We start from the raw sequence: 223,809 nt of genomic DNA, 5'->3' as shown, positions 1-223,809 counted from the left end.
TCAACTTTACTACTACCCCTACCCTACCACTACCCCAACCCTACCCAACCCCTACATCTACCCTACCCCTACCCTACCCTACCCCTACCCTACCCCAAACCTACTCCTACCCTACCCCTACCTTACCTACACCCTACCCCCATCCTACCCCTACCTCCATCCTACCCCTACCCTCCCCGTACCCTATCCCTTTCCTACCCCTATCCCACCCGTACCCCTATCTCACGCCTATCCTACCCCTACCCTATTCCCTATCCTACCCGTACCTCTACCCTACCACTACCCTACCTCTACCCCTGTCCTACCACTACCCTAAACCCGGCCCTAAACCTACCCTACCTCTATACTACCCCTACGGTACGGTACATAGCAAAATCGGTCCAGTCCTTCGAGAGTGGTGGTATGACCAAGAGAAATAGAGACTTCTATGCTAATAATATAAAGAGGTAAAGTTCGTGTGGTTGTAGGAGGTAACCTCTGGATCTACTGGACCGATTTGGAAAATTGTTTTACCAATAGAAAGCTACGTTATTTGCGAGTGTCATAGGCTATGTTTGATCCCCATATTCACACGGGAACGGGAACTACGTAAATGTAAGCGCGGGGCGTCATATAGCGGAATTTCTGCGTCTTTTAGAAATTTTGTATTATCTCCTAAACTATTTAAGTAATTAACATACTGTAAAGGGCAAATCTTATCTTCATAATATCCTTGTGATTATTAAATAATTTATTTTAATAAGGATTAAAGTTTAGTTGTATAAATAATGACGTAAACCTAAGTATATAAAATTAATAATTTTTAAAACACAAAAGGTACTATATCTGCTAATATATAGAAGATAGATATATGGTGTCGCGGACTTTTTTGTAGAACTTTTAAAGATACATAAAGTCTCTATACATTAATTTCCATTATACACAATAGTTAAGGCAGCGCATGCGAATAAGTCTGTTTAAGAGGATTTTCAGTCCGACCTGTATGACAAAAACTGTGATAACTCGGCTAATATATATGATACCAATATAAAATATAGCCTATAGCACTCCCCGATAATGTAGCATTCTACTGGTGAAAGAATTTTTAAAATCGGACCAGTAGTTCCGAAGATTACCCCATTTAAAAAATGTGACAAACTTACAAACTTACAAACTTTACCTCTTTATAATATTAGTATAGATTAGTATAGATTATCTAAGTGTAATATATCTTCTACTTCTCTTTTTATGTGTACACCCGTCATTATGCATTATTCCTTGTATTTATTTTCTCTTTTTTCGATTGGTTGTCTGGAAGAGATCGCTCATTAGCGATAAGGCCGCCAATTGTACATTAGTTTTTAAGTTAATTTCTTGCCTGTTATTATTATTTTTGGTGTACAATAAAGTATATTTCATTCATTTCATTCATTCATTCAAACCCATCTTTGAATTCTTTATAACCTACTATGAATAATGTCATGATTTATTTCTAGAAAAAGCACATCAAGTAGGTGATGTTGATTCATCCTGACTCATTTTGGGGTTTAGATGAAAAGTCATTAGCGTATGTTGTTTTTGTGGTTTAAACTTAAAACTGCTTTGTGACACATTTATTTTCTTGGAAGCATAACTTCATACAAGATTAATTACCAATAGTAATTGAATTACAAGTCAGTAATAGTAGAACCTTTCGTCCTTTTTTTGACCCATGATAGCTCAGTGGATATGACCTCTGCCTCCGATTTCAGAGAGTGTAGGTTCGAATCTGGATCGGGGCATGCAACTCCTTTTCAGTTATGTGCATTTTAAGAAACTAAATATCACGAGTCTTAAACGGTGAAAAAAAAACATCGTGAGGAAACCGTCTTACCTGAGAATTTTCTTAATTCTCTGGGTGTGTGAAGTCTACCAACCCGCATTGGGCCAGCGTGATGGACTATTAGCCTAACCCCCTCATTCTAAGAGGAGACTCGTACTCAGCAGCGAGCCGAATATGGGTTGATAATGATGATGATGATGAATAGTAGAACTTTTTGAGATAGAGTTGGTCGGAGAAATACTACTAGCATGCTTATTTCTGCGGCCAAGCATCATTGGTATGTATCGTTTTGAATATGAGAATAGTTGCCGGTGTAGATACGGATACATGAGGCTTAGCCAAAATACATATAGAATGCTTATGCCTACGCCTTTTATATCCGTGGGCTTACACCTACGCCTTAGATTTATGCGTAATTTTGTAGGAAAAAGATATTTTGGTCGTTTTCGCACTGTTAGATAGCCTGTTCCATTTTCAGACAGGCTATATTTTGATATAATTTCCAAAACATATTACTAATTCAAATTGTACGCTCAACAAAAAATAAAGCATCCACCATACAGGAAACTTGGTTTTTATACTATACAGGAAACAAAGATTACTTTTGAATTTTGTATGCATAAATGTGTTTATGATGCATTTATTCATTTATGTATTCCTATCTACGAATGCAATGCAATATTTTAATTAAATTTTCTGTCATCACGCACTTCCAGTCGTTCAAGTGGTTAAGTTGATAAATTGATGCTTCACTCTTTACTATCACTGTATGGTACCTAATAACCTGCTGACCTATTCACTAATTTGGTCTTTATTAACAACCTATTAAAATAAACATCAAATCAATTGACAAAACGTATGATAACCATGAGGTTCTCATGTGTAGGTTTTTTTTGATGATGCAATCTTAGATGGAAGCGGGCTAACTTATTAGGAGTGGGATGAAACCACACTCCTTTCGGTTTCTACACGACATCGTACCGGAACGCTAAATCGCTTGGCGGTACGTCTTTGTCGGTAGGGTGGTAACTAGCCACGGCCGAAGCCGGCCGGCCGGAAGAAAACCTCAATCGGCCCATCTGGGGATTGAACCCAGGACCAGCGTCTTGTAAATCCAACGCGCATACCACTGCGCCATGGAGGCTAGGTGCATAAGCACCGGATGACATTTGTTACATACAATCGCCAATTTCGTATATTATGTCAACTCGCTTACACCAACTGACGTCTTAACGTGTTCTCACTTTTAAAAATTTAAAATTTCAACATATTTCATCCATAACAATATCATATTCAGATAATTTTCAATAATTAACTTCCCTTAATAAATTTAATCTATTTTGACGTGGAATTAAATATTTTAAATAGGTTTTTAGGTTATCATATTTATTATAATGCAGACTTCATGCTTGATGGGGCCGTACCAAGCGTATAAAACGTGCATTACGAACTACTTAATACATAAATATATAAAGAATATTCTTTTTGTTTCGTCACAGATGACTGAGCATGAGCAATATTAATTTCAAAGCTTTATGAGCAGCAAATGAATTTACGGAAATAATAAATATATCTTTTCAATTCCTTCGCGGTTGGTTTCCGATTTAAAGCAACACAAAACTCGACATAAAGGATTACGTTACTGACTCGCACTTTCGAAATATTTTTTCGTATAACTGTCTATACTATTCAATTGACTAGCAATTCTCATTTTATACCAACCTATACATAGGTTTTTAAAAAAAACCAATGTTTTTTAAAAATCTTGTACCCGTCCAAGTTAATAAACTCACGTCCGAGATTTCAGCTTCCAATGAAAATCAGCGCTAGTATTGTGCTGAAACCTTTATTTGGTAAGTTTATGTTCTTATTTCGCTTATTTTAGTTTTATTGCTGCGTACAGCTCGATCTGATGTAAGAAATTAAACGATATTTTAATTTCTTTAATACGAAAACTTCTCGGTTAGTTGGAAATATATTGCAATATAAATTATGTTTAGTTTTTTTTTGTAAATCATGCTTACTCTTAGCGGTTACAATGTTGGTACTCTTTAAGTTACTGGTCAAGGCTATTCGTCAAACAACAACGCAATCACACGTCTCGTGGTCAGAATCAAAAAAGAAAAGAGGAAGTTACAAGAGCATCTGTCGACAACGCGCGTTACCACATTGAAGGCAGATCATAATCTCAACTCTGCACTGCACAATCACTGTCAAATCCGTGATAGATGATTCGTCAGGGTTCCGTAGTAAAACAAAATAACAACCTTTATATTAATGCGTCATGTCGGACTAGTGTAAGCAATTAAGCATTGATGTATGAATGTAAGCCCACTCGTCTGACTGTACAACAATTAACGAGTCGACCTAAGAATTAATGACGACCTCCGTGGCGCAGTGGTATGCGCGGTGGATTTACATGACGGAGGTCCTGGGTTCGATCCCCGGCTGGGCCGATTGAGATTTTCTTAATTGGTCCAGGTCTGGCTGGTGGAAGGCTTCGGCCGTGGCTAGTTACCACCCTACCGGCAAAGACGTACCGCCAAGTGATTTTGCGTTCCGGTACGATGTCGTGTAGAAACCGAAAAGGGGTGTGGATTTTCATCCTCCTCCTAACAAGTTAGCCCGCTTCCATCTTAGACTGCATCATCACTTACCATCAGATGAGATTGTAGTCAAGGGCTAACTTGTAAAAGAAAAAAAAAAAGAATTTAGCCCACCAACTTGCACTGCACTAGTGTGATGATTTAAGTTCTATACTTTTCTTACAGGAAAGAGGAAGCCTATTAATAAGTCCACTGCGAGGTCAAGCCTCTCTCCTAATGAAGTGGCAGTTTAAGACCACATCACTCTTATGGGGGTTGGCGAGCTTAAGGCGATAATACTATTAGACGTTAACGATAACAGCAGATATTGACAGCTTAAAGTTCTCTAACGAATTCCAAGGTACCAATATGCTTCCCCACTCCAGGATGCTACGCTGATGTTGTCAGAATTCCAAATTAAATTCTTAAAAGAAACAAAAACTTTAATATCCGGATCTACTTAGGATTCAAATTATACTCCAATTTCAGGTTACCCAATGGGTCAATGAACCAGTTCCCATATTTTAATCTGACGCCGCGCGGTTTACCCGCGTGGTTCCCATTCCCGTAGGAATACGGGGAAAATATACAGTCTAAAGCCTTCCTCGATGAATGTGCTATCTAATACTGAAAGAATTTTTTTAATCGGATCAGTAGTTCCTGAGATTAGCGCGTTTAAGCAAACAAACAAACAAAATCTTCTGCTTTATAATATTAGTATAGAATAGTATAGACTAGCTCACGCCCGCAACTTCGTCCTCCCTAAGACCTCTTTAATCCAGCCCTTACAGTAGAATCACTATAAAAATGGAGTAACTTCTCTCGTTTTCCCAACATTTCCCTTCACTGTTCTGCTCTTATTGATCATAGAGTGATGAAAAGTATACTATAACCTGCCCTGAAGTATGAAGAATAATTATACCAAGTTTCATTAAAATCCGTTGAGTAGTTTTTGTTTCTATAACGAACATACAGACAGACAGACGAAAATTTTACCGATTGCATTTTTGGCATCAGTATCGATCACTAATCACCTACTAATAGTTATTTTGGAAATATATTTCATGTACAGAATTGACCTCTCGACAGATTTATTATAAGTATAGATATAGATGAATTAAATAAATAAATAACCTCCACAAGCGAATAAGACCACAATACCTGACTCCCCATCCTAATTTTCTAATCTTACTACCAAGTTCTTTGAAGTTAACTCGATTACGGAACCATACCGTGTTAAACCTATGCGTGTTCGCTCGGAACTTGACCGGTTCGTTATGTAAGCTCGACCAGTTAGTGTAATGTATTGTTACTTACTACAACTGTATGTCAGTGAACTATTGACTGTGACTCACTAATGTATTTGTATCTACTTATGTAAAAATATTGTACAATTATAATTGTTACTTATGCAATTTTGTATTACAGAAGATGTTTTGTATGTGTCGGTTGAACAGTTTTTGGTATGGGTAAGCTTTGAAAGCAAACTATACAAAATGAGGTAATCCTTTTTAAATGCAATAACAAAAATAAATATAATACAGACAAATGTTATTAAATATGCAGTGGTTGTATGCAGTAAGCACAGAGTCAAGCAGCAGTATACTATAATTACCTACCTATAAAGACATATTGTTAATTTGCTGTTGATTTTTTTTGTTAAAATCAAATAATAATTATACATCTCCCATGACGTGCTCTTTTTTAAACGTACAGAAAGTGTAAATTAATATAAATGCTAAGCTTATAAATACCTAGTTATTAAGAAACTTACGCGCGATTAAAGCATAGGTATATTACAATGAAGTCATCCGTTTTATTTTAAGGTTAAGAAAAGTTTTACATAGGTAATTGCCTCCCTTATATGGCACCACTAAAACAAAGAATTTACGAATGTGCCCTCTGATCTTTTGACCGATCGGAGTTACCATATTTGGAACCAATTACATATCATAGAGAGTTTGTCTTTGATATTATTATTTACTAAACACAAGCATTTTATTGAAAAAGACACGATTATAATTTAACGATTCAAAGTATACGAATTTTTAAAAAAGCGGATAGTGATGATAAAATGACAAATCGCGACTTAATATAGTCCGGAAATTTCGTTGATAACACTCCTATGATATGCGGGCGACAGGGGGAAAGGCTGCGCGGTTGTGAAATAGGGTAAGTGACGTGGTTTTTCATTCATCGCTACACGCCCCCGGCCCGCGCGTTACATCGGGAGTGTTACGAACAAAATTGCATAGCTATCGATTTGATTTGATCAACCCATAATCGGCTTACTATTGAGCTCGAATCTCTTCTCAAAATGAGAGGGGTTAGGCCAATAGTCCACCACTCTGGCCCAATACGGATTTGCAGATTTCACACACGCAGAGAATTACGAAAATTCTTTGGTATGCAGGTTTCCTCACGATGTTTTTCCTTCACCGTGACACGTGATATTTAATTTCTTAAAATGCACATAACTGAAAAGTTGGAGGTGCATGCCCCGGACCGGATTCGAGCCCATGCACTCGGGAATCGGAGGCAGAGGTCATATCCACTGGGCTATCATGGCTATCGATTTAATCGATATATATTCGATCCCTGTGGGGTGAATATAGACTCACTTTGAGAGTTGGAGTATCATTTTACGAACACTATGTAAATGTATTTCGGTATTTTAATTATTTGACATTTTGTTAATGAAACACTGGGCTATCACGCCTCTAAATGAAAATATTGTTGCTAAATTAATTCGAATTGTGCAATTATAATATGGTGCTAAATGTATTTACATTTAGTAATATCCTGCAAGCTAATGCGAATGATTTAATAATGAATAATTAAAACAAATGTCTCTTTTATAACGAACATTACGAATTACGATACAATGACAAGCTGTTTCCTCTTCATCTCAATATAGGCATGTCTCTTTCAACTTATTGCAGGTGTTTGTTCTGTCTGTCTGTCTGTTAATACGGATAGACATTACGCAATGCCATAGCTTGTATCTACATGAGTTCAGTGTTGAGTTTTTCACCATGACGTCCGTCCTGGTTCGATCCCCGACTGGACCGAGTGAGGTTTTCTTAATTGGTCCAAGTGGTGGGAGGCTTCGGCCATGACTTGTTAGCACCTTACCAGCAAAAAGGTACCGCCAAGCGATTTAACGTTCCAGTATAATGTCGTGTAGAAACCGAAAGCGGTTTTTTTTATCCTACTTCATCTCAGATTGCATCATCACTTACTATCAGGTCAGATAGTAGTCAAAAGCTAACTTGTAGAAAATAAAAAAAAAAACATATAAATAAAAAGATCAGATCCCAAGTAGCTTGAACTTAAATTTCAATATTATGGAACTTCTGTTAATACGTATCCTGAACAGGGTCTGAGACCATTAGGTACTTCAAATTATTATCAAATTCAAATTCGTTTACAGGCTCACTTTACAAGTGCTTTTGAAACGTCAATTGTAACTATTTTAAATATTAATTGTTTTGTTTATTCTATCACCAGTTCGAATTCTAAAATTTATAATTCATTTTTTTCAAACAGGCACTTTTGAAAATAGTTTTGCTGTTTGTATTGACTAGTGACTACCACCGATTACTGTGAGGAATTGATAAGAAACTCAATAGTATATATTTATTAACTACTAGCGGACGCCCGCGACTTGTCCGCGTGAAAGTAGATGTAAACTTTTAACTACCCCTACCCTACCCTACTCCTACCCTACCCTACCCTACCCTACCCTACCCTACCCATTAAAGCTTATAAAATTGAGTAATTTCTCCCGTTTTCCCAACATTTCCCTTCACTGCTCTGCTCCTATTGATTGTAGCGTGATGAAAAGTAAACTATAACCTGCCCAGGAGTATGAAGAATAATTGTACCAAATTTCGTTAAAATCCATCGAGTAGTTTTTGTTTCTATAACGAACATACAGAGAGACAGACAGACAGACATACAGACAGACAGACAGACAGAAAGACAAACAGACAGACAGACGAAAATTTTACTGATTGCATTTTTGGCACCAGTATCGATCACTAATCACTCCCTGATAGTTATTTAGAAAATATATTTCATGTACAGAATTGACCTCTCTACAGATTTATTATAAGTATAGATATTTCTTTCCAAAAACAGCTTTGTTACCCAACTGTTATTCTAAACTTGAGTCTCAAAAGGCACTTTTCATTTTAAACGTTTGACGCCCACACTAATTTGCAGTTTATGAAGCTACGTTACTCAACGCGGCCAATCTCCACACGGCAACTAAACAATGGACGAGCTTAGACTTATAGTTTAACTTGCGCGCCCGCGGTAGCCAGATCTTCGCGATTTTATAAAAACTGAAAGTCCATGTACATGCTCCTATAGCTTGGCCAATTCGTTCTTAATACTCCCGATGGTCCACGCGGGCCGGGAGGTGATTAGCGATGCACGACTTCTCACTCACGCAGTCCTTTCCTCAACATATTAAAATGAAAAATCAAGTTCCCAAGCACTAATCACCTATCATGCCAGTCCATAGTTGCATACCATATAGTACCGTACTTGGCATGCGAAACATTAAATCTACACTTAATATTATAAAGCTGAAGAGTTTTTTTGTTTGTTTGTTTGAACGCGCTAATCTCAGAAACTACTTTTCCGATTTGATAAATTCTTTCATTGTTAGATAGCCCATTTATCGCCTTATATGCCTATATTATCCTTATATTCCTACGAGAACGGGAACCACGGCGTTAGCTAGTTTTATAATACATCGAAGGTCTGGCCACACAGTTTCTTAGAGCATACCTAATAGCAGTTTAGGACGGCCAGACATTTTGCAACAAACGCGTTTGTATATACCTTAATACAAAGACGTGATTGTCGATTTAAGACATTGTAGTTTTCAATGCTTTGTCAATTGACCTTAATTTGTAGCCAATTTCAACAATGTATAACTTTATTTAGCTATTTTCCACGAAAAGCTGATATATCTACAATTTTATACAGTTATATTCACGGTATCAGTCAATTGACCGCCCTACAGGTGAATCGTGACAACAATCACCGATTATTAACAAAGAACACCATATTAATAATAGCTACGGTAACATAATGCACTATTAATAGTATCTACACAATCGAAATTGCACAACAATTGCCTATAATTTGATAATAGTGTTACGAACGTTTAAAATAATGTTAAGCGGTCGTGCCTTGCATACTTTAACCGTTAGCCAAAGCCAAAAGTTATTCTTAATTTATCCGTAACTTCGTCCGGAATAAAATCGGTGTAAGCTTTTGTTGTGACCATTTTTGCCAAAATAATATGGGCATAGTTTTAAATCGACACCTTACTTCGAAAGGATCGAAAGAGGACTCCAAGCTGTCATGGTTCGAGAAAGAAGAATGGTTGAAGAAAGAAAGAAGAAAGAATGCTTCCAAAATTTTTGTGTGACAATCTCAGTGACCATAATATATTATAATGTTATTATGACATTATTTTATGTAATCTTTGATTGAGAAATTAGAACACTGCCCACCTTATCAATAACTACTTATAATCAAGCACCTGATACATTTATGGCATTCTTAATGGATAAATATATGCCATCGCGAATTCTATAAAGAAGAGAAGAAATTCTAGAAAGAAGAATATATTTATAAAAAAATATATCTATAAAAAAAATTTTATCCTATTGTTTTGTGCGTAGGGTTTTCGATAAAACCTCTCAGAACTTTTTCTGACGATTCTAACAATTACTATAATATTATTTCAACCGATTTACACCAAACCTGAACAATTTATTATATACCTAAATCTCTTTTGTTACTTTATCTATCGAAGGTTGAAGAGCGTACTCCAATTGTAGAAACTATTCCAAGCTATTGAGCCTGAAAGAAAATTTTTGTTACTCTATGAACATTTGATAAACCACCTGCTTTTCCGTAAATTAATTGTTATTATTTGTGTTATGATAGAATTGAGAAACTTTTAGTATTTTTGAAAAATCGGGTAAAAATCAACTAAAGTAAACTTTACTAAGAAATCGGATATCACAATTACGCCATCGAACTATTGTAAAACACCAAATTATTGTTTATATAGACGACTTTTTTGAACAAGTCCATAAAAACCTATACTCGGTACAAATAAAACTTTTCGCAATGGCGTCAAAAATCAATTCCACGGCTCATTTTTGTAAATGATGCAAGACTAATAACACCGAGACACTAGTGAAGGTCGTTTTAGTTATTATCAGCTTAGCTTGGGTCCTACATTAAATTAAAAATAAAATTCGAAATTAAAATCAAATAATAACTTTGTTTCTTTTATTTTGTCTATGTATATAATGCAAGGATTTATTGCAAAGGCTTTGTCTTGTATTTTTACCTCCAATTGCCTGTAGGTACTGTACCTACAAGCAATGGTTTTACACTTAAGGTCTTTTACATCCATGTATTCTGAAAAAGTTTTTTGTCACTCGTATATTTTTCGCGAAAAATAATAATTTGTTGTTCATTATTTAATTCACGTTTTATCTATCTAAATCCAGTTTGAAAATTTGGTACAATACTGCAAAATCCTGTAGATGGCATTGATGCAATACAACCATTATAAATACATATTATGTTATCACTTTTCTTTCTTTCTAGTGCTTACTGTAGTAAAAACTTTGAATGTCATGAACATTCAAAGTTTTTAATACAGTAAGCACTCATATCGACAAGAGATCAAACAACAACAATTGAAGAATTTCTCAACGACAGACATGCTAAAAATTAGGAACGGTTTTCATTCAGCATGATATAATAATAAATATTGCAAATGATCAAAATGAAATGTTATTATGAATATAATGTTTTAAATAACGACTGTCGAGTTTTCTGTCGGCTTTTATTTATGTGGTAGACTCACAAAATAAACTTGATTTTTAAAACTGCTAGTAAAGCCCGTTTTAAATAAGCAATGCAAATCAAATGACCTAGTCCCGTAAGCACACAGAACTAGGGCATTGTTCACAGTGGCTAATTTTGCTACTGTTCTTTATATCGGTCACAGAAGGTCAATCGGCGCCGCAAGGGGTCAAGTAGATGTTTTTGTTTCCCGATATCGCCTTATCAATAGTTCAATGACTCAGGTCTGCGGTTAGTAAAAACAACTTACGTATTGCATAAATAAACGTATATACATATTAACTCGATTGTTAATTACTTATTTAATTAGTTATGATGTGAGGAAGTATAGCAATGTAATGGCAGCGCATGCCATAACGGAAATGGGCAACGGTTTCTTATGGTAAACCAAAATGTGTGTTTGAGGTTTTTTATAATTTGTTTAAAAGATTTTGTTCCAGAGTTATAAGTGTTAGATTTTTAATTATTTAAATAATTATAAATACATAAGACAACATATAAAAACTCCTTCTTCCAGATAAATGTTTTAATCTGTACTGTTTATTAATGATTATGGTTTTATTCTGAGGTTGGTAGGGTATTGTGATATATACTCTATGAAAAAAGAGGGGAACATGGATTATGTGGCGTGAAGAAAATTTAATTAATGTATTATCCATCTACCAAAGTAACGATTTGTTTAAGAATGAGTAATAAGTTATTTGAAATACAGTTTATACATTCCAGCTTGTGTTATTTTATTCCGTTGCTTTTATCAGAAGTGAGAGTACCTACGAACACGATGTCATTACCTACATTAAAGTCGATCTACAGAAAGAAAATGTAACGGCATTTAAATGAAGTGTGAATTTGGGAAACAGTGGTTTACATTACGAGAAATGCGATAAAAATCATACGTGTGTACAACCATTAAGTATGTATACCACTGACGGCTATGGGACGCACGCCGCACTGGTCCCGGTAAAAGTATTTATGCGATGTCGGTTGTCGATGCTTACAATATCTAACAAGAATGAAGAAACGTAAACGTAACACACTTATACCATGTTGACGATATTTATGAGCAAAACAGTCAAACAGTCCAACAGCACTCATAAGAGGATATTATTTGAAAAACTGCGAGAGAACAGAGAAGAACGTGTAAATTAATAACAAAATACAAAGATGCATGTGTGGTGTTAGCTGCAGAGTTATATGAGATGGAATCCTGTTGGTTTGACGGATGAGAAATACCAATGATGTCTAAATATATTAAACTAGGTGTCTGGTGAGTTTTATTATTTTGATTAAACAGCCTCATAAATTATTCAGTTGTGACGAATATGAAATAAAATTACAAAGAATAAATAATCACTAGGTGAAACTAAGTATGGTTGATAGGTTGTCAGTTTGTCTGGCTTATTGTCAAAACATTTTTGTTAGATGACTATATCTAGGAAACCAAAATCATTTAAGTGAAAAGTACACACACACACACACACATACACACTGCTCAAGAAATTAACGTATGAAGACAGACCACTCTAGGGTTGTTAGGATGTAGGACACTGGCATAATGTAATATTGAGAAATCTTAATTATAGAACTACATTACATCCGTTGCTGACATGGGACTAAAATGAATTAACTAAAATATTGTTTTTTTTTGTGCCTGTAACTTCAAACTATACATTTGTTATATGTGAGTTTTTATGACTGAATAACATAAAAATTAAAAATATATGAAGTTTTATGTAATGGTTCAAGTATTATTTTAGGCCTTGATGTAGGTACCTGATAACAAGTTTTGAGACAGCTATTACAATATTTTCAGATAGGATTTGCTTAGATATATCATTATGTAGATTACTGTATGTACTTAATATAAATTTTTTTAAATCTTTTAAGAAATTGGATTGATAGATTTCTTGAAAAATAAATTTGTAGTTATGTTTGAATACCTATTTAACTATTCAAGCGTTGACAACATGCCTTCAGCCTATTTAGTATAGAACAGTTATTAACAATCTGCAGCAACACAGTAAATGATTCTTATCCATGAATATTATTATATTCGGCTTATCTACAAGAGTACTAAGAGATATTATGATATTCATCTTAATGAAATCTTATAATTAATTAAATTGGAGATTTTTTTTAGGGTGATATTAAAAAGTTACTTGTGTGACAATTGAGTAATAAATAATTAATTATAATAATATCATTGATCACAAATTGTCTTAGAGCCCAGTCTGTATGGACTTCAAGTAAAGAGACACAGATTGCCATAAATAGGTTGTAAAATATTTGTCTAAGACATATTTTGACAGTTTTGTGGGTGGGTGACGTTGGGCTCTCTTTTCATTAATGGTCATGTGCAGATGTATAGATTCTACATACAAGTAAATTAACCATACTATTGCTGTTGTTTTAGATTCAATCAATCAGTTTATTATTTGCAGATACACTAGTGTATTTAATCCATGTCTCATTTGTTTATTTCTAGCATTTTATTAGATTGCAACATTTTGTATAATTATGAAAATTAGTAATTATTATGGGGTTGTGGTTAGAATTATATATTCGGATGGTTACAATGATATGTGCATAAGGTTTTAACTAGGGTATACTAGTACACTAAAGGTAAAAAAAAAAAATTAGAAAATTCCTTGGCCAACATATTAAGTGGTATAGGTTTTGAATATAGATTTGTATTGGGTCCTTAGGTAGTCAGTACATTTGTGCATCTACAAAGTGCACGCCACCGAGTTGTTGGTACCTGCATGCAACTGATGGGTGGTCTGCATCAAGTATGAATCAATATAGAGACTTAAATCATTACATCAGTAAAATAATTAATGGATATAGCCAAAAAAAAAAAAAAAAAAGAAATTTAACAGAATTAAAAAAAAAAAGAATATACTAAAATTAATGAATAGGTAAAACCTCTGATAGCAAACTAGAGGTATATAACAAAGGGGGTGGTCTGGTCTAAGACAGGTTTATGCTACTATTATTACAAAAAAAGGGGTAGTCTGAAGATAATTATACAATACATAGTCAAATATCATCTTTTCTTATCTAGTGATAACTACTAGGATTGGATTACATACTAAAATTATTACAATCATAAATCGCAATATTTTCAAGAAGTCTTTATTATCATTAAAAAAAAAAAACATTTCTTTAAGAGAAAGAGTCTTTTGTCTGAATTAAAGTAAATTGATAGATAATAGACATGTTTAACATTTTATTTCATTTTATGTACCGGGTCTAAGGTTCATTCAATTATAGACTGATTTTCTCTTGGATGCTAGGTATGCTAGTTATGTTAAATTAAATTATTTGTCAAACAAGTATGATATTTATCTGAACGATTAAGTGACTGAGCTATGTGATACTGTGTGAAAATATTTGATTACAGATCCGAGATGCATGGATATTGATTGATGAACATGGGATATATGAGATTCTCATGATAATCATTGGGTTGAACACAGCCCTATTCGACAGTTGACCCAAATCACAAAGATGAGAGAAGTTACACTATGTATTGATAACACACGATTTAAATTTAGTATTTTTTATTTATGATATGATGATATTATAATTATGTATTATATTGAGAGTTATTAGTTTTGATATCATATGTACATATATTTTAAATATTTGCTCACATCCATGATGTTATTCATTAATTATGACTTACTGATGACGATTTGTGTTTTGGTAAAATTTTAATATAAGGATAGATGTATTACACAGGCCGACACGATTTTTGTTGTCCAAGATATAATTATTTTTTTTCTACTGATTTTGTAGTGCTGATTACGAAATCAGACCTAATTTTATCATATCACATCAGATTTTTAGTAAAATTAATATATTCGCTAGTTTTGATTTTTCAGTGAAATTTTCGAGTTTTGGCACTCTTTCTTTGAATTAAGCAACCTCTCATGAGAAATTACTTCAGTTATAACAACGACACACCTATTTGTAACGCGTTTCGTGGAAATAAGCTGTTATAGTGCCTTTGTTAAAAAAATATATATATATATTTTAGTTAATGGTTTTTTTTGTTGTTGGAAAACGTCTGATAAACATAACGTCTTCTATAAAGTGTCACAATAGTCCAGATATATTTTGTTACATTTGTTGAAACTTTATGATTCTAAGCAAAAACTGAAAAATTTGTGGAAAATATGTATAGTAAATATGTAGCTTATTTTGACTTCAAAATACAAATAAAATCGTGGACTCTGCAGTTTGTACTAATCGTGTTGAACAATTAAGGCAGTGGACACTGGACATACAGCAAAAGACAATCTCTACCTTTTGGTACTACCTATGATATAGTGAAAGCAAGACAATCATACAGATATTGTTATTTTTGCTGTATGTTAGAAGCTTTTAAAGTAAAATTTGTTTTCCTTTTTGTAAAAAAAAATTGATGTGATAGAGTAATTGTGCAGGTATTTTTGTGTTCAAAATACTATAAATTACTGATAATTTTTACTGAAATCAAAACAACGTTCAAAAAGTATTCATTTGTCGGCCGGTGTTATCGATAATATTTTAGACAGTATTATAGTATAGTAGTGTTATGACGACTAATATACCGTTATTTGTTTTGTGAATGATTATGGATATATTTGTTGTATAATAATTTCTCTATTGATTATTACACAGCAAAATAAAATAAATAAATAAATATAAAAAGATTCCAACGAATTGATAAACTCCTTTTTTTTGAAGTCGTTTAAAAATGTATGTATATGTATTTATATCTGATTTTATATTTTGATTATCTTCTATCACATGTCATCTGGAAGTCTAACACGATCATGAAGTCCTGTAACTATATTAGTTCTGAACTTGATGGTGAGGGGTTCGGTGCAGATGCAACACATCATCTGGAAGTCTAACACGATCACAAAGTCCTGTAACTTTACTAGTTCTTGACTTGGTGGTGAGGGGTTCGGTGCAGATGTCACACATCATCTGGAAGTCTAACACGATCACAAAGTCCTGTAACTTTACTAGTTCTTGACTTGGTGGTGAGGGGTTCGGTGCAGATGTCACACATCATCTGGAAGTCTAACACGATCACAAAGTCCTGTAATTTTACTAGTTCTGGACTTGGTGGTGAGGGGTTCGGTGCAGATGTCACACATCATCTGGAAGTCTAACACGATCACAAAGTCCTGTAACTTTACTAGTTCTGGACTGGGTGGTGAGGGGTTCGGTGCAGATGCCATTAATCGATGATGACGAATTTGACAAATATAAATAATGTTTTGAAATGATGAAAATAGATAAGTTGATTGACAAAAGCTTCACATGAACATTATGTTTATTTATAATATGTATCACTCTTATTCTTATTTAACATTTTTATGATAAAAGTATATAGAAGAAATCAAGAATTTCATTATAGTTTCATTGGATTCTTTTAAATAACTTATGGGATGCTGTGTGATAATTAATTATAAAATTTTATTGTTAACATTGTTCTATTTATAGTTGATATTATAGTAATGTCATAATTTCATGATATTCTTGTGTTGTTTGGGGACAAACTTTTAGTAAGGATGGCCGAATATTAGAAGATAAAGACATTACATTTGTAAATATTACATATCGTCTATGTACTTAATGCTTTAAATTAATCTACTACTCTGTCTAAGTTAATTACAATATTTAATAAGTCTCTGTCTAGAGTAAAGCTCCCTCTTGTCATCTGGAAGCTCAGACAAATATTAGAAGATAAAGACATTACATTTGTAAATATTACATATTGTCTATGTACTTAATGCTTTAAATTAATCTACTACTCTGTCTAAGTTAATTACAATATTTAATAAGTCTCTGTCTAGAGTAAAGCTCCCTCTTGTCATCTAGAAGCTCAGACAAATATTAGAAGATAAAGACATTACATTTGTAAATATTACATATCGTCTATGTACTTAATGCTTTAAATTAATCTACTACTCTGTCTAAGTTAATTACAATATTTAATAAGTCTCTGTCTAGAGTAAAGCTCCCTCTTGTCATCTGGAAGCTCAGACAAATATTAGAAGATAAAGACATTACATTTGTAAATATTACATATCGTCTATGTATTTATTGCTTTAAATTAATCTACTACTCTGTCTAAGTAATTACAATATTTAATAAGTCTCTGTCTAGAGTAAAGTTCCCTCTTGTCATCTGGAAGCTCAGACATACATAAGACCTACCTCGCTAGATGTTGTTTTTCGTCAAAGTACATGATTTACTTGTATGATCTAATGCGATTATAAGAACTGTCTCTGTAGAATCGAGGTTTCATAGTTATAACTTTATATTAACATAACTTTTAGTTTAGTTTAGGAATGACAAAATGACAGACAATTTTGTCATGAATTTGGGTAATTGGACTGAATCTGGAAGTGATTAAAGATTGAATTTATTTCAAATTTGTAAAAACAAGAATTAACATACCAGTTTAACTGAATTTAAGTGTTTGGATTTTTATCAATAGAATCACTATCAAAATCTGTATAGGTCTGTATTCACAATTTGTAAATATTGAATGAGAAATCTGTTAAACTATAATTATATAATTCTTAAAGAATAATTAAATGTATTGTAGGGTGTTTCAACATATTGTTAAATCAAGGTTTAAAATTAGAAAATATCTGTAATGACAAAATTGAATTTTACTACTTGTAAATCAGTGAATTTAGCAAGTAGTAATAATAATAGATTAATTGGGACTCACTTTTGTTATAATTAGAAATTATTGGAGAATTAATGAGTTGTGGTAATAAACATAAATTAAAATTTTAAATACTATGAGACATAGTTCAGTGAATCTTTATAATAATGTAATGTTAGAATTTATTTGTGTTTACAAAGTTTGAGGACAAACTTGTAGTCAGTATGGCCGAATGTTAGATTTTTAATTATTTAAATAATTATAAATACATAAGACAACATATAAAAACTCCTTCTTCCAGATAAATGTTTTAATCTGTACTGTTTATTAATGATTATGGTTTTATTCTGAGGTTGGTAGGGTATTGTGATATATACTCTATGAAAAAAGAGGGGAACATGGATTATGTGGCGTGAAGAAAATTTAATTAATGTATTATCCATCTACCAAAGTAACGATTTGTTTAAGAATGAGTAATAAGTTATTTGAAATACAGTTTATACATTCCAGCTTGTGTTATTTTATTCCGTTGCTTTTATAAGTTTTATTGATGGGCCGCTTTCAAAAGAAACCTTACACATAATCTATATCGGCTAATAGCATGTTTGGAAAGAAATGAGTCATTATATAATGTTTTTTAGGAATTTGAGCTGACTGAACTGCAGGCTAATTTAACTTTGACGTATGTTAGTTGGCATATACGAAATTGAGAATCTATGTAACAAATGTAATCCGATCCCTACTGACAACTTTTTGTGGGTATTACACAGTAGGTACCTACTCATAGGTAGACATTTCGCTGTTGATTTAATGTTAATTTTAATAGGTTGTTAATAAAGACCAAATAAGTGAGTAGGTATTTTACGATGAGTTCATTAAAGCTGCTAATTTATTAGCTAACAGTATTGATTATTAAAGACATAATGTTGTATATCTTGTGTTAATTATGTTCAGACAAGATGCTCAATTGGTCAGCTGATAGCTATCTGGTAATTTGTATATGTGCAGTGTTAGTCGTAACTCGATAGTAGGTACTCTGTTTAACTTTGATGAAATAATATTACAACAACTTAGGTAGCAACAGTTAATCCACACAATGATAACTTCCAGGCAAAAAAAGATGAATTTGTTTTAAATCGACACCTTAGTTTGAAAGGGTAATAATGAGCCGAAAGAGCATTGCAAGCTGTAGTCATGGTTCTAGAAAGAAGAAGAAACAAAATGGAATAATGCTTCCAAAATTTTTGATTGGCAATCTCAGCGACCATAATTTTATATAATGTAAGATCTTAGACTAATGACCTTATAGACCCGTAACACCTATCAATTTACTACGTGAGCGTAAGAGCTAAGCTAATTACCCTGCGCCGACACGCACACAAGCGTACTTATCGTACCGTAGTGACGCGTCAAGGGCTCCCATTTCGGGGCACATAAAACAACTTACGAATTCTGTGAATACTATCTGTTATAAATCTATGAGTAAGACGTTATTTCATATATTCTTTTGTTGAAAAATTAGAACACTACCCACCTCATCAATAACTACTTATTATTAAGCAGCTGACACATCTATGGCATCTTTTGGCATGTTACATAAAGGGTTACGTTCTTTTTTTGAGATATGGAATTCAAAAAAAGAATAAAGTCGCCGAAAATATGTTTACCTATAAAAATAAAACTAACTGTAGGTATATAAAATTTCGAAAAGACACAGTCATGTCTGATTTTTTTTATTTCCAGGAATTAAAAGAAAACCAATTATTATCCAAACCAGTGTATAATTTCTAAAAGCCTATGTAAGCCTTCAAAAATTACTAAAATTATTTATATATAAAGCTGAAGAGTGTATTTGTTTCTATGCTTAAACGCGCTAATCTCAGAAACTACTGGTCCGATTTGTAAAATTCTTTCAGTGTTAGATAGCCCATTCATCGAGGAAGGCTACAGGATATATTTTATCCCCGTATTCCTACGGGAACGGAAACCACGCGGCGTCATCTAGATCAAATAATAATAAGATCTTACCTGAGCAACAGCAACAAGAAACAAGGCGAGTGTTGCGAACACCCAAAAATACTGCCTGCGTCCCGACATGTCGACACTTGTGCACTGGATACAGTCAGATTGACATCACTATTGTGTGCGTGAGAACTTGCAACAGCCCGCAACTTAACAATGTGCTCAGATGCAAGATTTGACTTTAATACCGAATAAATTGCGCTGTAATCAAATTAACTGGTTATTTTTCCTCAAACGTAAATTCCTTAAATAGGCATATAACAAGCTCTTTTGTTGTTTGTTTTGAAGAATATTGTAAAGGTAGTGAATTATTTGTTACTAGCTAGTACATGACCTGATGACCTATACCTAACCTAACAATTAGGGTCTGTCCTAAAGTACCTATACCTAAGCTAACATAACAATTAGGAGCTGCATACAAATGTTTGTTTTTTTTATTGGTTTACTAAACTGGCACAATGACTTAACCTAACATATATTAAAAATAGCTTCTATTCATCCTCATGTAATTGTGCCTCCTTGAAGCAAACACGAAATGCTTACATTGGGTACATAACACAAAATATTAACCTACTCTATACAAAAAGAAAAATGACAAACAAATAAAAAGATGAAGAAAAAATAAATGTGAAGAAGTAATCGATCAATAATATTTAAGAAAACCTAGCCTTAATTCTACTAATTAAAGATTACACCATTTTAGTAACTACTTAGCACTGAAGATTCTATTAAGCTGAGCGGTACGGAGCTTCTTGGTGATACATACAATCATACATTGTGTAGATTATGATGAGTGCAACAGTGAATTAGATTATTTACTAGGTTAGTTGTAAAAGAAATAAAAAAGAGGATTCTATGGTGTAACAGGGTTTCTTGGTTCGGTATTTTTAAACTCTGTTTCCTTTATTTGACCACATCTCATCTGATAAGTGTCAACATGCAATTTAAGTTGGTAGCGAGTTTAATTAAAAGAATTGCAAGTCTCATATATACTCATATACCTCGTAAAACATTGCGGTACGTGGCTCAACGAAAGACTTTTTTTTTAATTTATTATAATCTCACTTGTGTGATCGTGAATCGTTTGGCGGTACGTCTTTGCCGGTAGGGTGGTAACTAGCCACGGCCGAAGCCTCCCACCAGCCAGAAAACGTCACCAAATTTGCATTTGCATGAACTGAAAATCGAACTTAGAATTTTTTGAATATTTTTAAGTGCAACGACCCGGAATTAAACATAGGTTCTCTCAAATTTAACCTGTCAAAGCTTAGACTTTAAATGAAATGCTACCACTACAGACGTCATAAGAGGCTTTTAATATTGACCAGGAGCTATGGCTTAACGAGCTCGTCAAGGCACGGACCCCACCAAAAACTTCTCAACTCCGAGTTGCTATTGAGAATTCCTTGGAGAGATAACATTTAACAAATTTTATCATAGCCAGGACCCATTACTACCAATACCAGGACCAGGTGTTTGGTGTTTATTATATACTATTGTATTTAGTATTATATTTAAGTCGATACTAAGTACATATTTACGTGAATGTAAAATTCAATAAAAAAATTAACAAACAGGATTTTTAAAACATTCAAAAACACACGTGAAAAATTCGTTATTAATGTGTATATATTTTGTGAATGTAAAATTCAATAAAAAAAATTACAAACAGGATTTTTAAAATATTCAAAAACACACGTGAAAATTTCGTTATAAATGTGTAAAAACGTTTATTATTGCGGATTAAATACAATCAAAGTAATAAAAACGCTGCGAGATCCATGTCCATGTCATAAAGTTCGAGCGAAATGGTCAGTTGTCTGGTCCGAATGTTAATTAAGTATAAATTCAAATGACTTGAAGATAAAATTTAATACTAATAATTATAAAATCCATGCTCTAAGAAACCGGCTGTGTTGTAAAAGCTAGTAACAATAATATTAAATCGCTATATTTACTCGTATAGTTTGCGAAACAGTTCGCGGATGAATTATTATAGTTCATTCAAAACCATGCTATTTACATTATTAAAATTGACCTAATTTAGGATCAACCTTGAATATATAATTCTTAAATGAATCACCTGGTAAAGTTAATTATATGACTATTTAAATTAAATTATGAATCACAGATATATTTAACATAATAACAATAGAATTAAAATCAAATTAAATTATAATTTCAATTCAATTATATATTTATAGGCTTATTTAAATTTTTTACAACAAGTGTCACTAGGGATGAATATCATCGACTAATAATAATAAATTATTTTAATTAAAATAAATGTTTGAGTATTTATTTGTAAATAAGATATCGACTATCGATATTGATGAACCCGCACATTCACTCTTCACCTTTGGATAAACTTTAAAGTTTTTCCAAAAGCTTAAATGTTAGCACAAATATTTCTAAAACTGCAGAATATTAACAACAATGTACCTAAGTAACTTATTGAAAGTTGAAAGTAGAACCTTTACAATATTCTTTTAAAATAAAATATGCGTTATCGATGTTTTGTGGTCGATTTTATCGATGTTTTCGCGACGCGTATTCCACTGAGCGCGTTTCGTTCGAGACTAAGTGGTCGATAGTCTATTCGGATTCACTTCACTACCGCGCCAGGCTTTTGATCCCTACTTCACTCACGTCCTTGAACGTACTACAATACCTAGCGAGACATTCGGTCATGGATGGTACCGGTTCACCCGCTGAGTCGCTTCGGAACCCAAATGAGTACAGTATGAAAGCGTCATATAAACAGAGCACTGATGTTCATTTAACTATACAGCTGCTATTACACGCATTCATTGTTTGCATACATACATTTACATTGTTTCTTGTATGTACTCATCAATTACAATCAATCAATAATAAATTAATTATTAATTAATGAACTGACTTCCGCAATAATTAATGAATATTTATGCATAATATTTAGTATAATATTCCGAAAGGTACCAAGTTAGTGAATGAGATACCCTTAAATTACTGAAAATTTTAAAGCAGTTTACAGTTAGAAAATATGCTCACTCTATACTTACTACTTGTACTGCTGTTCTAAAATGTTATTTTGTAAATTTTAATATCCAGTGTTCTTTTTACATGGCACGGGACATTTCTACAATTAAGTAAAGTAAATACTATAGTATTTTATGTTCGCGGATATTTAAAAACTTGATTAGTCAGATACTCATCGGTTTATGGATAGTTTTTCAATTTATGACTGCATATTAAGTTATTTCGTTAATATAACATTAAAATTCATATTTCTAGAATATAAATATTTTTCTCTACATAGATAAAAAACAATGGAATGCCGAAATTCCTTAGAATGCGACCAACTTCCTCGTTGAACCATTGCGTTGGCCATTGTTGTTAACCTAGCGGATTCAGATCGTGAAGTCCTGAATTCAAGTCCTGGGCCGGGCATTGAAACATTCTCCCTAGAAATTCTCATCCCGGAGTTGAGAAACTAAGGACACGTGCTTCTAAGAACACGCCAATCCATCAAAAGGATTATCATTAATATCTGATACTGATCAAGAGCCGTGATAGCCCTGTGGCCTCTGCCTCCGATTCCGGAGGGTATAGGTTCGAAGCCGATCTGGGGCATTCACCTTTTCAGTGTGCATTTTAAGACATCATACGTCTCAAACAGTGAAGGTAAAACATCGTGTGAAAACCTGCATATACTACTTAGAATTTTCTAAATTCTCTACGTGTGTGAAGTCTGCCAATCCGCATTGGGCCAGCGTTGTGGACTATAGCCTAACACCTCTCATTCTGAGAGGAGATCCGTGCTCAACAGTGAGCCGAATTTGGATTGTCAATGATGATGATGATGAGTGATCGAAGCTAGGTTAACCACTGGACCAAAGACGCAGTTAATAGTGGGCGGTAATATAACGAAGGTCTATGTACATAAATAGGTATGGGATGCCATAATTGCCATAAAGAATGTTTGATGGTTTCTAACACGAATTATTGCCACTCAATTATATTTTATTATGTATCATTACGTACAAGCTTGTTTACTTATATGGTGAGGCATCCCATCGGCTAGTTTATGGGACGGGTGGGTTGTGTCTATGAAATTGATTACATCTTTAGAAGCATGTGTTTATTAACACTATAACTGTCTTCACTAAATTAATGAGGAGCGAAATTAGCTTTTAGGGTTCAGGCTGAGAATTTAGAAGAAAATGTAGCACTGTACTTCATAGCTCGACAGTCTATGGTCTATGGTTTGTTTTGACGATGGACGACCTCTGCTTCTTGACTTTGGAAGGACTTCCAAAGTCCTTTAAAAGACCTTTTAGCGACTCTATGTGACTCACTTGATGTCATCTCCTCTCGCTTGATGATGGTAGGGATCGACCATCGCTGCACTTCCGGTGTTAGGTAACCATCCAGCACTTGAGGACCCCAACGTCCATAGGCTCTTCGAACTCTGTGCCCCGCCCATTGCCACGTCAGCTTCATGACTTGAGCTCCGGCCTTTGGTTCTTCTGTAAATCTCCTCACGATTCAATCACGCAGTAAAACTCCAAACATATCTCGTTCTATCACCCACTGTTGGGCTCTGAGCCTTCTTAGGAGCCCCATAGTTAGCGACCAAGTCTTGGAACCATAGATTACTTGGAAACATGCACTGTTTGAAGATTTTTGGATTAAGTTACTGAGGAATTTTCGTACCACTGATGCAATTTAAATTAGGTTTGTAAGTAGGTAATTTCAATTGTAATTTTTAATTATTTGCTTTACGTATGACGTAAGTAGGTAAGTAGATAATGTCGCCAGCACATTGCCTGGTAGGTGTAGCTGCTGCTAATGCGTAGATCGTATTAGACACGTGGGAACCCTCATTACTATACATTTTATTACCGACGCGTTATGCGACTTACGTGAACTTTACTACACATTATCTGCAGTTGCGCGACCTGCGGCGAATGTGTGAATACTGCATAATATGCAATACATTACCATACTGAATAAAGATTAATCACCATTGCGTTCATTATAAAAAAATATCACTTCTTGCTTATGTTATAAAGGCTTTTTTTTATTTTTAACTCTGGGATATGCTTTTACGCATTCCGATTGTAGATTGAAATGACAAAGCTGCATACTCTACGGCAGGGTATGTGGGACTCGCTGACTGACCAAAATACCTGCTAAAACGTTTTAAACGTTTAAGTAAGCTCTTGATTCAGGTCCTCAATAACTCCACGTTTTGGCATATATTTTCAGTCCTTCTCTAGGGAGCCTTAAACATGAAAAATCCCCTTCTATTACAAGCTAAGCATCTTATTTAGTGTTTTCTGTTCTGTGTCCATACTATTACTCCATTCAAAGCATGCTTTTATTGACTTCCAAAAAAAGAGGATGTTATCAATTCAAAAAATATTCAATATTCATAAAACAAATCCTTTATTATGCTTACTTAATTCTATAAAAATCTATTTTGTATGTAAGCAGTAAATTGCTTTTTTTTTATTTTTACGTTTGCGATTTTAACTACATAGTAGCGGAAGCTCGCGTAGGTTTAGATTTTTTTTACTTAGTTTAGTTAAAGTATGTTTATATGTTTATCCAGGAATTCGCTGAATGAGTGCGGAATCGTGATTTTTAGAAGTCCCTACAAAAGGCCAGTAGACATCCACCAGGAGGTAGGATGATTGATGATGATGATGATCATAGCATATTATTTTTTTTAAACAACCAAACCACATTACGGATAAACTTGAACATGTAAGAGCCGTGATAGCCCAATGGATATGACCTCTGCTTCCGATTCCAGAGGGTGTGGCTTCGAATCCGGTCCGGGGTACGTCCAACTTTTCAGTTGTGTGCATTTTAATAAATCACGTGTCTCAAACGGTGAAGAAAAATATTGTGAAGTAACCTACATACCAGAGAATTTTCTTAATTCTCTGCGTGTGAAGTCTGCCAATCCGCATTGGGCCAGCGTGGTGGACTATTGGCCTAACCTCTATCATTCTGAGTCGAGACTCGAGCTCAACAGTGAGTCGAATATGGGTTGATAATGATGATGATGAACATGTTAAACAATGCTTTTTGTTGGTCGCTGTAAATGACATAAATGTAGATCAAGACCACTTCAAGGATATATCTATACACTAAGATCTAGTACTTGACACTGATGACTCGAGTTGTATGGAATTCGTCGACGAACTGTACCCCGTACCTACTTATTATTGTTTCTTATCGCTTACTATCAGGGCTGCTTCTGTCTGCATGGAAAATGTAATATTTTAGACTTCTCACTAAGCTGAAACTCTCGTTGGTCCTGTCGTTAGCTTCTGTGGCTTTGAATAACGAGATCCTGAGTTCCAATCCTGATAGGTTGATCTAAGATACATTCTGTTTTCCTTTCTCAGCTCGGATGAGGAAGTTTGTCGTGTTAAGCCTTGCACTTTAAGCCATCAGACCCTATCATTATTATAAACATCTGATAGTGATTGTTAAAGAAATAAACATTTATCACCCTAAGCACGCCATACAGTAGCCTTCGTAGATTCAAAAATGCACTGCTTATCCTGAGAACGAATTACAATCCTGAATTGCGGAAATATTTTTTTTTATTGTTTAAAAGTTGATTATCCTTGACTACAATCACACATGGCAAGTGATGATGTAGTTTTAGATGGAAGCGGGCTAACTTGTAAGGAAGAGGATGAAAATCCGCACCCCTTTACACCACACCCAATAATTTTCCATATGAAAAGAGGTATCCGGTATCCCCTAACAATACCCGCTAGATGTGCAGGTAGTTACACCCTCTAAAATATCCCTCTGTCATCGCGGAGTCAATAAATTAGGAAGAATCTGATGAGGTGTGAAGTAAAAATAATTGGGAAAACTATAGTATAAAAAGACATGACACGACCAAGGTCACAAGTTCAAGGAAAACATCTTAGTTTTAAATTAGTAGAAAAAATATCTGATGTCTATCATATTAATGATTCAAGGAAGCTTCTAGACAAATGTCCATTAAATCACAACACTCAAATTCACTCGATTTAATGTTACACGAATATTTATGGATCTAAAAATGCATACATAAATTACTAATGAATGTGCACTATTAAGTCATACTTATTATTAAAGAAAATTAAGAAACTCTGGAAATTTCCAAATAGTGACTATTTTTTTATGATTAATTGTTACTTTTTGCAAGAGTGATAGCCCTGTGGCGAGGAAGTTCATAGTTCAAACATAGCTCACAAAAACTGTAAGTATCAAGGATATAGTCATTATTTAGAGTGACTCTTGGAAGTAATTTCATACTAATATTTTCATGTGTAGTTTTTGCTAAACTATATTTTTCGAGTAATTGTATACCGACTTTGTTGCTAATCGTTTTAGTTCTTCTTAATGTTTAATGTTTAACTATAAATAAAAAAATAATAAGCCTTGGCAGAGTTTGTTGTGGGCTCTTCTTGGACCAAGGCGCGTTTGGAACCCTCGTAACTTTAATTTTAAGTTTTCGAATGATTATTATCACCATTATCTTAAGTTTAATATTGTTACCTGACGTTTCGAAAGACCTTGTAAACTAAGCCTATTTGAAATAAATGAATTTTGAATTTTTTATAAAAAAGCGTGTTTATGAAATATTTTTAATGTATCTACTAAGTATTTGTGCTTCCCAGGGCTGTGAAGGTAAAACCGCGCTACCTAAACCTAGATCATTATTTTGGTTTCTCCTAATCCGGTTTAATGTAATATAATCTATACTTCCCACCTAGTACCCTTGCAACTTGTATGTAGTACCTAATACTTTAGTTAATGAATATACGTTTTTTCATTTATTCATTATCTCTACAATCTAAATCGCTTAAAGACTTTTTCAAGATTCTCGCGAAGTCATTTAATATACAACAGTATTTGTTTTGTTTTTAAATAATCCGGTTTAAATAATTCAGCAGCTTTATTTACTAGTGGACGTCCCGGTGCTTTCACCCGCATAGTTCCCGTTCCCTTTAGAATACAGAGATTAAATATAGCCTATGTTACTTGTTGATAATGCAGCTTTAATTAGTGAAAATTTTATAAAATCGGTGTTGTTTAGACGTGAAAGCGTGAAAAACAACAAACATTCCTAATTAAAATATTTACAGTCTAATGTAAAATATATTGTATAAATATATGAATATTTGCTCCTAAAAACAACCTGAATCCTCGCCGCCGAAAATTGATGGTCGTTCCTTTTTCTCGGACAGTATCACGCGCCAATTCCCCAGTACCACGCACACTAACCGCATTAAATGGCCTGTTGTCGGAGTTTCCTGACTGTGACATTTTTGCAGATAATTGGGCCAAATTGTGCAGGGATATCTTGCAATTTTGCGAGAGGATGTAATTTAAATATATTTTTTTATTTGATAATTATTGTAATTGTTATTTTAGTTAAGATAGTCAATAAGCTTTCTGTACATCAGTTTTTATGTTTAATTTTTCTTATTTTTGTCTATTTTTACTGTGGTGTTTTGTTCTTTTTAATTTTTATGTACATTTCTTTTAATTAGTGTAACTGGATTTATCCGTGCTAATTAATAATAAATAAATAAATAAATAAATATAATTTAAACAGTCAATAGTCGCTCTATAGTTAGTAAATATCTTGGACAAACTGACAAAAACCTAGTAATGAATGCAATCAGGGCCGCGTGAAGGTCGGTTGCTGATTGACAGCACCGGACCCTGATTAATGCTGTTCTGATTAGGGCTACGTTGCTCACACCGGCGACAAAATGTCGTGTCGTTTACTAAAATAAATATAAATATCCTGTCAGTATTATTGGATTTTTTGGCGGAAATAGCGTCATGCATCATCGCTGTATTTCGTTCTAAAAGATATATTATGATTGCCGGTAAAATTACTAACAAAAGAAGTTGGATTTATGCTTCAGTTAGGTCGACGCAAACATAGACTGTATTCCCTGCATGTCCTGCTTAAAGTTGCTCTTTTATAGGTGACGGTTTTCCACTTAACAATGAATGATCGTTCAGTATTTTTTCAAGGATACGTAAATCAGTTTTTCAGCGTTAAAAAAAACACAATGAAAAATGCAAATTATTGCAAGTATACCCGAAATATCTTTATAAGCTTCCACGGCATACTCTTTATACTAGCTCTTACTAATTAAGTTAACCATCGCTTCGCGTTGAAACTTTACTTTAATTTAATAAAATCACATTAAATCACATTCAGTCAAAGTTCTTTAACAAGATATCTATATAAATCGTGCGACAGATTCGTATGAAGTGTGTAGGGCGCCGCGCGGCAGCGCATCAAAAATATCAGCACAATAATTATTTGACAATCAACATCGCACTTGACATATTTACTCGAGCTTACAAATTAGAGCTTATTATATCATTATAAATAAGATGCCGCTAAATAAAAATAAATCTGAGTTGTATTTAAAATATTAGATTAGTTCTAAATTACCTACAAGTAATTTCAATAATTTGTAGTAATTACAAATAATTCAAAAAAATGTTTTTAGTTTTTAATTACCTATACAAGTGATTTCAATGATTTGTAGTAATTACAAATAATTCAAAAAAATGTTTTTATTTCTTTTTCAGAATATAGAGCAGGCGCGTTATATACTACTGGGTGAACTGCATCATCATCAGAAGGCTCACTCCACTCCATGGTTCAAGGATCTTCTCTTTTATAGGAGAGGTATGTGGAGCTGGTAGGTCACGCTAGTCCTGTGCGAGTTGGCATCCGATTAAAAATAAACTTCAGGTTATATAAATTTCTTATCTTTCTTGAAAGCGCAATCGAAATTCAGCGGAATAATATATTTTTTTTATTGTTTATGTTCTTCCGATTAAACGCATTACAAATATAATCATGACACGTGAAGTACAATAAGACAACAATAATAAAATTAACTTTAAGATATGAATACCCATAAAAATAAATAAGTAAATAATTTTTCCTCGTCGCATCCATTGGGATGCAATGACAACTGACAGCGATATTGGCCACATAATGAGTTATGTAACATCACATTACATGGTCATCTGCGTCTGACACACTGACGCACAAACGAGGGCCTGCAGCGGTCAGTCCTTCGGTAATTTATACAAGCTTAAATTAACGACAATTCAAAAAACAATTCAGGTATTTTGTATCAAATATAAAAGTGGTCAGTGTGGATGTCTAAACTTAGCATGAAACGCTGTTGTTTAGGAATCTTGTAGAATCAAGATCATGCTTCGAAAGGGTATTCTGGGGGGCATATCTACGTCTTATAAAAGAAAATTGGAATCCCATCAAAATATTGCAGCGCAATCGTTGCATGGTGAAGGAGATACGATGTCAAATTACTCCTGAGCGCAACTTCAAGGGAAAGGTACATGCCTTTTTTTGTTCTTTACGAGTTAGCCCTTGACTGCAATCTCACCTGATGGAAAGTGACGCTGCCATCTAAGATGGAAGCAGACTAACTTGTTAGGCATAGGATGAAAATGCACACTCATTCAGGCTTCTACACGATATAGTACCAGAACGCTTAATCACTTGGCGGTACGTCTTTGCCGGTAGGGTGACCTCGCCAAGTCTCGTGTCTCGTTAGAAGTCTCGTGGCTTAACCAAACGTAAAAAATAAACTTAAAAGATTGAAGTCTGCATTGTAGAAATCTGTTATATCTTAAAACCGCTTTGGTCCAAATTCCATAGTTATCTACCGTAGTATAATTTGAATCTTAAGCTTTTATAAATTTAAATTTAATAAAAATTAATTTATTTCATGTTGGGTTAATTTACACGAAATTTAGAAACGCCAGGATTCTGTTTGTAGTTACTAGTGATTCTACTGGTTCGGAAAGCAAGATCTGTTAAGAAGGCCGCAATAAACTCAGTCATAACAGTTGACAGTTACGAACATCTGGCTTTCGCAGGCCACAGACAAGCACGCCGCGCGCGTCGTGTCCAATTCAATCAACATGCCGACGGTATTCGCGATTATAATCGATTCCAGTAAACGGGTAATGAAAATGTCATTACATAAAACTTTGTAAATTATAATTTACAAAGTTTTACAAGACACTTAGTTAAATTAATAAGTAATGGTCAAAATATCAGATTAAAAATAAAGAAAACATAAATCAAAACTCGTTAACCATGCGCCCTCTGGCTTAGGACCTTCGGAAAACATCAGGACCTTAGAATAATACAGGTGGTTGTAATAATACGGAAAACTTTCTAAAAACAATTCAACAAAGTCACCAAAACGAACAGCGCAGAGGTGTTTAATTTATTTCTTAAATAAAGTTTTATTTTTATTTTATAATAAAATTATGTTTTTCACTATAGTTACATTTTAAGAAAGAGGAAAATAAGTGTTACATACTTACTATACAGGGTGCTCGGGAGTGTATTCAAAGTGTTGACGAGTCCATTTATAGGAGCCTAACTGCATAACTAATATTTTTTATCTACAATATAAAAAAAGTTAGTCAATTAGTATTCAAAATATAAATCAGCCATTATTTACACATACAGCCTATTTTATTATTCTAAACAATATATCTACTTTCTAAAGTTATCACACGATATCGATACCTTGTTCAAATTATAAATTATAATTAAGTTGCATTAATCACATCTACTGTCTACAGCTGCAGGTTGCTTAATATATTTCTTATTAAATCAAGTGGAAAAATGATCGCCCTTCGAACCTACCAGCAGTATACTTGAAAGGGTTTTAGGGTTCAAATGTAAATAAACTACTTAACTTAACTACTTCCCATTTTTATGTTATACTATATAATGCATCGAATCCAAAACTGTAGGCATGAATGAAACAGGGCCTGTATGTAGCCATGTGACACGGCGATTCTCTTTCTACAAACGCTAATGCTTCGAAAACTAAAAAAATGTATGGGAATGACAGATCCGATCGATAACTTGATCACATGACCTGTTGATAGCAAATATCATTCCTATACATTTTTGAATTTTCGAAGCGTTAGCATTTGTAAAAAGAGTATCGACGTGCCACATGGCTACAGGCTACGTTATTCAGTAACGATTATTAACACTCTACAGTGTGAGGGTAGAATTTATTTCTAAGGCACTCTGTCTTACCCCCAAGGGGTACTATATACAAACAGTACTATAGAATTCGGAACTCATTCCTCAGATATATTTTTGATCTCACACTGATGAGTCATGAAATCATCGGTACAAGAACCTCCTTTTTGAAGTCTTTTAAAAATAGCCCTTAAAGCTAAATTCACCTCTAAGCTGTTTTTGCTGAACCTTATTCCTCATACGCACTTTGAAGATCTGGAATGCCGTTCCAACATCCGTTTTCAGTCATTTTACATGAATTTATTACCATCATCAATTACCATCAAGTGTGATTGCAATCAACGTTAACTTGTTTACAATCTTTCTCGGGGAGTTCTGTAACAAAAAGAAAAAGAATTATTTCAGATAAGGACGATTATTATAAATTAGTTCCATCAACTAAAAAACACCATACGGCCATTTGTTTAAAAGCTCTGGAACCCTACATTTTAATATTTTGTAATTTATGCACGTAATAGTCACTATAACAACAGTGATTACTTTCCCAAAACAAACCGGATTACTAATCAATATATTCTAATTAACTACCAACACGTACAGTTAATATTCAAGAAAACACTCTCAAAATTAATATTCTGACAATGAAACTAGTTGGCGATGTTATAGTGGCTGTAGGACAATGTGATAAGACGCAATAATAGCGTTTGAAAGCAATGAAACTGGTCCAGACGCGGACGGGTCACGTGGTTTACTCTTTTATTTGTGCAACTGACAGTCGCCACACTTCTGTTCTTGCACAGGACATGCATTTTATTTCCTTTGATTTTTTTTTTATTTAAAAGAACCAAGATTTTAATATATTTTCCCTTTTGTTGAATCATATGAATCATGTGTGTATACCAAGTCAAGTCAAGCCAAGTCAGCCCAGTCCAAGCAAGCAACTTTACTTGCATTTTTTTTAATTTTTCAATAATTCTAAAACTTCCAACTACATTTACGAGTACTAAAAATCAATAACGTAATGCATTTACTACAATTAATGTTATTTACCAATGTTTAACGTGGTTAGAAATGTAAAATGATTAATAGAACCCATTATATTTTATCCTGATTTCCTAAAATCTTTGATTGGCACCCTACTAAAATAAATTCAATACAAAGTCGAATATTTAATTTATTTTGAAATAATTTACGAAATTGTGTCAAAATTATTAGAAAATTTTATATCAATATCATAGCAATCCGCAATTCGCAGCCATGTTTGTCAAACTAAACTTTATAGAAATCAATAGCCACCTGACCTCCACACGCAGATTTGGAAAAACGACCTAGAACAAGTTTAGGAATATTTTCACCTACGGATCATATTTTTACTGCTGTAGCTTACTGAAGACACAGACGGTAGACGTTGTTCGGTTCCAACGTTGACTTATCTATACTTATATTTATACTCGTAAATAAATAAATAAGAAATAATTAAGAAATTAAATATCACGTGTCTAAATCGGTGAAGGAAAACATCGAGAGGAAACCTGCATACCAGAGAATTATCTTAATTCTCTGCGTGTGTGAAGTCTGCCAATCCGCATTGGGCCAGCGTGGTGGACTATTGGCCTAACCCCTCTCATTCTGAGAGGAGACTGGAGCTCAGCAGTGAGCCGAATATGGGTTGATGACGAATACTCGTAAAGCTGAAGAGTTTGTTTGTTTGCTTGAACGTGCTAATCTCAGGAACCACTGGACCGATTTGAAAAATTTTTCAGTGTTAGATAGCCCATTTATCGAGCTATAGGCTATATTATATTCCCGTTGCTACGGTAACGGGAACCACGCGGGTGAAACCGCGCTTCGTTAGCTAATAATTACTATAATGATTACAATAATTAGATGTGATTTGTTTTAATATTATGGGGATGGTAAGGAAATGAAAATTGGAATTTATAACGATCTGTAATAAAAACAATTAAATATTTGAAGTAATTAAGCTATCAGCCAGCAGACAGAACTGGCCCGGGAAAATACTATTACCTCTATGATTATTTCTGCCGCCATGATTTATGCACTAAGCTGGGCATAAAATGTGTAGAGAATGTCTTCTTCTCGGTTATAGGCCATGGTTTTCCAATTAATATTAGGTGAAGTGGCGTAGCGCTGTGGCAAAGGCAACCCCGGTTCATTAACTCGTACTGAAGGCGGAAAGCGGCGGCAAGTGTCAAGTGTCAGTCAGAGATTGTAGTCAATGGCTAACTTGTAAAATTTATAAAAAAATATATCAATTCAAACAAACATCACGGCCTTGAGCCACCAGCAGAAAAAAATATATTCATTATCTTCGTCATCATAACAGCCGAAGGACGTCCACTGCAGGAGATATGCCTTTTATAAGGGCTTCCAAACATCACCATACTGAGCCGCCTGCATCTAGTGATTCCCTGCGACTCGCTTGTTGTCGTCAGTCCACCTGATGGGTAAAAGTACATTAGTTTTAATTAATGAATAGACAAAGAATATTTTGATGCATAATTCGGCCTCGGGAGACAATTTTTCAGTGGCATGTGGTTAGGTGGGCCATAACCATTAGCTTTAATAGGAGTTACCTAATTATTTAACTAGGAATATCAGAGTCGTTGACAGTTTTGAGGGGTATAGACAAAAGGATATGACGACGAACAACCGTAAATCCATCGACACGTCAGATTAGTCGGGTTGAAGCAATCGTCTAATTGTTCCATTATTTGCGCATCCGCCGGCGGGGCGTGAGGGGAGATCGGCTTCGGATGTTGGCACACCCTTTGTTTCGTTTACCTATTGTCGGCGATATCAAACAATTAAACTGGGCCGTATGAATATTAGGCAAGCTGGGCGCTAACTGCAGTTGGACATCCGTTTCGCCTCAGACTGTTACTGCTCATCCATCACAAGCTGCTACTGATCTTGCCTTGTTTGACCTAAATAGCCGCAGGATTTAAAGGGCCTTGGAAAAGTGGTGGGTTGTTGCTGTATAGAGATGCATTATCCATGAGAGATGAAGAGAGAGACTCAGGGCGTAGGTAGGTCAGTCCTTCCTGCGACTTGACTCACATATAGAGATGCAACTATTATTGTTATTTGTGTTGTGATTTTGGTCTCTTGTTATAAAAGATAGGGATGAAGTGCTTAGACATACTACTTTACCTGGCCAAGACTTATTTTAGTTATTTCTTTCACCAAGGATCACTGGTAGGGATCTCTTATAGTACGTACGATTAAGTATTTTCAAGATCACTATTTTTCTTATACCTATGCCCTATTAACTTACTTATTACAAAATAAATATACTAATAAACTATTTTAAAATAAGCATCTGTTGTACGTTTTCTTACTATTCTAGTGGTTCAAAAACCCAGGCCTGAATGCTGGAGCCGCAAATTAAGCATTGCGGGTTAATTCGCTGTAAAGTGTTAGGTGCTGTAAGGAGGCCACGAGCCGCAGCGCTCAAAGAAAATATCTTGGTGCGTCAAACTCGAGGGTCAAAATCGAGTACAAGAAAATGTATCAAACAAGACATTTTGATGATAATAATGCTTAAATATAATTCTTTCTCCAGGGCACTTTCTAATCGGTCGGCCTCTGACTGCGCTTCCGTCACCGCCCATCGCAGACCTGAGCTCCAGCAGTCTCGATCGTTACAAGAGGCTGGAGAAGGTGCGACAGCAATTTTGGAGTCGCTGGCAGAAGGAGTATATAAGCGAGCTGCAACAACGCACGAAGTGGCGTACTAGCCACGATAAGCTAAGTGAAGGTGATCTCGTCTTGCTTCAAGAAGACAACGTCGCGCCCCTAAACTGGCGTCTAGGCCGAGTCACCGCCCTGCACCCGGGGCCAGACGGGATCACTCGTGTTGCAGACATCCGCACCGCCCGTGGAGTAGTACGACGAGCTCTAACCCGCATTTGCCCCTTGTTCCCTTCAGTGTCTTAAACGCTTTGCGTTTCAGAGGGGGGAATTATGTTAACGCCAAAGAATGGCATTGTTGATAGTGCGGTCGAACCCTACCCTCTGCTACCGTGGACTTTAACTTATAACAGATATGTCATCTGTATTATTATTATATAACGTCATTTTATCTACCTTGTCTATGACAATTTGTATTTAAAAGAAAAGAATTAAATTATAACGGACACTCCGCTGTAAAAATCCGAAATAGTTGTTTCTTTCTCACCTTTGTAATCCTGCAAAATAGTTAAGAGATCCTGTAGTCAGAATCTCATTGTGTAGATTCAATAATTTACAATAACTATTTTTATGAAGAGCAACAGTGGAATTTCTTGCAGACTCTTTTCATTACAGTCCGCTTTCCAAACTCAATTATCTTCAGATGCGCTAGTCAACCTGAGAATACATAGATAGGCCTCATTTTCATAACTTTATTAGTAAAAATATTATACATTCCTTTAAGGTTAAAACACGATGCTGTTTAGGAGAAAAATACTTATAACACACTTTAGTTTAGTACTGTGCTGTATAGTAACTTTGGAATATGTATACTAGTAAGATCTCTTCCACCATTAATAGGACAATAATAATCATATTTCAAAAATTACTGTGCCATTTGTGGTGAACAAATTAAATTAAAACAGTCCTGATAGTAGTTACGAGCGTTTATGAAGTCTATGGTCAATAGCGCTTGTTCTTGACTTGAATATATCCACGCTATAGGTGGTAAGGAAAACGCAAGCTGGAAGGTTATTCTGAATCTTTGCAAAGAGTTATGACAAATGAGAACTAAGTCTCTTAGACCGACCAAAAGATATCTATACGCAACGGTGCATATCAAGCAGGGCAAGAGTTTCATGGCCCAGCTATAAGCTACGGTTAGAAGCAGCCAGATAACATAATCCGTTTACAGTCCATTGTAGTGTTTTTCACACGCATTGTAATTTATATCGCAAGCCGCAGTGTGGCAACAATGAGGAATTAAACGTTTTGAAGGTCAGGCCTCGGCTCACAGGTACGTGGGACATCTGCTGAGGTTACTGGACACTAATAGCGCATTCAGTGATTAAAATTAACAGCCCATTAGAGCTGCAAGCAGTAAAGTATGGTTATCGAGTTAGGATCAGAACAATTTTTGTTATTGGCAGAAAAAAGCGTGGCATCAAAGTCAAGAATAACCTCGTGCGTTTTTAACGTATCGTGTATAGGTAATAAACTTTTGGTTATTTCATTGGGATCAGAATATTTTTTTATTTTTTATTTAGTTTAATTTAGTTCAGTTCTACAAGGGCTCTATACAGTCTAATAGATTGAAGGTTTTGTAAGTGCTAGTAATGTAAATTCTACTTAAAATAAAATAATTTAGAAGGTTCAAAATGTAATATAATGCATGACTACCGTTTAGATATAATAAAATACAAATTCTTAAAGTTCCAAAATGATTATTATCAGGTAAACAGTCAGATATATTCTTTCACTCTTAACCAAGAAAAAAGGCCCTTGATAGAAGATAGGGTTTTTTCGTTCCCGCCACCACGACTTTTGAGATCCACACTTGCCCAAAAGTTGTTTCGTTAGTTAGCCTCATTGGAATCCATTACATTCGCTTATTTTGTTGTTCTCTGTAAATAAATACTTTTTCCCAAAAACAAAAGAATTAATTTAACCAAAACTAACTTCGTCGCGGTAACCATGTATGGGGTTAAAATAAATCAGTACAGTTATCGGTTTTTGGCGGCAAGCGCAACAATGAGGCTCCGATGCCGGTCAGGGTCGCGGCGGCGCACGAGGAGGAATTAACTCTGAGGTCACGTCGCGCATGGCAGTGATTTACTCCGACGATCCATAAGAAAGTGCCTGACAGGGAGCTTGCCTGACTAAAAGCTTTATAAAGCTCCCGTGAAACCAATAAATGACTCATCTATACTAATATTTCAGCCGTGGTAGCCCAGTAGCCCCTGCCTTCGATTCGGAGGGCGTACGTATCTTGTCCGGGGCATGCATCTCCAACTTTTCAGTTAAGTGCATTTTAAGAAATTAAATATCACGTATCTCAAACGGTGAAGGAAAAACATCGTGAGGAATCCTGCATACCAGAGAATTATCTTTCATTCATTGGGCCAGCCTGGTGGACTATTGGTCTAACCCCTGTCATTCTGAGAGGTGACTCGAGCTCAGCAGTGAATCGAATCGAAATCGAAATGGGTTGATAACGAATGAACATTATTTCTAATTTCAAAATGCAAAAAAGGCCCATACCATTAAATTGTTATTTATCATAGATCCGGTACAATAATTGTGTACTTATAATGGAGCTATTCTTGGTTTTTTTGGACATTTCATACAATGTTTCAACACCACAACATTCCCACACAGCATCAGATATATAAGGCATTAACTTGCAGATTGAAACTGATATTGTTTAGACAGGTTCTGTAACAAAAAATCTCAACGTTACTTGGACCGTGGCTTGATGGTTAATTACTCTGGTTGTGACAACGAGACGACGCGAGGTGACTGCTTCCGTAGCGCAATTGTAGGCGCGGTGGATTCCCAAGAGAAGGTTCCGATCCCAAAGATTCGGCGATGACGATCCGACGACGACGATTCGATTATTTTATGATGACCACGATTTACGAACCACCACGAACACGGAGAAAAATTAAATGGCGATTGCATTTTTTTATTCTTAATGACTTGCGTTTGACTACAATCATGCCTGGTGGAAAGCAATGATGAGGTCTAGGTTGGAGCGCGCTTGCCTAGAAAATGCCTGTTCACTCTGGCCTTGAAGATGCACAAATCATAAGTCTTAGGAAACACAGAATCCGGAAGGGCATTGTGATTACTATTGGAGCTGCATGATGGGTTTAAGTTCCAAATTCCTTGTTCTGTACGAAAGGAGGCATTATTTATAAAAATAGGCATATTAAGTACATCTCCAACTTTTCAGTTATGTGCATTTTAAGAAATTAAATATCACGTGTCTCAAAAGGTGAAGGAAAAACATCGTGAGGAAACCTGCATACCAGAGAATTATCTTAATTCTCTGCGTGTGTGAAATCTGCTAATCCGCATTGTGCCAGCGTGGTGGACTATTGGCCTAAACCCTCTCATTCTGAGAGGAGACTCGAGCTCAGCAGTGAGCTGAATATGGGTTGATAACGATGGACGCCCACGACATTATCCGGGTGAAATTCAGTTTTTCACAAATCATGGCCAATCCATGGATGGATCCACCTTGGATTTTTCTTGAATGAAAAGTATCGTATGTATTAATGTAGAGTAAAATCTATTTCCATTCTAAATTTCAGCCAAATCGCTGCAGTAGTAGCGGCGTTAAAGAGTAACAAACATACATCCATACAAACTTTCGCGTTTATAATATTAGTAAGATTTAAAATAAAATAAAACAAAAATAAATTGAATATGTAAATAATCATTATGGTTCACCTAATACATATTTTTTAAGTAGTTTCAAATTTTGGTTTAATAAATAAATGCATTCAAACTGGCTTACAACTTATCAATCATAGTTAAAAGCGTTCACCTAAAGCGTTAATCTTCTAATAAAGAGCATTACTATTAGGTTTGGTGATTTGTGTTCGAACCGCATAATATGACGAAAACAACATAATGAGGGTATCTCTCACGGCTACAAACTCACTCAATAACACCGCTAAAATAAACCTTCAGGCTTAAATATTAGGTTCTAAATTAGCTTGTGCTTATACGTGACTTTGATTTATAATGCAAGATGATGGAGTAGTTATTCAATTTAGTTATTTTTAGGGTTCCATAGTCCACAAAGAACCCTAATACATATAGTTCTCGCTATTACTACTAGAAAACGGTAATTTAACATTACAAATGTGAACAAAGTCGAAAAATTAAATCATGAAAAATATTTTTTTAGGGTACCTCCCCTACATGTAAAGTGGGGATTATTTTTTTCTTTCTCGTTTATCTCATAGGGTGTGGCATTGTTGGATAGGTCTTTGAAAAATATTAAGCTTTTGAAGAGCTAATTTTTGTTATAATCAAGTGTCGCAGCTAAACGACTGTCTAGGGGTAGGTGAAAAATTCACAGTAGGAGGATATTTTATAATGAAATTAACAGGATCTAACAGCTAAGTAGCAATTGCTATTATTATTATTATATTAGAGTCTACCATCTTGAAAAATAGTACTCGGAAAACAAATTCCGTTGTCAATTAATTAGATAAAGTTGTGAATAAGATAACGATAAAGCTGAAATTTGGCATGGGCAGGTAAGTCCATTAATAACTTCTATAGAATAGTAAAAATAAAAATTCGAAAGTAAAATTTACCTGCAAAATGAGGATGATTTTTTTATCATCTACCATATGATGTGGGTGTATTTTTATGCATAAAATTAAGGGTTTTAAACATTTATTTAATGTAAGGAAGCCTACACTGCGCGTGGCTCGACACGCACTTGGCCGATTTTTGTTAAACAGAATTATTTTACCAAAACTAATATCTGTAACTTGGTTCTTAATATTGCTAATCAGCGTACAATAGTTTGGTCCGTCCTATATCTATCTATACTTAATAGAATAAAAGTGTTACTTGATAATTTTTTTACATTAAAATATTTTTAAAAAATGTCTTTAATAATATAATCGATTTTGAAGATTTAAAATTTTCGTCTGTCTGTCTTTTGAATGGCATTACGTTGAAACTACTGAACGAATTCAAATGAAACTAGGCACAATCTGAGTTTATGATACGAAGAAGGTTATGGTATACATTATGTCACGCGAATAAAAATAGGAATCTCTGGAACCGATTTTAATGTGACTTTCATTGGAAGAGAGCGGAGAGGTAAGTGAGGATCATATAGGCTACTTTGAATCGGGAAAATGCAAGGCTCCCGCGGGTATAAGGCTTTCTATTGTATCCCACGGAAACGAAAATCGCGAGTGAAACCAGGGGGCGTATACCAGTTTGCTATACAGTCCATCGTTACAATTTATTATTCAACCGCATTACATAATCAGGTTGCGTGGCTAATTGCAGGGGAGTGGATCTATAACATAGAATGCTCTATATTAAGTGGCGGGGCAGACCTCACGTGGCATTTGACGCGAGCCTCACGAGTCACGACCTCATGACCGATTATTGAGATTAAGCATCTAGTCTGTACATAATGGCTATAGTTAAAGTATTCGATGGAAAGTGTTTGTCTGCTCCACTCAGTACTTAATTAATGTTTATTTTCTTTGATGCACTCAGGCGCAGTAAGTGTCTTCGTTTTATAACTGTGTGGTCCTGGGTTCGAATTAAAAGCATTCCGAAACGATAAATAAATACTTTTAACTATCACTTAAAATAATGGTTTTAAAATTATTATTTTTGTAAGCTTCTTAAAATATTGATGAATAGCAGATTTCACTCGCGGTTTCAACTGCATAGTTCACTTTCTCGAGTGAATACGGGGATAAAATATAGCACATGACACTGGCTTTCTGTTGGTAAAAGATTTTTTAAATCGTTTTAGTAGATCCAGAAATTACCCCATCTTACTACCACAAACTTACAAACTTTGAATATTTACCTACCTACTGTACAAGCAAAATAAATAATAGTACATATAAGTGCGGTAAGTTGAATAAAAGAGTTAAAACTACAGCCGAGGCGATATTGCAGCTCGAGCCAAAGGCGAGAGCTATAGTAAGGATGCAGAGGCTGTAATTATCAAAGCGCACGTAAGTCATACGACGTTTTATAACACAATTGCGAGGAAACACACTTAGAACACACTTTCTGAAAATTAATTTACATCTTTGCCTGTTTTCCTTATGATGACATTGTGATACGCTCCTCATTTTTGCACAGTTATCGAAGTGCGCACACCAGTGTTTGTTTTTTTTAGACAAATGCATTAAAAACAGCCAGTATTACTAATAAAGTAAATTAATATTTTTGTGTTTCTTTTTCTGACATAAAAACTCTTTGCAAAGATATAAAAAAGTACCATTCGTTTTTAGACGGATGATAAAGGTTTTATATTACATTGTGTGTAGTGTGTGTAATGAGACACATTACAATATTGAAATTAGTGAAATAAGCGATACTTTACGAGCAGATGTGTTATAAAAGAATTAACAAAACTTGGCAAATACGTATTATAATTTATGTGGCGTTTTGGGTGGACTTCTCGATTTTTGTATCGGCGTGGCCCCCTAGATTTGTCTCATAAAAGGAAGTCTAAATTTTTGTAGCCAATGACATTGGAAATACATATTTAGAAATTAAAAAAAAAATGTAGAACGGTTTATCCATATGGTAATAAACATTACCAAACGACCTGTATAGAAATGAACTTTGTGTTATAGTTTGAGGTTTTATATTGAGTTAATAAGAACTGCCAAAATGTGGAATGCCCTTCCGGCGTCTGTGTTTCCTGACACGTATAATTTGTGCACCTTCAAGGCAAGAGTGAATAGGCATCTTCTAGGCAAGCGTGCTTTATCGTAGACCTCATCATTGCTTTCCATCAGGCTTCAAGTCAAGCGTAAGCCTTTATTTCATAAAAAAAGAGTAGATTACGAAATGGGAGTAGAAAAAACATGTTACCTAATTTTTAAGCATTTAAACAGTCACTTAAGTTGAAGTATACCACTCAAAAATGATAAACTGATCAAGAATCGTGAGCATCATATAATGCGAGGGCAATTATTGCCATTATTTTAAGCGATGTGGTGTGATATGTGATGGCCACCGCGATGTATTGCTCAATGCTCATATCTGTACATTTAGAGCCTCAATAGCTCAACGGTAAAGGTCGGATTCATCACCGAGGGCTGGTGGTTCGATCAGCACCGCTTTGGACTATTGTCGTGCCCACTCCTTATACAGTCTTTGTCGACTACGAGTAAGTAGAGGGGAACGGTAATATTGATCATATTTAAAAGATATGGCAAATATTCTTCCCAAAAAAAATAATTAACTACATAATTTCTGCATTGGTTATCTTGTTCTGCCATGGATACAAAGTTCATCATACAAAATCATCTACAAAATCTACAAAATGTTAAATGTGTTAATTATTTTAATATGATGATATAGTTTTTCAGTAATACAGCTAAGTAATATTCTGTAAAATTACTATCTTTTTGTGCAAATAAACGATGATTATAATTATGATTATTCCCGACTCTGATATCTACTAATATTGTATGTTAAGTTTTAAAAGCTAGCTTTATAAATGCTCTAAAATGTAGCACTAGTTTATCTTGTTAAGGTTCCATACACAAAGTTTAAAAAGTAATAGGGCCCCGACCCTATTACTAATATTAGGCGTCCACTGATCCGCATCAAACGGATTTTTTATTATTATTGAAAATCCGTTCGATGCGATCCGCACGATGCGTATCAGACTGATTTTAGTATTCTTTGTATAGAAAGTCATACAAAAGCGTCCAGTGATCCGGATTTTTTCGTGTAAATCGTTTGAGATTACACAGTATTTTTAAAATCAGAAATGATAATTTTATATGGGAATGGATAAGTATGAAAGGACAATGGTCTATTTCCAAACAAATTTTTGCTGACATTTTTTTTAAGCGTCTATGAATGAAAAAAATATAAAATGATAGATAATTATTTTCTTAACAATTTATTCTTATGGTTTAATATTATGTGAAGTCTGGAATTCGAGATATTTATGTTTGAAGTTTTAGAGGTTATGTTTTGTCAACAACGAATAGAGACCTACTTTTTAAATTGAAGTCTTAATTATTCCACGATTATGAAGCCGGGTATTTGGGTTCGATCGAAGAACATAAAAAGTAGGTTTGATCCCCATTTTTCTCTTAGACATGGATAATATACATACTTTATAAAAATTAATATAATTAAATCTAAAAATCAACGTGGAATTTAATACAATAGTGTTTTAAGTCAGTAGTTTAGCGGGAGAATCGGTGTCCATAAACATAAGCGGTCGTTAAAAAAGAATGTAGGTACAGAAAATCATTTGATAAGTATCGGAAAAATGCAACAAGATTTACAAGACGCTTAAGTACGCAAACAACGAAATTACGACGCGATGTGACAACTGACTTACAGTTCACAGTTGAATTGATAGTGCATGACTTGTCATAGGTACACGTAAAAGTATCGATACTTTATAGTATCGATTAATGATTATCGATCTCCTTTCGATACTGTTATTTTTGTAATCAATAAGTAATCTTCAGGAAATTACTTACTATTTTTACTTTTATTTAAAATCATGTCGAACATACTTAAACAATAAATACGTTTGTAAACACTTGTTCCTTTCCTTTGATTATTAAAATATATCATATGGCTTACTGTTGTTAATAATTGTTATTAACATGTTTGACTATTACATTTTGGTTATTTTATTACTTAAATGTAAAATGCCGCCAAGTAAGAGTGAACTTTAGCAGTATTTTGTCATGATTAGAAATAAGTAATTTAAATTAAATAGGTGTACCTATTGCATTTAAATTAATTACTATTTCTTGTTTGAAAATCAAAATATTTTATATATATTTCAAAATAATTATATTAATTCGTCATAAATATTAGTTTATATGTTTGTTCTACTGAAATTAAACTGATGTCATTGAATACGTGTAGTTCAATGACGATATTTTATTCGATTCGATACTGGCTTTTCGGTATCGTGCGCGTCCCTAGTTGTCCGATATATGCAATATTCGTATAAATAGTATGGTTGCCATACTCAATTATTTAAATGTAATTGATGTGAATATATTTTAGTTTTTGGGCTTAATTAGACCTTTTGCTCTGTTTCATAAAATTAAATAAATTATTTTCTACAAACTGTAATAGTTTACATTAGTAGACGCTTATGAATTCTATCAACAAACACCAGACCATTGTCCTTTACATAGGTACTAGTACCTACACCTATGACCTTTAGTCCGTATCGAAAGACTATTAAAATGTCAAAACTTTGTGCAATATTCATTATGAGTGAACCAAATCGGTGAACACTGAAGAGCCGTGGGCGGGACAAACAGACAGATGTACTAATAGTAATGTTTATCAAATACAGTCGTATTCGATAATAACAACGATTACTAAAAATATATAAAAGACCTAAGAGCAAGAATACATATAAATATGTAGATTAAAACTTCAATCTTATTCTCTCTGTCGCACGAATCTATGGATGAATATCCTTATATTCGTGCGGCAGAGAGAAAGAGAACGAAATACTTTGTTTGTAAGTTTTTATGTAAGAGTTAATAAAAAACTAGTTAATTGTGCAATATTACAATATTCTCTAGTAAAAATGTACATTAATTGGTAGTAATCAAATACAACAGGTAGCTAGTAAAGTAATAGATATTATTATGGTCGCCTGTATTTTTTACTCCTCTAAGGTCGTGGTTAAATTAAAACGATGGCGCAGTGCGCGCCCGCGGGCTAGCGAGTGACGAGCTCTTAACTCGACTTCACTCCTACAAGCAAGGAGGTCTAAGAGCCTGAACAGACGAGAATGATTACCATACAACATAAAAACTAAAAAGTAGATAAGTGCGGTAGGCAACTCGGTAAAACATCACCTGATCGTCAAAGGCGGAAATGATTGGACGACGAGAGTGGGCTAAATATCATTGGGGTGGACCGTACTCGACTACCCGCGATTGACCGCTAAACTTCGTTCTGGGGATGGCACTATGTTTTATAAGATTAAGGCAACTACGTATATTTAGAGTTCAATCCAAGGTGGCTTTCGAAGGTAGCAGAGCAGCTGTTTCACAAAACCACTATCACGGGTGTCAAAAACAAAATTTCTATTTTTGAAATCGGTTAATAAGTTCTACAGTCAAATATTTTACAATCGATGGGTACTTAACCTTTCGCGGGCAAGTGAAGAATAGCTTGAACCGTGAAGCACCAATATCATTAGGAAACATCTGACACGAGCAATTCATCAATACATCAATGGAATACCCTGCATTCCTCGCGCCGCCCAAGCTGTGTAATATTCAAAACAAACGTGACCCGTCACTTCTGGTGCCAAGTGTCGGTGGTACTCTAATCTCGTTATAACGATACCATTGTTATTTTTCATGTCTCCATTGTAGAACGGAATTATTTAAAATATTATTTTTATTATCATGCGACTTTTCTGACGGAACTGTTTTGAACTTGACTTAAGCCAATTTAATATAAATAGGTACCTACTATAATTGAGTCGCACTGGGAATCGTTCCCATGATTTATATGAAAACTAAGAGATTACCTAGTACCCTAATAGACCTAGGATCACTCAAATATCCCATGACGATAGTCTTAATATCGTCTCTATATTGTCTTTGACGCATCCTAGACGTACAAGCAGGTTGTCATGTGTTTCTCAAAATCATCGTAAAACAATGGAATCACGCCCTGGAAATTTGACAGTGACGGAGCAACGCAAGGCGCTTGGTTCGTTACCGTTTCTCCATCGACCCCCGACCCCACGACCCCGGCATGATCGTGATCGCTTACCGACCTTCACGGTGCAGCTATGAGCAGTGAATCACCGTCAGTGGCGCCGACTGTCACCGAAGATCTTATCACTGACATGTAGATATATGATTCAGCCTGCACTGCACAGGAATTTCAGTGTTAACCACTGACAGATAACGAAAACAATAGTATAGGTATGATATTGTTAATGTATGACGTCATTTTGAAGCGAAAGTTATGAATGTCACACTGAAAATTTCATTATCATTCATTATTACCAACCCATATTCGGCTCACAGCTAAGCTCGAGTCTCCTCTCAGAATGAGAGAGGTTCGGCCAATAGTCCACCACGCTGGTCCAATGCGGATTGGCAGATTTCACACACGCATTGAATTAAGAAAATTCTCTGGTATGCAGGTTTCCACACGATGTTTTTCCTTCACCGTTTGAGACAGGTGATATTTAATTTATTTAAATGCACACATCTGAAAAGTTGACGGTGCATGTCCAACATATCCGACCGGATTCGAAGCCACGCCCTCCAGAATCGGTACAGAGGTCATATCCACTGGGCTATCACGGCTCTTTATCATTCATCCGTACTAATATTGTTGTTATGGGCCAGCGGTGCCTAATGTCAGGATCTTCTGAACTTTGAACATTTTTAAAAATATTTAATCAATGGAACTCTACGTTCTTTGAAAGTATTGTATTTTACTTACACCCGTAAGCGGGAAGTACGCGGGTGAAATCGCGGGGCGTCTGCCAAGGCTTGGCAAAACAAGAACTTGTTAACTAAGGTACATAGTAGAACAAATCGGCCACGGATTGCTTAAATTTTAAACCAATAATATTATATTGTGTAATTCATAAAATCTTGACCCAATTATTCACCCTTACAACTTTGTATCGAAATTATAAGTCCATCTAAAATACAATGAAGCAGATAAAAAGCAATGATGTCCACCTAATTTGATATAGTTCATCAAAGTTCAAGTTCTTTTGTAACCTTTGTCTCGATAATGGAGATGTCAGGTTGTAAAATTGAGGTCACGATCTTGCTTTTGTTAAAATTAACCCTATAACGTCTTTATCTGCGTTTTTAATACGGATACGACATTAGGTACTTCAGTGAGTAAGGTTCAAACTAGTGACCTTAGCATTCCAATAAACCCTATCACTGTTTAGTAGCTAAATGCTAAAATTTGAATTTTCATAATTTGTATAATCTAATTTATGTAATATATGTAGGTAATAATATAAAATGTTATCAGAATACAAATTCAAATAACCAACGGATATACGAAAGATGGTCGTGAGAAATTTTCACGAAAAATTTACTAGCTACATGTTTTTCATCAAAATTAATAAAAAACTGTTTTAATGATCTCACAGTGCCGTCTGATTATAAAATAGAAGCAAATGAAATAGAAAAAAGAAATAAATAGTAGGTAAATATTTATTAAAAACAGAAGTAATTAAAATAGGATATAATAAAACAGCTCCTATCCCAATAGTAATAGGTGCAACAGGAGTTGTGGCTAAAGTTTACAAAAATACAAAGAGAAACTATACGCACAGATTGATGTAACCATTCTTCAAAAACAGGCAGCCATTCACACCCCGACCATAATCAGCAATGTTTTAGAAGACACACAAATTACAGATCTAAATAAACACGAATTAGAAACCAACACTAATTCATCAAATTGACAGAACACAAATCGAAAATTAACCACAACAAATAAACACAAAACACCACACAAACCAACAACGAAGAAGGGAAGATGGAGAAATTACTAATAGGGGGGAATAAATATTCTTTTTCCCGCGGGTCGCAAAACAGAGTGCATAAAAAAATTTACTTTTGGTTTGTGAAAGAGAAAAGTATCGAGCAAAACTTTATATTACATACATACTTTATGTATGTATGTAATATAAAGTTTTGCTTACATACCAAACATAAATTTAGACGTACAATGTACAATCATAGCTTTTGCTACATCTATATTTTCAGGCGTTTAATGTACACATTTAAATTTTAAAATCAGCTACATCAACGTTCCTGGCAAGTCTTTTTAGCAATTTGTACCCTTTCGTCAATATTTATTAATTTATTAATTAATTATTAAATTTATTAATTATTTGAAGGTGTTAATTTTATACTCCACTCATATTATTTATTTATTTATTTATTTATTTAATATCAAGCAATACCATACATTACATTATACAATACAATAATAATAATTACAAGTTACATTTTATTACATAATGTAAGTTATGGATACCCAGTTTGGGCGTAGCCTTTTGTCGAGTGAGTGATAGGGAGACTGATTTTATTTTATTTTATTATCGACAATACTGCGACTTATAATTATTTAAATTCTCTAAAATTATATGGAGCGTTTGTCAGTTCAGTACCTACGCATATGTGCCTCTCCTATAGTAGAACAAATTATAGGTACTTCGATACATATTATAAAACAAAGTCCTCTGCCGCGTCTCTCCATCTGTCTGTGTGTTTGCGAAAATTGAGTAGTAAATGAAATGTTCGTTCGTTCTGTTCCTTTCACCAATATATAGAGTTATTAATGGAGAAAGTTTCGGTATAAGTAGGTTAAAGGTATTAATTATTATTAATTTTCTAAGATTTTCTGTTTTTAATTAGATTGAAATATGACGATAATAGTTGGAACTAGTAGAAAGTGTCGTCTTTTTGTGAATTTTCAAAACATGCAAGGTGAATATTTCTTTTTTATCTACAAAACAGTCCGTACCTACCTATTAAGGATACCTTACCAATACTCATTTTTCTTAAATAAAAATCGTCACGTTCATTGAAAAATTACGCCAATTTTCTTGCAAACCAAGGCACGGGCGTCCGCTAGTTATAATATAAATAAATTATGCGTGATTATTTTAATTATATTATTAAAGGAAACTTATCAAATAGAAATAATATCGTAATCTAATGATATCAACTAATAAAGCATATTGTAAACAATATCAAGGCGACTTTTATCAAACTTTATCTATTTCTAAAGTACCTACAATAAGATAAAATATAAAAATAATGTTAATAAATAAAAACTGTTATGTATCGATATTCACATAATAAGAAGTAATTTCAGTAATTTCAATTTATTTTCATGTTTGAAATCGCAATAAGAAGATATTGCGATTTCAAACATGAAAATAAATTGAAATTACTGATAGTGATGGTGCAACATTTATTGAAACCCATCCATCACACGATTTATTATGAACCTAAAATGTGCCAAAAAATTAGACTTGGCTAAACATAATAGGTACATAGGCATGATAATTATATTCAAAAAACATTGTTTTCCTTTAATTGTTTTACTAGCCATGCCACGCGGTTTTACACGCATAGATTCTGTTCCTGTGGAAATATCGAAACATTTAGCTTTATGCCAGACTAGTTATAATTTATCTCTTCGTTAATATTAATTCAGATATGTTTAGTCATTCTGATTAGGTAGGTACTTATTAAAGTGTATTTAAAAATCTGCATATTATATCATTAGTTTAAGAAATACTGTAACAAATGCGTCTCTAAAAATGGCACTGATAAAGCTCGACATTCGGGTTAAAAAATTAAGTTTTCTCTTGATAATGTACATTTTATATTGATTTGTAGTGTAATGGAAAAACAGCAAAAGTAGGAAACTGTTCTCTATTAGATAATATTTTAAAACAAGAGTGAATAAACATCTTCTAGGCAAGCGAGTCCATTCTTAGACCATACTATTAATCTATACTATATGTATTTACCATACAAGTGAGATCGTGGTCAATCAAACACAAGCCTATCTTAAATAAAAAAAAATATTTATAAATGTAAGACGCGCGCAGTTGAGACAATAGTAGAGATGTGTTATCTCTTATCAGCGTTGTGTTATCAGTGGCTGCAGATAACGAGCCAGTGCGTGTCGGCGCTCGAGAGGAATACCATGTGTCCCATCACCTAGAGCCATGGTGAGTCTATAAATAAATATATTCATTTATTTTCAAACAATTACCTACATACAATCAATATAAATCAACTGTAGATCGGCAAGACATTTCAGTAGATTTGTGTATGTTTTGACATTAGATTAACAATTATACTAGTCATCTACTTTAAATATGATAAACCCACGTTTCACATTTATTAATATTAGTAGGGTTCATTATTTTTTATACGAATACTTCTATCTACCTAACTAATAAATAATACGAAATAGTTCTGTCTGTATGTTATGTTCTCACCTGTATTGTTTGCCGTTGGATTTATATGATACGACGTATTACTTGTGCTCGGTGTGTCCATAAATCTAATGACACATCATTATAATGGTGTCATCCTATAAAATGATATAAAGTGCCAAATAAATGGGGATAAGTAGGTATTTCTCTGTCCTCGCATAATTGTCATTCCCGTAGGAATTCAAAGAAACCTTGGATATACCCTTATACTTACTATCTTAGACAAATCAAATCAAATGACACCTAGTTTACCTATTGATAGAGCATGTCACGGAATTTTTGGAAGGCGGGTATAAATACAGGACTACACGCATAGGAAGTTTTAGCCAGCAATACATAATAATATTTACCTACTCCTAAAACCATTAAGCATAAAATTAAATTAATTATAAAGTGTCAAATATTAAAGTCGATTAATTAAAAACGATTTTCTATTTCTCAAGCTCCTTTTGTTTGGTGTGTTCTTTCGTGCGCGCTGCCAGTTTCCCTATCGCATGGGAATGTGTCACCGGTATCGCGCGAATTCTTGAGATAAACCTGCGATTGCGACGAAGTCACGCTATCAGAACCAGCTTATATTAAATCTATAACATTATTATTTATTTGCTGACTAGCGGATTCCTGAAATTCCGTATGCGAGAATTCGTTTTTTCAAAAATCCCGCGGGAACCATGGTTTATTTTTGAGATAAAAGTACTTAACCTGTGTTCTGCTACAGAGTCCTAAACAAGCCGTAGTTTAGTCGTGAATTGGTGACAGACAGCCGGACTCTTGTATTATTAATAGATATGGATTTGTAATTTGTATTTTAAAATACGAAGAAATGGTGGTGTCACAGGACCATTGGTTAGGTCTTGAACAATAACATTCTTTGTGACACAGTTCTACTAACGTACTTATTTCTGCATCCAACCATCATTGCTGTATGCAAAGTATGGCTTCCGGAGAAGTTAAAGCACATCAGGACTAACCTGAGTTTTCCAGTGTATCTTGTACCTAGCCCTGTGATGTGCTGTTCTATGGTTGATGATGGCTAAATTCGAACCTGAACTTATCTACCACTGACCAGGATTTTAGCTTAAGAGGTTCAAACAATCACCGTAGCAACAATTTGCTTGTTGATCTCATGGGCTTTCTTACTATTGTAAAAAGCTAATTTTTCATTATCTATCTATCTATTATATTAACAATTTGTAATTAATTTTATCATATTATTATTACATATTCGATAATTAACGATAACATTTATTATTAAAATAATTCCAGTATCTCCGTGTTTATTAAAAAGGTAGATAAACTTTACACAAAATAAAATCATCTACGATACTCGTGGTTCTATCCATATTCCATAACCATCTTACTCTACAAAATCTAGGAAAAGCATGCTTTTGAAGAAAGAACCTACTTTGTGAAACCAACCAAAAATTACTATCTACGAGTATACTAATATTATAAAGCTGAAGAGTTTGTTTGGTTGAATGCGCTAATCTCAGGAACTACTTACTGGTCCAATTTCAAAAATTATTTCAGTGTTACATAGCCCATTTATCGAGGAAGGCTATAGGCTATATATTATTTCCGTATTACTACGGTCAGTCAGTGAATCATAAATCAAAATCGATTTATTTCTAGTAGGCTCAGCTTACAAGCACTTTTTAAACGTCAGTTAACTATTTGTAAAGACTCTACCACCGGTTCGGAAGGCAGGTTCTGCTGAGAAGTACTGACAAGTAACTCAACAATTGCTCTTTTAAAAAATCTGTTGCTCTTTTGAGAAATTGAAAATAAAACCTTTACAATTGACCGCACAAATATGAATATGATCGCTACACATTATCTCATCATATACCGACCGTCTCCCACGGCCACCTACATACACCTCACGGTCGATTTCTTGCAAAATATAGAATAAATTGTGTATATATCATATTATAGGCGATGGTTTTCCATTTACCATCAGATATCGTCAGCCGTCTGCGTGGTATATCAATTATATCATTAAGAAAAACTCGTGTGTATTGTGTTCCAGGAAACAGAAACGATAATAGTCGTGAGCGTGTTCGGCGGCGCATTGCTGCTGCTGCTGCTGATCAGCATCATACTATGCGCACAAGTCGCCAGTCTGCGCCGCAAGGTCGGCGAGCTCGGCGCGAGCGGACGACTGAGAGTTCAGTGAGTAGTATATAAACGATAGTCGTGAGCGTGTGCGGCGGCGCATTGCTGCTGCTGCTGCTGATCAGCATCATACTATGCGCACAAGTCGCCAGTCTGCGCCGCAAGTTCGGCGAGCTCGGCGCGAGCGGACGACTGAGAGTTCAGTGAGTAATAAACGATAGTAGTCGTGAGCGTGTTCGGCGGCGCATTGCTGCTGATCAGCAACGAGCTATGCACACAGGTCGCCAGTCTGCACCGCAATGACAGTGACGGAATAAATATATAGAGTTTAGTAATAGACTCAGAAGACGAATTATATACTCGAATTTGGACTAAGGTTATAGAGCATATAAAAGTGGATCCAAAAGTTGTACGAGTAATGTTACTTCATCATTCTCAACTCATATTCGGCTCACTGCTGAGCTCAAGTCACCTCTCAGAATGAGAGGGGTTAGGCCAATAGTCCACAACGCTGGCCCAATGTGGATTGGCAGACTTCACACACGCAGAGAATTAAGAAAATTCTCTGGTATGCAGGTTTCATCACGATGTTTTTCTTCACCGTTTGAGACACGTGAAATTAAATTTCTTAAAATGCACACTAACTGAAAAGTTGGAGGTGCATGCCCCGGACCGGATTCGAACCAACGCCCTCCGGAATCGGAGACAGAGGTCATATCCACTGGGTTATCATTGTTACTTACAATAAATCTATTTTATTATTTTACTAATTCTGAAACCTTCCTGTAAGCTATCAAAATTGTTTAACGACATTGAAATCTTACATTACAAATCTATTTTCAGAAAGCTCAAGATGAACTCTGACAAGAACCACGCCTTCCACAACCCTGCTCTGACGCCCGACGAGGAGTTGTCGCGGCGCGGCTACTCCATGTACCAGGTGGCTGAGGATGATGTCGAGAGTGGCCGGGGGACGGACCGGTACGTTCTAGTTTACTGAGGAAAGGTTGCCTCGTTATCGGTTTTCCTACAAGATTAGATTTATTTTGCCAAGAAATTTTTCGATGTAGTTCCTTCACCTTTTTATCATAGAACTGCAACGCATCGAAACAATCTACATTCATTCATACATAGATGATGTCCCTTGAAAGCGTTTTAGCTCTTCGTTCCTGATTCGCACTGCGAAGTTATAGATTGTGGAATGCCCTTCTAGCTTTCGTTTTCCCTGCCACCTACAAAATTGGTATCTTCAAGTCGAGAGTGACTGGGATATAGAATAGTGCCTAGTTTTTTCACTCACCTAAAAGATGCTTCTTCATGTTCACTCTTGACGTGGCACCCATATTTAAGATGGCAGGGAAAAAGTACACTGGAAGGGCATCCATCTTCGCAGTGGATAAGGAAGGAAAGACGATAATAACAATTACTCATAACTTGTAATTATAAGATTTAAGATACTAACGTGTTTTTTCTTCAGTCAGACGGGTGGGCAGTTCGTAGAAGAGCTGGCAAAGGAGCTGGAACATCGACAACAAAAGCAGAACACCACACCGAGCTTTCTTCTGCAAGGGATAAAAGAGAGCAAAAACAAAAGAACTAATCCTAACGGAAATAATGCCAACAGGCAGAGCGAAACCAATCCGAACTTTATTTACTAACAAACAACGAAACATGCAACATTCAGCTGTAGAATCGTAATATAACCAGTCATTTAAGGCAGTTCTTGGAGATACCTATGTTTCTGCAAAATATTTAGAGCAAATATGGTTTGACTTCGGAAATAATTATATCTATCAAATAACTAAAAACTGCTTTGCCAGTTTTTAGTTATTTGATATTTACTCCGATTTCTCCTTTCGCGTAAATTTCTCAACTTTGTGGTTTTCATTGAAGATCACAGACTTTTGACAATTATGAAGTTTCTTAAGATCACTTAATCGGAATATATTAAAATTATGAAGTGGTAATGCTCTGATGTTATACTAATTTATAAACATTATTGTGCTAGACTTAAGCACAGAGGACGCAATTATGTGTTTATTTCTAATACAATGAAATATTTCATGACAGATGATGCAGTAAAAATTTGCTATAAATTAAATTAAAAAATTAAATTAAATTTTGAACGACTTTTATTTTACAAAAATAAAAAAACAATATATTATAACTAGATCGTCTATCTAATGTTAATTATGTAACTAAACTTCTATTTAGAAACGGTGGTTGTTTAAATAGCAGAATTCAAAATTAATAACATTATTTACATTCAGTTATTAACTAGTTTACATAAAGTTACTTACACTAACAGAACCGTTAAATATTTATAAATAACTTAACTTAAAATCTCAAAACGTATTTCAGAATAGAAAAACACACATTTGTTATGCAGGTAGATCGATTTTGATGTTTTAACGTCTAGAATACCGATAGTGCTTTATTTTCCGAATATACGGTCTCGAACTAACACGTACAGATGGAGTCCTGCATCTTCCAGTGACACATCTAGATTTTATACTATTACCGCTTAGGAACCTCACTTTACTCCTATTTCTGCTTTTAGAATATCTCAGTCTATCACTATCATCAGGTGCATAGTGTTTTACCTTAGATCTTACAGGCACATCTTCATCTTCATTAGATTCTGTACCTTTATTAGCTTCATGGGCATCTAGGATATCTTGGATACTTCTATATGCTTCATCCGTTTCTCCTTCTGAATCAACATCAGTATATGATTTAAAATTACTTAATTTCTTTGGAATACCATAGTTTTCCTTATTCGAATGTTCTAAATGTTTTAAGTAGTTATAAGTTTCCGGATCAGTTGATTCGCTTATAGGTTTGAAATCTGAGAAACTGATGAACTGTAAGGCAGATGACGGCTTGCTTTTTTCTGAGTAAAGCGATTTGGCAAATAATTTAGCATACCTGTCGCTCATATCAAATGTGTGAGGGTCAAATTCCAGTATACTCTTCCCGTTGGACAAATACCTTTCATTCTTATCTGAAGCATCGATTGTGATCGGTTTCTTTAAATCTAAGCCATACGTGACACGAGATGGTAATGAAGCTCCGTAGAGTTCCTTGTCTGAAGTCTTTCCGTAAATCTGATCGAAAACTTTGTAATCGTCGGTCCAGAATTGAGATATACCTACAATATAGAAATAAAATACTTAAAATGTACATATTCACGGATGCCGATATATCTGTATGAGATTTCATTTTATCTGATAACTGGATACCTACTTCCTACATTCGATCACATTGAAATAATAAACACTATTTATATTGTTTTTATGGAGAACTACATGAAAACCATGGGATATTGTAAGAAACCTATATTCGGCTCACTGCTGAGCTCGAGTTTCCTCTCAGAATGAGAGGGGTTAGGCCAATAGCCACGATGTTTTTCCCTCACCGACACGTGATATTTAAAATGCACACAACTGAAAAGTTGTAGGTGCATGCCCCAGACCGGATTCGAACCCACACCCTCCGGAATCGGAAGCAGAGGTCATATCCACATGGCTATCACGGCTCATCATGATCACGTATAAATACAAGGAAAGTTTATCTCGATTTTCTAGTTAATTAATGTCTAATATTTATTACTACCCAGATATTTATTGAGGTTAGAATTTAATAGTTAAGAACTTTAAGGAAGAGAGAGGTCATTGATTCCCCCTCAACTAAAATCTGATCACTGACCTATTACATAATGTTTCTGGTTACAAGCCATGTTAAGAAAACTTGAAAAGTATTACATAATCAGAAAATAATGTTTATTATAGTGCGTACAATAATTTGTAACGACTTTTTAATGATATGAGTAGGTCCAAGACATTCGTATTTGGCATCGAAATATGTAAAGTCATGGTAAAAGTTGATGTTGACAAGTGATCACCAATTGCATCACGCACTTGTGAGTTTGTTACTTTACACGAAATGACATTTAGCTGTACAAGTGCGTTGGATATAGATTAAGAGACTATAGGAGTCAGATCTCCTTGATTTTTTAAAAAGCTGAAGGCTTCTAAGCCTATCCTCTTACCCTTGCCATCAAAAAATCAAATCAAAAATCATTTATTTCAAGTAGGCTCAGTTTACAAGCTCTTTTGACACGTCTGTTGACTATTTTTAAAGGTTCTACCACCGGTTCGGAAGGCAGGTTCTGCTGAGAAGAAACCGGCAAGAAACTCAACATCATCATCATTAACAAACCGTATGCGGCAAAAGTTAGCCAAATATGAGTTGATAATGATGAATGATGATACGTGATCATTTTTAGAAGATATAATATAGTAAGTTATACTGCATACCTATTTTCTTAATAAATGTGTATGAAGTTCGCCAATCCACATTGGGCCATCATGGTGGACTTAGTCTAACCCCTTTCATTCTGAGAGGAGACCTGTGCTTAACAATGGGCAGGCCAGTATAATTAAAGTTCAAAAAGGATGTTCTACCCGTATTTATGTACGTTTATCATAATATTATGTCCACCAATTTCAATAGTAAGACTAATCCGATTTTAATGGAGATTTCCATATTTCGAGTCTCAGCAGGATAAAAACGGTTAATTTCCCTTAAAAAGTTTATTCAAGCAAGCTTTTAGAGTTACTTCGTTCGGTCGGACACAACAAAAGGAACCTTAAGGTCAATTTCTATACGATAATTCAGCATTTCATCATTATCAGCATATTTTACCCACTATAGAGCAAGGCCTTAGGAAAGCTTATAAACCTTATACCCACCACGTTGCTTCACTGAGGGTTGGCGGGCTACCACATGCTCATAATGGAAAAAGTGATATAACTAACCAGAATTCTTAATGTCGGCTGCTTTCGCCGCCAGGGTGGAGAGCAGGATGCAAAGCGCTGCCCAGGCGAACATCTGCAATTTATACAGTCATTGTGTTCATTATAAATAATGTCATTTATACGCTGCTTGTATATAGTTACACAGAACACAATCCTTATCGTTATTTTCAGCCTATTTTAAAGGTCTTACCTTATAAAGGGAGGGAAATATAAAGCCGCGTGCTGGTTGCACATTTCCCGACTCCGGGTTGCTACAGAGAGCCTAAACCAGAACTCAAACCCAAAATAAGAGGTGTCATCAGATTCATCTCAGATATAGGAGTAGCATCTATGTTTAATATGCGGAAAAATTATATGTTATACATACGTACATGTATTTAGGTACATGTCTTATTATAGGTACGTATAATATTTTTCAAAATTCGAATTACTTTATAATAAGCCGGAGATTTTTGTACTTTCTATGATTTAATTTATTTTTACTCGACTTTTAAACCCGTAGTTTTTAATAGAAGTCTACGCACATAATATAGTAAAACCTATGAGGTAAGTACCATTATGGTGACACGCGCAATTAATATAAGATACTGAACCATCCCAAAAAAAAAATATCTGAAAAATAATAATATTAAACACGAAATAATTGACATGGCACTATGAAACAGACTGAAGGAATTCAAAAACCAATTCGGAAAAAATAACATTTTTGTCTATCTATTTACTCTAATATCCGGAACTACTGATCGAATTTTCACGTACCTAATTTTCACATATAGATTAATTTCACTGTTTCAACATATTTCCAAAAAAGTTATCAATTCTTCTATGTGCCAACTTATTAAATAATTACTTCATTAAATCGACCTACCTTACAAGTTCCGATAAGTTATCACAATACGAACATAATCACGCGACTTGTCTCCCGCGCGTCTGCGGGCCAAATGCGGCAACACGGAACATACTTACCTTTATAAGTTCCAGGGGATAACGAACTGCGACCGACATCCGCCAGCTTGCTACTACGATTTCCACCTCAAAATATAGAAATTAAATTAAAAAAAACCATCAAAATATTTATAAACTAGCGCACAAAAAATCGATTTATGTACGTGAAACTTTCATTGTGTCAAGGACGGTTAAAATCATTCTAGGCAGTCGAATATAAAATGGTAAGATATTCTAAAAATATTTACTAATATTACATAGGAATGCCATTGTGAACGTTTATTTGTTTATACTACATTTGTGTACTATGCCAAAAACTAGAGACATATTCTGCAGAAAGCAGGACACCAATATGTGCAGGATAAAATATCACTAAATAGCAATTTCTTTCAAGCAACTTTATTCTTCCAGGCAACTGTTTTTTGTATTTAAAAAAAGAGAAATATCCCACCCACCACGCATGTTTTTGTTATATCTCCAAAGCATCGTTTTCAATAAAAGCTTCCAGGCAGCTTCACACTTTTAAAACACGAAATGACATAACCTTCCGCTTAAATCAATCTATTCGTTGGTGATACGAGTACCTAACTGCATGGAAATACGGTACCTACGTATAGTTTTTAGAACAAACAGACGCGGCGGAAGACTTTGTTTTATAATTATATATTTTCGAAAAATATCCTCTTTATTTTATAATATCTGTATTCTGTAATGTAGATATAGTACCGCGTAAGCTTTCGCCGTAGAAAGCCGGCAACTCTACCGGCTAGAGTTAGCGAAAGTCAGGTTCAAAATTCTCTCGCTACGTCCTGCGGCCTTCCGAGTTCCGACTGCGTTTCCTACACTACCCGTACCCAGTACCCGCCTACTCTAACGATATCTTGTACTAGAACTACTACAGGTATTTTATTACTCGATTGAATTACCCGCATTACAAGATATTAATTAGTCTATAGGATTAGAAACTATGCCTTGTTGGTTAAATGGCTAGCACATGTGGTTTCAGAGTAATAGGTTCTAGGTTCGAGTCCAAGGTTGGGCAATGCAAAATTGAGCTTTTCTTTCCTCTTAGAAAAACATTCCACCGCATCCCAGATTTGCGAAGTCTGTGGTAGTTAAGTCCCCGTGCCTCGGAGAGAACTATATCGTCGGTCTCTGGCATTGTCATCAACATCTGATAGTGATAATATCACACTAAATCCGCACTGGGCAGAGTCGTTGGTCGAAGCTCCATCACAAAAAACAAACGCTGGTGTGCGCACTTCGCGAACGCGATATCTGTGCAAAAATGACAAGTGTATCAAAATGTCATCATATGGAAAACAGGCAAAGATGCAAATAAATTTTCAAAAAGTGTGTTAAAAGTGTGTTTCCTCGCAAATTCGTCATAAAACGTGCGCTTTGATAATAACAGCCTCTGCTTCCTTACTATAGCTCTCGCCAAGGCTCTAGCTGCAATATCGCCACGGCTGTAATTTCCAACTTACCGCACTTATTTCATAAAGTCGCACTTTTATATTACTTATTGATTTAGGATTATTTTTTAATATCATAAGCAGTGAGAAATCAGGTTACCTAATAATGAATTAACTCGATTAAACGAGTTCTCATTACTTTTCACAATTCGGTTCTTAATTTTTATATAACCCAAGTAGATAATTTAAATTTTTACTTGTTGACTTGAGGTTGTTCAAAATTCAAAATTCAAAATTCAAAATTCATTTATTTCAAGTAGGCTCAGTTTACAAGCACTTTTGACACGTCAGTTGACTATTTGTAAAGATTCTACCACCGGTTCGGAAGGCAGGTTCTGCTGAGAAGATACCGGCAAGAAACTCAACAGTTGCTCTTTTGAAAAAAGTCATACAGTATTACAATTTACATTTGATAACAATTAAATTACAATTTCTTATAGTTTTATTTCCTGTGTGAAGGTGGAAGCTGATCCAATGGCCTCCAAGCACCTTTGTCGTTAAGGAACTCATCAATAGTGTAGTAACCTCGACTAAGTAAATGTTTTTTAACACATTGCTTAAAGTTGTGCATTGGCAAGTCCATCACAGTCTTGGGGATCTTGTTATAGAAGAGTACACCCAAACCCACAAAAGATTTTTTAACTCTTTGGAGACGATATGCAGAAATAACTAACTTATGCCCATGTCTAGTAAGACGTGGGTTTAGATCTCCTTTTCGTTTGTACAAATTAATATTTTGTCTTACATAAACTATACTGTTATATATATACTGACAGGCTACTGTTAAAATGCCTATTTCTTTAAACTTTTGACGAAGGGACTCTGTGATGTATGCGCCGACACAGTTTGCATGTGTGAGTGTCGGCCAGCGCGACCGCAGGTTTTGAATAAACAGTTATGCACGAAGCCGTGTTTCATTCGTACACATCTCAGTGGCGACGAGTATTTTATAATCAACCCACATTAAGCGCAAAAAAATGGCAGGAGTTATTGGAAATCTCACAATGTTTGAACCAAATGCTCAAAACTGGGAGTTATTTGGAAGCAAATTGAAACAGTTTTTAGCACTTAATAAAATAGAAACGAGTGAAGAAAAAAGGGCCGTGTTAATAACCCACCTATCGGATGACGCGTATAGATTGCTGATCAACTTGGTGCATCCGGGTAACGTAGAAGAAACCGAATATGAGGTGTTAATTAAAACTTTTAATAAGCATTTCTTGCCGCGACGATCTACGTTTGCCGATAAAGATAGGTTTTATAGTGCCACGCAAATGGCGGGAGAAGCACTAGAAGACTTTGCAGCCCGATTGAGGGGACTATCAGTGTACTGCAACTTCGGGGAGGCGTTGGATGTGCTGCTTCGTGACCGTTTTGTACTCGGGTTGGCGTTGGGACCGGAACGGGATCGCCTTTTCGAAAAAGACGCGAGTAATTTGACGTTTGCGAATGCATTGGAGTTGGCACAAAAGGTGTCGTGTGCACGCAAGTCCAAGGCGGCGACTGCAACGGGGACGAGCCAAGAAGGAGCAGAAGTTGGTATAAAAGAGGAGCCTTTGTACCACGGGAACATCAGCAAGTGGCGTAACCGCGCTCCACGAACCAGACGAGACGTAGCTGTCACCGAGCCGGAGGATGACGCGCGTCCTAAATGCAAATCGTGTGGGCTACGTAATCACCTTTCAGAAAAGTGTTTTTTTCGTTTTCACAAGTGTAAACGGTGTTTGGAAATAGGCCACATTTCTAAGGCCTGTGTAAAAAAAGGGCAAAAGGTTAATAATATGCATATAGAATCAATGCCGGAAGAAAATGTATCGGACGGCTGTAACGGGTCGTGCGAAGAATGTCAGGTATTCAGTTTAAGGTGCGTAAACAATAATCCTATATTAATACCGGTGTTAATTAATAATAATGTACGCTTAGATATGGAACTAGACACCGGTTCGAGCACTAGTGTTATTTCGGATGAATTGTATTATAAATATTTTTCTTATTTAACCTTAAGCAAATGTTTTATTAAGATTTGTTTTTATAACGGACACAAAATCACTCCTATGGGCTGTGTGGACGTTCAAGTAACTTACTCAAATTGCACAAAAAAATTAACATTCTATGTTATTAAAAAGGGAGGTCCACCATTACTAGGGCGTGATTTTATGGCCAATTTTAATATTGTGGTATCAACGTATAACAATAACATTGTTTTGAAGCAGGCCCATGACTTACAGGTGCAAAAATTATTATCAGAGTTCAGTGACCTATTTACGGAGGAACTAGGATGTTTCAATCAATTTGAAGTAAATCTACATTTGAAAGAGGGTGCTAAGCCCAAGTTTTATAAAGCACGACCGTTACCCTTTGCGATAAAGGATAAGGTGGAGGCAGAATTAAATAGGCTCGTAGGACAGGGTATACTGGTACCAGTAAAGTACTCCGAATATGCTACTCCCATTGTTCCGGTACGTAAACAAAATGGAAGTGTACGTATTTGTGGTGATTACTCCTTGACCGTAAATAAAGATATTCATATTGATCAATACCCGTTACCTCGAATTGAGGAGATATTTGTGAAATTAGGAGGTGGTGAATATTTTTCTAAATTAGACTGTAGTCAAGCGTATACGCAATTTAAACTGTCCAAAAAGTCTCAACACTTAACGACCGTGAACACTACAAAAGGTCTTTTCATGTACACCCGTCTGGTATTTGGACTAGCTAATGCACCGGCAATTTTCCAACGTGCTATTGAAAATTTACTAGCAGGGATAAACGGTGTTTCGGTTTTCCTTGATGACATTTGCGTAACCGGGTCTAATAAAACTGAACATCTACAAAGGTTACAATTAGTATTCCAAAGGTTGAAGGAAGCGGGGTTAAAATTACAAAAGAATAAATGTGCTTTCTTTCAAAAAAGTATAAATTATTTGGGCTACATCATTGATAAAAACGGCTTGCGTAAATGTCCAAAGAAAATAGAAGCTGTTAGTAACGCGCCACAGCCGAGTAATGTTACAGAGTTAAAACGTTTCTTAGGCATGGTTAATTATTATAGGAATTTTGTGCCGCATGCATCATCAATTTTAAGTCCACTTCACGAGTTATTGCGTTCTGATGCGCGATGGGAGTGGGGAGATCGACAACAAGGGGCATTCACGAAAATTAAGAGTGAGCTAACATCAGATCGCGTGTTGACTCATTTCGATCCAAGCGCGCGTCTCATCCTCACCGTGGATGCCAGCCCAGTAGGGGTTGCTGCGGTACTAGCACAGATAGGTGACGATGGGGTAGAGAGACCTTTGGCGTTTGCAAGCAGATCGTTATCAAATAGTGAAAAAAATTACAGCCAATTACACAAGGAAGCCTGTAGTATAATTTTTGGAGTCCAAAAGTTCCATCAATACTTGTACGGGAGACAAGAACCTTTCGTGTTAAAAACCGACCACAGACCCTTATTGGCAATATTCGGTAAAAAGAACGGTATCTCTGAGATGACGGCTTCTAGGTTGATTCGATATTCTATTATTTTATCGGCTTATAATTACGAAATTCAGTATATTTCATCGGAAAAGAATAAAGTGGCCGATTATTTTTCACGAGCGCCGCTAATAGAAAAAAACGATTTACAAAATAGGGCGGAGCACGCATGTTGCCTATCAATAAATGCTATGCAATTAAATAGTCTACCGGTAACATATAGAGATATACGAACAGCGACCGAAAAAGATAAAACTCTAGTTACAGTAACAAAATACCTAAAGTATGGATGGCCGCGTAAAATAAAATGTAGAAGTATTTTGCCATACTTTAATTGTCGCAATGATCTCGATATAGAAAACGGATGTCTATTACGAGGACATCGCGTCGTCGTGCCGGCCGTACATAGGGAAACACTACTACGAGAGTTACATAAAACGCATCAGGGAATAGTTAAGACAAAATGTTCCGCGCGCACACGCATGTGGTGGCCGAACATTGACCTTGACATCGAACAGCTGATCGGAGCGTGCAGTGTGTGCGCAGCGACGAGAACTGCGCCGGCGCGCGCGCCCCCCGCGCCCTGGCCGCGCCCCGCCGGGCCCTGGGAGCGGCTGCACTTCGACTATATGCAGGTCGGCCGAAAGGATTACTTAGTCGTGATAGACGCGTATAGCAAATGGCTCGAGTGTATGGAAATGACGGCCGGTACTTCCAGTAGGTCGCTAATTGCTAAATTAAAATTTTTATTTTCTCATTATGGCCTACCTTATGTTCTGGTATCGGATAATGATGCAAAAATAGTGTCACAAGAGTTTACAAGTTTTTGTTTAGAGAACGGTATTAAGCACATTACTTCACCCATATATCACCCTTGCAGCAACGGACAGGCTGAAAATTCGGTAAAAACGTGCAAAAAAATGATTAAATCAATTATAGAATCTTCCTCAACTAGGGGTAATGAAAAATTGTTAGATTATTTATTTGAATACCGTAACACAGTGCACTGTACGACAGGGGTCACTCCTGCAATGTTATTGTTAGGTAGAAACTTACGCGGCAAATTAGATCTAATCATTCCGCCGCGTAGTGTCAGGGAGCATAAACCAACACAAGAAAAAAATAAATGTCGGTTGCTAGAAATAGAACAAAAAGTTTGGGCTAGATGTTATGAAAATAGAAAACCTATTTGGCATAAGGGAGTAATATTGGAAAGTTTGGGTAGCAGAATGTATCTAGTTAAACTGGAAAAGCAAGGGTTAACTTGTAAGCGTCACATAGATCAACTAGTAGTAGATAAGAGTAATGATAAGAGTTATTGTGATAATACGGGGCCTAGCCAGCCATCACTGTCACCATCCTCATCCAGTACGGATCTGTCGCTACCGCCATCTCAAGAGCTTCCAGCAGAAGTAGGAGGTGTTCCAAGTGTGGAAGTTCAGAGTACTGGGAGTGCTAGCCCAATCACGCTAAGCGAGGTTGGGGAGATGGAGGGGGAGACGGAAGATAGGAACGAAGGGCGAGGAGAGGGGTCGCCAGCTACGTCATCTGATTTAATTGAACAACAAAAATTGGATATTGGCAAATCACCCAGTGTGACAGTGCCAGGCGACCCACCTGCTCAACCACGGCCTGCTCGTAGGTTAAGAAATAGAAAAAAGCTGTTTGATTACAAATTAGTGTAAATAGTGTAAAGGTAACTTAGTATAGTAGTAAGGTAGGTTAAATAGAAACTTAATGGGAATTGGTGGTTGAAACTTTTAATTGTAATGTATAAAATTTGTACACAGGTTCCCAAACTAGAGGGGGAAGAGTTGTGATGTATGCGCCGACACAGTTTGCATGTGTGAGTGTCGGCCAGCGCGACCGCAGGTTTTGAATAAACAGTTATGCACGAAGCCGTGTTTCATTCGTACACATCTCAGACTCGCGTGATTTTAGTTGATATATTGCTCGAATTGCTCTTTTTTGAAGTACAAATATAGAATGTATATCAGCAGCCTTGCCCCACAACAAAATACCGTAAGACATTACGCTGTGAAAGTACGCAAAATAAACAAGTCTAGCTGTATCAACATCAGTAAACTGTCTTATTTTTCTCACTGCAAAAGCAGCTGAGCTGAGTTTACCTGACAGTTTTTCTATATGAGCACCCCACTGAAGTTTAGAATCCAAGGTCACTCCCAGGAAAACTGTGGAATTCTCTATTTCTAGTGTTTCACCATTGATCATTATAGACTTATCTAATTTTATAACATTTGGTAATGAAAACTCAATACATTTAGTTTTCTTTGCATTTAAAAGTAAGTTGTTAACAGTGAACCAATGCGACACATGCGATATGGCACGGTTTACATCGTCGGAATTATCTTTACTTCTGTCACTCTTAAAAATTAGGGATGTGTCGTCAGCAAACAGTACTATCTCACAGATGCCGCTAACATGGTGTGGTAAATCGTTTATGTACACTAGGAATAGAAAAGGACCCAGAATTGAACCCTGTGGGACGCCCATTGTGTTAGAAAAACCGCGAGACTTTGAATCATTTATGCATACCTTTTGTGTTCTATCACTAAGATAAGAGGCGATGAGATCAAGTGCAACACTTTTTATGCCATAGTGGCTTAACTTAAGTAAAAGAATGTTATGGTCAACACAATCGAATGCTTTGGACAAATCACAAAATACACCAATAGCATTCTTAGCATTTTCCCATGCATCATATATATGTTTTAAAAGTTTAGCACCTGCATCAGTTGTACTGCGACCTTTAGTAAAACCATACTGTTCAGGGTGAAATAAATTATTTAAATTAAAATGACTTAAAAGTTGATTTAAAATGATTTTTTCAAAAACCTTACTAAGTGTTGGCAGTATTGTAATTGGTCTATAATTATTAACATCAGTTTTGTCACCTGATTTAAAAAGTGGTAACAGTTTGCCATGTTTCATTAGGTTCGGAAAGATACCCAAATCCACGCATTCATTAAAAATAATAGCTAAGTGGGGAGCAATTACATCAATTATATTAGATATTACTTTCACTGACATGCCCCACAGATCTCCGGTTCTTTTTAATTTTAACAAATTGAAAGATTTTTTAATGTCTGATACAGTTATGTGGTGAAATTCAAAAAGAACGTTGCACTCTTTAACATTGCCTCTTAATAGTCTCTGGGCTTCCGTAGCAGACGAATCTAGTGAATCAGTTAACAAGATAGGAACATTCTGGAAAAAATCTTCAAAGGCATTAACAACCTCGATATCAGTGTTTACCTTTTTGTCATTGACAATTAATTCAAAACTGATATCCCGCGGTTTGATTTTTCCTGATTCTCTATTAATTATATTCCAGGTGGTTTGTATCTTGTTCTCAGACTCAATTATTTTCTGTTTGATGTGTAACGATTTCGCAAGAATACAAACACGTTTGAAAATTTTTGAGTAACTTTTGACATAATCTAAATAAGTTCGCGTTTGAGTATATTGTTTTTGCTCGTACAACTCGTACAGTTTGTCTCTACTTTTGTAAATGCCTACAGTAGCCCATTCGCTAAACTTTAATTTTTGGCTAGCATTAATGCGTTTAAAGTTAAAAATTTTACTAAACTCTCTGTCTATTGTCTTGAAAAGTGTACCAAAGAGCATGTCTGGATGATTATTTTCAAATGCAAGACTTGGAATTTTAGAAATAATTGTGTTTTTGAATCGCTTTAATTTACTTTCAGTTATTGGCCTACACTTTACCCATTGATTGCTATTGGTTTTATTATTTAAGATAGTAATTATTTGACCACTATGATCAGAGCTTAATTTATTTATTATCTTCTTTCTCTCAAGCACACAATTATAAAATATATTATCCAGACAGGTACCTGAAGTTGCGGTTATCCTAGTTGGTTCGTTAAAAGCATGCATCAAATCAAAACATTTAAATAAGTTAAGAAATCTAACAGATTTTGAGTTTTCTGTTAGAATATCAACATTAAAATCGCCGCAAATCAGTATTTGTTTGGAAGATGTGCACAATCGCCTCATTACATCTTCCATTACCTCTTCAAATTGATCAAAGTCAGCAGGAGGGGGTCTGTACACGCATACTATAATAATTTGTTCCAACTCCACACAAGAAAGTTCAACAATGCATTCCACAGAAAGACGAACTATATCTTTTCTATCTTTTCTCAACTTGTTCTTAACTGGGGTGCCAGGGCTTCCTTCCAGTGTGATTGGACATCCTAGAGCATATAATGTAAAAATCCTATTGTAGGTAGGAGGTATTGGAGTTGGTGTTTTTACCTGCATGTGCGTCTCACTGATCCCTTCGAAGGATCCACTAGGTAGGATGTTTCCTCACGTTGTTTTTCCTTCACCGTTTGAGACACGTGATATTAAGTTTCTTAAAATGAAAATGCATGCCCCGTGCCGAATTTGAACCCACACCCTCCAGAATCGGAGGCAGAGGTCATATCCACCGGGCTATCACGGCTTTGTCGATTGGTTAGATGTAAATAGGACCTTCCTATGCCATTGTATCTACGCAGTGTACCTATATACCTTAACTTTCTTCACATTTTGTAACTGTGTACAGTATTACATTAAAATCTTCCAAGTGCGTGTCGGGCTTCGCGCAGTGTAGAGTTCCGTGGCTTTTTTTTTTAATTCTTTACAAGTTAACCCTTGACTACAATCTCACCTGATGGTAAGTGATGATGCAGTCTAAGATGGAAGCGGGCTAACTTGTTAGGAGGAGGACGAAAATCCACACCCCTTTTGGTTTCTACACGGCATCGTACCGGAACACTAAATCGCTTGGCGGTACGTCTTTGCTGGTAGGGTGGTAACTAGCCACGGCCGAAACCTCCCACCAGCCAGACCTGTACAAATTAAGAAAATCTACATCTGCCCAGCCGAGGATCGAACCCAGGACCTGCGTCTTGTAGATCCACCGCGCATACCACTGCGCCACGGAGGCCGTTCTTAGCTTTGTCCTCGTATATCTTTGATATCTCGTTTTTTTTCAAGTTATTTACAGGTAGGTACTTTCTCATACTCGCATGTTTGATTTTTTTATCCCATACTTGCACTGGCAGCAGCATTTGACTCTATAAATAATACTTTTTAATTCATTTTCAGTAAGCTTCTCTTCTCTCAGATGCAGGTAATTGGAACTTAAGCCCACTAGCATGGCTTACAGTAAAATATTTGACTCCGTAACGATCATTGTTAGATGTAAATTATAATGACCGGAACCGACGAACGAAAATTAATGACTTACCTATATATCAAAGTTCGACGGAACCACAGAAAACATATTATGTACAAACGGAGCTCGAACCGTAGCTTTAACGATTGGACCAACGACGAATTTAGCTATAATACGAGTTTATGTATTTTGTTTGTTAGTAGTTGGTACTATATCTATCATTTATGAAAGCGAAACTATATCTACCTACCCAATGATTCCATGAGACTACGGAACCCTAAAACCAGTAAAATATTTTATTATGTTGCTACGTAACTTCAAAGTAAACAACACTGGTTTTACGCTTGACAAAGAAAGTGAGTGAAGCTTGGTAAATGGTGATGCTGCACATTCGAGATCTTTGAGTACCTACAGTAGGTAGGTACAAACTTACAAACAGACGATCTGTATCAGTTAAGATAACATTGTTTTCGGTGAGTTTTCACTTTTATAAAAAGGATGGTACCTACCTAGGGTTGCCAGGTCGCCGAAAATAAAAGCCGGACAGTCTAGACAGTTTGGCCTGACATTTGGTAAAAAGGTCGGTCATCCTATATTATTGATTGGGTTCGGGGGCCAAAAGACCTCTTACCCCAAAGGTTGGGGGGTCTTACAACTATAGCAAAAAGTGTCGGTACAAGTTTTTGGTCTTGATTTTTTCCTTCTAGGTATACCTACGTAATTACGTACCCACCTAAATGCAATGCTCAATGGTAAAACTGGCCTTTTGCTCGGATAGTTTCAATTTCACTTTCTATAAGTCCGCGCAGATTATATGTCACTTTTCCTTTTCCTGTGGTCTCAACCGAATCAAATTAATTTTTTTCAATATCAAATCAATTTATTATTATTATACATGCATTCTACTCTCACGTAGAATGCATGTATAATAATAATAGAGTCGTGATAGCCCAGTGGATATGACCTCTGCCTCCGATTCCGGAGGGTGTGGGTTCGAATCCGGTACGGGGCATGCACCTCCAACTTTTCAGTTGTGTGCATTTTAAGAAATTAAATATCACGTGTCTCAAACGGTGAAGAAAAACATCGTGAGGAAACCTGCATACCATAGAATTTCTTAATTCTCTGCGTGTGTGAAGTCTGCCAATCCGCATTGGGCCAGCGTGGTGGACTATTGGCCTAACCCCTCTCATTCTGAGAGGAGACTCGAGCTCAGCAGTGAGCCGCATATGGGTTGATAACGTAACGTATACATGCATTCTACTCTCACGCCCGGTACAAAATAAATATATATAAGGCCAAAAGGAAAATACATAAATTTACTTAGATACGCAAAATAAATAGACATAAATGTACGCTACATAAATACATATATGCACCGGGCGGAGTATTCACCCGGCAGGGAGACCAAACGGCCGGGGGTCAGGGCGACAGGTAAGAAACCGGCGGACTATCCTAGCCGAGTCCAGCAAGACCGCTTTTTGCATCTTGCCTGCGAGCGCACTGCCACGGAACCCAGCCGCCTTAAATGGTGAGCGAGGCTAACTGGGATCAAACCATTGGCAGGGATCAGACGATTGGGATGATTTCAGTGGACTCCACATGCCACATGGCGGTAATCTCGTGAGCCAGATCAAGATACTTACGTTTTTTCTCTGTCTCAGCTCTCACAAGGTTCTCGCCATATGGAATTGTGATGTCCACCAAAAACACCCTCGACGATAACCTACCTCTTGCAATACCACAAACATTACCTCTAAAGGATTTAGGATTATAATAAATAAGTACCTACATGGTATTAAATTACAAGATATAGGTATTTTAGAATTTAAACTATCTGAGTGTTATTCATATTAATTGATTATGAAACACGGCAGAACTCACGTGATATTAGGTCGAAGTATGCCCGACTAGTTTCGAACCCATACGGGGCCCTTAGTCATGAGCTGGTTCTTGCATCACGGCACGATCCAAACTCCACGTGAGTTTTAGCCGTGTTTCATAATCAATTAATAAGATATAGGTACTAGAATATGCCTTGGCCTTTTTATGGATATTTGTAATATAACATAAAAGCTGATTACAGAGTCAAAATAAAAAAATGTTTTATGTTGACATAATTTATTTAAAGTTTAGACATTTATTATTTATCGAGTTTATGAAAAAGATATCTAATATCACATGAAGTATAAAATTATACAAAATAATAATTATACCTTTCACATATATGACAAAACTTGCAAAGATTGAGGTATGTCTAATAATTAAATATAATAATTTAATAATAAAAATAATTACAGCAAAGTAAACAGACAAAATAGAAAATGTCTATCTTGCTTACAAAAAAAAATGTTTCTTTCTTTATTACAGAATATAAGTTTTACATTCTGTAAAGCTAAATAAATTGCTAAAACCATATAACCATTAAGGGAAACAATAACTAAAAATACATCACAATCTTTGGTGGGTTCAAAAATACAAACAAAAAATAAATCTTCAATAAATGCAAAGCACTAGCTTTAAGCAACCTTTACACTATAACATTTATACATCAACATTTATATGAAGGTACTAAGTACAGAACACTAAACTACAAAATATACGCTCAGCTCTCAAACATTATCTGCTTGAACATCCCTTTCCATAGACCCCTATCAAAATCTAGCTGGGTGGACCTTGTGGTCCACCAAGACCACTTTGGGAACCAATGCTTTAGACTATCCCTCTAAACATCCAGCCTTCCGGCAAAACTGTGACAAACTTCTGCACCACCGTAATACCGCTGCAGTTTCTATAATCTACAGCAAAACAGAAACAAAAGAACCAAAAACATCTGTATGAAAATTGAACCATAATGTACACAGACTTTTATGGACTTTTACAGAACATCAATTGAAAAACATTCAAGTTACACCAAGATGCATATTTATGTTAAATATAATCGGTGTTTTTGACGATTCAAGTACCAGCGTGACTTTGACTAGGACATTGGCCCTTAGCAATCTCTATTTTGATAGACGGTACACAACCGCTACTCCCTGGTGCGATGTCAATCTTCAGTTCATGTTTCAGTTCCTCCGGCTTACTCGTAGTATAGTTTTTAAGCTCCTCTGGCTGTAGCAACTTACATCCCGATTGATCTTGTAGATGCATTAAATTTTTAATCCATTTCTCATTTTTGATCAAATTTCTCGTAGTGGTCATGCTATTCAGTTCTACGGACAGTCCTTTCAAGTCTTGCAAATTTTTCTTTATTTGTTTCTCATTGTCTCTACTGGACTGGACTTTTTTGTATGATTTCTTTTTGATTTTTGTTTGCAGATTTTCCATTTTGGATTCAGATTGACTATCCTCAGCCTCTCGGTTGAGTCTCTCGATGTCTGACAGGCACGTTGTGGAAATGATGGAGTTGGTGGGTGACAGTTGCTTGCTCGAGCGCACAGACACACAATCACTCATTTCTTCACCTTCTTTCACTTTCACAAACTGGAGCTCTTCGTAACCAAACGGAAAGTCACATTCAGTATTTTCACACATCAACAACTTCTCATTTAAATGTATGAAGAACAGCTTCACTTCTGAAGAGCAGAGAGGACATATCTGCAATTTGTAATTTTTGAAACATCAACTTATGTCATACTACAATGGATTTAATATTCACAGGGTAAGCTTTAATTTGTACTAAATTGTGTAAAATATATATTATATTTGAAATATAAATTTCATCTACTAGCACTGGACAGACTAAAATCAGGCATTGCAAATCTCACTATTAACCCTTGCATTTAATCTATGTTGCTTATATTTATACTTTTGGGGGCCTTCACTAGTTTTCCCATTATTTGTAGCAGTAGAGATCATTTGCAGTAGTCTCTGTAGAAGGACACTACTACACACACAGAATAAAGAATGATCCAGAATGATGATTTTTTTCATTAAGTATTGTTTTGGTATTTTTAATCTTCTTCTAAAATTCTAAATTTCTTACAATTTGCATATTTTATGTTGTCATTGTACCTATGTATATGTAACTAGGGAAGTCACTGGCCCTTAAGACACAAGCTTACCTAGTTTAAGGGCCAGGACGTCATTGTAATTGTTTAATGAGTATTTCAAATAAACATTTCTTCTTCTTCTTACAAGCAGCATGGTGAAGCCAGTGAAACCCATAAAAACAAACGGAGCGCGTCTCTTTGACATCCGCATATACAAACTATTTTCATAACTTGTATTTCAAAATTTAAAACTAACAACAATTACGTAAATTAAAAATACTCCATCGCTTTTCTTTATAGTTTTAGTGAACAGTTTTTAAAATATTTAAAAACATAACACGCCATTTATCAATCATATTGAATCTCTATCTGCCTAGTGCCTATTATTCTTTAATCTGTGACTACACATTAAACATGGAGTAAGTCAATCAATATTTAACTGGGTATCAAAACAAAAATGTTGGCTCTTACCCTAGGTCCTTCTTCAATAATTTGAGAATGCAATTCACTTCCAACAATAATCTGTAATAAATTGAAAGTCGATTAAAGTAAAATTTCTGGCAGGAATAAGAAAACAAGGCAAGTAAATAAAACTTACACTGGGCGCTGGCGAGGCAACAGATACATTTTCGTCCATATTTGTATGCTGTCTGCTGCTATATTATAATTAAATGCGCAATATTGATTTTAATAGTTTTCTACTACAATTTTTAGTAGATCATTGATACCGGCATTTACTGGTAAATTTTTATAGAATAATAAATATATTTTTTTACTTTTGTTTTTTTATTTTGACATTAACAGTTGTCAGTTGACAGTAACAGTGACAGGTCCTAACCACTAACACACAGATTACTAACAATAGCAGCCCACAGATTTTAAGATAACAAAATTGCTATTACTCTGTGGGTTGTGGCATACACAAAACCTCAGACCAATTACCATACGACCTGCCTCGCTAGCCGTCAGCGTTACCCCTTTCTTAAAAGTATATGATCACGATCTAACGTGTTTAGACATACTTAAATCACATGTGTGTGTATTACAATTTAAATGTACAATTGTGTGTAATGTAAGGACACAAAATATTATTAATGGATTTAAATATTTTCAATATGTGAATTTACCTCGTCCCCCTCAAAGAACGACAGATATTTTTCTTGGTGAATTTGAGTGCAATAAGATGTTTGATGTCGACCACTAAAGTGAAGATAAATGATTTATTTAAATCTTTAGTGTGGTCTAGTCCAAACAATATGTTACTCCAAGGACTGATCTGTCTCTGTGATCTCTTTAGTCTTTGGTCTGCCCTCTACATTCAATGTACTGTACCACAGAAAACTTATGTACTCAGAAACCACAAAGTACTTTTTAAAAATGTAAGAAAACTGAAAACTTGTCACTTGACTCTTAAATGCTTAAATGCCTTCCTGCCAAATCGGACATGAATACATACATAATTAATAGACCTTTGAGAAATGGCTGTATGGTGTAATATCTTTGCCTTTTCCCTACGGGAAAGAATAAAGAAAAAAAAATTGACACTTGACACTTTGACAGTTGACACTTGTGTTGAAATCAGAGAAGTTGCGATTGTGAATCTGCAATTTGTATTTTGCAGTGCACTTGTGTCTTTTATTTTTAGCTTACCACCATTATTTCTTCTGCAGTAATTTATTACAGCTGCACGCAGATATTCAGTGTAATTATCTAAAAACTCCCTATATCCTACAAAATATACCTACACATCTCCTCTATAACTTGATTCGTGCGCATCTTGTTTAGACTAAGCTTAACTTATAGCATTGCATAATGCCGGTACGAGCCGTTTGTGTCTTGAACGGAGATGTCACCGGCACGGTGTTTTTCGACCAGAAGGTATGTATTAATTTGCTATAAGTGTTTAATTATTTTGACCTTGCGAAGGATCTCTGACGCAACACGATAGGTACCAAACCAAGTGACCTCTGTACCTGTACTTATATATAAGTAATAAGTATCGTTATCGTAAGTTGCGTATACGTATGCGTACATTGTAATGTTAATATCAATAGTTTGTTTCGAGAATGTTCAAGTACCTTTATTATGTGATGTACTGTATATCAAGATACTATACTAATAGCATTAACAACTGAGTCTTAGGGCCATAAATCATTTCTCTATATCTATCTCGCTTGCACTTATGGGTCTTATGGAGCCATCTAGTGAAGGGTGTAACAATGAAAGACATATTATCGATAAGTAAAGTTTATTATCGTATCTTGTTCACAAAATTAAAAAAATTAACAATATTTGATTTAATATAATACATATTTCATATTATATAATTATTAACTAAATAAAATTAATCTTCATCTGAGTCTTCATCATCAGAATCTTCGTCTTCTGCCAAATTTATTATATATTAGTATCCATAGTGCGCAACGAGTAACACATGAATGTATTTATTTAATTGCAGTAAACACATTTATAGCAAAAAAAATACGCAATGCAATTACATTAGAAACCGACCAATCAGAATCGTCCAAATCATTATTGACTCATCATTAGCACGTGCGCAGGTAGCCGTTTATCGATAATTAGGGTGCGCAGGTAGGCGCGCTGCACATTCCTATCTTTTTTGACTTTTATGACCGGACGACTCAGATGATAATGCGCATACTATAGCTGTCGCCGCGCGGTTTCACTCGCGTGGTTCTCGTTCCCGTAGGAATACGGGGATAATATATAGCCTATAGCCTTCCTCGATAAATGGGCTATCTAACACTGAAAGAATTTTTTAAATCGGACCAGTAGTTCCTGAGATTAGCGCGTTCAATCAAACAAACAAACTCTTCAGCTTTATTATATTAGTATAGATAGTAAAACACCGGCAAAAACATTTAATTTTGGTAGAAATCGCTTATTTATTATAAATGAACCTGTTCCATAGTTATATTTTCATGATACAAATATTGTTTACTGTGGAAAATAGCATACATATTTGTCATTTAATTATCTTTTTTGCATTATTACCCAATGACATTTTATACTATAGACATGTAACATGCCTATAAAATCACCTCAAAAAGTTATCTGAACTTAGCTACTTCACTGAACGCACCAATGTAGAATTTTGTGTTCATTTACATTCTATATTTATGTATATATAGTTTGTACACTTCTTGAACACATAATTCGACATTGTAGACAATGTTTAAGTATGATTTGTTTTAATAACTTTCATTGTTTACTTCGCAACTAAATGAAATTAAGACAATTAGTGACCTTTGTCTCTCAGTTTTGATGTGTTAGTCACATATCTAATAGTATAAAATCTTTTTTAATATCTTAATTATAAAATAGTAGTACACTTGTATTTACACACACAGAAGTATTTATGCAATTATGTTTATGACATTAATTACTTAAGGCTTATGACTCTTACTTGAATAGTTTAAAGATATTGTACAGTTAATACCTACATTGACCTAAGATAACCTTTATTGTGGTAGATACTAGCACTGTCACACTTCTGATAATAAACAGTTACTAATAATATTATAGTGTTTTTCAGATAGCATGGGTACGATGACAGTTGCCTTATGACATTTATAATACAAACTATTATAATGTATCGCGGCAAACATTCAAGAGTGAAATGAACTGTCACCGTACCCATGCTATCACAAAAATGCTATAACTCCTTGTTTGAATTTGGTGAAACAATACATTCGAGCCTATCACTGGGCCATTACGAACCAACAATTTAACTGCATTAGAGGCCTGGCTGTCTAGTGGACTGTAATAAGGGCTGATAATGATGATGACACTCTTTTTATAACCACATCATCAGCCTATTTATCTCTATTCTAGTAGCTCTACATATCTATTCTATTACTGAAAGAGAAAGGAATCTAGAGCTTATACCCACCACACTGCTCTAATGGTAGAACTGTAGTATATTGACTCTAGCAATCACTATCAGATGTCAATTATTGTAAACAAGAGCCTCTGCCCGCAAGAGCTAGAACAGTGGCATGTACTGTATAGATGCACAAATGCTCTGCTTGTTCTGAGAACTCCAGATTTATATTAGAGTAGAAATTTCCTATCTTGTGTAATCTGTATGTATAGTGCTTACACTATTTATAAACATAGTGCTTGCCACTGAGCATGAAGCAGGTAACATAAACACACCATTTATATCTTTAAATAAGTCACGTCACAAATTTATTGAATAACAGCAAATTAAACTTATAATAATTATCTCATACCTGTTATTATTATCATAGTAATTGTCACTTGTATAAAACTATTGCATATATAGCCTATCTAATAGGCTATCCAAAGCTAAAAAAGAATTTACTCATTGTTCATGACATTAATGTGTTCACAAATAAACTCTTCAGCTTTTAATATTATAAAAACTACTTTTCTTATTTCCAGGATGAGAAATCTCCTGTAGTGCTGTCAGGTGAAGTCAATGGACTCCAAAAGGTAAGAAAATGATGACATATTGTAATAGTCTGATATCTGTATTAGAATTGATCTTCACCCATCTGTTTAATGGATAAACAGTTAACAGTGTTTTATATCAAATTTAGTATGTTAAAAAATATATTATGAGTAGGTTGCCTCTAAAACTCCTGGTCAACCTATTATTAATAATAGTTTATTATTAATAATAGTTTGGCCTAAATTTGATATATAAAACACTTTTCAACTATTAACCAGATGGGTGAAGGTTGTTTTTAATACAGATCTTCTACTTGAGTATATTGACAGATCTACAGAAACATTAGGTGACTTAACTTGCATTGTAACCTTGTATATACCAATGCATAAATAATGCTGCAATGCACCACTAATACAAATTCAGTCAGACTTTTGACAAATCATTATAAGTTCATCCAAAATCTGACAGCCTCATTAGTCAGTGGTTAACCTGAAGTGTTTGGATAACAAAGTCTTGGGTTGGGCTATGTAATACTGAGGATTTCTTTCTTCTAAGAAATTTTAGGTAAATATTCTCTAACTAATGTTTAAAATGCCCTGCCATGTTAATACACAAGCATGACCCAATTTAGATTTCATCATAGTTTTCCATAATGAATGGTTTAAGCAAACCAATCTACAATGAGAAAATTACATAAGTTACTTTTGAATTTGCTAGTCATACTGCAATGACACATCAAAGTATATATATAAAACACCTCATTGACCTTGTATGGTAATGACTTGATTTCCTTCAATAATTTATAATTACATACTTGAATACTAATTATACATACAAGTAATAACTACCACTTATGCTCTTCTATTTATCTATTTTGTCTTACTAATATCTATTTATGAAGTAGATAAGATTAACACCCCTTATGTTTATTATTTATTAAATAATAATGGCAATAAATCACAAATTACAATGATTCCAACAAGGTGTAAAGAACACTATTATATAACTACATTTTTAATATTTGTATCTTAATATTGGCTGTTAAGTGCAAAGGTTCTGATTTTAAAACATCAATTATATTTTTATTTCAATTTTTAGCTCAAAAAAGTTGTCGTGATACAGAGTTGACGGTCTCCGTGGCGCAATGGTATGTGCGGTGGATTTAATGACGGAGGTCCTGGGTTCGACCCCCGGCTGGGCCGATTGAGGTTCTCTTAAGTGGTCCAGGTGTAGCTGGTGGGAGGCTTCGGCCGTGGCTAGTTACCACCCTACCGACAAAGACGTACCGCCAAGCGATTTAGCGTTCCGGTACGATGTCGTGTAGAAACCGAAAGGAGTGTGGATTTTCATCCTCCTCCTAACAAGTTAGCCTGCTTCCATCTTAGATTACATCATCACTTACCATCAGGTGAGATTTTAGCCAAGGGCTAACTTGCAAAGAATATAAAAAACGAGTTTCTATGCGACGGGGTCGCGGGCGTCTTTTAATCTATATACTTATACATCTATACTTCTATACTAATATTATAAAGAGGTAAAGTTTGTAAGTTTGTAACAATTTTTTGAAATGGGGTAATCTTCGGAACTACTGGTCCGATTTTAAAAATTCTTTCACCAGTAGAATGCTACGTTATCGGGGAGTGTTATAGGCTATATTTTATATTTCTATCATATATAACTACTGAGTTATCGCGGGTTTTCTCTTACAGGTCGGACCGAAAAACTTACTTTTTCACATGCGCTGCCTAAACCATTGCGTATAACTGAAATAAATGTATGGAGGCTTTTTGAACCTTTAAAAGTTCTACGAAAAAGTCCGCGACACCATATATCTATCTTTTATATTTTAATAAATTATTTGAATTTTAAACTAAGGTTTACGTCATTATTTACACAACTAAACTTAAATCCTTATCAAAATAAATTATTTAATAATCACAAGGATATTATAGAGATAAGATTTGCCCTTTACAGTATGTTAATTAGTTATATAGTTTCGGAGATAATACAAAATTTCTGAAAGTCGCAAAAATGCCGCTATATGACGCCCCGCGGTTTCAATTACGTGGTTCCCGTTCCCGTGTGAATATGAGGACCAAACATAGCCTATGACACTCGCAAATAATGTAGCTTTCTATTGGTAAAAGAATTTTCCAAATCGGTCCTGTAGATCCAGAGATTACCCCCGACAACCACACAAACTTTACCTCTTTATAGTATTAGGATATAAGTCGCTTGGGAAATTATAGTCTTTTGGTTATTGCACCATGCACAAAAGGCTGGACCAATTTTGCTGAGGGTAGGGATAGGATAGGGGTTAGAGAAGGGGTAGGATAGAGGTAGGGGTAATTTAGGGAAAGTGTAGGGTAGGGTAGGGTAGGGTACGGATAAGTTAGGGGCAAGGTAAAGGTAGGGGAAGGATATAGAACGTATAGGGTAGGGGAGGAGTAGGATAGGGGTAAGGTAGGGTAGGGGTAGGGTACGGGTAGGGTAGGGTTAGGGTAGGGGTAAGGTAGGGGTAGGGAAGAGTTAGGGTTAGCGGTAGGGTAGGAGTAAGGTAGGGGTAGGGTAGGGGTAGATTAAGGGTAGGGTAGGATAGGGTATGGAAAGGCTACGGGTAGGGTTAGGGTAGGGGTAAGGTGGGGGGAGGGTAGGGTTAGCGTTAGCGGTAGGCTAGGAGTAAGGTAGGGGTAGGGTAGGTTAGGGTTGGGTAGGTTTACGAACAGGGTAAGGTAGAGGTAGAGAAGTTTACATCAATTTTTACGCGGACGAAGTCGCGGGCGTCCGCTAGTATTATATAAAACCGAAAGGTCACTCATAACGAAATATCGCAAAGACGGTTGTTATTCAATGATGAAATTTGGCAGGATGTATATAGTTAGTAGACACCTGCAGCTGAGAATGGATTTTCTGACAGGGTTCGAAGGCTTCCGCTACTAATGTCAGGGGCGTAGCTACCGCCGTATCAGCCGTATCAATGATACGGTGCCCCGGACTACAAGGCCCTCTTACGTGTGAAAACAAAAATAAGTAGAATGTAATCCAGAATTACATTGAATCTGGTGCTTTCCGGAAAAAAGAAGAAAACAGCCTTTAGAGTTTCACTCCAGAAATGACAAAAGTAATCTCTTTTTTTCCCGGGTTAAGTGAGCACCCAAAGGTTGGAAATATCATACTTAAGTAAAAAAAAATTAAAATGTCCCTGTCATACTCATTCATTTAGGCCCCCCTCAACTAATTTTGATACAGGGCCTCTTCAATGCACGCTACACCACTGAGTAATGTCATTATGATCTTTAATGAAGAATTTTGTGGTCACAGGGCCTACACGGTTTCCACGTGCACGAGTTCGGTGACAACACCAACGGCTGCACGTCCGCGGGCGCGCACTTCAACCCTCAGAAGCAGGAGCATGGCGCCCCCGACGCCGCCGTGCGCCACGTCGGCGACCTGGGCAACATTGAAGCCACCAGCAGCGGTGGAGCCACTAAGGTACAGTCACTGCTGTTCCGGTACTATTACTCCGTAGCCTTAAGTTTCATGTTTCAGCTAAATATCTGGCCCTAAAATTCAACCAACAAGATCATCTCGTGAATAGATATAGACAAAAATAAAGCAATGCTGTGCAACCGGAAATACAGCTTCATTATGTTAGCACAAAATGGAACTGGGACAACTCTGTCGCCATTGAATGATATTTTGTCAATTTCTCTTCACTTGTATATTAGTGCCACTGAAAAGAGTTTATCTCTGCCTGATGAATTTATATTGTACTCAATCCTTGTGTAGGGTTTTTAGTTATCGATCCTTATTTCATTGATGTAAAATATAAATATTTGTACACTCTACCTCCCAACGCCAGCATTGTCCATATAGCAGGTATAGGCATGGGCTGACAATAACTTTTATAAAATTGTCTATCATAGACAGTGGCGTGCTGAAGTGCACACCACTGTCTATGTGCAAAAATGCTTAACTTCACAAGGTTGTAAAGTTATGCACCTTTTTGTTTGTGTACCTTAGGCCTTTACATCATGTGCTCTCGTTCTATCAATATTAAAGCAACTTAAACTGGAATTTACTTTTTTAAACCATTTAAAAAATGTCTAAAATCTGCAAAAAATATTATTTTTTCAGACTATTTTAATAAAAATTATTATTCTTACTAAAAAATTTTCAAAATGAAATTATAATTGTAGTTTTTTTATGTTTATGTATGCTTTAGCCTTATTTGCTTTGTTACGTTTTAGGTATGCATCCAAGATTCGCAGATCTCCCTCGTTGGGCCAAACAGTATCATTGGGCGCACCCTGGTGGTGCACGCAGACCCTGATGACCTGGGCATCGGAGGCCACGAGCTGAGCAAGACCACCGGCAACGCTGGCGCTCGCATCGCGTGCGGCGTCATCGGCCTGGCTAAATTGTAAACTTGGTCAACCATAGTCCAAATTTGCAACTAGCATACTCTATTTTCAACAGTAACAGTCATTAAAGTTCATTAACATAAAATAATGTCTTGTTATTTAGCCTATATTCAAATCTGGTAATTGGCAAACATTCAATACCTACCAGTAATTCAAATGGCTCAAGTTACCTTTTAAAACTGTTTAGTGAAAAATATATTTGGCTATCATGTATCACCCTGCCACCAGAGATGTTATCTGATCAAGATTTGTTACTGTAATATTTGGGTATATACTGTTATCTTCCAATGAAGCATCAATTTATTGTAATTTAATAAACTTTAAAAAAAATACACCTTTTTATGTACTCATAATGTATGTTACTGTTGAAATGTTGTTCCTTTTAAACTCCAATATAAGTCAGTGATAGCTACTTAATATCACAAATATATAGGCATTCTATAATTTATTATCTCATTTGTGAATATAGGTATAAACCTGCCTGTTTAAAGCATTTTTAGAATTTAAATCTCTTATGAACCATATCTAAATGTGAAATCTTTTAAACTGTTACATTTTATAACATGAATCAATAAAATAATACATTTTAGGATTTAAACTATCGTGAGTATTATTCATTTATTATGAAACAAGGCTTAAATTCACACAATACAATGACACAATACGTACAAGTATGCTCTCTCTCATCTGGATCATGCTGCATTTCAAAACTAATCAGGCATACTCTGATTTTATCATCAGGCATACGATGATCAGGTATATGATGATGTGAGTTTTAGCTGTGTTTCATAATAAAATAAATTAATAAAAATAATACATAGTAGAAAAATTTCATGTATTTCATGTAACTTGGCATCCAGCTAAATGTGCAACATATATTGTCCTCTTCTTACTGATAATATCTTTAAAATGCCTATATTTAGCATTCCTAAGGGTACCATGCAATCAAATGAGAAAATTATCTATAAACTATACTAAAGCCATTGAGACAAAAAAATAAGAATGTAAAATCATGTATGGTGTCTCACTGGCTTTAGTATCTTCGTAATGAAAATATTGGTTTAGTATCCTTGTAATATTAAAATAAGTGTTTGAATAATAGCAAAATGATATTTTAAATGTCGGCTTGAGGGTTTGTTTTTTTCAATAAAGTCTAATTATAAAGTTTGTGCTTCATTTATTTACTGTAATACGAACATCATAATACTATGACCTTGTGAAATTTTTTAACCAACAATTTTATTTTGACAAAACAGTTAAGCTACATTTCTGAGCAACTAAGTTGTTGATTCCTCAACTAATTAATGGGGATGATGACTGGGTTTGAATATATTGATTTTTATGATACATTTGGTTAAATAAGATCAATGTTATCTAATATATACATATGAAGCAAAGATTGTCTTCTGGATATTTGCAAAATATATAAGATTAAAATTTCAAAATCTATTAAAAATCTTTTATCGTAAATTCCTGTAGCTGTAAGCAATTTTATAAAAGTAACAGATTTACTTTTATTTTTGAGATTACTTTTATAAAATTCCTAATAGTAATATTAGCATACTCCTGATTTATATACAATTTTAAAAGCTGTCATCATCCCTATTGCAAAAAGTTATTAAAGGATAAGGCTATGAAAATAAAACAAATTATTCTATCTATGTATATTTTAACTGTCCCACTGTGTACACAGAGTGACTTTCCTGGGTGAAGAAAATGTTACATGATGCATTCTGAGACTGAAATATCCTAGGACTACTGGTGTTCCATTGCCATAGACTTTCTTCTATGCTCTGTACACTTAGACATGCCCAATAATGTTTAAAATCTCTAGATTTTACATAATCTTCTAATAGTTTACTTGTATTTATTAAAATATTTGGTGTTAAGAAACCTTTGACGATGATAATGGATATTCTTGATGTTTTAATAGGTGTGCTACATTCAGGCTCTGCATAAGTACTGACATAGCTCTCAGTTGGTGTCAAGTTGGCATCATGTGCCAACATGCCAATCCATTCTACTACTTCATCAATATCTGAATTGTGTATTGTAGGAACTTCTTTTATAACTGGGGCTACTCTTTCTATGGACATGCTGTGACTGGATACTTTATAGTTTTTGTTGCAAAAGTATTTAGCTATTGATGACGGGCACACATTTTCTATCTCTGGTACCCAAGATATATTAAAATCAAACAACTTTAACTTTTCTAATGCTGTTTTAACTCTGCTTATGTTTTTCAAATCTTTTAGTGGGATTTCGATTTGATAAAACTTGTGAGGGCGTTTGGTACCTTCAATACCTAACGTTTGATATGTGCTTTCTAGAATATGTAGCGTTAGAATCCCGTCTGGGGTCAGAGCCGCACAGTTTTGTATCATACAGTTAGTATTGGCTGTCAGACAATACAGCTTACCAGTTTTGATAAATTTTTGTATGAAAACGGGATCTATGAACTCTGTTAAAGGACAATTCGCAACTTCATAGTAATCGCTATCATCTAACAAACTGTCTTCGATGAACCGCGGCGTGTGCAACTCATCTGGACAGGTTATGATCACATTTCTATAAAAATTGTTTAGTTCTACAATTTTCGACACAGAATTGAGCGTTAAACATTTTTTATTTGAGCAAACCACTTTCGGCGATGGAAAATCCCAAATTTCAGGGCAGAGCATCTTATTTTTCTACTTCAGTTTTAAAATTTGATTTTTCAAATCACCAAATTTACTTTTTGTCACAATCACATCACAACAAACAAAAGTCAAAACAAACAATTTTTTTTTTATTTATTTTTTCCCATAAGGAAAAGGCAAAAGTTCAAAACAAACAAACTTCATTAAAGATTTACAGTGTATTATCTATGTTGACGCCTATGTACGTAGTATCTAATAATCTGTGGTACTAAATTATAATCGATTATTGAATTCTGCGATCTCCACTGAAGTTTCCTGTGATACCATTTTTTATTGAATCTAAAAATACTGAAAATATTGAATAGTGATGTGACAAAATGAACGAACTTGATTCACTCAATATGTTCTGAACCAAATTAGTAAATAATTTTAATAAATAACAGTTACATCTGTTATTTATTAAGAATTTCTCAGTCTATGGCTTAATAATAAACATATTTTGATATTTTAATATAAACATATTTAATATTTTGAGTCACAGTGATGAAAATAAAATTATTCTAAGACCTTATTTAATTTGACTAATAACTGAGACAAATACAATTAAATTAATGCTTTTAATTAATAGATCAGATTTTTAATATTATGTTATTAATAACTAGCAACGCCTGTGACTTCGTCCGCGGAAGTAAGTTACCTACTTCAATATTATTGTATTCCGGAATTATTAAAGAACGAATGACAAAAAATACACAATAGTAAAGACTTTTTACTATCTCTATAAAATTTAATTTTTAAATCCTATTTAAAATTGTAAAAACCCCATGTCATTTAAGATGACATAAATTTAAACTAGATATTTTAAATGCAAGATAAAATGTAAATAATTATTTATAGTTCCGATATCAACACATTAGTCCCTGCTCAGTATAGAACCGTATGTACCCTTGTTGATATTCGGGGTTCTGATATTAGAGTCATAAATTTATCGTTATTTTTTTCTGTCTTTACTTTTTCTTCATATTTATTTTCATCATCAGACGATTCTAAACTTAGTGTTTGCGTTGGCTTAGACGCTAGATATTTGTTTGAAATTGTAGTTTTTCGACCATTACAGAGTCGAACATTTGAATAGTTATTGTTTATTCAAAGCAAACTAACAAACAATCAAATCTTTCCCCTATATAATATTAGTATCTATATGATTAAGAAAGTCGGGTTTGTTACAATACTTACAAATCAAGAACAGCTGGACGGATTTGGCTGACAATTGGTGGAGAGGTAGATTAGAACCAGTAGAAGGACATAGAATAGGGTACTTACTTAGGGTAGGGGTAGGGTTGAGTAGGGTATGTTAGGGTAGGTGTTGGGTAGTGGTAGGGTAGCAGTAGGGTAGGGATAGGGTAGGAGTAGGGTAGGCGTAGGTTGGGAGTAGAATAGGATAGGGGTAGGGAATGAGTCAAAACGAAGCTTGACAGGGTCCGCTAGTAGATAATCATTAGCATACTAGTGAACCCGCCATCCTCCCAAAAAACGCCAAGTTTTTGAGGATAGAGGATTTTGTTTCTAAATAACAACTGTAACACTTTTTTGTACAATATTTTATTCTTAGAATTTTATTACAAATTTCATTAATCTAAATTTTGAAATCGGAAGTCGTGGTATTCTCAGAGACTAAGGCAAATAGGTAAGAATTGGTCAATTACATAATTTACACAATTTTTCTTTCAACCGTCTGTCACCAAGCGTTATGATAGAAATTTTTGTTCAAAATTCCTCTTTGAGGGTGAATGAACTGAGGTATTATTATTTACCTATACAGAAAAGGACATCACTATGACAATAAATATGGTATCATTATTTTACAAAGTGACATTAGCATCTGTCAGAAAATTCGCAGGATTAATGATTTTACTATAGACTATAGTTTATTTTAGCTACTTTCACAGCATTATGTCCTATGGTGTTTTACAATGTGGTAATGCTGCTGATATTGATAGTGTGTTTGTTCTGCAGAAGAGAGCTGTTCGTGCATTATATAAAATGAGGCCTAGAGAGTCGTTAAGGGAAAAAATTTAAGAAATAAAAATATAGTCAGTATATATTTGAGAATTTAGTATATGAACATAAAAACGTAGGCAATTTTAAAAGAAGGTGTGATTGCATTAATATTACCTAATGTCAGAAATAAAAATAAAATTGTTGCACACCACACTAGGTTACAAAAAAAAATAGGTACCTATACGGTCGAATTGAGAAACCTCCTCCTTATTTTGAAGTCGGTTAAAAATAGTAATTCTTACAAGGGCAATTGCATACGTGTTTATAATATTCTGCCACATGAAACCACTGTCTCTAAAGAAATTCAAAGTTTTTATTAAACGTAAGCTTATTGAAAAGTCGTATTATAGTGTTAATGATTACGTAAACGACAAAATTGCTTGGAAATGAAATGTATTACATGACAGGCTACTTATATACCTATTGTTAAATGGTGATAAACTAAAAAAGGATAAACCTGGCTGTGTTTATTGTGGGCTCTTCTCGGGCGGCGAGGCGGGCTTGGAACCCTCGTAACTTTAATTTTAAGTTTTCGAATAATTATTATCACCATTATCATAAGTATACTACTAGGTATTACCTGACGTTTCGAAAGAGCTTGTGAACTAAGCCTATTTGAAATAAATGAATTTTGATTTGATTTGAATAACTTTATCACAATATTAGGAAAATATTGAATTCAGTATCAAATGAATTGAGAGTAACAGTTTATTGAGTGAGAGCAGAAGCTGGCACTTCCTTGTAAAGCTTTCCAACTCGGTTTATCATTTGATCCACCATAGTGTCGACCACGGGCGGCGCCACTTCAGCCATCACCTCCTTCCATTGAGAGTTTGCAAAATCTAGGACTGGTTGACCTATATAGAAAGAAATATATTATAGGCTTGTGGACTTAAAATTATAATTTATCATCATCATCGTCATCATCACCATCATTATCATCGTCATTTCATCATTCAGTTCTTGGCTGAGCAACGTTCTTACTGTCACGTTATTTTGTCGTGTTAGTGATTTTGTGCTTTGTACTTTTTTGTAGAGGATGTGGAGAACAAATCGGGCAGGTGATGTTGAGTATTTATGCATTCTAAAAGAATCCTTTAAACCTACACCCAAGGTCACAAGTTCTGGGACCTGCTCGAGATGTTTCCTCTACTACAAATGGTACCTACAACCCCTGCCGCTGCTACCCGTCGTGATATATTATTAGGGGTCCGAAGCCGAAGCTAAAAACGATAGCAACGGACCAAATAGTTCAATTAATTAAGAAATAACTACAAAAAATTATAAAAAATAACGCACCCAATGCCTTGTTTCCATCGAAAAGATTCTCGAAGTCAAACACGGCGCGGGTGAGCACCTTGAAGGAGTGTCGCCTCTTGACAATGTGCCAGTGCGGCTGGCCGTCGCTGCCAGTCACCGTTGCCAGGTCAAACGACACTTTGATCACTAAGTCATCTGGCAAATTGATCATTAAATTTAATTTATTTATTGACTTTTAATGCCTTGGTAGGGGTATATGTGAAGTATCGCGGTTTCACCCGCGTGGTATTCGTTCCCGTGAGGGTAAAATATAGCCTAGATTGCATGGTAAAGATGTAGCTTTCGCTTCATAGATGATCGGTTCAGTAGATCCAAAGATTATCTCCTCTGTTTGCCTCTTTATAATATTAGTATATATAATTAATTTATTATCACACTAACTGACGCCGCACGGTTTTACCCACGTGGTTCCTGTTCATGTTCATGGAATACGGGGATAAAAATATATCTGGTATAAAGCTTCCCAATTGTGAAAGAATTTTTCAAATGGGTACATCAGTTTCAGAGCTTCAATACAAACAAATAATTAAGTCTTTCCTCTTTATAATATTCATCATCATCATTATCAACCCATATTCGGCTCACTGCTAAGCCCGAGTTTCCTCTCAGAATGAGAGGGGTTATAGGACGTTAGGCCACCACAGTGGCCCAATGCGGATTGGCAGACTGACATGTTTCCTCACCATGTTTTTCCTTCACCGTTTGAGACACGTGATATTTAGTTTCTTAAAATGCACACAACCGAAAAGTTGGAGGCGCAAGCCCCGGACCGGATTCGAACCTACACCCTCCGGTATCGGAGGCAGAGGTCATATCCACTGGGCTATCACGGCTCACGGCTTTAATTCAAATGTTACGAGTAGTTTATGTAGATATTAGTCATGGACTGCTTCATCTTAGCCGGGTCATGTTTGGCAATACAATCAATAACAAATCCTTACCAACAGTGATCGAGAAAGGTCCTTGTCCTCTCACTGGCATGATGATCAGCCGTCCGTCCAGCTTGTATTGGCCTTTCAGCACCACGCTGCACTTCAGCGTTGCTGACTGTTTCATCTTGATCGGGTCATGTCTGCCAATGCATTATTATAATTAGGGTTCCGAACGCACGTAGTACAAAAACGGAACCTTTAAAATATTACTCCCGCACATTTTAATGTATGTCTGTTTTCTGTGAATGTATTTTTAGTATAATCTTTATATCTTACTTAATTAAGAATTTACATTTAATTCCAATAACGCATTGAATATCGTTTAACTTTCAGCTTTCTCAAGTAGGTAATCATCATCATCATCATCATTAACAACCTATATTCGGATCACTGAAAGCGCGTGCACTTGAGCACGAGTGTCGTCTCAAAATAAGAAGGGTAAGGCCAATAGTCGACCACGCTGGCTTCCTCACGATGTTATTCCTTCATCGTTTGAGACGCGTGATATTTAATTTCTTAAGATGCAGTTAGCTGAAATGTTGGAGGTGCATGCGCCGGACCGGATTCGAACCTACGCCCTTCGGAAATACGCCCTAATTATTTGGTGTGAAATGTCTAACGATAAGCCTGACATTTGGTCGAGGGCCGCCGTGGCCGGAATTTGATCGGCAGGACATTATAAATATAATATCACAATTATATTTATAATGTTATTGTGTATTGCCGTTTCATTTTATTTTATCTTTATAATATTATTAGGTAGTTAATTTAGTTAGGTAAATATTATTATTTTAGTTGGTGTAAATAAGTGTAAAAACTATATATTGTCTATGTCACAATTTAGTTAGTTTTACTGTTTTTGACTGAAGAGACTTATCCTCAGCGTCCATCTTACTACGATTCTCTATAGGTACCTAATTGTACATCATCACAAGAGATAGTTAACTTAATGGTCTGTAATTATCTACTATTGTCAATGTAATTCATTCAACGAATTACAGTAAATTGATAATAATTATAACTACATTACACTTAGTAACTAATTCGAACTAAATTGTTGTATATAATTGCTGTAGCTATAGCATTATAGTTATCACAGATAGCCGTTGCCGGAACAATGCAGACTTGTACTATTATAGTATACTAGCTGACGCCACGCGGTTTTACCCGCGTGGTTCTCGTTCCCGTAGGAATACGGGGATAATATATAGCCTATAGCTTTCCTCGATAAATGGGCTATCTAACACTGAAAGAATTTTTCAAATCGGACTAGTAGTTCCTGAGATTAGCGCGTTCAATCAAACAAACAAACAAACAGACTCTTCAGCTTTATAATATTAGTATAGATTCTGTGCCTCAATATTAAGTAGATAGCTATCTTCTACTCAAGTACACGTCATCAGTTTTCAATATTTTTGGAATCACCTTTTATAGCCGACTTTAAAAAGGATCTCAACTTGATTGTTATGTTTTTGTAGATTATTATTAGTCAGACCATGTGATTCATACGTTTCAGATCATAATAAAATGGAACAATCGTATGCACTCGGCAAATTTAGGGCATCGTTTGTAATATTATCTACTAGCCAAGTGGATCGTTGATTCTCTTTCTACGATCGCTTTGAAAACTAGAAAGATGTATGGGAATGACAGATCTTGATCACGTGACCTATCGTAAGCAAATGTCTTTCCGGTACGTCTTTCATATACGTTAATAGTTAGTATTTTTCTTTCATTTTGTCACGGTAATATTTCTTACGCGCTAGCATGCTGATTGAATACAAAATGTCATACTCTGACGCTGTGACGAGGTGACGCTTTGAGGAGGCTACGGAAATTACACAATAAAAATGATGATAATAATTCTTATCGCTACACTATTACTGACTCTATTAGTAACTATTGTATTGTGCATCTATACTAATATTATAAAGCTGAAGAGTTTGTTTGTTTGATTGAACGCGCTAATCTCAGGAACTACTGGTCCGATTTGAAAAATTCTTTCAGTGTTAGATAACCCATTTATCGAGGAAGGTTATAGGCTATATATTACGCCCGTATTCCTACGGGAACGGGAACCACGCGGGTGAAACCGCGAAGCGTCAGCTAGTACAGGTATAATAGGCCAGTGCTTCCTTGCGTGTGACAGTAATCTAGATGTAGTCGACGCAGGAACGCGTTTACTCTTACCTATACTGCCCTACTCGATGTGTACTGTTTACCAACAAACAAATTAATAATGAAGGTAGAAAACGCATGTAATTTCGTCACTTATTTATTTTAAAATATGTATTGTTTGTTTATAAAATATTATTCAAATTAAATTAATTATATTTAATTGTTCTAAGCTTACGAATCGAATTTATTTTCATAAATTTATAACAAGTTAATTATATTTATTAATAGGTGTGAAATGACTAGTGTTATACCCTCATTATTAATTTGTTTGTTGGTAAACAGTACACATCAAGTTGGGCTGTAGTATATTATGTGCATTTTGTAAAGGAAGAAAATAACCGCATAAAAGATACTAAATATTGCGTAGGTATGCTGATGAAGCTGTGAAATGTCCTCAGAATCAAGAATGTCATGCCAAAAAGATTTACAAACTCCCAATATTGATTTTGATTTGATAAAGGTGTAAACAACTGTGATAGCAATTTTATACAAAGCGTTTGAAGGAGGGAGTCCTATTAGCGGAAATGCATCCGCGTGAGCATTGTTAGCTATTATTTTAATTAGTACGCTATTTTTTTTTATAAAAAAGTAGAAACTTGATCTGAAGTTCCAGAAACAAATCGAACGATATAGATGAATAGTCTAAATTATATGTTGACAACCGGCCATTAATAGTAAATACTTAGGTATATCCCCAAGTCCATGTCATGATCACTAGCGTCACTCTGTAAATGTTGACTACATTCAGGTACACAATGAAACCTAATATTTATCTTTGTTATTTATCCTTCCTGTTTATTTGTATAGAATAAGTACTATTGGAAACCTTGAACGAGTTAGGTTTTCGCAGACTTCAGACGAGTCTAATAAAATACATAATTTACACTAGTAGTAGGCTACTTTACCCCTGCTTTCTCCGCGGTATGATATAGGAAATCTACATCTCTATACTGTAAACCTTACAACAGCCTTTTTTATTTATTCTGTACAAGTTAGCCCTTGAATACAATCTCACCTGATGGTATGCAATGATGCAATTCTTAGATTCCATCTTAATGGAAGCGGGCTAACCAGTTAGGAGGAGGATGAAAATCCACACCCCATTCGGTTTCTATACGATATCGTATCGGAACGCTAAATCGCTTGGCGGTACGTTTTTGTTGGTAGGGTAGTAACTAACCACGGCCGAAGCCTCCCACACAGCTAGACCTGGACCAATCAAGAAAACCTCAATCGGTCCAGCCGGGGATTGAACCTAGGACCTCCGCCTTGTTAATACACCGCGCATACCATTGCGCCACGGAGGCCGTCAGAACCTCCACCTGATGGAATTTATGAAATGAGCCAAACTGAGAATTGAACCTATAAGCAGTTTTAAAGTAAGGCGTTCTTGCCTGCGTCATCGAGTTCGTCATAGCACTTGTCTTTGTACTTTTTTATTTTATTTATTGCTACAAGTACTTTGTACTTTTTTTTTAAATAGAATATTTATTGCTACAAGTACTCGTTAAGTGAATAAAACAAGCAACTTAAGTTATTTTATTTGTATTTATATAGGTTTTTTATCCAATTATTATTAAACGCAATCTTATAGAAAAATCTTATTACATGTATTGAATTGCGATACGATTGTGCTCTGAAGACTAGATAAATTTTTGTAAAATGTATCACCATTTTACAAATTTATCTAGACTTACATGTAGCTTTTTGGACGTTGTGCGAATATTTGTAAAAGACTTCAACGAGTATAGGGCTACTAGTAACAACGTTTAAAAAAAAATTTAATAAACTCATTACTTCTTTTAGTTTAGCTTTTAAACTAAATAATAGGACACAACAAATACTAGATATTTATGTATTCATTTTTGTTTAGCCATCTCGGAGTAAATTAATTATTGAATTATCACTATCAAAAACTTAAATTTATGTTACATTTTTGGAATGATTAAGCTGAACTTAACAGTCCACGTTCGCTCCACTACAAGTAGGTCCCTACATACCTACAAAGTTATTTTTTGTCTTTAGTAGTGATTGATTGACATAACGTGGAATTAACCATCGCCTCGATATATAATCGTCAATTTTTACTATCAGTTTTTGTATAACATAAAACAACTTATCTACTTACCTGGCTACTTTTTCATAACTTTGAGAAATATATGCGTAAAAAATGGTTTATATCAACAAGGATAACTTTGAAATCTGTTTGTATGGTCTATCAGTTTATATGAAATATTCAACCATGTTTCGTTGCAACTAATTTTCGCATTTTTCATAATTGTTGTAAGTTAAAATTAGACAAAGTATACCGTATACTCGTAGACTAAACTAGCAAAATTCAGAACATTTAGATCAAGCTATATGAATTTCCTTTTCTTTGCGACGGCATACATTCGTCAAAATTACATCCTTGGCCACTGGTAAATACTTGTTTTTAACTGTTTTACAATGATAAAATATAAAATTAATAAACATCAAAAAGAAAATTAAAGCCTTTCTTTATAACATTTAGTTTAGATACGAGCTAAAAACATAACCCTTCTTGGCAGGTCGGGTAAAAATAAGTTACATAGCAATACTTCGTCTATCTGTCTGCGTTCAGAACTTTTCGCTGAACCTGTTATTACTATGTGCGTAGGCATCGTAATCACCAGGGTTTAGAAGCAATAACCGGAACTGACGACATAACAACTCTCAAGTTGAAGGTCTCACCGTCTTGAAACAAAGGTGTTTAACCTTCATTATTCCATTTTTAAACCTATTACAATAGTTACTAATGATTACAAGTCGTAGTTAGCAATTATCCTCGAAAAACCAACTAATCTCCTGAGGACAGTCCGGTTTCGGTTCGGTCCAAATGGCCAGGGACCGTAAGCTATGGCAGAGCATTGTACATCGAAAGACTACTTACAAACAAGATTAAACTAATCATAATAATCTAAATATATAAAACTCAAAGGTAACTGACTGACATAGTGATCTATCAACGCATAGCCCAAACCAATGGACGGATTGGGCTGAAAGGAGATCATTCATTTTGGGCCCTTTTTAAAAGTGCCGGCCAACGAAAGAAAATGGCAAAAATCGTTAGAACTAGCCATTTGGAGTAATAGCTAATATGGCATGAAAGTTGTAGGAGGGCTCTGAACCAAGTTATACAGGTTCGAAGATTCGTTATTTCCATACATTTTGTCGATTTTCAAAAGTGCCCGCCAAGAAAAAAAACTGGTACGTATCATTAGAACTACCCATTTGGAACAATAGTTGGTATTGCACAAATGTTGTAGGAGTGCTCTGAACCAAGTTATACAGGTTCGATGACTCGTCACTTCTATACATTTTACTGAGTTTTGTAAGTGCCCAACAACAAAATAAATGATACGTATCGTTATAACTAACCATTTGCAGCATTAGTTACTATCGCATAAACATTGTAATGTAGCTCTGTGTCAAGTTATACAGTTTCGATGGTTCGTCAAATCCATATATCTTATTGAATATTTAAAGTGCCGTTTTACAAAAATATGGTACTTATCGTTAGAACTGTACATTTGGAGCAATATTTAGTATTGCACAAATGATGCAGGATTGTTCTGAACCAAGTTATACAGGTGCGATGTCTCGTCACTTCTATGTATTTTATTGAATTTTGAAAGTGACCACAAACAAAATTAATGATACGTATCGTCATTACTAGCAATTTTCAGATATAATGGTATAAACGTTGTAGTATAGCTCCGAATCAAGATATACTGTTTCGATGCTTCATCAAATCCATATATTTTATGGATTTTTTAAAATACCGTTCACCAAAAACACATATTGTTAAAACTAGACATTAGGAGCAATAGATAGTAGGACGTTGCACACGGTTCAGAACAATCCGATTTCTGAACAAAGTTATATAAGTTTCATGATTCGTAACTTTCATACATTGATTTCCGAGATGTTGTTGTCCGAAGAGTTGAAAAACATAAAACAATAATAAAATATAGAATTAATGATACTAATTTTTTGTGCCACATGCAATGCTACATTATTGTGCAAATGCATTTAAAAATTGTTATGTTATTGTGGATTTTGGGTAGAGTGAAATAAAAATATTTTTTTTTAAGTTCTTTCAAGTAATGGTAATTGTCGTTTACTAACATGGATAACATAACAAATAATCATGACACAGCAACACTATGATGATATCTATTTCATATTATTAGTTCGAGCAGTGTATTCATCATTATTATTTTGTGTTTCCTATACAGATATCAACAATAACAAAGTGATGAATCGTCGAACACAAATAACTTGGATCAGAGCAATCTTACAATGTTTCTGTCAATCCTACCTACTAATTATATTGCTCAAATCGGTAAAATGTATAAATAATAATAATAAATCTTTAATCATGAAAAACTTCATATCACAAAATTAAGTTGAAGCCCTGCCTCCTGTACTAGTTATTACTGTGTTACAGGAGGCAGTCTTCCCATTTTCAATGTTGCAGTAGTTTGATAAACAGTATAGAAATTAGGAATCATCGAACTTGTATAACATGGCTCAGAGCAGGCCTACAGCATTTGTACAATACTAACTATTACTCCCAGTTCCTATTCTAATTCTAAATGTCTAGTTCTAATGATCCGTACCATTTTTTATGGCTGGCACTCAATATTTAATGAAATTCATGGATATGACAAATAGTCACACTAGTATAACTTGTCTCACAGCATTTCCACAAAGTGTCTGCTATACTAACCAACTAAATATTGTTCTAAATGACCAGTTAAAATGATACCTATAAGAATTTTGATGGCAGGCAACTTATAAATCAATAAAATGATATAACGAGCCATCAAAACTGTATAACTAGGTTCAGAGCAATTCTACAATATTTGTGTTCTAATAACTATTGCCACAAATGACCAGTTATAACGATACGTTTCATTAATATTGTTGGTGGGCACAAAACTCAATTAAAGTCTTAGAAGTGACGAGGCATCGTACCTTTATAACTTGGTGCAGACCAAAACTACACCACTTGTGTCATACTAAATATTGCTCCAAATGGGCAGTTTTAACGATAAGTACCATATTTTTGTAAAACAGCACTTTAAAAAATCAATAAGATGTATGGATTTAACGAATCATCGAAACTGTATAACTTGACACTGTCACATTACAATGTTTATGCGATAGTAACTATTGCTGCAAATAGCTAGTTATAACGATATGTATCATTTATTTTGTTGGTTGGCACTTACAAAACTCAGTAAAATGTATAGAAGTGACGAGTAATCGACCTTGTATAACTTGGTTCAGAGCACTCCTACATCATTTGCGCCGTACTAACTATTGCTCCAAATAGGCAGTTCTAACGATACGTACCAGATTTTTTTCTTGGCGGGCACTTTTGAAAATCGACAAAATGTATGGAAATAACGAATCTTCGAACCTGTATAACTTGGTTCAGAGCCCTCCTACAACTTTCATGCCATATTAGCTATTACTTCCAATGGCTAGCTCCAACGATTCGTGCCATTTTTTTTTGTTGGCCGGCACTTTCAAAAAGAGCCCAAAAATGTATGGAACGTGAATGATCTCCTTTGGCATGCAGGTAGATGTTATGACGTAAGTCGTCGTTATCAACCCATATACGGCTCACTGCTGAGCTCGAGTCTCCTCTCAGAATGAGAGGGGTTAGGCCAATAGTCCACCACGCTGGCCCAATGCGGATTGGCAGACTTCACACACGCAGAGAATTAAGAAATTTTCTGGAGTGCAGGTTTCCTCACGATGTTTTCCTTCACCGTTTGAGACACGTGATATTTAATTTCTTAAAATGCACACAACTGAAAAGTTGGAGGTGTATGCCCCGGACCGGATTCGAACCCACACCCTCCGGAATCGGAGGCAGAGGTCATATCCACTGGGCTATCACGGCTCTCATGACGTAAGTATCTGCTAAGAATTTTGATCAATTCTACCTCCAAGGGGATAAAACAGGGATGAAAGTTAGTATGGAAAGTCCTACATTTTTAGAGTTACAGTTTTAAAAATTTGTTCATAAATCAAAAATAAAAATATAACATGATTCAAGAATTTTAAAATTCATATAGTGGTGAAATAAGGGTTGAAACTTTTCATTGACTTCCGCGCGGACGAAGTCGCGGGCGTCTGCTAGTTACAAATAATTATGAACTTCTGCAAAGTAACGCCTGCTTCTGTTCAATACATATTAATATTTGTGAATTAGTAATTCACAAATAACTAAATCCGAATACTTCTAAGCTTTAATTAAAAGTGCTTAACTTTTTGTGTGATGCGTTCTGTATAATAAAATACTAAAATAATTGTAATTCATTAAGATTTTGCGTAGGATTTCCTCATAGCGAAGATAAATTAACATGCGCCTAGTTATTAACTAAGCAAAATTATATGAATTTTTTGTAAATACAATTAAGGTTTCTTTTATTTTATTGTCTTTTTTTAATCTTTTCAACCTATACCTATTAAGATTAGCAACTTAATTGTTAGGTATCACAGACGAATCTAATTTTTTTTGACTTAGATTAGACCTCGAAGTTTAATGTTCCTTAAAGATACGGCGCAATTAATGGCTCGTTCATTTAGGAATTTTAAATTGTTGCCAACCGCTGAGCATAGAGTCTACCAGCGGTTCGAAAGGCCGGTTCTGCTCAGACAGCAGCTTACATACCATCTTACCGGAACGCTAATTAGTTTGGCGCTAATTATATCAGACCTGAACCAGATTCATCATTATCGACCCATATTTGGTGAGCTCGAGTCTTCTCTCATAATAAGAGCGATTAGGACAATCCTTCAACACGCTGACTCAATGCGGATTGGCAAACTTCACACACGCAGAGAATTAAGAAAACTCTCTGGTATGCAGGTTTCTTCACGATGTTTTTCCTTCACCGTTTGAGACACGTGATATTTTATTTCTTAAAATGCACACAACTGAAAACTTGAAGGTGCATGCCCTGGACCGGATACAAACCCACATCCTCCGGAATCGGAGGCTACCACGGCTCCAACCAAGCAGATTACAAAACATAAAATCCTAAATTTAACCGGGCTGGAAATGGAACCCAGGACCTCTCTTATAAAAGCCAGAGCGCTACCCACTGAGCGCCAGAGAGATCAAATCTTATCTTTTGAAATTGACCGTGTTAGCGAATACAGACACTTATACAGATATCTTAATATATAAATGCGAAAGGTCATTCATTACGATAACTCGAAAACCGCTTGACGTGCAAAGTTGAAATTTGGCAGGGAGGTAGTTCGTAGGTAGGTTCGTACTAAGAACGGATTTTGCGAGAGGGCCGGATTAATGAAGGCTAAGGGCGGACGAAGTCGCGGGCGTCCGCTATTACTTAATAATACTCACTTGACACTTTGTAATTCACAGTCCTTGATGCCGGTGAGAACCGAGTCTTTGAAGGTCAGCTTGAGACCCGCGTGGTCGCTCTCTACGAGGGGCACCTTCATCGGGTCCACAGGTTCGATGCCTAGCTCGGGCACGCCTCTTGCGAACATGGCTATCGCGGCTTTGGTGGACGAGGTCAGGCAGGTAGAGTCGCCGGGTTTGCATGGTGGTATGAGAGGGGCTGTAACAGACGAATCTACGTTAATGATTCATAGACGCAAAAATGCACTGCCTCTTCGGTGAATTCCTTACAAAACTATATATAAGAGAGGAATTTTCCATTTTGTGCAATCTTAAAAAAACCTTGAGCACGCCACTATATGGTAGGTGGTAGGTACTTAACCAGCTGGGCTAACTGCTCGGACATGTCAGGACGAGCTTTAACTTAAACTTATTTGCAGGATTATCTATAACTTCAAAAATTACCTGTAGTACATTTCATTTGATATGGAAATTACCAATGTTTTCCCTCAGTCGCATAATATGTCACACGTAGTGATGAGGCTTTTTAAATTTTGGTAACCACACCTTCCACCACAACTCATGATTCCCGATCATGATCATAATTACTGGATTTTCTTCAAGTACCTAATAAGTAAATACGTACAATGTTCTTTCCATTCATGATGGTTTCGCACATCGAGCGGTGGTGGAGATTTTCTTCGATGATTGTACCTATAGTCGTTTCAGTCATTGTTCTTTTTGCTAAAAGCTTCGACTAATAGAAGCTTTCGCTTAACTGTTGGATACAGATTAAGTAATTCTTGAAATTAAAGAGGAGGTTCCTCACTCTTGCCTGAGGAACCCTAACCTCCGGGAGCTAGAGCACTCAAGAGCCCCAATGGGCTGGATTTTCCATATTTTTTTCCGTGCAGGTCTAAAATGTTGCATATGTGAAGTGCACGAACTACCGAGCTACGAGTATTCAATCTATATCTTGAAAAATAAAAATATTCGAGTTTTTTTAACTCATGATCAAAAATCGCACAATCGAACCATTAAAACAATACGTTAACTACACGTATATCCTCTTAATAGGTATACTATTTTAATTTTTTAGGCATTGTGTGACCATGTAACTTTATCGGATTTTAATGATAATGTCCAGAAACAACTGCTTATCGTGCTTACCACAGGGGGTTGTAAGAAATCATCAATCTCCTAAATTTCTCAGTATTTCATATCTGAACTTGGGTTACCACTTACTCGACGAGTACGTAACAGTAATCATCATTATCAGCTGAAGGACTCCAATGCTGGACATAAGCCTTTTGTAAGTATATCTTCGAACTAAAGAGCATTTAGCGGCTCCATATAAACCGCTGGATGTGGGAACCTAGTGGCAATCAAACCAACACTCCGCTTTCCCCATTCTAGCACCTTGGGACCCCCAACGTCCATCGGCTCTTTCAACCATGCACCATAAATGAGTTAACATTAAATAGTAGGAAAAAAAATCAATTAGTGAATTCTTACCAGAAGCAGAGTACGAGTAACTACCTATCACTAAGCAACATAGAGTTAATATCCTCAACATTGTGACTGGTTTAAAATTAATATACTAGTATAATTGTAGTAAACTACAGTTATGTAGGATGCCGCAAGGATGCCGTGCGACGTTTCTCTGTCGGGCGGGGAAACGCTCGCTCGCTTATATGGGTCGAGACCTATATCCTGACGTCATCAACTGCTGAACCGTTTAGGAGACACCCGCGACTTCGTCCGGATAACCCTGACTTTTACTTCTTCAAACTTTAAGCTGTCATGTGCCTGACTTAAAATATGAGACTGTTATACAAAGTTAAATTACACTTAATTATTATCAACGTATTTACCTACTGTCAGCTAATTAGAATTACTACTACCTAGTAAAAGTCTTTGCGGTGATGACTCAGACAGACGTTCAGACGCAGTCTGGGCCAGTATTTATACTTGTATATATATATAAACTAGCGGACGCCTGCAACATCATCCGCGTGAAACTCGATGTAAATTTTCAATCCCTATTTCACCCTTTCTATCAATATTTTCGCGTTTTTTATATTTTTATAAGTAGTCCACTAATCGTGTTACAAAAATATAACTCAAAACATGAACTATTAAAATTAAAAAAACTTCAACTTTTTAGGGTTAAAATTACTACTGAAATTTTCAAAATATCTTCAATGATAGGTACGTTACAATGGATCTGTTACATTTTTATTATAAGTATAGATGTTAGCGGCAATTCAGGTATTCTATACAATGCGTGCAATGTAAATACCTAGAACGTTTTGGCAGTGTACAAAATATCATTACATACATTACCTAGGTAATCTATAAATTGCATAGGAAATGTGTTAATTGCCTTGCTCGTTGGTTGCTCTACCGGACATGTGTAAAATAAATCGATTTTGGCATCATTTGCATATTTAATTCATACATGAATTTTGTATGTAGTTTCATAGAGGTTGAATACAAGTATCATACAGTTGTCACTCTCAACCCAATATAAGTATTTAATTTTTTCGGAGTAACCTCATTAAATTATTGCAACAGTGTGCCTAGTGGGAGTTTCAATATTTTCATACTGATACTATCGTTGACGTAAACGCAAATTTATATGGAATTGAAACAGTTGTGCAGTAGTGTCACTAGATGGCGCTGTTTCAATTCCTTAGAAATTCGCGTTTACGTTACGTGACAGTAACAGTATCAAACTGCCACTAGGCCCTCTGATTAACATATCAACTATTTTCTCAAGACTCAAGTATTTAAAAGTGACTATGGCAGAAGACTGGTTTCATCGCCACATCATTCAGCTTCACCTTATCTTTGTTTCGATATAGCGATCGCCGGCTGGTATTATATGTATAGAATACCTAGGAAATGTATAAAACCAATAATCTATACTAATATTATATAGCTGAAGAGTTTGTTTGATTGAACGCGCTAATTTCAGGAACTACTGGTCCGATTTGAAAATTTTTTTCAGTGTTAGATAGCCCATTTATCGAGAAAGGCTATATATTATCCCCGTATTCTTACGGGAACGGGAACCCCGCGGGTGAAACCGCGCGGCGTCAGCTATATTTCATATATTGCCTACATGTTTTAGGTATTTTATACATTGCCTAAGCATTAAATAGAATGCCGGGTTATACACATTGCTGGTAACATAGATAGATTCATTCGATAGTTTCAAAGTGAATTCCGGTCAACAGAAAACGAATAGACCGACGGACAGACAGAAAATGAAAAAAACAAATTCTCGAAAGGCGCAAAGATAAACAATTTTAGATAACGTCTTCAGATAACGAAGAGAGTCGTGATAGCCCAGTGGATATGACCACTGCCTCCGATTTCGGAGGGTGTGGGTTCGAAGCTGGTCCGAGGCATGTACCGCCAACTTTTCAGTTGTGTGCATTTTAAGAAATTAAAATATCACGTGTCTCAACGGTGAAGGAAAAACATCGTGAGTAAATCTGCACACCAGAGAATTTCTTAATTCTCTGCGTGTGTGAAGTCCACTAATCCACATAGGGCCAGCGTGGTGGACTATTGGCCTAACCCGTCTCATTATGAGAGGAGACTCGAGCTCAGTGAGCCGGATATGGGTTGATAATGAACGTCTTCATCAGATGTTGGAAGATGTTTTCATTCTAGATCCTGAACTAATAATTTATGTAAAAACTGTCCGTAGGTATTTAAATTATGATTATTGAAATATTTTAATTTTAAACGAGCAAAAAATAGGTATACAAGGAACAACGTAAATAAAACTATAATAAGACATGATTTGATTTTGTACCTAATTTTAAATAACTTAATTATGTGATATGGTGCTATAATATAATACATATCACGTAATAAAATTAAGTCAGGTAAAAATAATAATTATTACACAAACTCTTCGAATTTATTATTATTATCGAATTTTTTATTTCATGAATATGGTCGGAATAAATAGTTTTAATATTAATTTAAAATATGAACATGAAAATAAATTCTTCAAATCGCTTAGCAATCAATATCTTTCATGCTTTTCTATTTTAGTTCTTTTATAAGATTTTTTATTATCTTTGGTGCAAAATAGCAAAGATTCAAGAATCAATACCCAGCTTGTTTCAATTTAAGTTTATTTGATTTAAGTCTGGTTTGATAGGCTTCGGTCGTGGCTATGTACCGTGCAATTTAGCAGCTCTATGTGCGCCAAATGCAAAACATTCATTTTCTGTGGCTCAATGCTTTCACGTCATAAAAGAGTAAAAAAGAAAAAAAAATGCAATTTCCTGTTATTTTATTACTGAAATTACACAGATATTAGAAGAAAGCCTGCAATAGTCATATATACCTAACGTGGCCATTTTTTTTTATTCATCTGCTTAATTAAGTTAATAAATAAATAAATTAAATAAATAAAAAAACCCGACTGCATAAAGTATAAAAAAACTGAAAATGAAAAAAAACAAGCTCAGTCCAGAAATGTAGAAAGCAATTAGAAAACAGTCGGGATCTATTAAATAATGTAGAAGAAAATCATTCTATCCCGTATGTACCTAAGGTCCCGACTGTTTTCTAATTGCTTTCTACACTTCTGGACTGAGCTTGTTGTTTTTCTTTTCAGTCTTTTTATACTTTATGCAGTCGGGTTTTTTTATTTGTTTAATTTATTTATTTATTTCACACTTTTTAGTTACGATAGATGGTTAATGGTGGTATAGTCATCCGCCTCGCGTATTTTGTACAGACAACTAAATATAAATAACGTATTTCTAATTGTAGTTTTTTTTTTAAACATGGCCATGATATACCATTTTAGAATAGCGTCTCACAGTCGTCTTGTTTTTTTTTAGCTTCACCTATCTAAGAACACTTGGGTTATTGAGACAAATCTAACGATATCCTAATTACGTAAATCCGTTCAGTGGTTTGGAAGATATGAGGTAATCAAGAATAATACATACACACATACAAGATACGCGCGAAAAACATAACCCTTCTTGCAGTCGAGTAAAAAAAACCTCTCTACGGAAAAATATACCTACATAACAAAATTATTCATAAGAACACAAACAAAATTATGAAAGCACATATTACAAAATATTGCATTGATTAGGATTAAATAAATAACTATAGAGCCGCAGTGGAGTAATCTTTACCTAGTACCTAATTTTGTATTCGGCAGGTTAAATTCAAAGCATTCATTTTTAAAATATCTGCCTCTGTAGCCAAGTGGCACGTCGATTTTCTTTCTACGATCGCAAACGCTTCGACAACTAGAAATGTATGGGAATTATCTTGATCACATGACCTGTCGATAGCAAATGTCATTCCCATATATTTTTCTAGTTTTCGAAGCGTTTGCGATTGTAGAAAGAGAATCGACGTGCCACTAGACTACAGAGGCAGGCTTTGTCTCTTGCGAGTTTCTTCTTGAAATTTGATCTGTTTGTGAAAGCGGGATGATTTTACCCTGACTGGGGATTGTGAGACTGACAGCCTGAAAGCGAGATCTGTGGCCACATTGGATATACCTCAATTGAACGCTGAAAGTTTGTCCAAGATGCTCCTGATATGAACCTATGAAACCTGCTATCTTATAAGGCCAGTCCTCCATATTTGGCTAACTTGCTTCTTAAAATGGCGTATGTCTGGCAATCGCATTCACTTTGTCTATATACTGTTTCTATGTGGAGCTATTGAGTAAAATAGATTCTAGCATCGGAAAAATTTATTCATAAAATGATACTTTCATCTCTTTCTTTATGTATTTGTTCTTAGTCAAGAGCGAGTTGGCTAACAGGCACTTGGTCGAAGAGTTTGGAGACTTCCCCGATGATTTGGGCGACGATGGAGTCTACGATGGGCGGCGCTACCTGCTTGAATATCAGCTCCCAGTTCGTGTTCGCGTACTGGTGGACGGTGTCAGCTGGAACAATTCAATAGGCTAGTTGTCACTTTTAAAAAACGGCCTTAAATAGTACGTAAAAAAAAATTGAGACTGAAATATTCCTAAATTTTAGTTGAAACTTCTGATTTACGTTTAAAAACGCTCACCGCCATGAAGATCTGTGACATTAAGTCAAGCATGTTTTGTTCACTACTTTTTGCCTTTCAGTTTTTTGTTAACTTGCTTGAATGAATACATCACTAACTTGGTACCGCCTTCAAACTGATCGCACTGAGCTAATTGAGAAGGTAGCACATACAATATTATCTTCGCTTTTTAGTTTAGTAAAAACATTTTTATAATTTTGAAGTCGGTTGTATTTTGGTAATAATTGGTAAATATGTGTACTACCAGAAACATACTAAAAATAATGTTATTCAAGATTTATCAAAATTCTACCCCTAAAAGGTTAAAAAGGGATTGAAGTTTTTTAAATATAAGTAAATCGTTCACGTTTTGAGTTATAGTTTTGTTAAATGATTAGTGGACTATAAAACATGCGAAAATATAAATAGAAGGGAATTCTCTAACGCCCCTACTACTGAAGCGATTTGGCTGAAATTTGGAATGGAAATATATTTTACTCTGGATTAACACACTACTTTTCATACCGGAAAATCCATGGTTCTCGCAGGATTCGTAAAAAACTCAAATCCACGCGGGCGTCCGCTAGTCGGGTATAAGGAGCAACCTAAATGAGAGGATGACTCACACGCTTGCTTGTTGCCGTTGAACAGGTTCTGGAAGTGGTAGCGCACGGGCTGCGGCGCCGTCACGGAGTTGGTGAAGCTGTCCACGGTCCAGTACCGCTCGCCATCGGCCGCGCGCTCGCCCAGCTGCAGGTCCACCTTCACGCGGATCTCACCTGGAACACATCTTCTTTGGCTAAACGTTCCTTATACCTCATCATAGATAGCACTTTGACACAGTCTTCACTACCCAAGACGCGGTCTCGAGAGAGATTTCTAAAGTTACGCTAATGCGAATTCCAACTGTTAAGTTTGCCATGTTAAAACTTTGGGGCAGATTTTTTTGCTCCTCGTAACTAAAATTAAATTTTCACCGATTTACCGGTAATGTAGAAAATAACCGATGCCAACCACCATAGCAAACCTAACTGAATTTAAAATATCTATATAAAATATCATGGAATCATTTTGTCTCAAATGCTTCAAGAGCAGAGAGAACAAACTGTAAGCGCGAGCTGATGACAACTGTAATGAGGCGGAAGGTTGCATTTTTCGGACATCTGCAAAGAGGACTCCTGTACGAGTGTCCTAAAAGGCAAGATAGTCGGAAAAGGCACGAGGGCGACAGCGACCTAAATGGGTGGACGATATTAAGGAGTGGACCAAGAGTAATTATAGTCAGCTGAATAATAATTATGTGATCTTAAGTTTTCTCCGTGTGATCGCCAAACTTCAGTTTGAAAAGGGGCAGTTGATATAAAATCCTAAATTGCTCCGAGCTAAGAATCAAATTCATATTCTCATAAAAGTCTCTCTTAAGTCATTCTTAACTGTGCTAGAGCTATATTGTTAAAAGGAAACTTCTTTGGAATAAAATATTTTCTAGAGAATTAGATAATCCTAAATAGGAGCATTGAATCGAATTCAGTTCAGTTCTACGTCAGAGATATTGTCAAAATTGCAAGTCACATCTCTTGCTTGTGTCTGCTTTGCTCACAACCTAGTAGTCCTACGACCTCTCTGGCGAAATTGGTAGTTCTGTGGTTCTCAGCAGAAGGGTCCTCAGGCCAGTTTAGGATTTAATATTTTCTAAATTGGCTCATTTCGTGATAGTCCAGTGGATACGACCTCTGCCTTCGATTGCCACGCAACTCCAACTTTTTAATTATGTGCATTTTAAGTAATTTAATATCACATGTCACAAACGGAAAAAAACAGAGAATTTTCTTGATTCTCTGCGTGTGTGAAGCTACCAATCCGCATTTGGCCAGCGCTCAACAGTGAGCCGTGTAAGGGTTGTTGATGATGATGACGGCTTCAGCCGTGGCTAGTTACGACCTTACCTTCCGCTATGATGCCACGAAGAGACCATCAAAAGTATCAGGTATGGGTAAAATAAATGAACCTCTTCAAAGTAGTCAAGGGCTAACTTGTCATATAAAACAAAAAAAATGTAACCGCACGTCAAGCAGTCAATGCACTCACGTAGTTTGATCTTGTATCTCCCCTGGCCTTCGATGGGGAAGATGATAAGCTTCCCGCCGAGGGAGTAATGTCCGACCATCTCCACGTGACAGCTGAGGGTCATGGACGTCTCCAACTTGCTTTTGCGCCTACGACAACAACAATGGTTAAAGATTAATGTTTTATTTCTACCTACCTTTTTTATAAAAAATAATTGCTATTCGTGTTTCTTGCAAAAAGGGCTTTTTTGAGTATTATTTGTTTGCTCTATTTTATTTGCTCTTGTACAACAAAAAATCTAATATCAGAAGAAACTTAAAGCGTTAGTAAATAAAAAGAAATAAGTAGAAGCCTAGTACCTAAGTAATTTTGCAAGAGAATCGCCAATTTAACAAACTTCATCATCACCCGGTCAGTCAGTTTACCAGGTCAATTTAATAATATTAATTATTTCAGTTTTGCTAAAGGAGCTACCTATCATCCCGGAAAAATCGATAGTTCCCGCGGGATTCGCGAAAAACTGAATTCTACGTAGCTTTAGTACCAAACGAGTAACACAGAAAGTTGTACCACTTACTCCAAGTCCAAAATGCGACAGTTCCTCAGCCCTTTAACAGTGGAGTCAGTGAAGCTGATGTTGAGCCCCCCCTGGCTCGCGTCCACCAGCGGCACGCGCATGGGGTCCAGCGACCGCAGGCCCAGGGCCGGCACGCCGGCGGCCACGACAGGCAGCGCCGCCTGCGCCGAGCGGACCAGGCACGAGCGGTCCTTGGACTTGCACGCCTCGATGAATGGCGCTGTACACAACACAATAACACTATTATCGGCGGCGGCCAATCTATGGTGATATTAACCATGTACGCAGGAGATACTATAGTGTACAAGTGTGCACGAAAGCTCAGGTGCACTCTCTTTTTCCCTCATTCTCTTAGCCCGATGGGACGGCAGACCGACACGAACGGTGGCGTTGGCGCAGGAGGTTTTCCTAACTCCAAGCTGCTATTAAGATTTTTTTTGTAGGAATAATCCCATTAATCTTTGTTGGCCTGACCCAGGATTCGAACCACCAGCTAACCACGAGACCAATGAGGCAATTAACTGCCTCAATTATTAATACACATAATAAAATAGTTTCAAAGTCAATTAAAAATAAGTAAGTAAATAAAGTAATGTATTATATAGATCTCTATCTATCTAGACCTCAATACAATTATTTTTTTCAAGTTTTCTATTCAGGCATCGTTCTAAAACAAACAAAATTTTTACAGGTTTGGTTTCAAAGATCGGACGTAAGGAAAGAACTTATTCCAAAAAAAAAATGGTTTCTTCTAATATACTTGGTTTCTTTTGTTTTTCTGGTTCTAGTATTTTTGGGTTATTACTCGTAAGTAGCAAACATTATAGGTTCAACCTGGATGTTTATATGTTGCTGTGAAACCACAAAAAATGTTTTTACCTATTTTTAAAACATAACATTTGTATTTACCGATGTTTTTTAGAACCGGGTTCTTTAGAAAATCAATAATGGTTTTGATACAAATAAACGTGAACGTTCACGTGAACGGTGTTCAAGAATCATCTAACAAATCGAATTCGTAACTATTTACTTATAAAATGACAAAAAGTCAAATTAATTTCAAATAGGCTGAGGTTGGACTATTACATGCATGTATAAATTATTCATTTTAGTAGTGGCTTTAATAAATACAATTAATAATAGTTAATTAAATGCTCCATGTATTCGTACTAAGTAAGCTGTGATCTACCTACTTAAAAACGTTTTGCGTCTTCAATGTCTAGATCTTGAGATAACCAGTAATATACAGTAGGTGTATACTATTTATAATTTTAATAAGTTTCAGTTTTTGTATGTTTATAGCAGCAAAAACAGCTATTTTAGGTTTTGCATATTAAAATATAACTAAAATATAAATGCTTGTAACAAGAAGAGAGACTATATATTGATACGAGTATGTACTCGGTTGTACTTCGTGCAGACAAAATATTGTAGGCGTTTTTGGCGAAATATACCTCGATGGTCTAGTGATTAGAATATGTTTGTCCGGACCATGAGGTGCTGGGGTCGAATCCTAAGTCAGGCTATAACATATTGAGCTATGTTACTTTGATAATTACATCACAAAGTAATCTATCATTTTTTTTTTGTGCAATATAACAATGGGGATGATGACAGTTTTTTAAATTGTATATAAATTAGGAGTATGAGTAGTAAAGCAATTTTGTAAAAGTAACATGGTATCTGCGATCATAACTTTCGGAGCTACAGGGATTTATAATCTTATTTATTTTGCAAATGTCCAGAGAATCTTTGTTTTTTATCTATGTTTAAATTAGTAATAATATACGAATTATTTTCCTTACTTACATTACATATTTATGTGTATACATAGTTTTTACACTTTCTGAACACAAAACTCGACATTGTAGACAAAATTTAGGCTATTGTATTCTGTGATTTAGGTAACAAAAAGTATAAATAACTTTAACTAGCACTAATTTACATAAACCTCTTTGTATAATTCATGTTTAGATTAAGATGAAATGTAAATTGTAAGATTGTTAATAATGGCTTTATTATATTATTATTATTATACCTACCTGGGTTCCCTGGGCCGAAGTAGTATGGGCTGGTATGTACATTAAAAATGTGAACAAAGTCGTACAATAAAGTCTTGAAAAATATTTTTGTAGTGTACCTACCTCCCCTACCAGTAAAGTGGGGATGAATTTAAATATTTTAACTCGTTTATTTCATAATGTGGATATCGTTGGATAGATCGTTGAAAGTAATGAGGTGTCTTGTACCATACTTCCACTTTGTAAAATATTAATTTTAAATTAAACTTTTAAGAGCTAATTTTTTAACCGACCTTAAAAAAAGGAGTAGGTTTCTCAATTCGACCGTAAATATATTTTTGTTAGAGTCAAGTGTCCCCACCGGCCCCACCGGCTAAACGGTTTTTTTATGGATACATGAAAAATTTCACGAAAGTAGAATATTTAATTAAATTACAAAGAAAACTATAACAGCAGTCGACCAACTTTTAAGTTGACTTTTTTAAAACGTAATTAAGAAGATAAAGTTGTCAGTAAAATAACTCAGAAACTGTTAAAACTAGATAGCTAAAAATTGGTATGAATATGTATATTAATTACTTCTATAAAGTAGTACAACGAAAATTAAAAAGAAAATTTGGGTTCCTTCCCTACATGCAGAGTGAGGATGATTTTTTATCGTATATCCCATAGTGTGGGCTATCTTTGTATTTTTGTTGGATATGCCGGTTTTTTACTTTGTTTTACGCGCACGTGTATTATTTGTATTTACCTTTGTACCCATTATGTATACAAGTTAGGTACTTACATCAATGTTTCACATCATCAGAAGTTATATGTTACCTGTATACGCCCCCCGACTACCCTTCCCAAATTTTTTACCCTTCGAATTATAAAGAAGATAAGTACTTGCATATAAAATTTTCCCACCTTTTGTGCCTTTAAAATATGCCAATGTCAGTCTTCGTGAGTCTGGCTGTCATTGACAAAAATCCGACTAGTAGTTCCAGAGGTTAACGCGATTAAACAAACATATTAACAAACTCTTTCACACTTTATAACATTAGTATAGATATAGCATGGACCTGATGAAGTTTATTGATTTTTTTTATTCTTTACAAGTTAACCCTTGACTACAATATCACCTGATGGTAAGTGATGATGGAGTCTAAGATGGAAGCGGGCTAACTTGTTAGGAGGAGGATGAAAATGCTCACCCCTTTTGGTTTCTTCACGGCATCGTACCGGAATGCTAAATCGCTTGGCGGCTTGGCTTGACTCCCACCAGCCAGACCTGGACTTATTAAGAAAATCTCAATCTGCCCAGCCGGGGATCGAACCCAGAAACTCCGTTTTGTAAATCCACCGCGCATACCACTGCGCCACGGAGGCCGTCAAAAAAATTTAATAATAACTAGCATAGACTTTTTATATACTGCAACAATAAAAAGTTTTTATCTATTCCGCTAAAACAGGTTCGATCGTCAACTAGAGGCATCATATAGCTTGTGAATATAAGGCCTAATATTTTTGTGGCCTGCCTCCTGATCCGGCCTATAATCTCGGAACTTGTGAATCGGAACCGAACGCGAACCTCTAGCACAGAAAACATAATATGTACAAGTACTCTAGGCCGATGGTTCACGATTACAATTACGTACGTAAGGTCACTGATGTTACGTGTTTTTACAACTATCGTCTCGATAATATCAGAGTATTATGTATTGTGCAGGTAGGAAGGAAAACAATTTATCCTGTATCAAACTGTTCAAAGGTGATTGGGTATTTTCATTAGGTTTATCTGTTAAAATATAAATTATATTCATGGGATTATAATTTCCTAAAAGGATAAAAGATTAACATATAGTAAAGCCCAAACTACCATCACGATTCACGACCATAACTTCCTTTTATTAATTAAGATAACGCTAAGAATAATCCGTAAGTTAACTTAGATTTAAGTTGAATTTTCCTTTCTTGAAAAACCTTACTAGAGTTTAAAAGTCGGCTGCAACAGTTGGTGCTGTATCACTGACGTTCTTTTAGTTTTTCAACTGAAGAAAAACGGAGAGAAGGATATATTTTTTCATGTAGGCTGATTTTGATAATTCTTTTTTTATTGGATATTTCGTCCCATATAAATTTGTATTTTGTTAGGGGATGACTGATTGAGAGTTGGTGCCAAGCCCACACCACACGTGTTGATTTAAGTCATTACTGAAACACATTAAAGACAAAATAACGCCTGAGAAACCAAAGTCTCTGAGATAAATAAATACGCCTTGAATTAATAGATCAAAAGCTTGGCTTCCTTCAAAGTGATCAGTAGGTAAAAAATATTCTAATGTTATTTTTCGCTTGTTAGATTCGTGGGTACGTTTATGTTTTTGAAGTTGGTTGAATTTTTTTCACAATTTGTGTGTGTGCCGAACTTACTTTTATTACTAACTACAGTAGCATTATACAGTAAACTCGTTTATACAGTATATTTATAACATTCTATAGGTAATATAAGTTAGGTTCCAAAATTAACAACGACATTATATTGTACCTACTGTACAGGTTTCACACATACTTATTTATTTATTTATTCAGGAAAATCTACCGTTAATGCATTAAAATCATGCTTACATTTAATTAAAATTTTAGGCTATGTCAATACTTAACTATTTAAAAGATTTTCACAACATTCACAATTTTTTACAGAGAGTAGTGTCATTAGTTTCTTATCTAATATATTCTAATCAAATCAAAAAGTATATAACAATAAGTAATTTAATTTATAGGAACAATTTACATCACAAGTTTGGCATGAAAATTCCAAATACTATTTCAGGTAATAATTAAATTAAAATTAAGACTAATTAATTTTACTTACCATATTGGCAGTGAACGGTGGTGAAAAACAATACACAAACTGTCACTATGGCCTTCATTGTGTCCGAGTCATCCACTGACTGTATCGATAGTCAATAAAAGAAAATATATCACATGCATTTTATATATCGGAGGCCTGAGATAACGTAATGGGCGCACAAAACCGCAGATCTTCAAAATGGAAGGAAAATTTTCATTTACTTCGTGATAATACATTTCCGTTTTTGGTCGATTATTATCTATATCAAGCCAGAAAAGAAAATACAAGAAAATAATATAAGTAATGAATTTATTCTGTTAAATATTAGGCATAAATGAAATTACATCGCTTAGTTGTAAACTTTTGTAAACATCAAATAGAATGTAAACACTTGCACAAATCTATATGAGCCCTTTGTAGCGAGGTTTTTTTAACAAATTTTAACAAGACTGCAACTTTACTTGATATTTAATGACATGAAAGTACTACCACGGATATAAGGAGCACTTTACCTATGTTTTGGGGATAGTGTCTATCCAATACAATTAAATAAAATAATACAATTAAATTATTTTTTTCTGATTGCGTAGGCTTATTACTGTACCTAAGTGATGTAAGGCTCGATAATGGAACCGCGGCGTCAGGGGGGGTGTGGATTAGCTTCCACCCTCACACAGGAAGTAAAAGAAATGTTTATATCATTTGTAAATTTTGTTTTAAAAGAACAACTGTGTAGTTTATCAGATTAAGAAGGAGAAGATTCAGCTCTTACAAATAGGCAAACTTGACGTTTCAAAGTGCTTGTATCTAAACTAAGACAATAGGTAGGTACCTACCTGAAATATATCAATTTTAATTTAGTTTTTTTAAATTTCAAAATACTCTTTGAACACCGACTTCCCAACTCTATAAATCTTCTGAAAATTCTTGAAGGAAGAAACTCAATATTTTATAACCCAGGACTCGAACCCCGGACCTCATTATCAGAAGGCACATAGGCTAACCACTGACTCAACACTGACACAGTTATTAATTACACTATAAAACATCAATCTCCGGTTCCAGTGTATATAATTAAACTTGACTTTGATATTAATTAGATCTATTATTATAGAAATAACAGTCACTTTAAATATTCTTTTTTAGGAAGACGATTTGCCTTTGTTTGGAAATCAAAAGCAGTGACTGCAGAGTCAGCAAAACAAATGCCTGCTCCTTGCACCAGAAGCTCCGAGATACGTCAGAAACGATATCCTCGTCACCAGGACACGAGCGAGCCGTATGTTGGCAATGACCATGCCCACAACTCCACGATATCGCAGCACACCGCGGGAGACCTTCTAACGGACGTCTTCTGCCTCGCGACGAATCTACGGCGACGAAGATGGCGACGCAATGAACGACGCATTTACCGGCTTTGATACCGCCCCAGCGCAGGACAGCAACGACGTCGCAGTCATATGACACCGCCAAAACGCAGGATAGCGAGCTGTCGCAGTCCGCGTGTGGCTGGACTGACACCTAAGACGATATCCATAGGCCACAAGGATTCTGCCCCAAAAGGAGCTGAAAGATAATGACCGAGGAAGCAAGATCCCCTGTGCCTTACCCGGGCAAGGAGGCTGAGCCTTGAGACCCGTACCGCCACCCGGATTTATCATCTGGGATCTGTGAATAAAAGTATACTCAGTACACATACAGATAAGCCATGGACAAGCGCGTTTATGAGTGAAACTGAAGGAGTGTTAGCAAAAGAGAAACATGTTAATAAATTATAATCTATCAATATTATTAATCAATCAATCAACAACAATACAATATTATTAATATCAATGGTTGCAAAGTAGCGGTTTTAAGGTAAACAGGTTTCGATGTCACACACCTCCCCCTTTATAAATTATACCACTATAAATTATTTAACAATGCGTTTCTTGTGTATTTGTGGTGTTACTTCACTTGTATGTACATTATATGCATCCAAAGCTGAACAATCGTCCGGAAATAGAATGATAGAAACGCCCTGTGAAAAATACTAGCAATGCTTTTTGTACAAACATTTAGTATTTTGTAGTTAAACTTTTAACGTTTTCTAAGTACACAAATTTGTACCACAAATATGCATAATAGTACAAGACTATACATGGATTATTCTCAGTAGGTAGGTACACCACTAAACATTTTTTTTCCTTTGAGGTATCTTATTTCTGTCCAATACCGCTTTCTGGCTTAACTGCCTAAAATTAAATTGTCTAGTTATAGTATCTTTAAAAAACATTAAACTTAACATGGTTACGGTGAAGTTACAGTTCACCTTGTTTTTAAACTCGAAGGACATAACACAGGTTCAAGCTTTCCATCTAGAGAGCAATGGCGTGAATAGCATGATATATCTAACTAGGGTAGGCACTATACGATTTTACAATATATTTTATAGATTTTACAAAATTTTCTTTTCAAATTTTGTTTATAATGAGTCTTCAAGGGAGGCAATTCATTTTTGCATAAATAAAGTGCCACATCACTGGCCATGGGAGGTGTTTTTTTTGTTTTATAGTTTTCTAAATCAAGTAGCCTTATATATTATTATATAATAATGCATTTTCCTCAATTATAAAAATCACAGTGACAAGTTTTGTCACTATTAGATGAATTGACTTTTAATGGCTCTTCGTTATCGACCATGTCACCCATGGTATTACAGTTTCAAACAATTGAAATTAACTTCTGGAAACGTCAGCGTTAAGGTCACATCTCACTTGGACGAAACAGTTTTTACAAGGTAAAATAATTAGGATTGTGAACATAAGGTCGTGCTAACTGTCACATCTAGCTTTATTAAGAACCCTACTAGCAAACCGCCCTGACTTCGCACAGATGCGATGTAGATACTGATATTATAATTACATTAGTTTACTTCAATGTATCTTTAATAGTACACGCAAGCTGCTGTGCCTCTGCGTTTTAAATTTCTGAAATGTTTTTACATGTACACCTTTCTCTTGAATCAATATTTATCATTAATATGAGATCTATTGAAAACTAAATTAAAATCCTTTGATTAGTTAGTTAGTAGCGGAAGCGACTTCATTTTCTACTGTATACTGATATAGAATGAGCGGATCAAGCGTCTGTCCATCTGTTGTAAAGATTTCGCTACCAGATTTCAAAGGGTTTTAATTCTTAGTGACTTACCCTCTTTCGGCAGTGATTTTATATCACTACGTGCAAGGAAAAACGAATATCAGTTATGTTTACATAAAAGAAATGAAATTTAATAAGTATTGAGAAGTAATACAACAACAAACTTAAGCTAATTTATCCTTTGTACATAATATCATTTGAATTGGATACGCTACGTACGCTTTTCGTAGAGAATAGCACAATTAACGAATATTCATTATCAAGTTACTTATTCTTGGTTGCTTCTATTAAATAATTCATAGTAAGAACTTGATAACAACGAGCTATCTAGACTCTGGTGTTACTGTCAGTTGTGATACCAAAATTGTCAGTGGATAGTGAGCGGTCTCTTTACGAAGTGACAATGTGTGGATGCTGCGGGAAAGCGGTGTCGTTTCAATGAGCTACGACCTTTATACCTCAATTAAATGGATTCAAAATTAGCCGTCACATCTCCGGTACAATATACACGTGTAGTTAGAGTAATAAAATGGCCATTATTTAGTTACGACTACTAACAAGTAATAATAAAATGAGTGTGTAATTTAACGCTACCGTCTCCGACCGGAAAATTGTTACTTAGGTAGGTATCTAGTAGTAATATGTAGCAATGGCGTGCGTCACCTTTGGAAACTATATTTTATAATAACTATTAACATATATACAGCCATTTGATCAATATTTCAAAATAATTGTATAGTACATAAGTAAAATGTAAGTCAGTGAAGTCCAAAAAAAATAATAAAGTATATGATACACAAATAATGGCTTACTACGTAAAATACGCATGTATGTTGTATGTATTCCCCGCTGACAAACAAACAAACACATAAGTTTGTACTTATAAGCTTTTTTTGAGTAATTTGGAGAAATCAAAGGTAAATTACCAAAATGTCCTTTTGTCCAAGTGGTCCTTTATTTTAACTCCATTATACAACTCTTTCATACTTTGAATAAGTAAGATTTTGTGAAAAGAATATATAAAATCGATGAAGACAAAAAATTGTGGATGCAATCTGTCTGCTCCCTTCACCACAAGAGCAACGTTTGTTTATAAATTATTTGTACACTACAACACAAGAAAAAACAAATAATAAGACGGAAAAAAGTTGCTGCTGCTTGCCAGCTCTCATCGGTGGAATTTATTTAGTAAACTGTTTAGTAAAGTTGATACTATTTTTCAAATTTAAGTGCTTTTCGGAAGAAGCCAACTATAAAAAAAATAACGAAGTTAATTTAATGGATAAAATGTTTATGCATAAACAGGCTTTCATTATAATGTATTTAACTCGTTACACAGGGGGAATACCTTCGTGACAGCTGTTATGTTACCACAGCACCTATTATAGATTTTACTCTTCATTTCACTAATATACCCATAATGACCTAAGTAAGGAAGAGCAAAAGACATAACACAATCTTTTTATCATAAAAATAGAACTGATTTCAAAGATTTATTACAGTTATTTTGATTACAACACAAAACTAAAAAAACAATTTTCAAAAAAATGAAATGCGACCAATCTGGAAGTAGACTCTTTCAACCAAAAAACAATTTCAAAATTGGTTAATAAATGACGAAGAAAAAAACATACGCGTCGGATTGAGAACCTTCTCCTTTTTTTGAAATCGGTTAAAATTTACGACAGTAAAAGTATTTCGAAGAATATTTTCCATTTCTTCCATTATGAATGTAACCGATTTTCCAGTTTCCAATATTAGTCGGAAAAGACTGTACACGACAACTATACAGCGGGCGGAAATAGAACCCACGCCCTCTCGGTGTTAAGTTTGGCTTCTTACTTTACCGTGTAGCTATTGAGGCATAAACAAGTAATTATAGTAGGTAGGTACATGTAGTTATATTACTTCACGACTGAGTTGACCTTTCCTTTTATAATATATCGGTAAAACCGCATAGTTCTAAGTTCTAGTGAAGTTCTACCTATGCAAATGTCACAAATACCTTGAAATTTTGGTTTTGACTAGGAAACACGCTTGACTGCAATCAAGCCTGATGGAAAGCAATGATGAGGTCTAAGATGAGGCGCGCTTGCCTAGAAGATGCCTTTTCACTCTTGCCTTGAAGGTGCACAAATTGTACGAGTCAGGAAACAGATGCCAGAAAGGCATTCCACATATTATTATAATATTATGAGGCATATCATTAGATTCGCCTCAGTTTTAGGAGTGACAGATTAGAAGATTATTACCATGTACGCAGTTGAGTTATTTTTTTTAATTTCTAATTAAATAATCATCTAATCTTTTAATATCAGACCTATTATAGTGCCATGAATATCACAGCTTAATATCACGAGTCGTTCATCTGTCGAAGTTACACAACTGTAGGTAGGAAGTAAATTGTACAATTGCTCGAGTTAAGCGATTTTTCATTGCAAATTAATTATTGTAATTATTTGGCAAAACAATCATTGCAATATCTAATGGGTTTGTTGTCATTAAAGTCAATTAGGGCTGGCGTACGTGCCCTACTGTGGCCTACGTGACCTCGTGGACGTAGTCGAAGGGAGTTTGATCTAATTGACCACAAGTACGACAAAGCCTTAAACTGGAGTTTTAATGTAATAAGTTGTTTGTTTAATTATTCAAATCATTCTTTTGTACAAAAAAGGCGACCCTCTACAAATTTCAAACTATCGACCAATAAGTCTTCTTTCAAACATCTACAAATTATTTACATCAATCCTCTTAAATAGAATTGGTCCACAAATTGACAGCTTTCAACCAGTAGAACAGGCGGGGTTTATATCAGGATTTAGCACAATTGACCATATACATGTAATTGAACAGCTTATCGAAAAATATGGGGAATTCAACAAACCACTGTATATTGGCTTCATAGATTACACAAAAGCATTCGATAGTATATCCAGAAGACAAAACTAACTGATGCATTAAAATACGCCTTAAAACTTAAGTGGAAGTGGGCTGGACACGTCTCAAGACCAACAGACGATCAATGGACATTAAGAACTACCGCGTGGCCTGGACCTGCGGGAAAAAGAAAAGTAGGCAGACCAAAGACCCGCTGGTGCGATGATATCGTCCAATTAGCAGGATGTTGTTAAAAATTATGTAAAATTTATGTAAGGATTAATAAAGGCTTTGAATTGAATTGAATTAATTATTGCCTAGTTTTGTCTGATGGATCAATGGACTTCAATGAGATTTCTTTAAAAATATTTGCCGTATCCTATTTCATGTGACCAATACTCCCGTTCCTCTCCAATCAGTTGAAAAAATCTGTGCGCCAGGGACACGTACAGGCCATGTACTTACTCATTATGTTCGTTGTACCTACCTATAGCCGCCGTGATAGCCCAGTGGATATGACCTCTGCCTCCGATTCCGGATGGTGTGGATTCGAATCCGGTCCGGAGCATGCACCTCCAACTTTTCAGTTGTGTGCATTTTAAGAAATTAAATATCACGTGTCTCAATCGGTGAAGTAAAACATCGTGAGGAAACCTGCATACCAGAGAATTTTCTTAATTCTCTGCGTGTGTGAAGTCTGCAAATCCGCATTGGGCCAGCGTAGTGGACTATTGACCTAATCCCTCTCATTCTGAGAGGAGACTCGAGCTCAGCAGTGAGCCGAATATGGGTTGATGACGACGACCTACCTATAGATTTCTTAGTAAAGTAACTGCCTGCTTTTATTTACCTGTTTACCTGAGACATTATTTTTCTCACAAAAAAAATAGCCAAAATATAGTAGGTACCTTGACTTACGTCGTAAATGTCACGGCCAAGTCCACCATAACGGCCGTTAATAAAATGGTCATGCGTCACGGAACCGCAGTGACGTCACAGTTTATTACTTTCGGATGCCGCAGGCTTTGCGTACCGCAGTGCCACCTGCAGGTTAATTCACAACTTTGACGTAAGTTGACATATCCGAAATTGAGATTCTATGTAACAAATGTCATCCGGTGCTTACTGCAGTCGTTAATATCATACAGTAGATAGATGACATTTCTCAAATGATTTGATGTTTTCTTTATTCATATGCTCCCAAGTGAATTGCTTTTTTTTTGGTTAGATCACGCACGCAGGAGATATTATAGTGCACAAGTGTGTGCACCTGTGCAGGTGCACTCTCTTTTCCCTCACTTTTACAGTCTGATTTTGATTTTTACGTGCTCTCCGAGGCACGGGGTGTACCAACACCCCCAATAATATAATAATATAAATCCCAATAACGTTATTTTTGTTACCCTGACTAGGGGTTAGAACCCTGTACCTCATTCTCCGTAGCTGAACCAGCTAACCACGGGACCAATGAGGTAGTTTATTTATTTTAATGGGTGGTTATTATCAAATTAGTAAATAAGCCAGCAGGTGGGAACATGGTAAACAATTTAAGAATTCGTTATAATGGCGGACTTTGATTAAGTAAACTTAATTAAAAATATGAAAATTAAGTTTTTGTCATTTGCCCCTGCATAAATTCCCAGCAAGCGTACATCAATGTGATGAATTTGAAGATACCTTTATAATGAGTTTTTCTAAAGTTCCCATCAATACAATTCAAGGTTTTTAGATCTCTGTTGTTGTTAACCTGATGTTAAGTGACGATGAAGTCTAAGATGGCATCGGGCTTACTTGGAGTTACACGCACGCCTCTGACGGTTTCTACGCGTTGTCGTACTGGAACGCTAAAACACTTGTCGGTACATTGTTGCCATTATAGGCTAATATTCATTTCCAATGCCTACCAAAGCCCAGACCTGAGTCATATTGGAAAATATGAACTTCTAACTCAGGCTGGGATTCGAACACAGGACCTCCTGTTGAAAAGCACAGATACAACGATTACGATTATTGAGCACGAGTCTCCTCTCAGAATGAGACGGCCTTGTCCACCACGCTGGCCAAATGCGGATTGGCAGACTTTACACACGTAGAGAATTGAGAAATTTCTCAGGTGTGCAAGTTTCCTTACGATGTTATTCCTTCACCGCTTGATACACGTGATATTTAATTTCTACTATACTAACAACTATACTAACAATTTTTTTTCATCTAGTAGAACGATTAATGAACAATTAAAGATCATTTAATAAAGTGTCAACTATCTTATTAATTAGCTTTCTATGCAATTCCTTATTCTAGTGGTTTTTTTTAAATTTCTCATCTCATGACGCACAACATTATATTTGTCTATGGAGTGGCCTTTGAGGTCATTTCCCCGTGATCCCAAAAGCAATTTACCATTCTTAGTGTGATCTCCATAATAATAAATGTTGGAATTTCCACTTCAAATAATTTCAAACAATGATGAGGTTATAAGATCAGCGAAACATGAGGTACATCCATTCTTTCTTTTTTATACATTAATAATTGACGGAAAAAACAGATGGCCTTCCTGACCTTAAGTGGGAAACCATTGGAGTGATGGACTATGAGTGTGTAATTGCTCAATTTATGAAAGCTAAAAGTTTGTCAGTCTATAAAGCCATAAATATCATGATGGACCTTAAATAGGTATGGTAGGCATCGTGAAGTTTGAACTGTGACCTTGAAACGTTTCAAGGGTCCTTACTCTTGACTGTAAACCATCCAAGTACCTACATTTAAAGCGTATTTTTTAAATATTTTCCTCAACATAATATGAGAAATCACGCTTAAAGTCGCTAAGACCTCGAAAACACCGTTTTTAAGGGAACTTCAATGTTCCATAGCGAAGGTATACCGGGAAGCTAATGGTTTGGTGACAGGAAACATGATTTCTCATAATATCTCGAGGCAGGAGGTAAAATATTTAAAAATTGCGTTTAAAAGTTGGTCCTTTAAAACTTGCTACCTTCCAAAACAACACAGTCCACACTTCATACTTGACTACCACACTTACATGGTGGAGCAAGCGCTTACAAACAGTTCATAGAGTGAGGTATGTCTCGCAATTGCAGGCTTTCCTTCTATGATATTCTTTTACTACGACCTCACGTACACACAGTTTAGACGGAAACAGCAATGATTTTCCTCAGACGAAATTTGCGAAAAAGAGACTACCTCTAGGTCAGGGGATATGAGGCTCAGACCTGCTCCAAAACTTAGTTAGCAGTAACTTAGACTACTTTATATTTTGACTAATGTCACGCGGACGAAGTCAAAGATAACAGTAGTCCGTAACTTCAAAAGGTGAAAATTTAACTTGCTGTACTGTCCTCAAAATCAAGGCAAAAATTAATAGGTTAGGTGTTAATGGACTTCTACCTTAGAGTTTCGTACAAGGTGAAATAAGAAAAGCATTTTCAAGTTCATTTTGGACATATGCAAAGAGGACCTCTCTACGAGTTTCCTAGGATAATCCTAGAAGATCAGATAGTCAGCAAAAGTGCACCATTGCGACAGTGACGTAATTGGGTGGCCGATATTATTAAGGAGTGGACCAAGAGAAATTACAGCCAGCTGAAAAATATTTCAAGTGATCGGAAAGCTCAGAGTCACACAGTGGGCGATGGAACGGACTATGCTATGAGTATCTTTGCGTGATTGAATCAGAAAAGAGGAGATCTGCAGAAGAACTAAAGTCACCGACATAGCTGAACGTGTCGCGAAGCTGAAGTGACAATGGGCGCGGCACATAGTTCGAAGAGCTGAGGAATGGCGGCCCCGCACCAGAAAGCGCAGTGTTGGTCGATCCTCCACCAGGTGGACTGACGATATCAAGCAAGCCCCAAGTATTCGCAGGATGCAGGCGGCTCAGTATCGTGATGTTAGGAAGTCCCTACAAAAGGCCTATGTCCTGCAGTGGATGTCCATCATAACGATAAAGTAGTTGAAAATAAATTATTACTTAATTTGATTAGGTAATTAAAAGACATAAACAATATATATATACTTTTTAAATACGAAATTGTAATGTGGGTCCGTCCTTCAACTTACATACACAACACAAAATGCGAGTAAAGTTCCATCAAAACATATAGCGGAAATACAAACACTCGAGCGGCCATAGTTCATTGCAGTTCATTCAACAAACAACTCGGAATCTATATTCGGGTCAATAATAATAATAATCTGTAATTCTAACATATTATTTACTTACATCAAATAAACTTACATCATCAACATTATTCATAGAGTACCTTTCTAACACAACCTCTGAGAGAATAGTCAAATGATCGATTAATGATTAGATTAGATGAACTCATGCAAGAATAAACCGAAAATTGATGATGAAATGATAAACACTATAAGGTTATTACAACAAACTGGATACATTTATATGGTTTTTCATATAAATCGTCTCTGACCTTACTCCGAGAATTAGGCGGTTTAAATCTCTTCGCTGACCTCAGGTAGCGATTGCTCTTAGCCTACATTCGGCCATTCGGTCATTACAATTCGGCATTAGTTTCCTGGCCGTTACAGACGGTTTCTTTTTATTTTATTACTTATTTAAATGCAAGTTATATATTTTATTTATACAAAATCTTTACTCAGTCCTGGATTAGCCTCATCATCATCTCCTTACCTTTATCCCACTTAAGAAGGGTCGGAAAAATATGTCAATCTTTTCCATTCGTCTCTATTACTCGTCGACTCATCATCCACTCCTTTTACACACATGTCCTCTTTCACAAATCCAACCATCTCTTCTTTGGCCTTCTCTCCTCTTATGTCCTTCCACTTGCACATTCAACATCTAGTAATAATAATACTTTCCTCCCTACGCATTACATGTTCATACCAAGCTAACCTTCTACTCCTCAATTTTTCTGTCCTGGATTAGCCTACAAGCTATTTAATCAATTGCTTGCATTGATACATAACAAATTGACATCCCGTCTGGAGGGGCACCACAGACAACCGAGAAAAAAGCCGGCAAAGTTAAAGCAATTTCAAAATCCGCACATTTTAAATTAACATTGATTGATAGTACCTACCTATAGGTAACAAGTTTATGTCTGCACGTTTTAATTTTTTTGTTTTTTTGATTATTATATATAATTAAAAATAAATAAAATAAAAGGCAGCTACAGTATTTAGTGCACAGCAGTGTACTCGTTTTACCATTTTTTTTTTATTCTATGTAGTTCACATAGGGGGGGCCACGGGGAAGATTGCTGAGCGCATCAAGTTACCTTACTTCGGCACTGGCTTTACTACATAGAAAGCCTGTGACAGCCAGAAATACCTCTTTTTATAAAGGTTGAAAGTTTATCATGCTCCTGTTATAGGTAAGCAACCAATTTGGTATATAGTCAATTTATGGTTCTGACAGCAGGTTTCAAGGGTCTAGATTCTCTATTTCAAAACGTAGTACTAGATTTTTTCCCATGTCTCCAGTGGCCTGATTCTTAGCTTCAAGGAAACTCTTTAGATACTCTTAAAGTTCTGCTAATAAAAAATCATTATCAATATATCAATTAAATAATACTGTTAGTATTATTTGGCTCCCACGAAACTTACTTAGAACTTAAGCTTTTGATATTGTGTCGAGGAAAATAATAAAACTAAATATACGCTTTGTACCGACAAACATTCAGCTTTCGGAAAATGCGGTGCATCTAGCTACCGCAGGCTCATAGTCCAAGGTGGGTCTAGCCAAACGTCACAAGGAATGTAGAGATATTTTCATAAAAAAATATATTTAAATAATTTGATAAACCCATTCCTTTTCAATTAGTCGGAAATACTGTGTTATGAGAGGGTACGACAATAGTCCAATTGGCGCGGATCGAACTCATGATGAACCGATGTCTTGGTGATTGGTCCGGTCCCTTTTACTTCTAATATTATCGTATCTTTATTTTTGACTAGCGGACCAATCTATTGTACTCACACCCTGCATGTACCCTATCCTACCCTTACCTACCCAAGCTACCCCTACCCTATCCCTATAGTAGTCGATTCTCAGACTTACCTACTGAAAAATCATAAAAAATTCATAATAAACGATCAAGCCGTTTCGGAGGAGTATGGGAACGAACATTGTGACATGAGATTTATATATTAGATTACATAAACGCTATCAGGAAGGAGGTGTATTTTATTTTATTAATTTATGCATATAGTTAAACTGCTTGCTCATCGTGATTTCCAACGTATCTTCCCTTTGCCTATTTAAAATCCTTCCTTAATTAAACTGCACATTATAACTTTTCAGGGAGATTTTTCCTGCCTGAAAAGTGTCCTGTATACATAAGAACCTGCTATTGTATGATTTTAATTCATAATGAAGAATTGACAGTAATGTAATTAGCGATACATGCGTTTGCGTACATTTTTTGCAGCAAAGCAGTTATTGTGGACAGTGCGTTTGCACAATATATAACACTGTGCGGCGCGCGCTGCTTCAGTCGATGCGTTGACGTTGTCCGATAATATAGCTTTAGTTTATTTATTTATCTATTTATTCATTTACTCTAATTTAAAATGCATGTGTTGTTCTGTGTTTTGGCGGCAGCCTTGTTCTGTGGCGCGAGCGCGGGAACGTTGCGTGAGTTTTCTTTCGTTGTAAACTATTTATTATTACAAAACTGATACAGTTTTTTTCAAAATTGAGTTTAATTTTCTCTAGAATTTCAAAGGATCCCGGATTTTGACGGCCTCCTTGGCGCAGTGGTTTGCGCGATGGATTTACAAGACGGAGGTCTTGGGTTCGATCCCCGGCTGGGCCGATTAAGGTTTTCTTTAATGGTCCAAGTCTGGCTGGTGGGAGGCTTCGGCCGTGGCTAGTTACCACCCTACCGACAAAGACGTACCTCCAAGCGATTTAGCGTTCCAATACGATGTCGTGTAGAAACCGAAAAGAGTATGGATTTCATCCTACTCTTAACAAGTTAGCCCGCTTCCATCTTAGATTGCATCATCACTTACAATCAGGTGGGATTGTAGTCAAGGGCTAACTTGTAGAGAATAAAATAAAAAAATACTAAACATTTTTTTTCTGTCTATTTTCTATTGACTCTATTTACTAAATAACCAGGTTTAAGTAATTTTTTTACTCATTTATAGAAGGTGCCATTCAGATCGTACAAATGATTCCTAATTATGAACATGCCGCAAAGCAACATATTTTCATATTTAAAATCATAAATCCTACTAATATTATAGACGCAAAAGTTTGTATGGATGTTTGTTTGTATGAATGTTTGCTTGTATGGATGTTTGTTTGGATGTTTGTTACTCTTTAACGCCGCTTCTACTGAAGCGATTTGGCAGAAATTTGCAATGGAAATAGATTTTTTATTTCATCCGGGAGAAATCCATGGTTATCAAGGGATTTGTGAAAACTAAATTTTACGCGCACGAAGTCGCGGGCGTCCACTAGATAGATATAAATGCTCAATATTTCCAGTAAGAGATATTTTAAAAACATTATCGTCTTTATGCAATTATGCATCTCACATTATTAGGATCATCTCGCACGATATCCACTCTCAAACTACTTGAATTTTTTCAATACTACAACCACTACACCTAGAAAGCTGTAAATCACCTGAATTTGTGGTTATAGTGAGATATATATTAGTTTAAAAATATTCGGTCCCAGACACGCATCTCTGACAACACGAAGTTATAACCATGCGGTTAAAGCATAAAACTATAAAAAGTTACTTACTTTATACTGAAGGAAAACATTACGAGGTTTTTTGCACAGTTAATTTGCTTACGGGAAAATCTGAATAATTTTGTGAGAATTCTTCAAAATATTCTCTATGTATGTAAAGTTGTACATATAACTTACACTACACCTCTCCATGATGACTCAGTTTTCTGTCTCCGAGATAAAAATGAACTTGTCTAATGTGCTCTTGTGGGTACAGGAATAGGGATGATGAGTAGGTTCGAATATATTGATTTTTATGATACATTCGGGTAAATAAGGTCAATGTTAACTAATTTATACATAAAAAGCAAAGATTGTCTGGATATTTGCAAAATAAATAAGATTATAAAATTTCAAAATCTATGAAAAATCTTTTATCGTAATTAGATGAAAATTCATACAGTTTTAGCATCCTTAAATTAAATGTAACATATTTTAATATGTAAACTATAAACATAAACGCACAAATTAATAACATAGATAATAGTAACTTTGTTTGACCGCCCATACAAATCTAACGATCATTATGTACCTACGACGTCATTAATTCGTACCATTTTGTATAGGCGTTTTTCAGGGATCCGTGGCAGCGCCGCAAATCTGACCCTTTAAATCCCTGTAGCTCCGAAAGTAATGATCGCAGATACCCTGTTACTTTACAAAATTGCTTAACTATTAGCATACTCTTAATTTATATACAATTTAAAAAACTGACATCATCCCTCCTTGAATCAAATTCAGATATGTTGTACAACTTTTCTAGAGTCAAGTATAACAATGAGTAGTGACTCTATCATCGGTATGAAAGCTAGAGCCGACAAGAAACTGGGCAGTCTCTCTCTTTCGACTCGCCCAAATATTTTTTTTCCCGACACAGAACCCAAAATTCTGAGAGTGGGTCTCATAATATCGTGGCGTAACCATTGATTGACTCGCAGCCACAAGGTAGGCGCCTTTACTTTCCCAACGAAAATTTCGTAACTTATCAGGTAGGTAGGTAAACCTAGATAACCTTCAAAAAATTAAATAAAAATATATTTTTATGTTGAATATTCCCTTGAGAATACGGTGATCAAATATAGCCTATAGGCCCTATAGCACCCGGGGATAGTGTATGTTCCCAATAGTCATAGAATTTTTCAAATCACTTCAGTAGTTTCGAAGCCTATTCAATGAAAACAAACAAACAATCAAATCTTTCTCTTTAAAATATTATATTAGTAGATATATATAATGACTTTGATGATTGTCCGCGTGGCACTTTTTCGAAATTCCTTCACATAATTATTTTTAACCGACTTAAAAAAAGGAGGAGGTTCTCAATTCGTGTCTGTATTTTTATGTATGTTACCCGATTATTCGAAGACTACTGGAACGATTAGATAATTTATTTTAATTCAAAGGGTATAGTCCTGATATGGTCCCATTGTCATCATGTCAGGATCTGATGATGCTATCCTGTAGAAATTGAGGCGAAATTTCAAAAATCGTGAGGGGTAACTATAGCGTTTGTTAATATTTCCTTTAACCACTTTAAAGCACTACAATTTGATGAAGGTCTATAGTCAATCTGATGACGAAGCCGCAACACAAACGAGGGAAGTCTGCAACGGTTTACAGCAGTTACCTTGTGTTTGGGCTTGATTAATTTGTGTCGACGACCACTTTCCGCCTAGATAGGTTGTGACTGTCATTTACAGGTCTGGTGATGAAGTCAGAAGTCAAAACAATAAATTCTTTAAAAAATATATTTTCATCTATACTTTTAATAAAACTGGTCAAATTCTATACATTTATTCACAATTTGAGATTTTACGTATACCACATATGCCAGCGCCATCTAGATTTTTTGTCTGTCTGTCCGTGTTTTTTTGTTATTCGGGCATCACGCTCAAACTACTGAATGAATTCAAATGAAACTTGGCACGGTTTAAGACCATAATACGGAAAAGAATACTTTTTATTGCGAAAATAAAATAAAAAGGGGGTGAAATAGGGGTTGAAAATTTGTATGGAAAGTCCTTAATTTTTAGAGTCACAGTTTTAAAAATTTGTTCATAAATCAAGAAAAAAATACTAAATATAATGGGATTAAAAAAAAATTAAAAATTCAAACTCTAAAGTGGGGAAACAGGGCTTAAAAGTTTACATTGATTTCCACGCGGACGAAGTCGCGGGTGTCCGCTAGTTACAAATAAACATTAGGTACCTACATTTCGCTCAAGCTAACCTTCCGAAGACCAGAGTTCAGTAAATACCCGTTCAAACATCTAACATAATTTACAATCCGGTTCTTATAAAAAAAAACGAATTAGCATAGATAATGACAAATATTTTGAACAGGTCGGCTTGATTTGTTTTTTATATCGACTTACTAATAATGTGTGTTTTATGTAAATAAATGTAATGTAGTTAATCGATCTTATTTTGTCTGAATATCATTATCTTACAAGATAAAAGACCAGATAAGCCGATGACGCAAACTTGGCACTTTTGAAACATTTGAGTTCTGACATGCGTCGGGTACGGGGTAGGGTAGGTTCTCCACCCCTACCAACGCGTAAAAGTTAATGATATGTTACATTTTTTTTTTACATTATTTTATAGTCATTACCAAAATTTGCGGTATTTTACGGTACCTCCGTAAAATACCTTTAGAGACTAAGTTAAGGGCTTTAGAGAGTAACTGTTTAATTTGACGGCCTCCGTGGCACAATGGTATGTGCGGTGGATTTACAAGACGGAGGTCCTCGATTCGAACCCTGGCTGGGCCGATTGAGGTTTCTTGATTGATCCAGGTCTGGATAATGGGAGTCTTCGGCCGTGGATAGTTACCAACCTACCGACAAAGACGATGACATGTAGAAACCGAAAGGAGAGTGGATTCTCATCCTACTCCTAAGAAGTTAGCCCTCTTCTATTTTACATTAAGGTGAGATTGTAGTCAAGGGTTAACTAAACCGATTTTGAGATTTCCACTAAAAAGTCACGTTATTTGTGACTGTGATAGGCTATATTTTATCCCTCTATTTTTACGGGAACGGGACGGCTAGTTGTATAATAAGCTTAGTGTAATAAATGTGTTTTTTTTATAATGTAACCCGGACTACAATAACACAAAATAGTTCAACATAATTACGTAAACACAATTATAGGCGATCAAACATACATAAATAGTATTTACATGGGTGTGTACTGTGTGCGTGTGTGAGTTTACTTAAAAAGGTCATCTTATTCGTAAAGTATTTTTGATAATGTTTTTCGGAAGTTCCTACTTCATATTTTGTTTAGCAGACGAAATACGATAAGCTATAGGTAATAAATAAATGATGATTTGACTATGATGTGCTGAGGAATATTGCGTAAATATCATGTGTAATTATATCAACGCTTGAGGTCATCTTTTAGTAATTCAATAGTCGATGAGAAATCGATACTTCTTGTTGTAGATTTCTTTATACCTTCTTATGACGAGTTCAGTGGATGGACTATGTGAGTTCTTTCTATTCCCGGTTCGATTCTGAATGGATTGGGATATGCTTAACTAAGCAAATATTAAGCGATAAGAACTTTAGTCTATTCCAATCAAAACCAATAAACATCCGTGATTTCAATGTTATTTTCACAATATTATAAAAAAGTTATGGTGACAAGTTATCACGATCTTAAAATTAAAATTACGACGGTTCCAATAGTGCCTTGTTATGTTAATTAAGTAATTACCGTCACCAATGAACTTTCGCAATACCAGAGTAGCTACCGATGTTTTAGCCGGTTTGTTTAGATAGTTTGTTCACCCCAATGAGAACATCAGAACACGCCAAAGCGTACGAAACAGACAAGCAAACTTACTTTATAAGTTACAGTTACCTAGTTGACATACAATAACCTTTTGCTATAAACTACCTGTTAGTTACAAGCATTAATCTTTAAGTGCTGCAATCGCGCGCACGCATCCATTGTTATAATGTTGAAAATGGCTTGTTATAATTAATTCGCAATCAAGATAACGACATTTTTTCTCATTCATCAACTGCAGCACTGCAGTAATGACATGAATTATCATCTGTATAATTAGTGTTGAAGAGATGGACGCGGATAATCTCTTTTTAAAGATAATATAGCGTGCGGTCGCAGGATATACGAGCAAGATATCGTAATAGGTTGCTCGTGATATGAAACACGGGTCGCAGATTTCGCACGATTAGAACGAGTTTGGGTATGTAGTAGATCTCGCACCTACAGATCTTTGACAGAGATGTATTGTCACTGACCTTGGGACCTTTACAGTATTTGGGAAAGCGTAGAATGTTTTTCGTGGTCGTGGATTTGTAGGGGTATAAAATGCCCTTGGGCGTTTCTTGTGAAGGTCCAATTTAGATCCTCAGGTTCTAATTAGGACATTGGGGTCAATGGGTCCACAAGACCTGACAAGGTCCAAATGCGCAAACTTTATACGAGCAAAAATACATTGTAAGTAAATTCTGGGAAAAAAATATATTAATTCAAAAATAAATATTTTAGTTTTTGTATGATTTGTATGTCTAATGCTTACCCTATTAAAGCCTCGGGCACGCTCTGGTCTCGACGCCACCGGTGATGTCACATGATAAACCGGGACCTTGTCTTTACCGATGAAGACGCTCGGCAGAAGTTGACTATGTTTCTACGAAGTTGATTTTTTTTTTAAATGGAAAGTAATTAAGAGGTCTAAGTTGGGACACATTTGCCTAATGCCAATCACTCTAATTATAAAGGCGTTTAAATTGAAGATGGCAGACAGCAAAGAAGCAGTAAGGGTGCTTTCCTCATAAGCTGCTGGTCGCCTGGATTTCAACCACATAATATATCTAAATGCCAGTTCACGTCGTCTTGCTCTGTTTAAGTGCACAAAAGATTGTGATTTTTCTCTTCAAAAACGACGAACTTTGCTTGCGACGTTAAATCAATAAAAATTATTACCAATTATCCTCCTAGCGCGGCAAAGTCTAATGCATCGAGATGATTACTATTTAGCAGATTAATGCTGTCTGTGGTTACATCGACAACTACTAGGTCCTAGGGGACATTTTTTGGTTACCTTTTTTGTGATAGGTACCTTTTTATTTAGATGGTTGAGAAGACAGTCTGACAATGAATTTCAATAAGCTACATAAAGTATTGAGTGTTCGTTGGAGGATCTACACCTTAACTGTGACTTGAATTACTTTTGCTACTAATGTGGTTTTATATCATTGACTAGAACAATATTTTGGTGAATAGGCACCTTCCAGGCAGCCGTGAGCTACTATAGACTGAATAATGGCCAGCCTTTGAAAAATTGACTGAAATACATATGTAGAACAGTCGATTGTAATTCGATGGAGCAGAAATCCGCCCTTGCCTTGCGGCGCTGTCGGAAGCGTGCAACGATCAAGATTGCGCGCCGAGTTAGCACATCGCTGTATACGGCGCGTGCTGATTGAACATGACTTCTTTATTTATTAACTGATGCACTTTGTCGGCGTTTCCTTTAGTGGGTTTTTATGATATCGACAAATCTTAGGTTTAACGACAGAATACATTATCATCATCATTACCAACCCATATTCGGCTCACTGCTGAGCTCGAGTCTCCTCTCACAATGAGAGGGGTTAGGCCAATAGTGCCCCACGCTGGCACAATGCGGATTCAACTTCACACACAAAGAGAATTAAGAAAATTCTCTGGTATGCAGGTTTCCTCCCGATGTTTTCCTTCAACGTTAGAGACACGTGATATTTAATTTCATAAAATGCACACAAAAGTTGGAGGTGCATGCCCCGGACTGGATTCGAACTCACACCCTCCGGAATCGGGACTGAGGTCATATTCACTGGGCTATCCCGGCTCTCAAATATGCTTAATGTTTGGACAGCCTGGGGAAAATATTCTTTAACAGTTCTTTGTTTTGTTTGTTTGTTTGTTTGCATTGGCTCTAAAACAAATTAACTGATTTGAAAAAATCTTTCACTGTTGGGAAGCTACACTATTCCCTGTGCTATAAACCTATCCTACTAATATTATATATGCGAAAGTTTGTTTGAACGTTTGTTACTGTTTAACGCCGCAACTACTGAACCGATTTTTCTGAAATTTAATACAAAGATAGATCATACTCTGGATTAACATATAGGCTACTTTTCATCTCGGAAAAATTCATGGTTTCTGCGGGATTTGTGACAAACTGAATTCCACGCTGATGAAGTCGCGACCGACAGCTAGTATAAACTTCCTCTTTTTATCCTCGTGTTTTTACGGGAACGGAAACTACACCGGTAAAACCACGCGGCGTCTGCTAGTTTTTAATAAATAAATTAATATATATTTTTTTAATTACAGCATCATTCATCAAGGCGTGTTCAGTATCTGACCCCAACCTGAACCAATGTGTGGAGCAGGTCATCACCTCCGCGGGGGCCAAGTTCGCGAACGGCATCCCTGAGCTGGGCATCAAACCCCTGGACCCGGTGGAGCTGGGCCGCGTGGTGGTGAACAACCCCGCGCTGAAGATCACCTTCGATGACACCGTCGTCACCGGCCTGTCGGGCTTCAGGATCAACTCGTACAAGTGAGATTTTATTTTAAAAGTTAACCCTTGACTGCGATCAGCCAATCACACCTGATATTAAGTGATGATGCAGTCTAAGATGGAAGCGCGTTTACTTGGAAGTTACAAGATAAACTACCCGTGCCTTCGACGGATTTTATGCGACATCGTACCGTAGCCTACGTAAACCGTAACAAACTGCCTGTACAGTTTGGCGAGAGTATCGATATGTAAAATAATTGTTATATCTTATTAAAAAAAAAAAAAGCCGGAGGAACCCAGGATCTCTCTGTCCTTACAGCGCTACAAACTGCGCCTGAGAGATCGTCAAATATATTTAACTAGCGGACGCCCACGGTTTCGTACGTGAGGAAATGATTCTAGCAAAAGCCATGAATTTTTATTGGGATACCCTGTTAACCCGGGTCGTTTTAAATTTCAGCCAAATCGGTTCAGTAGTTACGGCAAACACACAAAACAAACATCCAAACATACCTACATCCAAACAAACATCCATACAAACTTTTGCGTTTATAATATTAGTAGGATTTGTTCTGTTTTTTACTAATTTTGCTATAATGGCAATAGAAATGCATCATCTGTGAAAATTAAAAATTAAAAGTAGGCACTTACGATCATCACGCTTCATGACACATTCTAGTGACAGACAGACAGACGGAAGAACAGCTTAGTCTTTGTATTAGGATCTCGTTTTATTTTCCTAAAAATGGAACCCTAAGGTACATAAGGATCACTTTGTCGTCCGTCTGCCCGATCTGTCTGTCTGTATCTCGCGAACGCATGGATGTATCAAGTTGAAATTCGAACCAAAGCATTCTAAAACTCGGTTAAAAACTCTGATCTACGAATATCATCCCTCTGAGTGTGTGTGAAAGAGCTGTGAAAAAATTTACAGTTCTATGTTGTACCTACATCTTTTTTTCAAAAGAATATATGATCATTTAAATTGAACAACTCTCCTTTTGTGTTGGCAAGGATGCAACCAAACAAAGGCAAGGCGGAGTTGGACTTCACGGCCAACGTGACTCTGAAGGCGCACTACGTGATGGACGGGCAGGTCCTCATCCTGCCCATCAGGGGCAACGGACAGGCCAAGATCAAGATCAGTGAGTATTCGCTATTCGTACAACCTGCTACAGTCAGACATACCTCATTTTATTAAAGCTGAAAGTCTGACAGCGTTACCTCTACCATTGGTAGGTTCGGTAGCAAATTGTGGACTTTGGAAGATAAGTTGTAGGTTTCAAGAGCACAGATCAAAAATTGCCATTTTTTTTTTTTTGCAAATGCACGTCATCTCCTGAGGGTGCTCCGGTTTCGGGGTGAAACGTTCGTAGAGAGTATTTTGTCGGACCTGGGTGACGTTGTCGCATGGGTTCGTAGGCTTTTCGCGGATGACAGCAAAATAAAGAATTTTTATCCAAGCCCAACTATGTGCGGCTTTATCCGGACACCTGGCAACACTAGATAGAGTGAAAATGACGTTGGAATGTTCGTTTGTCACCAGCTAACCTGAACATCGTGATCAAGTACGGGTACAAGACGGTGGACGGGCACTGGACGGTGACGGACCACAAGGACTCGTACAAGATGGACCACGCGCACTTCAAGTTCACCAACCTGTTCAGCGGGAACAAGGAGCTCGGTGAGTACTATCTGACTAATATTGTAAATATACCTTTGTTTGTAACGAGCTTTGTTTTAGCCGTATTCCCACGGGACCGACACGCGGGTGATACAGGAGGCGTCACTTTAAAAAAAAACAAACTGTAAACATAACATCTACCTGCACAGGAAACATCTTACCTACTGACATAACATGACATCAAAACTGCATAATAAAGTTAAAACTGCTTTTAGTAACCAGCTTCAATGTTAAATGGTTTCAAAAGAACTCAACTTTCCTGAATATATTGAGTTTGACAATCCCCATCGGGGACAAATTAAAGATGATTTTAAAATTTCCGTACAACGTGCGTCGTAGCAAACTTTTTTTGATAAAGTAATGATGAATTAAGTTTGTACAATTATCAAGATTTTCTAGAATAAGTAAATTGCTGGGTGGTTAACGTAGGCCAGGGCCAGGCTTGGGCTTTTTAAGTGAATGTGTTACTGAAGACCAAGTCTGAGAAAGTTGGTACAATCCTCGCTTGTTGTTTCTACTCCAGTTGCATTTTCCTTGGCTGGAGAAAACTAATAGCCATAATTTTACATGGATAGTTTTAATATAGCATCTTTGGTATAAAAGCAGTGGATATAGTACAAGATTAAACGTTGATGTAAGGTCCGCAAGCGAGACAGACATTATGCAACCAAAGTTAGTTGGTAATTATGTTACCTTCAACCAAAGGTCGTTTATTTCCACTCTAAGACAAATATGAACCTTGAATCTGGTCAGTTTAAAATGTTAGTATTATATACCTATACATATATATATAAAAGTATAGCCGTTGCCTGCAACTACGTCTACCCTGTGTGATTTCCTTTATATTTAAAATCCCACATAAAAGTCAGTGGAATACCAACGCCGCTGGACATGCAAGGTACCGCTCAGTGCATACATCAACCTCAGGTACCTATCTAGCCTCGGCTTAAACCTCTCACCAGATAGAACTTGAGAAAAAGCAAGACATTACCCCAATGATATTTTGTACTAGAAATAGAGCACTAGTGGCGGACAAATTGTGTATTTCAGTTCGTTGCTTTTAAAATAGGTACCTAGTTAGATACATATTTCTGGAATGTATGCCCAACGAGAGTTATGCTATGCTCTAATCATGAGATCGCATGTTTATCGAACACTAAATTATTCACAAGGTCAAAAATAGATACATATCACATCAAACATAACACCACCACCTATTACAGCGGACACCACAGGCAGATTCCTAAACGAGAACTGGAGTATCATCATGCAAGAGATAGCGCCGCCCGCTATTGAACAGATCATCGCCAAGTGTGTGGACATCATCAGAATGCTGTTCTCCGTGGTGCCGGCTGACGAGCTGCTCCTCCAGTGAACGGTGACTCCTCAGAATGCTCAGCTGGCTTAACAAGGATGCTTCACTAACTGCCATCTTGTTCAAAATGACTCCACCATGTCTTCAGAATGCGCATTTCGCGCAGCTTATTAACATCGGATGACGGATAACTGACTGACATCTTATTATAACTTAACTATTCAACTGGCCTAACAACGTTGATTCAATAACTGCCATCTTGTTCAAAAGGAATCCGCGCTCTTCAAAATGCGCATTGGGCAACTTAATCGTCGTATCACTAACCGTCATCTCATTTTGTCTCAAGAAATTGACTTCAATGACTGACTCTCTATGCGCAACTTAATGTGAAAGTCAACTCATTGTGTCATTGCTTCTTCAGAAAGCTCAGCTCCCATAATGGTTCCCTTAACCACTTAATACTTTACTACCATCTAGCATTGTTTGCATCGCCGTTAAATGAGTGACTTCTCAAACAACCAACCACAACACAACAACCTAACTTAACTATCCTCTCTAACTCTAACAACAACACCTCAAACCGCAGGTTTTGTATTAGGTGTCATCAACAACAATCACACAGCGGGCGATGGAACGAGCTATGTTAGGAGTATCTCTGCGTGATCGAATCAGAAATGAGGAGATCCGCAGAAGAACCAAAGTCACAGACATAGCTCAACGAGTTGCGAAGCTGAAGTGGCAATGGGCGGGGCACATAGTTCGAAGAGCCGATGGACGTTGGGGTCCCAAAGTGCTGGAATGGCGACCCCGCACTAGTAAGCGCAGTGTTGGCCGACCCCCCACCAGGTGGACTGACGACATCAAGCGAGTCGCAGGGATTCGCTGGATGCAGATGGCTCAGTATCGTGATGTTTGGAAGTCCCTACAAAAGGCCTATGTCCTGCAGTGGACGTCCATCGGCTGATATGATGATGATGATGATGAACAACAATCATTACAAATCTTAACATTTATACTGACCGCTTTTGACGAACCATTTTGTCGATTGACTTTCGTTCATTCATCCAGTGGCTCACTCGTTCTCAATCGACATTGAAGTATAACTTGGCAAATTCGTTCGTAACACTCCCGATAGTCCGCGGGGGCCAGGAAGGGTAGCGATGCCCTGCGCGCACGACTTCATACCCGCGCAGTCTTTCCCCTCGCCTCGCCCGCATATCATGGGAGTGTCATCAACGATCTTGCAAACTATAGCTCCGTTTCCATTCCAGCCGACACGATCCACGCGGTGATCAACGAGCACTGGGAGCCGGTGATCCGCGACATCGCGCCCACCTCCTTCGCCACCATCATCACGGCGTGCGTCGACGAGACCAAGAAACTCTTCGCCGCTGTACCCGCCGACCAGCTGCTCTTGCCTTGATCACTCACCATAGACAGCGTAGACCGCTCCTTTAAATCAGATCACTTCTAGTAACTTGAGATATAACTTAAGAGATCGCGCAAGCTGAAAGAGTTCAGGGTGTGGGAACTTAGAATAGGTACCTGAACTCTCTTGTTTTTAAATACGTCCGGGGCCAAACATAAGTCTCGCACGCACCATAAGAAGTCTTCATTCAAAAAAAATATCTAGCCTAATTGCTGTTTTTTAATACTTTACCAATTTTAATAACTGGACACAACGATTAACCCAATTTCATAACGAATTTATGCGATAAATACTTAGTTGATCTGGTATAATGTAAATAATCCTAACACTATTGCTCGTCTGTCTTACCAAACGGTGCTTTGGATCGCACCTCGGATGAATTCTTACAATCTGCTTCCAAGCTTACTCGTTTAGTAACCCAGTGGACATTGTAAAAGGTAATTTCAGGAATAGGTAATTTCATATTATTAACGTACGTCGTTTAGGATAAGTAGGCAGGTAACTAGGTAAATAGATATAATTATGCATTAGTAAACAATGGAAGAAATTAAATTAATATTTATTGATTAATAAGTAGGTATAGGTAAAAAGAAAACTCGCTACTAAGTATCGTATCACCGAACAAATCAAAGTTAAGAGGATAGGCCTTTTGTAGGGACTTGCAACCACCACGATCACCCTCGACTAATACTACGCTTATGTATGTGGTTGCTATTCCAACATTTTGGGACCCAACGTCCGTCGGTTTTTCGAACTCTATGTATCCCGCCCATTGCTACTCCAGCTTTGTGGCTCGTTGATCTATGTCAGTGACTTTAGTTCTTCTGCGGATCTCATTTCGGACTTGATCACGCAGATAAACTCCATAGCTTGTCCTAGTGTCTCTGAGCATTATTATGACGTCCAAAGTTTGCGACCACTTGTTTCATCGCTAGCTAGCTACCAACTATAATATGGATATTAAGTAGTTATTTGTATTAAGGTCAGCAGTTATCAAAGAGTATAATAAGTATATGGGAAAAGAGAGCCCTCTTGAAGATTTTCTGTGGCTTAAATTGAAGCGCCAACTGCGGTTTGGAGTAAACTTTTAGGTACTACTAAAACAGCGGCAATTTTATTTAAATGGAGATTTTTAATCGAGGTTTAATAAAACTCAAAAAATATTTAAAAAAAACGAATTGAGAAAAACAAAAAAAAAAATATATTGTGATGTAATCCATTCCCCACCCGGGCTCGAACCCATGACTATTCCTAATCCTAATCCTAATCATATGTAAATTTGTTAGAATCCGTTCGACCATGTTCACCACTGGACCAAATGACAGTTCTTGGCAATGTTGAAATTAATATACGCTTACTTTGTTTTACCCAATAACTTACAATCGCAAGCAACACAATTTAATTCATGATCATACTGTAAAAACTGTTTAAGTAATATTCACGGGCAATCGGACAAAACTGAGGAGTCAAAATATTTTTATTTAAAAAAATAATTGCAGAATAAATATAGAAAAGTATATGAAGTCGTAACTATTTTGCAGACATTATTTGCTATCAAACGCATTAAGGACTGGAAAATGGCTTGGAAGAAAAACGCCACTGCTCCATGTTTTGCCTCCCCATGAATATCACATACTATAAATATTTTGTTCCCGGATTTAATATAAAGATTATTATATCATCTTAGCCAAACACTCTATGTTAACTTATGCGTCTCATATTTTATTAAATGAAGAAGTTTGATTTGCAAAACGATTTAAATATATATTTCATGTAGTGGTCTATGAGATTATTACAAAGTTACTATTTTTTTCATTATCGTTAAAATTATTAAATATTACGAAATGGGCACACTAAGATTAGCGATGGAATTACTGCCATCTGTTGAGATATTTTTACCAACTTAGTCGAAAAGTTGTTTCACTACTAGATCTAGATGGCCTGTAAGTCAACAAATTGCTCAGAATGTATGGAACTGTCCCCCCCCTGGCAGTTATTATCAGTGGGTATTGCGTAGGGTTGTAATTTCCGTGTAACCTGTAATTTCCTATCGCCTTGCAGATTTCACATGCAATATCCATTTTAGTAAAAAATGTAACCTACATTTTCAACTTGAGACTGGCTTGCATCGAAATTAATAGTGGTGCTAATTCATTTGTAAAATTAATATGGTAATGCCAAAGATGGGTAATGCGATTGTGTTTTTTAATTGGCGCAACCACAGATTATGTAGCAGTTTTTTTTAAGAAAATGTTTGTTCATAAATAATGTAGTTTCACTGAAAAATAAAATACCTCAGCATGAAAAGGAATTGAAATTATATATCAACATAATAAGCACTGGTTAAAATATACTTGTGGCGCCCAAATCCAGGATAATAAAGGCATTTTAGCTCTATAATTACATTTATGTCATAATTAAAACTATCCCGGCCTTTTTAAATATAGAAGAAGGTTTTAGCCTCAATTTTCTTCAAAGTAAAGAGAACTTTAAACAGTAGCAATTAGGACCACTTTAATTTGAAAAAAAATTAGGTTTAAATCTTAATCCATGTTAATAAATAAGACTGTCCATGTTTACAGCTGCATTAGCACCACTATATTTAATATATATTTTTTTACCAATATACAGACAAGACATGTGATAATTATGTTTAAGTTAGTTATAATAATTAATATTATATTACATAATAAAGGAGTAATTTGCTTACACAGTTGTTTCTTAATAAACCTTTGACATTATAAAAATAAACAATAAAGTTACAACAATGTAGGTAGACTGGATATATTATTAAAATTATGATTCAACATGTTTTCTTTTATTCTACAGTTACCAGCCATTGAGCTAGAGCTAAATGATAAAACTACTTTTGACTAGTTTTTTTTTTTTACTATGTTTTATCTAATCTAATAAATACCAAAAAATAAATATCAAATTTTTGCAATATAAGCATATTGCTTTTAATTTATTTAGTAAAGGTATTATGTTTTATCAATCAAATTCATTCAAAACATTTTGAGTGACAAACATTTTATTTGTAAAACAATAAAATATATATAATATTTATAGACATTAAAATTTTAGCACCTTCATATAACAATGAATATAAATAACAATGAATATTATTTTATACAGACTATATTTCCAATCTTTGAAAATAATTAAAATATTAAATGCAGACTTATGTACTCTTATGACGGACTTATGACTCAAAGATTATCCTTACAATTATTAAAATAAGTATATAAAAAGTAAGTAATTGTTTTAGTGTTACGTTAATAACAATAATTGCTCTTTTATGTCATGAGACACTACATTGTTGCTAATAATAGTGTAGAAAAATAAATGTTATTTATGTATGTAAATTTTCATGGCAAACTTATTATGGGAAATTGTAGAGCAATGCATTACAAAAATAAATATATAGTTCAGCATAGCAGAGCATTTATGAAAAATGTGGGAAAATTGTTCTTTTTCGGAGGTCCTGTTACATGCATTACATAAACAGTTAAAGTTACACAAAAGTCATGTATGACAGAATTCTTCCCCTTCATATCTTAATATATAAATGTGAAAGGCAATTCATCATGAAATCTCAACAACCACTAGACATACAAAGATGAAATGTGGCAGGGACATAATGTAGAGTTAATATCCACTATGAACAGATTTTGCATTAGGGCTGGAATTAAGGTGGTCTAAGGGCGGAAGAAGTCCCGTGCACCTGCTAGTGTTATATGGACGAAGTCACAGGCATCCACCACTATATTTTCTCTGTCAAAATCTAGTCTCCAACCATATTCCTTTTAAGGATCTGTGTAGTATGGTGAATTACATAAGATTAATAGGATGTAGGTAAAACAATTGCAATGCATTGCTCCAAGCTTCATCAAGGATATACCTTGAAGTATTCACATTAGCGTGGGCACATAGCATGACGTCCACCGTCCACAGGGACACTGGCCCCAGTGATATTACTGGCTAAATCACTAGCCAAGAAAGCTATAGTTGCGGCAACCTCATCTGGCTTGCCCGGCCGGCCTAACGCATGAGTCTCCTTCGTCCTTTCTAAAAAGGCTGCATACTGTTCCTCACTCAACCCTCCGCGTCTCTGCAACTCAGTTAATATTACGCCAGGGTTGACACAGTTGACTCTGACTCCTTTTAAAGCGAGTTCCAAAGCAACGCATCTTGTGAACTGATCAACTGAAGCTTTGGATATGTTGTATGCTAGCACTCCAGGGAACGAGCGGATACCGTTGACACTGGAGACGTTTACGATGTTACCTTTCGTCTTTATCAAATGCGGCACCGCCAGCATCGTCAGGTAGTAGATGGAGCGCACGTTCGTGTTCATCAGACGGTCGTACTGAGCCAGAGACGTGTTCTCGATCGTGCCAGTCTCAATGATGCCGGCATTGTTGATCAACACGTCGATCTGTCCGTAGTGCTCGACCGTGTTTTTGACTATGTTCTCGATGTCGCTCTCCTTCGTCAAGTCGGCGGGCACGAGAAAAGTAGACGTCGCTTTCTCACAATCTTTGTTGACCTTTTGCAAATTATCCACATTTCTACCGGTCAGCGATAACTTTGCGCCGAGTTTTGATAAAAATATCGCTGTTGCGGCACCGATTCCCGAACTGGCGCCGGTTACGATCACCACTTTTCCAGCGAAGTTCATCTTTATGTACCAGTTGGCTCTGAGCTCTGAAAACTATTACGAATGATGCTGTAACTCACTAACTCTTATCGCAAGTATAAATAGATAAAAGCTAAAAATAAACAAAATAAACCCCTATTTACTTCGTATCAACTTTTTACAATAACAGTACGTTTTCTATTACCGATATTCATCATCATCATCAATTATTATTATTGGCTGAAAAGAGTTCCGTAAGTATTTTAATCAATAGCTTTCGCAAATCGCAAGTTATTATAAAGTTTTTATTTTTGGAAAATTCGAAATAGAAAACAAACGTAAAACCACAGAGAATACTTTTTCTTATAAACTGGTTTTACGGCTTAGAGTCCAAGGTCTTTTGACTCAGATCAAATCAAACCAATCTCAGACAAATTACAAAAGGATCTGACTCACTAGACGGTACGCTCTGTCAGAGATCAAGAATCAACAATCTTACGCGTTTATAAATACTGTTGCTATCCTGTAATTTAATGGTTAAAACGCAAATCCTTTAAACACCACCAAATTATTTAAAACTAATTTGAATAGTTTGGAAAAAATCTAGGGTGACCAAATTAGATATTTTTTCGGAGTTTTAAAATTTTCTATCTTGAATCAGTTTCTTCAATGCTGTAGTTGCTGTAGGTAAGATTTTGATTTTATTCTTCTTGATAGGGGATTAAATTATTTTATTTTAGAATTGTGTAACACGCGGGGCTAAACCCATTATAAACTCGGTTTCTATTTAGGTGGCTCTCGCCTTCGGCTCGTGCCCTAAATATACCTCGTTTAAATGGGTTTTTTTAGCCCCTTGTATAACAATCTACTATTGTTTCTTACCTGTTTTGAATTCAACAACTGATGATGCTGATGAAATCTGGCACAGTATAAGTAGGTACTGCTAACTAGAGATTGACATACCTACTTATGCCTACCTATAATATTATGAAAAAATACCTGAAAAGAGTTTCAAAAATCTATATCCACGAGTACGAAGTCGCGGGCATCCGGATTATTAATATTCTACAAAATTATTGATTCCTCAATGATGCCTCAATGTTCCACCTTGCTTCAACCGACTTGATTTTAATAAAATTATAATGTCATTTATGACATAAGTTACATATTTTTCTAAAACTCTGACCAAATAACCTGTAAATAAAAAAATCGAATAATTTATAAAATGTAGTCCACAATCAAAATTACAAATAAATGCGTAAATTCGCTTATAAATTCTAGTAAATTTTAATAAAATGGGAAAAGTTAGTTTCAACATTATAAAATTCAATAGCTTTGTATGTAAACACTCGTACCAGTTATTATGCTAAATTATTGTGTATGCTATATAGAAAGAAGTAATCCAAATTCATATAGGTCAAGCTGGTGTCCAAGTAGGAAATGCTTGTTGGGAATTATACTGTATTGAACATGGCATAACATCAGACGGTATGTTAGCATATAGAGACGACAGCAGTTGCGAGACCTTTTTCAGCCATACGGGAGCTGGAAAGGTGGTACCCAGAGTCGTTATGGTCGACTTAGAGCCTACTCCAATAGGTAACACTCTCGCATAGTACTACTAAACCTACCTACATTAAGTACCTATATTAATAATAAAGTATCTAATTCATTTTATTTTCTCAAGATGAAATAAGAACCGGCGCTTATAGACAACTATTTCGTCCAGCCTCTTTATTAACTGGAAAAGAAGATGCAGCCAGCAACTTTGCTCGAGGTTACTTCGGTGTAGGTCGAGAAATGATTGATTTAACCTTGGACCGAATTAGATTGACTGTAGAAGAATGTAACTGTTTACAAGGATTTATAATATTCCGTGCGTTTGGAGGAGGAACTGGGTCAGGATTTACAGCTCTCTTGCTTGATGGCCTGTCAAGGGATTATGGGAAGCTGTCAAAAGTGGAATTCGCAATCTATCCTGCCCCGAAAATTTCACCAATAATAGTTGAACCGTACAACGCGGTAATGACCACACACGCCTGTATGAATACGGAAGATGTTTGCTTCATATTCGATAATGAAGCCTTGTATGATATTTTAGCAAGATTACTTGATGTGCCGCGGCCTACTTACACTAATTTAAATAGACTGATTGCTCAGGTAGCTTATTTATGATTTTTTGCGTCTGAATTCAGCTACAATATCAAATTTTTCGAATTTTATACTTGAAAAGAGACCCTCGAAATTTCAAGTTTTATTTTAGTGACAAAATGTAGCCTATGTCCTTTGGCAAAATTCATCAAAATAGATACAGTAGTTTCAGAAATTGTTGACTATAAATAATGGTCTCTCTTGTAGTAGAAATATTTTTAATGTAGATTAATTTACCTAAAAGTATCTACATATTCATCATCTTATTACTTATGCCAATAAATGTTCACAGCAGGCCTTTAGCAGGTACTCTGTGTGACGTGACGGGTAGCAGCGATAGTGATTGTACCATTATTTTGTGACAGAGGAAACACTTTGAGCAGGAACCAGGACTTGTGACCTTGGGAGTAGGTTTAAGGGATCCCTTTAGAATGACTCAACACTCACATTCCCTGTCCGACATGTTCTCCATGCCCACACTTAACAATTTATGATAAAAGAAAATGGCCGTGCGTGACGGTGTCTACGCTGCCTAACAAACAACTGGGCTCAAGTCATCAATTATCCTCTTATTTATACCAACACTGATGGAGGTATCAGTGATGGTATAAATAAGAGGACCTCTACATTAACATAAATAATGAATGATAATATCACCAGTAATCGACGAACTTATAACATCTTATTTCGAAGAGCTGATGAACGATTAATGTACAAGCGCGTGTAATTTTTCAGGTTGTGTCTTGTATGACGGCATCATTAAGATTTGAAGGTTCCTTGAATGTTGAGCTCGTAGAATTCAGAACGAATCTTATTCCTTATCCAAGAATACATTTTCCCTTAGTTACATTTGCGCCATTTGTTCCACCCTCAAAATCTTTTTATGAAGCCATGACCACGCAACAGTTGATGATGTCTTGTTTCGAACCAGCTAACCAAATGGTTAAGTGTGATCCCAGGAGAGGAAATTATATGGCATGTTGTTTGCTATTCAGAGGAGACGTTAATCCGAATGATATTAACTCAGCAATTAATCAAATAAAAGCTGCACGGTCTATCCGTTTTGTACCTTGGTCTCCAACTGGGTTTAAGGTAATAAGTTTAACCGCATTACGGTATTACTTAGAATATTTATTAGGCATTACTCAGAGTATTCATAGAATAAAAATGGACAAATACATAAATGCGTTTTTTTTTCTTTTTAGATCGGTGTAAATTATCAACCTCCGGCAACAGTACCTGGCGGTGATTTGGCAGCTTTGGAAAGAGCAGTAGTAATGGTTTCTAATTCATCGGCAGTTCGTATAGCTTGGGAACGTCTGTGCAAAAAATTTTCTTTAATGTACGCGAAAAGAGCATTTGTACATCATTTCGTTGGAGAAGGACTTGAAGAGGGCGAATTCGGCAACGCTATTCATAATATAAAAGCATTATCTAACGATTATAAAGAAATCGAGACATGAGAAATGAAACTGTTTATTGAGACAATACAAAATTAGTAGAATTTAATTTGTACCTAACGAATAAAAAAATACCTGTGTTTACATGTCAGTTGTCTGTGGTAGGTTACTTTTATCTGTTATTATATACTAGTGTCCAGGGCCATATAATAAATTTAAAAAACCTGTTATGTCAGTCACCTGTCAATAGTGTCATATGTCAATTGTCACAGTTTGAAAATGATTTTGATTAATTTTGATTTGTTTTGATTTTGGGATACAGCCCGTCGATTTTCTGTTAATATTCAAAATATATTTGATTATTAATTAATACGTGTGTTTTCTTAATGGACTACTTTAAATAATACGTGTAATAATATTACACTTATAGTGTCACCCCGCGCCGGTTACTCAGGTGAGGATATTTTGTAATATTATTATCTATTGGCGATTAATTGTGCAAACACTTATCAATATTGATTAATTATTGATAAACATAAATACTCGCTCCCTACCATTAATTCCTGCCATTAAACTCTGCATGATATAACCATTAAAATATTATTTTAAAACAGAAGTTGGAAAATTTAATTTACACAGAGAAATGAGAATTTATCTAGAAATTTAGACCCGTGTTTGCTAATTGTTCAATATTTGTATAGACACCGCATACGTTAGCGTAAATAAACTCTTATGGTTGTAGATACATAATTACTATAAAATACTGATAGCTATTATTTTATGTACCTACAAGTATACAGAAATTTAAGTGATAACTCATTTACTAACTTCTTGAAAAAAGAGAGTCAAGAGAGAGTATTGTTAAAATTATAAGCAATGAAGTAAATAGACAAGTGATTGGTGTGCCATTGTGTGTGTCAAAAGATATATTAGATCACAGCCCTCTTTTGAGCCAAAACCAAGTTGGAGGGGCTGGAATTTTTCTTTTAATATGCTGCTATATTGCTTACACCAAATTTCTTACATTTACACCACACAAAATGTTTAACAATCAGCATCAGTTAGGTATTGTTCCATTGACACATTTCATAAATATTTTGCACACCCTCAGAATACAGAAAACCACCAGAAGCCACGTTTAGATGTCATTCTATAGTGCGCAGTGTGTCCAAAAAATTGTACACAACAGCCTGCACTCGTCGCAATTCTCACCCGCGTAATGTTGCTAGTACATGAGACTGTTAAATTTTTCCCTATTTTGTGGTAAAAATTTATAATGTTAAAAGGAAAACAATAAGTTCATCACATTAAATGTTAACTTGTATGGTAAATAATAAAAACAGTGGGACCGGTTTTCTAGTGATTGCTAAGAGTCAGCAAGAAAATGAACTCTAAAAAATTTAAGACAAGGACAAATAAATAATAGATATAATAAGACGGTAATTATAAAACTTATCAACTAACAAACTAAAGAAATACATATTTACAATAATAATTTTATATATTCCATATAATTATATTATATTATTATTATAAATATGTATTTCAATCGCGTGCACAGTTATTATTATCTCGTCTTATTTCTCTAATTTTTATGTCTCTTAAAATTCAAGTATAAATAAGGCCATTTAATTGGTTTAATATCTTTTAAGAATGTGTTTTGAAGATAAAAATATTTTATTTAATCCTCTTGCTCAAACAAACAAGCAAACAAGTAGGTACACGAACAAACAAAAGACCAAACAAGCACACGAAAACAAACAAATGTGCAAACAAACACACAAACAGACAAGAACGAACGAACTTATTATAATATAGCACGCCATTGTTATTTGTAAAATTTTAAAGCTTTAAGATTATTTTGCACTTTCTTTATCTGCGCTGATTACCACAATTTTATTTCAACTTAATTGCCGGAACCTATGCCTAACTATTTAGTTGATTAATATTTTACATAAATAATAAATCCTTGAATTGAAATTAAAAGTAGGGAAAATCAAAACAATTACATTGGCAACACTTACAAAATGAAGTCATCGGTTTCTATGACAACGAAATTCACGTAAAAATTATTCATTATTTTAACATAAGAATATTTATTTGTGCTACTTACACGTGAAATGTGATCCTATTCAGTTTCTTTTTTTTTACCAACAGCATTTTTACACGAAGGAATAGCACAAGACGGCTTAATTTAATTAAATTTGTCACCTGTATAGCACGTCAAACAACACGACAAACACAGAGTGAGTAATCGTAAAATGTGTAGTTTAAATGGCTTCACTTCTTTGCGCTATCACTCCTTCTGGTGGTTTTCTGTATTCTGAGTGCACACCTATAGGCAAGACATGTTTGGATCGAATAATTAATTGTATATTTAATTTTATAACAAGTGTAACCCATGTTTAAAGCAAATAATATTATTATTATCACAACACCAAAATGTAGTCATATTGCCTTGTTTCTTTACTCCCAAGTTATCTGAGGAGTATGAATATTTATATTTACTTCCCTGTTTGCAACTCGAGACATCGTAATTTAAGACCTATAATAAAACTAAAAAGTAAAAAAAGACTACAAGACTTACATTGCAAGTGCCCTGAAATATAAGGCCATATTAAGAATTTAGATCCAGTTTGCAATTTCTTGATTATGAATTTTTGACACAGAAGTTGATATTTTTTAAAAATATTTCATTTTAATTTCAGAGTAAGAGAACAACAATGTTGAGTATACTCTACCTCAGTCGCTGCACATTGCGGTCAGCACCAAGCAAGCTGCTAGCGGCCAGCAGCTGCAACAGTCGGCAGGCCTCCAGACAACTGATCACATACACACGACACTGCAAGAACAACACAGGCATCACACAAGGGAATAAGGTAATCTTTAATGACAACATTACAGTACAGTTTTCTTTGACTCTGATAATTACTATAGTTAAAACAACTACTTTATTCAAACCAAGTCAAATCAGGTAGTCAGGTCTAAAAACAGAAAGAGAGAGGGAGAGAAAAAAAATGTGCTTTACTTTGGGTTAAGGCTAAAAAGATTGCTGTAATTAAAACTCACAAAAAATGCAAAACCTATTATTTAGTATTCCAGAAAAATCTTAAACATTATATAAATATGCTATTAGTGTCTAAGGTTCACTATGCCACTGGGTGAAATCTTATAGACATCATTAACAAGCCATATTCGGTTCACTGTTGAGCACAAGTCTCTTCTCAGAATGAGAAGAACCACTCTAGTGTGAGTTGGCAAACTTCAGTCATACACATAGAAAATTAAGAAAGTTCTCAAGTATGCAGGTTTCCTCACTATGTTTATCTTGCACCATTTGAAGCATGGGGTATTTAAGTTCTTAAAATTCACAAATGTGAAATGTTGGAGGTGCATGCCCGGATTAAAACCTATGTCCTCTGAATAAAGGCAGAGGTCATGTCTACTGGCTTATCACAACTTGCAGTTTTTACAATTACTATACACAATTTACTTTGAATCCAGAGTATCTTCAGGTAATGTAGTAATCATTCATTCATCATCAAAAACAAAACCTGTAAAGATATACCAATCCTCACAACTCATTTCTTCTGACACAAAAAATTGTGAGATATTTTTTTTCTGCTTTCAGTTTTTAATTTACCAGAGTCTGTGATGTTTAGAAGTTCATGTGAGAGGCCTATGTATTGCAGTGCAAGTCCATTGGCTGTTAGTGATGATGACAATGATACCTAACTTACTTCTGATAATGTTTCCCATCATTTCAGTTGAGCAGCCTAATCAAGTCAAATGGCATAGTGGCCCGGTTCTGTTCGTCGTCCCCACAACCCAAGAACTCCAAAGCAGTGGGCTACTGGCTGCTGGGCTGCAGCGGCATGGTGGTGACGGCGGTGGTGCTAGGTATGGCTGTGGGCTATATGGTGACGCTGTACTGTGTGTGCTATGTCATTGATATTGTGCTCGACACTACTAATGGAAGAAAATGAGGCTAATTGTTAGTGATAGGTTTTTACTGTAGGTATAAGACTAACCAATAAAACAGTTTTTATTGGTTAGTCTTATCATTGTATATAATAGTTATATGAAAGTACATATTTAAGTAATGTCTAATGTTCATTATTTGATGGATTTTGTTAGAATATTGTTAGACATACACAAATCATACTTAGGCATGATGTACTAGTTAAAAATGTAGAAGAGTTTAGATTAAGTGAAATTAATGTATTTGAATAAACAAAATTTGAATCTGGAGATGGTTTCATTAATTAAATTTACTAATTACAATTTTAATGTTAAATACAACAAATTTAAAATGCAGTCCCCTTATTTCCCTATTTTTCAGCTACATTAATTACACTGAGGTATCTATAATCAAACCTATTAGCGAGACGATTTGTAATACATACAAACATATCCCATCCGGTTTAATAATAGTAAAGTTTGTAGTGCCGCAATGTCAGAGTAGACTAGACGTATATTACACATACCTATGTTCTTGCAGCCGTTATCCTTCATCATCATTATCATAATGTCAGTCAATGGTCTACATAGCCTTTCATCTTCATCAAAATGAACAAAATGAAAAAAAAGAAATTTATACTTATGCTTTGTAGCTTATACGCACATGAGCTTTCTGTAGGGTCATCCAAACACCACAATCCACAGTGTAAACTGTGTGTGCAGGCGGCGTGACTCGCCTGACGGAGTCGGGGCTGTCGATGGTGACGTGGAAGCTGCTGGGCGAGCGCCTGCCGCGCGGCGAGGACGAGTGGCAGGCAGAGTTCCTGAAGTATCAGCAGTACCCCGAATATAAGTAGTTAGTAATTCAATCTGTACCTACTTGCTAGAGTACGTATGCAAATAGTTTTTCTAGTGTGCATAATCATAAGCAGCCCATGGTTTATTCGTTATATAAACTTTACATTGACTCACGAGTCTACACTCCAAATACATTTATAATGATGATGAATCTTTTGCACAATTTGCAGCAAAAACTCCAACATAACCTTGTCGGAGTTCAAGTGGATTTGGTGGATGGAGTACGCGCACCGCACGTGGGGCCGCGCCATCGGGGCGGTGGTGTTCCTGCCCGCCGCCTTCTTCTGGCTGCGCGGCTACCTGGACAGAGGCATGAAGATACGCGTCGGCGTGTACTGCGCGCTCGTGGCGGCTCAGGTAGTGGCGTTACTGCGCGCTCGTGGCGGCTCAGGTAGTGGCGTTACTGCGCGCTCGTGGCGGCTCAGGTAGTGGCGTTACTGCGCGCTCGTGGCGGCTCAGGTAGTGGCGTTACTGCGCGCTCGTGGCGGCTCAGGTAGTGGCGTTACTGCGCGCTCGTGACGGCTCAGGTAGTGGCGTTACTGCGCGCTCGTGGCGGCTCAGGTAGTGGCGTTACTACGCGCTCGTGGCGGCTCAGGTAGTGGCGTTACTGCGCGCTCGTGACGGCTCAGGTAGTGGCGTTACTGCGCGCTCGTGGCGGCTCAGGTAGTGGCGTTACTGCGCGCTCGTGGCGGCTCAGGTAGTGGCGTTACTGCGCGCTCGTGGCGGCTCAGATAGTGGCGTTACTGCGCGCTCGTTCCCTGGGCCGACATCGTATGGGCCGGTGGACATTAACTTACCATCAGGTGAGGTTATAGTCAAGGGCTAACTTGTAAAGAATTTAAAAAAAACTTTAATCCCGACAACATTAGAGCTGTGTGGTGGTTTAAGCTCCATATCCCCTCTCCTATAAGAAAGGAGGCCTGGCCCTGTAGTAATTACAATAACTCGTACATTGTTTTAGGGTCTGATGGGTTGGTACATGGTGAAGTCCGGACTAGAGGACCGGTTCCAAGGCCCGTCGGACGTGCCGCGCGTGTCGCAGTACCGGCTGGCGGCGCACCTCGCGCTGGCCTTCGTGCTGTACTCGGGGCTGCTGGCCGGCGCGCTGCGGGTGCTGCGCCCCTTCCCCGCGCGCGCCACCTTCGCACGGGTCAAGGAGCTGAGGAGTGTGACCGCCTTCGCGCACGGGGTTAAGGCGATGGCGTTCTTCACTGCTGTGTCAGGTATGTTGGATTGAAAGACAGCTGAGAAACGGACTAATGCGGAGCGGAGTTGCGCACTATCTGTCCACCGGAGCGGAGTTGCAGACTATGTTACATTTATTTAAACCCCCTGCCAAATTTCATATTTATACGTCAAATGGTTTTCGATGAATGAACCTTTCATTCGTTGGGATAATAAAAGCGAGAGATTCCAAGATGAGGAGACTCATCACGAAATCCGCGTGAGATACAATGATAGTTGGTAGGGAGGTAGTATAACATTAATAGGCGTCCGCTAAGAGTAAAGGACATATCCCAAAATGTTACCATGATAAAAATTCTTAATTAATTTTGTCAGCTAATGAAAAAATTACATTTTAGAAATAAATGTTTTTCTTTCTTTCCTACATTTTATATAATTAATTTAAAAAAATGCGGGTTCCAAAAAGGTTTTTTTTTTAGGTTTTAAGACCTATATTGTATGTTCTTTTAAGATGAAAATAATTTGTTCTGCTTACTTGACACTCGGAATTAAGGTCCAGCCTCCATACAAAATTGGGACATGTCCTTTGCGACAGGGCAAGATTAAGGCGGTCCGACGGCGGACCAATTCGCGGTCGTGGAGTTGAATATAATATTTTTTATTTTGACTAATGATAAAGAATACAATAAGGAACTTAAGCTAACTTATCCTAATAACTATACAAATCATGTCCACGTGGAATGGTGGCAAGAATACTGGCTGCATTTCCGCGCTGGACAGCCAGGCTGATCCTTTGCGCAAAAAATGAGCCAGCTCTTCTGTCACCAGTCGAGGCAACTAGCCGCGGAGAAATGTTTCGGTAAAATTTTTTGGTACTGCGACTCCATGGCCTATGGGTCTCCACGTCAAAAGGTATAAATATGTAACTCTCTGTCAGAGGAGGCATATTTGAGCCACTTACCGGTTTCAGCTTTTTCTGCTGCGGCTCCCGATTTTGATTCTGTCTCACTGATATGACACGGTGCTAATGTGCCAACGCATGTAGCGTCCCACGTTAGGGCCCGCTCCATTTACCAGGGAACCAGCGTCAATCCATCAGGTCTCTTGCCAATGATGATAATAATGACTGTTAATAATTCTCAGGTGCATTCGTAGCCGGGCTGGACGCGGGGCTGGTATACAACTCGTTCCCCAAGATGGGCGACCACTGGGTACCGGACGACATCCTGGCCTTCTCGCCCACTGCGCGCAACTTCACCGAGAACCCTACCACGGTGCAGTTCGACCACCGCGCGCTGGGCACGGCCACGCTGCTGGCCGCCACTGGCCTGTTGCTGGCGGCCAGGGGCAAGCCGCTGTCGCCGGTGGCCAGGCGAGTGGCGCACGGCGTGGGCGCCATGGCTTGGATACAGGTTAGTTGCATTTCATTTATTGTGATTTCATTCTGAGGCTTCAGTAGCTCCGCTGTTGAGTTGACACATAGAGGTTATGGATTCAATACCCACCCGCTGAAGTGAATATGACCCGACTTCAAAAAAGGAGGAGGTTCTCAATTGGACGCGTATGTTTTTTTTAATGTTTGTTATTTTACAACTTCGTCATTTATTAACCAATTTTGATAAGAAGTTTTTGTTTCAAAGTAGACCAGATTGGTCCCATTTTATTTTCACAATAATCGGAAAAATAACTGAAATAAGTGAACGCAACTTTGTAACGAAAAAATTAAACCGTCTTCAAACATGCATTACTCTAAAAAGCAAAAGTAACATTGTACCTATGTCCTTTCTGTCTATTGATCGGTTTGAAAGCGGTGCCAAAAAATGAACTCTCTTAGTCTATTTGGCATAGCCTTCAAACCGATCAATAGAAAGGGCCTATGTAACCGCGGGTATACGATTGCCCACAGGTGGGGCTGGGCATCCTGACGCTGCTGCACTACGTGCCCACGCCGCTGGCCGCCAGCCACCAGTCGGGCTCGCTGGCGCTGCTCACGCTGGCCATCTGGCTCACGCACGAGATCAAGCTGCTCAAGTACATCCCCAAGTAACTATAGCTCACGGGGAAGCTCCTGGCACCAACACTGGCACAATAGGCTAGTTGACACTGATTTTTAAATGGTCTTAAATAGTTCATTATTGTTCTACTAGACTAATTAATTTCTTTTTCATATTTTTTGAGACGTGATTACATGAGAATGTTAGTTTTTAAATGTTTTTGACAATACGAACCGAAACGCCCGTCGGCCATGACAGTCTATATTTCAACTGTTGTATGACGTCACTACAATAAATTTCATACAGATGGAGCGTTCGACAACAATATTAGTTACCAATTTCGACGTTTAGTACATCAAGTGTGTTAGTGACGTCACAAAATGGACGTCAGCGTTTTTGACGTTTGGAAAATGGAAAAAATACGTGATATTTAAATTAAGATTTAAAAGAAATCATAAACTTTTATTATTTATTATTACTTATTCCATGTACTACACAAAATTAATATTGTTTATATTACATTTGATATGAGTCAACTAGCCTATTTCTTGATAATCAAAAAACACTCCCTCCGCTAGTATTGTTCTCCAAATAGCTGTATCTGTCTGATACTAGTCACTGCTAACAGATAGACTCGAATGTTCTTTGCTTCTCGAATTATAAATAACTTTGAATTGAATTCCTAAGGTCGAACAATATAAATGTAATAGTAGGTTTTCTTTCCTCCAGGAAAGGAAACTCAATATTGTATTTGAGGCAGATGTACTGTGTTGAAAAGTTTACTTTTTAACTTTGTATATCTGTTACCGTTAAATTGTAAAATTCGTTAGTTTATAATCTCACTCGCGATATTGTAATCTGTCGATATATTGCGAACTGAACTGATTACAGTTTAACGTGTTATTTTTTGGTATATTATAATCTATCGAAATGAAACCGTTAAATTGCAATCTTCAAATGGCAACTGTCCGAACTTGCCCCTGATTGGCCGGCCTTACAATAGACCGTTCTGTGTCCATAGAGTTAGGAATGAAATACATATGCCAGTCAAATACTATGACATATCTACTCTTAAATATTTTAGTGATCGTTAATTACAAGGATGTTTAAGCAACGTCCCTCTTCAAACAAAGAGTCCAAAAAACCTACTTGTAAGATATTTAAATTGTGCTAAATTGAGTGCCAGGAGCATTGTCGTAAGGTGTAGGTAGTTAGTAAAAAAACTTCGTTCTAAGACTAAAGCACTTGATTTTAGAACAATTAAGCTATGTTTTCTTGAGTTTAGCAGTTTAGAAATAAAAATGAAATAAAGTTACATATGACGTCATAGAAAATTAAATATGGCGGAAAACAGTCAAGTAAACAGCGCAGATGAAAACACAACCAGTCAACCAAATAAAAACCTGTTTTTACATACATTATAATGTTGACACTGATTGTTTTTGTATAATTAAATAATAATTATTTTATAGCATTTTGTTATTGTTATGAAGCTGCAGCGACATGCATTTTCAACGAAAGAGTATTAAATGACGTTGTAGTTTAGTTTGTAGTTTTAAGATAATAAATAGATTTGTTACAGACAATATTTTCTTTATCACCACCTTATCAATATCAATTATGTATTTTGTCATCCAATGGAAGGTAGGTAGGTATAGGTAGTCCTGGAACATTAATCTTTATGATTAATTTGAACTAAATCCATTCAGATATGTATGACTGGACAATGGACATTTCCAGTGACCCTATCGTCGTCGTCATCAACCCATATTCGGCTCACTACTGAGCTCGAGTCTCCTCTCAGAATGAGAGGGGTTAGGCCAATAGTCCACCACGCTGGCCCAATGCGGATTGGCAGACTTCACACACGCAGAGAATGAAGATAATTCTCTGTTATGCAGGTTTCCTCACGATGTTTTCCTTCACCGATTGAGACACGTGATATTTAATTTCTTAAAATGCACACAACTGAAAAGTTGGAGGTGCATGCCCCGGACCGGATTCGAACCCACATCCTCCGGAATCGGAGGCAGAGGTCATATCCACTGGGCTATCACTGCTCACCCTATACCTATACATAAATATATAACGTAAGTAAACATTAAATTTTGCATGTGTGTGCTGTGGAGTAGCTAAATTCGATCACTTTTCTTGGTGATTTTGTAGGCATGTAACATATCTAATAGTATAAAATCTACAGCTGGAAGTCATAATTCTGAATATTTAAAGTTGGTTTCTCATTAGGAAGTATAACCTAACACAGACCTTCAGTTTTTTAACTGTACAGTTTCAGCTAAAGATATTACGATTTTGACTAGTTTTTAGTTTAAACTGTGAAGTTTTCAGATTTGCCTCCACACAAATGTTTGAATCAACAGTTCAACTGTACAGTTAAAATCAACATAAGTTATTTATTGAATTCAGATTTTGAAGATAATATGTTAACCATTTATTTATATTATATCCTTCCTTATTATAAATAAATCAAGATTTAGCATTTAGGTACGTCAACTAAATTAAACAGTATGCAATTTAAATTTATTTATTTATCATCATTATTATTAAATTATATTAATATAATATACTCCATTTCGTATATACCAACATAAGATATATTTTATTTTGTGTAAAATAGTTAATAATATGAGATGAAATCAACCTCTTAGCACCATACAATAATTCCCAAGTGAGTAAAAGGAAAATTAATATGAAAAAAAAATCAAATCACATATTGTAGTAATATTATAGTATATTTAGTTATGTTTTGTTTATAGCATATTTGACGGCAGATATATAATACGAGTGGGGTCATTGTTAGGCTCTTTAATTACATTTTGTTATGGCTTATCATATAAACTACAGCGGTAATTAATACATATATTATGTCGGATCGGATCTTATCAATATAAATAATCACAAAAAAATAAAATACTTATAAAAAATAACAAAACATATCCTATTTATTGCAATGTTATTTTACATTTAACATCGAAGTTTATAGCTATAATGCCAGTGAGTAATAAAATTAAAACAAAAACAATTAAACATAAAATAATAATAAGTCAGCCCATTATGAAACACCCTATATAAATTTATTCCAATCACTCGCTGCGAACCAAATCAAACTATAATGCTTTTTAAATTAATTTAATAATTTCTAACTACAAATTATGAAATTGCTGATTTATTCATTATTTCGGTTATCAGAAAGTAACCTAATGACTGCTTCAAAAGACACCGAATTAGGGAATAATTCAACTGATGGTAAGTTTAGGTTTGTAGGTACAAAAATATAAAAAAAAAACAAAATATAACACCATGTATATATGATTTTAGAAACTTTTGAAACATAAAATAAGTGCTGCGTCGTATTTGGTTTTAGTTTGTGTACTGTAGAGTAAATATGAAAAATAATGTATTTTATCTATGGTAACTAACTATTTTATTAAATTTAAGTTATATTACAGTACATATATATATAAAATGAAGCCTCAAGTAGTAGTAAACACAAACATTTCTACGCTAGCCAGTTAGTCACTAATAATATTATATTAGACTTATCTAAACAATTAAAATATATATTCATTTAATTTTTTAACCTAAAATTTACAATATCAATTACTAGAAGAAATGGCCAACTTCGTCTGATAAAAAAATATTTTTGTTATGCTGAAAGATATAAAATATGGCTAATATTTATTAATACCAAAAATACCTAAATAGACACATTATTCATGTAACTGAGATGTATTTATTGGATATATGCCCGTCTAGACAGTTGCATTGCATGAACAAGCTTATGATTAAGATCCTTGGACATGTTCTAAATTAGTAGGGCATAATCCCACATATTCACATGAATAATTTCTTTAAATTACTGCCAAATTTTAAACAATATGTACCTCTGTACTTCAATATTTTTTACAGTGCAACTCAAACTCAATACATTCAGAATTTAAATCATGAATAGAATAATAGGATAAGTAAATTTTAATAAAGATAAAAATGTCGCATTTCAATTTACATAACAATCACTCAATATAATTTAAACTTTACAACAATATCTCAAAACTTAATTTTACATACACTGGTTAAAATTTATATGAGTAAGTCAGTAATTTATATAAAGGTCAACACTCATTAGAGCACCAGACACCACGCTAACAACGCCTCGCCCTGAACAGTCGGTTGTGTGACTGGGTCGCAAGTCGCTTCCCGCGGTTGAACGGTTAGATCTTAAAGTACGCAATGGATTTTAATACGGATTCAAGAAGTATTATGTCGTATACGTCATGGTTCCGGGTTAACACGTGGACGAATTCGCGAGCGTTCGATTATAGCTCGAATTTTGGCGCCCACCCTACGTTATTGTCAATATCATTCCCAGACAAAAACACTTCGTTCACAATAATTAATCTCAATGCAGTGGCGTAGCGTGCCTTGGAGGGGCCCTATATTAAAATTATTTGAGGAGCCCAAATGAACAGTAAAGAATTCTCACTTAAATTCTCTCTCTCTGAATTGTCAATAATGAAACAAAAATACTTGTTTAAAGCAGTGATTTATGCAGGATTTAACTTATGCAGGCAGGCCGGGGAAAAAGAGGTTGTTATTGTTTTTTTTTCGTGTTGAGTAAGTGCCGATGGCTCCATGTGGGATCACTACGGCGTCACTGGGGGGTTGGGGCGAGCGCAGAAGCGTCGCCTGTTGTTTTTGTACTTTTTGTCATTTCTGAAGTTAGGTGATTTTTTTTCAGGAAGCGCCAGATTGAGATTGTGATTTACTTTCAAACGTGAGGGGCGCCTGCAGTCCGCCGGCGGTAGCTACGCCCCTGTCTCAAGGCAAGGCGGTACGAGTGAATGCAAGCATGGAAGGTGAGTAAAGAATCTCTAAAGCTTCGGCCACACTGCTGCGATCTATGTTGCGTTGAAGCTTGCGGCACGCTGTCTACCAACCACAACACTGTATTGTATGACGTGCTTATTGATTGGTGACGCAAACACACAATTAACCACAAATTCCGTACCTACGAGTATAACTAAACTATCGCCCCTTCGAGATTTTAAACAAGAACACGAAATGTTGTGTTACATCTACCGTGGCGACTCATTGTGCGAATATTCGTATACCGTCACCACATTTGATAAACGTAAAATCAACAGGTCGTCAATATGGCAGTGAACATGAAATACCCTACACAATTATATTACATTAAAATTAAAATTATAATAAGTATTTACTTTAAAACGAAGCAGAGTTTGAAATTATAGCATATTATTTTAAGCCATTAATAATCGATATTGAGGCATTACTGCAAGAATTTAGTCAATATTATTCACAGACAATTTTTTTTACACAAATATACAAAAAACATCATAAATGTTTGTGACTTAAACAATTTTTATCAAATATTTAATGAGTAACATAAAAGAGTGGTGTTATTATTAACTACGATGGGATAAAAATTCCGTGCGTGTGTTACTTATTAAGTTAAAACAAATTATGAAATATTCTAATGCTTTTTTACACAATTTGTCAAACAGACCAAAATTAATCCCAAACCTAATCGAAACTTTTTTTATATAATGTAGGCCCGTTTATTCTATTAATTAAAAAAACCATTTTTAATAGAAAAATAATAAAGAACTTTGGACGCAAAATCAAACGCAAGTAGCAAACGCGCCGGTGCAGACACGCCTTTATATCATGTTCAATATATGTATATGGCAGTAGACACTCTTTAAAATATGTAGTTCCGAAAACATAGATATAAGAGCTTCCACACACTACCGTACTACTCAGACCAGAGATGTGACATATCTTAGATAAAAGTATCTGAAATACAGATACAAGATACGTATTTACGTCTTGTATTTGAAATAGTGCTTTTTATTTTGTATCTTATATTTAGACACATTTTCCTGGTATCTTATTATGAAGATACTTTGTTCCTCAAGATACTTTTACGCTCATAAATAAATTGACGTCGAACAAACGCTCATAGTAGAGTTAGCGTTGCTCATAGCTGAGTTAGCGTCGCTTTAACGTTCACTGAGTAGTCAGCCTGGAATAAACTCATTTCTCTCTTTTGGTTGAATTAGTGAATGTTTACTGATACATACCGCAAACGTAATAAGTAATCTCATAGCTCTCATAGCTGAGTTAGCGCCGCTTAGATGTCCATAGCGGAGTTTACGTCGCATAAACGTTCGTAGCAGAGTTAGCGTCCTGTTAACGTACATAGGTAAGTTAGCGTCATGGCCTTCTGATTTTAATGATTGATTCATGTGAAGGGACTCAATTTTATAAAATAGTTTTCTGATAAGAGATATGATACTATAATTAAATGTATATATTACATTCCCTTGTCAAGCAATGTTAGCTATATTTACAGACAGCAATCATAGCACTAGGTACAAAGCACACTACTTAACACGATTTAGGTTATTTAGGTCCATCTCTGCAGTACATCTTACAGTTACATATAAATCTAAATATTCTTCTCAGACTGTGTGCGTTAGAATCCTCGTAGCTTTAGTTTGAGGAGCACTAATTAAATTATCACCATCAGTTTAGAATAATGAAAAATGTGATAAGAACCATATATTGGTACTTGAATTGATTAGAATTTGAAACATTCATTGATTTAATTACAGTGGAGGCTCGATTTTTTCGGACCACAGTTATCGATTGACGTTTTATTAGTGAATGAAGTTACTTTACCTTCGACTGATATCTCACCTGTAGGCCTAAGATAAGCACCACGACACGACCAAATTGAAATTATTTCTTTTTCGATTTTCAGCTATTGATCGACATTTGTCTTTATCTACGTCTTGAAATTTGTCGTTGGACTTTTAAATGACGACACAATTACATATGAGTAGAAGTTCATTCCACTTATGATGTTTTTTACGCGTCATCATACTGGAACGCAAAAAATCGCTTGGTAGTGCGTTATAGACCGCAGGCCGGTAACTAGCCACGACCGATACCTACAATCCCTGGTCCTAAATAGACCCAAGTCGATAATCGAACCCAGGAATCTGATTTATCAAACCTCCACTGTATTTTAAAACAACACGCGTTATCGTATTGAAAGTCTGCTTCCACCCTTATATGTGTGTTACATATATTATAGTTGTATTGTGTACCTTATTGTGTATGTGTTAAATCGTTGGACCAACTATTAAAATTAAATCTATTGTTTTTGTACTATGTATTGTAATTATATTATATAAGGTGATAAGCTAAAAATACCTGACCATTTGGTCCAGTACTTCAAAAGTCAAGTCCAAATGTATTCAATAAAACTTTATTAGATAACAAAATGTTACTGATAGAATATCAGAATAAATAAAGATAGAATAGATGCATCCGGTAACAATCGGAATGAGTAAGTTAGTGACCTGAGTAGGTGGTATGACAATATGTATATCTAAGGAATCTTTATGAGGATTGATTCAATATTTTCACAATAATTGCAAAATATAATGAGGTAATTTTTTCTACATTCCATAATTGGTCTATCTTTCATTATGATGGGATGAAAGAAAGTGTTCAGTAGGAAAAATTACTTATCTTGTTATATCTCGGCACGAGTTTTTGTCTACATGAGGGTTTTCATTCCTGTAGCGTTAATATACCATCTTATCAAAATCGAATTTAAAAACTCGTAAGATTCATGCAAATAGCAATAATAATGATTATTTCATTAAATACTTAATAACATAATATCATACTGTGAGTACTTCTCCTTCACTTGTCGCTTTATGGTTAGATCCAACGGTTTAACACAAATTTCAAATTAAACAGTGACTAAGAACATTGCCCCATCAGTGCACTGCGTTATGTTGCGACGTCGTTTTCACATATTTAAAAATGACATGTCAGATCAAAGCATTGCGTTTGCGCAGCGACAATACTATGATCCGTTGCGACGACTTAACGCAACGCACTAATGAGGACCCTCGCTAAAATGTAACTTACATAACGAATGGACCAGTGGCGCGCACTCCACGAAGGCAGTGCTTACCCTAAGCTCCTATTGAGCAGTGCACGCCACTGGCCCGCCGACAGTCCGTAGCCTACGAGTATGGTACAGTTTAGAATATGTTCGAAGCCAGTCTCCGTCGGGCGGCGCTCCATTGTTGAAGAGGTTTATTCTGGAATAGGTAAACTTTGTTTAAAACACTATTAATAAAACACATCACTGCTAGTCTCTAACGATGTTTTATATAACTCGCAAGAGTTTCGAATTCTCTTTCATCTTTCTCATTCTATAGTATCGTGTTGAACAGAAAGAGATAGAGGTGAATTCGAAACTTGCACTTGCGAGTTATAAAAATATCGTGGCAGAAGCTGAATCCTAGCTGATTGCAAACTCATTTATTTGTTGCTTAGTCTATTCAATCCATATTAATACAATAAGTCAAGGAACTAGAAGAGCATGATGGCTCATCAGCAACAAGATGCTATCTAGCGCTAAATTGCTAATGTTGGATCCTTGATTCGATTATTGAGAGTGCTCTTAGGAACTCCATTTAGTTCCTCTTTTCACATATTTATATATTTTTTATTATTTTATTTTTTTCGTTGTATTTATGCATCTTATCTTTATTAAAATAAACGCAAATTTATGTAACACTAGCGGACGCCCGCGACTTCGTCCGCGTAAATTTCGATGTCAACTTTACTACTACCCCTACCCTACAACTACATCTACCCTACCCATAACCTACCCTACCCTACCCCCCCCCTACCCCTACCCTACCCCAAACCTACTCCTACCCTACCCCTACCTTACCTACACCCTACCCCTACCGTCCCTGTACCCTATCCCTTTCCTACCCCTATCCCACCCGTACCCCTATCTCACGCCTATCCTACCCCTACCCTACCACTTCCCTATCCTACCCGTACCTCTACCCTACCACTACCCTACCTCTACCCCTACCCTACCACTACCCTGTAACTTCTCTATCTTACTCCTACCCTTAGCAAAATCGGTCCAGTCCTTCGAGAGTGGTGGTATGACCAAGAGAAATAGAGACTTCTATGCTAATAATATAAAGAGGTAAAGTTCGTGTGGTTGTAGGAGGTAATCTCTGGATCTACTAGACCGATTTGGAAAATTATTTAACTAAATACTATAAAGGGCAAATCTTATCTCCATAATATCTTTGTAATTATTAAATAATTTATTTTAATAAGGATTGAAATTTAGTTGTATAAATAATGACGTAAACCTAAGTATATAAAATTAATAATTTTTAAAACACAGAAGGTACTATATCTGCTAATATATAGAAGATAAATATATGGTGTCGCGGACTTTTTTGTAGAACTTTTAAAGATACATAAAGTCTCCATACATAAATTTCAATTTTACACAATAGTTAAGGCAGCGCATGCGAATAAGTATGTTTAAGAGGATTTTCAGTCCGACCTGTATGACAAAAACTGTGATAACTCGGCTAATATATATGACACCAATATAAAATATAGCCTATAGCACTCCCCGATAATGTAGTATTCTACTGGTGTAAAAATTTTAAAAATCGGACCAGTAGTTCCGAAGATTACCCCATTTAAAAAATGTGACAAACTTACAAACTTTACCTCTTTATAATATTAGTATAGATTATGTTAAAGTTATTCCACTATTAATTTTAAACAACCTATCCTCACATAGTGGCTACCTATGTAAAATTATAAGTTTTGCACTGCCCTAGTTTTTAAGACCATTTAGTTCTATTTACATATGATTTTTGTTGGTGGTCCAAATAAATAAATTGAACTATCAAAGTGGCATTCATAAGCAGTTGATGTCCCTTAAACTTGCACAAAGTGTTTTGGCCCTTTGTTTCTGACCTGCACTGCAATGGACTGCTCTACAACACAGTATAACCAGTAGGTGGACTTCATACTAAAGGTCGAAACGCGAGCTATACCTACGCACCTCGTACGTGGGGTGATCGTGGGGTGAAGACCGTTGCGACTGTGCCGCGGTGACGAACGCAGTGTATTGGATTTTTTAATTATGACGACTAGGAAAAAAGTTATTATTTTTATAAAGTTTGATTAATATTTTGTATTCTAAAGGCATAATTTAAAATATATATATATAAATAAATACTTCAATGATAAAATTGTGTAAATAGGTGAATGACGTAAACGGTAATATAACATTATTAAATAATTATTTATTAACTTTTTCATTTAGGTTGTTTTCTTTGATTATTATGTAATACATAGATTTAAATCTTATGACATGTATGTTTTGTATACCTATTTAATGTATTTTAATGTAATAAAGAAGTTAAGTAAAGAAGTTGTTTGAATTTAACAACATTATTGTGTTGCTCATACTTTAATGTATTTGAATAAAAAGAGTAAAGAGCCAGCTGATATTAATATACCTATCCAGATTTTTTTATTAAACTACTAGCGAACCCGGTCAATCTCAATTTGTTTTTTGTAGTTCCTTCCCTACATGCCAAGTCAGGATCAATTTTTTATCGTCTATTCTATAGTGTGGGGGTATCGTTATCGGTATTTTTGTGCATTACATAAGGGATTAAAGTGCTAGTAGCGCATAATCTACGGAACCCTACACTGCGCGTGGCCCGACACGCACTTGACTGATTTTTTATTATTTGGTCACCTAGTGTGGTGGTAATACCTAGATGGCATTACCAAAATAAATATATGAAGGCCCTTCAAGATCATTGATTAGTATCAGCCTCATTTAAATCTACTAGTTAATCTACTAAATTAAAATAAAAATTAAATTCTAAAATAGTTAATCTAGTTTACGGAGCGCGCGACTGTAGGTATTTATTTCAAAAATACGGTCGAGTTATTATACTGCTTGTTATATCTACTGTGTCTACGAGCTTCTGTTATCTCCACCACCTACAACATGGGTGCCTTCTAGGCAAGCGCTTTCTACCTTAGGATGGATCATCGCTTATTATCAGGCATTGCAGGCAAGCACTCGCCTATACAATATAAAAGAAAACACAATCTAAGACGGTAACATACTCAGCAACTCAGCTGTCCTGTTTGTTATGACCAAAGTAACCTTCGTGTCTTCGCGTGCCGCGAAATGCAGTATCGGCAATACGTACGTATACGACCACCCACCAACATCGTTATTAGTCAATGGTAAAGGGGAATGTCCACCAGCCCATACAACTTTGGCCCAAGAAACCCAGTTACGCCCCCCCATAAAAGTATATGGAGATGATAATATGATGTATAAATAAGGATTTGGTTAAATAATTTTTCTAATAAAAGTTTGCTAGACATAAAAAAAAATATTTTATTTTATCACTCTCACTGCTCAAAAAGTACACCGGAGATGAAGTAACATTAAAGCTGTACATGAATAGATTTATTGTTTTATGTAACCAACAAGCTTAACAAATAAATCAATAAATGAAACAACCAACCAACCAGGCAGTGGCGTGCATATGGTTGTCGATCAGGGTATGCACTAGTAATAAAATTAAGCAAAGTGGAAAAATCTGTATTTACTAATGAAGACAACTCTTAGGATATGCAGTACTTTAATGCATGTATGAAGTGCACACCACTACTTGGAGGCCATTGGATCAGCTTCTACTAGAAAAATTATTGTAATGATGTTAACAATTGTAAATTATAATATTGTATTACTTTTCTAAAAAAGAGTGACTGTTGAGTTTCTTGCTGACTCTCCTCAGCACAACTTGTCTTCCTATCTGGTGATGAGGTCTGTCTGTCTGTCTGGAGATGGACAAATAGTCAACCTTATTATTTCAAAAGTGCTTGTTTGCAAAACCAGGCTTAGTTTACAAGCACTGTAAATAAATGAATTTACAAATGTATTACAGCGAGGAAAACAACATTCATTTGGAGTGTTTGTCGCTATTACATAATTATTTTCCGTTCTTCAGTTGAGCAAGATGCTGCTTTATCAGTCGTTTTCCAGCAATTTTGACAAACTTGGGATGACTCTGGATAACTGAAATAGTAATAAAATGTGAAAATCCAGCAAATAATTTAATCAGAGTTTTAAAATTGGTTTACTTAGTGGATTTAATAATGTTATGTTATTCCACAATTTATTCGTCGTCATCATCAACCCATATTCGGCTCACTACTGAGCTCGAGTCTCCTCTCAGAATGATAGGGGTTAGGCCAATAGTCTACCACACTGGCCCAATGCGGATTGGCAGACTTCACACACGCAGAGAATTAAGATAATTCTCTAGTATGCACAATTTATTACTGTTTTAAAATTGGTTTAGGGTGTGAAAATGTAGCAAACTGACATACAAACTCACAGTTCACATTTAATATTAATCAGGAAAGTAGGATAAATATACTATAATACTTCAATGCACTAAATATTGCTTGAACAAACCATCAACAATGCAAGAAAACCTATGTGCTGTCCTACATCTGACTAGATGTTATGCCTTCTACGCCAGTAATTACACAGTAAATGTACTTTTTAATACAGCAATATTGGTTAGTTAAAAATACACTGAGTGACACTTTAACACTTATATGGGAAACTACACTCTGTTGTGACTTGACACAATAACATGACAAAAATTATTAAAGTTATACATATTATTTCTTATGAATAATAATCGTTTTTCACATTAAAAATGGATCAAACATTATTTATGCTGCCTGCACCTGCTGTGTACTTGTTTACGAGCATGTTTCAAACATAATGTATTCGTATTTTCGTGACATTTTATTGACAATTGATGCCAACTATAATAATTTTAATATTGATATTAACATTGATTAATGCAGCGTAAATGTCCTCTTGTATTTACATCCGAGAGCTGAAATAAACTTGTAATTTTTCCGGTTCAGGGTCAACATTATTCGAATTTCGAATTTAACTTCGTGCAAGTTTTATTTATATTATAGCTGTGGTTTGAAAAATTATAATTCGGTTCAAAAAATACTGAAGGTAAACAGAAATTAGAAGAAAACAGACAAAATCAGTAAATTAATTCAATGACATTATCTAATTATTAAAATGAGAATGACATTGACAATTATTGACATCAACAGATTATCTGTCCAAAAGTCAAATCGATGTTGCCATACGAAACACGAAAAATCGAATAACTTCGTATCGATTTCTAATTCAATAATTTTATTACTAGAATAACACGTCATTGTTTTCACCATCTTTTACACGACGCAATGGTTTTTATTGGTTTTCAATAATAAATAAAGTGATTCAAGAAGAAGGTTTATACAAGTAGTTTGTCATGATATTGCGTTTTCACCCGGACAAAATTGCGGACGCCTGCAATTTTATGTCAATGTATTATGTAAACATAATATATTATCTACAATATGTATACTATTTATACATACATAGAAATATATAGAATTTGATTTAGTTAGATCGGATGAAAGGAAAAAGTTATCGGAAGAAAGGGATTGATTATCAACTATTAAGACCACTTTGACCACTTATGTATATACTTGACAGCTTAGTATAGCTGTAGCTTGCGCGTTGGCCGATCGTGTAGCTAGCTTATATAGAGTATGGAAAAATTGTATAAAAAAACCGCATTGCACGCGCCGAAGTTACGGGCTTGCGCTACTACTCATATTATACTAGCTGACGCCGCGCGGTTTACCCGCGTAGTTCCCGTTCCCGTAGGAATGCGGAGATAATATATAGCTTATAGCCTTCCTCGATAAATGGGTTATCTAACACTGAAAGAATTTTTCAAATCGGACCAGTAGTGCCTGAGATTAAAAAACAAACAAACAAACTCTCCAGCTTTATAATATTAGTATAGATAGTATTTAAATGGCGCAGTTGGTAATGTTTCTACGCAGTGATCCTATGTTCTTAATGTTATGCTCGATTATTATTATTATCCATTTAAATATCGATTAAACTAAAAAAATCAGTTGAGTTCTTAGTGGTTGGTTATTGCGAAAAATATAATAGGTACTTTGATATCAAGAAACGTTTCATAATGTCGACTATGCAATGGTTTTTAAAGAGTGAGGCAGATATTATAATCAAAAACATTACAATCTATTACAACTTTTGCTTTTCCAGGTGATTTTGTTGTAGAAAAAGATCGATTATTATTATTCGGTTAAAATATTGATTAAACCAAATAAATCACTTAGCTGGCAACACTGTTCCTGTTCGTGTCTTCAAAAATGTCATACAACAACTATAATATTGTCAAATATCGTTGTGAAACTTATTTTTTGGGGAAAGTTATAGCAAACCGCTATGGATAAAGTAATTTATTCATTATTAAACAAAAATTATCAAGTATTTTTTAGTTTTATGTAAAGTGGGGGGCGGGGACGAAAGGTCTGGGCCGGGAATGGACATTCCCCTTTCTATCCAGTCGGACGGACATCGAACTATGTGCTGTGTCTGTTGCAACTCTTGATCTATGTTGGTACGTTAGATCATGCAGAGTTACTCCGAGCATAGCGTACAGCATCGTCCGTTGTGTGACCTTGAGCCTCGTTATGAAGCCCACATGTGGTGTACCTGAGTGCGACTAGCTGGGCGGGCGCGGCTCGGGGTCGGCCACGATGACCTGCACCACGTAGCCGGCCGTGATGCGCGCCTCCTCCACCAGCAGCTTGTCGCCCAGCAGCTTGCCGCCGTAGAACCAGCGCTGCCGCCACGGGGAGATGTTCTCCTGCGCCTGCAAACCGCATCATCAAATCCCAATAGGTTGATTGAATAGGCTACTCGCCAGCTGTACAAAACTAAAAAGATTTTTTGCTATATAGGCAGTTTAGATACCTAGAAACTCATTTTTATTTGTGAAAATAATCTCGTAATTGTAATATTTTTATAAAACAAAATTGTGACGTCATTCGCTACAAGGCTTAGGTTTGTGATTGGCGCTTACGGTGACGTGATATATCACATCACTGCAAACGACGGCCGCGTGGCGCAGTGGGTAGTGACCCTGCTTTCTGCATCCACGGCCGTGGGTTCGATTCCCACAACTGGAAAATATTTGTGTGATGAGCATCAGTGTTTTCCAGTGTCTGTGTGTATTTATACATTATATAAATATTTATATGTAGTATATAATTGTATATTAATATTATAATATCAACTATCTTAGCACCCATAACACAAGCTACTCTGTATGCTTACTTTGGGGCTAGATAGTGATGTGATAGAAAAAAAAAAACGCCAAGCACGCTGTTATCTCTATGAATGACGTCACTTGTGTGTGTAATGTGTTGTGTTTCGGCGGCAGATACGTAGATATTTTTTCATTTGTATTAAATTTTTTACTGGTTATTATTGACGGGACAAAATAAAATATAACTTATAATACTTCCATAATTCAGTTTAAACACTATTTACAAAAGAGGCAAGTAGCCTATTGTTCAATATCTCCTCATTGCGTTGTATTGTCTACTGCTCAACACTCACGTGCAGCTTCGCCTTGCAGTGTGCGATGGTGTGTCGCGCGCACACGGGCAGGTCAAGGTCGGGCCCGCCCGTGGACAGGCGCAGCCGCAGCGCCAGCGCCGCGCCGCCGTCCACGGGCTCCGAGCACTCGGCGGGCGAGTCGCGGCCGCTCGCCTCCTTCACCATGTTGATGGGTGCTGACAAACAGTATATTGGTACCTGCAATTGTAGAAGAACAAGATATATATTAAAAATGACTAGTAGGCCAAGTCAAGCAAGGGATTTGACAATTACGCAAGAAAGCTATCGGCGACAAACAGAGTTTATAGCCGTTTATGTAGAAGAATATAGGACATTTATTTATTTATTAAGGAAAATCAACCGCTAATACATTAAATTCATGTTTACAATTAATTACATTGATAAATTAGGTTAATGCTTAGCTATTAAAAGATTTTCACAACTTTCACAATTTTAGATATTATGTACACTTCTTAGTTATAGATATCCATTAATTCATGGGTACAACAAACTCTAAGATATCAAGTATATACTATACATAGAGAAAACAATTATAATCTAATTCACAAAAGTAATAAGTAATTTAATTAATAGGTAAATAATTTAATTTATAGGTACAATATATTACAAGTTTGGCACGAGAAGTCCAGATACTATTTTAAGTAAAATTATAATTAAAATTAAGAATAATTAAATTTAAAGAATGTACATATGATGACCTCTCAATAATTCTATTATAAATCTTTTGATTCTATCCAATTTTTGTGAGCATTTCTGCAGAGTTTAAAAAAGATGCTTTGAGAAATCCATAAAAGGATAAGTTCTAATCAATCCAGTACCTGGAAAATACCTACTTAAGGTTAAAGGGTAAAAAATGGGTTTGTCAAAATTTTCAGCTTACATACATTTTAGGTTAAATTGATTGGGCTACTGGTAATTATTATAAATTGTAATATGCATTAATATAAAGTGTTAAAGTTAAAGTGAATCATTGAAATAAACAAGTTACAGTGAAAGGAGCCAACATCTGGGTCACACAACTCATTAAGAATTTTATATTGCAAACATAACAATGTTACATAACTATTATAATACATATAAACTATAGGCAATTTTAGCACAATTATTTTTGCTATAATATATAACATTATAAAAATATTTTCTCAATACTGCACTGTGATTAACTTAAATGTTACCTGATAGAAAGTAAGCATCATGATAATCATTGCAGTCAGTTAAGAAAACTCTCAGTTTTCTTAACAATGTTTTTCCTTCACTATTTGAGACACGTGATATTTAATGTCTGAGCACAGTGGATATGACCTCTACCTTTGATTTTGAGGGCATAGGTTCAATTCCAGCCCGGGGTATGCACCTTTTCAGTTATGTGCATTGTAAATTTGAAAAGAATTTGTAAAAATTTGTAAAGAAATTAAATTATGGATATAGAAATAAGTAACAAGATCTAAAATGAGACTAATCACAGCAAAACAAACAAAAAACAATAATAACCATTTCTCTAAGATTCAACAGGGTCAAATAGAATTCTGACCTATATCTATATTTAGACTGTTAAGCCACTAAGTTCAGGTGAACTCGTAGTGAAGGGCTAACTTGTCATAGAATAAAAAATTCCAAATTATTTAAGAAAAAATTCCACCTTCAAGTGATTTTATAAATATCTCCTACCTACTTCCTGTAAACATTGCTGGATTGAATTGGATAAAACTGTATTTTAAAAGATGATATTACAAAAATGTACTATACCTATACATTAACAGCTTTCAGGAGCTACACATTCAATATTACAATTTATAAATGAAGTTTGCATGGTTGTATGAATGTTTGTTACTCAAATCCTGAATTGATGTAGATTATTTGATATGATATTCATATCAAATAATCTACACACAGAGAGAGAATAGTTTGGATTTGCACATAGGCTATCTTCAGTCTAAATTCCCATAGAAACAGGATTTATGTGGGTGATACATATAGATAGTTATGAAACAAATATTTACAAGAATCTTATTAAAATGAAGGCAATTTTAAATTATTATTATATCATATATATGTTATACGAAAGATAAGTCAACTTGTGTGCAAACTGTATTTTTTACCCACACTAAGAATGGCAAGTAACTTCAAACTTTCAAATTCAAATCCAGAATGCAGTAGACTGCATGCATACAGCATTTTGTTATTTCAATCATTGTACTAATTATTTTCATTGAGTCAGCATCCTATATCTACAGGAATAAAGTATTCAATGAACTGAGTTTCAATTTGGTTTCAGTAGTCATTTCACAACTATGATAAAGAGATCTTAGTATTCCATGGATTCACCTTGTGGGTCCAGTCCATTATAAAAAACTCTGAGCTGAGCCTGGTAATTGTAACCTGTGTGTAGAGTTAACACTTCTTGGCCCTACACACAGGTTTTGGATATGTTAAACCCTCATCTTTGTTCATTCAATTTAAAATGTTTTGTCCTATAACTGAAAGATATATTAGCTTAAATACCTGGTATCTGGTCCCCCAGTCATCATAGCACTCAGTGAGGTATCCATTGGGTACAGACACACTCGCGCCATCAAGGATAGCCTGAGCGAGCTGGAAGTCCGTGGCCTCGGCCGCCACCGCCGCCGCTCGCAGCGCGTCCCATATCTCTTTGCGACCTTCGAATGCGGGAGCCGTGTCCCAGAACTCATCCCGTTTGCTTCTCAACTGGCCTTCGGTTAGCGGCACATCCGACTTCCACCGAATCGTTTCGTGACAGAGCGATTGATTCTTCCGTAGACCGCCTGAAACACCGATTGATTAAGGAATGTAAGTCACTGAACTACGAGCGTGAAGGTGACACTTTGTGCGAAACCTGGGATTTATATATGAGTACGAATATTACTTTACACAGCTGATACTGTCACTATAAACAGGCACTAGGGTTTGGTATTCCACGGCGACAGAAAGGCCGAAATGATCGAATGACCTACCAGAGTTAGGTCGTGACACAGTGCCCGATGAATCCTCAATGGGCCCGCTTCTACTTCTAGTTATTCCGATGCAGCCACCCATATTATTCACATTCTACATTCACCCATTTATATGATATTTACAAAAAATTATTTAACAAATAACATTTTTATCGCCTGTCCACTTTTGTCAAAGATAGCTGTACATGTTTTGTTATTGCATTGGCAATGGCAACTGGTTTTATTTTATGGAAACATTTATACTTCAAATTCGATAATTTACAAAACAAATTAAATAACAAAAATATTATTTGCAGAACTTATTATTAATAATATTTTTCTACAATATGTTATAATGACCGAGATGCATTACAATTTACATTTTACAGACTTTCAACAACCTTTATTACTATTCAGTGTATGAACAAAACGTTCTTACAAAAGATATCTCTCAATTATTTTAATTTTAAATGTAATTAAATAGTGTAAATGATATATTAAGTAATAAAATAAAGGCTGTATTAACTCAATGAATAATTTTGCTCTTGGACTTTAAATATTCGCAATAAAATACCGACAAATAGTTTGAAATATTTTTAGTCTTTAGAGCTGTCAAAAAGCTTACGTCATTAAAAGAGCTACTAGAACTCAGAGCCTTAATGACAAAGCCAGTTTATAAAAAAAGACTGGTTAAACTTCAAAGTCAAACCCATGTATTCAATGTACTCTATGCAGTGATCTGTGACTCTATGGTCAAACCACAGATGCAAACTCATCGTCATCAAAGTATTTGTTTACTTTTTTCTTGTTTATTGTGTTTTGAAATGAAAGTTCAAAGTTGCAGTTGGAAATGAAAACTGAAGAGATTGTTTATTAAGTAAGGTATTAAAATTCAAGTATCAAAATGTTGAATGATTCGTTTAGTATTGAAAACTGCAAAATTATTAATGTAAGTATTTCATTTAGGGGTTGTAAAAAATCTTATCAAGTGATAATCATATTATCTATTAATATTTAACTATTTCATATAAATCTAAGATAACTAATTGTAGGTAATTGTTTTCTAAAGACAACAACGTCGAAAAAACATCGATATGTTTTCTACATCATAATATAAATATATATATGTAACTTTAGTGCTTTATTGATGTAAGCTGGCTAAATGGTAACGGTCCAGGACTGGACTATTACAGACAGAAGTAACATAAAGATCTAGTTCACGAGGACTATTATACTTGTATTCCTAGATCAATCCATTAACCTTAAAAAGTAATCATTACTCCTTACTTACAGATAGACCCAACAGCATATTACATATCAGACTTTATAACAGAAGAAGATGAAAAATACATAATTTCTAACATATATGCAGCACCGAAGCCAAAATGGACACAACTATCCAATAGAAGGTTACAGAATTGGGGTGGCTTGCCACATAACAGGGGTATGATAGCAGAAGAAATACCAAACTGGCTTCAAAAATACCTGAATAATATAAACTCCTTGAATGTAATGGATGGAAAAAAGCCTAACCATGTTTTAGTAAATGAATATCTACCCGGGCAAGGTATCCTACCACATTTGGATGGATCGCTATTCTACCCAACAATAACCACAATATCTGTTGCTTCTCACACAATTCTAAAGTTTCTAGAACCTAGTTCTTCAGATGATGCTGTATTAAAACCAGTTTTCAAATTCTTATTGGAACCAAGAAGTTTATTGGTATTGAAAGATAGACTATTTGATTATTATTTGCATAGTATTGATGAGGTCAGTGAGGATGTGTTGGACGATTCTGTTGTAAATTTAAACATGTGTTCCAACAAATATGTGAAGGGAGCAACATTAACTCGTGACACTAGGATTTCATTGACAATAAGACATGTGCCAAAGACTACTAGTTTTAAAATCAATATTGGTAATAAAAGATGATGTAAACCATATTTAATTTATACCAGTTAAACTTGGCTAACAGACTGATTATTATTTTGTACACAACAATAATATACTATAAAAGTAAAAACATTATATTACTGAAAATTGAGAAAGGGCAATAAAAACACAGAGCCTATTTTAAAATTATTTGTTTAAATTGTAATGATTTTTTCCCTTTATTGTCTATGTTAAGACCAGCTAAGTTTTCTCTATCAGTGAATATCACATAATGTGTTCTTTTTTTTCTTTACTTTTATTGTCTTCTCCCAATTTTATTACATAATGTTACTATTTGTTTCAACTTTTTCACTTGTTTCAACTTTTTCAATGTATTTTTAATGTTAAAATAAATGGCTGGAAGTCTCATAATATTATATTATATTTTTGTTATGGATATTGATTTTCTAATTAAGAAAATATATTCTGTTATTTGTACATAATTAGTAAACTTTTTACATTAAATATTTAAAGTTATGCACAATAATATTTTTTTTTTCATTTTTAGTAATAAAATATAAATACACTTTTGTGTAAGCAACTATTAAATTCTACATTCAAAATGAACTTTTAATCGAACTAATCTAGTAGGTTTTTATTACAAACCACTGATTTTTACAAAATTTTTTGGAATATTTTTATATTTTTTTTAAATAGACATAATGAGATTTTCTAAATTGATTCAACATGTGAATGTATTTCGGTGTGGAGTAAATTCTGGTAGAATAGCTGGCAGGTGGTGCAGTGCATTTACTGAGTGCACCAAACCTGGTGAACAGGAAGATGAGAAAGACCAACAGAACGTTGGACAGGATGCTACTGCTGATGGGTACAAGGTAAAATATTTATTTAAAACAATACCCTCAATTTTGTGTAGGCAAAATATTTTATGCTTAGAGATTTGCATGCAAGTCAGCTGATTATTACCACAGCCCAGAAGTGGCAGGGTAAGTTCCTTACAAAAAAGAGAAAATAAATAATATAATAAAATAGAAAAGCTTTGACCAACATCTTTCGCTTAACTGCTGGATCAAGGGTCGGATTAAGTCTAGATAAGGTTATTCTTGACATGGCGCGTATCGTGAGGAGGCGTAGGTACTGGAGCCCTGAACAGTGGTTGCTTGGGCACTCGAATGTCCCACAGCAGTGGGTTGAATTTTTTTTATAAATTTTTAATAGTGTTTTGTATCAATTTTTGTATTTTATTCATTATATGATTATTGTAAAAAAATTAAAAAGAACAAATAAATAAATAAGTGAAAAATAAATAGAATAATTAATAGAAATAGGCTCAGAGTGCCTAGTAGGACTTTTCAAAGTTTTCATACTCTGACGATCGCGTCGCGAATTTCTTAGGAATTGGAAACAGGACTATCTAGTGGCACTACTGCACAACTGTTTCAATTCCTTACAAATTCTCGTTAACGTTGACGCCATTGTCACGGTTGAAAACATTGAAAATTCCCATTAGGCACTCGTCTGGTCTGGCGTTAGGTTGTTAGACCCGAGCTGGGAATTGAACCCAGGACCTCTGTTTAGAATCGCACTATAATAGTAGTCTGTACCCCTATACTCCATGACTCAGTTAATGTATTTTCAGAAAGGTGTCGTGCTTGGCGTGTACGAGTCGCGCGGCAAGCTGCAGCTGTCGCCCGCCGCGCTGGAGGTCGACCAGCGGAGCGGCGGGAAACTGAGCAGACATCTCAACCAGTAACACTCACTTTACACTGTTTATCCCTGCAGGATATAACATAACATGCCTCAAAGACATATATCTCATGAAGACAAAATAACATAGACCACTAGCGCCGAACCCGAAATATAGCCCTCTCATTTTTTATTTAGATCCATAAAAACATGAAAACCATATAGGTATAATAATACATAATAACATTTCTAAAGTAAAATTGTTTTTTTTTTCGTTTGTTTTTTAAGTTCTTTAAGGAAGAGGGGATTTCTGATTTGGAGTGTGGTATAACAATGCTCCAATATGCTTAATGTTTGACTCGACAACAACGACCACTAACACATGTCTACCACTATTCACTCTGAGGCGCAGGGATCTATCACCGTCAACTTTCCAATTCCGGGCTATTACTGAAAATTTCTTGGAAGTAATAAAGCTCTTCATCTACTTTATTAAACCCAGGACCTAACAGTCTGAAGCTGCATAGGCTAAACACTAGACCAGCGACTCAAAGTAATAGGATTTGTGAGGTGTGGGGTACGGCACAGAGGAAAGTGACAGAGGAGGAGGGTGCATCTTTATTCTGTGTGAGGCAAACTTGCTGCCTCACAATGAATAAAGATGATTCCATAGCTCAGAAATGGGAGAGTGCACTGGATAGGGTACAAGAATGACCAGAAACAACTTGTAGGGTTACAAGAGAGCGGCCCGAGAAACGCGCTAAGAAGAAGTATCGGGGTTATCCCAAATTCGGCCATCGTGACCATGAGTTGGCGGGGATATGAGGTCGTTCCCCGCACTCTAGTGACATGCAAGCAATGATTTAGTAATGTGATGTATTTTTGTAAAGGTGTATCGAGAGTTTCTGTTTTTAGTTACATCCCATATGCAATAACTGGACTGTTAATGTTTCCAGGATGGAAGGAAAGTTGACGTTGGGCAAGGCGCTGGTGGTGACGGACGTGGCGGAGTACGGCGCGGCGGCGCTGGCAGCGCTCGGCCCGCCCGAGCCCGGCTACAACACGCTGGAGCACCTGGACGAGACCAGGGTATGTGTGGCTGTTGCTTCCAGCTGGTGTACATCTGTACAACAGTGCAATTGGTGAATCTCTGGTGGTAGCGGTACGATGCTGTGTCATATTTCTAGCGAGCACGCATCCTAGGACGGTCTATTATTGATCTAGCGGACGCCCGGGACTTCGTCCGCCCTTAGACCTCTTTAATCCAGCCTTTACAGTATTATCGCTATAAATGGAGTAACTTCTCCCGTTTTCCCAACATTTCCCTTCACTGCTCTGCTCCTATTGATCGTAGCGTGTTGAAAAGTATACTATAACCTGCCCAGGAGTATGAAGAATAATTGTACCAAGTTTCGTTAAAATCCGTCGAGTAGTCTCTACCACGCGATGGACCCGGCACCCGCACGCTGAATCCATGGAATGCTAAGATATTCGTCTCTCATGTTTCTATAACGAACGTACAGAAAGACAGACAAAAATGTTACTGATTGCATTTTTGGCATCAGTAATCACTAATCACAAATCACCCCCTGATAGTTATTTTGGAAATATATTTCATGTACAGAATTGACTTCTCTACAGATTTATTATTAGTAGGAGATAAGTTAGCACGAGTTGGGTCATAAGAATGAAGGACAGGAATGAAGGATGCAGAGAAACAACTTGTGTCAAGAAGATGACTCGGAAATATTCCGAAGCATGTATGGCGCTGCTCTGACGAGCTTTCCGTTACTTGGCATATGTACTCTAGAGCGTTATAGCGCCGTGGGTCGTCTTCTGTCTCATCACCCAGGACTACAAATATGAATGTCCGTGTCAGGAGAACGTGCGCGTGATGGTGGGCGCGGGCGTGAGCGCGCTGGTCGAGCGCGGCGCCGCACACATCGCGGTGGACGGCGCCGCAGCCGTCGACGCTGCTGCTGAGGCCGCCGAACTCGCTGCTTGGAGGTAGCGTCTCATTTTATTTGTACTAGTTAAGATTATGCGACACCACTCAGGAGCAGTCAACTATCTGTACATCTGTATCTGTACATGTAATGGATAATAATCTTCATTTTATCAGCTCTGGTAAAATGTAGTACAGATAGTTGACTCGGCACTTGTACGATGAATCCATGGAATCTTAAGATATTCGTCTCTCTTGAAAAAAAAAGTATAAAACGTCACTTTTAGGTTTGAGGAGTTCAAGTCAAGCGAGGGTCGTTCGCCCCCTCCTCAACTGTCGCAGTACGGGGACACGGACGCTGCCGGCTGGGGCCGCGGGTCGGTGCTCGGGCGCGCGCAGAACTGGGCGCGCTACCTGTCCGACATGCCCGCCAACAAGATGACGCCCGTCGACCTCGCGCAGGTGCGTCCGGACATCACTCATGGACACGGACGCTGCCGGCTGGGGCCGCGGGTCGGTGCTCGGGCGCGCGCAGAACTGGGCGCGCTATCTGTCCGACATGCCCGCCAACAAGATGACGCCCGTCGACCTCGCGCAGGTGCGTCCGGACATCACTCATGGACACGGATGCTGCCGGCTGGGGCCGCGGGTCGGTGCTCGGGCGCGCGCAGAACTGGGCGCGCTACCTGTCCGACATGCCCGCCAACAAGATGACGCCCGTCGACCTCGCGCAGGTGCGTCCGGACATCACTCATGGACACGGACGCTGCCGGCTGGGGCCGCGGGTCGGTGCTCGGGCGCGCGCAGAACTGGGCGCGCTACCTGTCCGACATGCCCGCCAACAAGATGACGCCCGTCGACCTCGCGCAGGTGCGTCCGGACATCATTCATGGACACGGACGCTGCCGGCTGGGGCCGCGGGTCGGTGCTCGGGCGCGCGCAGAACTGGGCGCGCTACCTGTCCGACATGCCCGCCAACAAGATGACGCCCGTCGACCTCGCGCAGGTGCGTCCGGACATCACTCATGGACACGGACGCTGCCGGCTGGGGCCGCGGGTCGGTGCTCGGGCGCGCGCAGAACTGGGCGCGCTACCTGTCCGACATGCCCGCATTAAATATCACAAACACGTTGACAACAGCATCTGAAAATACAAGAACATTGGCCCTCATTAACCTCACGTCCCAAACTCCTGATTTTCACCTACCCTAGTTCGCAATCAAAAAAAAATGTTATTCTGCCAATAAAGTTATTTCTGTAAGACAAGAAATTTATGGGCTAAAATTGCTGGCCCCTAAAATCTGCCGCTCTAGGCTCCAGTTTACTTAGCCTGCTGGTGAATTCGCAACTGCTGTCGGCAGCACTCTGCACCGCCCGGTGTCCGCAGGCGGCGCTGGACGTGCTGTGTCCGCTGGGCGTGCGCGTGTCGGCGTTCGAGCGGCGCTGGATCGAGGCGCAGCGCATGGAGGCGTTCCTGGCCGTGGCGCGCGGCTCGTGCGAGCAGCCGCTGTTCCTGCAGTGCGAGTACACGCCCGCGCCCGCCGCGCCGCCCGTGCTGCTCGCCGCCAAGGGCATCACCTTCGACAGGTGCACTACACGCACATCATCGTCATCATCATCATCATCATCATGTCGCCGCTGTTCGTGCAGTGCGAGTACACGCCCGCGCCCGCCGCGCCGCCCGTGCTGCTCGCCGCCAAGGGCATCACCTTCAACAGGTGCACTACACGCACATCATCGTCATCATCATCATCATCATCATGTCGCCGCTGTTCCTGCAGTGCGAGTACACGCCCGCGCCCGCCGCGCCGCCCGTGCTGCTCGCCGCCAAGGGCATCACCTTCAACAGGTGCACTACACGCACATCATCGTCATCATCATCATCATCATCATGTCGCCGCTGTTCCTGCAGTGCGAGTACACGCCCGCGCCCGCCGCGCCGCCCGTGCTGCTCGCCGCCAAGGGCATCACCTTCGACAGGTGCACTACACGCACATCATCGTCATCATCATCATCATCATCATGTCGCCGCTGTTCGTGCAGTGCGAGTACACGCCCGCGCCCGCCGCGCCGCCCGTGCTGCTCGCCGCCAAGGGCATCACCTTCGACAGGTGCACTACACGCACATCATCGTCATCATCATCATCATCATCATGTCGTCGCTGTTCTTGCAGTGCGAGTACATGTCTAATCCTAAATGATAACATTTATGATCTATTTTAAGCAATTTCATTCCATTGGCTCACGGGCAGGATTCGGTTGATGCCATCTGTCTCGAACTATGTTGGTAGACACATCAAATGAATCGCAGAGAGCCACTCACTGAAGGGGATCGCCAAAAAGTTTACTTTCTAGTACGGGGTCACTATTTCAATATCTCGGGACTCCAACTAACTTTCTTTCTTTTGCGATTGTGATTGCGCGATATTGAGGCTAGGGTTCCGTGTAATAAAACTAAGCAGCGAAGGTGTATTTCTCTCTTATTGGAATTGTGTTTATGTTAAATATGTTTTAGTCTTGAGACAGAAGTAATCTAACATTGAATAATAAATTAAATCTTGACGATTCTTCTGTGAAATCAATGTGTGTCTTCTGTGAATTGTCTACTAACCTCAGTTGGTATAGTGACGTCGCTGCTTTTACTCTCGCCTTAAAATTATAGGTGACAGGAAAGTGGAAACACAGATGGGTATTCCACTGTTTGGATTTGATGGAAGAAATAGAAAGGCTTGGCAGCTTAGTTCTTAACACTCTGGATGTTGCGCGCGGGCCGGGGGGCGGGTAGCGATGAATGAAAAACCCACGACTGATGCACGTCACTTCCCCGCACGCACGATTTCACTCCCACGCAGTCTTTCTTCTGTCGCCAGCATATCATGGGAGTGTTATCAACAATTTGCCAGATTATAGTCGTACTCGTCAATCGAAGCAGTGCGTACAACAGCTCCGTCTGTTGCAGCGGCGGCCTGTGCCTGAAGAGCCCGGAGCTGATGCAGGAGACGCGCGGCAGCATGGCTGGCGCGGCTGTCGCGCTGGCCACGCTGCGGGCGCTGGCGGAGCTCAAGGTAACCTCTGTAGCATTGGCAGCATGTTCTCAACTAGCGAACGTCTGAAACTTCGTCCACCTTTAGACCTCCTTAATTCGGCGCTGTCGCATAATCTGATTTTTGTGGACGATAACAAACTATAAACTACCTTTTTGCCAAATATCATCTTTGTACGTTGTTTGTTATTATGACGTTTAACTGCCACACTCGCAAGTTTCTTAATGTGTTTAGAAAGGCTGAAATGGCTTTTGCTGTTGGTATAGCGCTAATTCATCATAACGAGACGGAAGTAACGTTAATAATAGTTAATAGATATAAAACTTAAGGATTGTTGTAATCTGTCTTATCTATACTTATAATAAATCTGTAGAGAGGTCAATTCTGTACATGAAATATATTTTCAAAATAACTATCAGGGGGTGATTAGTGATCGATACTGATGCCAAAAATGCAATCAGTAAAATTTTTGTCTGTCTGTCTGTATGTTCTTTATAGAAACAAAAACTACTGGACGGAATTTAACGAAACTTGATACAATTATTCTCCATACTCCTGGGCAGGTTATAGTATACTTTTCATTACGCTACGATCAATAGGAGCAGAGCAGTGAAGAGATATGTTGAGAAAACGGGAGATGTTACTCGATTGTTTAAGCTTCCGTCGCGTATACAGCCTTAATGGTTAAAGCTACATGGAAATCATGTATGACGGAAATATTTTCCTTAAAATTATCTATAAAAACACAACAGCATATATATGTCTATCTTTTATGGTTGACTCACAATAACACGTGTAACTCCCGATAGCTTAGCAGTTCGAAGCTTTCTAATTATATTTATCTACTCTTATGTTTATAACACTCATCACTCATCCCTAACTAAAAAAGTTAACATTATTACCTATTCAATAAAAAAAGAATCATAAAAATCGGCAAAGAAACACCAAAGTTATACAAGAAATACACTAAGCCATCGCGCGTGAATACTAATTCATGCTATATGGATTATTTTTGTGTAACGGTTGCCGCGCTCGATGCGACTCGCGGGGGGGGAGGGGGAATAAATAAAGAAGTGCAGCCTTAATGAGTACCTAGGGTAGGGTATGGGTAGGGTTGGGATAGGGTAGGGTAGATGTAGGGTAGAATAGGGGTAGTTGAAAGTTTACAACGACTTTCACGCGGACGAAGTCGCGGGCGTCCGCTAGTATACAATAAAGTTTGACTTCTTCTTGTTAGTCCGTCCGCTTGCCAAGCGGACGAGGACTAAGCTGACTTAGCTGACTATGCTATAGCTAACTCATCGTACAATGCGGCAGGTGCTCGCTGCTCTCGGTTGACATACTCTCACGTCTAGCGCTCTCCTCAGTCGTCGTATCGTATCTCGCGTGATTTATGTAATCGGTAAATGTGGTATGTAAGAATATATGAAATCCCAGGTACCCATAAACGTGTGCTGCGTGATCCCGCTGTGCGAGAACATGGTCAGCGGGCAGTGTATGAAGGTGGGCGACGTGGTACGCGCGCTCAACGGACTCTCGCTGCAGGTGCGTGACAGACAGACAAACATTGGTGTATATGTACATCCAGAATGCACATGTAACAGGTTTACTATCCCTGAACAATTTCTAGTGAAAATGTTCCGGGGTAGTAAACCTGAAAACTGTTTCATCACCATTATTATCAGCCGATGCTGAGACCTATTTTATGGACTTCCAAACACCACCACCAGCTTGCAACAGATTCCTGCATGTGGTGGGTCCACCTAGTGGGCCGATGACCAATATTTCTGTTTCAAATCACTGTTCCATCCTCTTGTTACCCGATATTCATCGGCTTTTTGAATTATGTGCCACTTCAGCTTTGCGACTTGTTGAGCTATGTCGGTGACTTAAGGTCGTAGCTCATTAGAACCACCAGGGACCCGACCCGCATTGCCTTGACTCGAGTGGTTAGTATCCTACTCCGTATCATCACCGAATCGCCTCGCTCGCGAGGTGTTCACGCGCTGACTGCGAGTGGACCACTCGATCATAGCTCGCTGACACACCTAGTGCCAAACGCTAGGTACGACTAGGTACTCGGAAATTCGTTGACCACGCGAGGTTCACTGGTGACAACGCGACGTCTAACCGTGACCGCGACGTTCATCTGTCGACTACAAGTGAACGCTAAGCGGCGAGGCGGCGCGTTTGCATTCCGGGAGGCTCTAATGAGCTACGACTTTTAAATTGTAATGTGGTTGCATTTCTCATTACTGATTCCATCGCTTCATCACCCGCAGAGTGACTCAGCTTTCCAAAATACCTAAAGCTACCAAGAAAATATAAATATAAGGTAATAATCCCCTGTAACAGATAGAGGACACGGACATGGAGGGGCGGCTGGCGCTGGCCGACGCGCTGGTGTACGGCCAGATGCAGTACAAGCCGTCGCTCGTCGTCGACGTGGCCACGCTCACTCGTAAGTAATGCGCTTACGCGTATTGTATCACCCGTGCGTATTGTATCACCCGTGCGTATTGTAACACCCGTGCGTATTGTATCATCCGTGCGTATTGTATCACCCGTACGTAATGTATCACTTTTGCGTAGTTTATGACACATGCGTTTTGTGTAACCCGTTCGTAATTTTCATTGTGTATTTTTTAATTTTAAAAATATAATATAGCTTATATAGCTCTAATATTAAGGGGTTATAATCAAATCACTGTCACTTTATTTATCATACTCGTTTCTAGCAGCTCCTAATTTGGAGGACTGGTCGTTTTACTAATATTCTTGATAAAAGTGAAAATAATGAAACTTTTGGTATGCAGGCGGCGTGTTGTTGGCGACGGGCGGCGGCGCGTTCGGCTGCTTCTCTAACTCGGAGCGCGCCTGGGCGGCCATGAGAGACGCGGGCGCCGCTACGGGCGACCGGCCCTGGCGCTTCCCGCTATGGGACTACTACCAGCGCCAGATAGACAGTGAGTTCAGTGCCGGCTCTTCTCAGCTGGTCCTGCCTTTTGGACCCGTGGTAGAGTGTCTACACAGTCCAAATTGATTGCTTAAATATATTTTTAGCATAGATCTATAATGGCCTGTACCTACTCTTAAAACTATGTTGTTTAAGTAACTAAGTACTTGCTAGGTAACTAAGCCTACTTCGAATAAACGAATTATGAGTGAAACACTGATACTCATCTATACCAATATTTATAATAATTATTATTCTGTGGTATAGGGTTAATCTCTGGATCTACTGAGCCGATTTTGAAAATTGTTTTACCATTACAACGCCACGTTGTTTATGATTGGCATATGTTATATTTTATCCCCATATTCTCATGGAAATGTGAACTACACGGGTTAAATATCGGAGCGTTGGCTAGTTTAAATAAAAAAATATATTGTGGATATCTACAGGAAGAAATTTTTTTTAGTGCGGATATTTTTATATTTTGTACATAAACAAAATTTAATGATCACGTATTTTTTCTTTTTTTTTTAACTAAAAAATAACAAAATTATCGTTAGCTAAAGTTATTTACTTTTGAACAGAATTTTAGGGTCACCCTATTGTGCGTTTATTTTATTTTCGTTTGATACCTAAAGGACGTCACCAGATCACTTTTAAGCTGAATATATCTTGTTTAGTAATAATATGTACATTATTTTGTTATTTTAGAGACATAAATTAAAAAAAAAATACATTAAATGTATCGAACTGTTTGAAGATTTATATTCTATTAATGATACAGAACCACGAAAAAAAATATCCGCACTAAAGACCGAATCATCCTGTATAAGTGATTATTGTTTTTTCTTGCAGACGACTGCGCAGTAGACTTGAGGAACAAGGGGTCGGGGATGGCCACGTCGTGCATCGGCGCTGCTTTTTTAAAGGTATGTTATCAGTCACTCTTGCTATAACTATACGTGATTGTCATAGACGTCGCGACACAGCCGTACGCACAGTGCGTATTGCATGCCCCGTGCATTGTGTAAGACAAGTGCGTATTTTATCACCCATGTGTATCATGTCACCCGTGCGTATTGTATCATCCATGCATACTTACAAATGACGATTTGACTATAAATGACGGGACACGTCCATTTTGTTATGCATCGGTAGGCACAAATAGCTAAGACTTTCGTGTCTGCCACATACAGATAGAGCGAAAGCCTGTGATTGCTAGACCTCTGCGTTCATGATACATAGAAGAGCCAAGGTCATAGCTTTGGAAACTCTTTGCTGGATCCCGTTATTTATATCTTTAATGTTGTTACCTATCCATCCACTATATTGCTTGCCAAGCGAAGTGTTGGCGATGTTATTTCACTTATGTATGGCCATTTGTTTGGCTAGATAAAAATTATTACTAGGTATCATAAGACACGTCATGGTGTTCCAGAACTTCATCTGCGGTGACTGGCTGCACGTGGACATGACGGGCGTGGGGCGCGTGACGCGCGCGGGCCCGGCGCCCTACCTCGCGCCGCGCCGCATGTCGGGCCGCCCCACGCGCACGCTCGTCGCGCTGCTGGCCGCCGCCGCCGACGCCGGCACTGCCGACGGCGCTGACACTGCCGACGCGCCGACACCGTCGCCTCAGCCGACGTGACGTCCCGACACTGCCGACAGCGTCGCCACAGTCAACGTGACGGGTTCAGTTGTGGCTCAGACCAATTGCCTTTTATTGGACTTATATCGCACTCAAATTCACCAACATTTTCAATAGGTTTTGAGGGGGGTGAGGTAAATTTACATATTGAAAATATTTAACACCAATAATTATATCCTGTGTCCTATACACATAACTATAGGTATATGTGTTTTAAATCATAATACACACACGTGTAATTTGAACACAATGAAACATCGATTCTATAGACGCAGTTTATATGAACACCTGTCAAAGCACATCGACGACCTCTGTGGCGCAGTGGTATGCGTGGTGGATTTACAAGACTGAGGTCCTGGGTTCGATCCCCGGCTGGACCGATTGAGGTTTTCTTAATATGTCCAGGTCTAGCTGGTGGGAGGCCTCGGCCGTGGTTAGTTACCACCCTAACGACCAAGACGTACCGCCAAGCGATTTAGAGTTCGGGTACGATGTGTAGAAACCGATAGGGGTGTGGATTTTAATCGTCCTCCTAAATAAATTAGCCCGCTTCCATCTTAGATTGCATCATGACTTATCATCAGGTGAGTCAAGGGCCAACTTGTAAAGAATGCAAAAAATTCAATTTTTGACAGAGGGGTAATGTTTAGCGAGACAAGTCCTATAAAGTTACTATTCTATTTCGAGTCCAAGTTACTAGACTATTCGCAGTCTATAAGCCCTGTTTCGACTACCTTAGTATTTTAGTCGAGTACGAACGGTTTTGGGGGGTAAATCAAAAAATCGATCGTACTAGACTAAAATACTAAGTAGTCTGAACTAGGCATAACTGCCAATTTGTTTTCACTACCCACATCCCTAAGCGCGCTGCGCTGCAGACAGTACACTTGACCGTGTGTGGCTGGCGTTATGTGCTTATTTAAATTCCGCTCGATTGCTTGTAGACGCCAAATGTTTACCAGTATACTCGCCAACGAACGTGTAGATTCGAAAATCGGACTGAAGATGCCCAACAAAATATGTTTTGTATTTTGTCATACAAAAAATAATCACTACATTCTTTACGTAACGTTGTAGAAAATATCAAACTGGATTGATTATTATTATCTCCCGAAAGACAACCAAGCTAAGAAAGGTAAGAATTGCCCTTAGAATGTAGAAAACACCAGAAACCACGTCCAGCCGTCATTATAAAGTACGCAGTGTGTCCAAAAATTGCTTATTGTGTCTAATCGCTTGTTCGTGAAATTACACCAAGAAAGAGTAATTTTAACAGCTTCATTCTTATGCTCCATCACACCTTCTGGAGTTTTCTGTATTCTGAGGATTTGCCATTTGTCCACGCAGGTACTTAGATTACAGAAAATCCAGATCTGAAACTCTAGCCTGTCTCTGGACTAAATTTTTTTTTATGTAATGCCAATGTCATGTGATAGCTATTTTAGATTTAACCTAACCTTGTTTATAAAAAACCTTTGCTTTTTTAAATTAAATTGTGCTATATGTATAGTTGATTATGTTCTATTTTATTGTAAAGTTGTTATTTAATAATAAAGATATACTTTTTTAAACCTGCTTTTCATTATTTCCAAGCTAAACTACATAGATGCATTTCTACTGAAGCAGTGATGTTTGGATATAAAATGTAAAATTATATGCAGGTACAATTCTGATTATACTTGTATGAATATCCGTGAGACTAGAGAATGTTTATGATACCTTCAAACCTTTTTTATTTTATGCTAGCTAGCTAAGCTAAGGTTCCAAAAAAAAAGTTACTTTACAGACACTTGCGTTTCCTTATTAATTATGTATGGGTACTAATACTAATCTCTTTCCTACAGCTTCGTGGTAATCAATTAAAAGTAAAAGAAAAAAGATTTGGCTAATTAAATTTTATAACAAAAATAATTTATTTTGAATTAACTTAAAATTAACACAAATAACTAGTATTTTATAGAAATAATAATGGTTATGCAAGATGCTAAGTGAGCCTCGCGGTTCAGCTTGCACTGTTGCTAGTTGCTTCGGGCAGTGGAGACAATATTGCAACATCTGAGATTTGTATTTTAAATAATTATATACAGGACACTTATTGTAACTAATTCTTGTAGGTAGGTGATAAAAAACTAAGTACTACAGATTTCAGATGTTATTGCTTACCTTCTATTTCAATGTTTTTTCACTACGTCATATGAACGAGCTAATGGCAGATCTCGGACGAAGTGACTAGTGAGATACTTTAGTGACTAAACAAACAAGTAAGCAAGGCAGGTTTTCCTGAGTAATGAATGTGATTATTCATATTTAAAATTAATTCGTTCATTATGAAACAGTATGTTTGCTTATACTCAGGTGGGAGTTAGTATAGCAAATCGGTTCTGTAGATACATTTATGGAAAGCAATTTCACAATAGGTAACATACCTATTTTTAACATTGCCGAAACAGTGAATTAATATTTAATAGGGAATAATTTAATATTTGATTTATTGTGCTCGAAAAAGACCAATCCAAGCGTCATAGATCTAACAGAATAACTCACAAACCGGAGCAACCACAGACGTCGACTGTGTATTCGCTTTTTTAAAATTGATTTCTGTTGAATCTGGGTATGTCGATTAGATCTTTAGTTTTCTGTGAACACCAGAAATAAATCAAATATTATCTATATATATATTTTTGGTGTTAATATCAACAATGTCAGTGTCACATCACCCCAAGTCACAGTGTGATGTCACTCAGTCGATAGCATGTGACAGGCAGACAGTTCTTTTCAAGTGGATGGATAGTAACAAATAAACAATGTGCTTCAATAAATAAGGCACAGTAATGAGTTTGAATAAATTTAATTTATAGATACAACTTAATTAATAATAAATTATTATCAAACATACAAATACAAGACAAGCACAATAACCAAGAGCCTAGTGACGCTAGCGCTACAGCGATACTTTACTGATACGAGACGTTACAGGAAGAGTGAAATAAAACACTGATGCTTATTGACCTAAAAATGAAGAAACATTTATTTTCAGTATGTCTTTTGTATAATTTAATAACAGAATGAATCAAATGGTAAGATAATAACACAGCGGAGCACTTCAACGACAATAGAAATATAATATTATTTATCAAGTAATTTACAGATACAATTAATTCATGCAGTACTCTAATTTATTCGTTACGAGTCAATCGAGTTGAAACATTCAATATTAATATTTTACAGCGCTGCTACTGCCACGGTATCTTATTTTTATAAGGATTTTTCAAATTTTTTTTAATGTCACGTACTTTATAAATATCTCATACTTGAAAAAAATTTACATTATCAGCAGTCCAAAGTGCTGCGCGGAAGGAGTCGCTCGCAGCCCCGTGCCCCGCGCAGCACTCGCCGGAACGGCACACTCTCACACTATCACCACAACGCGCAACACTTGACGTTTCGCCTTGCACCGCTACACGAAGATTTCTTCCTTACATAGTAAAATTAACGGAATACTTTAAAGTCTAAATAGTGAGAGGGCTCGACGCCCTCCCGAATAACTGATAAATGACGTAATTTATCGCAAACACTAGAGAAATGCAGGTCCAATACGATGGTAATATTGTGTGGCATGAAACAAAATGTATATTAAAATTCTCTGCTTTATACACACACACTAGCCGGCGGCTCACTTCGACGTCATCATGGTGACGAACTCTGAAACCAAAGAGACACAGCATTAGCGAACGGCCGCTGCGGACGAGCTCACGAACACAACAGAGATGCAACTATGAAACCTGTTAGATGTCGAAACCCGTTAGACACACATCGCTATGACGTAATATTGTGAAACGAAACAAAAAGTCGCGCCGAGCGCGCGCCGCGAGCCCGTGTGCCGAGCGGCGCGTGCTCGACGCCGTGAACGTATAAAGGAACCACAAGAAACGGTCGTGTACCTGTCATGCCACTACACAGGGATTGTGAAATACCACCCTCCGGATACATCGTCGACCTGTTAACGTTACGGTACGACACACACGCGACGGTACGGGTTCGCTCGTATGTTTGCTGCTCGTTCTACAAGTACATGAGACGCGACAAGCGGGGCGATATACCGGCGGCGCGCGGCGCCAGGTGGTATTTCTAAGAAAGATTCTATACAGACATTAGACACATGCACCGGGGGCCGCCCGCCACCGAAAAGCGCCGGCGAACGTTCGCTGACATCGACCGACACTATGGGGTATGGGGTCGTCCATCGATCTCGTGATAATACAATCTTCTTTTGAAATCACTTTCCCCATATCCAGTTACACGTGGTGAGGTTCAAGATTTTTAATAACTTGACATGCAACATTTTAAAATTCCAAACTAGTTCGAGTCACTCGATCAATGGACGATCACCAATGTCAGCGCTGTCAACGCTCGCGCCACTAGTTCGGTGGCGTCTCCGCCCCGAGAGTTAGAGAGGCACAACAGAGAGAGCCCAGAGTGCGGGAGGCGGGGGCTACCATGTCAGAGTGGAAACAACGAGTTAATAACGAGCAGCAAACCACAGCAGGTACCTAGGACGCGCGTCGTATCGGTTAGTACTCGCGAGCGATACGCGGCCGGCGTGGCGCTAGCGGCTGCCGTCGCCGCGCGCGAATATTATTTGCGCGAGCGCATGGAAGTCTGCAAGAAGAAACGCTCGGCTGCTCACACTGCTCCGGACGCTCCGCGCTTGAAGGAAAGCGAACTCGACAAAGCGTTCGACCGTGTGTCACATTGTTCATTCTATTTGATCAGTTTTGGACTTGCTGTCAGATCCAAAGATTTTTGAATCATTATGAAATTCCATTCCGTTCCCTCCAATGACAAATTAAGTGGGCAATTATTGTAACTTGCGTCATAAAGAATAAAAATTCTCTATTAAGTAGATAAGTTATTAGTGAATTGACGTAAAATTTAAATGAGATATTTACGAGTTTATGTAATTAATATGATGGATTTGTACTAAGCCCAGTGGCTTACTACATTTAGTTCAAAACCGATCAAATAAATTCAAGTCAAAATAGCCAATTATTATTTCAGCATCGCTTTCCTCCATTTTCCGTTGGCGATCGCGTTAAATTCAATTAATGTGTAGGAACCTTCACCCAGTCATTCAGTGCGATGCATTAGTGACAAAATATGGGAGTTCAGTAACTCGGGTCCAGGTTACAGGATACTTTACATGCATGCACTGGCCACAAGGAATCCCAAACACCACAGGAAACACATTATTGTTTCATTTAACCACTGATTGCAATATAGTCCATCAATATGTATAATGATAATACAAATAACAATGGCCCCAGTGTACCTTGTGGTACCCCAGAGCTGATCGCCATAAATGTTTGTAGTGTTTTGACCTATTTGAGGGTGGTATTTTATATATAGCATAGAAATACAATTATTACATGGGATTACAACATCGATTACATATGGACTAATGATTGTGATGCTTAACACATACCTAATTGATGCAACATGATTACGTCAATTATGTATAATTGATATATAATCATCGCCACGTTTGAAAGAAAATTACATTTAATGGACAGTAATGATACAATTGAAATTCTGAGATCTGATTTTTAAGACGTTATCCCACAGGGAAACTATCTTAAGTTTTCATTCTCCATAACCATTTACTTATACTTGTCAACAAATAATAATTGTTTTCCGGTTTATCAACAATTTCACGTAGTTATTCAATGTTAAACGAATTAGTTTCGCATACAATTAACAATGCTCGACGTCCACCACACATTAGAAATTGCTTGACTAAAATTCAATGTTGTAAAATTGTAAAAAGCCAAGGTTAACGTGGTTCAACAAACATTCATTTTGTTATCGACACTGCATCAGCTGGTAGCTCTCAAACTAAGCGAAAATAGAGGGTAGAATACAGATTCTAATTTCGAAATCCTCATTTCCTTTAAGTAAACTTGTGATGTTAAGTAGGTGGCTGAAGCGGTCTGAATCCCGATCTACAGATAATCACAAATTTGACGTTGGATTTTGCAAAATCATTTTAGATAATTACTTGAGCTGGTTAACATACTGTTTGTAAGGAAGGTACTGACTTGCATGCCTTACTGATGGAAACACTACGAATTATAATGTAACTCACGCATTGTGGTCGTGTTCAGTGGTTAGTAACCTGATTCTGTAACCAGACACTATAACCACAAATTTCCAGTATCCAGTAATAATATCGAGTGTTTTATTGAGTCCTCTAGACATCTCTATAACTGACACAGAGTGGAAACGCAAACATATTTCTAAATCTAATCAAGATCAATTTACTACATATTTTTTTTTTTAAATATGTTCTTTGAAATTAAAAAAGGAAGGGTTTTCCAAGCGGGTGTCTACTAGTATATCCTTATCATCATTGCCAACCGACGGACGTCCGCTGCTGGACACAGGCCACTTGTTAAGAGTACCAAATGGACAAATGCCAGAACTACTGTATCTCGACACACAATATAGGAAATGAAAATATTTACTATGCCATCCAGTATAACATGATGTTAGGATATCTATTCGTATCTTGATCTACTTTTCTTGCTGAATAGAACAAGTGTCTATTAAATACAATTACTTTCAATGTAAACAAGGTAAAGTGGTGTCGCCCACGATTGTTTGCTCCCATCTTACTATAATATGTAGATGTATTGGGCAGAGTTTGGCAAACTACCAATATAGCGGTTTTTGTGTTGTAAACTGAACCCTGACAAATGGTTACAAGCGTTGACCTCTGACCCAGTATTGTATGCGCGATTTGTGAATACAAAAAATATTTTTTGATGATATTGTTTGACAACACTTCTTACTATGTACTGGATAACTGTCTCATTTACCGTGTAACAAATGCTAATAATTATGAAACTACTATTTTGTAATTAACGTTAAAAAGTACAATTATAAAATGGAGATCGTATATTCGACATGTTTTACTTTTTTTAATGCAGAATATCTTATTTATTAATTTGTTTGTTTACACAATAAAGAAAATGTCACTTGATCCCATGATTATAACTGTAATAAAGATTTATTTATATTTAATTCAAGCTATTACAAATGTGTGGATTCGATGTCGGCAACGGAGCAATTGCTTTACTCTGAAGCTATAGCAGCAGCTCAAACAAAATGATATCCGCTATGGCTATGGAGAAAAGACAGCAGAGTCTAGCGCTGATATTGATACCTACAATTTTGTGCTTGCCCTTTTTGTTAAGACTTCCCGTGTTTTAACTATATGGAAAAAAAACACCTTAAAATATTGGTTTACCGATACGCTAGTCTGGTGTGAGGTTTCTAATCTTGTTTGAACAAGGTGAATCCGCAACTAAGTTGTGTTAAATATACCTGTCTCCCGGGACTGATTTCTGGTACTTTAGCCGTCGATGTCGGATCAGACGCCACAGCTTCACCCTTGCCGCTTACAGAAGAGACAGTAGCCAATGTATCACAACTCACCATCGTAATCGACCTGGCCGTCGTTGTCGATGTCGGATCACGTACCATAGCTTCACCCTTGCCGCTCACAGGAGAGACAGTAGCCAATGTATCACAACTCACCCTCGTAATAGACCTGGCCGTCGCCGTCGATGTCGGATCAGGCGCCACAGCTTCACCCTTGCCGCTTACAGAAGAGACAGTAGCCAATGTATCAACTCACCCTCGTAATTGACCTGGCCGTCGCCGTCGATGTCGGCCTCGCGGATCATCTCGTCGACCTCCTCGTCGGTGAGCTTCTCGCCGAGGTTGGTCATGACGTGGCGCAGCTCCGCGGCCGAGATGAACCCGTTGCCGTCCTTGTCGAACACGCGGAACGCCTCGCGGATCTCCTCCTCACTGTCCGTGTCCTTCATTTTGCGCGCCATCATCGTGAGGAATTCGGGGAAGTCTATCGTGCCGTTGCCTGGAATTGCAGACGAGATATTGTTTTACTAAAGTATAATGTACGTTACAATCTATAACATTATAGAGAACTCAAGGAATAAAGTCTTAGGTATGGTGTTGCGCTTCTATCTTAATTCTACTTAAGTGTACTTGAGAATCGAAAAAAACCATCGTAAATGGTGTCCATAATTAGTTTTAACCCTTAATACCCAGTTTGTTAAAGCCATTTTTCCAATTCCTTGCCAGCGAGGCAGGCCATAATCTAACATATTTCACTATAACATGGTTTTGTGCTCTCAGTGGAAAGCAAATTGCGGTTAGTAGAAGGCATACCGACCACCTACAAAAGCTCGACAAGCCGCATGTTGCATAAAACAGTTTCCGACGAAGCTCCCACAAAGAGATACCGACAGGTAGCGATCATAAATTGAAAAGCAAATAAATAAATTATCCACAGTCGACGGCATCACTGAGCGGTTAAAATAAACATTAAACGCCGTACAATTATCTGTGAAAGGTTAGAACGGAAGAGAGTCCCAGGTGCCGTGTGTATTATTATTATCGAGATTAATGAGCCTGATCAAAAGAAGCGCCAAATGTTTACAGTAGCGCCGCGAGCTATTTCGACGTAAGGCCGCGAACACACACCGCGTGAAGTGTCGACACTGTTTGCACACGTATTGTTTGTCAATTATTATTATAGGATTATTGTTGTGTGCGCTGATAGCGTGTCGATGACCTCATCGTGCCGAATATACTCGTATTATCTCAAGGGCAAAAAACTCGTGCTTTTTTTTTTTTAATAAATTACGTAAATCAAGTTCATAATCATGCACTAGCACAATTGGCTCATTATACCTACCTAGCTCACAACATGTAAAGAGACTGGTATATTCAAGGTTATAAATAGTAGGTACATTAGCTATTCACAGCATGCATTGCAATGTCACAGAAAGAAAATAATAAAATCTTATTAGAAGTCAATTTGAATAACTCTTATTTAACTGGATACTTTTAACATGTACCTACATATAATGGGGTAAGAGTAGGGCAGGGGTATGGTAGGGGTTGAGTAGAGTAGTGTAGAGTAGGGATAGGGAAGAAGTGCACACAAGTCAAAGCGAAGCTTGACCGGGTCCGCTAGTATAAATATAGTAGTATAAAGCAAGTTGAATTGTGATATACTGGAATTCACTTAAATCTCAAAGGGTATCGAAGTTTTTGATCATTGTGAAAGCAGCTCCTTACAACCATGTCAGGCATCAGGCGAGATCACAGTCAAGCGCTAATTTATAATTAAGTAAGAATTTTTTTTTATTTGAAATGTATAATGCAAAACTATAAACCTGCCCGTCACCACGCCTCGTAATGTAACACAAGTCAGCGCGATGCACCTCAGTTACACAACTTGTTTACAGCGCTGTCTCTCACACGAGCGATGTCGGCAGAACAAAGGATCATGCAGATTTACACAGTAATGTTAAACGATGACGTTTTAATACGAATCGCCGTAAACGTTCCCTAAATTATATTATGACGAATAAAAATAACTCTCGTAAGCCGCTTTGCACTGAATGTTGCGGTAAATGACTCGGTCGGGTGCTCATAATTCATTATCGCTGAAAATCTCAATTCTATAGCGATTGCTGACGGCTCAAATCCTGAAGCAATGAACTCATCAAAATGTCTACACTCAAGTAATTCTCGTTTCGCCATTGAAATTCGAATGTGCAAATCAAAGATTGATGTTGTAAATGTTGAAGCTTCTTATATTTTCAAGTTACCACAAATTGCCCGTTGTTAGCTATTCACCCCATCAAAGAAAAGGCAAAGACGTATTTCCAAGTGATTTAGTATATCGGTACGATTATGTTACAAGCCGGGACTGAGTAGAATATTCTGATCCCCTTATTCCAACTAAATGCAACTACCAATCTAAAATTACATCGTCATTTAACATCACTTTAGATCGTATTCAAATGCAGACTTGTAGAATTATCCTTAAACGTTGTCAAGATAAAATACATTTTAGATGTCTTGAGCAGTGAGGTAGCTCTAAATATCCCCCTATAAGGAAGCCTTGCCTTATAGGGTGGGCCGTTCTAGTAAGCTGATAATGATGCGTGTAACCCATCAAACAAGAAAAACAAAACACTATGTAAATTTGCCACTTTACCATTAATTTTGCAAGAGTTTCCGCAAGCTCTCTAATATCTACATTTCCTGGTGAAGCAATTGCATAAGATAAAACCGATGATATTGTAACCCCTCTTAAGGGTACCCGTGTCCCAAATAGTCCGCCAACAAACGGGCAGACACATCGTCTCGTCAATCGACAACGAAAAGGGTGAACGTTCCGGCGCGTTGCAAAAATAAGTGCGAGTTAAGTTTGGAGCTGCTAATTTTGGGCTAACCTTTCCGTCGCGCATCGCAGGTTATATTTACGCAGCGGGCAGAGCTGTCGGGAATGCAGGCCGCCCCGACGATACTAGGACACATCTGGACCGATGACGTCATTACATCGTCCTGGGCTTGTCAAAAATGTATACAATGCCCGAGAGATACTCGTTAACATAATAATTATGTCAAGGTTTATGTTTTAAGACTTCAGTACGTACATAATGGTTTTGTAGGATCACATGACGTGATGGTTTAATCCTAGGTCGCCTTTTGAAGGACATTCTACATAAAACAAGAACATCATGAAAACATAAATAAAAATTTATGAAGGAGCCAGTGAAAATATTAAAACAATTCACGTAGGAGCGTGAGATGACACACTTTTAGCGTTCATAAGATGCGGTACATCTGACTATCGCAGGCAGTCGTTCTGTGCGCGAGTACATAACAGAAGGTATCAAGCCAGTGGACCGAGACGCGATCAAAAACGATCGCATAAACTGAACGTCTTATTATTTTGCGACATAAATAGTCGAATTGGCGACTTCCTTTTGTATCGCGAATCGCAATGAATTGCGATCGACCTCCGTATTAGCGTAACGAGCTCTTCTAACAGTGATCGGTAGCAATTTGCGGAGAATCGTCCGCGGCGGGTGGGCAGCCATTGTTCGTCACAACAATAGGCCGCTTCACCTTGAGAGGGGCCACCGCCCGATTACTTTTTGCTGTTTACTCTCGACATAATAATATCACAATTTATTATAATGCAAATTAAGCGTCTCATTATGTTATAATTCTGGATTGACAAGTAGGATGAGGTATCCTAAAAACATGTATAAAGTAGGTATATTTTGGAGGAGTACTATCGTTTCGGTCGGTCATTCGGTCATGAGATTATAAATTTTCTAAAACTTATCTATTTTTTAAAAACTTATCTAACACGCCTAAAGAAGATATTAGGCACTTCAGGAACGCTATCAATAAAAAAATACAGCAAAAATCTCCCTTTTGCTGATGAAACAACTTATAAACAATATTTAAAATTTTGGACTGAAATTAAAAGCAACATAAATGATTTTGGTTGGCCAAATATCACAGGGCGTTTCAAACTGTCCGCTGCAAAGCGCAGGGTCAGCGGGCATGCGGTCCACTGCAGCTGCGACCTCAGAGGTCATTTCACAACTAGGATTTCAGCTCAACATTACAAATTCCAACGCTGAGAATATAACTTTTCAAAGCAATTACTATTCATTTTAAATAGATCGCTATACGAGTATTTTCGAACAGTACCTACTAGAAAAGTACTAGGTCAACAGTGATCGTACACGCTCAGAAAGCCGATGCTACTGAATAGAGCCATAGACTATTAATATCAACTCTAAAAGTTCTACACGTCCAGAATATAGCTTTTCAATGTTCTAATTTACATGTTCTACCCATCTACATAGTATGACTTAAGTTGTAGTCTTAGTCTAGTCTTAGTAATGTCGTATGTCTTATGGACAATATTACTCTGTTTATATTGTCCATAAGACATACGACATTATAAATTATTTGCCGTGTGTGGATTTGAAAAGCTTGACAAATCCAATAAAAATAAATCAAGTGTCCATTTACGATGTCGATAAAATCATCCTCCACATCGAAAAGGTCGTGGAACTAATAACGAAATCTAGTTTCCCGTAAACATACGAGTAGTTCGGAGCTCATAGCAAGAGCAACGGGCGGCTACCGGGGCGACGATGTACCCATTCGTCTCGCCATAAATCACCACACTCGATGGGTAAACAAAAAATTCTCTTTGGACTGATTTATTGGATAACGCCGGGCGGGGATAGAGACAACGCACTTCGTATCTCATCCCATTTTCGTTGCATGATTTAGTGTAACGAGAGCTCTAGTAAGGTTCGAACGGACAAAGCTCACCTGGAGGAAGATACTCGCCATGCCATTAGAGTTGCCGGTGAAAGCACATCCACAAACTGGTGGCTACAGGCAGTCACGGCTGTGACTCTCAGCTCGATGGGCACATGACAAACCATAGTAAGACGTTTGTTGGCGTTATATGGCAGGCGTCCATAGATCCGCATCGTACGTATCGCATCAAACGGATTTTTAACCGACTTCAAAAATCAAAATCAAATGAGATCCGTACGATTCGGATCAGTGGACGCCTGGCTGACGTTTTCAACTTTATATCAGGAGGTTATTGTTGATTGCTTTTTCTGTTAACTATAAGAAATTAATGTATGACACATAATATGTATGACACTCATATTTCGAAGATTTTTATGAGCTTACTAAAACATATATCTACAAGAAACTAGAGACATCTCACATAGCAATAGAGAACGGAGGAGCATGCAAAAAATAAAACCTTTAACGTAACCATCACAAAACTAAAGCGTGGATCAAACTTTACATGACCTTTAGGCGTCGATTCCCTTAAACCGTAAGATCTGTTTACGCTTACTAACATCCCTCGCATAACTTTTACGTAATATGCAAATACTGAATGAACGTGGTATAAATAGTGAACGGCTAGCCATCATTGTGTCGTAACCTTGTCGAACGCGTAACACAACTTGCAAAAATCCAAATATACGGCAGCAATTACTCATAGCGCCGTAGGAAACCTTGGCGAGTAATAAGATTAATTTGTATGCCGCTACAGTGTCGAGTGGCGCCGCACAAGAAGCCTTAGCGCGCGAGGACGCACAGTGATGGCGTCAGCACACTGTATCACTGTGCCTACTGCGGCCCTCTCACTACATTAACGAGAGCCTGTAATACTCACACATACCTCATTTATCAGCCCACGCTCCTCAACCAACCAATGAGATTAAACAAAATCTCCACTCCTCTTCAGTGGACAGGGACTTGCGAGCTAGTTAAAAAATTCATATAAAGCATAGCGGGGAAATGAGGCTGGGAATCACGTCTGCAACTCGGATTCGCATTACTTTCTAACTCTTCCCGGTGGGCAAACACAGTACGCAACTGAGCTCCGCATTAGTCCGTTTCTCCGCTCCGCTGCCTCGCTCCACTTTGGTGGATCAGGCAGCCTAAGTCATCATCAATAACAACCCATATTTGGCACACTGTTGAGCAAGAGCCTTCTCTCTCACAATTAGAGGGGTTTGGCTTATAATCTACCCCGCTGGCCCAATGAGGATTGGCTGGCCCAAGCATCTCAATGAAATAGAATTAAGAAAATGTTCAGGGTTCTTCACGATGTTTTTCCTTCACCGTTTGTGACACGTGATAATTAATTTTAAAAATGCACAATTAAAAGAGATTTAGAAAATTTGCCTTGCTCTCCAAATTTTATTAAGGAACGGCTCTACTGATACATTGATATCTTCAGATTTAGTTCATTTTAACTTGGCACTTTCAAAGAATAATCTTTGCAGGTAGTTTCTACGAATGATTTTGCATTTCGTAGACTCCACACGAGCTTGCAATAATCTAGATGTACCAAAAGTTTGCACTACGGCATGTCATGTTTAGAGAACATTCCATTTCCAGTGCGCAGTTAACTGGCCGCCACTCTCAGCATTAGGTGTCAGTTAGCAAACATCTACCATGATTAATACTATTAATCACATGACGAAACCCATTACATAGTACTAGTTAGTTAGTTAGTTAGTCATCTAGGAAGCGTTTATCAGCTATGCGGCATTGAGATGAGAATGTCTCTAATTCTATTTAATTGTTCCAATGTTAGGTTTTCATTTCGCGCCTATTTAGGTAAACTAATCGAGTTATATAAGATTTATAGTGTTCATTTGTTTATTTACTTCATAGAACAAAGTTTACTTGATGTAAATGAAAAATCATCACACCATCACGTCAGCCACTGACGATCAAGTAAGCTTACATGCCTGCAGCGTTAACGGCTTGACAGCCGATAAAATTGATCGTGTGTTTTGGGCGTGATGTGCATGACATCATGCCGATCGCGACCAAAACACAGCAATACTTCACAGGGTAGATATACAAGCAACACGTAGTGTATGTATGCTGTTCTGTACCTATCACAACCCAAAGCATAGATAATCCTCACAATTTCACCTATAGCCATAGGTACTCTTCAGTAGGCGCGAGAGAAAGACAAATGTCGAGCAATAGCGGAGGACTCGAAAATCCGATTTCAATTTCGCCGACTATTGGTCGAAAATTATGTGTTTTCCTCTTAGCGAGATATCGTTGACGCACCCCAGGCCTACAAATGGGAACATACACTGCATGGCGATAGAATCATCACCTAGTACTACCCCGAACAAGATCTGTCACAAGAAGTTCTACTACTAAAATGTTTTGTAATTGGCAATACACACTGGTCGCTTCTCGAGTAGCTATTAATTAGCTAAACATGGCGCAATTAATAAACGAATGAAAAAATGAGCCAAAATAGTCAGAGGCATCATATGATCTGAGCTTGTATTGAGAAACTTTCAACAGCATTCCGATCGTCACTACTTCAAAATAACTTTAGAAAAAAATAAATTTAATAATAATTAAAGAAGTAAATCATTGACCACTTTTTTAATAGATCGATGAACTCGAGAATCATTATGTCGTTTAAAATCCATCAAGAATTTTTCATCATTGATTTTTTTATAGTGTTTAGCAAACTCGTTTGCTAATCGTGAATATTAGTAATTTTAATAGTTCCAATTCTAAACCAATTTAATACATTTATTCATCATTTTCATCAGCCTACAGGCCACATCCATAATATAGGAGAAAAGGAGATTTGAAATGTAGATACACAGCTTGAAATTTTATGATATGCATAGTGTGATATATGATTCGAACTTGACCGACACCTCAATGTACTCCTCCATGCTTCGGAAGGCATATTGAGGCGTTCGTCAAGTCGGCAAGGTTATACCTCCATATAACACTATCTTTCGAGCTGACAATAAAGAGCTTTCTGTTTTCATAGTTAGCTCCAGTCGTAACCCGGAAACCAAACAAATATTGAATCAATAATTGAAGTGTTCAATATTGGCAAATGTACACGAGTATAATCGATAATAGTGATGTCGATGAATGTGTGTGCATCGATCGTATCGTCGGTTGCGCAATACGTCGCAGACCGGTCTGCGGTGACGCGCCCGTAATGCTAATGGATATTAATTGTCAGATATGGAATGGCGAGAGGCGCGGAAGTGGACAATTATCTCGCGACCGGAGTATATTGTACTCCGTTCGCCGATATCTGCATGCTGTGGTTGTATCGACGCCTACAAACAACCATAACCATAATAACTGTTTATCATAAAATAACTTTTCGATTACTAGGGAAAGGCATAGACGCTTAACTGACAGAGCTTCTGAGTACGCCCAAACACCCCGGCAACGTTGCTGCGATGCCATTAAAGAAGCTTAGAGCAAATACATAGTTAGAATAAAAGTTAACCTTTCGTGGCAATTGTGAAACTACCCGCTCTTTTGCCTTGTATGTCAAAACCTTTCTCCTATATTAATAATTTCTCAGATGACGTTTATATTCGATCCCTCTAATTGAGAAAACATTCCTGATTAATGATGTGATTTAATAACACAATAATTTTTTATACAAGATTTATTAAGGTTAGTGCAGTATTAAATGCGCATCTCTAAAAGTAATGACTGTCTTAACGGGCAAGTTCACAAAAATAAAAGGACGGTGCCACTTTTAGAGCTGTCAATTCTAGTTCAGGATTTGTGTACAGCCGACTTGGCACCGCCCGGCGCTTGATGCGAGCGGACAGCCGCACCCGTCGGACACATCACTTCGGTACTGATAGTGTGAAACATGTCTTTGTATCAGACTCGATATATCAAGTATTAGCGGACGCCCGCGACTTCGTCCGCGTGGAATTCAGTTTTTCACAAATCCCGCGGGAACCATGGTTTTTTTCGGGGATGAAAAGTAACCTATGTGTTAATCCAGAGTAAAATCTAATTCCATTCTAAATTTCAGCCAAATCGCTTCAGCAGCCGCAGTTTCATTCGCAATAGAGGCCAGTGTCACTGATAGAATGATATCTTGGCTTCTATCAGTACGAGTATCGAGTACGTCAGTTAAAAGTATTACATTCTCTTTAATAAAATTCAAGGGTGTATAGGTATACTATGTATTACATACGCGAGGACAAAATTGCGCATACGTACCATTAACTTCTCGTCTCGTAATAATATAGTTAGAGGCTTGTATAGTTAGTAGTGGTAGTACTCGTAGTATATACCACTATAGGATTGTAAATAACAGCCGCATAATGCCATGAAGTACGCCATGGAAGCCATGCCAAGTCGGAATGTGTCGACAGCGCGGTGGTCCAACGGCGCGGGCGTGTGGAGCCGGGCTGGGAACTGGGAAGCAAATGAATTTGCATATTCCGTTGGCGTGGCGCCAGCGCTGCCTGTCGTCCGCGTAGGGTTACCAGATGAAAAAAACAAAAGTTCGGAGAAAACCTATGATTTCCAGATTCAGAAAAATCCCGAGTTTTTTTGTAATTTAAAGAAAAAACATTACTTAAAGTACATCTTCACATTTTAAAGATAAAACTGATTAAGCATCTCAATGAATTTTAATTTTAATTTTGTAATTATTACCAGACAAACTAAACATTATGTTAAGCTTGTTTAACTTTTAAATAAAGAGTATTTTAAAATATAAACTGTATTTTATTGTTGTAAATTATTGAAGTCCTGTGATTTCATGAAATGTGCATAATCCAGCACGCAATCCTAACATCTCAGGACAAATCCTGAGATATGGCAACCCTACCCGCGAGGAGCATCGTCCGACAACCGCAGCGACTCGCTGCCTTCCGCAATGCTGGCAGACTGACAAACATTACAATGATAGTACTACTCATTTAGCCACAATATGCAAATACCGGCTTCGGACGACGTTTGGGCGTTTACGCTCCTTCCGGGGGGACAGTTGTTGCGAAAATACTCGCAGCTTTCGATTACTTTGTATTTTAGATGAGACTTGCTGTGTTATAGCTTGACAAGATCGTTGATGTCACGCCCATGGTGTGCAGGCGACGGGGGAGTATGGACTGCGCGTTATACGACAAATGAAATAAGTTATGTGTAGCGGTAAATTTTTTGCTGTCATCGTTACCCGCCTCCCGGCCACCGTGGACCATTGGGAGAGTTACGAACGAATTTGCAAAGTTATAAGCGTATTTCTTTTAACAAGCGCATGGTGTGTCAACCGAGTTATCTTTTACAAGTTGTTACTCCCGAGGGAAATCTTTCTACATTCATTATTAGTACTTATTCTACATTAGTTAGATTTTTTTCTGGACGCCATGACGAGTCTAGTGAACTAACACACGTATTTTTATTCGCGGTATCACTATTTACCACGTTTTGGAAGATATCGATCGACTTCAGTATTACCCATTTCACCAACATAGATCCGACGCTTTTGCGTCAAAACGTAAAATAAAAAACATCCAACAACACAGCACCTAGAAATACAGCTCCGCCAGGCTATAACATTAGTCTGGAACGAGCATCTCAATTCTACATAAATTGTATACTAGGATGTTGTTGTTTGCATAGAGTGCCCCACACATTCGCGCCGTATCATCTTCATTACTCAACGCGTTAATTTGTTTCGTAGCTACACGTATAAATTGTAGCCGAGTTATACGCGACGGTCGGTGGCTTAATATCGCTCGCACTGTATTTAAACCCTGACTAATGAACGGTGTGTAAATTAGAGCGGTTGTACTATATCCGTCCGTGAATCAGACTCGCAAAGGGCACTGGGTGTCCGCCGCGCGCCCATCGGGACACTACAATGGGTCAGGTATTCGGCAGAGTACGAGACCTATGTATATACTGAATACATTCTCCTTTCTCTCTCCAATCGGTCCCTTATGACTGACCATCGTGACCACCTTGGCGAGTCATCTTTCGATAAACAACGCTGCTCCATCGCGTATCTATCGCTGGCCATTTGGACGGCACTGTTAAACGTGTGTATCTTTGAGTAGATGCAATCATCGGGTTGGAGATCTACCTCGTGGCCGTTTGCTTTCTACATTTCCCATCACAATAATGCCCCGACTGGTTGTGCGGGGTAGTATATCAGGAAAAGCATTTGCATACAACAGATAAACATTTCGCAGGACATAGTGAACATGCGTCGTGCGATGCGCCCAATTGTTTTAAAAGGTGTTACGAGTAACCAGAGCAACGTATCCTTTTCGTGTGAGCTTCAGTATAAAGAGCTGTTCTACTAAATAACAAAAAGCACAATCATTTATTTGAACAGCGGATGCCGATATAAATCAAAATGATTCTGTCGCCGAGTCAGGCGGACTTCGAGTGGCTCTTGGCTTTTGCTAGCAGCTCTCTCCGTTCTGAGCAATGTTACGAATACGAATATTGGGTCGAGTATTGTAAACGACTGAGCAAATGGGTAGAAGAAAGCATTGTTAAGACTAGAACGAAAACTAACCAATATTTGGTAGAATTTAGATCTAAGAAATTGTTATCAAGATAAAGCACTAAATAACTATTGCCCCTATAACACAATGATTGTCATTTGTGTCAAAAACACATGCCAAGAAGTTCATTTGATTGTTATGGAGGCGTGGCACAACGTTGCAAAATTTTCTCGCAAATGTATACAAATATGGAGGATAAACGAAGTTTTTATTACAATTTTCTGCCCTAAGTACCTTCAATCAGGATCACGATTGCACGTCTTTTAGTTTGACATATAAATGTAAACAGCTTCCAACTTGAGTCGGGTTCGAAGACGGCGCGTGTGCTGAGACGCCGCGCTGGGGGGAGACACCGCTCGGCTGGCATCGCTCCAACGGCAAAGGATTTTCCTCCGCGTCGAATTCCATCGGCACTCAAATTCAATATTTAGCGTGCATTGTGCACACGTGACTGCCACCTATGCATTTTGCGCAAGCCAGCTGGAGCCGACACAAACAGTGTTCCTGGGGAAGAACTACCGCAGCAATATTGATTATTGCCGCTTTGCAGCATGGCTATGTCTCAGTCTGATAGATAGTTAATATGTTTGCTAATAAGGAACTAATGACAGGACACTGCTCACTAAATAAACACCCTTCGGTTCTAGGTATAACCGACAGTCCTCTGTGCAGAGCATGCATGGAGGAAGAAGAATCACCGATACATGTTATGCTTAGATACAGAGGTGTATCTGGACAACGCGCGGCACACATTGGGTCTCCAGCAACTCTCAATGAGGCGTTCGGTGACCTGGGCGGCTTCCTAAGCTTCTGGAGCGCGCTCGGTTGGCTAGAGTGACTCCAGCGGGGACCAGCACCAAATGGACCAATGTACGTACAACGGCCAACCTTTAGTGGCCAAGTGCGTATAAGGCCCAGGAAAGAAGAAGAATAAGTTTGCTGTTAATGTTACAGGGACACAAAGCTTATCATCTATAAATCGAAAGTTGAGAGGGTGCAGGGCACAAATGCTCTGCAGACTTGTAAATCGTCGTTTAGCTATAGACGATGGGATATCATGTCACTGAATATTAGGTAGAATATTTATCTGCTTGTTGATATACCCCGATAAATGCTATGATTTTCATATCAACAACTCGAAGAGCTACCAATACTTTAATTTTTATATTTATTGTAGTAAGTAAATAACAAATATGTGAGGGAAAATTTCTGTTTGATAGAAGACAATATAATACACATATAACCATGTGTGTAACCATAGGTAAGGTAAGACAGTATCAAATTAGTCTGACAACCGCCAGGCGTAATAATATTCCAGCGAAATTGTCCCCACACATAACTGTGTCAACATTAATCAAGGGACATAACTGTGGCCTTTATTACAGAACATAAACCCGAAACCTATTTGTAACGACGTGACGCTAGCTTTTGCCCTCGGTTCCTTCTGCTTGAAATTCCGCCTTTAACACAAACGCATTTGTTCTGTGCACTATCACTACACACACAACCAAAACCAAATTGTCTTCCGAAAATAGAAGATCTAAAAAGTGAGACAATGACATCTCGCGAAGTCAACGAGGTGATGTCATCAAGACTCCATCGTCAATCAGTCTTTATTGGTCGTGATTAATTCGCAATCAACTGCGTCGCTCAACGATTTACTTTAATTACGATGTTACTACGCTCACTTGACATTTTTTTTAAATTTCACGATACGCTCGACCGTTGCAAACCTCAATGGCGTGCATAAGGTTGTTAACTGAGGTAGGCAAGGGTTCTTAAAAATTGTACAAAATGAGGAAATGGGTCCTCAAAGTAAGCAATACATTTTTTGCATCTATAAAGTCCACGCCACTGGCTAACCTATTTGTGACTGACGATGCCACTTAGTATCTGAACGCCAATTTCAATATCCTTCGTTTTCCCCAAAGATTTTAATATGTCAGCCCGGATATCAGATTTCGTCTAAAAAAACAACTGGCATCGGATGGATATAACGTGTAGGGCCAAAATTGTTATACATTTTAATTCCACCCCTACTACCCCTTGATTTATAATTTTTGATTCTACCAACATGGGTTATAAAGTAAGTATTTAACCAAAAATGCACGCCAATCCTGAGGATTCGTATACAAACCTGATTATCCCAGAAGGAATGATGCATTTCGTACTATTTACACGTTTACAGCCTACCCTAGTAGAAGACCTTGTGTACGCCCTACTCGCAACGTGTTCAGTGCTAGATCGATAAGGTCGCCAGCAGTCGGCCGCGGGTCGGCGGGTCAGGCGAGTCGAGCGCGCGTGGTAGCACATTCATTAATTGCTCGATTCATCAACTACGTACTAAGTTTACGTTTATCTATTTGTTTTTTGCCGGTTTATCATTACATGACAGGTATCGTTTCGGTGAGTAGTAGTGAGTACTAGTTTAAGAGCCAGTGAACCCCAGACATTCACTTTATAAAAGCTGAAAGTTTGTCAGCTCATACTCCTACCATAAGTATGTACGGTAGCCAATTATGGAGTTTGGATCGAGTTGGCTTCGGGAGATAGCAGGTTTTAAGGATTCAGATCCACAACCGTCTAAGTATAAAGTGTAATTTTGCATGTTTTCCTCGGTATAATTAATATGAGAAATTGTGTTCCGAACCGGTCGTAGAATCTTTACAAATAGTAAAAAGACATTTCAAAATTTTTAATTACGTAAAAGTTAAAGCCACAAATACCGACCATTACACAGTCTAATTGAATAAAACACATTTTAATTTTTTAACATTGGTATAAATCAAAAATATGTACATATTAAAATACTTGATAAGATAAAAATGTTAGCTAGCTTGTTAAAATCAGCCGGAATCAGATCTACCAACGACGATTTACCCCTACACTACGCAATAAAAAGATTTGGAGCCGTGGGCGGAAGTCAGCTGTCCCTGGGGTAGGGGGTAGGGGACGAGCGCGAGGGGCGAGGGGACGGGCGATCAATACCCCGATGTGGGGCAGGGGTAACTCGACGAGCTCCGTGCGCCAGTCGGGGATATCTTTCACACATTTCATAATCCGGTGTGCCGGAGCGGATTTTATGGGTCACAAGTCACTGCTTGCTTGGCTTATTACACGAATTTGAAGCTTGGCTTATTGCGGGGTCAATAAATTCAATTTCTCTGTAATATATCCGACTACCTACGTAGGACCGTAGGTATATAAATATGAATCGATATTTCTCTTAGTCACGCCATATCATGAAAACTACTAAAACATTGATTTTGACTCAATAATAAATTAAGAAAATTGAGAATTATTGGAAATTTAAAAAAAATTACTGTTTTGTGGATATTTGCTAGTTAATCATGGCATGTCTGGCATGGACACAACTACTAGACTAGACAGAAATCGAGTGTTTATCTAGACTAACAGAAACAGGCTCCAAAATCGAAGTATCCTTAATGTAATGATAATGATTTTACAATTCCACAAATACCTCGCATACAAAATAGCGGGCTAGTTAAGAGTCGAAAGCTCGCGAGTGATATATAAAAAAATAATAATTCCCTTGACAACGCGCGCCATATTTATTTTTACCCGCCAACCGTGAACTTTCGTCCGCATTCGCGAAGAAATCCCTGCGCGTGCGCACTGCGGCGACTTGCATCGGTTCCGTTGACCCCACAGCCACACAGCGCTTTCCGCGTGTTTTACGAGTGCAGATAGCGAGTTGATGCGATCCCTCTGTTGCGGGCGCGGCGGACGATCGCTGATCTTCACTTAACGCTACTCGTAATATCCAGCGATGTTTCACCAAATGCGTTAGCTATTTCGGTGATCAATAATCGCCACAGAATGAACGTAACCATGGGACTAGTCGACGTGTGATTATCAGATATTTTTCTAGGTTATGCCACATATCGCAGGGTATTATTCTTAAATTATTGTGATGTGTGGCATAATGTAGTAATAAATATATTTTCTTTCTTTCTTCTTCAAGGTATTGAGTCGGCTATATTTTAATGTTTTATGTGTATTAAGTAATAGAGATAGATTCGCGCGTTTACGAGCCTATGTAATACAATCACAGAATATATATAGCACAAGATACAACTCCACATAGCTCTAATAAAACCGTAATAACTCGACGATTAATCGGGTGGACTTAAAACACAGAAGTTCTGAGTTTGATCCCAAAATGCTAGATATGTTTGCTATTGTCGTGCCCAATACTATTACTAGCATAAACTACTTGCTTAGACAGGAAAAAATAATAATGGACATATTTATTAGTAACTTTTCGAGGGGAACTTAATCTTGACAATCTTTTGCTGGCTTACAATAGATTACACATCGATAGGTTATTGCAAATGAAGGTAGGCAAACTGTAGTAAAGATGAAAGCTTCTCAACACAAGGCACGTCTCCGAGGGCCGGGCGGGCCTGGCGCCATAACACTCGAGCGCGCAGGAAGTGCAGCGGTCCAGTTAATTGCGCATAAATGCCGACGAATAACACATTTTATGGCACCTAAAATGTTATTGCTTTCACCGGAATACTCGCTCGTGTTATTGCGTTGTGGTGTGTATGGTGTATGCGATACACAGACACAATGTCAGCGTTGGAGGCGCAGCAACAGACGCTGTGCCGCATTCCCGAGGCTGCCCACAATAGCCAGCGATGGCTAGACCAGACCACTACGCTTAAAATTTGTAAGTCTAACATTCTGCCAACTAATAGTTAAGTCTGTGGCTTCTTTGGGATTGCTGCACATGATAATCAACTAAAGGGTGCCTTACGAAGAGTTGTCACGAAGTGGTTGTTACCTTAATTGAAATGTCCCTGCCGTTGATCAATGAACGATGCCGTGTTTAGATTATTATTTATTACTCTTCAACTGGCTCAGGTGTGGTCTAGTGCCTTCGACTGCGACTGGACACCACTTCACCAGTGAGGTTATGAGTGCAAATGTATGTATTTTTAGAGGGACAAAGAAATGAAAAATTCAAGAATTCAGATTCAAAAGGCTAGTTTAAAAACAGCTTTTGATGTCAATTTTGAAACTAAATAACAAACAGTTAAACAATTGACAAGTTAAGTTCGTTTTACTGGTTTGCCAGTCCATATTTCACTTGAGAAATGTCGCAAGAAAACTAAGCAGACAGCAGGCCACCGCAAATTTTTTTGTAGACAAAGTATACTATGCCGCTAGCTATTTCAGGCTTGCGTCACGCGAGCAGGCTGCTCGTTGTAACGAGACCGGTCGCAAGTCGGACGTTCAAAATATCCCATTGTTTACATGTCTCTTGTTGGTTTTGTTGCGGCCACATGCTAATAATTATAGAACAAAATAAACGCGCTTCAACCTACTAAGAATATTATAAACCAATTAAAATTGGACCGAAATTTCAAAACGGATTCTATATACTGCCCATAAATAAAATTAAATTTAGAGATATAATTATGTAGGTATCTCGTATATTGCACTAAAAGTTTTATGTATGCTACACTTAGGTATGATTACATCTTTTTTAATTTCTTCAACGGACTGCTACACTGCACTAGACTTCACTACACTGCTGCTAGACGAAATACGAAGTCTTATCAGGCCGTGTGTGTGTGAAGTTATGGAATAGAGTGCACATGTGTCTACGCTCAACCTTGTGCACTGAAGATCAGCCGATATATCGCGATTCGCGGTTCAAGACGAAGGACATGACATTAGCTCTACTACAAGTTAGTCTAAACGCTGACATCATAGTCTACGATAACGAGTCGTTCACTCGTGGGAGCGGGAGGGCGCGCTCGTGTCGGGTGCGCCGCTCTAGCGCTATTTGCGGAACAGAACAATGCTGCTAAAGCGAAAAGCCTCATTGGCTCTTGGATTTATTGCAGCTGACCAAAAACACGCCGTTACTGCGACCATTTCTAACGTTAGTGACACATTCATTTAGTTAAGCATTCTATACCAGTAACAGATATTTGAAGAGCTGAGCTTGAAGCTGAGATGATGATGATGTATTGTCACTATCTCAGCCTGGACGTCACCGTTGGACTTTCAGACACACGGTGTTCAGAGCTGCCTCCATTCAGCGGCTCCCTTTTGATGTTGTCCGACTACCTTTATGGGACGAAGATAAGGAACTTTTACTATGGAATCGCCATTCCAAAATTTCATTCACTATTTGTGTGGTTTTGAAGACGAGTGAAAAGCGTGGATTACTAGAATATCACATCACAAATATATCAATGCCAAAGGAAGTATCATATACTCGTATTATACTTATTCTATTGTTAATGTTTCACGGTCGTAATTTCCCAGAGTCAAGGAATACTCGGTAATTCTCCAGCTATAACGACTTCAAACTGGTGTCTATTAAGGTTAAACTGACCGACATGAAGTAGGCATTCTTAGGATAGTTTAACAGCGGATTTGGTAGATGCCTTAGTTTGTAACAGAATTTCTTCGCTATACTGTATCAAAGCGCGTAAATTGGTGGTACGTGTTTACTGGTACGGTGGCAACAAGCCACAGTCAAAGCCTATCACCAAACAATACCCGAGCTAATAGGAAATATAGAATCCTAAGCATAAGCTGACAATCGATCGCAAAAACTGCCGCCATTTGACAACAAAAAGGTACCCTTGAATAGAGGTCTACAAAAATAGACTTCTTAGTAATACAGAATCACGACCAGTACGATAACAAATTCTGTAATTAATAGTTATTTGTAATCAAGGCCAGCGCTCTTGATCAAGTTTGATCCCCAAACACTGACAAATATCCAAACATTTATTTGAAAATACATAAATGTGAAATAGGTATTTTCAAATGTTTGCTTCAAGAAACAAAGTTTGCTGATCGGCATTCTTGCCAATCGGAATATTTCACGTGCGCTGTAACCGGTCGGCTATAGGCAGGATAAACTATTTACAGGAAAACAGCTATATGTCAGCAGCTTATCAGCAACTCTTTCCTGTCCGCTGTTGGCGGCAAATTAATTTGCAGCCGGACGTGACACGATGATGCCTATTGTGCATTATTAGTGCTAGTAAAGGCTTAGGCAGACTAAACGGGGATACTTTGTTGCTAAACTAGAGACTCCGTTAATATTAAATACGAAAGTTTGTCTGCCTGTCTGTCGGTTACCTTTCTACGACCAAACCACTGAATAGTTTTGGGATGAAATTTGGTATTGAGATAAATTGGACCTTAGAGCAAAATTCTTCGCGATTTGTCGCGGGCGTCCGATGTTGTAAAATAGACCAAGTTTTAAATTGATGACTCTCCTATAATATCAGTTGGTGGTCGAGTGCGAGTGTGACACCGTCTTTACTAGCGGCTCAGCCCCGGACCGTTATGAGTTGACAGTTAGGTATTCGAGTGACATGGCCGGAATACTCAATTTGGCAGTTGGCTGACTGAAATACGCCGTTCGTTAAGATAATAGGAGGAAAAACACAAATGAGTTCAAAATAACTGAATAATTAAGTTACAGAGAACTAGAATGACATTAATTTTAATTATAATAAATGATGAGGTCCAATTTAAATAATATAATTGTTTTTCATATTAAACCCCAGTAGGACAAATGTTAAGGGGCCGAACTCAACACCGAGAGGTCATACGTCACGACAACATGGTATCCACTTCTAACAGTCTACCATTCGATGAAGGGGAATTAGGCTGTAGACTATTTGTGAGGAGGTTTAGGTCTCAAAGACAATTGGGTGTCTTTGAGACAGTTAAGAGACCTAAATATTCTAACAGAGAAACGCCAATGCTCGTCTTTTGGATAAATACATTCGTGGGTACGCGTCGCCTTTTATAGACGCCCGATGTACTTTATCATCATTAACAACCCATATTCGGCTCGCTGCTAAGCTTTCAGAATGGGAGGGATTAGACCTTTGTCCACCATGCCGGCCAAATGTGGATTGGCAGCCTTCACACACGTAAATTGCGAAAATGCTCAGGTATGCAGGTTTCCTTACGATGATTTTTCCTTCACCGTTTGTGACACGTGATATTTAATTTCTTAAAATGCATATAACTAAAAAATTGGAGGTGCATGCCACGGACCGGATTCGAACCTACGCCCTCATAAACGAAGGCAGAGGTCATGTCCACTGGGCTATCACGTCACACGATGTACCCATACATAAAAGTTATCAAGATGTGTCTGTTTGCGATTCTATAACATTTAGCACGGTTCAGCGACAGCATGCTAAGTCTATTTTTAGATAGAAGTTATGTTGAACCGTTCTGAGGCGGTACATACAGGAACTATCTCGTTAGATACTATGACAACTGAACATAAGGTCCTTGGATTAGAAAACTATTCAAGATTTTCTTCTTCCATGAAAAGTGCAAGATAAGGTGTAATAGTAAAACTTTATAAGACAGAATTACAGCCATGATTCTTTCTGCCGTAAAGCATTATTGCTGTTCTGGTTTGAAGGGCATGGTGTCCGGTGTAGTCACAAACACACGAGGCTCAACAGGTTGACGACGCTTTTTCAAATAACGTCAGGTAAGGCATTACTTGATCCCTATTACAGGAAAGCGCAGTGTTAGCCCGCCACTAGGTGGACTGAGACATCATGCGGGTTCCAGAGAGTTGCTGGATGCTGGCGGCTCAAGACCGTGTTGTTTGAAAGTCCATGCAAGAGGCCTATCAGCGGACGTCCATCGGCTGTTAATGATGATGAAGGCATTTGATACATCAATTACAATGAAAAATAAGTATGTCCAGCCCTTAGCCTAACCTGATGGACACGGTCGATTAACATAACGTGCCCCCCCAAGTATTCCATGTGGACTTTTCTACAACCCAAAATCTGTATCTTAATATATAAATGCGAAAGATAAAAGTTGATAGGGGGTAGTTTATAGATAGTAGAGGTCCGCTAAGAACGGATTTTGCGAGAGAGCCGGATTAAGAAGTACTAAGGGCGGACGAAGTCGCGGGCGTCCGCTAATTCATCATATTCAGCCTACTTAAGAAGTTCACCATTCTGTATAGTGCCTACACCAGTTAAACACCTTGTGCTCACCACTGCGCAGATGTGATTCGTGTCGCAGTACATTATTCTGCGCTACGCGTCATGGGACCGCCCATTACCATAACAATAGCCGCCGTATGCTCATTGTGTAACCAGATACTCATTAGCCTCGCTCGGTCACATGTTTGATGCCTGTCCCTCATCATTCACTTTGCGGTATTATCAGTTTATACACACAGTCACTGACATTGAAGGCCGTGGTGTGCACTAGGATTTTATAGCAGGGTAAGTAATAAAACATTACAAGCTGGAAAGCGAGCGCAATTGGTTACATCTGGAACAGTTTTTAGTTTTAATTATCTGAATTAATATTATAAAGCTGAAAGTTTGGTTGAACGTGTCAATCTCAGGTACAAATTGCATTTTCAGTGAAGGAAAACGAAGGAAGGCGTACGGACGAATGAAAGTTAAATATCGATTTTCTCGCGGACAAAGCAGCAGTGCCAGTATACGCAAAAAATACAGTATACTTCAGAGGGTTGGGAATTTCCCATGCATTAACGCATTCTTAGAAAAACCCAACCATAAATAAACTACGCGTAGATATGGGAGCAAAAAAATACAGCAAACATGCCGAGACGAGAAACTTGCGCATACAAAGCGTTGACGCCGGTGATATATTGATAACATGCAGTGTCAAGGACGCCGTCCCACGTACCACCGATATGTAAACAAACTACTGGAAACATCGCCGGCGACTAAGGTCGACTCATATTTTGTCACTGTAATGTAAAAAATACTAGGGACGCAATCTGGAATCCCTTTCAAACGCCTGAAACGTGAAGAACTCCGTACTCCCCACAAGGACGGTGGCCAGACCAAAACAAGGCCAAAACAAGGCTCATTTTTAAACGTTATAATAATAAAATAAGTAATTATGAACTCGTAATATATGCAGTTAGTAGGTAGGTGTTATCTGCAATCTCCCAAGTCCCAAACGCGTGACTGGTACACAATCAAAGGTTAACAATGTACAACAAAAGTGTTTATTTAATGTATTCCAAGATATTTGCGTCGTGCTCAGTTCGCGCGATAGCGACCGAGTGTGAAAGAATAACCGTCACCATCGATACATTGTATTGCTTTGTTACATTGAACAATACGATAACATACATTCCTACTGTTAAATATTCCACAAATCATTGTGAGACCAATTTACCTACCAGTGACAAATTATTTTTGAATTTTATTGTAACAGTCCGATTGCTACTAGTTTCTCATAAACTTTTCCCGATTTACATTCCGAGATCGATGATTATTTTTTTGCCGAAATTTTGACGAAATTTTCCAAGTTTAGCCCCAATATCAACTGTAGGTTATGTTTAGGTGATGTGGTTGTCAAAATCTATACTTATGAATATTTTTTTTTTTCATATGTAACAGAATAGAATGGAGTCTGTGACAATAATGTCGGTTCAGCTAGCACACTACATTATACTCGAATATTTATATTTGCTAGTTACTAGAGAATTTCATTTTATAGTAATATAGTTACTATAAAATGAAATTCTCGAGATGCACATAGGTAAACATTTTCAATACATGACTATATTATAGCACGTCTAGTACAACTACAGTCCAACAAACAAGTAGCAAAGTTGAAAAAAAAATCATGATCGACCCTATCAAACGCTTAGCATAAATCGAAGGGAATTGATTGCGTCCAGTGTTCCCTCACTGCCGCAGCTGCTATTGATATTGTCTGGCGGCGGTATCGCGCACACAATTTATAATTTGGCACATACTCCGTTGATATTATGCAGCGAATGATTATATATAAATATCAAACAGTTTAAAACGGGCGCCATGCGGCTAATAATAGACGTTATGACATATTGGCAGCTAAGTTATGTGTAAATTATTACGTTGTGTGGCGGCAGGCGAGGCTAGAGCAACAGATAATGGGCCATCATGCAACCTAGTAGCGTTACAGATCAAATCGCTGGCTGCACTATACGGAAGAGTGCGGGAAGACATGGGAAAGTGGACTGGCGCTAAAATCATCATTACCCTTTAGTTGTCATCAACAGAATTACAGATAGTTTCATTGACGAACCTCGTTCAACCGGACGTAGTTCTTTAAGATACAAATTATTAATACGTATTAAAAAAACAACTTTTATCGAGTAGGAATTGAAATTGGCGCAATAGCTTTCTGGCTATTGCGGGTAGTATGAAAAATATTTACAGTGGAGATAAAATACGATGTAAACGGCAGCCTACGTTATTGTAGCGAATACATCACGCCCACCGGGTCACGCCACCCGGCTTCACTTTTATATTTCTTGTCTGTGATAGTAGATGCACGTTTCAGAACAGAATGTGGTTTTGAATATATTTACGAGTATATTACGAAAAGTTAATTTGTTGCTTTTTTAAAAACATTTTAAAAATAATGACCATCATTTTTAATTAATAATCTTGTATACTAAATTAGAAATCTCTGAGGATGTATTAGACTCGTAAAGTACGTTTTTGCGTAACATATATCATCTTCGTGGTCAATGAAATCAAAAGATATCACGAGTTTAGTCGGAACTCTGAAGTCGCCATTAGGAACTTCGAATTATGGAACCCCGCCGAGTTTGGGTTTATTTGTCTTCGTAAAACGCTTACACATAATTTAAATACTATAATACGAGTAGACAAACGTTACATAAAAATACAAGGTCGTTCTGTTGTCAGCAGAATTATTAATTATACAAAAGTTGTAACTACTAATAACGGGATTATATATTACATATAAACAGATAATAATTACCTATTGAAGCTAACTTATAACATGTTCATTTTACATTAAAATACTAACAATAACCACACTCTCGGGAAATAACGCTCCTGTAACACCAATTTACGAACTAGTAGGAGTAAATAAAATATGCTAACTATACGCGAATATTTGCAGCACGACGCGATAACGTTAGACATTGATCGGTTATCGTGTAGCTGCCCTGTAGGTACAATAAATACTCTGGCGATAACGGCGCGATTGCCGATAGTGTTTCACCTACATACCTACAAATGATCAATGTGGAAACATACGATTACCAACTAAATATTGTAGCGTTTAACTCAAAGCGCCACGTCAGACATTCAGTGAGAATGGCCTAAACATACAGATCGCTCCAACACAGACGTCCCGTAAAAAGTTCAATTAATATTAGTAACTACCGCCTGTATACTGTAGGTTCAAGCTTTTTAGGCCTAAGTAAACACAAATATTATTTTTTCTATTCAAATTCAACTTACATAAATAACAATAGTGACTGCAGCTAAATGCTAAATGTCTTGTTGGTCCAGTGGTAGAACCAGATGTGCTGGGTTCGAGTTTTGGGCTATGAAATATTTGAGCTTATACTTCATCCGAGAAATTCTCAGTAGCAGCCCGGACCTACGTAGTTGGTGATACTGTAACACCGTGCTCCGGAAAAGACCAATTAGCAGTCCTATCCCGGCTAGTATCCTGACACATGCTAGTGATGTTTACAGTAAATCTTTAACACTTTAATCTCGGGTCCCCCTTTATAAGCAGTCTGGCTACAGATAATCTGATGAAGATTGGCAATACAGTGGGCTATTAAAAATAAGCCGCAGATGATGAATGGTGCACTCACCGTCCGCGTCGACTTCATTGATCATGTCTTGCAGTTCAGCTTCTGTGGGGTTCTGTCCTAACGAGCGCATCACGGTGCCCAGCTCTTTGGTGGTGATGGTGCCGTCGCCGTCCTTGTCGAACAGTGAGAACGCCTCTTTGAACTCCGCGATCTGTTCCTCTGTTAGCTGATCCGCCTGGAACGACAAATGACCAAACATTAATCACACGGTTCTTTTAGGAGATCTTTGACATAGTTAACCGGAGAATATTTCTGCCTCATTGCTGTGTTTCGCTCTAAAGGGTGTGGTTGCTGATGGAGTTGTACACAATGAGGATTAATGCGTCAGGTTGACGAGCAGGATGTATTGTTTTCGGACTTCGGAATATTTGTGCCTGTATGTTTGTTGATATTGTTATTACTTATTCCTGATACAAAATGCATAAAGAAAGCTGTCAGATAATTCACTTTGGAAGTTGGCATCCAACCTCAAAAACAAAACGGACACTTGCAATTTGATTGGTATTTTCATTTGTATGTGTGCTTGCATTGTTCTCAGAGGTCACTAGGTCGATTAACATGATTTTTTCTGTATTCAGGTTTCGAATACAGTTTTTAAAGTTTATTAATATTGACGGATTTAATATCTATAGTAATTAGGTAGGTACTTTCTTTAATAGGGTAGAGCCTTGTATTTTGTAAAAGAATTTCTATGTAGTTACTAATCTTGCGCATTGTTATCATGTAGTATCAACTATTATCTGCATATTAAAGCAATCGCAAGCTATTTCGGCGCGATAAGTCGTATCGCTGCGTATTTCGACCTAGAGATGGGTTCCGATACCGATACTAATTCGGTTCGGATAATGCATCCTCATTCTTTTCTTTTAAATCCAATCACACACAATCGAGGTATACCATTCATTTTGAAGCGCACGTGTAACCATAAACATAATATTTGTTTCACTGCCCACAGTGGGGTAAAACTTGATTGTGTGTAGCTTGCACGTGGAATTGTAAAAGAGCTCCTTCCATTAGGATTCCTGGTTTTGGCAATCATTACATTACAAGTAACACCACAATAAATACAACTCAACATAATTTAAAAAATACAACAAAATAGACCGACGCCGTCAGTCAGACTCCACCTCACTTTAATGGGACACGTGCCTGAGGAACGTGATACGAAATTCGAAAAAAAAAAAACAAACCATGACTAAGTGTTGCTATTGAAATAAAAAAAGTCTCGAGACTTTTTGACAAATGTAAGACGAATTTAGATACTTGTAGCATATGATGACGAACTAGTCGTTTTATGTTTTCATGCGAAAAGTAGATAAACACTAACCTAAGCTGAAAATAATTTTCCGTAATAAACTATAAGTTAAAAACGTCTACGGGCATCAACTCATACCCGTTGATACTCCATGCCTCAGAGAGCAACTTTTGTCATTGTTATTCTGATTACTCTAATTGACAAGAGTCTAACATTAACACCTTAATCCCACCAACCCACATTTGAGCGGCGTGGTGTATCAAAGCTTCCCTTTCCCATAGATATGTCAATGTTGCGTTTTATTGAAAGCCGTTAAAAATAGGCTGATGACGGAAAAATAAAGCAATGATCAACATACCGCAGTGACAACCATTTTTCCTTATTTTCTACACTAACTACAGTGAATACAAGGGTTCAATCGTCGACTGCTGCGTGGCAATTAATGAGAGATACACAGACTCGCTGATAACTGATAACAGTGATAACGATAAGATAGGCGAGATTATAATGTAATTACTGCTTGGCTCGCCACGTCATACTGCGGTATTCTCCAGATAGCGAATACTGCAGAGATACAATAAATATTATCACCACATCGATGGGCGCATCATATATTATACTTATGCTTATCAATATTTAAAACATAAAAAATGTTTCTATATCGATAATTGTTTCAAAATATTCTATAACGGTCCCAATGACCGAATTTTAAACCATCCAACTAATGTGTTCCAAAATCTGGAGATGAATATCTTAGCATTCGCGTTCGCAGTTCGCGAGCGTAGAAGCATCGCCGGAAGGGGCCCGAAAGGCAGAAGCAGAAGAGATAGGCGGAAATACTCTCGTGGGCGTCGTTGGATTTCCCAGGATTTGTGACCAAGAGTATAGGGTTAAGGAATTCGCTTTGAACAAGTTACCACTCATCTTCACCGCTCGTGTTCTTCTCCCTGCAAACCAATTTGTAAACAGATGTATATTTTTTTAGATCAGATGGATAGCAGATAAATCTGGACAAAATACTTGTACGAGAGTCAATTAAGATTTTTGACTAGGTTAAAAAAAAATGCTACACAAAAATTAATGACGTCCTTTCGAAGTCTCTTCCTTGAACTTTATCTTAGTACGCCAATCCATATTGGAGTAGCGCGGTGGGTCTAAGCTATATGATCGGGATATCAGCATATACATGAGTCACTGATAACATGATGATGTAATGCCTAATATGTCAGATCATCTTAACACGTTAGGAGCAACATGGATGACGTAACTGCCGGCGTGACGTCACAACAATGTTGTCATGAAATCGTGTCAACAAGAAGCCATAAACAAGAGTCTAATTTGATCACTTTGAGTAGGAACACATTCTAGTAGCTTCCATAAAACAAGAATAAATATGATGCAATATTGAAAATTAAGTTTCAGGTAAGGCATGGTGAATTCATGGAATTCTAAGATATTTGTCTCAGTTGTAACAAATAAATTGCTGTTAGCTTACTCTTTACATATTTCTTGTAAGCTCTATATTGGAAGCAAATATAGAGCACCAAGAGATTTGGGGAAGCTCAATAAGCCTGATCTAAGAACACAAGACAGCCAGCACTGTGAAGATTATTGTTAAACATTTTTGTCTGTTTATTTGTTAACTAGTGAAATAACAATACAGTTATTTTGGAAATGGTTTCCAAATGACATTGGATGTAAAAAAATACTTCAAATAAGAACAGCAGGTAATGGTAATGCTGCATTTTGTATTTCTTATATATGTATTTCTGTTTAACTTGTATTTTAATTATTGTGTACAAATACATGCTCCAGACTGTGGTGTTTGGAAGTCCATACAAGAATCAATGGTCAGCAGCGGATGTCCATCGCCTGATAATGATGATAATAATCTACTATATAAAAATAAGTCGGGTTTTCCTTCCTGACGCTATAACTCCAGAACGCACGAACCGATTTCCACGGTTTTGCATTCGTTGGAAAGGTCTCAGGCTCCGTGAGGTTTATAGCAAACAAAATTCAGGAAAAATTTCAACATAAGGTAGAGGTAGGGTAGGGTACAGGTAGGGTAGGGTACAGGTAGGGTAGGGTACGGGTAGGGTAGGGTAGGTGTAGGGTAGGCTAGGGTACGGTAGAGGTAGGGTAGGGTAGGGGTAGGGGTAGGGGTAGGGGTAGGGTAGGGGTAGGGTAGGGTAGAGGTATTTGAAAGTTTACATTGAGTTTCACGCGAACGAAGTCGCGGGCATCCGCTAGTCTATACTAATATTATAAAGAGGAAGCAGTTTTGTTTGTTTGAATTGAATAGACTTCAAACTACTGAACAAATTTGATAAATTCTTTCACTGTTGTGTGAAAATGCTATAGGCTATATTTTATCCCAGTATTCCTGCAAGAACGGGAACTACTGAAACAGTGTGGTGCCTGCTAGTGTACAAATACTGAGCCTGTAATGATTCAGCGCTGCAGTAAACACAAGGCTTGAAGCTTATCTATAGAATGTGAGGTTATTCCTTAAAAGGCTATTGAACGCAATGCTGATAGGTTCAAGTGGCTGCAGCAATCAGAGCATGTAGGCCTGAACAAGCACTTCAGCCTATCTGGTCCTTTTATTGACTCATTATTGAGTGTTTGTTATTGAAGTTCAAATGGGTTTACAGGGGAAATATTCTGCAAGTGTCTATTTCTACCTACCTATCAAAAGCATGACATAAGCAACCTTTATAATTTTACATTAGCATTGTTTTATGTCCCTGAGTGAGTCAGCAAGGCTTCCATAACATATTCTCTTAACAAATGATATCATAACTACAAGTAGATTTGCAACATTGATTCTTTATTGACCAAATTTAAATTCAATGATAACAATTTTAATAGTTGCTTTATTAAAACAAGTAATTTTAAATTAATGTCTATCTTCATAGTTATTATCTATATTCAGAGAGCTGGTAAACATTTATGGCTAAGTATTTAAGACAAGCTTGAAAACAATGTGAGAAAACTTGTCTTGAACTTCCCATTACTAATACAAAAATTTCACAGGCTCTCAGATCATTACTGATTTGCTAAGTTTAGGTACTTTAGAGGAGTGACACAAATTGATTATTTCAAGTAATGTTTTAAGTAATAGAAATTTTTTCAACAGATATTCTCTGTTTTTATATTATGTACAGAAGTGCATGTTCTACTGCATACCTACTATTGATTTATTTTTCACAAACTGTTTCTTTCATGATTTTAAATACTGAATGACAATAAGTTTATCATAACAGCATTTCACAGGACATGCTTCTACAGTGGCCCGTATCAGATTACTATCCATGATCATGATGGATCAACTGGAGAGAGCTAGGAACACATTCACTAATTTGCTGCGCTACGTCCATCTACCAGAGGCAAAGCATCATGTATGTACATATAATAATTACCTATATTTGGGTCATAAACTAACTTGCCTAACTGCCTAACAAAGGGTTTGGAGTTAGTCTCATCACTCCAATGTGGATTGGAAGGCTTAGGATAGTAATAATCACAACAGCTAACTGAAAAGGACAACAGGCACTAAAGAATGAAATCTATACTGAGGCTCAGGGATGTAGCTACCATCATATCAGCTATATCGATGACCCCCGGGATACAGTGGCCCCTAAAGTGTGTATCTGATAAAATAATGGCTAGCAGACTTGTCACTGCTGCTTGTAGAGGCAAAAATAAAAAAAAAACTGAAAAAAAATGAAGTGAAATGAAAATAATAAATTTTCATTTCACTTCATTTCAAAACATGCTATGCCACTGCTCAGGCTTACTGATATAAAATGTGGAGTGGAATAGATAGAGTAAGGACTCTTGTTTATGATAATATGGGTTGTATTATTGTGGGTATTATCGTAATTTCCAGTTGTGTTTTGCAGTTATAGTTTTTAGCTATATTTTTGTAATTGTATACTTATTTGTTGCCTATATGGCTCAGAAATAATTATAATTCAAAAGGACAAAATATTGTTTAGTAAAGGATAAATTTGAATTAAATTAAATCATGAGCAAATTTAGCAACCCATTGTGTTTTTTTCCTCATACTTTAGTTTGATACGTAATAATAAGCATACAAACATATTCTTTATCACTAACTATGTCATTGGTTATTTTATTCAATTATTTTTAATGATCAAAAATGTTTACCTAACTTGTTATATCCAAATAGGCCTACTATGAAAGCTCAGTTTGAAATTTGGGGTTTTCTGTTTGTAATGACTGCTGACAGATGTTTAAAAAGTGGAGAGAGAAGAGACTTTCAAAGCTTTAAGTTTACAACTATTTGTACCAACAGTACAGAGAGCAGCTTCTGCTGAAAAGAGCAGACAATAAAATCAATAGTAGCTCTTTTTAAATCATTCTTTACAGTATACCATTACATAAAATAATTAAATTACTTCTTGTGTAGAGAAACATAAAAGCCAATGTCTCTATGCATCTTTGGCCATCATTTTATATTAGTTATTATAATTTTCATGATTAAATTAAATGAATATACTATAAATCATCATCACCAATTATCATAATTTTTTGCATACATGTCAGCATAATTGGAAAAGGACAGAGGGTACTTCTCATCCACACATACTGTTCCCATGGATAAATTAGAAACATTAAGCATGGCAACACTAGCATACAATTAATTTAAAGGAATCAGTGTTATAGAGTCAGTTACTGACTAAAGTTGGTATATGAATATTATTGTTTATCTTGCCTGATTGCCAGTACCTATTGTTTCAATTATCACCACATTCTGTGCATTTTTCCAACTCTACTCTCTGTTAGTCATCTGTTGCCATGTGACAGTGACACAATTGCCCGCTAACATGACAACGGACATCCTATCTTATCAATTTTGGTACAGATTTATGTAGTCATTGAAATAATAAATATATTGTTACAAAAATACAATTATTAAAAATAATAAGCTATTATGTAAGCTTAGTTGATTCTGTTGAAGACCCAATAATTATAAATTATACAATCTCATTCCATCAACTTGATATAATCCTTTGGGTATATTATATTAGAAACAGTGTGATAAGAATTTCCACAAAGCATAAGCATATAAGTATCAGTGGATTGTTTTAGCCAATGGACTATTTAGATAATATTTTCAATTGAATTTAGTTTAAAGGTATAGGATAATGCTGACACACCAGTGTAGAATGTTGGCTCATTCACAATAGAATGTGTATCCAGAGATAGCACTATTAAACATTAGTGTTGCTGGTTTCTAACTATTGTTATTTTACACCAACAATGTCTAATGTCGGTAATTTAATTAGTACTAAGTTTAGTATGTTGCCAATTTAGGAGCTGAATGATTACTGCTAGCACAGGCACTTACCTCGCATACATGTTTGTGGAATTCTTATCGTTTCGCGTAGTAACATCGCAGAAAGTCGAATTGGAAAGCATAGTGAAGTCGATAGGTGTATAAATACATCGCAGGACCGGCTCGCTGCGCCGGGACACCGGCCCTGCACGACCTAGTGCCAGGCGAGACTTTTCCTTTTCGCATCTAGGCGAAGAAAGCTAACGGAACCCGTTTAATGAATTGCGTATGAGCGAATACTCTCAACGCGATGAGTCAACGGGCGCTTGACAGGTGCGCCCGGCCGATCGATCGCCGGCCGCGGGGCGCGCCGGCCTGTGCGACCCCGCGCCGGGCGCTGGACGCAGCACGTCAGCCCTGGCCGGCGACGTCATGCACAGGCTACACCTAGCGAACTATGGCGACCGACGTCGCTCGGCGAGTCGCAAACGCCGCTCCCGACGGAGGCCTCCGTCGCCCGGCGCCCCGGGGCCTCCGCCGCCGGCCGTCCGGCTCAGAGACGTCGACATTGGCGCCGATCCGCAATGCGGTAAAAAACGGCCATCACAATAATAATGGAGGCCGTCATCACTGTAAACACCGATGCACCGAAACCCAGAAATATAGCCAGCGTACGGCTCTAGACGATCCCCCGATTGCACTGGTGGCTTCGTTTTGACGAAAGAACACTCACCATTGTAGATTAACTTGGATTATCTGGAGCTACACTAAAAATCACAGACTACGCCGCAAAAGCGACCGCACGGACCGACGGTTAGAACGATACTGCCGCCCTCACTCGCGCGAGCGGCCGCGCCGGGAAACTTGAACCGCGATTCGCTCCGTGCGCCGCGCGAATCGTTCGGAATCGTTCAATCGAATCGTCGCACTATCATGACCGACTCGATTCTCACTCGGTCGCGTCTCGGTCTCGATTCAATGCACGTTTCGAACGTCCAAGTCCATTTCTCGGGACGCACGGCACGGGATTAGATCGGATCCGCAAAGGATAGTCGGTTTTATATCGGGCGGGTGCGGCGGCGTAGAGCGTTCGCCGGCGCGCGCCGATTGGCCACCGCGCACCTGCAATGCGTCACTGCGGCCCGCGGGGCGCACGGCGAGGGGCCCGCGCGCGCGAGTCGAGCGCCGCGGCGACACCCGGCCGGCGCGCCGCTGCCAGCGCCCGCTGCCCCAGTTCGCCGCCGCAGTGCCGCCGCTAACGAGATAACGCCGCCGCCCGACTGCGCAGGCTTGTCGCTGGCGACGCCTCACGCTGTGCTGACACAACGATGCGTCGCTACATGCACATTACTAGGACACGATGCAACAATACAACTACTTACATTGTAGTTTTTGCTTATAGTTTATATCAGGAAGTCACTCTATTCTTAGTCATAGAAAGTACAAAGATCTACTT

The 223,809-nt window shown here is 36.9% G+C and overlaps 17 protein-coding genes across 23 annotated transcripts in view; 8 read left to right on the top strand and 9 right to left on the bottom strand.

The window, feature by feature from the left end:
* The window catches only part of LOC112044157 (uncharacterized), a 62,610-nt gene extending 39,976 nt beyond the window's left edge, over nucleotides 1–22,634 (bottom strand). The window contains exons 1-2 of one of the 7 annotated variants that reach the window (XM_024079905.2): nucleotides 22,477–22,634; nucleotides 20,003–20,197 (exon numbers count right to left, since the gene is read on the bottom strand). In XM_024079905.2, coding sequence (XP_023935673.2) covers nucleotides 20,003–20,071 — 69 coding nt within the window. In that variant the 5' untranslated portion in view covers nucleotides 20,072–20,197; nucleotides 22,477–22,634. Of the gene's footprint in view, nucleotides 1–20,002; nucleotides 20,241–21,954; nucleotides 22,058–22,438 lie in introns of those variants that run through there. The other 6 variants (XM_024079904.2, XM_024079906.2, XM_024079907.2 and 3 more) reach the window with 6 other exon arrangements.
* A 27,840-nt stretch (nucleotides 22,635–50,474) lies between these two features.
* Nucleotides 50,475–55,027, top strand: LOC112044178 (uncharacterized). Its single transcript, XM_024079931.2, has 4 exons — nucleotides 50,475–50,541; nucleotides 52,841–52,983; nucleotides 53,770–53,907; nucleotides 54,404–55,027. Exons 1-4 carry the CDS (start codon nucleotides 50,539–50,541, stop codon nucleotides 54,582–54,584), a joined length of 465 nt encoding a protein of 154 aa, XP_023935699.1. The 5' UTR covers nucleotides 50,475–50,538; the 3' UTR covers nucleotides 54,585–55,027.
* An 18-nt stretch (nucleotides 55,028–55,045) lies between these two features.
* On the bottom strand, nucleotides 55,046–57,875 carry LOC112044177 (uncharacterized). The gene is made up of 2 exons (XM_052885187.1): nucleotides 57,747–57,875; nucleotides 55,046–56,077 (listed from the first exon to the last, which is right to left on the bottom strand). The coding sequence occupies exons 1-2, from the start codon at nucleotides 57,817–57,819 to the stop codon at nucleotides 55,335–55,337; spliced, it is 816 nt and encodes a 271-aa protein (XP_052741147.1). The 5' UTR covers nucleotides 57,820–57,875; the 3' UTR covers nucleotides 55,046–55,334.
* Nucleotides 57,876–60,995: 3,120 nt separating this feature from the next.
* On the top strand, nucleotides 60,996–65,538 carry LOC128198694 (uncharacterized). Its single transcript, XM_052885186.1, has 2 exons — nucleotides 60,996–62,030; nucleotides 65,431–65,538. Exons 1-2 carry the CDS (start codon nucleotides 61,144–61,146, stop codon nucleotides 65,441–65,443), a joined length of 900 nt encoding a protein of 299 aa, XP_052741146.1. The 5' UTR covers nucleotides 60,996–61,143; the 3' UTR covers nucleotides 65,444–65,538.
* A 5,419-nt stretch (nucleotides 65,539–70,957) lies between these two features.
* On the bottom strand, nucleotides 70,958–73,672 carry LOC112044134 (uncharacterized). Its single transcript, XM_024079877.2, has 3 exons — nucleotides 73,440–73,672; nucleotides 73,313–73,363; nucleotides 70,958–72,446 (listed from the first exon to the last, which is right to left on the bottom strand). The coding sequence occupies exons 1-3, from the start codon at nucleotides 73,476–73,478 to the stop codon at nucleotides 71,805–71,807; spliced, it is 732 nt and encodes a 243-aa protein (XP_023935645.2). The 5' UTR covers nucleotides 73,479–73,672; the 3' UTR covers nucleotides 70,958–71,804.
* Nucleotides 73,673–74,404: 732 nt separating this feature from the next.
* On the top strand, nucleotides 74,405–82,870 carry LOC112044156 (superoxide dismutase [Cu-Zn]). Its single transcript, XM_024079900.2, has 4 exons — nucleotides 74,405–74,719; nucleotides 77,270–77,320; nucleotides 80,601–80,771; nucleotides 81,530–82,870. The coding sequence occupies exons 1-4, from the start codon at nucleotides 74,654–74,656 to the stop codon at nucleotides 81,704–81,706; spliced, it is 465 nt and encodes a 154-aa protein (XP_023935668.1). The 5' UTR covers nucleotides 74,405–74,653; the 3' UTR covers nucleotides 81,707–82,870.
* A 482-nt stretch (nucleotides 82,871–83,352) lies between these two features.
* LOC112044135 (ribonuclease P protein subunit p40-like) lies at nucleotides 83,353–84,458 on the bottom strand. Its single transcript, XM_024079878.2, has one exon. The coding sequence runs from the start codon at nucleotides 84,382–84,384 to the stop codon at nucleotides 83,362–83,364; it is 1,023 nt and encodes a 340-aa protein (XP_023935646.2). The 5' UTR covers nucleotides 84,385–84,458; the 3' UTR covers nucleotides 83,353–83,361.
* Nucleotides 84,459–85,928: 1,470 nt separating this feature from the next.
* On the bottom strand, nucleotides 85,929–100,283 carry LOC128198628 (protein takeout-like). Its single transcript, XM_052884926.1, has 5 exons — nucleotides 99,760–100,283; nucleotides 98,245–98,464; nucleotides 88,665–88,795; nucleotides 87,703–87,858; nucleotides 85,929–87,260 (listed from the first exon to the last, which is right to left on the bottom strand). The coding sequence occupies exons 1-5, from the start codon at nucleotides 99,818–99,820 to the stop codon at nucleotides 87,112–87,114; spliced, it is 717 nt and encodes a 238-aa protein (XP_052740886.1). The 5' UTR covers nucleotides 99,821–100,283; the 3' UTR covers nucleotides 85,929–87,111.
* Nucleotides 100,284–103,978: 3,695 nt separating this feature from the next.
* Nucleotides 103,979–111,968, bottom strand: LOC112044125 (protein takeout-like). Its single transcript, XM_024079868.2, has 5 exons — nucleotides 111,824–111,968; nucleotides 106,946–107,165; nucleotides 106,390–106,517; nucleotides 104,928–105,080; nucleotides 103,979–104,194 (listed from the first exon to the last, which is right to left on the bottom strand). The coding sequence occupies exons 1-5, from the start codon at nucleotides 111,879–111,881 to the stop codon at nucleotides 104,043–104,045; spliced, it is 711 nt and encodes a 236-aa protein (XP_023935636.2). The 5' UTR covers nucleotides 111,882–111,968; the 3' UTR covers nucleotides 103,979–104,042.
* A 12,330-nt stretch (nucleotides 111,969–124,298) lies between these two features.
* On the top strand, nucleotides 124,299–139,257 carry LOC112044155 (circadian clock-controlled protein daywake). The gene is made up of 6 exons (XM_024079899.2): nucleotides 124,299–124,457; nucleotides 131,931–132,159; nucleotides 133,135–133,265; nucleotides 133,667–133,804; nucleotides 135,028–135,182; nucleotides 136,391–139,257. Exons 1-5 carry the CDS (start codon nucleotides 124,394–124,396, stop codon nucleotides 135,177–135,179), a joined length of 714 nt encoding a protein of 237 aa, XP_023935667.2. The 5' UTR covers nucleotides 124,299–124,393; the 3' UTR covers nucleotides 135,180–135,182; nucleotides 136,391–139,257.
* Nucleotides 137,092–141,551, bottom strand: LOC112044154 (3-oxoacyl-[acyl-carrier-protein] reductase FabG). Its single transcript, XM_024079898.2, has 2 exons — nucleotides 141,352–141,551; nucleotides 137,092–141,262 (listed from the first exon to the last, which is right to left on the bottom strand). Exon 2 carries the CDS (start codon nucleotides 141,227–141,229, stop codon nucleotides 140,465–140,467), a length of 765 nt encoding a protein of 254 aa, XP_023935666.1. The 5' UTR covers nucleotides 141,230–141,262; nucleotides 141,352–141,551; the 3' UTR covers nucleotides 137,092–140,464.
* Nucleotides 141,552–142,482: 931 nt separating this feature from the next.
* On the top strand, nucleotides 142,483–145,154 carry LOC112044166 (tubulin alpha chain-like). Its single transcript, XM_024079917.2, has 5 exons — nucleotides 142,483–142,491; nucleotides 142,579–142,786; nucleotides 142,875–143,347; nucleotides 144,074–144,430; nucleotides 144,544–145,154. The coding sequence occupies exons 1-5, from the start codon at nucleotides 142,483–142,485 to the stop codon at nucleotides 144,799–144,801; spliced, it is 1,305 nt and encodes a 434-aa protein (XP_023935685.2). The 3' UTR covers nucleotides 144,802–145,154.
* LOC112044167 (cytochrome c oxidase assembly protein COX15 homolog) lies at nucleotides 145,025–154,321 on the top strand. Its single transcript, XM_024079918.2, has 8 exons — nucleotides 145,025–145,192; nucleotides 147,447–147,617; nucleotides 148,506–148,638; nucleotides 149,422–149,554; nucleotides 149,727–149,913; nucleotides 150,518–150,779; nucleotides 151,885–152,153; nucleotides 152,648–154,321. The coding sequence occupies exons 2-8, from the start codon at nucleotides 147,462–147,464 to the stop codon at nucleotides 152,786–152,788; spliced, it is 1,281 nt and encodes a 426-aa protein (XP_023935686.2). The 5' UTR covers nucleotides 145,025–145,192; nucleotides 147,447–147,461; the 3' UTR covers nucleotides 152,789–154,321.
* Nucleotides 154,322–155,263: 942 nt separating this feature from the next.
* On the bottom strand, nucleotides 155,264–171,447 carry LOC112044152 (ubiquitin domain-containing protein 1). Its single transcript, XM_024079896.2, has 5 exons — nucleotides 171,189–171,447; nucleotides 170,719–170,999; nucleotides 168,196–168,393; nucleotides 167,287–167,446; nucleotides 155,264–160,900 (listed from the first exon to the last, which is right to left on the bottom strand). Exons 1-4 carry the CDS (start codon nucleotides 171,268–171,270, stop codon nucleotides 167,297–167,299), a joined length of 711 nt encoding a protein of 236 aa, XP_023935664.1. The 5' UTR covers nucleotides 171,271–171,447; the 3' UTR covers nucleotides 155,264–160,900; nucleotides 167,287–167,296.
* A 511-nt stretch (nucleotides 171,448–171,958) lies between these two features.
* Nucleotides 171,959–173,442, top strand: LOC112044163 (alpha-ketoglutarate-dependent dioxygenase alkB homolog 6). Its single transcript, XM_024079915.2, has 2 exons — nucleotides 171,959–172,116; nucleotides 172,461–173,442. Exons 1-2 carry the CDS (start codon nucleotides 172,072–172,074, stop codon nucleotides 173,100–173,102), a joined length of 687 nt encoding a protein of 228 aa, XP_023935683.2. The 5' UTR covers nucleotides 171,959–172,071; the 3' UTR covers nucleotides 173,103–173,442.
* Nucleotides 173,443–173,478: 36 nt separating this feature from the next.
* Nucleotides 173,479–186,234, top strand: LOC112044124 (cytosol aminopeptidase-like). Its single transcript, XM_052884905.1, has 12 exons — nucleotides 173,479–173,938; nucleotides 174,703–174,812; nucleotides 175,706–175,838; nucleotides 176,629–176,756; nucleotides 176,982–177,156; nucleotides 178,081–178,280; nucleotides 179,653–179,758; nucleotides 181,175–181,282; nucleotides 182,093–182,198; nucleotides 182,554–182,703; nucleotides 183,549–183,622; nucleotides 184,132–186,234. Exons 1-12 carry the CDS (start codon nucleotides 173,765–173,767, stop codon nucleotides 184,339–184,341), a joined length of 1,674 nt encoding a protein of 557 aa, XP_052740865.1. The 5' UTR covers nucleotides 173,479–173,764; the 3' UTR covers nucleotides 184,342–186,234.
* Nucleotides 186,235–187,341: 1,107 nt separating this feature from the next.
* LOC112044150 (calmodulin) lies at nucleotides 187,342–223,378 on the bottom strand. The gene is made up of 4 exons (XM_024079893.2): nucleotides 223,087–223,378; nucleotides 215,791–215,965; nucleotides 192,038–192,280; nucleotides 187,342–188,043 (listed from the first exon to the last, which is right to left on the bottom strand). Exons 1-4 carry the CDS (start codon nucleotides 223,087–223,089, stop codon nucleotides 188,015–188,017), a joined length of 450 nt encoding a protein of 149 aa, XP_023935661.1. The 5' UTR covers nucleotides 223,090–223,378; the 3' UTR covers nucleotides 187,342–188,014.
* Between the last annotated feature and the right edge of the window lie 431 nt (nucleotides 223,379–223,809).

The sequence above is a fragment of the Bicyclus anynana genome, chromosome 13 (assembly GCF_947172395.1).
Source record: "Bicyclus anynana chromosome 13, ilBicAnyn1.1, whole genome shotgun sequence".
In the NCBI taxonomy this organism is placed as follows: domain Eukaryota; kingdom Metazoa; phylum Arthropoda; class Insecta; order Lepidoptera; family Nymphalidae; genus Bicyclus; species Bicyclus anynana.
Note: the sequence above shows the minus strand (reverse complement) of the source record. Positions and strands in the feature narration are given on the sequence as shown.

Bases quoted from the DNA above. Each gene is read 5' to 3' on its own strand.
- LOC112044178 (XM_024079931.2), top strand. The intron at 52,984-53,769 runs GTGAGTAGTATA...ATCTATTTTCAG, and splicing joins AGCGGACGACTGAGAGTTCA to AAAGCTCAAGATGAACTCTG. The intron at 53,908-54,403 runs GTACGTTCTAGT...TTTTTTCTTCAG, and splicing joins AGTGGCCGGGGGACGGACCG to TCAGACGGGTGGGCAGTTCG.
- LOC112044177 (XM_052885187.1), bottom strand. From the start codon at position 57,819: ATGTTCGCCTGGGCAGCGCTTTGCATCCTGCTCTCCACCCTGGCGGCG. The intron at 56,078-57,746 runs GTTAGTTATATC...TCTATATTGTAG, and splicing joins AGCCGACATTAAGAATTCTG to GTATATCTCAATTCTGGACC.
- LOC128198694 (XM_052885186.1), top strand. From the start codon at position 61,144: ATGGCAGGAGTTATTGGAAATCTCACAATGTTTGAACCAAATGCTCAA.
- LOC112044134 (XM_024079877.2), bottom strand. From the start codon at position 73,478: ATGGACGAAAATGTATCTGTTGCCTCGCCAGCGCCCAGT. The intron at 73,364-73,439 runs GTAAGTTTTATT...AATTTATTACAG, and splicing joins TTGCCTCGCCAGCGCCCAGT to ATTATTGTTGGAAGTGAATT. The intron at 72,447-73,312 runs GTAAGAGCCAAC...TACAAATTGCAG, and splicing joins TTATTGAAGAAGGACCTAGG to ATATGTCCTCTCTGCTCTTC.
- LOC112044156 (XM_024079900.2), top strand. From the start codon at position 74,654: ATGCCGGTACGAGCCGTTTGTGTCTTGAACGGAGATGTCACCGGCACG. The intron at 77,321-80,600 runs GTAAGAAAATGA...TTGTGGTCACAG, and splicing joins AAGTCAATGGACTCCAAAAG to GGCCTACACGGTTTCCACGT. The intron at 80,772-81,529 runs GTACAGTCACTG...GTTACGTTTTAG, and splicing joins GCAGCGGTGGAGCCACTAAG to GTATGCATCCAAGATTCGCA.
- LOC112044135 (XM_024079878.2), bottom strand. From the start codon at position 84,384: ATGCTCTGCCCTGAAATTTGGGATTTTCCATCGCCGAAAGTGGTTTGC.
- LOC128198628 (XM_052884926.1), bottom strand. From the start codon at position 99,820: ATGTTGAGGATATTAACTCTATGTTGCTTAGTGATAGGTAGTTACTCG. The intron at 98,465-99,759 runs GTAAGAATTCAC...CGTCTGTTACAG, and splicing joins TTACTCGTACTCTGCTTCTG to CCCCTCTCATACCACCATGC. The intron at 87,261-87,702 runs GTGCGTTATTTT...CTTTCTATATAG, and splicing joins CGATGGAAACAAGGCATTGG to GTCAACCAGTCCTAGATTTT.
- LOC112044125 (XM_024079868.2), bottom strand. From the start codon at position 111,881: ATGAAGGCCATAGTGACAGTTTGTGTATTGTTTTTCACCACCGTTCAC. The intron at 107,166-111,823 runs GTAAGTAAAATT...TGTTGTGTACAG, and splicing joins CACCGTTCACTGCCAATATG to CGCCATTCATCGAGGCGTGC. The intron at 104,195-104,927 runs GTGAGTCATCCT...GAATTGTTCCAG, and splicing joins CAACGGCAACAAGCAAGCGT to CTGACACCGTCCACCAGTAC.
- LOC112044155 (XM_024079899.2), top strand. From the start codon at position 124,394: ATGCATGTGTTGTTCTGTGTTTTGGCGGCAGCCTTGTTCTGTGGCGCG. The intron at 124,458-131,930 runs GTGAGTTTTCTT...TTTTAATTACAG, and splicing joins CGCGAGCGCGGGAACGTTGC to CATCATTCATCAAGGCGTGT. The intron at 133,805-135,027 runs GTGAGTACTATC...CACCTATTACAG, and splicing joins CAGCGGGAACAAGGAGCTCG to CGGACACCACAGGCAGATTC.
- LOC112044154 (XM_024079898.2), bottom strand. From the start codon at position 141,229: ATGAACTTCGCTGGAAAAGTGGTGATCGTAACCGGCGCCAGTTCGGGA.
- LOC112044166 (XM_024079917.2), top strand. The intron at 142,787-142,874 runs GTAACACTCTCG...TATTTTCTCAAG, and splicing joins CTTAGAGCCTACTCCAATAG to ATGAAATAAGAACCGGCGCT. The intron at 144,431-144,543 runs GTAATAAGTTTA...TTTTCTTTTTAG, and splicing joins GGTCTCCAACTGGGTTTAAG to ATCGGTGTAAATTATCAACC.
- LOC112044167 (XM_024079918.2), top strand. From the start codon at position 147,462: ATGTTGAGTATACTCTACCTCAGTCGCTGCACATTGCGGTCAGCACCA. The intron at 149,555-149,726 runs GTTAGTAATTCA...CACAATTTGCAG, and splicing joins CAGTACCCCGAATATAAGTA to CAAAAACTCCAACATAACCT. The intron at 150,780-151,884 runs GTATGTTGGATT...AATAATTCTCAG, and splicing joins GTTCTTCACTGCTGTGTCAG to GTGCATTCGTAGCCGGGCTG.
- LOC112044152 (XM_024079896.2), bottom strand. From the start codon at position 171,270: ATGGGTGGCTGCATCGGAATAACTAGAAGTAGAAGCGGGCCCATTGAG. The intron at 171,000-171,188 runs GTAGGTCATTCG...TCGGTGTTTCAG, and splicing joins TGTGTCACGACCTAACTCTG to GCGGTCTACGGAAGAATCAA. The intron at 167,447-168,195 runs GTGAGTGTTGAG...TGCGGTTTGCAG, and splicing joins ACTGCAAGGCGAAGCTGCAC to GCGCAGGAGAACATCTCCCC.
- LOC112044163 (XM_024079915.2), top strand. From the start codon at position 172,072: ATGTTGAATGATTCGTTTAGTATTGAAAACTGCAAAATTATTAAT. The intron at 172,117-172,460 runs GTAAGTATTTCA...CCTTACTTACAG, and splicing joins AAAACTGCAAAATTATTAAT to ATAGACCCAACAGCATATTA.
- LOC112044124 (XM_052884905.1), top strand. From the start codon at position 173,765: ATGAGATTTTCTAAATTGATTCAACATGTGAATGTATTTCGGTGTGGA. The intron at 179,759-181,174 runs GTAACCTCTGTA...ATGAAATCCCAG, and splicing joins GGGCGCTGGCGGAGCTCAAG to GTACCCATAAACGTGTGCTG. The intron at 182,704-183,548 runs GTGAGTTCAGTG...TTTTTCTTGCAG, and splicing joins CTACCAGCGCCAGATAGACA to ACGACTGCGCAGTAGACTTG.
- LOC112044150 (XM_024079893.2), bottom strand. The intron at 192,281-215,790 runs GTGAGTGCACCA...CTGCAATTCCAG, and splicing joins CAATGAAGTCGACGCGGACG to GCAACGGCACGATAGACTTC. The intron at 188,044-192,037 runs GTGAGTTGATAC...CTTTGGTTTCAG, and splicing joins CGGCCAGGTCAATTACGAGG to AGTTCGTCACCATGATGACG.